We start from the raw sequence: 280,469 nt of genomic DNA, 5'->3' as shown, positions 1-280,469 counted from the left end.
CAAAGTGGGGCCGCAGTGCTGGCTTCAGGAAACAAGTGGGGAGTCGTGTGCTGCCGTCTGCCTGGGCCTGAGTCTCACACAGGAAATGGCTTGGGCCTCCCTGGCAGGGCGCTCACGCATGCACACAGCAAAATGCTTCCGGCCTCAGGCATGGCTATCGTAGCCGAAGCAGGAATTCTGACAGACCTGTTCCTTTGAGTTAGGCGCTTGGCTTGAGGCCTGCAGGCACACCCGGGGGCAAGGGTACTAGCCTCCTAAACCAGAGGTGAGTTGAGAGCTGCCTTCCGCACCGGCCTGTTTCTCACTCCACGTCCCGCATGGGACCCTTTCCCCAGTCTCTCGAACACGAGCACTGTACAATTCCTCTGGCTCCGGGAACGGCAACGTGAACTAAAGCGCAGCCATTCTATAGCACGGATTCTGGCTCTTAGCAGCCTGGCAAACTAGGCATCCAAGCACACAGGGTACAGCAGGGCTCATCTCCTAAAACAAGAGGTGAGTCGACAGCAGCCTTCCTTACAGGCCTGCTTCTCACTCCGACTTGCGTTGAGGTTCCATTGGTCAGGCTTTCACAGAAACACACAATGGGTGAAGGTCACGCTCGGGAAGGGCGATCTTTGCTGAGGCACGCGTTCTCTACAGGTGTGTTCCTTTGCGTCGGGTGGATGGCACTTAGGACTCCACGCACACACGGGAGAGCCGATCTAGTTCCCCGAAACAAGAGTGGAGCCGACAGGTGCCTTCTGCCCATGCTTATTTCTCCCTCGGAATTCTGCCGGGACCCATTCCTCAGGCTTGCACTCCAGTAGAGTGGAAAATGCTGCCACCCTGTGGAGAGGCGAAGGAGCTGAGGCTGGGATTCTTTACGGGCGTCTTTCTTCCAAATCAGTGTGGAGCACTTAGCATTCCTGTGCACCCATGGAGCAGTAGTGTTAGCTCCAGGTACCAACAGCTGAGTCGCGAGGTGCCTTCTGGCCCGGGCTGCTTCTCCCTCGGTTGCACGGAAGGAACCCGTTCCCCAGGCTCTCACCCACGGTAGCCGGGAAAGTGCTTCCTCCCTCAGAGAGGTGGAAGGTAGCTAAAGCACGGTTTCTGTACACTGTGGTTTCTTCGAGGTAGAACGCAAGCGATGAGACTTCCATGCAAAAGTGGGGCCTCAGTGCTAGCTTCATGAAACAAGTGGGGAGTCGAGTGCTGCCCTGTGCAGCAGCCGGAGGCTCCCTCGGAATTAGGTTTGGGACTCCCTTGCAGTGCTCTCACGCACGCACACAACAGAATGCTTCCACCCTCAGGAGCGGCTGTTTGAGCTGAAGCACGCATCGTCTCCCGAGTCCTTCCTTCGAGCTAGGTGGCTGTCTTTCAGCCTGCACGCACCCCGGGGCAACGGTACGAGCCCCATAAGGATGATGTGAGTTGAGAGCTGCCGGCTGTCCGGCCTGCCTCTCCCCCGGTCGTACGAAATGGAACCCGGCCCCAGGCTCTCGCCCACAGTACACCCTAAACGGCCTCCTCCCACGCAGAGGCCGGCGGTAAGGCTAAAGCACGGTGTCTCTCCACTGTTGTCTCTTCGAGTTAGACTGCCAGCTATCAGACTTCCATGCCCAAGTGGGGCCGCAGTGCTGGCTTCAGGAAACAAGTGGGGAGTCGTGTGCTGCCGTCTGCCTGGGCCTGAGTCTCACACAGGAAATGGCTTGGGCCTCCCTGGCAGGGCGCTCACGCATGCACACAGCAAAATGCTTCCGGCCTCAGGCATGGCTATCGTAGCCGAAGCAGGAATTCTCGACAGAGCTGTTCCTTTGAGTTAGGCGCTTGGCTTGAGGCCTGCAGGCACACCCGGGGGCAAGGGTACTAGCCTCCTAAACCAGAGGTGAGTTGAGAGCTGCCTTCCGCACCGGCCTGTTTCTCACTCCACGTCCCGCATGGGACCCTTTCCCCAGTCTCTCGAACACGAGCACTGTACAATTCCTCTGGCTTCGGGAACGGCAACGTGAACTAAAGCGCAGCCATTCTATAGCACGGATTCTGGCTCTTAGCAGCCTGGCAAACTAGGCATCCAAGCACACAGGGTACAGCAGGGCTCATCTCCTAAAACAAGAGGTGAGTCGACAGCAGCCTTCCTTACAGGCCTGCTTCTCACTCCGACTTGCGTTGAGGTTCCATTGGTCAGGCTTTCACAGAAACACACAATGGGTGAAGTTCACGCTCGGGAAGGGCGATCTTTGCTGAGGCACGCGTTCTCTACAGGTGTGTTCCTTTGCGTCGGGTGGATGGCACTTAGGACTCCACGCACACACGGGAGAGCCGATCTAGTTCCCCGAAACAAGAGTGGAGCCGACAGGTGCCTTCTGCCCATGCTTATTTCTCCCTCGGAATTCTGCCGGGACCCCTTCCTCAGGCTTGCACTCCAGTAGAGTGGAAAATGCTGCCACCCTGTGGAGAGGCGAAGGAGCTGAGGCTGGGATTCTTTACGGGCGTCTTTCTTCCAAATCAGTGTGGAGCACTTAGCATTCCTGTGCACCCATGGAGCAGTAGTGTTAGCTCCAGGTACCAACAGCTGAGTCGCGAGGTGCCTTCTGGCCCGGGCTGCTTCTCCCTCGGTTGCACGGAAGGAACCCGTTCCCCAGGCTCTCACCCACGGTAGCCGGGAAAGTGCTTCCTCCCTCAGAGAGGTGGAAGGTAGCTAAAGCACGGTTTCTGTACACTGTGGTTTCTTCGAGGTAGAACGCAAGCGATGAGACTTCCATGCAAAAGTGGGGCCTCAGTGCTAGCTTCATGAAACAAGTGGGGAGTCGAGTGCTGCCCTGTGCAGCAGCCGGAGGCTCCCTCGGAATTAGGTTTGGGACTCCCTTGCGGTGCTCTCACGCACGCACACAACAGAATGCTTCCACCCTCAGGAGCGGCTGTTTGAGCTGAAGCACGCATCGTCTCCCGAGTCCTTCCTTCGAGCTAGGTGGCTGTCTTTCAGCCTGCACGCACCCCCGGGGCAACGGTACGAGCCCCATAAGCATGATGTGAGTTGAGAGCTGCCGGCTGTCCGGCCTGCCTCTCCCCAGGTCGTACGAAATGGAACCCGGCCCCAGGCTCTCACCCACAGTACACCCTCAACTGCTTCCTCCCACACAGAGGTCGACGGTAGCTAAAGCACGGTTTCTCTACAGTGTTCTCTCTTCGGGTTAGCACGCATGCGAGTAGGCTTCCATGCCAAAGTGGGGCCGCAGTGCTGGCGTCAGGAAACAAGTGGGGAGTCGTGTTCTGCCTTCTGCCGGGGCCTTAGACTCACACGCAAATTGGTTTCGGCCTCCCTGGCAGGGCGCTCACGCATGCACACAGCAAAATGCTTCCAGCCTCGGGCATGGCTCTTTATTGGCCGAAGCAGGAATTCTCGACAGAGTTGTTCCTTCGACCTAGGTCGCTGGCTTGAGGCCTGCAGGCACACAAGGGCAACGTTCCTAGCCTCGTAAACAAAAGGTGAGCCGACAGGGTCCTTCTGCACCGCCCTGCTTCCCGCCCCCCCCCCCCGCTTTTACGTATGGAACCCTGCCCACAGGCTCTCACCCACAGTGCAGCATAAACTGCTTCCTCCCACAGAGAGGTCGACGGTAGCTAAAGCACGCTTTCTGTACACTGTTCTTTCTTGGAGTGGGAACGCAAGCGGTCCATGCAGACGTGGGGCCGCAGTGCCGGCTTGAGGAACCAAGTGGGAGTCGTGTGCTGCCTTCTGCAGAGGCCTGAGGCTCCCTCGGAACTGGGTTTGGGGCTCCCTTGCAGTGCTCTCATGCACGCACCCAACAAAATGCTTCCCCCCTCAGCAGTGGCTGTTTGAGCTGAAGCACGCATTGTCTCCCGAGTCCTCCCTTCGAGTTAGGTGGCCTTCCCTAAGCCTGCACGCACCCCCCGGGGCAACGGTACGAGACCCATAAGCATGGTGTGAGTTGAGAGCTGCCGGTTGTCCGGCCTGCCTCTCCCCCGGTCGTACGAAATGGAACCCGGCCCCAGGCTCTCGCCCACAGTACACCTTAGACGGCCTCCTCCCACGCAGAGGCCGGCGGTTAGGCTAAAGCACAGTGTCTCTCCACTGTTGTCTCTTCGAGTTAGAGTGCCAGCTATCAGACTTCCATGCCCAAGTGGGGCCGCAGTGCTGGCTTCAGGAAACAAGTGGGGAGTCGTGTGCTGCCGTCTGCCTGGGCCTGAGTCTCACACAGGAAATGGCTTGGGCCTCCCTGGCAGGGCGCTCACGCATGCACACAGCAAAATGCTTCCGGCCTCAGGCATGGCTATCGTAGCCGAAGCAGGAATTCTCGACAGAGCTGTTCCTTTGAGTTAGGCGCTTGGCTTGAGGCCTGCAGGCACACCCGGGGGCAAGGGTACTAGCCTCCTAAACCAGAGGTGAGTTGAGAGCTGCCTTCCGCACCGGCCTGTTTCTCACTCCACGTCCCGCATGGGACCCTTTCCCCAGTCTCTCGAACACGAGCACTGTACAATTCCTCTGGCTTCGGGAACGGCAACGTGAACTAAAGCGCAGCCATTCTATAGCACGGATTCTGGCTCTTAGCAGCCTGGCAAACTAGGCATCCAAGCACACAGGGTACAGCAGGGCTCATCTCCTAAAACAAGAGGTGAGTCGACAGCAGCCTTCCTTACAGGCCTGCTTCTCACTCCGACTTGCGTTGAGGTTCCATTGGTCAGGCTTTCACAGAAACACACAATGGGTGAAGTTCACGCTCGGGAAGGGCGATCTTTGCTGAGGCACGCGTTCTCTACAGGTGTATTCTTTGCGTCGGGTGGATGGCATTTAGGACTCCACGCACACACGGGAGAGCCGATCTAGTTCCCCGAAACAAGAGTGGAGCCGACAGGTGCCTTCTGCCCATGCTTATTTCTCCCTCGGAATTCTGCCGGGACCCCTTCCTCAGGCTTGCACTCCAGTAGAGTGGAAAATGCTGCCACCCTGTGGAGAGGCGAAGGAGCTGAGGCTGGGATTCTTTACGGGCGTCTTTCTTCCAAATCAGTGTGGAGCACTTAGCATTCCTGTGCACCCATGGAGCAGTAGTGTTAGCTCCAGGTACCAACAGCTGAGTCGCGAGGTGCCTTCTGGCCCGGGCTGCTCCTCCCTCGGTTGCACGGAAGGAACCCGTTCCCAAGGCTCTCACCCACGGTAGCCGGGAAAGAGCTTCCTCCCTCAGAGAGGTGGAAGGTAGCTAAAGCACGGTTTCTGTACACTGTGGTTTCTTCGAGGTAGAACGCAAGCGATGAGACTTCCATGCAAAAGTGGGGCCTCAGTGCTAGCTTCATGAAACAAGTGGGGAGTCGAGTGCTGCCCTGTGCAGCAGCCGGAGGCTCCCTCGGAATTAGGTTTGGGACTCCCTTGCAGTGCTCTCACGCACGCACACAACAGAATGCTTCCACCCTCAGGAGCGGCTGTTTGAGCTGAAGCACGCATCGTCTCCCGAGTCCTTCCTTCGAGCTAGGTGGCTGTCTTTCAGCCAGCACGCACCCCCGGGGCAACGGTACGAGCCCCATAAGGATGATGTGAGTTGAGAGCTGCCGGCTGTCCGGCCTGCCTCTCCCCCGGTCGTACGAAATGGAACCCGGTCCCAGGCTCTCGCCCACAGTACACCCTAAACGGCCTCCTCCCACGCAGAGGCCGGCGGTAAGGCTAAAGCACGGTGTCTCTCCACTGTTGTCTCTTCGAGTTAGAGTGCCAGCTATCAGACTTCCATGCCAAAGTGGGGCCGCAGTGCTGGCTTCAGGAAACAAGTGGGGAGTCGTGTGCTGCCGTCTGCCTGGGCCTGAGTCTCACACAGGAAATGGCTTGGGCCTCCCTGGCAGGGCGCTCACGCATGCACACAGCAAAATGCTTCCGGCCTCAGGCATGGCTATCGTAGCCGAAGCAGGAATTCTCGACAGAGCTGTTCCTTTGAGTTAGGCGCTTGGCTTGAGGCCTGCAGGCACACCCGGGGGCAAGGGTACTAGCCTCCTAAACCAGAGGTGAGTTGAGAGCTGCCTTCCGCACCGGCCTGTTTCTCACTCCACGTCCCGCATGGGACCCTTTCCCCAGTCTCTCGAACACGAGCACTGTACAAATCCTCTGGCTCCGGGAACGGCAACGTGAACTAAAGCGCAGCCATTCTATAGCACGGATTCTGGCTCTTAGCAGCCTGGCAAACTAGGCATCCAAGCACACAGGGTACAGCAGGGCTCATCTCCTAAAACAAGAGGTGAGTCGACAGCAGCCTTCCTTACAGGCCTGCTTCTCACTCCGACTTGCGTTGAGTTTCCATTGGTCAGGCTTTCACAGAAACACACAATGGGTGAAGTTCACGCTCGGGAAGGGCGATCTTTGCTGAGGCACGCGTTCTCTACAGGTGTGTTCCTTTGCGTCGGGTGGATGGTACTTAGGGCTCCACGCACACACGGGAGAGCCGATCTAGTTCCCCGAAACAAGAGTGGAGCCGACAGGTGCCTTCTGCCCATGCTTATTTCTCCCTCGGAATTCTGCCGGGACCCCTTCCTCAGGCTTGCACTCCAGTAGAGTGGAAAATGCTGCCACCCTGTGGAGAGGCGAAGGAGCTGAGGCTGGGATTCTTTACGGGCGTCTTTCTTCCAAATCAGTGTGGAGCACTTAGCATTCCTGTGCACCCATGGAGCAGGAGTGTTAGCTCCAGGTACCAACAGCTGAGTCGCGAGGTGCCTTCTGGCCCGGGCTGCTTCTCCCTCGGTTGCACGGAAGGAACCCGTTCCCCAGGCTCTCACCCACGGTAGCCGGGAAAGTGCTTCCTCCCTCAGAGAGGGGGAAGGTAGCTAAAGCACGGTTTCTGTACACTGTGGTTTCTTCGAGGTAGAACGCAAGCGATGAGACTTCCATGCAAAAGTGGGGCCTCAGTGCTAGCTTCATGAAACAAGTGGGGAGTCGAGTGCTGCCCTGTGCAGCAGCCGGAGGCTCCCTCGGAATTAGGTTTGGGACTCCCTTGCAGTGCTCTCACGCACGCACACAACAGAATGCTTCCACCCTCAGGAGCGGCTGTTTGAGCTGAAGCACGCATCGTCTCCCGAGTCCTTCCTTCGAGCTAGGTGGCTGTCTTTCAGCCTGCACGCACCCCCGGGGCAACGGTACGAGCCCCATAAGCATGATGTGAGTTGAGAGCTGCCGGCTGTCCGGCCTGTCTCTCCCCCGGTCGGACGAAATGGAACCCGGCCCCAGGCTCTCACCCACAGTACACCCTCAACTGCTTCCTCCCACACAGAGGTCGACGGTAGCTAAAGCACGGTTTCTCTACAGTGTTGTCTCTTCGGGTTAGAACGCTTGCGAGTAGGCTTCCATGCCAAAGTGGGGCCGCAGTGCTGGCGTCAGGAAACAAGTGGGGAGTCGTGTTCTGCCTTCTGCCGGGGCCTTAGCCTCACACGCAAATTGGTTTCGGCCTCCCTGGCAGGGCGCTCACGCATGCACACAGCAAAATGCTTCCACCCTCGGGCATGGCTCTTTATTGGCCGAAGCAGGAATTCTCGACAGAGTTGTTCCTTCGACCTAGGTCGCTGGCTTGAGGCCTGCAGGCACACAAGGTCAACGATCCTAGCCTAGTAAACAAAAGGTGAGCCGACAGGGTCCTTCTGCACCGGCCTGCTTCCCGCCCACCAACCCCCGCTTTTACGTATGGAACCCTGCCCACAGGCTCTCACACACAGTGCAGCATATACTGCTTCCTCCCACAGAGAGGTCGACGGTAACTAAAGCACGCTTTCTGTACACTGTTCTTTCTTGGAGTGGGAACCCAAGCGGTCCATGCAGACGTGGGGCCGCAGTGCCGGCCTGAGGAACCAAGTGGTAGTCGTGTGCTGCCTTCTGCAGAGGCCTGAGGCTCCCTCGGAACTGGGTTTGGGGCTCCCTTGCAGTGCTCTCACGCACGCACCCAACAAAATGCTTCCCCCCTCAGGAGCGGCTGTTTGAGCTGAAGCACGCATTGTCTCCCGAGTCCTCCCTTCGAGTTAGGTGGCCTTCCCTAAGCCTGCTCGCACCCGTGGGGCAACGGTACGAGCCCCATAAGCATGGTGTGAGTTGAGAGCTGCCGACTGTCCGGCCTGCCTCTCCCCCGGTCGTACGAAATGGATCCCGGCCCCAGGCTCTCGCCCACAGTACACCCTAGACGGCCTACTCCCACGCAGATGCCGGCGGTAAACCTAAAGCACGGTGTCTCTCCACTGTTGTCTCTTCGAGTTAGAGTGCCAGCTATCAGACTCCCATGCCCAAGTGGGGCCGCAGTGCTGGCTTCAGGAAACAAGTGGGGAGTCGTGTGCTGCCGTCTGCCTGGGCCTGAGTCTCACACAGGAAATGGCTTGGGCCTCCCTGGCAGGGCGCTCACGCATGCACACAGCAAAATGCTTCCGGCCTCAGGCATGGCTATCGTAGCCGAAGCAGGAATTCTCGAAAGAGCTGTTCCTTTGAGTTAGGCGCTTGGCTTGAGGCTTGCAGGCACACCCGGGGGCAAGGGTACTAGCCTCCTAAACCAGAGGTGAGTTGAGAGCTGCCTTCCGCACCAGCCTGTTTCTCACTCCACGTCCCGCATGGGACCCTTTCCCCAGTCTCTCGAACACGAGCACTGTACAATTCCTCTGGCTTCGGGAACGGCAACGTGAACTAAAGCGCAGCCATTCTATAGCACGGATTCTGGCTCTTAGCAGCCTGGCAATCTAGGCATCCAAGCACACAGGGTACAGCAGGGCTCATCTCCTAAAACAAGAGGTGAGTCGACAGCAGCCTTCCTTACAGGCCTGCTTCTCACTCCGACTTGCGTTGAGGTTCCATTGGTCAGGCTTTCACAGAAACACACAATGGGTGAAGTTCACGCTCGGGAAGGGCGATCTTTGCTGAGGCACGCGTTCTCTACAGGTGTGTTCCTTTGCGTCGGGTGGATGGCACTTAGGACTCCACGCACACACGGGAGAGCCGATCTAGTTCCCCGAAACAAGAGTGGAGCCGACAGGTGCCTTCTGCCCATGCTTATTTCTCCCTCGGAATTCTGCCGGGACCCCTTCCTCAGGCTTGCACTCCAGTAGAGTGGAAAATGCTGCCACCCTGTGGAGAGGCGAAGGAGCTGAGGCTGGGATTCTTTACGGGCGTCTTTCCTCCAAATCAGTGTGGAGCACTTAGCATTCCTGTGCACCCATGGAGCAGTAGTGTTAGCTCCAGGTACCAACAGCTGAGTCGCGAGGTGCCTTCTGGCCCGGGCTGCTTCTCCCTCGGTTGCACGGAAGGAACCCGTTCCCCAGGCTCTCACCCACGGTAGCCGGGAAAGTGCTTCCTCCCTCAGAGAGGTGGAAGGTAGCTAAAGCACGGTTTCTGTACACTGTGGTTTCTTCGAGGTAGAACGCAAGCGATGAGACTTCCATGCAAAAGTGGGGCCTCAGTGCTAGCTTCATGAAACAAGTGGGGAGTCGAGTGCTGCCCTGTGCAGCAGCCGGAGGCTCCCTCGGAATTAGGTTTGGGACTCCCTTGCAGTGCTCTCACGCACGCACACAACAGAATGCTTCCACCCTCAGGAGCGACTGTTTGAGCTGAAGCACGCATCGTCTCCCGAGTACTTCCTTCGAGCTAGGTGGCTGTCTTTCAGCCTGCACGCACCCCCGGGGCAACGGTACGAGCCCCATAAGGATGATGTGAGTTGAGAGCTGCCGGCTGTCCGGCCTGTCTCTCCCCCGGTCGGACGAAATGGAACCCGGCCCCAGGCTCTCACCCACAGTACACCCTCAACTGCTTCCTCCCACACAGAGGTCGACGGTAGCTAAAGCACGGTTTCTCTACAGTGTTGTCTCTTCGGGTTAGAACGCTTGCGAGTAGGCTTCCATGCCAAAGTGGGGCCGCAGTGCTGGCATCAGGAAACAAGTGGGGAGTCGTGTTCTGCCTTCTGCCGGGGCCTTAGCCTCACACGCAAATTGGTTTTGGCCTCCCTGCCAGGGCGCTCACGCATGCACACAGCAATATGCTTCCAGCCTCGGGCATGGCTCTTTATTGGCCGAAGCAGGAATTCTCGACAGAGTTGTTCCTTCGACCTAGGTCGCTGGCTTGAGGCCTGCAGGCACACAAGGGCAACGTTCCTAGCCTCGTAAAAAAAAAGGTGAGCCGACAGGGTCCTTCTGCACCGGCCTGCTTCCCGCCCCCCCCCCGCTTTTACGTATGGAACCCTGCCCACAGGCTCTCACCCACAGTGCAGCATAAACTGATTCCTCCCACAGAGAGGTCGACGGTAGCTAAAGCTCGCTTTCTGTACACTGTTCTTTCTTGGAGTGGGAACGCAAGCGGTCCATGCAGACGTGGGGCCGCAGTGCCGGCTTGAGGAACCAAGTGGGAGTCGTGTGCTGCCTTCTGCAGAGGCCTGAGGCTCCCTCGGAACTGGGTTTGGGGCTCCCTTGCAGTGCTCTCACGCACGCACCCAACAAAATGCTTCCCCCCTCAGGAGCGGCTGTTTGAGCTGAAGCACGCATTGTCTCCCGAGTCCTCCCTTCGAGTTAGGTGGCCTTCCCTAAGCCTGCACGCACCCCCCGGGGCAACGGTACGAGACCCATAAGCATGGTGTGAGTTGAGAGCTGCCGGCTGTCCGGCCTGCCTCTCCTCCGGTCGTACGAAATGGAACCCGGCCCCAGGCTCTCGCCCACAGTACACCCTAGACGGCCTCCTCCCACGCAGAGGCCGGCGGTAAGGCTAAAGCATGGTGTCTCTCCACTGTTGTCTCTTCGAGTTAGAGTGCCAGCTATCAGACTTCCATGCCAAAGTGGGGCCGCAGTGCTGGCTTCAGGAAACAAGTGGGGAGTCGTGTGCTGCCGTCTGCCTGGCCCTGAGTCTCACACAGGAAATGGCTTGGGCCTCCCTGGCAGGGCGCTCACGCATGCACACAGCAAAATGCTTCCGGCCTCAGGCATGGCTATCGTAGCCGAAGTAGGAATTCTCGACAGAGCTGTTCCTTTGAGTTAGGCGCTTGGCTTGAGGCCTGCAGGCACACCCGGGGGCAAGGGTACTAGCCTCCTAAACCAGAGGTGAGTTGAGAGCTGCCTTCTGCACCGGCCTGTTTCTCACTCCACGTCCCGCATGGGACCCTTTCCCCAGTCTCTCCACGAGCACTGTACAATTCCTCTGGCTTCGGGAACGGCAACGTGAACTAAAGCGCAGCCATTCTATAGCACGGATTCTGGCTCTTAGCAGCCTGGCAAACTAGGCATCCAAGCACACAGGGTACAGCAGGGCTCATCTCCTAAAACAAGAGGTGAGTCGACAGCAGCCTTCCTTACAGGCCTGCTTCTCACTCCGACTTGCGTTGAGGTTCCATTGGTCAGGCTTTCACAGAAACACACAATAGGTGAAGTTCACGCTCGGGAAGGGCGATCTTTGCTGAGGCACGCGTTCTCTACAGGTGTGTTCCTTTGCGTCGGGTGGATGGCACTTAGGACTCCACGCACACACGGGAGAGCCGATCTAGTTCCCCGAAACAAGAGTGGAGCCGACAGGTGCCTTCTGCCCATGCTTATTTCTCCCTCGGAATTCTGCCGGGACCCCTTCCTCAGGCTTGCACTCCAGTAGAGTGGAAAATGCTGCCACCCTGTGGAGAGGCGAAGGAGCTGAGGCTGGGATTCTTTACGGGCATCTTTCTTCCAAATCAGTGTGGAGCACTTAGCATTCCTGTGCTCCCATGGAGCAGTAGTGTTAGCTCCAGGTACCAACAGCTGAGTCGCGAGGTGCCTTCTGGCCCGGGCTGCTTCTCCCTCGGTTGCACGGAAGGAACCCGTTCCCCAGGCTCTCACCCACGGTAGCCGGGAAAGTGCTTCCTCCCTCAGAGAGGTGGAAGGTAGCTAAAGCACGGTTTCTGTACACTGTGGTTTCTTCGAGGTAGAATGCAAGCGATGAGACCTCCATGCAAAAGTGGGGCCTCAGTGCTAGCTTCATGAAACAAGTGGGGAGTCGAGTGCTGCCCTGTGCAGCAGCCGGAGGCTCCCTCGGAATTAGGTTTGGGACTCCATTGCAGTGCTCTCACGCACGCACACAATAGAATGCTTCCACCCTCAGGAGCGGCTGTTTGAGCTGAAGCACGCATCGTCTCCCGAGTCCTTCCTTCGAGCTAGGTGGCTGTCTTTCAGCCTGCACGCACCCCCGGGGCTACGGTACGAGCCCCATAAGCATGATGTGAGTTGAGAGCTGCCGGCTGTCCGGCCTGTCTCTCCCCCGGTCGGACGAAATGGAACCCGGCCCCAGGCTCTCACCCACAGTACACCCTCAACTGCTTCCTCCCACACAGAGGTCGACGGTAGCTAAAGCACGGTTTCTCTACAGTGTTGTCTCTTCGGGTTAGAACGCTTGCGAGTAGGCTTCCATGCCAAAGTGGGGCCGCAGTGCTGGCGTCAGGAAACAAGTGGGGAGTCGTGTTCTGCCTTCTGCCGGGGCCTTAGCCTCACACGCAAATTGGTTTCGGCCTCCCTGGCAGGGCGCTCACGCATGCACACAGCAAAATGCTTCCACCCTCGGGCATGGCTCTTTATTGGCCGAAGCAGGAATTCTCGACAGAGTTGTTCCTTCGACCTAGGTCGCTGGCTTGAGGCCTGCAGGCACACAAGGTCAACGATCCTAGCCTAGTAAACAAAAGGTGAGCCGACAGGGTCCTTCTGCACCGGCCTGCTTCCCGCCCCACCAACCCCCGCTTTTACGTATGGAACCCTGCCCACAGGCTCTCACACACAGTGCAGCATATACTGCTTCCTCCCACAGAGAGGTCGACGGTAACTAAAGCACGCTTTCTGTACACTGTTCTTTCTTGGAGTGGGAACCCAAGCGGTCCATGCAGACGTGGGGCCGCAGTGCCGGCCTGAGGAACCAAGTGGTAGTCGTGTGCTGCCTTCTGCAGAGGCCTGAGGCTCCCTCGGAACTGGGTTTGGGGCTCCCTTGCAGTGCTCTCACGCACGCACCCAACAAAATGCTTCCCCCCTCAGGAGCGGCTGTTTGAGCTGAAGCACGCATTGTCTCCCGAGTCCTCCCTTCGAGTTAGGTGGCCTTCCCTAAGCCTGCTCGCACCCGTGGGGCAACGGTACGAGCCCCATAAGCATGGTGTGAGTTGAGAGCTGCCGACTGTCCGGCCTGCCTCTCCCCCGGTCGTACGAAATGGATCCCGGCCCCAGGCTCTCGCCCACAGTACACCCTAGACGGCCTACTCCCACGCAGATGCCGGCGGTAAACCTAAAGCACGGTGTCTCTCCACTGTTGTCTCTTCGAGTTAGAGTGCCAGCTATCAGACTCCCATGCCCAAGTGGGGCCGCAGTGCTGGCTTCAGGAAACAAGTGGGGAGTCGTGTGCTGCCGTCTGCCTGGGCCTGAGTCTCACACAGGAAATGGCTTGGGCCTCCCTGGCAGGGCGCTCACGCATGCACACAGCAAAATGCTTCCGGCCTCAGGCATGGCTATCGTAGCCGAAGCAGGAATTCTCGAAAGAGCTGTTCCTTTGAGTTAGGCGCTTGGCTTGAGGCTTGCAGGCACACCCGGGGGCAAGGGTACTAGCCTCCTAAACCAGAGGTGAGTTGAGAGCTGCCTTCCGCACCAGCCTGTTTCTCACTCCACGTCCCGCATGGGACCCTTTCCCCAGTCTCTCGAACACGAGCACTGTACAATTCCTCTGGCTTCGGGAACGGCAACGTGAACTAAAGCGCAGCCATTCTATAGCACGGATTCTGGCTCTTAGCAGCCTGGCAAACTAGGCATCCAAGCACACAGGGTACAGCAGGGCTCATCTCCTAAAACAAGAGGTGAGTCGACAGCAGCCTTCCTTACAGGCCTGCTTCTCACTCCGACTTGCGTTGAGGTTCCATTGGTCAGGCTTTCACAGAAACACACAATGGGTGAAGTTCACGCTCGGGAAGGGCGATCTTTGCTGAGGCACGCGTTCTCTACAGGTGTGTTCCTTTGCGTCGGGTGGATGGCACTTAGGACTCCACGCACACACGGGAGAGCCGATCTAGTTCCCCGAAACAAGAGTGGAGCCGACAGGTGCCTTCTGCCCATGCTTATTTCTCCCTCGGAATTCTGCCGGGACCCCTTCCTCAGGCTTGCACTCCAGTAGAGTGGAAAATGCTGCCACCCTGTGGAGAGGCGAAGGAGCTGAGGCTGGGATTCTTTACGGGCGTCTTTCTTCCAAATCAGTGTGGAGCACTTAGCATTCCTGTGCACCCATGGAGCAGTAGTGTTAGCTCCAGGTACCAACAGCTGAGTCGCGAGGTGCCTTCTGGCCCGGGCTGCTTCTCACTCGGTTGCACGGAAGGAACCCGTTCCCCAGGCTCTCACCCACGGTAGCCGGGAAAGTGCTTCCTCCCTCAGAGAGGTGGAAGGTAGCTAAAGCACGGTTTCTGTACACTGTGGTTTCTTCGAGGTAGAACGCAAGCGATGAGACTTCCATGCAAAAGTGGGGCCTCAGTGCTAGCTTCATGAAACAAGTGGGGAGTCGAGTGCTGCCCTGTGCAGCAGCCGGAGGCTCCCTCGGAATTAGGTTTGGGACTCCCTTGCAGTGCTCTCACGCACGCACACAACAGAATGCTTCCACCCTCAGGAGCGACTGTTTGAGCTGAAGCACGCATCGTCTCCCGAGTCCTTCCTTCGAGCTAGGTGGCTGTCTTTCAGCCTGCACGCACCCCCGGGGCAACGGTACGAGCCCCATAAGCATGATGTGAGTTGAGAGCTGCCGGCTGTCCGGCCTGTCTCTCCCCCGGTCATACGAAATGGAACCCGGCCCCAGGCTCTCACCCACAGTACACCCTCAACTGCTTCCTCCCACACAGAGGTCGACGGTAGCTAAAGCACGGTTTCTCTACAGTGTTCTCTCTTCGGGTTAGCACGCATGCGAGTAGGCTTCCATGCCAAAGTGGGGCCGCAGTGCTGGCGTCAGGAAACAAGTGGGGAGTCGTGTTCTGCCTTCTGCCGGGGCCTTAGCCTCACACGCAAATTGGTTTCGGCCTCCCTGGCAGGGCGCTCACGCATGCACACAGCAAAATGCTTCCAGCCTCGGGCATGGCTCTTTATTGGCCGAAGCAGGAATTCTCGACAGAGTTGTTCCTTCGACCTAGGTCGCTGGCTTGAGGCCTGCAGGCACACAAGGGCAACGTTCCTAGCCTCGTAAACAAAAGGTGAGCCGACAGGGTCCTTCTGCACCGGCCTGCTTCCCGCCCCCCCCCCGCTTTTACGTATGGAACCCTGCCCACAGGCTCTCACCCACAGTGCAGCATAAACTGCTTCCTCCCACAGAGAGGTCGACGGTAGCTAAAGCACGCTTTCTGTACACTGTTCTTTCTTGGAGTGGGAACGCAAGCGGTCCATGCAGACGTGGGGCCGCAGTGCCGGCTTGAGGAACCAAGTGGGAGTCGTGTGCTGCCTTCTGCAGAGGCCTGAGGCTCCCTCGGAACTGGGTTTGGGGCTCCCTTGCAGTGCTCTCATGCACGCACCCAACAAAATGCTTCCCCCCTCAGGAGCGGCTGTTTGAGCTGAAGCACGCATTGTCTCCCGAGTCCTCCCTTCGAGTTAGGTGGCCTTCCCTAAGCCTGCACGCACCCCCCGGGGCAACGGTACGAGCCCCATAAGCATGATGTGAGTTGAGAGATGCCGGCTGTCCGGCCTGTCTCTCCCCCGGTCGTACGAAATGGAACCCGGCCCCAGGCTCTCGCCCACAGTACACCCTAGACGGCCTCCTCCCACGCAGAGGCCGGCGGTAAGGCTAAAGCACGGTGTCTCTCCACTGTTGTCTCTTCGAGTTAGAGTGCCAGCTATCAGACTTCCATGCCCAAGTGGGGCCGCAGTGCTGGCTTCAGGAAACAAGTGGGGAGTCGTGTGCTGCCGTCTGCCTGGGCCTGAGTCTCACACAGGAAATGGCTTGGGCCTCCCTGGCAGGGCGCTCACGCATGCACACAGCAAAATGCTTCCGGCCTCAGGCATGGCTATCGTAGCCGAAGCAGGAATTCTCGACAGAGCTGTTCCTTTGAGTTAGGCGCTTGGCTTGAGGCCTGCAGGCACACCCGGGGGCAAGGGTACTAGCCTCCTAAACCAGAGGTGAGTTGAGAGCTGCCTTCCGCACCGGCCTGTTTCTCACTCCACGTCCCGCATGGGACCCTTTCCCCAGTCTCTCGAACACGAGCACTGTACAATTCCTCTGGCTTCGGGAACGGCAACGTGAACTAAAGCGCAGCCATTCTATAGCACGGATTCTGGCTCTTAGTAGCCTGGCAAACTAGGCATCCAAGCACACAGGGTACAGCAGGGCTCATCTCCTAAAACAAGAGGTGAGTCGACAGCAGCCTTCCTTACAGGCCTGCTTCTCACTCCGACTTGCGTTGAGGTTCCATTGGTCAGGCTTTCACAGAAACACACAATAGGTGAAGTTCACGCTCGGGAAGGGCGATCTTTGCTGAGGCACGCGTTCTCTACAGGTGTGTTCCTTTGCGTCGGGTGGATGGCACTTAGGACTCCACGCACACACGGGAGAGCCGATCTAGTTCCCCGAAACAAGAGTGGAGCCGACAGGTGCCTTCTGCCCATGCTTATTTCTCCCTCGGAATTCTGCCGGGACCCCTTCCTCAGGCTTGCACTCCAGTAGAGTGGAAAATGCTGCCACCCTGTGGAGAGGCGAAGGAGCTGAGGCTGGGATTCTTTACGGGCGTCTTTCTTCCAAATCAGTGTGGAGCACTTAGCATTCCTGTGCACCCATGGAGCAGGAGTGTTAGCTCCAGGTACCAACAGCTGAGTCGCGAGGTGCCTTCTGGCCCGGGCTGCTTCTCCCTCGGTTGCACGGAAGGAACCCGTTCCCCAGGCTCTCACCCACGGTAGCCGGGAAAGTGCTTCCTCCCTCAGAGAGGGGGAAGGTAGCTAAAGCACGGTTTCTGTACACTGTGGTTTCTTCGAGGTAGAACGCAAGCGATGAGACTTCCATGCAAAAGTGGGGCCTCAGTGCTAGCTTCATGAAACAAGTGGGGAGTCGAGTGCTGCCCTGTGCAGCAGCCGGAGGCTCCCTCGGAATTAGGTTTGGGACTCCCTTGCAGTGCTCTCACGCACGCACACAACAGAATGCTTCCACCCTCAGGAGCGGCTGTTTGAGCTGAAGCACGCATCGTCTCCCGAGTCCTTCCTTCGAGCTAGGTGGCTGTCTTTCAGCCTGCACGCACCCCCGGGGCAACGGTACGAGCCCCATAAGCATGATGTGAGTTGAGAGCTGCCGGCTGTCCGGCCTGTCTCTCCCCCGGTCGGACGAAATGGAACCCGGCCCCAGGCTCTCACCCACAGTACACCCTCAACTGCTTCCTCCCACACAGAGGTCGACGGTAGCTAAAGCACGGTTTCTCTACAGTGTTGTCTCTTCGGGTTAGAACGCTTGCGAGTAGGCTTCCATGCCAAAGTGGGGCCGCAGTGCTGGCGTCAGGAAACAAGTGGGGAGTCGTGTTCTGCCTTCTGCCGGGGCCTTAGCCTCACACGCAAATTGGTTTCGGCCTCCCTGGCAGGGCGCTCACGCATGCACACAGCAAAATGCTTCCAGCCTCGGGCATGGCTCTTTATTGGCCGAAGCAGGAATTCTCGACAGAGTTGTTCCTTCGACCTAGGTCGCTGGTTTGAGGCCTGCAGGCACACAAGGGCAACGTTCCTAGCCTCGTAAACAAAAGGTGAGCCGACAGGGTCCTTCTGCACCGGCCTGCTTCCCGCCCCCCCCCCCGCTTTTACGTATGGAACCCTGCCCACAGGCTCTCACCCACAGTGCAGCATAAACTGCTTCCTCCCACAGAGAGGTCGACGGTAGCTAAAGCTCGCTTTCTGTACACTGTTCTTTCTTGGAGTGGGAACGCAAGCGGTCCATGCAGACGTGGGGCCGCAGTGCCGGCTTGAGGAACCAAGTGGGAGTCGTGTGCTGCCTTCTGCAGAGGCCTGAGGCTCCCTCGGAACTGGGTTTGGGGCTCCCTTGCAGTGCTCTCACGCACACACCCAACAAAATGCTTCCCCCCTCAGGAGCGGCTGTTTGAGCTGAAGCACGCATTGTCTCCCGAGTCCTCCCTTCGAGTTAGGTGGCCTTCCCTAAGCCTGCACGCACCCCCCGGGGCAACGGTACGAGACCCATAAGCATGGTGTGAGTTGAGAGCTGCCGGCTGTCCGGCCTGCCTCTCCTCCTGTCGTACGAAATGGAACCCGGCCCCAGGCTCTCGCCCACAGTACACCCTAGACGGCCTCCTCCCACGCAGAGGCCGGCGGTAAGGCTAAAGCATGGTGTCTCTCCACTGTTGTCTCTTCGAGTTAGAGTGCCAGCTATCAGACTTCCATGCCAAAGTGGGGCCGCAGTGCTGGCTTCAGGAAACAAGTGGGGAGTCGTGTGCTGCCGTCTGCCTGGCCCTGAGTCTCACACAGGAAATGGCTTGGGCCTCCCTGGCAGGGCGCTCACGCATGCACACAGCAAAATGCTTCCGGCCTCAGGCATGGCTATCGTAGCCGAAGTAGGAATTCTCGACAGAGCTGTTCCTTTGAGTTAGGCGCTTGGATTGAGGCCTGCAGGCACACCCGGGGGCAAGGGTACTAGCCTCCTAAACCAGAGGTGAGTTGAGAGCTGCCTTCTGCACCGGCCTGTTTCTCACTCCACGTCCCGCATGGGACCCTTTCGCCAGTCTCTCCACGAGCACTGTACAATTCCTCTGGCTTCGGGAACGGCAACGTGAACTAAAGCGCAGCCATTCTATAGCACGGATTCTGGCTCTTAGCAGCCTGGCAAACTAGGCATCCAAGCACACAGGGTACAGCAGGGCTCATCTCCTAAAACAAGAGTTGAGTCGACAGCAGCCTTCCTTACAGGCCTGCTTCTCACTCCGACTTGCGTTGAGGTTCCATTGGTCAGGCTTTCACAGAAACACACAATAGGTGAAGTTCACGCTCGGGAAGGGCGATCTTTGCTGAGGCACGCGTTCTCTACAGGTGTGTTCCTTTGCGTCGGGTGGATGGCACTTAGGACTCCACGCACACACGGGAGAGCCGATCTAGTTCCCCGAAACAAGAGTGGAGCCGACAGGTGCCTTCTGCCCATGCTTATTTCTCCCTCGGAATTCTGCCGGGACCCCTTCCTCAGGCTTGCACTCCAGTAGAGTGGAAAATGCTGCCACCCTGTGGAGAGGCGAAGGAGCTGAGGCTGGGATTCTTTACGGGCATCTTTCTTCCAAATCAGTGTGGAGCACTTAGCATTCCTGTGCTCCCATGGAGCAGTAGTGTTAGCTCCAGGTACCAACAGCTGAGTCGCGAGGTGCCTTCTGGCCCGGGCTGCTTCTCCCTCGGTTGCACGGAAGGAACCCGTTCCCCAGGCTCTCACCCACGGTAGCCGGGAAAGTGCTTCCTCCCTCAGAGAGGTGGAAGGTAGCTAAAGCACGGTTTCTGTACACTGTGGTTTCTTCGAGGTAGAACGCAAGCGATGAGACTTCCATGCAAAAGTGGGGCCTCAGTGCTAGCTTCATGAAACAAGTGGGGAGTCGAGTGCTGCCCTGTGCAGCAGCCGGAGGCTCCCTCGGAATTAGGTTTGGGACTCCATTGCAGTGCTCTCACGCACGCACACAATAGAATGCTTCCACCCTCAGGAGCGGCTGTTTGAGCTGAAGCACGCATCGTCTCCCGAGTCCTTCCTTCGAGCTAGGTGGCTGTCTTTCAGCCTGCACGCACCCCCGGGGCTACGGTACGAGCCCCATAAGCATGATGTGAGTTGAGAGCTGCCGGCTGTCCGGCCTGTCTCTCCCCCGGTCAGACGAAATGGAACCCGGCCCCAGGCTCTCACCCACAGTACACCCTCAACTGCTTCCTCCCACACAGAGGTCGACGGTAGCTAAAGCACGGTTTCTCTACAGTGTTGTCTCTTCGGGTTAGAACGCTTGCGAGTAGGCTTCCATGCCAAAGTGGGGCCGCAGTGCTGGCGTCAGGAAACAAGTGGGGAGTCGTGTTCTGCCTTCTGCCGGGGCCTTAGCCTCACACGCAAATTGGTTTCGGCCTCCCTGGCAGGGCGCTCACGCATGCACACAGCAAAATGCTTCCAGCCTCGGGCATGGCTCTTTATTGGCCGAAGAAGGAATTCTCGACAGAGTTGTTCCTTCGACCTAGGTCGCTGGCTTGAGGCCTGCAGGCACACAAGGTCAACGATCCTAGCCTAGTAAACAAAAGGTGAGCCGACAGGGTCCTTCTGCACCGGCCTGCTTCCCGCCCCACCAACCCCCGCTTTTACGTATGGAACCCTGCCCACAGGCTCTCACACACAGTGCAGCATAAACTGCTTCCTCCCACAGAGAGGTCGACGGTAACTAAAGCACGCTTTCTGTACACTGTTCTTTCTTGGAGTGGGAACGCAAGCGGTCCATGCAGACGTGGGGCCGCAGTGCCGGCCTGAGGAACCAAGTGGTAGTCGTGTGCTGCCTTCTGCAGAGGCCTGAGGCTCCCTCGGAACTGGGTTTGGGGCTCCCTTGCAGTGCTCTCACGCACGCACCCAACAAAATGCTTCCCCCCTCAGGAGCGGCTGTTTGAGCTGAAGCACGCATTGTCTCCCGAGTCCTCCCTTCGAGTTAGGTGGCCTTCCCTAAGCCTGCACGCACCCACCGGGGCAACGGTACGAGCCCCATAAGCATGATGTGAGTTGAGAGCTGCCGGCTGTCCGGCCTGTCTCTCCCCCGGTCGTACGAAATGGAACCCGGCCCCAGGCTCTCGCCCACAGTACACCCTAGACGGCCTCCTCCCACGCAGAGGCCGGCGGTAAGGCTAAAGCACGGTGTCTCTCCACTGTTGTCTCTTCGAGTTAGAGTGCCAGCTATCAGACTTCCATGCCAAAGTGGGGCCGCAGTGCTGGCTTCAGGAAACAAGTGGGGAGTCGTGTGCTGCCGTCTGCCTGGGCCTGAGTCTCACACAGGAAATGGCTTGGGCCTCCCTGGCAGGGCGCTCACGCATGCACACAGCAAAATGCTTCCGGCCTCAGGCATGGCTATCGTAGCCGAAGCAGGAATTCTCGACAGAGCTGTTCCTTTGAGTTAGGCGCTTGGCTTGAGGCCTGCAGGCACACCCGGGGGCAAGGGTACTAGCCTCCTAAACCAGAGGTGAGTTGAGAGCTGCCTTCCGCACCGGCCTGTTTCTCACTCCACGTCCCGCATGGGACCCTTTCCCCAGTCTCTCGAACACGAGCACTGTACAATTCCTCTGGCTTCGGGAACGGCAACGTGAACTAAAGCGCAGCCATTCTATAGCACGGATTCTGGCTCTTAGCAGCCTGGCAAACTAGGCATCCAAGCACACAGGGTACAGCAGGGCTCATCTCCTAAAACAAGAGGTGAGTCGACAGCAGCCTTCCTTACAGGCCTGCTTCTCACTCCGACTTGCGTTGAGGTTCCATTGGTCAGGCTTTCACAGAAACACACAATGGGTGAAGTTCACGCTCGGGAAGGGCGATCTTTGCTGAGGCACGCGTTCTCTACAGGTGTGTTCCTTTGCGTCGGGTGGATGGCACTTCGGACTCCACGCACACACGGGAGAGCCGATCTAGTTCCCCGAAACAAGAGTGGAGCCGACAGGTGCCTTCTGCCCATGCTTATTTCTCCCTCGGAATTCTGCCGGGACCCCTTCCTCAGGCTTGCACTCCAGTAGAGTGGAAAATGCTGCCACCCTGTGGAGAGGCGAAGGAGCTGAGGCTGGGATTCTTTACGGGCGTCTTTCTTCCAAATCAGTGTGGAGCACTTAGCATTCCTGTGCACCCATGGAGCAGTAGTGTTAGCTCCAGGTACCAACAGCTGAGTCGCGAGGTGCCTTCTGGCCCGGGCTGCTTCTCCCTCGGTTGCACGGAAGGAACCCGTTCCCCAGGCTCTCACCCACGGTAGCCGGGAAAGTGCTTCCTCCCTCAGAGAGGTGGAAGGTAGCTAAAGCACCGATTCTGTACACTGTGGTTTCTTCGAGGTAGAACGCAAGCGATGAGACTTCCGTGCAAAAGTGGGGCCTCAGTGCTAGCTTCATGAAACAAGTGGGGAGTCGAGTGCTGCCCTGTGCAGCAGCCGGAGGCTCCCTCGGAATTAGGTTTGGGACTCCCTTGCAGTGCTCTCACGCGCGCACACAACAGAATGCTTCCACCCTCAGGAGCGGCTGTTTGAGCTGAAGCACGCATCGTCTCCCGAGTCCTTCCTTCGATCTAGGTGGCTGTCTTTCAGCCTGCACGCACCCCCGGGGCAACGGTACGAGCCCCATAAGGATGATGTGAGTTGAGAGCTGCCGGCTGTCCGGCCTGCCTCTCCCCCGGTCGTACGATATGGAACCCGGCCCCAGGCTCTCGCCCACAGTACACCCTAAACGGCCTCCTCCCACGCAGAGGCCGGCGGTAAGGCTAAAGCACGGTGTCTCTCCACTGTTGTCTCTTCGAGTTAGAGTGCCAGCTATCAGACTTCCATGCCAAAGTGGGGCCGCAGTGCTGGCTTCAGGAAACAAGTGGGGAGTCGTGTGCTGCCGTCTGCCTGGGCCTGAGTCTCACACAGGAAATGGCTTGGGCCTCCCTGGCAGGGCGCTCACGCATGCACACAGCAAAATGCTTCCGGCCTCAGGCATGGCTATCGTAGCCGAAGCAGGAATTCTCGACAGAGCTGTTCCTTTGAGTTAGGCGCTTGGCTTGAGGCCTGCAGGCACACCCGGGGGCAAGGGTACTAGCCTCCTAAACCAGAGGTGAGTTGAGAGCTGCCTTCCGCACCGGCCTGTTTCTCACTCCACGTCCCGCATGGGACCCTTTCCCCAGTCTCTCGAACACGAGCACTGTACAAATCCTCTGGCTCCGGGAACGGCAACGTGAACTAAAGCGCAGCCATTCTATAGCACGGATTCTGGCTCTTAGCAGCCTGGCAAACTAGGCATCCAAGCACACAGGGTACAGCAGGGCTCATCTCCTAAAACAAGAGGTGAGTCGACAGCAGCCTTCCTTACAGGCCTGCTTCTCACTCCGACTTGCGTTGAGTTTCCATTGGTCAGGCTTTCACAGAAATACACAATGGGTGAAGTTCACGCTCGGGAAGGGCGATCTTTGCTGAGGCACGCGTTCTCTACAGGTGTGTTCCTTTGCGTCGGGTGGATGGTACTTAGGGCTCCACGCACACACGGGAGAGCCGATCTAGTTCCCCGAAACAAGAGTGGAGCCGACAGGTGCCTTCTGCCCATGCTTATTTCTCCCTCGGAATTCTGCCGGGACCCCTTCCTCAGGCTTGCACTCCAGTAGAGTGGAAAATGCTGCCACCCTGTGGAGAGGCGAAGGAGCTGAGGCTGGGATTCTTTACGGGCGTCTTTCTTCCAAATCAGTGTGGAGCACTTAGCATTCCTGTGCACCCATGGAGCAGTAGTGTTAGCTCCAGGTACCAACAGCTGAGTCGCGAGGTGCCTTCTGGCCCGGGCTGCTTCTCCCTCGGTTGCACGGAAGGAACCCGTTCCCCAGGCACTCACCCACGGTAGCCGGGAAAGTGCTTCCTCCCTCAGAGAGGTGGAAGGTAGCTAAAGCACGGTTTCTGAACACTGTGGTTTCTTCGAGGTAGAACGCAAGCGATGAGACTTCCATGCAAAAGTGGGGCCTCAGTGCTAGCTTCATGAAACAAGTGGGGAGTCGAGTGCTGCCCTGTGCAGCAGCCGGAGGCTCCCTCGGAATTAGGTTTGGGACTCCCTTGCAGTGCTCTCACGCACGCACACAACAGAATGCTTCCACCCTCAGGAGCGGCTGTTTGAGCTGAAGCAAGCATCGTTTCCCGAGTCCTTCCTTCGAGCTAGGTGGCTGTCTTTCAGCCTGCACGCACCCCCGGGGCAACGGTACGAGCCCCATAAGGATGATGTGAGTTGAGAGCTGCCGGCTGTCCGGCCTGCCTCTCCCCCGGGCGTACGAAATGGAACCCGGCCCCAGGCTCTCGCCCACAGTACACCCTAAACGGCCTCCTCCCACGCAGAGGCCGGCGGTAAGGCTAAAGCACGGTGTCTCTCCACTGTTGTCTCTTCGAGTTAGAGTGCCAGCTATCAGACTTCCATGCCAAAGTGGGGCCGCAGTGCTGGCTTCAGGAAACAAGTGGGGAGTCGTGTGCTGCCGTCTGCCTGGGCCTGAGTCTCACACAGGAAATGGCTTGGGCCTCCCTGGCAGGGCGCTCACGCATGCACACAGCAAAATGCTTCCGGCCTCAGGCATGGCTATCGTAGCCGAAGCAGGAATTCTCGACAGAGCTGTTCCTTTGAGTTAGGCGCTTGGCTTGAGGCCTGCAGGCACACCCGGGGGCAAGGGTACTAGCCTCCTAAACCAGAGGTGAGTTGAGAGCTGCCTTCCGCACCGGCCTGTTTCTCACTCCACGTCCCGCATGGGACCCTTTCCCCAGTCTCTCGAACACGAGCACTGTACAATTCCTCTGGCTTCGGGAACGGCAACGTGAACTAAAGCGCAGCCATTCTATAGCACGGATTCTGGCTCTTAGCAGCCTGGCAAACTAGGCATCCAAGCACACAGGGTACAGCAGGGCTCATCTCCTAAAACAAGAGGTGAGTCGACAGCAGCCTTCCTTAGAGGCCTGCTTCTCACTCCGACTTGCGTTGAGGTTCCATTGGTCAGGCTTTCACAGAAACACACAATGGGTGAAGTTCACGCTCGGGAAGGGCGATCTTTGCTGAGGCACGCGTTCTCTACAGGTGTGTTCCTTTGCGTCGGGTGGATGGCACTTCGGACTCCACGCACACACGGGAGAGCCGATCTAGTTCCCCGAAACAAGAGTGGAGCCGACAGGTGCCTTCTGCCCATGCTTATTTCTCCCTCGGAATTCTGCCGGGACCCCTTCCTCAGGCTTGCACTCCAGTAGAGTGGAAAATGCTGCCACCCTGTGGAGAGGCGAAGGAGCTGAGGCTGGGATTCTTTACGGGCGTCTTTCTTCCAAATCAGTGTGGAGCACTTAGCATTCCTGTGCACCCATGGAGCAGTAGTGTTAGCTCCAGGTACCAACAGCTGAGTCGCGAGGTGCCTTCTGGCCCGGGCTGCTTCTCCCTCGGTTGCACGGAAGGAACCCGTTCCCCAGGCTCTCACCCCCGGTAGCCGGGAAAGTGCTTCCTCCCTCAGAGAGGTGGAAGGTAGCTAAAGCACGGTTTCTGTACACTGTGGTTTCTTCGAGGTAGAACGCAAGCGATGAGACTTCCATGCAAAAGTGGGGCCTCAGTGCTAGCTTCATGAAACAAGTGGGGAGTCGAGTGCTGCCCTGTGCAGCAGCCGGAGGCTCCCTCGGAATTAGGTTTGGGACTCCCTTGCAGTGCTCTCACGCACGCACACAACAGAATGCTTCCACCCTCAGGAGCGGCTGTTTGAGCTGAAGCACGCATCGTCTCCCGAGTCCTTCCTTCGAGCTAGGTGGCTGTCTTTCAGCCTGCACGCACCCCCGGGGCAACGGTACGAGCCCCATAAGCATGATGTGAGTTGAGAGCTGCCGGCTGTCCGGCCTGTCTCTCCCCCGGTCGTACGAAATGGAACCCGGCCCCAGGCTCTCACCCACAGTACACCCTCAACTGCTTCCTCCCACACAGAGGTCGACGGTAGCTAAAGCACGGTTTCTCTACAGTGTTGTCTCTTCGGGTTAGAACGCTTGCGAGTAGGCTTCCATGCCAAAGTGGGGCCACAGTGCTGGCGTCAGGAAACAAGTGGGGAGTCGTGTTCTGCCTTCTGCCGGGGCCTTAGCCTCACACGCAAATTGGTTTCGGCCTCCCTGGCAGGGCGCTCACGCATGCACACAGCAAAATGCTTCCAGCCTCGGGCATGGCTCTTTATTGGCCGAAGCAGGAATTCTCGACAGAGTTGTTCCTTCGACCTAGGTCGCTGGCTTGAGGCCTGCAGGCACACAAGGGCAACGTTCCTAGCCTCGTAAACAAAAGGTGAGCCGACAGGGTCCTTCTGCACCGGCCTGCTTCCCGCCCCCCCCCGCTTTTACGTATGGAACCCTGCCCACAGGCTCTCACCCACAGTGCAGCATAAACTGCTTCCTCCCACAGAGAGGTCGACGGTAGCTAAAGCACGCTTTCTGTACACTGTTCTTTCTTGGAGTGGGAACGCAAGCGGTCCATGCAGACGTGGGGCCGCAGTGCCGGCTTGAGGAACCAAGTGGGAGTCGTGTGCTGCCTTCTGCAGAGGCCTGAGGCTCCCTCGGAACTGGGTTTGGGGCTCCCTTGCAGTGCTCTCATGCACGCACCCAACAAAATGCTTCCCCCCTCAGGAGCGGCTGTTTGAGCTGAAGCACGCATTGTCTCCCGAGTCCTCCCTTCGAGTTAGGTGGCCTTCCCTAAGCCTGCACGCACCCCCCGGGGCAACGGGACGAGCCCCATAAGCATGATGTGAGTTGAGAGCTGCCGGCTGTCCGGCCTGTCTCTCCCCCGGTCGTACGAAATGGAACCCGGCCCCAGGCTCTCGCCCACAGTACACCCTAGACGGCCTCCTCCCACGCAGAGGCCGGCGGTAAGGCTAAAGCACGGTGTCTCTCCACTGTTGTCTCTTCGAGTTAGAGTGCCAGCTATCAGACTTCCATGCCCAAGTGGGGCCGCAGTGCTGGCTTCAGGAAACAAGTGGGGAGTCGTGTGCTGCCGTCTGCCTGGGCCTGAGTCTCACACAGGAAATGGCTTGGGCCTCCCTGGCAGGGCGCTCACGCATGCACACAGCAAAATGCTTCCGGCCTCAGGCATGGCTATCGTAGCCGAAGCAGGAATTCTCGACAGAGCTGTTCCTTTGAGTTAGGCGCTTGGCTTGAGGCCTGCAGGCACACCCGGGGGCAAGGGTACTAGCCTCCTAAACCAGAGGTGAGTTGAGAGCTGCCTTCCGCACCGGCCTGTTTCTCACTCCACGTCCCGCATGGGACCCTTTCCCCAGTCTCTCGAACACGAGCACTGTACAATTCCTCTGGCTTCGGGAACGGCAACGTGAACTAAAGCGCAGCCATTCTATAGCACGGATTCTGGCTCTTAGCAGCCTGGCAAACTAGGCATCCAAGCACACAGGGTACAGCAGGGCTCATCTCCTAAAACAAGAGGTGAGTCGACAGCAGCCTTCCTTACAGGCCTGCTTCTCACTCCGACTTGCGTTGAGGTTCCATTGGTCAGGCTTTCACAGAAACACACAATAGGTGAAGTTCACGCTCGGGAAGGGCGATCTTTGCTGAGGCACGCGTTCTCTACAGGTGTGTTCCTTTGCGTCGGGTGGATGGCACTTAGGACTCCACGCACACACGGGAGAGCCGATCTAGTTCCCCGAAACAAGAGTGGAGCCGACAGGTGCCTTCTGCCCATGCTTATTTCTCCCTCGGAATTCTGCCGGGACCCCTTCCTCAGGCTTGCACTCCAGTAGAGTGGAAAATGCTGCCACCCTGTGGAGAGGCGAAGGAGCTGAGGCTGGGATTCTTTACGGGCGTCTTTCTTCCAAATCAGTGTGGAGCACTTAGCATTCCTGTGCACCCATGGAGCAGGAGTGTTAGCTCCAGGTACCAACAGCTGAGTCGCGAGGTGCCTTCTGGCCCGGGCTGCTTCTCCCTCGGTTGCACGGAAGGAACCCGTTCCCCAGGCTCTCACCCACGGTAGCCGGGAAAGTGCTTCCTCCCTCAGAGAGGGGGAAGGTAGCTAAAGCACGGTTTCTGTACACTGTGGTTTCTTCGAGGTAGAACGCAAGCGATGAGACTTCCATGCAAAAGTGGGGCCTCAGTGCTAGCTTCATGAAACAAGTGGGGAGTCGAGTGCTGCCCTGTGCAGCAGCCGGAGGCTCCCTCGGAATTAGGTTTGGGACTCCCTTGCAGTGCTCTCACGCACGCACACAACAGAATGCTTCCACCCTCAGGAGCGGCTGTTTGAGCTGAAGCACGCATCGTCTCCCGAGTCCTTCCTTCGAGCTAGGTGGCTGTCTTTCAGCCTGCACGCACCCCCGGGGCAACGGTACGAGCCCCATAAGGATGATGTGAGTTGAGAGCTGCCGGCTGTCCGGCCTGTCTCTCCCCCGGTCGGACGAAATGGAACCCGGCCCCAGGCTCTCACCCACAGTACAACCTCAACTGCTTCCTCCCACACAGAGGTCGACGGTAGCTAAAGCACGGTTTCTCTACAGTGTTGTCTCTTCGGGTTAGAACGCTTGCGAGTAGGCTTCCATGCCAAAGTGGGGCCGCAGTGCTGGCATCAGGAAACAAGTGGGGAGTCGTGTTCTGCCTTCTGCCGGGGCCTTAGCCTCACACGCAAATTGGTTTCGGCCTCCCTGGCAGGGCGCTCACGCATGCACACAGCAAAATGCTTCCAGCCTCGGGCATGGCTCTTTATTGGCCGAAGAAGGAATTCTCGACAGAGTTGTTCCTTCGACCTAGGTCGCTGGCTTGAGGCCTGCAGGCACACAAGGGCAACGTTCCTAGCCTCGTAAAAAAAAGGTGAGCCGACAGGGTCCTTCTGCACCGGCCTGCTTCCCGCCCCCCCCCCGCTTTTACGTATGGAACCCTGCCCACAGGCTCTCACCCACAGTGCAGCATAAACTGCTTCCTCCCACAGAGAGGTCGACGGTAGCTAAAGCTCGCTTTCTGTACACTGTTCTTTCTTGGAGTGGGAACGCAAGCGGTCCATGCAGACGTGGGGCCGCAGTGCCGGCTTGAGGAACCAAGTGGGAGTCGTGTGCTGCCTTCTGCAGAGGCCTGAGGCTCCCTCGGAACTGGGTTTGGGGCTCCCTTGCAGTGCTCTCACGCACGCACCCAACAAAATGCTTCCCCCCTCAGGAGCGGCTGTTTGAGCTGAAGCACGCATTGTCTCCCGAGTCCTCCCTTCGAGTTAGGTGGCCTTCCCTAAGCCTGCACGCACCCCCCGGGGCAACGGTACGAGACCCATAAGCATGGTGTGAGTTGAGAGCTGCCGGCTGTCCGGCCTGCCTCTCCTCCGGTCGTACGAAATGGAACCCGGCCCCAGGCTCTCGCCCACAGTACACCCTAGACGGCCTCCTCCCACGCAGAGGCCGGCGGTAAGGCTAAAGCATGGTGTCTCTCCACTGTTGTCTCTTCGAGTTAGAGTGCCAGCTATCAGACTTCCATGCCAAAGTGGGGCCGCAGTGCTGGCTTCAGGAAACAAGTGGGGAGTCGTGTGCTGCCGTCTGCCTGGCCCTGAGTCTCACACAGGAAATGGCTTGGGCCTCCCTGGCAGGGCGCTCACGCATGCACACAGCAAAATGCTTCCGGCCTCAGGCATGGCTATCGTAGCCGAAGTAGGAATTCTCGACAGAGCTGTTCCTTTGAGTTAGGCGCTTGGCTTGAGGCCTGCAGGCACACCCGGGGGCAAGGGTACTAGCCTCCTAAACCAGAGGTGAGTTGAGAGCTGCCTTCTGCACCGGCCTGTTTCTCACTCCACGTCCCGCATGGGACCCTTTCCCCAGTCTCTCCACGAGCACTGTACAATTCCTCTGGCTTCGGGAACGGCAACGTGAACTAAAGCGCAGCCATTCTATAGCACGGATTCTGGCTCTTAGCAGCCTGGCAAACTAGGCATCCAAGCACACAGGGTACAGCAGGGCTCATCTCCTAAAACAAGAGGTGAGTCGACAGCAGCCTTCCTTACAGGCCTGCTTCTCACTCCGACTTGCGTTGAGGTTCCATTGGTCAGGCTTTCACAGAAACACACAATAGGTGAAGTTCACGCTCGGGAAGGGCGATCTTTGCTGAGGCACGCGTTCTCTACAGGTGTGTTCCTTTGCGTCGGGTGGATGGCACTTAGGACTCCACGCACACACGGGAGAGCCGATCTAGTTCCCCGAAACAAGAGTGGAGCCGACAGGTGCCTTCTGCCCATGCTTATTTCTCCCTCGGAATTCTGCCGGGACCCCTTCCTCAGGCTTGCACTCCAGTAGAGTGGAAAATGCTGCCACCCTGTGGAGAGGCGAAGGAGCTGAGGCTGGGATTCTTTACGGGCATCTTTCTTCCAAATCAGTGTGGAGCACTTAGCATTCCTGTGCTCCCATGGAGCAGTAGTGTTAGCTCCAGGTACCAACAGCTGAGTCGCGAGGTGCCTTCTGGCCCGGGCTGCTTCTCCCTCGGTTGCACGGAAGGAACCCGTTCCCCAAGCTCTCACCCACGGTAGCCGGGAAAGTGCTTCCTCCCTCAGAGAGGTGGAAGGTAGCTAAAGCACGGTTTCTGTACACTGTGGTTTCTTCGAGGTAGAATGCAAGCGATGAGACCTCCATGCAAAAGTGGGGCCTCAGTGCTAGCTTCATGAAACAAGTGGGGAGTCGAGTGCTGCCCTGTGCAGCAGCCGGAGGCTCCCTCGGAATTAGGTTTGGGACTCCATTGCAGTGCTCTCACGCACGCACACAATAGAATGCTTCCACCCTCAGGAGCGGCTGTTTGAGCTGAAGCACGCATCGTCTCCCGAGTCCTTCCTTCGAGCTAGGTGGCTGTCTTTCAGCCTGCACGCACCCCCGGGGCTACGGTACGAGCCCCATAAGCATGATGTGAGTTGAGAGCTGCCGGCTGTCCGGCCTGTCTCTCCCCCGGTCGGACGAAATGGAACCCGGCCCCAGGCTCTCACCCACAGTACACCCTCAACTGCTTCCTCCCACACAGAGGTCGACGGTAGCTAAAGCACGGTTTCTCTACAGTGTTGTCTCTTCGGGTTAGAACGCTTGCGAGTAGGCTTCCATGCCAAAGTGGGGCCGCAGTGCTGGCGTCAGGAAACAAGTGGGGAGTCGTGTTCTGCCTTCTGCCGGGGCCTTAGCCTCACACGCAAATTGGTTTCGGCCTCCCTGGCAGGGCGCTCACGCATGCACACAGCAAAATGCTTCCAGCCTCGGGCATGGCTCTTTATTGGCCGAAGCAGGAATTCTCGACAGAGTTGTTCCTTCGACCTAGGTCGCTGGCTTGAGGCCTGCAGGCACACAAGGTCAACGATCCTAGCCTAGTAAACAAAAGGTGAGCCGACAGGGTCCTTCTGCACCGGCCTGCTTCCCGCCCCACCAACCCCCGCTTTTACGTATGGAACCCTGCCCACAGGCTCTCACACACAGTGCAGCATAAACTGCTTCCTCCCACAGAGAGGTCGACGGTAACTAAAGCACGCTTTCTGTACACTGTTCTTTCTTGGAGTGGGAACGCAAGCGGTCCATGCAGACGTGGGGCCGCAGTGCCGGCCTGAGGAACCAAGTGGTAGTCGTGTGCTGCCTTCTGCAGAGGCCTGAGGCTCCCTCGGAACTGGGTTTGGGGCTCCCTTGCAGTGCTCTCACGCACGCACCCAACAAAATGCTTCCCCCCTCAGGAGCGGCTGTTTGAGCTGAAGCAGGCATTGTCTCCCGAGTCCTCCCTTCGAGTTAGGTGGCCTTCCCTAAGCCTGCTCGCACCCGTGGGGCAACGGTACGAGCCCCATAAGCATGGTGTGAGTTGAGAGCTGCCGACTGTCCGGCCTGCCTCTCCCCCGGTCGTACGAAATGGAACCCGGCCCCAGGCTCTCGCCCACAGTACACCCTAGACGGCCTCCTCCCACGCAGAGGCCGGCGGTAAGGCTAAAGCACGGTGTCTCTCCACTGTTGTCTCTTCGAGTTAGAGTGCCAGCTATCAGACTTCCATGCCAAAGTGGGGCCGCAGTGCTGGCTTCAGGAAACAAGTGGGGAGTCGTGTGCTGCCGTCTGCCTGGGCCTGAGTCTCACACAGGAAATGGCTTGGGCCTCCCTGGCAGGGCGCTCACGCATGCACACAGCAAAATGCTTCCGGCCTCAGGCATGGCTATCGTAGCCGAAGCAGGAATTCTCGACAGAGCTGTTCCTTTGAGTTAGGCGCTTGGCTTGAGGCCTGCAGGCACACCCGGGGGCAAGGGTACTAGCCTCCTAAACCAGAGGTGAGTTGAGAGCTGCCTTCCGCACCGGCCTGTTTCTCACTCCACGTCCCGCATGGGACCCTTTCCCCAGTCTCTCGAACACGAGCACTGTACAATTCCTCTGGCTTCGGGAACGGCAACGTGAACTAAAGCGCAGCCATTCTATAGCACGGATTCTGGCTCTTAGCAGCCTGGCAAACTAGGCATCCAAGCACACAGGGTACAGCAGGGCTCATCTCCTAAAACAAGAGGTGAGTCGACAGCAGCCTTCCTTACAGGCCTGCTTCTCACTCCGACTTGCGTTGAGGTTCCATTGGTCAGGCTTTCACAGAAACACACAATGGGTGAAGTTCACGCTCGGGAAGGGCGATCTTTGCTGAGGCACGCCTTCTCTACAGGTGTGTTCCTTTGCGTCGGGTGGATGGCACTTCGGACTCCACGCACACACGGGAGAGCCGATCTAGTTCCCCGAAACAAGAGTGGAGCCGACAGGTGCCTTCTGCCCATGCTTATTTCTCCCTCGGAATTCTGCCGGGACCCCTTCCTCAGGCTTGCACTCCAGTAGAGTGGAAAATGCTGCCACCCTGTGGAGAGGCGAAGGAGCTGAGGCTGGGATTCTTTACGGGCGTCTTTCTTCCAAATCAGTGTGGAGCACTTAGCATTCCTGTGCACCCATGGAGCAGTAGTGTTAGCTCCAGGTACCAACAGCTGAGTCGCGAGGTGCCTTCTGGCCCGGGCTGCTTCTCCCTCGGTTGCACGGAAGGAACCCGTTCCCCAGGCTCTCACCCACGGTAGCCGGGAAAGTGCTTCCTCCCTCAGAGAGGTGGAAGGTAGCTAAAGCACGGTTTCTGTACACTGTGGTTTCTTCGAGGTAGAACGCAAGCGATGAGACTTCCATGCAAAAGTGGGGCCTCAGTGCTAGCTTCATGAAACAAGTGGGGAGTCGAGTGCTGCCCTGTGCAGCAGCCGGAGGCTCCCTCGGAATTAGGTTTGGGACTCCCTTGCAGTGCTCTCACGCGCGCACACAACAGAATGCTTCCACCCTCAGGAGCGGCTGTTTGAGCTGAAGCACGCATTGTCTCCCGAGTCCTTCCTTCGAGCTAGGTGGCTGTCTTTCAGCCTGCACGCACCCCCGGGGCAACGGTACGAGCCCCATAAGGATGATGTGAGTTGAGAGCTGCCGGCTGTCCGGCCTGCCTCTCCCCCGGTCGTACGAAATGGAACCCGGCCCCAGGCTCTCGCCCACAGTACACCCTAAACGGCCTCCTCCCACGCAGAGGCCGGCGGTAAGGCTAAAGCACGGTGTCTCTCCACTGTTGTCTCTTCGAGTTAGAGTGCCAGCTATCAGACTTCCATGCCAAAGTGGGGCCGCAGTGCTGGCTTCAGGAAACAAGTGGGGAGTCGTGTGCTGCCGTCTGCCTGGGCCTGAGTCTCACACAGGAAATGGCTTGGGCCTCCCTGGCAGGGCGCTCACGCATGCACACAGCAAAATGCTTCCGGCCTCAGGCATGGCTATCGTAGCCGAAGCAGGAATTCTCGACAGAGCTGTTCCTTTGAGTTAGGCGCTTGGCTTGAGGCCTGCAGGCACACCCGGGGGCAAGGGTACTAGCCTCCTAAACCAGAGGTGATTTGAGAGCTGCCTTCCGCACCGGCCTGTTTCTCACTCCACGTCCCGCATGGGACCCTTTCCCCAGTCTCTCGAACACGAGCACTGTACAATTCCTCTGGCTTCGGGAACGGCAACGTGAACTAAAGCGCAGCCATTCTATAGCACGGATTCTGGCTCTTAGCAGCCTGGCAAACTAGGCATCCAAGCACACAGGGTACAGCAGGGCTCATCTCCTAAAACAAGAGGTGAGTCGACAGCAGCCTTCCTTACAGGCCTGCTTCTCACTCCGACTTGCGTTGAGGTTCCATTGGTCAGGCTTTCACAGAAACACACAATGGGTGAAGTTCACGCTCGGGAAGGGCGATCTTTGCTGAGGCACGCGTTCTCTACAGGTGTGTTCCTTTGCGTCGGGTGGATGGCACTTAGGACTCCACGCACACACGGGAGAGCCGATCTAGTTCCCCGAAACAAGAGTGGAGCCGACAGGTGCCTTCTGCCCATGCTTATTTCTCCCTCGGAATTCTGCCGGGACCCCTTCCTCAGGCTTGCACTCCAGTAGAGTGGAAAATGCTGCCACCCTGTGGAGAGGCGAAGGAGCTGAGGCTGGGATTCTTTACGGGCGTCTTTCTTCCAAATCAGTGTGGAGCACTTAGCATTCCTGTGCACCCATGGAGCAGTAGTGTTAGCTCCAGGTACCAACAGCTGAGTCGCGAGGTGCCTTCTGGCCCGGGCTGCTTCTCCCTCGGTTGCACGGAAGGAACCCGTTCCCCAGGCTCTCACCCACGGTAGCCGGGAAAGTGCTTCCTCCCTCAGAGAGGGGGAAGGTAGCTAAAGCACGGTTTCTGTACACTGTGGTTTCTTCGAGGTAGAACGCAAGCGATGAGACTTCCATGCAAAAGTGGGGCCTCAGTGCTAGCTTCATGAAACAAGTGGGGAGTCGAGTGCTGCCCTGTGCAGCAGCCGGAGGCTCCCTCGGAATTAGGTTTGGGACTCCCTTGCAGTGCTCTCACGCACGCACACAACAGAATGCTTCCACCCTCAGGAGCGGCTGTTTGAGCTGAAGCACGCATCGTCTCCCGAGTCCTTCCTTCGAGCTAGGTGGCTGTCTTTCAGCCTGCACGCACCCCCGGGGCAACGGTACGAGCCCCATAAGCATGATGTGAGTTGAGAGCTGCCGGCTGTCCGGCCTGCCTCTCCCCCGGTCGTACGAAATGGAACCCGGCCCCAGGCTCTCACCCACAGTACACCCTCAACTGCTTCCTCCCACACAGAGGTCGACGGTAGCTAAAGCACGGTTTCTCTACAGTGTTCTCTCTTCGGGTTAGCACGCTTGCGAGTAGGCTTCCATGCCAAAGTGGGGCCGCAGTGCTGGCGTCAGGAAACAAGTGGGGAGTCGTGTTCTGCCTTCTGCCGGGGCCTTAGCCTCACACGCAAATTGGTTTCGGCCTCCCTGGCAGGGCGCTCACGCATGCACACAGCAAAATGCTTCCAGCCTCGGGCATGGCTCTTTATTGGCCGAAGCAGGAATTCTCGACAGAGTTGTTCCTTCGACCTAGGTCGCTGGTTTGAGGCCTGCAGGCACACAAGGGCAACGTTCCTAGCCTCGTAAACAAAAGGTGAGCCGACAGGGTCCTTCTGCACCGCCCTGCTTCCCGCCCCCCCCCCCGCTTTTACGTATGGAACCCTGCCCACAGGCTCTCACCCACAGTGCAGCATAAACTGCTTCCTCCCACAGAGAGGTCGACGGTAGCTAAAGCACGCTTTCTGTACACTGTTCTTTCTTGGAGTGGGAACGCAAGCGGTCCATGCAGACGTGGGGCCGCAGTGCCTGCTTGAGGAACCAAGTGGGAGTCGTGTGCTGCCTTCTGCAGAGGCCTGAGGCTCCCTCGGAACTGGGTTTGGGGCTCCCTTGCAGTGCTCTCATGCACGCACCCAACAAAATGCTTCCCCCCTCAGCAGTGGCTGTTTGAGCTGAAGCACGCATTGTCTCCCGAGTCCTCCCTTCGAGTTAGGTGGCCTTCCCTAAGCCTGCACGCACCCCCCGGGGAAACGGTACGAGCCCCATAAGCATGGTGTGAGTTGAGAGCTGCCGGTTGTCCGGCCTGCCTCTCCCCCGGTCGTACGAAATGGAACCCGGCCCCAGGCTCTCGCCCACAGTACACCCTAGACGGCCTCCTCCCACGCAGAGGCCGGCGATTAGGCTAAAGCACGGTGTCTCTCCACTGTTGTCTCTTCGAGTTAGAGTGCCAGCTATCAGACTTCCATGCCCAAGTGGGGCCGCAGTGCTGGCTTCAGGAAACAAGTGGGGAGTCGTGTGCTGCCGTCTGCCTGGGCCTGAGTCTCACACAGGAAATGGCTTGGGCCTCCCTGGCAGGGCGCTCACGCATGCACACAGCAAAATGCTTCCGGCCTCAGGCATGGCTATCGTAGCCGAAGCAGGAATTCTCGACAGAGCTGTTCCTTTGAGTTAGGCGCTTGGCTTGAGGCCTGCAGGCACACCCGGGGGCAAGGGTACTAGCCTCCTAAACCAGAGGTGAGTTGAGAGCTGCCCTCCGCACCGGCCTGTTTCTCACTCCACGTCCCGCATGGGACCCTTTCCCCAGTCTCTCGAACACGAGCACTGTACAATTCCTCTGGCTTCGGGAACGGCAACGTGAACTAAAGCGCAGCCATTCTATAGCACGGATTCTGGCTCTTAGCAGCCTGGCAAACTAGGCATCCAAGCACACAGGGTACAGCAGGGCTCATCTCCTAAAACAAGAGGTGAGTCGACAGCAGCCTTCCTTACAGGCCTGCTTCTCACTCCGACATGCGTTGAGGTTCCATTGGTCAGGCTTTCACAGAAACACACAATGGGTGAAGTTCACGCTCGGGAAGGGCGATCTTTGCTGAGGCACGCGTTCTCTACAGGTGTATTCCTTTGCGTCGGGTGGATGGCATTTAGGACTACACGCACACACGGGAGAGCCGATCTAGTTCCCCGAAACAAGAGTGGAGCCGACAGGTGCCTTCTGCCCGTGCTTATTTCTCACTCGGAATTCTGCCGGGACCCCTTCCTCAGGCTTGCACTCCAGTAGAGTGGAAAATGCTGCCACCCTGTGGAGAGGCGAAGGAGCTGAGGCTGGGATTCTTTACGGGCGTCTTTCTTCCAAATCAGTGTGGAGCACTTAGCATTCCTGTGCACCCATGGAGCAGTAGTGTTAACTCCAGGTACCAACAGCTGAGTCGCGAGGTGCCTTCTGGCCCGGGCTGCTCCTCCCTCGGTTGCACGGAAGGAACCCGTTCCCAAGGCTCTCACCCACGGTAGCCGGGAAAGTGCTTCCTACCTCAGAGAGGTGGAAGGTAGCTAAAGCACGGTTTCTGTACACTGTGGTTTCTTCGAGGTAGAACGCAAGCGATGAGACTTCCAATGAAAAGTGGGGCCTCAGTGCTAGCTTCATGAAACAAGTGGGGAGTCGAGTGCTGCCCTGTGCAGCAGCCGGAGGCTCCCTCGGAATTAGGTTTGGGACTCCCTTGCAGTGCTCTCACGCACGCACACAACAGAATGCTTCCACCCTCAGGAGCGGCTGTTTGAGCTGAAGCACGCATCGTCTCCCGAGTCCTTCCTTCGAGCTAGGTGGCTGTCTTTCAGCCTGCACGCACCCCCGGGGCAACGGTACGAGCCCCATAAGGATGATGTGAGTTGAGAGCTGCCGGCTGTCCGGCCTGCCTCTCCCCCGGGCGTACGAAATGGAACCCGGTCCCAGGCTCTCGCCCACAGTACACCCTAAACGGCCTCCTCCCACGCAGAGGCCGGCGGTAAGGCTAAAGCACGGTGTCTCTCCACTGTTGTCTCTTCGAGTTAGAGTGCCAGCTATCAGACTTCCATGCCAAAGTGGGGCCGCAGTGCTGGCTTCAGGAAACAAGTGGGGAGTCGTGTGCTGCCGTCTGCCTGGGCCTGAGTCTCACACAGGAAATGGCTTGGGCCTCCCTGGCAGGGCGCTCACGCATGCACACAGCAAAATGCTTCCGGCCTCAGGCATGGCTATCGTAGCCGAAGCAGGAATTCTCGACAGAGCTGTTCCTTTGAGTTAGGCGCTTGGCTTGAGGCCTGCAGGCACACCCGGAGGCAAGGGTACTAGCCTCCTAAACCAGAGGTGAGTTGAGTGCTGCCTTCCGCACCGGCCTGTTTCTCACTCCACGTCCCGCATGGGACCCTTTCCCCAGTCTCTCGAACACGAGCACTGTACAAATCCTCTGGCTCCGGGAACGGCAACGTGAACTAAAGCGCAGCCATTCTATAGCACGGATTCTGGCTCTTAGCAGCCTGGCAAACTAGGCATCCAAGCACACAGGGTACAGCAGGGCTCATCTCCTAAAACAAGAGGTGAGTCGACAGCAGCCTTCCTTACAGGCCTGCTTCTCACTCCGACTTGCGTTGAGGTTCCATTGGTCAGGCTTTCACAGAAACACACAATGGGTGAAGATCACGCTCGGGAAGGGCGATCTTTGCTGAGGCACGCGTTCTCTACAGGTGTGTTCCTTTGCGTCGGGTGGATGGCACTTCGGACTCCACGCACACACGGGAGAGCCGATCTAGTTCCCCGAAACAAGAGTGGAGCCGACAGGTGCCTTCTGCCCATGCTTATTTCTCCCTCGGAATTCTGCCGGGACCCCTTCCTCAGGCTTGCACTCCAGTAGAGTGGAAAATGCTGCCACCCTGTGGAGAGGCGAAGGAGCTGAGGCTGGGATTCTTTACGGGCGTCTTTCTTCCAAATCAGTGTGGAGCACTTAGCATTCCTGTGCACCCATGGAGCAGTAGTGTTAGCTCCAGGTACCAACAGCTGAGTCGCGAGGTGCCTTCTGGCCCGGGCTGCTTCTCCCTCGGTTGCACGGAAGGAACCCGTTCCCCAGGCTCTCACCCACGGTAGCCGGGAAAGTGCTTCCTCCCTCAGAGAGGTGGAAGGTAGCTAAAGCACGGTTTCTGTACACTGTGGTTTCTTCGAGGTAGAACGCAAGCGATGAGACTTCCATGCAAAAGTGGGGCCTCAGTGCTAGCTTCATGAAACAAGTGGGGAGTCGAGTGCTGCCCTGTGCAGCAGCCGGAGGCTCCCTCGGAATTAGGTTTGGGACTCCCTTGCAGTGCTCTCACGCACGCACACAACAGAATGCTTCCACCCTCAGGAGCGGCTGTTTGAGCTGAAGCACGCATCGTCTCCCGAGTCCTTCCTTCGAGCTAGGTGGCTGTCTTTCAGCCTGCACGCACCCCCGGGGCAACGGTACGAGCCCCATAAGGATGATGTGAGTTGAGAGCTGCCGGCTGTCCGGCCTGCCTCTCCCCCGGTCGTACGAAAGGGAACCCGGCCCCAGTCTCTCGCCCACAGTACACCCTAAACGGCCTCCTCCCACGCAGAGGCCGGCGGTAAGGCTAAAGCACGGTGTCTCTCCACTGTTGTCTCTTCGAGTTAGAGTGCCAGCTATCAGACTTCCATGCCAAAGTGGGGCCGCAGTGCTGGCTTCAGGAAACAAGTGGGGAGTCGTGTGCTGCCGTCTGCCTGGGCCTGAGTCTCACACAGGAAATGGCTTGGGCCCCCCTGGCAGGGCGCTCACGCATGCACACAGCAAAATGCTTCCGGCCTCAGGCATGGCTATCGTAGCCGAAGCAGGAATTCTCGACAGAGCTGTTCCTTTGAGTTAGGCGCTTGGCTTGAGGCCTGCAGGCACACCCGGGGGCAAGGGTACTAGCCTCCTAAACCAGAGGTGAGTTGAGAGCTGCCTTCCGCACCGGCCTGTTTCTCACTCCACGTCCCGCATGGGACCCTTTCCCCAGTCTCTCGAACACGAGCACTGTACAATTCCTCTGGCTTCGGGAACGGCAACGTGAACTAAAGCGCAGCCATTCTATAGCACGGATTCTGGCTCTTAGCAGCCTGGCAAACTAGGCATCCAAGCACACAGGGTACAGCAGGGCTCATCTACTAAAACAAGAGGTGAGTCGACAGCAGCCTTCCTTACAGGCCTGCTTCTCACTCCGACTTGCGTTGAGGTTCCATTGGTCAGGCTTTCACAGAAACACACAATGGGTGAAGTTCATGCTCGGGAAGGGCGATCTTTGCTGAGGCACGCGTTCTCTACAGGTGTGTTCCTTTGCGTCGGGTGGATGGCATTTCGGACTCCACGCACACACGGGAGAGCCGATCTAGTTCCCCGAAACAAGAGTGGAGCCGACAGGTGCCTTCTGCCCATGCTTATTTCTCCCTCGGAATTCTGCCGGGACCCCTTCCTCAGGCTTGCACTCCAGTAGAGTGGAAAATGCTGCCACCCTGTGGAGAGGCGAAGGAGCTGAGGCTGGGATTCTTTACGGGCGTCTTTCTTCCAAATCAGTGTGGAGCACTTAGCATTCCTGTGCACCCATGGAGCAGTAGTGTTAGCTCCAGGTACCAACAGCTGAGTCGCGAGGTGCCTTCTGGCCCGGGCTGCTTCTCCCTCGGTTGCACGGAAGGAACCCGTTCCCCAGGCTCTCACCCACGGTAGCCGGGAAAGTGCTTCCTCCCTCAGAGAGGTGGAAGGTAGCTAAAGCACGGTTTCTGTACACTGTGGTTTCTTCGAGGTAGAACGCAAGCGATGAGACTTCCATGCAAAAGTGGGGCCTCAGTGCTAGCTTCATGAAACAAGTGGGGAGTCGAGTGCTGCCCTGTGCAGCAGCCGGAGGCTCCCTCGGAATTAGGTTTGGGACTCCCTTGCAGTGCTCTCACGCACGCACACAACAGAATGCTTCCACCCTCAGGAGCGGCTGTTTGAGCTGAAGCACGCATCGTCTCCCGAGTCCTTCCTTCGAGCTAGGTGGCTGTCTTTCAGCCTGCACGCACCCCCGGGGCAACGGTACGAGCCCCATAAGGATGATGTGAGTTGAGAGCTGCCGGCTGTCCGGCCTGCCTCTCCCCCGGTCGTACGAAAGGGAACCCGGCCCCAGTCTCTCGCCCACAGTACACCCTAAACGGCCTCCTCCCACGCAGAGGCCGGCGGTAAGGCTAAAGCACGGTGTCTCTCCACTGTTGTCTCTTCGAGTTAGAGTGCCAGCTATCAGACTTCCATGCCAAAGTGGGGCCGCAGTGCTGGCTTCAGGAAACAAGTGGGGAGTCGTGTGCTGCCGTCTGCCTGGGCCTGAGTCTCACACAGGAAATGGCTTGGGCCCCCCTGGCAGGGCGCTCACGCATGCACACAGCAAAATGCTTCCGGCCTCAGGCATGGCTATCGTAGCCGAAGCAGGAATTCTCGACAGAGCTGTTCCTTTGAGTTAGGCGCTTGGCTTGAGGCCTGCAGGCACACCCGGGGGCAAGGGTACTAGCCTCCTAAACCAGAGGTGAGTTGAGAGCTGCCTTCCGCACCGGCCTGTTTCTCACTCCACGTCCCGCATGGGACCCTTTCCCCAGTCTCTCGAACACGAGCACTGTACAATTCCTCTGGCTTCGGGAACGGCAACGTGAACTAAAGCGCAGCCATTCTATAGCACGGATTCTGGCTCTTAGCAGCCTGGCAAACTAGGCATCCAAGCACACAGGGTACAGCAGGGCTCATCTACTAAAACAAGAGGTGAGTCGACAGCAGCCTTCCTTACAGGCCTGCTTCTCACTCCGACTTGCGTTGAGGTTCCATTGGTCAGGCTTTCACAGAAACACACAATGGGTGAAGTTCATGCTCGGGAAGGGCGATCTTTGCTGAGGCACGCGTTCTCTACAGGTGTGTTCCTTTGCGTCGGGTGGATGGCATTTCGGACTCCACGCACACACGGGAGAGCCGATCTAGTTCCCCGAAACAAGAGTGGAGCCGACAGGTGCCTTCTGCCCATGCTTATTTCTCCCTCGGAATTCTGCCGGGACCCCTTCCTCAGGCTTGCACTCCAGTAGAGTGGAAAATGCTGCCACCCTGTGGAGAGGCGAAGGAGCTGAGGCTGGGATTCTTTACGGGCGTCTTTCTTCCAAATCAGTGTGGAGCACTTAGCATTCCTGTGCACCCATGGAGCAGTAGGGTTAGCTCCAGGTACCAACAGATGAGTCGCGAGGTGCCTTCTGGCCCGGGCTGCTTCTCCCTCGGTTGCACGGAAGGAACCCGTTCCCCAGGCTCTCAGCCACGGTAGCCGGGAAAGTGCTTCCTCCCTCAGAGAGGTGGAAGGTAGCTAAAGCACGATTTCTGTACACTGTGGTTTCTTCGAGGTAGAACGCAAGCGATGAGACTTCCATGCAAAAGTGGGGCCTCAGTGCTAGCTTCATGAAACAAGTGGGGAGTCGAGTGCTGCCCTGTGCAGCAGCCGGAGGCTCCCTCGGAATTAGGTTTGGGACTCCCTTGCAGTGCTCTCACGCACGCACACAACAGAATGCTTCCACCCTCAGGAGCGGCTGTTTGAGCTGAAGCACGCATCGTCTCCCGAGTCCTTCCTTCGAGCTAGGTGGCTGTCTTTCAGCCTGCACGCACCCCCGGGGCAACGGTACGAGCCCCATAAGCATGATGTGAGTTGAGAGCTGCCGGCTGTCCGGCCTGTCTCTCCCCCGGTCGGGCGAAATGGAACCCGGCCCCAGGCTCTCACCCACAGTACACCCTCAACTGCTTCCTCCCACACAGAGGTCGACGGTAGCTAAAGCACGGTTTCTCTACAGTGTTGTCTCTTCGGGTTAGAACGCTTGCGAGTAGGCTTCCATGCCAAAGTGGGGCCGCAGTGCTGGCGTCAGGAAACAAGTGGGGAGTCGTGTTCTGCCTTCTGCCGGGGCCTTAGCCTCACACGCAAATTGGTTTCGGCCTCCCTGGCAGGGCGCTCACGCATGCACACAGCAAAATGCTTCCAGCCTCGGGCATGGCTCTTTATTGGCCGAAGCAGGAATTCTCGACAGAGTTGTTCCTTCGACCTAGGTCGCTGGCTTGAGGCCTGCAGGCACACAAGGGCAACGTTCCTAGCCTCGTAAACAAAAGGTGAGCCGACAGGGTCCTTCTGCACCGGCCTGCTTCCCGCCCCCCCCCCCGCTTTTACGTATGGAACCCTGCCCACAGGCTCTCACCCACAGTGCAGCATAAACTGCTTCCTCCCACAGAGAGGTCGACGGTAGCTAAAGCACGCTTTCTGTACACTGTTCTTTCTTGGAGTGGGAACGCAAGCGGTCCATGCAGACGTGGGGCCGCAGTGCCGGCTTGAGGAACCAAGTGGGAGTCGTGTGCTGCCTTCTGCAGAGGCCTGAGGCTCCCTCGGAACTGGGTTTGGGGCTCCCTTGCAGTGCTCTCATGCACGCACCCAACAAAATGCTTCCCCCCTCAGGAGCGGCTGTTTGAGCTGAAGCACGCATTGTCTCCCGAGTCCTCCCTTCGAGTTAGGTGGCCTTCCCTAAGCCTGCACGCACCCCCCGGGGCAACGGTACGAGCCCCATAAGCATGATGTGAGTTGAGAGATGCCGGCTGTCGGGCCTGTCTCTCCCCCGGTCGTACGAAATGGAACCCGGCCCCAGGCTCTCGCCCACAGTACACCCTAGACGGCCTCCTCCCACGCAGAGGCCGGCGGTAAGGCTAAAGCATGGTGTCTCTCCACTGTTGTCTCTTCGAGTTAGAGTGCCAGCTATCAGACTTCCATGCCAAAGTGGGGCCGCAGTGCTGGCTTCAGGAAACAAGTGGGGAGTCGTGTGCTGCCGTCTGCCTGGCCCTGAGTCTCACACAGGAAATGGCTTGGGCCTCCCTGGCAGGGCGCTCACGCATGCACACAGCAAAATGCTTCCGGCCTCAGGCATGGCTATCGTAGCCGAAGTAGGAATTCTCGACAGAGCTGTTCCTTTGAGTTAGGCGCTTGGCTTGAGGCCTGCAGGCACACCCGGGGGCAAGGGTACTAGCCTCCTAAACCAGAGGTGAGTTGAGAGCTGCCTTCTGCACCGGCCTGTTTCTCACTCCACGTCCCGCATGGGACCCTTTCCCCAGTCTCTCCACGAGCACTGTACAATTCCTCTGGCTTCGGGAACGGCAACGTGAACTAAAGCGCAGCCATTCTATAGCACGGATTCTGGCTCTTAGCAGCCTGGCAAACTAGGCATCCAAGCACACAGGGTACAGCAGGGCTCATCTCCTAAAACAAGAGGTGAGTCGACAGCAGCCTTCCTTACAGGCCTGCTTCTCACTCCGACTTGCGTTGAGGTTCCATTGGTCAGGCTTTCACAGAAACACACAATAGGTGAAGTTCACGCTCGGGAAGGGCGATCTTTGCTGAGGCACGCGTTCTCTACAGGTGTGTTCCTTTGCGTCGGGTGGATGGCACTTAGGACTCCACGCACACACGGGAGAGCCGATCTAGTTCCCCGAAACAAGAGTGGTGCCGACAGGTGCCTTCTGCCCATGCTTATTTCTCCCTCGGAATTCTGCCGGGACCCCTTCCTCAGGCTTGCACTCCAGTAGAGTGGAAAATGCTGCCACCCTGTGGAGAGGCAAAGGAGCTGAGGCTGGGATTCTTTACGGGCATCTTTCTTCCAAATCAGTGTGGAGCACTTAGCATTCCTGTGCTCCCATGGAGCAGTAGTGTTAGCTCCAGGTACCAACAGCTGAGTCGCGAGGTGCCTTCTGGCCCGGGCTGCTTCTCCCTCGGTTGCACGGAAGGAACCCATTCCCCAGGCTCTCACCCACGGTAGCCGGGAAAGTGCTTCCTCCCTGAGAGAGGTGGAAGGTAGCTAAAGCACGGTTTCTGTACACTGTGGTTTCTTCGAGGTAGAATGCAAGCGATGAGACTTCCATGCAAAAGTGGGGCCTCAGTGCTAGCTTCATGAAACAAGTGGGGAGTCGAGTGCTGCCCTGTGCAGCAGCCGGAGGCTCCCTCGGAATTAGGTTTGGGACTCCATTGCAGTGCTCTCACGCACGCACACAATAGAATGCTTCCACCCTCAGGAGCGGCTGTTTGAGCTGAAGCTCGCATCGTCTCCCGAGTCCTTCCTTCGAACTAGGTGGCTGTCTTTCAGCCTGCACGCACCCCCGGGGCAACGGTACGAGCCCCATAAGCATGATGTGAGTTGAGAGCTGCCGGCTGTCCGGCCTGTCTCTCCCCCGGTCGTACGAAATGGAACCCGGCCCCAGGCTCTCACCCACAGTACACCCTCAACTGCTTCCTCCCACACAGAGGTCGACGGTAGCTAAAGCACGGTTTCTCTACAGTGTTGTCTCTTCGGGTTAGAACGCTTGCGAGTAGTCTTCCATGCCAAAGTGGGGCCGCAGTGCTGGCGTCAGGAAACAAGTGGGGAGTCGTGTTCTGCCTTCTGCCGGGGCCTTAGCCTCACACGCAAATTGGTTTCGGCCTCCCTGGCAGGGCGCTCACGCATGCACACAGCAAAATGCTTCCAGCCTCGGGCATGGCTCTTTATTGGCCGAAGCAGGAATTCTCGACAGAGTTGTTCCTTCGACCTAGGTCGCTGGCTTGAGGCCTGCAGGCACACAAGGGCAACGTTCCTAGCCTCGTAAAAAAAAGGTGAGCCGACAGGGTCCTTCTGCACCGGCCTGCTTCCCGCCCCCCCCCCGCTTTTACGTATGGAACCCTGCCCACAGGCTCTCACCCACAGTGCAGCATAAACTGCTTCCTCCCACAGAGAGGTCGACGGTAGCTAAAGCTCGCTTTCTGTACACTGTTCTTTCTTGGAGTGGGAACGCAAGCGGTCCATGCAGACGTGGGGCCGCAGTGCCGGCTTGAGGAACCAAGTGGGAGTCGTGTGCTGCCTTCTGCAGAGGCCTGAGGCTCCCTCGGAACTGGGTTTGGGGCTCCCTTGCAGTGCTCTCACGCACGCACCCAACAAAATGCTTCCCCCCTCAGGAGCGGCTGTTTGAGCTGAAGCACGCATTGTCTCCCGAGTCCTCCCTTCGAGTTAGGTGGCCTTCCCTAAGCCTGCACGCACCCCCCGGGGCAACGGTACGAGACCCATAAGCATGGTGTGAGTTGAGAGCTGCCGGCTGTCCGGCCTGCCTCTCCTCCGGTCGTACGAAATGGAACCCGGCCCCAGGCTCTCGCCCACAGTACACCCTAGACGGCCTCCTCCCACGCAGAGGCCGGCGGTAAGGCTAAAGCATGGTGTCTCTCCACTGTTGTCTCTTCGAGTTAGAGTGCCAGCTATCAGACTTCCATGCCAAAGTGGGGCCGCAGTGCTGGCTTCAGGAAACAAGTGGGGAGTCGTGTGCTGCCGTCTGCCTGGCCCTGAGTCTCACACAGGAAATGGCTTGGGCCTCCCTGGCAGGGCGCTCACGCATGCACACAGCAAAATGCTTCCGGCCTCAGGCATGGCTATCGTAGCCGAAGTAGGAATTCTCGACAGAGCTGTTCCTTTGAGTTAGGCGCTTGGCTTGAGGCCTGCAGGCACACCCGGGGGCAAGGGTACTAGCCTCCTAAACCAGAGGTGAGTTGAGAGCTGCCTTCTGCACCGGCCTGTTTCTCACTCCACGTCCCGCATGGGACCCTTTCCCTAGTCTCTCCACGAGCACTGTACAATTCCTCTGGCTTCGGGAACGGCAACGTGAACTAAAGCGCAGCCATTCTATAGCACGGATTCTGGCTCTTAGCAGCCTGGCAAACTAGGCATCCAAGCACACAGGGTACAGCAGGGCTCATCTCCTAAAACAAGAGGTGAGTCGACAGCAGCCTTCCTTACAGGCCTGCTTCTCACTCCGACTTGCGTTGAGGTTCCATTGGTCAGGCTTTCACAGAAACACACAATAGGTGAAGTTCACGCTCGGGAAGGGCGATCTTTGCTGAGGCACGCGTTCTCTACAGGTGTGTTCCTTTGCGTCGGGTGGATGGCACTTAGGACTCCACGCACACACGGGAGAGCCGATCTAGTTCCCCGAAACAAGAGTGGTGCCGACAGGTGCCTTCTGCCCATGCTTATTTCTCCCTCGGAATTCTGCCGGGACCCCTTCCTCAGGCTTGCACTCCAGTAGAGTGGAAAATGCTGCCACCCTGTGGAGAGGCAAAGGAGCTGAGGCTGGGATTCTTTACGGGCATCTTTCTTCCAAATCAGTGTGGAGCACTTAGCATTCCTGTGCTCCCATGGAGCAGTAGTGTTAGCTCCAGGTACCAACAGCTGAGTCGCGAGGTGCCTTCTGGCCCGGGCTGCTTCTCCCTCGGTTGCACGGAAGGAACCCATTCCCCAGGCTCTCACCCACGGTAGCCGGGAAAGTGCTTCCTCCCTGAGAGAGGTGGAAGGTAGCTAAAGCACGGTTTCTGTACACTGTGGTTTCTTCGAGGTAGAATGCAAGCGATGAGACTTCCATGCAAAAGTGGGGCCTCAGTGCTAGCTTCATGAAACAAGTGGGGAGTCGAGTGCTGCCCTGTGCAGCAGCCGGAGGCTCCCTCGGAATTAGGTTTGGGACTCCATTGCAGTGCTCTCACGCACGCACACAATAGAATGCTTCCACCCTCAGGAGCGGCTGTTTGAGCTGAAGCTCGCATCGTCTCCCGAGTCCTTCCTTCGAACTAGGTGGCTGTCTTTCAGCCTGCACGCACCCCCGGGGCAACGGTACGAGCCCCATAAGCATGATGTGAGTTGAGAGCTGCCGGCTGTCCGGCCTGTCTCTCCCCCGGTCGTACGAAATGGAACCCGGCCCCAGGCTCTCACCCACAGTACACCCTCAACTGCTTCCTCCCACACAGAGGTCGACGGTAGCTAAAGCACGGTTTCTCTACAGTGTTGTCTCTTCGGGTTAGAACGCTTGCGAGTAGGCTTCCATGCCAAAGTGGGGCCGCAGTGCTCGCGTCAGGAAACAAGTGGGGAGTCGTGTTCTGCCTTCTGCCGGGGCCTTAGCCTCACACGCAAATTGGTTTCGGCCTCCCTGGCAGGGCGCTCACGCATGCACACAGCAAAATGCTTCCAGCCTCGGGCATGGCTCTTTATTGGCCGAAGCAGGAATTCCCGACAGAGTTGTTCCTTCGACCTAGGTCGCTGGCTTGAGGCCTGCAGGCACACAAGGGCAACGTTCCTAGCCTCGTAAACAAAAGGTGAGCCGACAGGGTCCTTCTGCACCGGCCTGCTTCCCGCCCCCCCCCCCCCCCGCTTTTACGTATGGAACCCTGCCCACAGGCTCTCACCCACAGTGCAGCATAAACTGCTTCCTCCCACAGAGAGGTTGACGGTAGCTAAAGCACGCTTTCTGTACACTGTTCTTTCTTGGAGTGGGAACGCAAGCGGTCCATGCAGACGTGGGGCCACAGTGCCGGCTTGAGGAACCAAGTGGGAGTCGTGTGCTGCCTTCTGCAGAGGCCTGAGGCTACCTCGGAACTGGGTTTGGGGCTCCCTTGCAGTGCTCTCATGCACGCACCCAACAAAATGCTTCCCCCCTCAGGAGCGGCTGTTTGAGCTGAAGCACGCATTGTCTCCCGAGTCCTCCCTTCGAGTTAGGTGGCCTTCCCTAAGCCTGCACGCACCCACCGGGGCAACGGTACGAGCCCCATAAGCATGATGTGAGTTGAGAGCTGCCGGCTGTCCGGCCTGTCTCTCCCCCGGTCGTACGAAATGGAACCCGGCCCCAGGCTCTCGCCCACAGTACACCCTAGACGGCCTCCTCCCACGCAGAGGCCGGCGGTAAGGCTAAAGCACGGTGTCTCTCCACTGTTGTCTCTTCGAGTTAGAGTGCCAGCTATCAGACTTCCATGCCAAAGTGGGGCCGCAGTGCTGGCTTCAGGAAACAAGTGGGGAGTCGTGTGCTGCCGTCTGCCTGGGCCTGAGTCTCACACAGGAAATGGCTTGGGCCTCCCTGGCAGGGCGCTCACGCATGCCCACAGCAAAATGCTTCCGGCCTCAGGCATGGCTATCGTAGCCGAAGCAGGAATTCTCGACAGAGCTGTTCCTTTGAGTTAGGCGCTTGGCTTGAGGCCTGCAGGCACACCCGGGGGCAAGGGTACTAGCCTCCTAAACCAGAGGTGAGTTGAGAGCTGCCTTCCGCACCGGCCTGTTTCTCACTCCACGTCCCGCATGGGACCCTTTCCCCAGTCTCTCGAACACGAGCACTGTACAATTCCTCTGGCTTCGGGAACGGCAACGTGAACTAAAGCGCAGCCATTCTATAGCACGGATTCTGGCTCTTAGCAGCCTGGCAAACTAGGCATCCAAGCACACAGGGTACAGCAGGGCTCATCTCCTAAAACAAGAGGTGAGTCGACAGCAGCCTTCCTTACAGGCCTGCTTCTCACTCCGACTTGCGTTGAGGTTCCATTGGTCAGGCTTTCACAGAAACACACAATGGGTGAAGTTCACGCTCGGGAAGGGCGATCTTTGCTGAGGCACGCGTTCTCTACAGGTGTGTTCCTTTGCGTCGGGTGGATGGCACTTCGGACTCCACGCACACACGGGAGAGCCGATCTAGTTCCCCGAAACAAGAGTGGAGCCGACAGGTGCCTTCTGCCCATGCTTATTTCTCCCTCGGAATTCTGCCGGGACCCCTTCCTCAGGCTTGCACTCCAGTAGAGTGGAAAATGCTGCCACCCTGTGGAGAGGCGAAGGAGCTGAGGCTGGGATTCTTTACGGGCGTCTTTCTTCCAAATCAGTGTGGAGCACTTAGCATTCCTGTGCACCCATGGAGCAGTAGTGTTAGCTCCAGGTACCAACAGCTGAGTCGCGAGGTGCCTTCTGGCCCGGGCTGCTTCTCCCTCGGTTGCACGGAAGGAACCCGTTCCCCAGGCTCTCACCCACGGTAGCCGGGAAAGTGCTTCCTCCCTCAGAGAGGTGGAAGGTAGCTAAAGCACGGTTTCTGTACACTGTGGTTTCTTCGAGGTAGAACGCAAGCGATGAGACTTCCATGCAAAAGTGGGGCCTCAGTGCTAGCTTCATGAAACAAGTGGGGAGTCGAGTGCTGCCCTGTGCAGCAGCCGGAGGCTCCCTCGGAATTAGGTTTGGGACTCCCTTGCAGTGCTCTCACGCACGCACACAACAGAATGCTTCCACCCTCAGGAGCGGCTGTTTGAGCTGAAGCACGCATCGTCTCCCGAGTCCTTCCTTCGAGCTAGGTGGCTGTCTTTCAGCCTGCACGCACCCCCGGGCCAACGGTACGAGCCCCATAAGGATGATGTGAGTTGAGAGCTGCCGGCTGTCCGGCCTGCCTCTCCCCCGGTCGTACGAAATGGAACCCGGCCCCAGGCTCTCGCCCACAGTACACCCTAAACGGCCTCCTCCCACGCAGAGGCCGGCGGTAAGGCTAAAGCACGGTGTCTCTCCACTGTTGTCTCTTCGAGTTAGAGTGCCAGCTATCAGACTTCCATGCCAAAGTGGGGCCGCAGTGCTGGCTTCAGGAAACAAGTGGGGAGTCGTGTGCTGCCGTCTGCCTGGGCCTGAGTCTCACACAGGAAATGGCTTGGGCCTCCCTGGCAGGGCGCTCACGCATGCACACAGCAAAATGCTTCCAGCCTCGGGCATGGCTCTTTATTGGCCGAAGCAGGAATTCTCGACAGAGTTGTTCCTTCGACCTAGGTCGCTGGCTTGAGGCCTGCAGGCACACAAGGGCAACGTTCCTAGCCTCGTAAACAAAAGGTGAGCCGACAGGGTCCTTCTGCACCGGCCTGCTTCCCCCCCCCCCCGCTTTTACGTATGGAACCCTGCCCACAGGCTCTCACCCACAGTGCAGCATAAACTGCTTCCTCCCACAGAGAGGTCGACGGTAGCTAAAGCACGCTTTCTGTACACTGTTCTTTCTTGGAGTGGGAACGCAAGCGGTCCATGCAGACGTGGGGCCGCAGTGCCGGCTTGAGGAACCAAGTGGGAGTCGTGTGCTGCCTTCTGCAGAGGCCTGAGGCTCCCTCGGACTGGGTTTGGGGCTCCCTTGCAGTGCTCTCATGCACGCACCCAACAAAATGCTTCCCCCGTCAGGAGCGGCTGTTTGAGCTGAAGCACGCATTGTCTCCCGAGTCCTCCCTTCGAGTTAGGTGGCCTTCCCTAAGCCTGCACGCCCCCCCCGGGGCAATGGTACGAGCCCCATAAGCATGGTGTGAGTTGAGAGCTGCCGGCTGTCCGGCCTGCCTCTCCCCCGGTCGTACGAAATGGAACCCGGCCCCAGGCTCTCGCCCACAGTACACCCTAGACGGCCTCCTCCCACGGAGAGGCCGGCGGTAAGGCTAAAGCACGGTGTCTCTCCACTGTTGTCTCTTCGAGTTAGAGTGCCAGCTATCAGACTTCCATGCCAAAGTGGGGCCGCAGTGCTGGCTTCAGGAAACAAGTGGGGAGTCGTGTGCTGCCGTCTGCCTGGGCCTGAGTCTCACAAAGGAAATGGCTTGGGCCTCCCTGGCAGGGCGCTCACGCATGCACACAGCAAAATGCTTCCGGCCTCAGGCATGGCTATCGTAGCCGAAGCAGGAATTCTGACAGAGCTGTTCCTTTGAGTTAGGCGCTTGGCTTGAGGCCTGCAGGCACACCCGGGGGCAAGGGTACTAGCCTCCTAAACCAGAGGTGAGTTGAGAGCTGCCTTCCGCACCGGCCTGTTTCTCACTCCACGTCCCGCATGGGACCCTTTCCCAGTCTCTCGAACACGAGCACTGTACAATTCCTCTGGCTCCGGGAACGGCAACGTGAACTAAAGCGCAGCCATTCTATAGCACGGATTCTGGCTCTTAGCAGCCTGGCAAACTAGGCATCCAAGCACACAGGGTACAGCAGGGCTCATCTCCTAAAACAAGAGGTGAGTCGACAGCAGCCTTCCTTACAGGCCTGCTTCTCACTCCGACTTGCGTTGAGGTTCCATTGGTCAGGCTTTCACAGAAACACACAATGGGTGAAGGTCACGCTCGGGAAGGGCGATCTTTGCTGAGGCACGCGTTCTCTACAGGTGTGTTCCTTTGCGTCGGGTGGATGGCACTTAGGACTCCACGCACACACGGGAGAGCCGATCTAGTTCCCCGAAACAAGAGTGGAGCCGACAGGTGCCTTCTGCCCATGCTTATTTCTCCCTCGGAATTCTGCCGGGACCCCTTCCTCAGGCTTGCACTCCAGTAGAGTGGAAAATGCTGCCACCCTGTGGAGAGGCGAAGGAGCTGAGGCTGGGATTCTTTACGGGCGTCTTTCTTCCAAATCAGTGTGGAGCACTTAGCATTCCTGTGCACCCATGGAGCAGTAGTGTTAGCTCCAGGTACCAACAGCTGAGTCGCGAGGTGCCTTCTGGCCCGGGCTGCTTCTCCCTCGGTTGCACGGAAGGAACCCGTTCCCCAGGCTCTCACCCACGGTAGCCGGGAAAGTGCTTCCTCCCTCAGAGAGGTGGAAGGTAGCTAAAGCACGGTTTCTGAACACTGTGGTTTCTTCGAGGTAGAACGCAAGCGATGAGACTTCCATGCAAAAGTGGGGCCTCAGTGCTAGCTTCATGAAACAAGTGGGGAGTCGAGTGCTGCCCTGTGCAGCAGCCGGAGGCTCCCTCGGAATTAGGTTTGGGACTCCCTTGCAGTGCTCTCACGCGCGCACACAACAGAATGCTTCCACCCTCAGGAGCGGCTGTTTGAGCTGAAGCACGCATCGTCTCCCGAGTCCTTCCTTCGAGCTAGGTGGCTGTCTTTCAGCCTGCACGCACCCCCGGGGCAACGGTACGAGCCCCATAAGGATGATGTGAGTTGAGAGCTGCCGGCTGTCCGGCCTGCCTCTCCCCCGGTCGTACGATATGGAACCCGGCCCCAGGCTCTCGCCCACAGTACACCCTAAACGGCGTCCTCCCACGCAGAGGCCGGCGGTAAGGCTAAAGCACGGTGTCTCTCCACTGTTGTCTCTTCGAGTTAGAGTGCCAGCTATCAGACTTCCATGCCAAAGTGGGGCCGCAGTGCTGGCTTCAGGAAACAAGTGGGGAGTCGTGTGCTGCCGTCTGCCTGGGCCTGAGTCTCACACAGGAAATGGCTTGGGCCTCCCTGGCAGGGCGCTCACGCATGCACACAGCAAAATGCTTCCGGCCTCAGGCATGGCTATCGTAGCCGAAGCAGGAATTCTGACAGACCTGTTCCTTTGAGTTAGGCGCTTGGCTTGAGGCCTGCAGGCACACCCGGGGGCAAGGGTACTAGCCTCCTAAACCAGAGGTGAGTTGAGAGCTGCCTTCCGCACCGGCCTGTTTCTCACTCCACGTCCCGCATGGGACCCTTTCCCCAGTCTCTCGAACACGAGCACTGTACAATTCCTCTGGCTCCGGGAACGGCAACGTGAACTAAAGCGCAGCCATTCTATAGCACGGATTCTGGCTCTTAGCAGCCTGGCAAACTAGGCATCCAAGCACACAGGGTACAGCAGGGCTCATCTCCTAAAACAAGAGGTGAGTCGACAGCAGCCTTCCTTACAGGCCTGCTTCTCACTCCGACTTGCGTTGAGGTTCCATTGGTCAGGCTTTCACAGAAACACACAATGGGTGAAGGTCACGCTCGGGAAGGGCGATCTTTGCTGAGGCACGCGTTCTCTACAGGTGTGTTCCTTTGCGTCGGGTGGATGGCACTTAGGACTCCACGCACACACGGGAGAGCCGATCTAGTTCCCCGAAACAAGAGTGGAGCCGACAGGTGCCTTCTGCCCATGCTTATTTCTCCCTCGGAATTCTGCCGGGACCCCTTCCTCAGGCTTGCACTCCAGTAGAGTGGAAAATGCTGCCACCCTGTGGAGAGGCGAAGGAGCTGAGGCTGGGATTCTTTACGGGCGTCTTTCTTCCAAATCAGTGTGGAGCACTTAGCATTCCTGTGCACCCATGGAGCAGTAGTGTTAGCTCCAGGTACCAACAGCTGAGTCGCGAGGTGCCTTCTGGCCCGGGCTGCTTCTCCCTCGGTTGCACGGAAGGAACCCGTTCCCCAGGCTCTCACCCACGGTAGCCGGGAAAGTGCTTCCTCCCTCAGAGAGGTGGAAGGTAGCTAAAGCACGGTTTCTGTACACTGTGGTTTCTTCGAGGTAGAACGCAAGCGATGAGACTTCCATGCAAAAGTGGGGCCTCAGTGCTAGCTTCATGAAACAAGTGGGGAGTCGAGTGCTGCCCTGTGCAGCAGCCGGAGGCTCCCTCGGAATTAGGTTTGGGACTCCCTTGCAGTGCTCTCACGCACGCACACAACAGAATGCTTCCACCCTCAGGAGCGGCTGTTTGAGCTGAAGCACGCATCGTCTCCCGAGTCCTTCCTTCGAGCTAGGTGGCTGTCTTTCAGCCTGCACGCACCCCGGGGCAACGGTACGAGCCCCATAAGGATGATGTGAGTTGAGAGCTGCCGGCTGTCCGGCCTGCCTCTCCCCCGGTCGTACGAAATGGAACCCGGCCCCAGGCTCTCGCCCACAGTACACCCTAAACGGCCTCCTCCCACGCAGAGGCCGGCGGTAAGGCTAAAGCACGGTGTCTCTCCACTGTTGTCTCTTCGAGTTAGAGTGCCAGCTATCAGACTTCCATGCCAAAGTGGGGCCGCAGTGCTGGCTTCAGGAAACAAGTGGGGAGTCGTGTGCTGCCGTCTGCCTGGGCCTGAGTCTCACACAGGAAATGGCTTGGGCCTCCCTGGCAGGGCGCTCACGCATGCACACAGCAAAATGCTTCCGGCCTCAGGCATGGCTATCGTAGCCGAAGCAGGAATTCTCGACAGAGCTGTTCCTTTGAGTTAGGCGCTTGGCTTGAGGCCTGCAGGCACACCCGGGGGCAAGGGTACTAGCCTCCTAAACCAGAGGTGAGTTGAGAGCTGCCTTCCGCACCGGCCTGTTTCTCACTCCACGTCCCGCATGGGACCCTTTCCCCAGTCTCTCGAACACGAGCACTGTACAATTCCTCTGGCTTCGGGAACGGCAACGTGAACTAAAGCGCAGCCATTCTATAGCACGGATTCTGGCTCTTAGCAGCCTGGCAAACTAGGCATCCAAGCACACAGGGTACAGCAGGGCTCATCTCCTAAAACAAGAGGTGAGTCGACAGCAGCCTTCCTTACAGGCCTGCTTCTCACTCCGACTTGCGTTGAGGTTCCATTGGTCAGGCTTTCACAGAAACACACAATGGGTGAAGTTCACGCTCGGGAAGGGCGATCTTTGCTGAGGCACGCGTTCTCTACAGGTGTGTTCCTTTGCGTCGGGTGGATGGCACTTAGGACTCCACGCACACACGGGAGAGCCGATCTAGTTCCCCGAAACAAGAGTGGAGCCGACAGGTGCCTTCTGCCCATGCTTATTTCTCCCTCGGAATTCTGCCGGGACCCCTTCCTCAGGCTTGCACTCCAGTAGAGTGGAAAATGCTGCCACCCTGTGGAGAGGCGAAGGAGCTGAGGCTGGGATTCTTTACGGGCGTCTTTCCTCCAAATCAGTGTGGAGCACTTAGCATTCCTGTGCACCCATGGAGCAGTAGTGTTAGCTCCAGGTACCAACAGCTGAGTCGCGAGGTGCCTTCTGGCCCGGGCTGCTTCTCCCTCGGTTGCACGGAAGGAACCCGTTCCCCAGGCTCTCACCCACGGTAGCCGGGAAAGTGCTTCCTCCCTCAGAGAGGTGGAAGGTAGCTAAAGCACGGTTTCTGTACACTGTGGTTTCTTCGAGGTAGAACGCAAGCGATGAGACTTCCATGCAAAAGTGGGGCCTCAGTGCTAGCTTCATGAAACAAGTGGGGAGTCGAGTGCTGCCCTGTGCAGCAGCCGGAGGCTCCCTCGGAATTAGGTTTGGGACTCCCTTGCAGTGCTCTCACGCACGCACACAACAGAATGCTTCCACCCTCAGGAGCGGCTGTTTGAGCTGAAGCACGCATCGTCTCCCGAGTCCTTCCTTCGAGCTAGGTGGCTGTCTTTCAGCCTGCACGCACCCCCGGGGCAACGGTACGAGCCCCATAAGCATGATGTGAGTTGAGAGCTGCCGGCTGTCCGGCCTGCCTCTCCCCAGGTCGTACGAAATGGAACCCGGCCCCAGGCTCTCACCCACAGTACACCCTCAACTGCTTCCTCCCACACAGAGGTCGACGGTAGCTAAAGCACGGTTTCTCTACAGTGTTCTCTCTTCGGGTTAGCACGCTTGCGAGTAGGCTTCCATGCCAATGTGGGGCCGCAGTGCTGGCGTCAGGAAACAAGTGGGGAGTCGTGTTCTGCCTTCTGCCGGGGCCTTAGACTCACACGCAAATTGGTTTCGGCCTCCCTGGCAGGGCGCTCACGCATGCACACAGCAAAATGCTTCCAGCCTCGGGCATGGCTCTTTATTGGCCGAATCAGGAATTCTCGACAGTGTTGTTCCTTCGACCTAGGTCGCTGGCTTGAGGCCTGCAGGCACACAAGGGCAACGTTCCTAGCCTCGTAAACAAAAGGTGAGCCGACAGGGTCCTTCTGCACCGCCCTGCTTCCCGCCCCCCCCCCCCGCTTTTACGTATGGAACCCTGCCCACAGGCTCTCACCCACAGTGCAGCATAAACTGCTTCCTCCCACAGAGAGGTCGACGGTAGCTAAAGCACGCTTTCTGTACACTGTTCTTTCTTGGAGTGGGAACGCAAGCGGTCCATGCAGACGTGGGGCCGCAGTGCCTGCTTGAGGAACCAAGTGGGAGTCGTGTGCTGCCTTCTGCAGAGGCCTGAGGCTCCCTCGGAACTGGGTTTGGGGCTCCCTTGCAGTGCTCTCATGCACGCACCCAACAAAATGCTTCCCCCCTCAGCAGTGGCTGTTTGAGCTGAAGCACGCATTGTCTCCCGAGTCCTCCCTTCGAGTTAGGTGGCCTTCCCTAAGCCTGCACGCACCCCCCGGGGCAACGGTACGAGACCCATAAGCATGGTGTGAGTTGAGAGCTGCCGGTTGTCCGGCCTGCCTCTCCCCCGGTCGTACGAAATGGAACCCGGCCCCAGGCTCTCGCCCACAGTACACCCTAGACGGCCTCCTCCCACGCAGAGGCCGGCGGTTAGGCTAAAGCACAGTGTCTCTCCACTGTTGTCTCTTCGAGTTAGAGTGCCAGCTATCAGACTTCCATGCCCAAGTGGGGCCGCAGTGCTGGCTTCAGGAAACAAGTGGGGAGTCGTGTGCTGCCGTCTGCCTGGGCCTGAGTCTCACACAGGAAATGGCTTGGGCCTCCCTGGCAGGGCGCTCACGCATGCACACAGCAAAATGCTTCCGGCCTCAGGCATGGCTATCGTAGCCGAAGCAGGAATTCTCGACAGAGCTGTTCCTTTGAGTTAGGCGCTTGGCTTGAGGCCTGCAGGCACACCCGGGGGCAAGGGTACTAGCCTCCAAAACCATAGGTGAGTTGAGAGCTGCCTTCCGCACCGGCCTGTTTCTCACTCCACGTCCCGCATGGGACCCTTTCCCCAGTCTCTCGAACACGAGCACTGTACAATTCCTCTGGCTTCGGGAACGGCAACGTGAACTAAAGCGCAGCCATTCTATAGCACGGATTCTGGCTCTTAGCAGCCTGGCAAACTAGGCATCCAAGCACACAGGGTACAGCAGGGCTCATCTCCTAAAACAAGAGGTGAGTCGACAGCAGCCTTCCTTACAGGCCTGCTTCTCACTCCGACTTGCGTTGAGGTTCCATTGGTCAGGCTTTCACAGAAACACACAATGGGTGAAGTTCACGCTCGGGAAGGGCGATCTTTGCTGAGGCACGCGTTCTCTACAGGTGTGTTCCTTTGCGTCGGGTGGATGGTACTTAGGGCTCCACGCACACACGGGAGAGCCGATCTAGTTCCCCGAAACAAGAGTGGAGACGACAGGTGCCTTCTGCCCATGCTTATTTCTCCCTCGGAATTCTGCCGGGACCCCTTCCTCAGGCTTGCACTCCAGTAGAGTGGAAAATGCTGCCACCCTGTGGAGAGGCGAAGGAGCTGAGGCTGGGATTCTTTATGGGCGTCTTTCTTCCAAATCAGTGTGGAGCACTTAGCATTCCTGTGCACCCATGGAGCAGTAGTGTTAGCTCCAGGTACCAACAGCTGAGTCGCGAGGTGCCTTCTGGCCCGGGCTGCTTCTCCCTCGGTTGCACGGAAGGAACCCGTTCCCCAGGCTCTCACCCACGGTAGCCGGGAAAGTGCTTCCTCCCTCAGAGAGGTGGAAGGTAGCTAAAGCACGGTTTCTGTACACTGTGGTTTCTTCTAGGTAGAACGCAAGCGATGAGACTTCCATGCAAAAGTGGGGCCTCAGTGCTAGCTTCATGAAACAAGTGGGGAGTCGAGTGCTGCCCTGTGCAGCAGCCGGAGGCTCCCTCGGAATTAGGTTTGGGACTCCCTTGCAGTGCTCTCACGCACGCACACAACAGAATGCTTCCACCCTCAGGAGCGGCTGTTTGAGCTGAAGCACGCATCGTCTCCCGAGTCCTTCCTTCGAGCTAGGTGGCTGTCTTTCAGCCTGCACGCACCCCCGGGCCAACGGTACGAGCCCCATAAGGATGATGTGAGTTGAGAGCTGCCGGCTGTCCGGCCTGCCTCTCCCCCGGTCGTACGAAATGGAACCCGGCCCCAGGCTCTCGCCCACAGTACACCCTAAACGGCCTCCTCCCACGCAGAGGCCGGCGGTAAGGCTAAAGCACGGTGTCTCTCCACTGTTGTCTCTTCGAGTTAGAGTGCCAGCTATCAGACTTCCATGCCAAAGTGGGGCCGCAGTGCTGGCTTCAGGAAACAAGTGGGGAGTCGTGTGCTGCCGTCTGCCTGGGCCTGAGTCTCACACAGGAAATGGCTTGGGCCTCCCTGGCAGGGCGCTCACGCATGCACACAGCAAAATGCTTCCAGCCTCGGGCATGGCTCTTTATTGGCCGAAGCAGGAATTCTCGACAGAGTTGTTCCTTCGACCTAGGTCGCTGGCTTGAGGCCTGCAGGCACACAAGGGCAACGTTCCTAGCCTCGTAAACAAAAGGTGAGCCGACAGGGTCCTTCTGCACCGGCCTGCTTCCCCCCCCCCCCCGCTTTTACGTATGGAACCCTGCCCACAGGCTCTCACCCACAGTGCAGCATAAACTGCTTCCTCCCACAGAGAGGTCGACGGTAGCTAAAGCACGCTTTCTGTACACTGTTCTTTCTTGGAGTGGGAACGCAAGCGGTCCATGCAGACGTGGGGCCGCAGTGCCGGCTTGAGGAACCAAGTGGGAGTCGTGTGCTGCCTTCTGCAGAGGCCTGAGGCTCCCTCGGACTGGGTTTGGGGCTCCCTTGCAGTGCTCTCATGCACGCACCCAACAAAATGCTTCCCCCCTCAGGAGCGGCTGTTTGAGCTGAAGCACGCATTGTCTCCCGAGTCCTCCCTTCGAGTTAGGTGGCCTTCCCTAAGCCTGCACGCCCCCCCCGGGGCAATGGTACGAGCCCCATAAGCATGGTGTGAGTTGAGAGCTGCCGGCTGTCCGGCCTGCCTCTCCCCCGGTCGTACGAAATGGAACCCGGCCCCAGGCTCTCGCCCACAGTACACCCTAGACGGCCTCCTCCCACGGAGAGGCCGGCGGTAAGGCTAAAGCACGGTGTCTCTCCACTGTTGTCTCTTCGAGTTAGAGTGCCAGCTATCAGACTTCCATGCCAAAGTGGGGCCGCAGTGCTGGCTTCAGGAAACAAGTGGGGAGTCGTGTGCTGCCGTCTGCCTGGGCCTGAGTCTCACACAGGAAATGGCTTGGGCCTCCCTGGCAGGGCGCTCACGCATGCACACAGCAAAATGCTTCCGGCCTCAGGCATGGCTATCGTAGCCGAAGCAGGAATTCTGACAGAGCTGTTCCTTTGAGTTAGGCGCTTGGCTTGAGGCCTGCAGGCACACCCGGGGGCAAGGGTACTAGCCTCCTAAACCAGAGGTGAGTTGAGAGCTGCCTTCCGCACCGGCCTGTTTCTCACTCCACGTCCCGCATGGGACCCTTTCCCAGTCTCTCGAACACGAGCACTGTACAATTCCTCTGGCTCCGGGAACGGCAACGTGAACTAAAGCGCAGCCATTCTATAGCACGGATTCTGGCTCTTAGCAGCCTGGCAAACTAGGCATCCAAGCACACAGGGTACAGCAGGGCTCATCTCCTAAAACAAGAGGTGAGTCGACAGCAGCCTTCCTTACAGGCCTGCTTCTCACTCCGACTTGCGTTGAGGTTCCATTGGTCAGGCTTTCACAGAAACACACAATGGGTGAAGGTCACGCTCGGGAAGGGCGATCTTTGCTGAGGCACGCGTTCTCTACAGGTGTGTTCCTTTGCGTCGGGTGGATGGCACTTAGGACTCCACGCACACACGGGAGAGCCGATCTAGTTCCCCGAAACAAGAGTGGAGCCGACAGGTGCCTTCTGCCCATGCTTATTTCTCCCTCGGAATTCTGCCGGGACCCCTTCCTCAGGCTTGCACTCCAGTAGAGTGGAAAATGCTGCCACCCTGTGGAGAGGCGAAGGAGCTGAGGCTGGGATTCTTTACGGGCGTCTTTCTTCCAAATCAGTGTGGAGCACTTAGCATTCCTGTGCACCCATGGAGCAGTAGTGTTAGCTCCAGGTACCAACAGCTGAGTCGCGAGGTGCCTTCTGGCCCGGGCTGCTTCTCCCTCGGTTGCACGGAAGGAACCCGTTCCCCAGGCTCTCACCCACGGTAGCCGGGAAAGTGCTTCCTCCCTCAGAGAGGTGGAAGGTAGCTAAAGCACGGTTTCTGAACACTGTGGTTTCTTCGAGGTAGAACGCAAGCGATGAGACTTCCATGCAAAAGTGGGGCCTCAGTGCTAGCTTCATGAAACAAGTGGGGAGTCGAGTGCTGCCCTGTGCAGCAGCCGGAGGCTCCCTCGGAATTAGGTTTGGGACTCCCTTGCAGTGCTCTCACGCGCGCACACAACAGAATGCTTCCACCCTCAGGAGCGGCTGTTTGAGCTGAAGCACGCATCGTCTCCCGAGTCCTTCCTTCGAGCTAGGTGGCTGTCTTTCAGCCTGCACGCACCCCCGGGGCAACGGTACGAGCCCCATAAGGATGATGTGAGTTGAGAGCTGCCGGCTGTCCGGCCTGCCTCTCCCCCGGTCGTACGATATGGAACCCGGCCCCAGGCTCTCGCCCACAGTACACCCTAAACGGCCTCCTCCCACGCAGAGGCCGGCGGTAAGGCTAAAGCACGGTGTCTCTCCACTGTTGTCTCTTCGAGTTAGAGTGCCAGCTATCAGACTTCCATGCCAAAGTGGGGCCGCAGTGCTGGCTTCAGGAAACAAGTGGGGAGTCGTGTGCTGCCGTCTGCCTGGGCCTGAGTCTCACACAGGAAATGGCTTGGGCCTCCCTGGCAGGGCGCTCACGCATGCACACAGCAAAATGCTTCCGGCCTCAGGCATGGCTATCGTAGCCGAAGCAGGAATTCTGACAGACCTGTTCCTTTGAGTTAGGCGCTTGGCTTGAGGCCTGCAGGCACACCCGGGGGCAAGGGTACTAGCCTCCTAAACCAGAGGTGAGTTGAGAGCTGCCTTCCGCACCGGCCTGTTTCTCACTCCACGTCCCGCATGGGACCCTTTCCCCAGTCTCTCGAACACGAGCACTGTACAATTCCTCTGGCTCCGGGAACGGCAACGTGAACTAAAGCGCAGCCATTCTATAGCACGGATTCTGGCTCTTAGCAGCCTGGCAAACTAGGCATCCAAGCACACAGGGTACAGCAGGGCTCATCTCCTAAAACAAGAGGTGAGTCGACAGCAGCCTTCCTTACAGGCCTGCTTCTCACTCCGACTTGCGTTGAGGTTCCATTGGTCAGGCTTTCACAGAAACACACAATGGGTGAAGGTCACGCTCGGGAAGGGCGATCTTTGCTGAGGCACGCGTTCTCTACAGGTGTGTTCCTTTGCGTCGGGTGGATGGCACTTCGGACTCCACGCACACACGGGAGAGCCGATCTAGTTCCCCGAAACAAGAGTGGAGCCGACAGGTGCCTTCTGCCCATGCTTATTTCTCCCTCGGAATTCTGCCGGGACCCATTCCTCAGGCTTGCACTCCAGTAGAGTGGAAAATGCTGCCACCCTGTGGAGAGGCGAAGGAGCTGAGGCTGGGATTCTTTACGGGCGTCTTTCTTCCAAATCAGTGTGGAGCACTTAGCATTCCTGTGCACCCATGGAGCAGTAGTGTTAGCTCCAGGTACCAACAGCTGAGTCGCGAGGTGCCTTCTGGCCCGGGCTGCTTCTCCCTCGGTTGCACGGAAGGAACCCGTTCCCCAGGCTCTCACCCACGGTAGCCGGGAAAGTGCTTCCTCCCTCAGAGAGGTGGAAGGTAGCTAAAGCACGGTTTCTGTACACTGTGGTTTCTTCGAGGTAGAACGCAAGCGATGAGACTTCCATGCAAAATTGGGGCCTCAGTGCTAGCTTCATGAAACAAGTGGGGAGTCGAGTGCTGCCCTGTGCAGCAGCCGGAGGCTCCCTCGGAATTAGGTTTGGGACTCCCTTGCAGTGCTCTCACGCACGCACACAACAGAATGCTTCCACCCTCAGGAGCGGCTGTTTGAGCTGAAGCACGCATCGTCTCCCGAGTCCTTCCTTCGAGCTAGGTGGCTGTCTTTCAGCCTGCACGCACCCCGGGGCAACGGTACGAGCCCCATAAGGATGATGTGAGTTGAGAGCTGCCGGCTGTCCGGCCTGCCTCTCCCCCGGTCGTACGAAATGGAACCCGGCCCCAGGCTCTCGCCCACAGTACACCCTAAACGGCCTCCTCCCACGCAGAGGCCGGCGGTAAGGCTAAAGCACGGTGTCTCTCCACTGTTGTCTCTTCGAGTTAGAGTGCCAGCTATCAGACTTCCATGCCAAAGTGGGGCCGCAGTGCTGGCTTCAGGAAACAAGTGGGGAGTCGTGTGCTGCCGTCTGCCTGGGCCTGAGTCTCACACAGGAAATGGCTTGGGCCTCCCTGGCAGGGCGCTCACGCATGCACACAGCAAAATGCTTCCGGCCTCAGGCATGGCTATCGTAGCCGAAGCAGGAATTCTCGACAGAGCTGTTCCTTTGAGTTAGGCGCTTGGCTTGAGGCCTGCAGGCACACCCGGGGGCAAGGGTACTAGCCTCCTAAACCAGAGGTGAGTTGAGAGCTGCCTTCGGCACCGGCCTGTTTCTCACTCCACGTCCCGCATGGGACCCTTTCCCCAGTCTCTCGAACACGAGCACTGTACAATTCCTCTGGCTTCGGGAACGGCAACGTGAACTAAAGCGCAGCCATTCTATAGCACGGATTCTGGCTCTTAGCAGCCTGGCAAACTAGGCATCCAAGCACACAGGGTACAGCAGGGCTCATCTCCTAAAACAAGAGGTGAGTCGACAGCAGCCTTCCTTACAGGCCTGCTTCTCACTCCGACTTGCGTTGAGGTTCCATTGGTCAGGCTTTCACAGAAACACACAATGGGTGAAGGTCACGCTCGGGAAGGGCGATCTTTGCTGAGGCACGCGTTCTCTACAGGTGTGTTCCTTTGCGTCGGGTGGATGGCACTTAGGACTCCACGCACACACGGGAGAGCCGATCTAGTTCCCCGAAACAAGAGTGGAGCCGACAGGTGCCTTCTGCCCATGCTTATTTCTCCCTCGGAATTCTGCCGGGACCCCTTCCTCAGGCTTGCACTCCAGTAGAGTGGAAAATGCTGCCACCCTGTGGAGAGGCGAAGGAGCTGAGGCTGGGATTCTTTACGGGCGTCTTTCTTCCAAATCAGTGTGGAGCACTTAGCATTCCTGTGCACCCATGGAGCAGTAGTGTTAGCTCCAGGTACCAACAGCTGAGTCGCGAGGTGCCTTCTGGCCCGGGCTGCTTCTCCCTCGGTTGCACGGAAGGAACCCGTTCCCCAGGCTCTCACCCACGGTAGCCGGGAAAGTGCTTCCTCCCTCAGAGAGGTGGAAGGTAGCTAAAGCACGGTTTCTGAACACTGTGGTTTCTTCGAGGTAGAACGCAAGCGATGAGACTTCCATGCAAAAGTGGGGCCTCAGTGCTAGCTTCATGAAACAAGTGGGGAGTCGAGTGCTGCCCTGTGCAGCAGCCGGAGGCTCCCTCGGAATTAGGTTTGGGACTCCCTTGCAGTGCTCTCACGCGCGCACACAACAGAATGCTTCCACCCTCAGGAGCGGCTGTTTGAGCTGAAGCACGCATCGTCTCCCGAGTCCTTCCTTCGAGCTAGGTGGCTGTCTTTCAGCCTGCACGCACCCCCGGGGCAACGGTACGAGCCCCATAAGGATGATGTGAGTTGAGAGCTGCCGGCTGTCCGGCCTGCCTCTCCCCCGGTCGTACGATATGGAACCCGGCCCCAGGCTCTCGCCCACAGTACACCCTAAACGGCGTCCTCCCACGCAGAGGCCGGCGGTAAGGCTAAAGCACGGTGTCTCTCCACTGTTGTCTCTTCGAGTTAGAGTGCCAGCTATCAGACTTCCATGCCAAAGTGGGGCCGCAGTGCTGGCTTCAGGAAACAAGTGGGGAGTCGTGTGCTGCCGTCTGCCTGGGCCTGAGTCTCACACAGGAAATGGCTTGGGCCTCCCTGGCAGGGCGCTCACGCATGCACACAGCAAAATGCTTCCGGCCTCAGGCATGGCTATCGTAGCCGAAGCAGGAATTCTGACAGACCTGTTCCTTTGAGTTAGGCGCTTGGCTTGAGGCCTGCAGGCACACCCGGGGGCAAGGGTACTAGCCTCCTAAACCAGAGGTGAGTTGAGAGCTGCCTTCCGCACCGGCCTGTTTCTCACTCCACGTCCCGCATGGGACCCTTTCCCCAGTCTCTCGAACACGAGCACTGTACAATTCCTCTGGCTCCGGGAACGGCAACGTGAACTAAAGCGCAGCCATTCTATAGCACGGATTCTGGCTCTTAGCAGCCTGGCAAACTAGGCATCCAAGCACACAGGGTACAGCAGGGCTCATCTCCTAAAACAAGAGGTGAGTCGACAGCAGCCTTCCTTACAGGCCTGCTTCTCACTCCGACTTGCGTTGAGGTTCCATTGGTCAGGCTTTCACAGAAACACACAATGGGTGAAGGTCACGCTCGGGAAGGGCGATCTTTGCTGAGGCACGCGTTCTCTACAGGTGTGTTCCTTTGCGTCGGGTGGATGGCACTTAGGACTCCACGCACACACGGGAGAGCCGATCTAGTTCCCCGAAACAAGAGTGGAGCCGACAGGTGCCTTCTGCCCATGCTTATTTCTCCCTCGGAATTCTGCCGGGACCCCTTCCTCAGGCTTGCACTCCAGTAGAGTGGAAAATGCTGCCACCCTGTGGAGAGGCGAAGGAGCTGAGGCTGGGATTCTTTACGGGCGTCTTTCTTCCAAATCAGTGTGGAGCACTTAGCATTCCTGTGCACCCATGGAGCAGGAGTGTTAGCTCCAGGTACCAACAGCTGAGTCGCGAGGTGCCTTCTGGCCCGGGCTGCTTCTCCCTCGGTTGCACGGAAGGAACCCGTTCCCCAGGCTCTCACCCACGGTAGCCAAGAAAGTGCTTCCTCCCTCAGAGAGGTGGAAGGTAGCTAAAGCACGGTTTCTGAACACTGTGGTTTCTTCGAGGTAGAACGCAAGCGATGAGACTTCCATGCAAAAGTGGGGCCTCAGTGCTAGCTTCATGAAACAAGTGGGGAGTCGAGTGCTGCCCTGTGCAGCAGCCGGAGGCTCCCTCGGAATTAGGTTTGGGACTCCCTTGCAGTGCTCTCACGCACGCACACAACAGAATGCTTCCACCCTCAGGAGCGGCTGTTTGAGCTGAAGCACGCATCGTCTCCCGAGTCCTTCCTTCGAGCTAGGTGGCTGTCTTTCAGCCTGCACGCACCCCGGGGCAACGGTACGAGCCCCATAAGGATGATGTGAGTTGAGAGCTGCCGGCTGTCCGGCCTGCCTCTCCCCCGGTCGTACGAAATGGAACCCGGCCCCAGGCTCTCGCCCACAGTACACCCTAAACGGCCTCCTCCCACGCAGAGGCCGGCGGTAAGGCTAAAGCACGGTGTCTCTCCACTGTTGTCTCTTCGAGTTAGAGTGCCAGCTATCAGACTTCCATGCCAAAGTGGGGCCGCAGTGCTGGCTTCAGGAAACAAGTGGGGAGTCGTGTGCTGCCCTCTGCCTGGGCCTGAGTCTCACACAGGAAATGGCTTGGGCCTCCCTGGCAGGGCGCTCACGCATGCACACAGCAAAATGCTTCCGGCCTCAGGCATGGCTATCGTAGCCGAAGCAGGAATTCTCGACAGAGCTGTTCCTTTGAGTTAGGCGCTTGGCTTGAGGCCTGCAGGCACACCCGGGGGCAAGGGTACTAGCCTCCTAAACCAGAGGTGAGTTGAGAGCTGCCTTCCGCACCGGCCTGTTTCTCACTCCACGTCCCGCATGGGACCCTTTCCCCAGTCTCTCGAACACGAGCACTGTACAATTCCTCTGGCTTCGGGAACGGCAACGTGAACTAAAGCGCAGCCATTCTATAGCACGGATTCTGGCTCTTAGCAGCCTGGCAAACTAGGCATCCAAGCACACAGGGTACAGCAGGGCTCATCTCCTAAAACAAGAGGTGAGTCGACAGCAGCCTTCCTTACAGGCCTGCTTCTCACTCCGACTTGCGTTGAGGTTCCATTGGTCAGGCTTTCACAGAAACACACAATGGGTGAAGGTCACGCTCGGGAAGGGCGATCTTTGCTGAGGCACGCGTTCTCTACAGGTGTGTTCCTTTGCGTCGGGTGGATGGCACTTAGGACTCCACGCACACACGGGAGAGCCGATCTAGTTCCCCGAAACAAGAGTGGAGCCGACAGGTGCCTTCTGCCCATGCTTATTTCTCCCTCGGAATTCTGCCGGGACCCCTTCCTCAGGCTTGCACTCCAGTAGAGTGGAAAATGCTGCCACCCTGTGGAGAGGCGAAGGAGCTGAGGCTGGGATTCTTTACGGGCGTCTTTCTTCCAAATCAGTGTGGAGCACTTAGCATTCCTGTGCACCCATGGAGCAGTAGTGTTAGCTCCAGGTACCAACAGCTGAGTCGCGAGGTGCCTTCTGGCCCGGGCTGCTTCTCCCTCGGTTGCACGGAAGGAACCCGTTCCCCAGGCTCTCACCCACGGTAGCCGGGAAAGTGCTTCCTCCCTCAGAGAGGTGGAAGGTAGCTAAAGCACGGTTTCTGTACACTGTGGTTTCTTCGAGGTAGAACGCAAGCGATGAGACTTCCATGCAAAAGTGGGGCCTCAGTGCTAGCTTCATGAAACAAGTGGGGAGTCGAGTGCTGCCCTGTGCAGCAGCCGGAGGCTCCCTCGGAATTAGGTTTGGGACTCCCTTGCGGTGCTCTCACGCACGCACACAACAGAATGCTTCCACCCTCAGGAGCGGCTGTTTGAGCTGAAGCACGCATCGTCTCCCGAGTCCTTCCTTCGAGCTAGGTGGCTGTCTTTCAGCCTGCACGCACCCCCGGGGCAACGGTACGAGCCCCATAAGCATGATGTGAGTTGAGAGCTGCCGGCTGTCCGGCCTGCCTCTCCCCAGGTCGTACGAAATGGAACCCGGCCCCAGGCTCTCACCCACAGTACACCCTCAACTGCTTCCTCCCACACAGAGGTCGACGGTAGCTAAAGCACGGTTTCTCTACAGTGTTCTCTCTTCGGGTTAGCACGCATGCGAGTAGGCTTCCATGCCAAAGTGGGGCCGCAGTGCTGGCGTCAGGAAACAAGTGGGGAGTCGTGTTCTGCCTTCTGCCGGGGCCTTAGACTCACACGCAAATTGGTTTCGGCCTCCCTGCCAGGGCGCTCACGCATGCACACAGCAAAATGCTTCCAGCCTCGGGCATGGCTCTTTATTGGCCGAAGCAGGAATTCTCGACAGAGTTGTTCCTTCGACCTAGGTCGCTGGCTTGAGGCCTGCAGGCACACAAGGGCAACGTTCCTAGCCTCGTAAACAAAAGGTGAGCCGACAGGGTCCTTCTGCACCGCCCTGCTTCCCGCCCCCCCCCCCCCGCTTTTACTTATGGAACCCTGCCCACAGGCTCTCACCCACAGTGCAGCATAAACTGCTTCCTCCCACAGAGAGGTCGACGGTAGCTAAAGCACGCTTTCTGTACACTGTTCTTTCTTGGAGTGGGAACGCAAGCGGTCCATGCAGACGTGGGGCCGCAGTGCCTGCTTGAGGAACCAAGTGGGAGTCGTGTGCTGCCTTCTGCAGAGGCCTGAGGCTCCCTCGGAACTGGGTTTGGGGCTCCCTTGCAGTGCTCTCATGCACGCACCCAACAAAATGCTTCCCCCCTCAGCAGTGGCTGTTTGAGCTGAAGCACGCATTGTCTCCCGAGTCCTCCCTTCGAGTTAGGTGGCCTTCCCTAAGCCTGCACGCACCCCCCGGGGCAACGGTACGAGACCCATAAGCATGGTGTGAGTTGAGAGCTGCCGGTTGTCCGGCCTGCCTCTCCCCCGGTCGTACTAAATGGAACCCGGCCCCAGGCTCTCGCCCACAGTACACCTTAGACGGCCTCCTCCCACGCAGAGGCCGGCGGTTAGGCTAAAGCACAGTGTCTCTCCACTGTTGTCTCTTCGAGTTAGAGTGCCAGCTATCAGACTTCCATGCCCAAGTGGGGCCGCAGTGCTGGCTTCAGGAAACAAGTGGGGAGTCGTGTGCTGCCGTCTGCCTGGGCCTGAGTCTCACACAGGAAATGGCTTGGGCCTCCCTGGCAGGGCGCTCACGCATGCACACAGCAAAATGCTTCCGGCCTCAGGCATGGCTATCGTAGCCGAAGCAGGAATTCTCGACAGAGCTGTTCCTTTGAGTTAGGCGCTTGGCTTGAGGCCTGCAGGCACACCCGGGGGCAAGGGTACTAGCCTCCTAAACCAGAGGTGAGTTGAGAGCTGCCTTCCGCACCGGCCTGTTTCTCACTCCACGTCCCGCATGGGACCCTTTCCCTAGTCTCTCGAACACGAGCACTGTACAATTCCTCTGGCTTCGGGAACGGCAACGTGAACTAAAGCGCAGCCATTCTATAGCACGGATTCTGGCTTTTAGCAGCCTGGCAAACTAGGCATCCAAGCACACAGGGTACAGCAGGGCTCATCTCCTAAAACAAGAGGTGAGTCGACAGCAGCCTTCCTTACAGGCCTGCTTCTCACTCCGACTTGCGTTGAGGTTCCATTGGTCAGGCTTTCACAGAAACACACAATGGGTGAAGTTCACGCTCGGGAAGGGCGATCTTTGCTGAGGCACGCGTTCTCTACAGGTGTATTCCTTTGCGTCAGGTGGATGGCATTTAGGACTCCACGCACACACGGGAGAGCCGATCTAGTTCCCCGAAACAAGAGTGGAGCCGACAGGTGCCTTCTGCCCATGCTTATTTCTCCCTCGGAATTCTGCCGGGACCCCTTCCTCAGGCTTGCACTCCAGTAGAGTGGAAAATGCTGCCACCCTGTGGAGAGGCGAAGGAGCTGAGGCTGGGATTCTTTACGGGCGTCTTTCTTCCAAATCAGTGTGGAGCACTTAGCATTCCTGTGCACCCATGGAGCAGTAGTGTTAGCTCCAGGTACCAACAGCTGAGTCGCGAGGTGCCTTCTGGCCCGGGCTGCTCCTCCCTCGGTTGCACGGAAGGAACCCGTTCCCAAGGCTCTCACCCACGGTAGCCGGGAAAGTGCTTCCTCCCTCAGAGAGGTGGAAGGTAGCTAAAGCACGGTTTCTGTACACTGTGGTTTCTTCGAGGTAGAACGCAAGCGATGAGACTTCCATGCAAAAGTGGGGCCTCAGTGCTAGCTTCATGAAACAAGTGGGGAGTCGAGTGCTGCCCTGTGCAGCAGCCGGAGGCTCCCTCGGAATTAGGTTTGGGACTCCCTTGCAGTGCTCTCACGCACGCACACAACAGAATGCTTCCACCCTCAGGAGCGGCTGTTTGAGCTGAAGCACGCATCGTCTCCCGAGTCCTTCCTTCGAGCTAGGTGGCTGTCTTTCAGCCAGCACGCACCCCCGGGGCAACGGTACGAGCCCCATAAGGATGATGTGAGTTGAGAGCTGCCGGCTGTCCGGCCTGCCTCTCCCCCGGTCGTACGAAATGGAACCCGGTCCCAGGCTCTCGCCCACAGTACACCCTAAACGGCCTCCTCCCACGCAGAGGCCGGCGGTAAGGCTAAAGCACGGTGTCTCTCCACTGTTGTCTCTTCGAGTTAGAGTGCCAGCTATCAGACTTCCATGCCAAAGTGGGGCCGCAGTGCTGGCTTCAGGAAACAAGTGGGGAGTCGTGTGCTGCCGTCTGCCTGGGCCTGAGTCTCACACAGGAAATGGCTTGGGCCTCCCTGGCAGGGCGCTCACGCATGCACACAGCAAAATGCTTCCGGCCTCAGGCATGGCTATCGTAGCCGAAGCAGGAATTCTCGACAGACCTGTTCCTTTGAGTTAGGCGCTTGGCTTGAGGCCTGCAGGCACACCCGGGGGCAAGGGTACTAGCCTCCTAAACCAGAGGTGAGTTGAGAGCTGCCTTCCGCACCGGCCTGTTTCTCACTCCACGTCCCGCATGGGACCCTTTCCCCAGTCTCTCGAACACGAGCACTGTACAAATCCTCTGGCTCCGGGAACGGCAACGTGAACTAAAGCGCAGCCATTCTATAGCACGGATTCTGGCTCTTAGCAGCCTGGCAAACTAGGCATCCAAGCACACAGGGTACAGCAGGGCTCATCTCCTAAAACAAGAGGTGAGTCGACAGCAGCCTTCCTTACAGGCCTGCTTCTCACTCCGACTTGCGTTGAGTTTCCATTGGTCAGGCTTTCACAGAAACACACAATGGGTGAAGTTCACGCTCGGGAAGGGCGATCTTTGCTGAGGCACGCGTTCTCTACAGGTGTGTTCCTTTGCGTCGGGTGGATGGTACTTAGGGCTCCACGCACACACGGGAGAGCCGATCTAGTTCCCCGAAACAAGAGTGGAGCCGACAGGTGCCTTCTGCCCATGCTTATTTCTCCCTCGGAATTCTGCCGGGACCCCTTCCTCAGGCTTGCAATCCAGTAGAGTGGAAAATGCTGCCACCCTGTGGAGAGGCGAAGGAGCTGAGGCTGGGATTCTTTACGGGCGTCTTTCTTCCAAATCAGTGTGGAGCACTTAGCATTCCTGTGCACCCATGGAGCAGGAGTGTTAGCTCCAGGTACCAACAGCTGAGTCGCGAGGTGCCTTCTGGCCCGGGCTGCTTCTCCCTCGGTTGCACGGAAGGAACCCGTTCCCCAGGCTCTCACCCACGGTAGCCGGGAAAGTGCTTCCTCCCTCAGAGAGGGGGAAGGTAGCTAAAGCACGGTTTCTGTACACTGTGGTTTCTTCGAGGTAGAACGCAAGCGATGAGACTTCCATGCAAAAGTGGGGCCTCAGTGCTAGCTTCATGAAACAAGTGGGGAGTCGAGTGCTGCCCTGTGCAGCAGCCGGAGGCTCCCTCGGAATTAGGTTTGGGACTCCCTTGCAGTGCTCTCACGCACGCACACAACAGAATGCTTCCACCCTCAGGAGCGGCTGTTTGAGCTGAAGCACGCATCGTCTCCCGAGTCCTTCCTTCGAGCTAGGTGGCTGTCTTTCAGCCTGCACGCACCCCCGGGGCAACGGTACGAGCCCCATAAGCATGATGTGAGTTGAGAGCTGCCGGCTGTCCGGCCTGTCTCTCCCCCGGTCGTACGAAATGGAACCCGGCCCCAGGCTCTCACCCACAGTACACCCTCAACTGCTTCCTCCCACACAGAGGTCGACGGTAGCTAAAGCACGGTTTCTCTACAGTGTTGTCTCTTCGGGTTAGAACGCTTGCGAGTAGGCTTCCATGCCAAAGTGGGGCCGCAGTGCTGGCGTCAGGAAACAAGTGGGGAGTCGTGTTCTGCCTTCTGCCGGGGCCTTAGCCTCACACGCAAATTGGTTTTGGCCTCCCTGCCAGGGCGTCACGCATGCACACAGCAATATGCTTCCAGCCTCGGGCATGGCTCTTTATTGGCCGAAGCAGGAATTCTCGACAGAGTTGTTCCTTCGACCTAGGTCGCTGGCTTGAGGCCTGCAGGCACACAAGGGCAACGTTCCTAGCCTCGTAAAAAAAAGGTGAGCCAACAGGGTCCTTCTGCACCGGCCTGCTTCCCGCCCCCCCCCCGCTTTTACGTATGGAACCCTGCCCACAGGCTCTCACCCACAGTGCAGCATAAACTGCTTCCTCCCACAGAGAGGTCGACGGTAGCTAAAGCTCGCTTTCTGTACACTGTTCTTTCTTGGAGTGGGAACGCAAGCGGTCCATGCAGACGTGGGGCCGCAGTGCCGGCTTGAGGAACCAAGTGGGAGTCGTGTGCTGCCTTCTGCAGAGGCCTGAGGCTCCCTCGGAACTGGGTTTGGGGCTCCCTTGCAGTGCTCTCACGCACGCACCCAACAAAATTCTTCCCCCCTCAGGAGCGGCTGTTTGAGCTGAAGCACGCATTGTCTCCCGAGTCCTCCCTTCGAGTTAGGTGGCCTTCCCTAAGCCTGCACGCACCCCCCGGGGCAACGGTACGAGACCCATAAGCATGGTGTGAGTTGAGAGCTGCCGGCTGTCCGGCCTGCCTCTCCTCCGGTCGTACGAAATGGAACCCGGCCCCAGGCTCTCGCCCACAGTACACCCTAGACGGCCTCCTCCCACGCAGAGGCCGGCGGTAAGGCTAAAGCATGGTGTCTCTCCACTGTTGTCTCTTCGAGTTAGAGTGCCAGCTATCAGACTTCCATGCCAAAGTGGGGCCGCAGTGCTGGCTTCAGGAAACAAGTGGGGAGTCGTGTGCTGCCGTCTGCCTGGCCCTGAGTCTCACACAGGAAATGGCTTGGGCCTCCCTGGCAGGGCGCTCACGCATGCACACAGCAAAATGCTTCCGGCCTCAGGCATGGCTATCGTAGCCGAAGTAGGAATTCTCGACAGAGCTGTTCCTTTGAGTTAGGCGCTTGGCTTGAGGCCTGCAGGCACACCCGGGGGCAAGGGTACTAGCCTCCTAAACCAGAGGTGAGTTGAGAGCTGCCTTCTGCACCGGCCTGTTTCTCACTCCACGTCCCGCATGGGACCCTTTCGCCAGTCTCTCCACGAGCACTGTACAATTCCTCTGGCTTCGGGAACGGCAACGTGAACTAAAGCGCAGCCATTCTATAGCACGGATTCTGGCTCTTAGCAGCCTGGCAAACTAGGCATCCAAGCACACAGGGTACAGCAGGGCTCATCTCCTAAAACAAGAGGTGAGTCGACAGCAGCCTTCCTTACAGGCCTGCTTCTCACTCCGACTTGCGTTGAGGTTCCATTGGTCAGGCTTTCACAGAAACACACAATAGGTGAAGTTCACGCTCGGGAAGGGCGATCTTTGCTGAGGCACGCGTTCTCTACAGGTGTGTTCCTTTGCGTCGGGTGGATGGCACTTAGGACTCCACGCACACACGGGAGAGCCGATCTAGTTCCCCGAAACAAGAGTGGAGCCGACAGGTGCCTTCTGCCCATGCTTATTTCTCCCTCGGAATTCTGCCGGGACCCCTTCCTCAGGCTTGCACTCCAGTAGAGTGGAAAATGCTGCCACCCTGTGGAGAGGCGAAGGAGCTGAGGCTGGGATTCTTTACGGGCATCTTTCTTCCAAATCAGTGTGGAGCACTTAGCATTCCTGTGCTCCCATGGAGCAGTAGTGTTAGCTCCAGGTACCAACAGCTGAGTCGCGAGGTGCCTTCTGGCCCGGGCTGCTTCTCCCTCGGTTGCACGGAAGGAACCCGTTCCCCAGGCTCTCACACACGGTAGCCGGGAAAGTGCTTCCTCCCTCAGAGAGGTGGAAGGTAGCTAAAGCACGGTTTCTGTACACTGTGGTTTCTTCGAGGTAGAATGCAAGCGATGAGACCTCCATGCAAAAGTGGGGCCTCAGTGCTAGCTTCATGAAACAAGTGGGGAGTCGAGTGCTGCCCTGTGCAGCAGCCGGAGGCTCCCTCGGAATTAGGTTTGGGACTCCATTGCAGTGCTCTCACGCACGCACACAATAGAATGCTTCCACCCTCAGGAGCGGCTGTTTGAGCTGAAGCACGCATCGTCTCCCGAGTCCTTCCTTCGAGCTAGGTGGCTGTCTTTCAGCCTGCACGCACCCCCGGGGCTACGGTACGAGCCCCATAAGCATGATGTGAGTTGAGAGCTGCCGGTTGTCCGGCCTGTCTCTCCCCCGGTCGGACGAAATGGAACCCGGCCCCAGGCTCTCACCCACAGTACACCCTCAACTGCTTCCTCCCACACAGAGGTCGACGGTAGCTAAAGCACGGTTTCTCTACAGTGTTGTCTCTTCGGGTTAGAACGCTTGCGAGTAGGCTTCCATGCCAAAGTGGGGCCGCAGTGCTGGCGTCAGGAAACAAGTGGGGAGTCGTGTTCTGCCTTCTGCCGGGGCCTTAGCCTCACACGCAAATTGGTTTCGGCCTCCCTGGCAGGGCGCTCACGCATGCACACAGCAAAATGCTTCCAGCCTCGGGCATGGCTCTTTATTGGCCGAAGCAGGAATTCCCCACAGAGTTGTTCCTTCGACCTAGGTCGCTGGCTTGAGGCCTGCAGGCACACAAGGGCAACGTTCCTAGCCTCGTAAACAAAAGGTGAGCCGACAGGGTCCTTCTGCACCGGCCTGCTTCCCGCCCCCCCCCCCCCGCTTTTACGTATGGAACCCTGCCCACAGGCTCTCACCCACAGTGCAGCATAAACTGCTTCCTCCCACAGAGAGGTCGACGGTAGCTAAAGCACGCTTTCTGTACACTGTTCTTTCTTGGAGTGGGAACGCAAGCGGTCCATGCAGACGTGGGGCCACAGTGCCGGCTTGAGGAACCAAGTGGGAGTCGTGTGCTGCCTTCTGCAGAGGCCTGAGGCTACCTCGGAACTGGGTTTGGGGCTCCCTTGCAGTGCTCTCATGCACGCACCCAACAAAATGCTTCCCCCCTCAGGAGCGGCTGTTTGAGCTGAAGCACGCATTGTCTCCCGAGTCCTCCCTTCGAGTTAGGTGGCCTTCCCTAAGCCTGCACGCACCCACCGGGGCAACGGTACGAGCCCCATAAGCATGATGTGACTTGAGAGCTGCCGGCTGTCCGGCCTGTCTCTCCCCCGGTCGTACGAAATGGAACCCGGCCCCAGGCTCTCGCCCACAGTACACCCTAGACGGCCTCCTCCCACGCAGAGGCCGGCGGTAAGGCTAAAGCACGGTGTCTCTCCACTGTTGTCTCTTCGAGTTAGAGTGCCAGCTATCAGACTTCCATGCCAAAGTGGGGCCGCAGTGCTGGCTTCAGGAAACAAGTGGGGAGTCGTGTGCTGCCGTCTGCCTGGGCCTGAGTCTCACACAGGAAATGGCTTGGGCCTCCCTGGCAGGGCGCTCACGCATGCACACAGCAAAATGCTTCCGGCCTCAGGCATGGCTATCGTAGCCGAAGCAGGAATTCTCGACAGAGCTGTTCCTTTGAGTTAGGCGCTTGGCTTGAGGCCTGCAGGCACACCCGGGGGCAAGGGTACTAGCCTCCTAAACCAGAGGTGAGTTGAGAGCTGCCTTCCGCACCGGCCTGTTTCTCACTCCACGTCCCGCATGGGACCCTTTCCCCAGTCTCTCGAACACGAGCACTGTACAATTCCTCTGGCTTCGGGAACGGCAACGTGAACTAAAGCGCAGCCATTCTATAGCACGGATTCTGGCTCTTAGCAGCCTGGCAAACTAGGCATCCAAGCACACAGGGTACAGCAGGGCTCATCTCCTAAAACAAGAGGTGAGTCGACAGCAGCCTTCCTTACAGGCCTGCTTCTCACTCCGACTTGCGTTGAGGTTCCATTGGTCAGGCTTTCACAGAAACACACAATGGGTGAAGTTCACGCTCGGGAAGGGCGATCTTTGCTGAGGCACGCGTTCTCTACAGGTGTGTTCCTTTGCGTCGGGTGGATGGCACTTCGGACTCCACGCACACACGGGAGAGCCGATCTAGTTCCCCGAAACAAGAGTGGAGCCGACAGGTGCCTTCTGCCCATGCTTATTTCTCCCTCGGAATTCTGCCGGGACCCCTTCCTCAGGCTTGCACTCCAGTAGAGTGGAAAATGCTGCCACCCTGTGGAGAGGCGAAGGAGCTGAGGCTGGGATTCTTTACGGGCGTCTTTCTTCCAAATCAGTGTGGAGCACTTAGCATTCCTGTGCACCCATGGAGCAGTAGTGTTAGCTCCAGGTACCAACAGCTGAGTCGCGAGGTGCCTTCTGGCCCGGGCTGCTTCTCCCTCGGTTGCACGGAAGGAACCCGTTCCCCAGGCTCTCACCCACGGTAGCCGGGAAAGTGCTTCCTCCCTCAGAGAGGTGGAAGGTAGCTAAAGCACGGTTTCTGTACACTGTGGTTTCTTCGAGGTAGAACGCAAGCGATGAGACTTCCATGCAAAAGTGGGGCCTCAGTGCTAGCTTCATGAAACAAGTGGGGAGTCGAGTGCTGCCCTGTGCAGCAGCCGGAGGCTCCCTCGGAATTAGGTTTGGGACTCCCTTGCAGTGCTCTCACGCGCGCACACAACAGAATGCTTCCACCCTCAGGAGCGGCTGTTTGAGCTGAAGCACGCATCGTCTCCCGAGTCCTTCCTTCGAGCTAGGTAGCTGTCTTTCAGCCTGCACGCACCCCCGGGGCAACGGTACGAGCCCCATAAGGATGATGTGAGTTGAGAGCTGCCGGCTGTCCGGCCTGCCTCTCCCCCGGTCGTACGATATGGAACCCGGCCCCAGGCTCTCGCCCACAGTACACCCTAAACGGCCTCCTCCCACGCAGAGGCCGGCGGTAAGGCTAAAGCACGGTGTCTCTCCACTGTTGTCTCTTCGAGTTAGAGTGCCAGCTATCAGACTTCCATGCCAAAGTGGGGCCGCAGTACTGGCTTCAGGAAACAAGTGGGGAGTCGTGTGCTGCCGTCTGCCTGGGCCTGAGTCTCACACAGGAAATGGCTTGGGCCTCCCTGGCAGGGCGCTCACGCATGCACACAGCAAAATGCTTCCGGCCTCAGGCATGGCTATCGTAGCCGAAGCAGGAATTCTGACAGACCTGTTCCTTTGAGTTAGGCGCTTGGCTTGAGGCCTGCAGGCACACCCGGGGGCAAGGGTACTAGCCTCCTAAACCAGAGGTGAGTTGAGAGCTGCCTTCCGCACCGGCCTGTTTCTCACTCCACGTACCGCATGGGACCCTTTCCCCAGTCTCTCGAACACGAGCACTGTACAATTCCTCTGGCTCCGGGAACGGCAACGTGAACTAAAGCGCAGCCATTCTATAGCACGGATTCTGGCTCTTAGCAGCCTGGCAAACTAGGCATCCAAGCACACAGGGTACAGCAGGGCTCATCTCCTAAAACAAGAGGTGAGTCGACAGCAGCCTTCCTTACAGGCCTGCTTCTCACTCCAACTTGCGTTGAGGTTCCATTGGTCAGGCTTTCACAGAAACACACAATGGGTGAAGGTCACGCTCGGGAAGGGCGATCTTTGCTGAGGCACGCGTTCTCTACAGGTGTGTTCCTTTGCGTCGGGTGGATGGCACTTAGGACTCCACGCACACACGGGAGAGCCGATCTAGTTCCCCGAAACAAGAGTGGAGCCGACAGGTGCCTTCTGCCCATGCTTATTTCTCCCTCGGAATTCTGCCGGGACCCCTTCCTCAGGCTTGCACTCCAGTAGAGTGGAAAATGCTGCCACCCTGTGGAGAGGCGAAGGAGCTGAGGCTGGGATTCTTTACGGGCGTCTTTCTTCCAAATCAGTGTGGAGCACTTAGCATTCCTGTGCACCCATGGAGCAGTAGTGTTAGCTCCAGGTACCAACAGCTGAGTCGCGAGGTGCCTTCTGGCCCGGGCTGCTTCTCCCTCGGTTGCACGGAAGGAACCCGTTCCCCAGGCTCTCACCCACGGTAGCCGGGAAAGTGCTTCCTCCCTCAGAGAGGTGGAAGGTAGCTAAAGCACGGATTCTGTACACTGTGGTCTCTTCGAGGTAGAACGCAAGCGATGAGACTTCCGTGCAAAAGTGGGGCCTCAGTGCTAGCTTCATGAAACAAGTGGGGAGTCGAGTGCTGCCCTGTGCAGCAGCCGGAGGCTCCCTCGGAATTAGGTTTGGGACTCCCTTGCAGTGCTCTCACGCGCGCACACAACAAAATGCTTCCACCCTCAGGAGCGGCTGTTTGAGCTGAAGCACGCATCGTCTCCCGAGTCCTTCCTTCGATCTAGGTGGCTGTCTTTCAGCCTGCACGCACCCCCGGGGCAACGGTACGAGCCCCATAAGGATGATGTGAGTTGAGAGCTGCCGGCTGTCCGGCCTGCCTCTCCCCCGGTCGTACGATATGGAACCCGGCCCCAGGCTCTCGCCCACAGTACACCCTAAACGGCCTCCTCCCACGCAGAGGCCGGCGGTAAGGCTAAAGCACGGTGTCTCTCCACTGTTGTCTCTTCGAGTTAGAGTGCCAGCTATCAGACTTCCATGCCAAAGTGGGGCCGCAGTGCTGGCTTCAGGAAACAAGTGGGGAGTCGTGTGCTGCCGTCTGCCTGGGCCTGAGTCTCACACAGGAAATGGCTTGGGCCTCCCTGGCAGGGCGCTCACGCATGCACACAGCAAAATGCTTCCGGCCTCAGGCATGGCTATCGTAGCGGAAGCAGGAATTCTCGACAGAGCTGTTCCTTTGAGTTAGGCGCTTGGCTTGAGGCCTGCAGGCACACCCGGGGGCAAGGGTACTAGCCTCCTAAACCAGAGGTGAGTTGAGAGCTGCCTTCCGCACCGGCCTGTTTCTCACTCCACGTCCCGCATGGGACCCTTTCCCCAGTCTCTCGAACACGAGCACTGTACAAATCCTCTGGCTCCGGGAACGGCAACGTGAACTAAAGCGCAGCCATTCTATAGCACGGATTCTGGCTCTTAGCAGCCTGGCAAACTAGGCATCCAAGCACACAGGGTACAGCAGGGCTCATCTCCTAAAACAAGAGGTGAGTCGACAGCAGCCTTCCTTACAGGCCTGCTTCTCACTCCGACTTGCGTTGAGTTTCCATTGGTCAGGCTTTCACAGAAACACACAATGGGTGAAGTTCACGCTCGGGAAGGGCGATCTTTGCTGAGGCACGCGTTCTCTACAGGTGTGTTCCTTTGCGTCGGGTGGATGGTACTTAGGGCTCCACGCACACACGGGAGAGCCGATCTAGTTCCCCGAAACAAGAGTGGAGCCGACAGGTGCCTTCTGCCCATGCTTATTTCTCCCTCGGAATTCTGCCGGGACCCCTTCCTCAGGCTTGCACTCCAGTAGAGTGGAAAATGCTGCCACCCTGTGGAGAGGCGAAGGAGCTGAGGCTGGGATTCTTTACGGGCGTCTTTCTTCCAAATCAGTGTGGAGCACTTAGCATTCCTGTGCACCCATGGAGCAGTAGTGTTAGCTCCAGGTACCAACAGCTGAGTCGCGAGGTGCCTTCTGGCCCGGGCTGCTTCTCCCTCGGTTGCACGGAAGGAACCCGTTCCCCAGGCACTCACCCACGGTAGCCGGGAAAGTGCTTCCTCCCTCAGAGAGGTGGAAGGTAGCTAAAGCACGGTTTCTGAACACTGTGGTTTCTTCGAGGTAGAACGCAAGCGATGAGACTTCCATGCAAAAGTGGGGCCTCAGTGCTAGCTTCATGAAACAAGTGGGGAGTCGAGTGCTGCCCTGTGCAGCAGCCGGAGGCTCCCTCGGAATTAGGTTTGGGACTCCCTTGCAGTGCTCTCACGCACGCACACAACAGAATGCTTCCACCCTCAGGAGCGGCTGTTTGAGCTGAAGCAAGCATCGTTTCCCGAGTCCTTCCTTCGAGCTAGGTGGCTGTCTTTCAGCCTGCACGCACCCCCGGGGCAACGGTACGAGCCCCATAAGGATGATGTGAGTTGAGAGCTGCCGGCTGTCCGGCCTGCCTCTCCCCCGGTCGTACGAAATGGAACCCGGCCCCAGGCTCTCGCCCACAGTACACCCTAAACGGCCTCCTCCCACGCAGAGGCCGGCGGTAAGGCTAAAGCACGGTGTCTCTCCACTGTTGTCTCTTCGAGTTAGAGTGCCAGCTATCAGACTTCCATGCCAAAGTGGGGCCGCAGTGCTGGCTTCAGGAAACAAGTGGGGAGTCGTGTGCTGCCGTCTGCCTGGGCCTGAGTCTCACACAGGAAATGGCTTGGGCCTCCCTGGCAGGGCGCTCACGCATGCACACAGCAAAATGCTTCCGGCCTCAGGCATGGCTATCGTAGCCGAAGCAGGAATTCTCGACAGAGCTGTTCCTTTGAGTTAGGCGCTTGGCTTGAGGCCTGCAGGCACACCCGGGGGCAAGGGTACTAGCCTCCTAAACCAGAGGTGAGTTGAGAGCTGCCTTCCGCACCGGCCTGTTTCTCACTCCACGTCCCGCATGGGACCCTTTCCCCAGTCTCTCGAACACGAGCACTGTACAATTCCTCTGGCTTCGGGAACGGCAACGTGAACTAAAGCGCAGCCATTCTATAGCACGGATTCTGGCTCTTAGCAGCCTGGCAAACTAGGCATCCAAGCACACAGGGTACAGCAGGGCTCATCTCCTAAAACAAGAGGTGAGTCGACAGCAGCCTTCCTTACAGGCCTGCTTCACACTCCGACTTGCGTTGAGGTTCCATTGGTCAGGCTTTCACAGAAACACACAATGGGTGAAGTTCACGCTCGGGAAGGGCGATCTTTGCTGAGGCACGCGTTCTCTACAGGTGTGTTCCTTTGCGTCGGGTGGATGGCACTTCGGACTCCACGCACACACGGGAGAGCCGATCTAGTTCCCCGAAACAAGAGTGGAGCCGACAGGTGCCTTCTGCCCATGCTTATTTCTCCCTCGGAATTCTGCCGGGACCCCTTCCTCAGGCTTGCACTCCAGTAGAGTGGAAAATGCTGCCACCCTGTGGAGAGGCGAAGGAGCTGAGGCTGGGATTCTTTACGGGCGTCTTTCTTCCAAATCAGTGTGGAGCACTTAGCATTCCTGTGCACCCATGGAGCAGTAGTGTTAGCTCCAGGTACCAACAGCTGAGTCGCGAGGTGCCTTCTGGCCCGGGCTGCTTCTCCCTCGGTTGCACGGAAGGAACCCGTTCCCCAGGCTCTCACCCCCGGTAGCCGGGAAAGTGCTTCCTCCCTCAGAGAGGTGGAAGGTAGCTAAAGCACGGTTTCTGTACACTGTGGTTTCTTCGAGGTAGAACGCAAGCGATGAGACTTCCATGCAAAAGTGGGGCCTCAGTGCTAGCTTCATGAAACAAGTGGGGAGTCGAGTGCTGCCCTGTGCAGCAGCCGGAGGCTCCCTCGGAATTAGGTTTGGGACTCCCTTGCAGTGCTCTCACGCACGCACACAACAGAATGCTTCCACCCTCAGGAGCGGCTGTTTGAGCTGAAGCACGCATCGTCTCCCGAGTCCTTCCTTCGAGCTAGGTGGCTGTCTTTCAGCCTGCACGCACCCCCGGGGCAACGGTACGAGCCCCATAAGCATGATGTGAGTTGAGAGCTGCCGGCTGTCCGGCCTGCCTCTCCCCAGGTCGTACGAAATGGAACCCGGCCCCAGGCTCTCACCCACAGTACACCCTCAACTGCTTCCTCCCACACAGAGGTCGACGGTAGCTAAAGCACGGTTTCTCTACAGTGTTGTCTCTTCGGGTTAGAACGCTTGCGAGTAGGCTTCCATGCCAAAGTGGGGCCACAGTGCTGGCGTCAGGAAACAAGTGGGGAGTCGTGTTCTGCCTTCTGCCGGGGCCTTAGCCTCACACGCAAATTGGTTTCGGCCTCCCTGGCAGGGCGCTCACGCATGCACACAGCAAAATGCTTCCAGCCTCGGGCATGGCTCTTTATTGGCCGAAGCAGGAATTCTCGACAGAGTTGTTCCTTCGACCTAGGTCGCTGGCTTGAGGCCTGCAGGCACACAAGGGCAACGTTCCTAGCCTCGTAAACAAAAGGTGAGCCGACAGGGTCCTTCTGCACCGGCCTGCTTCCCGCCCCCCCCCGCTTTTACGTATGGAACCCTGCCCACAGGCTCTCACCCACAGTGCAGCATAAACTGCTTCCTCCCACAGAGAGGTCGACGGTAGCTAAAGCACGCTTTCTGTACACTGTTCTTTCTTGGAGTGGGAACGCAAGCGGTCCATGCAGACGTGGGGCCGCAGTGCCGGCTTGAGGAACCAAGTGGGAGTCGTGTGCTGCCTTCTGCAGAGGCCTGAGGCTCCCTCGGAACTGGGTTTGGGGCTCCCTTGCAGTGCTCTCATGCACGCACCCAACAAAATGCTTCCCCCCTCAGGAGCGGCTGTTTGAGCTGAAGCACGCATTGTCTCCCGAGTCCTCCCTTCGAGTTAGGTGGCCTTCCCTAAGCCTGCACGCACCCCCCGGGGCAACGGTACGAGCCCCATAAGCATGATGTGAGTTGAGAGATGCCGGCTGTCCGGCCTGTCTCTCCCCCGGTCGTACGAAATGGAATCCGGCCCCAGGCTCTCGCCCACAGTACACCCTAGACGGCCTCCTCCCACGCAGAGGCCGGCGGTAAGGCTAAAGCACGGTGTCTCTCCACTGTTGTCTCTTCGAGTTAGAGTGCCAGCTATCAGACTTCCATGCCCAAGTGGGGCCGCAGTGCTGGCTTCAGGAAACAAGTGGGGAGTCGTGTGCTGCCGTCTGCCTGGGCCTGAGTCTCACACAGGAAATGGCTTGGGCCTCCCTGGCAGGGCGCTCACGCATGCACACAGCAAAATGCTTCCGGCCTCAGGCATGGCTATCGTAGCCGAAGCAGGAATTCTCGACAGAGCTGTTCCTTTGAGTTAGGCGCTTGGCTTGAGGCCTGCAGGCACACCCGGGGGCAAGGGTACTAGCCTCCTAAACCAGAGGTGAGTTGAGAGCTGCCTTCCGCACCGGCCTGTTTCTCACTCCACGTCCCGCATGGGACCCTTTCCCCAGTCTCTCGAACACGAGCACTGTACAATTCCTCTGGCTTCGGGAACGGCAACGTGAACTAAAGCGCAGCCATTCTATAGCACGGATTCTGGCTCTTAGCAGCCTGGCAAACTAGGCATCCAAGCACACAGGGTACAGCAGGGCTCATCTCCTAAAACAAGAGGTGAGTCGACAGCAGCCTTCCTTACAGGCCTGCTTCTCACTCCGACTTGCGTTGAGGTTCCATTGGTCAGGCTTTCACAGAAACACACAATAGGTGAAGTTCACGCTCGGGAAGGGCGATCTTTGCTGAGGCACGCGTTCTCTACAGGTGTGTTCCTTTGCGTCGGGTGGATGGCACTTAGGACTCCACGCACACACGGGAGAGCCGATCTAGTTCCCCGAAACAAGAGTGGAGCCGACAGGTGCCTTCTGCCCATGCTTATTTCTCCCTCGGAATTCTGCCGGGACCCCTTCCTCAGGCTTGCACTCCAGTAGAGTGGAAAATGCTGCCACCCTGTGGAGAGGCGAAGGAGCTGAGGCTGGGATTCTTTACGGGCGTCTTTCTTCCAAATCAGTGTGGAGCACTTAGCATTCCTGTGCACCCATGGAGCAGGAGTGTTAGCTCCAGGTACCAACAGCTGAGTCGCGAGGTGCCTTCTGGCCCGGGCTGCTTCTCCCTCGGTTGCACGGAAGGAACCCGTTCCCCAGGCTCTCACCCACGGTAGCCGGGAAAGTGCTTCCTCCCTCAGAGAGGGGGAAGGTAGCTAAAGCACGGTTTCTGTACACTGTGGTTTCTTCGAGGTAGAACGCAAGCGATGAGACTTCCATGCAAAAGTGGGGCCTCAGTGCTAGCTTCATGAAACAAGTGGGGAGTCGAGTGCTGCCCTGTGCAGCAGCCGGAGGCTCCCTCGGAATTAGGTTTGGGACTCCCTTGCAGTGCTCTCACGCACGCACACAACAGAATGCTTCCACCCTCAGGAGCGGCTGTTTGAGCTGAAGCACGCATCGTCTCCCGAGTCCTTCCTTCGAGCTAGGTGGCTGTCTTTCAGCCTGCACGCACCCCCGGGGCAACGGTACGAGCCCCATAAGCATGATGTGAGTTGAGAGCTGCCGGCTGTCCGGCCTGTCTCTCCCCCGGTCGGACGAAATGGAACCGGCCCCAGGCTCTCACCCACAGTACACCCTCAACTGCTTCCTCCCACACAGAGGTCGACGGTAGCTAAAGCACGGTTTCTCTACAGTGTTGTCTCTTCGGGTTAGAACGCTTGCGAGTAGGCTTCCATGCCAAAGTGGGGCCGCAGTGCTGGCATCAGGAAACAAGTGGGGAGTCGTGTTCTGCCTTCTGCCGGGGCCTTAGCCTCACACGCAAATTGGTTTTGGCCTCCCTGCCAGGGCGCTCACGCATGCACACAGCAATATGCTTCCAGCCTCGGGCATGGCTCTTTATTGGCCGAAGCAGGAATTCTCGACAGAGTTGTTCCTTCGACCTAGGTCGCTGGCTTGAGGCCTGCAGGCACACAAGGGCAACGTTCCTAGCCTCGTAAAAAAAAGGTGAGCCGACAGGGTCCTTCTGCACCGGCCTGCTTCCCGCCCCCCCCCCGCTTTTACGTATGGAACCCTGCCCACAGGCTCTCACCCACAGTGCAGCATAAACTGATTCCTCCCACAGAGAGGTCGACGGTAGCTAAAGCTCGCTTTCTGTACACTGTTCTTTCTTGGAGTGGGAACGCAAGCGGTCCATGCAGACGTGGGGCCGCAGTGCCGGCTTGAGGAACCAAGTGGGAGTCGTGTGCTGCCTTCTGCAGAGGCCTGAGGCTCCCTCGGAACTGGGTTTGGGGCTCCCTTGCAGTGCTCTCACGCACGCACCCAACAAAATGCTTCCCCCCTCAGGAGCGGCTGTTTGAGCTGAAGCACGCATTGTTTCCCGAGTCCTCCCTTCGAGTTAGGTGGCCTTCCCTAAGCCTGCACGCACCCCCCGGGGCAACGGTACGAGACCCATAAGCATGGTGTGAGTTGAGAGCTGCCGGCTGTCCGGCCTGCCTCTCCTCCGGTCTTACGAAATGGAACCCGGCCCCAGGCTCTCGCCCACAGTACACCCTAGACGGCCTCCTCCCACGCAGAGGCCGGCGGTAAGGCTAAAGCATGGTGTCTCTCCACTGTTGTCTCTTCGAGTTAGAGTGCCAGCTATCAGACTTCCATGCCAAAGTGGGGCCGCAGTGCTGGCTTCAGGAAACAAGTGGGGAGTCGTGTGCTGCCGTCTGCCTGGCCCTGAGTCTCACACAGGAAATGGCTTGGGCCTCCCTGGCAGGGCGCTCACGCATGCACACAGCAAAATGCTTCCGGCCTCAGGCATGGCTATCGTAGCCGAAGTAGGAATTCTCGACAGAGCTGTTCCTTTGAGTTAGGCGCTTGGCTTGAGGCCTGCAGGCACACCCGGGGGCAAGGGTACTAGCCTCCTAAACCAGAGGTGAGTTGAGAGCTGCCTTCTGCACCGGCCTGTTTCTCACTCCACGTCCCGCATGGGACCCTTTCCCCAGTCTCTCCACGAGCACTGTACAATTCCTCTGGCTTCGGGAACGGCAACGTGAACTAAAGCGCAGCCATTCTATAGCACGGATTCTGGCTCTTAGCAGCCTGGCAAACTAGGCATCCAAGCACACAGGGTACAGCAGGGCTCATCTCCTAAAACAAGAGGTGAGTCGACAGCAGCCTTCCTTACAGGCCTGCTTCTCACTCCGACTTGCGTTGAGGGTCCATTGGTCAGGCTTTCACAGAAACACACAATAGGTGAAGTTCACGCTCGGGAAGGGCGATCTTTGCTGAGGCACGCGTTCTCTACAGGTGTGTTCCTTTGCGTCGGGTGGATGGCACTTAGGACTCCACGCACACACGGGAGAGCCGATCTAGTTCCCCGAAACAAGAGTGGAGCCGACAGGTGCCTTCTGCCCATGCTTATTTCTCCCTCGGAATTCTGCCGGGACCCCTTCCTCAGGCTTGCACTCCAGTAGAGTGGAAAATGCTGCCACCCTGTGGAGAGGCGAAGGAGCTGAGGCTGGGATTCTTTACGGGCATCTTTCTTCCAAATCAGTGTGGAGCACTTAGCATTCCTGTGCTCCCATGGAGGAGTAGTGTTAGCTCCAGGTACCAACAGCTGAGTCGCGAGGTGCCTTCTGGCCCGGGCTGCTTCTCCCTCGGTTGCACGGAAGGAACCCGTTCCCCAGGCTCTCACCCACGGTAGCCGGGAAAGTGCTTCCTCCCTCAGAGAGGTGGAAGGTAGCTAAAGCACGGTTTCTGTACACTGTGGTTTCTTCGAGGTAGAATGCAAGCGATGAGACCTCCATGCAAAAGTGGGGCCTCAGTGCTAGCTTCATGAAACAAGTGGGGAGTCGAGTGCTGCCCTGTGCAGCAGCCGGAGGCTCCCTCGGAATTAGGTTTGGGACTCCATTGCAGTGCTCTCACGCACGCACACAATAGAATGCTTCCACCCTCAGGAGCGGCTGTTTGAGCTGAAGCACGCATCGTCTCCCGAGTCCTTCCTTCGAGCTAGGTGGCTGTCTTTCAGCCTGCACGCACCCCCGGGGCTACGGTACGAGCCCCATAAGCATGATGTGAGTTGAGAGCTGCCGGCTGTCCGGCCTGTCTCTCCCCCGGTCGGACGAAATGGAACCCGGCCCCAGGCTCTCACCCACAGTACACCCTCAACTGCTTCCTCCCACACAGAGGTCGACGGTAGCTAAAGCACGGTTTCTCTACAGTGTTGTCTCTTCGGGTTAGAACGCTTGCGAGTAGGCTTCCATGCCAAAGTGGGGCCGCAGTGCTGGCGTCAGGAAACAAGTGGGGAGTCGTGTTCTGCCTTCTGCCGGGGCCTTAGCCTCACACGCAAATTGGTTTCGGCCTCCCTGGCAGGGCGCTCACGCATGCACACAGCAAAATGCTTCCACCCTCGGGCATGGCTCTTTATTGGCCGAAGCAGGAATTCTCGACAGAGTTGTTCCTTCGACCTAGGTCGCTGGCTTGAGGCCTGCAGGCACACAAGGTCAACGATCCTAGCCTAGTAAACAAAAGGTGAGCCGACAGGGTCCTTCTGCACCGGCCTGCTTCCCGCCCCACCAACCCCCGCTTTTACGTATGGAACCCTGCCCACAGGCTCTCACACACAGTGCAGCATATACTGCTTCCTCCCACAGAGAGGTCGACGGTAACTAAAGCACGCTTTCTGTACACTGTTCTTTCTTGGAGTGGGAACGCAAGCGGTCCATGCAGACGTGGGGCCGCAGTGCCGGCCTGAGGAACCAAGTGGTAGTCGTGTGCTGCCTTCTGCAGAGGCCTGAGGCTCCCTCGGAACTGGGTTTGGGGCTCCCTTGCAGTGCTCTCACGCACGCACCCAACAAAATGCTTCCCCCCTCAGGAGCGGCTGTTTGAGCTGAAGCACGCATTGTCTCCCGAGTCCTCCCTTCGAGTTAGGTGGCCTTCCCTAAGCCTGCTCGCACCCGTGGGGCAACGGTACGAGCCCCATAAGCATGGTGTGAGTTGAGAGCTGCCGACTGTCCGGCCTGCCTCTCCCCCGGTCGTACGAAATGGATCCCGGCCCCAGGCTCTCGCCCACAGTACACCCTAGACGGCCTACTCCCACGCAGATGCCGGCGGTAAACCTAAAGCACGGTGTCTCTCCACTGTTGTCTCTTCGAGTTAGAGTGCCAGCTATCAGACTCCCATGCCCAAGTGGGGCCGCAGTGCTGGCTTCAGGAAACAAGTGGGGAGTCGTGTGCTGCCGTCTGCCTGGGCCTGAGTCTCACACAGGAAATGGCTTGGGCCTCCCTGGCAGGGCGCTCACGCATGCACACAGCAAAATGCTTCCGGCCTCAGGCATGGCTATCGTAGCCGAAGCAGGAATTCTCGAAAGAGCTGTTCCTTTGAGTTAGGCGCTTGGCTTGAGGCTTGCAGGCACACCCGGGGGCAAGGGTACTAGCCTCCTAAACCAGAGGTGAGTTGAGAGCTGCCTTCCGCACCAGCCTGTTTCTCACTCCACGTCCCGCATGGGACCCTTTCCCCAGTCTCTCGAACACGAGCACTGTACAATTCCTCTGGCTTCGGGAACGGCAACGTGAACTAAAGCGCAGCCATTCTATAGCACGGATTCTGGCTCTTAGCAGCCTGGCAAACTAGGCATCCAAGCACACAGGGTACAGCAGGGCTCATCTCCTAAAACAAGAGGTGAGTCGACAGCAGCCTTCCTTACAGGCCTGCTTCTCACTCCGACTTGCGTTGAGGTTCCATTGGTCAGGCTTTCACAGAAACACACAATGGGTGAAGTTCACGCTCGGGAAGGGCGATCTTTGCTGAGGCACGCGTTCTCTACAGGTGTGTTCCTTTGCGTCGGGTGGATGGCACTTAGGACTCCACGCACACACGGGAGAGCCGATCTAGTTCCCCGAAACAAGAGTGGAGCCGACAGGTGCCTTCTGCCCATGCTTATTTCTCCCTCGGAATTCTGCCGGGACCCCTTCCTCAGGCTTGCACTCCAGTAGAGTGGAAAATGCTGCCACCCTGTGGAGAGGCGAAGGAGCTGAGGCTGGGATTCTTTACGGGCGTCTTTCTTCCAAATCAGTGTGGAGCACTTAGCATTCCTGTGCACCCATGGAGCAGGAGTGTTAGCTCCAGGTACCAACAGCTGAGTCGCGAGGTGCCTTCTGGCCCGGGCTGCTTCTCCCTCGGTTGCACGGAAGGAACCCGTTCCCCAGGCTCTCACCCACGGTAGCCGGGAAAGTGCTTCCTCCCTCAGAGAGGTGGAAGGTAGCTAAAGCACGGTTTCTGTACACTGTGGTTTCTTCGAGGTAGAACGCAAGCGATGAGACTTCCATGCAAAAGTGGGGCCTCAGTGCTAGCTTCATGAAACAAGTGGGGAGTCGAGTGCTGCCCTGTGCAGCAGCCGGAGGCTCCCTCGGAATTAGGTTTGGGACTCCCTTGCAGTGCTCTCACGCACGCACACAACAGAATGATTCCACCCTCAGGAGCGACTGTTTGAGCTGAAGCACGCATCGTCTCCCGAGTCCTTCCTTCGAGCTAGGTGGCTGTCTTTCAGCCTGCACGCACCCCCGGGGCAACGGTACGAGCCCCATAAGCATGATGTGAGTTGAGAGCTGCCGGCTGTCCGGCCTGTCTCTCCCCCGGTCGTACGAAATGGAACCCGGCCCCAGGCTCTCACCCACAGTACACCCTCAACTGCTTCCTCCCACACAGAGGTCGACGGTAGCTAAAGCACGGTTTCTCTACAGTGTTGTCTCTTCGGGTTAGAACGCTTGCGAGTAGGCTTCCATGCCAAAGTGGGGCCGCAGTGCTGGCGTCAGGAAACAAGTGGGGAGTCGTGTTCTGCCTTCTGCCGGGGCCTTAGCCTCACACGCAAATTGGTTTCGGCCTCCCTGGCAGGGCGCTCACGCATGCACACAGCAAAATGCTTCCAGCCTCGGGCATGGCTCTTTATTGGCCGAAGCAGGAATTCCCGACAGAGTTGTTCCTTCGACCTAGGTCGCTGGCTTGAGGCCTGCAGGCACACAAGGGCAACGTTCCTAGCCTCGTAAACAAAAGGTGAGCCGACAGGGTCCTTCTGCACCGGCCTGCTTCCCGCCCCCCCCCCGCTTTTACGTATGGAACCCTGCCCACAGGCTCTCACCCACAGTGCAGCATAAACTGCTTCCTCCCACAGAGAGGTCGACGGTAGCTAAAGCACGCTTTCTGTACACTGTTCTTTCTTGGAGTGGGAACGCAAGCGGTCCATGCAGACGTGGGGCCACAGTGCCGGCTTGAGGAACCAAGTGGGAGTCGTGTGCTGCCTTCTGCAGAGGCCTGAGGCTACCTCGGAACTGGGTTTGGGGCTCCCTTGCAGTGCTCTCATGCACGCACCCAACAAAATGCTTCCCCCCTCAGGAGCGGCTGTTTGAGCTGAAGCACGCATTGTCTCCCGAGTCCTCCCTTCGAGTTAGGTGGCCTTCCCTAAGCCTGCACGCACCCACCGGGGCAACGGTACGAGCCCCATAAGCATGATGTGAGTTGAGAGCTGCCGGCTGTCCGGCCTGTCTCTCCCCCGGTCGTACGAAATGGAACCCGGCCCCAGGCTCTCGCCCACAGTACACCCTAGACGGCCTCCTCCCACGCAGAGGCCGGCGGTAAGGCTAAAGCACGGTGTCTCTCCACTGTTGTCTCTTCGAGTTAGAGTGCCAGCTATCAGACTTCCATGCCAAAGTGGGGCCGCAGTGCTGGCTTCAGGAAACAAGTGGGGAGTCGTGTGCTGCCGTCTGCCTGGGCCTGAGTCTCACACAGGAAATGGCTTGGGCCTCCCTGGCAGGGCGCTCACGCATGCACACAGCAAAATGCTTCCGGCCTCAGGCATGGCTATCGTAGCCGAAGCAGGAATTCTCGACAGAGCTGTTCCTTTGAGTTAGGCGCTTGGCTTGAGGCCTGCAGGCACACCCGGGGGCAAGGGTACTAGCCTCCTAAACCAGAGGTGAGTTGAGAGCTGCCTTCCGCACCGGCCTGTTTCTCACTCCACGTCCCGCATGGGACCCTTTCCCCAGTCTCTCGAACACGAGCACTGTACAATTCCTCTGGCTTCGGGAACGGCAACGTGAACTAAAGCGCAGCCATTCTATAGCACGGATTCTGGCTCTTAGCAGCCTGGCAAACTAGGCATCCAAGCACACAGGGTACAGCAGGGCTCATCTCCTAAAACAAGAGGTGAGTCGACAGCAGCCTTCCTTACAGGCCTGCTTCTCACTCCGACTTGCGTTGAGGTTCCATTGGTCAGGCTTTCACAGAAACACACAATGGGTGAAGTTCACGCTCGGGAAGGGCGATCTTTGCTGAGGCACGCGTTCTCTACAGGTGTGTTCCTTTGCGTCGGGTGGATGGCACTTCGGACTCCACGCACACACGGGAGAGCCGATCTAGTTCCCCGAAACAAGAGTGGAGCCGACAGGTGCCTTCTGCCCATGCTTATTTCTCCCTCGGAATTCTGCCGGGACCCCTTCCTCAGGCTTGCACTCCAGTAGAGTGGAAAATGCTGCCACCCTGTGGAGAGGCGAAGGAGCTGAGGCTGGGATTCTTTACGGGCGTCTTTCTTCCAAATCAGTGTGGAGCACTTAGCATTCCTGTGCACCCATGGAGCAGTAGTGTTAGCTCCAGGTACCAACAGCTGAGTCGCGAGGTGCCTTCTGGCCCGGGCTGCTTCTCCCTCGGTTGCACGGAAGGAACCCGTTCCCCAGGCTCTCACCCACGGTAGCCGGGAAAGTGCTTCCTCCCTCAGAGAGGTGGAAGGTAGCTAAAGCACGGTTTCTGTACACTGTGGTTTCTTCGAGGTAGAACGCAAGCGATGAGACTTCCATGCAAAAGTGGGGCCTCAGTGCTAGCTTCATGAAACAAGTGGGGAGTCGAGTGCTGCCCTGTGCAGCAGCCGGAGGCTCCCTCGGAATTAGGTTTGGGACTCCCTTGCAGTGCTCTCACGCGCGCACACAACAGAATGCTTCCACCCTCAGGAGCGGCTGTTTGAGCTGAAGCACGCATCGTCTCCCGAGTCCTTCCTTCGAGCTAGGTGGCTGTCTTTCAGCCTGCACGCACCCCCGGGGCAACGGTACGAGCCCCATAAGGATGATGTGAGTTGAGAGCTGCCGGCTGTCCGGCCTGCCTCTCCCCCGGTCGTACGATATGGAACCCGGCCCCAGGCTCTCGCCCACAGTACACCCTAAACGGCCTCCTCCCACGCAGAGGCCGGCGGTAAGGCTAAAGCACGGTGTCTCTCCACTGTTGTCTCTTCGAGTTAGAGTGCCAGCTATCAGACTTCCATGCCAAAGTGGGGCCGCAGTGCTGGCTTCAGGAAACAAGTGGGGAGTCGTGTGCTGCCGTCTGCCTGGGCCTGAGTCTCACACAGGAAATGGCTTGGGCCTCCCTGGCAGGGCGCTCACGCATGCACACAGCAAAATGCTTCCGGCCTCATCATGGCTATCGTAGCCGAAGCAGGAATTCTGACAGACCTGTTCCTTTGAGTTAGGCGCTTGGCTTGAGGCCTGCAGGCACACCCGGGGGCAAGGGTACTAGCCTCCTAAACCAGAGGTGAGTTGAGAGCTGCCTTCCGCACCGGCCTGTTTCTCACTCCACGTCCCGCATGGGACCCTTTCCCCAGTCTCTCGAACACGAGCACTGTACAATTCCTCTGGCTCCGGGAACGGCAACGTGAACTAAAGCGCAGCCATTCTATAGCACGGATTCTGGCTCTTAGCAGCCTGGCAAACTAGGCATCCAAGCACACAGGGTACAGCAGGGCTCATCTCCTAAAACAAGAGGTGAGTCGACAGCAGCCTTCCTTACAGGCCTGCTTCTCACTCCGACTTGCGTTGAGGTTCCATTGGTCAGGCTTTCACAGAAACACACAATGGGTGAAGGTCACGCTCGGGAAGGGCGATCTTTGCTGAGGCACGCGTTCTCTACAGGTGTGTTCCTTTGCGTCGGGTGGATGGCACTTAGGACTCCACGCACACACGGGAGAGCCGATCTAGTTCCCCGAAACAAGAGTGGAGCCGACAGGTGCCTTCTGCCCATGCTTATTTCTCCCTCGGAATTCTGCCGGGACCCCTTCCTCAGGCTTGCACTCCAGTAGAGTGGAAAATGCTGCCACCCTGTGGAGAGGCGAAGGAGCTGAGGCTGGGATTCTTTACGGGCGTCTTTCTTCCAAATCAGTGTGGAGCACTTAGCATTCCTGTGCACCCATGGAGCAGTAGTGTTAGCTCCAGGTACCAACAGCTGAGTCGCGAGGTGCCTTCTGGCCCGGGCTGCTTCTCCCTCGGTTGCACGGAAGGAACCCGTTCCCCAGGCTCTCACCCACGGTAGCCGGGAAAGTGCTTCCTCCCTCAGAGAGGTGGAAGGTAGCTAAAGCACGGTTTCTGAACACTGTGGTTTCTTCGAGGTAGAACGCAAGCGATGAGACTTCCATGCAAAAGTGGGGCCTCAGTGCTAGCTTCATGAAACAAGTGGGGAGTCGAGTGCTGCCCTGTGCAGCAGCCGGAGGCTCCCTCGGAATTAGGTTTGGGACTCCCTTGCAGTGCTCTCACGCGCGCACACAACAGAATGCTTCCACCCTCAGGAGCGGCTGTTTGAGCTGAAGCACGCATCGTCTCCCGAGTCCTTCCTTCGAGCTAGGTGGCTGTCTTTCAGCCTGCACGCACCCCCGGGGCAACGGTACGAGCCCCATAAGGATGATGTGAGTTGAGAGCTGCCGGCTGTCCGGCCTGCCTCTCCCCCGGTCGTACGATATGGAACCCGGCCCCAGGCTCTCGCCCACAGTACACCCTAAACGGCCTCCTCCCACGCAGAGGCCGGCGGTAAGGCTAAAGCACGGTGTCTCTCCACTGTTGTCTCTTCGAGTTAGAGTGCCAGCTATCAGACTTCCATGCCAAAGTGGGGCCGCAGTGCTGGCTTCAGGAAACAAGTGGGGAGTCGTGTGCTGCCGTCTGCCTGGGCCTGAGTCTCACACAGGAAATGGCTTGGGCCTCCCTGGCAGGGCGCTCACGCATGCACACAGCAAAATGCTTCCGGCCTCAGGCATGGCTATCGTAGCCGAAGCAGGAATTCTGACAGACCTGTTCCTTTGAGTTAGGCGCTTGGCTTGAGGCCTGCAGGCACACCCGGGGGCAAGGGTACTAGCCTCCTAAACCATAGGTGAGTTGAGAGCTGCCTTCCGCACCGGCCTGTTTCTCACTCCACGTCCCGCATGGGACCCTTTCCCCAGTCTCTCGAACACGAGCACTGTACAATTCCTCTGGCTCCGGGAACGGCAACGTGAACTAAAGCGCAGCCATTCTATAGCACGGATTCTGGCTCTTAGCAGCCTGGCAAACTAGGCATCCAAGCACACAGGGTACAGCAGGGCTCATCTCCTAAAACAAGAGGTGAGTCGACAGCAGCCTTCCTTACAGGCCTGCTTCTCACTCCGACTTGCGTTGAGGTTCCATTGGTCAGGCTTTCACAGAAACACACAATGGGTGAAGTTCAGGCTCGGGAAGGGCGATCTTTGCTGAGGCACGCGTTCTCTACAGGTGTGTTCCTTTGCGTCGGGTGGATGGCACTTCGGACTCCACGCACACACGGGAGAGCCGATCTAGTTCCCCGAAACAAGAGTGGAGCCGACAGGTGCCTTCTGCCCATGCTTATTTCTCCCTCGGAATTCTGCCGGGACCCCTTCCTCAGGCTTGCACTCCAGTAGAGTGGAAAATGCTGCCACCCTGTGGAGAGGCGAAGGAGCTGAGGCTGGGATTCTTTACGGGCGTCTTTCTTCCAAATCAGTGTGGAGCACTTAGCATTCCTGTGCACCCATGGAGCAGGAGTGTTAGCTCCAGGTACCAACAGCTGAGTCGCGAGGTGCCTTCTGGCCCGGGCTGCTTCTCCCTCGGTTGCACGGAAGGAACCCGTTCCCCAGGCTCTCACCCCCGGTAGCCGGGAAAGTGCTTCCTCCCTCAGAGAGGTGGAAGGTAGCTAAAGCACGGTTTCTGTACACTGTGGTTTCTTCGAGGTAGAACGCAAGCGATGAGACTTCCATGCAAAAGTGGGGCCTCAGTGCTAGCTTCATGAAACAAGTGGGGAGTCGAGTGCTGCCCTGTGCAGCAGCCGGAGGCTCCCTCGGAATTAGGTTTGGGACTCCCTTGCAGTGCTCTCACGCACGCACACAACAGAATGCTTCCACCCTCAGGAGCGGCTGTTTGAGCTGAAGCACGCATCGTCTCCCGAGTCCTTCCTTCGAGCTAGGTGGCTGTCTTTCAGCCTGCACGCACCCCCGGGGCAACGGTACGAGCCCCATAAGCATGATGTGAGTTGAGAGCTGCCGGCTGTCCGGCCTGTCTCTCCCCCGGTCGTACGAAATGGAACCCGGCCCCAGGCTCTCACCCACAGTACACCCTCAACTGCTTCCTCCCACACAGAGGTCGACGGTAGCTAAAGCACGGTTTCTCTACAGTGTTGTCTCTTCGGGTTAGAACGCTTGCGAGTAGGCTTCCATGCCAAAGTGGGGCCACAGTGCTGGCGTCAGGAAACAAGTGGGGAGTCGTGTTCTGCCTTCTGCCGGGGCCTTAGCCTCACACGCAAATTGGTTTCGGCCTCCCTGGCAGGGCGCTCACGCATGCACACAGCAAAATGCTTCCAGCCTCGGGCATGGCTCTTTATTGGCCGAAGCAGGAATTCTCGACAGAGTTGTTCCTTCGACCTAGGTCGCTGGCTTGAGGCCTGCAGGCACACAAGGGCAACGTTCCTAGCCTCGTAAACAAAAGGTGAGCCGACAGGGTCCTTCTGCACCGGCCTGCTTCCCGCCCCCCCCCGCTTTTACGTATGGAACCCTGCCCACAGGCTCTCACCCACAGTGCAGCATAAACTGCTTCCTCCCACAGAGAGGTCGACGGTAGCTAAAGCACGCTTTCTGTACACTGTTCTTTCTTGGAGTGGGAACGCAAGCGGTCCATGCAGACGTGGGGCCGCAGTGCCGGCTTGAGGAACCAAGTGGGAGTCGTGTGCTGCCTTCTGCAGAGGCCTGAGGCTCCCTCGGAACTGGGTTTGGGGCTCCCTTGCAGTGCTCTCATGCACGCACCCAACAAAATGCTTCCCCCCTCAGGAGCGGCTGTTTGAGCTGAAGCACGCATTGTCTCCCGAGTCCTCCCTTCGAGTTAGGTGGCCTTCCCTAAGCCTGCACGCACCCCCCGGGGCAACGGTACGAGCCCCATAAGCATGATGTGAGTTGAGAGATGCCGGCTGTCCGGCCTGTCTCTCCCCCGGTCGTACGAAATGGAATCCGGCCCCAGGCTCTCGCCCACAGTACACCCTAGACGGCCTCCTCCCACGCAGAGGCCGGCGGTAAGGCTAAAGCACGGTGTCTCTCCACTGTTGTCTCTTCGAGTTAGAGTGCCAGCTATCAGACTTCCATGCCCAAGTGGGGCCGCAGTGCTGGCTTCAGGAAACAAGTGGGGAGTCGTGTGCTGCCGTCTGCCTGGGCCTGAGTCTCACACAGGAAATGGCTTGGGCCTCCCTGGCAGGGCGCTCACGCATGCACACAGCAAAATGCTTCCGGCCTCAGGCATGGCTATCGTAGCCGAAGCAGGAATTCTCGACAGAGCTGTTCCTTTGAGTTAGGCGCTTGGCTTGAGGCCTGCAGGCACACCCGGGGGCAAGGGTACTAGCCTCCTAAACCAGAGGTGAGTTGAGAGCTGCCTTCCGCACCGGCCTCTTTCTCACTCCACGTCCCGCATGGGACCCTTTCCCCAGTCTCTCGAACACGAGCACTGTACAATTCCTCTGGCTTCGGGAACGGCAACGTGAACTAAAGCGCAGCCATTCTATAGCACGGATTCTGGCTCTTAGCAGCCTGGCAAACTAGGCATCCAAGCACACAGGGTACAGCAGGGCTCATCTCCTAAAACAAGAGGTGAGTCGACAGCAGCCTTCCTTACAGGCCTGCTTCTCACTCCGACTTGCGTTGAGGTTCCATTGGTCAGGCTTTCACAGAAACACACAATAGGTGAAGTTCACGCTCGGGAAGGGCGATCTTTGCTGAGGCACGCGTTCTCTACAGGTGTGTTCCTTTGCGTCGGGTGGATGGCACTTAGGACTCCACGCACACACGGGAGAGCCGATCTAGTTCCCCGAAACAAGAGTGGAGCCGACAGGTGCCTTCTGCCCATGCTTATTTCTCCCTCGGAATTCTGCCGGGACCCCTTCCTCAGGCTTGCACTCCAGTAGAGTGGAAAATGCTGCCACCCTGTGGAGAGGCGAAGGAGCTGAGGCTGGGATTCTTTACGGGCGTCTTTCTTCCAAATCAGTGTGGAGCACTTAGCATTCCTGTGCACCCATGGAGCAGGAGTGTTAGCTCCAGGTACCAACAGCTGAGTCGCGAGGTGCCTTCTGGCCCGGGCTGCTTCTCCCTCGGTTGCACGGAAGGAACCCGTTCCCCAGGCTCTCACCCACGGTAGCCGGGAAAGTGCTTCCTCCCTCAGAGAGGGGGAAGGTAGCTAAAGCACGGTTTCTGTACACTGTGGTTTCTTCGAGGTAGAACGCAAGCGATGAGACTTCCATGCAAAAGTGGGGCCTCAGTGCTAGCTTCATGAAACAAGTGGGGAGTCGAGTGCTGCCCTGTGCAGCAGCCGGAGGCTCCCTCGGAATTAGGTTTGGGACTCCCTTGCAGTGCTCTCACGCACGCACACAACAGAATGCTTCCACCCTCAGGAGCGGCTGTTTGAGCTGAAGCACGCATCGTCTCCCGAGTCCTTCCTTCGAGCTAGGTGGCTGTCTTTCAGCCTGCACGCACCCCCGGGGCAACGGTACGAGCCCCATAAGCATGATGTGAGTTGAGAGCTGCCGGCTGTCCGGCCTGTCTCTCCCCCGGTCGGACGAAATGGAACCCGGCCCCAGGCTCTCACCCACAGTACGCCCTCAACTGCTTCCTCCCACACAGAGGTCGACGGTAGCTAAAGCACGGTTTCTCTACAGTGTTGTCTCTTCGGGTTAGAACGCTTGCGAGTAGGCTTCCATGCCAAAGTGGGGCCGCAGTGCTGGCATCAGGAAACAAGTGGGGAGTCGTGTTCTGCCTTCTGCCGGGGCCTTAGCCTCACACGCAAATTGGTTTTGGCCTCCCTGCCAGGGCGTCACGCATGCACACAGCAATATGCTTCCAGCCTCGGGCATGGCTCTTTATTGGCCGAAGCAGGAATTCTCGACAGAGTTGTTCCTTCGACCTAGGTCGCTGGCTTGAGGCCTGCAGGCACACAAGGGCAACGTTCCTAGCCTCGTAAAAAAAAGGTGAGCCGACAGGGTCCTTCTGCACCGGCCTGCTTCCCGCCCCCCCCCCGCTTTTACGTATGGAACCCTGCCCACAGGCTCTCACCCACAGTGCAGCATAAACTGATTCCTCCCACAGAGAGGTCGACGGTAGCTAAAGCTCGCTTTCTGTACACTGTTCTTTCTTGGAGTGGGAACGCAAGCGGTCCATGCAGACGTGGGGCCGCAGTGCCGGCTTGAGGAACCAAGTGGGAGTCGTGTGCTGCCTTCTGCAGAGGCCTGAGGCTCCCTCGGAACTGGGTTTGGGGCTCCCTTGCAGTGCTCTCACGCACGCACCCAACAAAATGCTTCCCCCCTCAGGAGCGGCTGTTTGAGCTGAAGCACGCATTGTCTCCCGAGTCCTCCCGTCGAGTTAGGTGGCCTTCCCTAAGCCTGCACGCACCCCCCGGGGCAACGGTACGAGACCCATAAGCATGGTGTGAGTTGAGAGCTGCCGGCTGTCCGGCCTGCCTCTCCTCCGGTCTTACGAAATGGAACCCGGCCCCAGGCTCTCGCCCACAGTACACCCTAGACGGCCTCCTCCCACGCAGAGGCCGGCGGTAAGGCTAAAGCATGGTGTCTCTCCACTGTTGTCTCTTCGAGTTAGAGTGCCAGCTATCAGACTTCCATGCCAAAGTGGGGCCGCAGTGCTGGCTTCAGGAAACAAGTGGGGAGTCGTGTGCTGCCGTCTGCCTGGCCCTGAGTCTCACACAGGAAATGGCTTGGGCCTCCCTGGCAGGGTGCTCACGCATGCACACAGCAAAATGCTTCCGGCCTCAGGCATGGCTATCGTAGCCGAAGTAGGAATTCTCGACAGAGCTGTTCCTTTGAGTTAGGCGCTTGGCTTGAGGCCTGCAGGCACACCCGGGGGCAAGGGTACTAGCCTCCTAAACCAGAGGTGAGTTGAGAGCTGCCTTCTGCACCGGCCTGTTTCTCACTCCACGTCCCGCATGGGACCCTTTCGCCAGTCTCTCCACGAGCACTGTACAATTCCTCTGGCTTCGGGAACGGCAACGTGAACTAAAGCGCAGCCATTCTATAGCACGGATTCTGGCTCTTAGCAGCCTGGCAAACTAGGCATCCAAGCACACAGGGTACAGCAGGGCTCATCTCCTAAAACAAGAGGTGAGTCGACAGCAGCCTTCCTTACAGGCCTGCTTCTCACTCCGACTTGCGTTGAGGTTCCATTGGTCAGGCTTTCACAGAAACACACAATAGGTGAAGTTCACGCTCGGGAAGGGCGATCTTTGCTGAGGCACGCGTTCTCTACAGGTGTGTTCCTTTGCGTCGGGTGGATGGCACTTAGGACTCCACGCACACACGGGAGAGCCGATCTAGTTCCCCGAAACAAGAGTGGAGCCGACAGGTGCCTTCTGCCCATGCTTATTTCTCCCTCGGAATTCTGCCGGGACCCCTTCCTCAGGCTTGCACTCCAGTAGAGTGGAAAATGCTGCCACCCTGTGGAGAGGCGAAGGAGCTGAGGCTGGGATTCTTTACGGGCATCTTTCTTCCAAATCAGTGTGGAGCACTTAGCATTCCTGTGCTCCCATGGAGCAGTAGTGTTAGCTCCAGGTACCAACAGCTGAGTCGCGAGGTGCCTTCTGGCCCGGGCTGCTTCTCCCTCGGTTGCACGGAAGGAACCCGTTCCCCAGGCTCTCACCCACGGTAGCCGGGAAAGTGCTTCCTCCCTCAGAGAGGTGGAAGGTAGCTAAAGCACGGTTTCTGTACACTGTGGTTTCTTCGAGGTAGAATGCAAGCGATGAGACCTCCATGCAAAAGTGGGGCCTCAGTGCTAGCTTCATGAAACAAGTGGGGAGTCGAGTGCTGCCCTGTGCAGCAGCCGGAGGCTCCCTCGGAATTAGGTTTGGGACTCCATTGCAGTGCTCTCACGCACGCACACAATAGAATGCTTCCACCCTCAGGAGCGGCTGTTTGAGCTGAAGCACGCATCGTCTCCCGAGTCCTTCCTTCGAGCTAGGTGGCTGTCTTTCAGCCTGCACGCACCCCCGGGGCTACGGTACGAGCCCCATAAGCATGATGTGAGTTGAGAGCTGCCGGCTGTCCGGCCTGTCTCTCCCCCGGTCGGACGAAATGGAACCCGGCCCCAGGCTCTCACCCACAGTACACCCTCAACTGCTTCCTCCCACACAGAGGTCGACGGTAGCTAAAGCACGGTTTCTCTACAGTGTTGTCTCTTCGGGTTAGAACGCTTGCGAGTAGGCTTCCATGCCAAAGTGGGGCCGCAGTGCTGGCGTCAGGAAACAAGTGGGGAGTCGTGTTCTGCCTTCTGCCGGGGCCTTAGCCTCACACGCAAATTGGTTTCGGCCTCCCTGGCAGGGCGCTCACGCATGCACACAGCAAAATGCTTCCACCCTCGGGCATGGCTCTTTATTGGCCGAAGCAGGAATTCTCGACAGAGTTGTTCCTTCGACCTAGGTCGCTGGCTTGAGGCCTGCAGGCACACAAGGTCAACGATCCTAGCCTAGTTAACAAAAGGTGAGCCGACAGGGTCCTTCTGCACCGGCCTGCTTCCCGCCCCACCAACCCCCGCTTTTACGTATGGAACCCTGCCCACAGGCTCTCACACACAGTGCAGCATATACTGCTTCCTCCCACAGAGAGGTCGACGGTAACTAAAGCACGCTTTCTGTACACTGTTCTTTCTTGGAGTGGGAACGCAAGCGGTCCATGCAGACGTGGGGCCGCAGTGCCGGCCTGAGGAACCAAGTGGTAGTCGTGTGCTGCCTTCTGCAGAGGCCTGAGGCTCCCTCGGAACTGGGTTTGGGGCTCCCTTGCAGTGCTCTCACGCACGCACCCAACAAAATGCTTCCCCCCTCAGGAGCGGCTGTTTGAGCTGAAGCACGCATTGTCTCCCGAGTCCTCCCTTCGAGTTAGGTGGCCTTCCCTAAGCCTGCTCGCACCCGTGGGGCAACGGTACGAGCCCCATAAGCATGGTGTGAGTTGAGAGCTGCCGACTGTCCGGCCTGCCTCTCCCCCGGTCGTACGAAATGGATCCCGGCCCCAGGCTCTCGCCCACAGTACACCCTAGACGGCCTACTCCCACGCAGATGCCGGCGGTAAACCTAAAGCACGGTGTCTCTCCACTGTTGTCTCTTCGAGTTAGAGTGCCAGCTATCAGACTCCCATGCCCAAGTGGGGCCGCAGTGCTGGCTTCAGGAAACAAGTGGGGAGTCGTGTGCTGCCGTCTGCCTGGGCCTGAGTCTCACACAGGAAATGGCTTGGGCCTCCCTGGCAGGGCGCTCACGCATGCACACAGCAAAATGCTTCCGGCCTCAGGCATGGCTATCGTAGCCGAAGCAGGAATTCTCGAAAGAGCTGTTCCTTTGAGTTAGGCGCTTGGCTTGAGGCTTGCAGGCACACCCGGGGGCAAGGGTACTAGCCTCCTAAACCAGAGGTGAGTTGAGAGCTGCCTTCCGCACCAGCCTGTTTCTCACTCCACGTCCCGCATGGGACCCTTTCCCCAGTCTCTCGAACACGAGCACTGTACAATTCCTCTGGCTTCGGGAACGGCAACGTGAACTAAAGCGCAGCCATTCTATAGCACGGATTCTGGCTCTTAGCAGCCTGGCAAACTAGGCATCCAAGCACACAGGGTACAGCAGGGCTCATCTCCTAAAACAAGAGGTGAGTCGACAGCAGCCTTCCTTACAGGCCTGCTTCTCACTCCGACTTGCGTTGAGGTTCCATTGGTCAGGCTTTCACAGAAACACACAATGGGTGAAGTTCACGCTCGGGAAGGGCGATCTTTGCTGAGGCACGCGTTCTCTACAGGTGTGTTCCTTTGCGTCGGGTGGATGGCACTTAGGACTCCACGCACACACGGGAGAGCCGATCTAGTTCCCCGAAACAAGAGTGGAGCCGACAGGTGCCTTCTGCCCATGCTTATTTCTCCCTCGGAATTCTGCCGGGACCCCTTCCTCAGGCTTGCACTCCAGTAGAGTGGAAAATGCTGCCACCCTGTGGAGAGGCGAAGGAGCTGAGGCTGGGATTCTTTACGGGCGTCTTTCTTCCAAATCAGTGTGGAGCACTTAGCATTCCTGTGCACCCATGGAGCAGTAGTGTTAGCTCCAGGTACCAACAGCTGAGTCGCGAGGTGCCTTCTGGCCCGGGCTGCTTCTCCCTCGGTTGCACGGAAGGAACCCGTTCCCCAGGCTCTCACCCACGGTAGCCGGGAAAGTGCTTCCTCCCTCAGAGAGGTGGAAGGTAGCTAAAGCACGGTTTCTGTACACTGTGGTTTCTTCGAGGTAGAACGCAAGCGATGAGACTTCCATGCAAAAGTGGGGCCTCAGTGCTAGCTTCATGAAACAAGTGGGGAGTCGAGTGCTGCCCTGTGCAGCAGCCGGAGGCTCCCTCGGAATTAGGTTTGGGACTCCCTTGCAGTGCTCTCACGCACGCACACAACAGAATGCTTCCACCCTCAGGAGCGACTGTTTGAGCTGAAGCACGCATCGTCTCCCGAGTCCTTCCTTCGAGCTAGGTGGCTGTCTTTCAGCCTGCACGCACCCCCGGGGCAACGGTACGAGCCCCATAAGCATGATGTGAGTTGAGAGCTGCCGGCTGTCCGGCCTGTCTCTCCCCCGGTCGTACGAAATGGAACCCGGCCCCAGGCTCTCACCCACAGTACACCCTCAACTGCTTCCTCCCACACAGAGGTCGACGGTAGCTAAAGCACGGTTTCTCTACAGTGTTGTCTCTTCGGGTTAGAACGCTTGCGAGTAGGCTTCCATGCCAAAGTGGGGCCGCAGTGCTGGCGTCAGGAACCAAGTGGGGAGTCGTGTTCTGCCTTCTGCCGGGGCCTTAGCCTCACACGCAAATTGGTTTCGGCCTCCCTGGCAGGGCGCTCACGCATGCACACAGCAAAATGCTTCCAGCCTCGGGCATGGCTCTTTATTGGCCGAAGCAGGAATTCCCGACAGAGTTGTTCCTTCGACCTAGGTCGCTGGCTTGAGGCCTGCAGGCACACAAGGGCAACGTTCCTAGCCTCGTAAACAAAAGGTGAGCCGACAGGGTCCTTCTGCACCGGCCTGCTTCCCGCCCCCCCCCCCGCTTTTACGTATGGAACCCTGCCCACAGGCTCTCACCCACAGTGCAGCATAAACTGCTTCCTCCCACAGAGAGGTCGACGGTAGCTAAAGCACGCTTTCTGTACACTGTTCTTTCTTGGAGTGGGAACGCAAGCGGTCCATGCAGACGTGGGGCCACAGTGCCGGCTTGAGGAACCAAGTGGGAGTCGTGTGCTGCCTTCTGCAGAGGCCTGAGGCTACCTCGGAACTGGGTTTGGGGCTCCCTTGCAGTGCTCTCATGCACGCACCCAACAAAATGCTTCCCCCCTCAGGAGCGGCTGTTTGAGCTGAAGCACGCATTGTCTCCCGAGTCCTCCCTTCGAGTTAGGTGGCCTTCCCTAAGCCTGCACGCACCCACCGGGGCAACGGTACGAGCCCCATAAGCATGATGTGAGTTGAGAGCTGCCGGCTGTCCGGCCTGTCTCTCCCCCGGTCGTACGAAATGGAACCCGGCCCCAGGCTCTCGCCCACAGTACACCCTAGACGGCCTCCTCCCACGCAGAGGCCGGCGGTAAGGCTAAAGCACGGTGTCTCTCCACTGTTGTCTCTTCGAGTTAGAGTGCCAGCTATCAGACTTCCATGCCAAAGTGGGGCCGCAGTGCTGGCTTCAGGAAACAAGTGGGGAGTCGTGTGCTGCCGTCTGCCTGGGCCTGAGTCTCACACAGGAAATGGCTTGGGCCTCCCTGGCAGGGCGCTCACGCATGCACACAGCAAAATGCTTCCGGCCTCAGGCATGGCTATCGTAGCCGAAGCAGGAATTCTCGACAGAGCTGTTCCTTTGAGTTAGGCGCTTGGCTTGAGGCCTGCAGGCACACCCGGGGGCAAGGGTACTAGCCTCCTAAACCAGAGGTGAGTTGAGAGCTGCCTTCCGCACCGGCCTGTTTCTCACTCCACGTCCCGCATGGGACCCTTTCCCCAGTCTCTCGAACACGAGCACTGTACAATTCCTCTGGCTTCGGGAACGGCAACGTGAACTAAAGCGCAGCCATTCTATAGCACGGATTCTGGCTCTTAGCAGCCTGGCAAACTAGGCATCCAAGCACACAGGGTACAGCAGGGCTCATCTCCTAAAACAAGAGGTGAGTCGACAGCAGCCTTCCTTACAGGCCTGCTTCTCACTCCGACTTGCGTTGAGGTTCCATTGGTCAGGCTTTCACAGAAACACACAATGGGTGAAGTTCACGCTCGGGAAGGGCGATCTTTGCTGAGGCACGCGTTCTCTACAGGTGTGTTCCTTTGCGTCGGGTGGATGGCACTTCGGACTCCACGCACACACGGGAGAGCCGATCTAGTTCCCCGAAACAAGAGTGGAGCCGACAGGTGCCTTCTGCCCATGCTTATTTCTCCCTCGGAATTCTGCCGGGACCCCTTCCTCAGGCTTGCACTCCAGTAGAGTGGAAAATGCTGCCACCCTGTGGAGAGGCGAAGGAGCTGAGGCTGGGATTCTTTACGGGCGTCTTTCTTCCAAATCAGTGTGGAGCACTTAGCATTCCTGTGCACCCATGGAGCAGTAGTGTTAGCTCCAGGTACCAACAGCTGAGTCGCGAGGTGCCTTCTGGCCCGGGCTGCTTCTCCCTCGGTTGCACGGAAGGAACCCGTTCCCCAGGCTCTCACCCACGGTAGCCGGGAAAGTGCTTCCTCCCTCAGAGAGGTGGAAGGTAGCTAAAGCACGGTTTCTGTACACTGTGGTTTCTTCGAGGTAGAACGCAAGCGATGAGACTTCCATGCAAAAGTGGGGCCTCAGTGCTAGCTTCATGAAACAAGTGGGGAGTCGAGTGCTGCCCTGTGCAGCAGCCGGAGGCTCCCTCGGAATTAGGTTTGGGACTCCCTTGCAGTGCTCTCACGCGCGCACACAACAGAATGCTTCCACCCTCAGGAGCGGCTGTTTGAGCTGAAGCACGCATCGTCTCCCGAGTCCTTCCTTCGAGCTAGGTGGCTGTCTTTCAGCCTGCACGCACCCCCGGGGCAACGGTACGAGCCCCATAAGGATGATGTGAGTTGAGAGCTGCCGGCTGTCCGGCCTGCCTCTCCCCCGGTCGTACGATATGGAACCCGGCCCCAGGCTCTCGCCCACAGTACACCCTAAACGGCCTCCTCCCACGCAGAGGCCGGCGGTAAGGCTAAAGCACGGTGTCTCTCCACTGTTGTCTCTTCGAGTTAGAGTGCCAGCTATCAGACTTCCATGCCAAAGTGGGGCCGCAGTGCTGGCTTCAGGAAACAAGTGGGGAGTCGTGTGCTGCCGTCTGCCTGGGCCTGAGTCTCACACAGGAAATGGCTTGGGCCTCCCTGGCAGGGCGCTCACGCATGCACACAGCAAAATGCTTCCGGCCTCATCATGGCTATCGTAGCCGAAGCAGGAATTCTGACAGACCTGTTCCTTTGAGTTAGGCGCTTGGCTTGAGGCCTGCAGGCACACCCGGGGGCAAGGGTACTAGCCTCCTAAACCAGAGGTGAGTTGAGAGCTGCCTTCCGCACCGGCCTGTTTCTCACTCCACGTCCCGCATGGGACCCTTTCCCCAGTCTCTCGAACACGAGCACTGTACAATTCCTCTGGCTCCGGGAACGGCAACGTGAACTAAAGCGCAGCCATTCTATAGCACGGATTCTGGCTCTTAGCAGCCTGGCAAACTAGGCATCCAAGCACACAGGGTACAGCAGGGCTCATCTCCTAAAACAAGAGGTGAGTCGACAGCAGCCTTCCTTACAGGCCTGCTTCTCACTCCGACTTGCGTTGAGGTTCCATTGGTCAGGCTTTCACAGAAACACACAATGGGTGAAGGTCACGCTCGGGAAGGGCGATCTTTGCTGAGGCACGCGTTCTCTACAGGTGTGTTCCTTTGCGTCGGGTGGATGGCACTTCGGACTCCACGCACACACGGGAGAGCCGATCTAGTTCCCCGAAACAAGAGTGGAGCCGACAGGTGCCTTCTGCCCATGCTTATTTCTCCCTCGGAATTCTGCCGGGACCCCTTCCTCAGGCTTGCACTCCAGTAGAGTGGAAAATGCTGCCACCCTGTGGAGAGGCGAAGGAGCTGAGGCTGGGATTCTTTACGGGCGTCTTTCTTCCAAATCAGTGTGGAGCACTTAGCATTCCTGTGCACCCATGGAGCAGTAGTGTTAGCTCCAGGTACCAACAGCTGAGTCGCGAGGTGCCTTCTGGCCCGGGCTGCTTCTCCCTCGGTTGCACGGAAGGAACCCGTTCCCCAGGCTCTCACCCACGGTAGCCGGGAAAGTGCTTCCTCCCTCAGAGAGGTGGAAGGTAGCTAAAGCACGGTTTCTGAACACTGTGGTTTCTTCGAGGTAGAACGCAAGCGATGAGACTTCCATGCAAAAGTGGGGCCTCAGTGCTAGCTTCATGAAACAAGTGGGGAGTCGAGTGCTGCCCTGTGCAGCAGCCGGAGGCTCCCTCGGAATTAGGTTTGGGACTCCCTTGCAGTGCTCTCACGCGCGCACACAACAGAATGCTTCCACCCTCAGGAGCGGCTGTTTGAGCTGAAGCACGCATCGTCTCCCGAGTCCTTCCTTCGAGCTAGGTGGCTGTCTTTCAGCCTGCACGCACCCCCGGGGCAACGGTACGAGCCCCATAAGGATGATGTGAGTTGAGAGCTGCCGGCTGTCCGGCCTGCCTCTCCCCCGGTCGTACGATATGGAACCCGGCCCCAGGCTCTCGCCCACAGTACACCCTAAACGGCCTCCTCCCACGCAGAGGCCGGCGGTAAGGCTAAAGCACGGTGTCTCTCCACTGTTGTCTCTTCGAGTTAGAGTGCCAGCTATCAGACTTCCATGCCAAAGTGGGGCCGCAGTGCTGGCTTCAGGAAACAAGTGGGGAGTCGTGTGCTGCCGTCTGCCTGGGCCTGAGTCTCACACAGGAAATGGCTTGGGCCTCCCTGGCAGGGCGCTCACGCATGCACACAGCAAAATGCTTCCGGCCTCAGGCATGGCTATCGTAGCCGAAGCAGGAATTCTGACAAACCTCTTCCTTTGAGTTAGGCGCTTGGCTTGAGGCCTGCAGGCACACCCGGGGGCAAGGGTACTAGCCTCCTAAACCATAGGTGAGTTGAGAGCTGCCTTCCGCACCGGCCTGTTTCTCACTCCACGTCCCGCATGGGACCCTTTCCCCAGTCTCTCGAACACGAGCACTGTACAATTCCTCTGGCTCCGGGAACGGCAACGTGAACTAAAGCGCAGCCATTCTATAGCACGGATTCTGGCTCTTAGCAGCCTGGCAAACTAGGCATCCAAGCACACAGGGTACAGCAGGGCTCATCTCCTAAAACAAGAGGTGAGTCGACAGCAGCCTTCCTTACAGGCCTGCTTCTCACTCCGACTTGCGTTGAGGTTCCATTGGTCAGGCTTTCACAGAAACACACAATGGGTGAAGGTCACGCTCGGGAAGGGCGATCTTTGCTGAGGCACGCGTTCTCTACAGGTGTGTTCCTTTGCGTCGGGTGGATGGCACTTCGGACTCCACGCACACACGGGAGAGCCGATCTAGTTCCCCGAAACAAGAGTGGAGCCGACAGGTGCCTTCTGCCCATGCTTATTTCTCCCTCGGAATTCTGCCGGGACCCATTCCTCAGGCTTGCACTCCAGTAGAGTGGAAAATGCTGCCACCCTGTGGAGAGGCGAAGGAGCTGAGGCTGGGATTCTTTACGGGCGTATTTCTTCCAAATCAGTGTGGAGCACTTAGCATTCCTGTGCACCCATGGAGCAGTAGTGTTAGCTCCAGGTACCAACAGCTGAGTCGCGAGGTGCCTTCTGGCCCGGGCTGCTTCTCCCTCGGTTGCACGGAAGGAACCCGTTCCCCAGGCTCTCACCCACGGTAGCCGGGAAAGTGCTTCCTCCCTCAGAGAGGTGGAAGGTAGCTAAAGCACGGTTTCTGTACACTGTGGTTTCTTCGAGGTAGAACGCAAGCGATGAGACTTCCATGCAAAAGTGGGGCCTCAGTGCTAGCTTCATGAAACAAGTGGGGAGTCGAGTGCTGCCCTGTGCAGCAGCCGGAGGCTCCCTCGGAATTAGGTTTGGGACTCCCTTGCAGTGCTCTCACGCACGCACACAACAGAATGCTTCCACCCTCAGGAGCGGCTGTTTGAGCTGAAGCACGCATCGTCTCCCGAGTCCTTCCTTCGAGCTAGGTGGCTGTCTTTCAGCCTGCACGCACCCCGGGGCAACGGTACGAGCCCCATAAGGATGATGTGAGTTGAGAGCTGCCGGCTGTCCGGCCTGCCTCTCCCCCGGTCGTACGAAATGGAACCCGGCCCCAGGCTCTCGCCCACAGTACACCCTAAACGGCCTCCTCCCACGCAGAGGCCGGCGGTAAGGCTAAAGCACGGTGTCTCTCCACTGTTGTCTCTTCGAGTTAGAGTGCCAGCTATCAGACTTCCATGCCAAAGTGGGGCCGCAGTGCTGGCTTCAGGAAACAAGTGGGGAGTCGTGTGCTGCCGTCTGCCTGGGCCTGAGTCTCACACAGGAAATGGCTTGGGCCTCCCTGGCAGGGCGCTCACGCATGCACACAGCAAAATGCTTCCGGCCTCAGGCATGGCTATCGTAGCCGAAGCAGGAATTCTCGACAGAGCTGTTCCTTTGAGTTAGGCGCTTGGCTTGAGGCCTGCAGGCACACCCGGGGGCAAGGGTACTAGCCTCCTAAACCAGAGGTGAGTTGAGAGCTGCCTTCCGCACCGGCCTGTTTCTCACTCCACGTCCCGCATGGGACCCTTTCCCCAGTCTCTCGAACACGAGCACTGTACAATTCCTCTGGCTTCGGGAACGGCAACGTGAACTAAAGCGCAGCCATTCTATAGCACGGATTCTGGCTCTTAGCAGCCTGGCAAACTAGGCATCCAAGCACACAGGGTACAGCAGGGCTCATCTCCTAAAACAAGAGGTGAGTCGACAGCAGCCTTCCTTACAGGCCTGCTTCTCACTCCGACTTGCGTTGAGGTTCCATTGGTCAGGCTTTCACAGAAACACACAATGGGTGAAGGTCACGCTCGGGAAGGGCGATCTTTGCTGAGGCACGCGTTCTCTACAGGTGTGTTCCTTTGCGTCGGGTGGATGGCACTTAGGACTCCACGCACACACGGGAGAGCCGATCTAGTTCCCCGAAACAAGAGTGGAGCCGACAGGTGCCTTCTGCCCATGCTTATTTCTCCCTCGGAATTCTGCCGGGACCCCTTCCTCAGGCTTGCACTCCAGTAGAGTGGAAAATGCTGCCACCCTGTGGAGAGGCGAAGGAGCTGAGGCTGGGATTCTTTACGGGCGTCTTTCTTCCAAATCAGTGTGGAGCACTTAGCATTCCTGTGCACCCATGGAGCAGTAGTGTTAGCTCCAGGTACCAACAGCTGAGTCGCGAGGTGCCTTCTGGCCCGGGCTGCTTCTCCCTCGGTTGCACGGAAGGAACCCGTTCCCCAGGCTCTCACCCACGGTAGCCGGGAAAGTGCTTCCTCCCTCAGAGAGGTGGAAGGTAGCTAAAGCACGGTTTCTGAACACTGTGGTTTCTTCGAGGTAGAACGCAAGCGATGAGACTTCCATGCAAAAGTGGGGCCTCAGTGCTAGCTTCATGAAACAAGTGGGGAGTCGAGTGCTGCCCTGTGCAGCAGCCGGAGGCTCCCTCGGAATTAGGTTTGGGACTCCCTTGCAGTGCTCTCACGCGCGCACACAACAGAATGCTTCCACCCTCAGGAGCGGCTGTTTGAGCTGAAGCACGCATCGTCTCCCGAGTCCTTCCTTCGAGCTAGGTGGCTGTCTTTCAGCCTGCACGCACCCCCGGGGCAACGGTACGAGCCCCATAAGGATGATGTGAGTTGAGAGCTGCCGGCTGTCCGGCCTGCCTCTCCCCCGGTCGTACGATATGGAACCTGGCCCCAGGCTCTCGCCCACAGTACACCCTAAACGGCGTCCTCCCACGCAGAGGCCGGCGGTAAGGCTAAAGCACGGTGTCTCTCCACTGTTGTCTCTTCAAGTTAGAGTGCCAGCTATCAGACTTCCATGCCAAAGTGGGGCCGCAGTGCTGGCTTCAGGAAACAAGTGGGGAGTCGTGTGCTGCCGTCTGCCTGGGCCTGAGTCTCACACAGGAAATGGCTTGGGCCTCCCTGGCAGGGCGCTCACGCATGCACACAGCAAAATGCTTCCGGCCTCAGGCATGGCTATCGTAGCCGAAGCAGGAATTCTGACAGACCTGTTCCTTTGAGTTAGGCGCTTGGCTTGAGGCCTGCAGGCACACCCGGGGGCAAGGGTACTAGCCTCCTAAACCAGAGGTGAGTTGAGAGCTGCCTTCCGCACCGGCCTGTTTCTCACTCCACGTCCCGCATGGGACCCTTTCCCCAGTCTCTCGAACACGAGCACTGTACAATTCCTCTGGCTCCGGGAACGGCAACGTGAACTAAAGCGCAGCCATTCTATAGCACGGATTCTGGCTCTTAGCAGCCTGGCAAACTAGGCATCCAAGCACACAGGGTACAGCAGGGCTCATCTCCTAAAACAAGAGGTGAGTCGACAGCAGCCTTCCTTACAGGCCTGCTTCTCACTCCGACTTGCGTTGAGGTTCCATTGGTCAGGCTTTCACAGAAACACACAATGGGTGAAGGTCACGCTCGGGAAGGGCGATCTTTGCTGAGGCACGCGTTCTCTACAGGTGTGTTCCTTTGCGTCGGGTGGATGGTACTTAGGGCTCCACGCACACACGGGAGAGCCGATCTAGTTCCCCGAAACAAGAGTGGAGCCGACAGGTGCCTTCTGCCCATGCTTATTTCTCCCTCGGAATTCTGCCGGGACCCCTTCCTCAGGCTTGCACTCCAGTAGAGTGGAAAATGCTGCCACCCTGTGGAGAGGCGAAGGAGCTGAGGCTGGGATTCTTTACGGGCGTCTTTCTTCCAAATCAGTGTGGAGCACTTAGCATTCCTGTGCACCCATGGAGCAGTAGTGTTAGCTCCAGGTACCAACAGCTGAGTCGCGAGGTGCCTTCTGGCCCGGGCTGCTTCTCCCTCGGTTGCACGGAAGGAACCCGTTCCCCAGGCTCTCACCCACGGTAGCCGGGAAAGTGCTTCCTCCCTCAGAGAGGTGGAAGGTAGCTAAAGCACGGTTTCTGTACACTGTGGTTTCTTCTAGGTAGAACGCAAGCGATGAGACTTCCATGCAAAAGTGGGGCCTCAGTGCTAGCTTCATGAAACAAGTGGGGAGTCGAGTGCTGCCCTGTGCAGCAGCCGGAGGCTCCCTCGGAATTAGGTTTGGGACTCCCTTGCAGTGCTCTCACGCACGCACACAACAGAATGCTTCCACCCTCAGGAGCGGCTGTTTGAGCTGAAGCACGCATCGTCTCCCGAGTCCTTCCTTCGAGCTAGGTGGCTGTCTTTCAGCCTGCACGCACCCCCGGGGCAACGGTACGAGCCCCATAAGGATGATGTGAGTTGAGAGCTGCCGGCTGTCCGGCCTGCCTCTCCCCCGGTCGTACGAAATGGAACCCGGCCCCAGGCTCTCGCCCACAGTACACCCTAAACGGCCTCCTCCCACGCAGAGGCCGGCGGTAAGGCTAAAGCACGGTGTCTCTCCACTGTTGTCTCTTCGAGTTAGAGTGCCAGCTATCAGACTTCCATGCCAAAGTGGGGCCGCAGTGCTGGCTTCAGGAAACAAGTGGGGAGTCGTGTGCTGCCGTCTGCCTGGGCCTGAGTCTCACACAGGAAATGGCTTGGGCCTCCCTGGCAGGGCGCTCACGCATGCACACAGCAAAATGCTTCCAGCCTCGGGCATGGCTCTTTATTGGCCGAAGCAGGAATTCTCGACAGAGTTGTTCCTTCGACCTAGGTCGCTGGCTTGAGGCCTGCAGGCACACAAGGGCAACGTTCCTAGCCTCGTAAACAAAAGGTGAGCCGACAGGGTCCTTCTGCACCGGCCTGCTTCCCCCCCCCCCCCGCTTTTACGTATGGAACCCTGCCCACAGGCTCTCACCCACAGTGCAGCATAAACTGCTTCCTCCCACAGAGAGGTCGACGGTAGCTAAAGCACGCTTTCTGTACACTGTTCTTTCTTGGAGTGGGAACGCAAGCGGTCCATGCAGACGTGGGGCCGCAGTGCCGGCTTGAGGAACCAAGTGGGAGTCGTGTGCTGCCTTCTGCAGAGGCCTGAGGCTACCTCGGACTGGGTTTGGGGCTCCCTTGCAGTGCTCTCATGCACGCACCCAACAAAATGCTTCCCCCCTCAGGAGCGGCTGTTTGAGCTGAAGCACGCATTGTCTCCCGAGTCCTCCCTTCGAGTTAGGTGGCCTTCCCTAAGCCTGCACACCCCCCCCGGGGCAATGGTACGAGCCCCATAAGCATGGTGTGAGTTGAGAGCTGCCGGCTGTCCGGCCTGCCTCTCCCCCGGTCGTACGAAATGGAACCCGGCCCCAGGCTCTCGCCCACAGTACACCCTAGACGGCCTCCTCCCACGGAGAGGCCGGCGGTAAGGCTAAAGCACGGTGTCTCTCCACTGTTGTCTCTTCGAGTTAGAGTGCCAGCTATCAGACTTCCATGCCAAAGTGGGGCCGCAGTGCTGGCTTCAGGAAACAAGTGGGGAGTCGTGTGCTGCCGTCTGCCTGGGCCTGAGTCTCACACAGGAAATGGCTTGGGCCTCCCTGGCAGGGCGCTCACGCATGCACACAGCAAAATGCTTCCGGCCTCAGGCATGGCTATCGTAGCCGAAGCAGGAATTCTGACAGAGCTGTTCCTTTGAGTTAGGCGCTTGGCTTGAGGCCTGCAGGCACACCCGGGGGCAAGGGTACTAGCCTCCTAAACCAGAGGTGAGTTGAGAGCTGCCTTCCGCACCGGCCTGTTTCTCACTCCACGTCCCGCATGGGACCCTTTCCCAGTCTCTCGAACACGAGCACTGTACAATTCCTCTGGCTCCGGGAACGGCAACGTGAACTAAAGCGCAGCCATTCTATAGCACGGATTCTGGCTCTTAGCAGCCTGGCAAACTAGGCATCAAAGCACACAGGGTACAGCAGGGCTCATCTCCTAAAACAAGAGGTGAGTCGACAGCAGCCTTCCTTACAGGCCTGCTTCTCACTCCGACTTGCGTTGAGGTTCCATTGGTCAGGCTTTCACAGAAACACACAATGGGTGAAGGTCACGCTCGGGAAGGGCGATCTTTGCTGAGGCACGCGTTCTCTACAGGTGTGTTCCTTTGCGTCGGGTGGATGGCACTTAGGACTCCACGCACACACGGGAGAGCCGATCTAGTTCCCCGAAACAAGAGTGGAGCCGACAGGTGCCTTCTGCCCATGCTTATTTCTCCCTCGGAATTCTGCCGGGACCCCTTCCTCAGGCTTGCACTCCAGTAGAGTGGAAAATGCTGCCACCCTGTGGAGAGGCGAAGGAGCTGAGGCTGGGATTCTTTACGGGCGTCTTTCTTCCAAATCAGTGTGGAGCACTTAGCATTCCTGTGCACCCATGGAGCAGTAGTGTTAGCTCCAGGTACCAACAGCTGAGTCGCGAGGTGCCTTCTGGCCCGGGCTGCTTCTCCCTCGGTTGCACGGAAGGAACCCGTTCCCCAGGCTCTCACCCACGGTAGCCGGGAAAGTGCTTCCTCCCTCAGAGAGGTGGAAGGTAGCTAAAGCACGGTTTCTGAACACTGTGGTTTCTTCGAGGTAGAACGCAAGCGATGAGACTTCCATGCAAAAGTGGGGCCTCAGTGCTAGCTTCATGAAACAAGTGGGGAGTCGAGTGCTGCCCTGTGCAGCAGCCGGAGGCTCCCTCGGAATTAGGTTTGGGACTCCCTTGCAGTGCTCTCACGCGCGCACACAACAGAATGCTTCCACCCTCAGGAGCGGCTGTTTGAGCTGAAGCACGCATCGTCTCCCGAGTCCTTCCTTCGAGCTAGGTGGCTGTCTTTCAGCCTGCACGCACCCCCGGGGCAACGGTACGAGCCCCATAAGGATGATGTGAGTTGAGAGCTGCCGGCTGTCCGGCCTGCCTCTCCCCCGGTCGTACGATATGGAACCCGGCCCCAGGCTCTCGCCCACAGTACACCCTAGACGGCCTCCTCCCACGCAGAGGCCGGCGGTAAGGCTAAAGCACGGTGTCTCTCCACTGTTGTCTCTTCGAGTTAGAGTGCCAGCTATCAGACTTCCATGCCAAAGTGGGGCCGCAGTGCTGGCTTCAGGAAACAAGTGGGGAGTCGTGTGCTGCCGTCTGCCTGGGCCTGAGTCTCACACAGGAAATGGCTTGGGCCTCCCTGGCAGGGCGCTCACGCATGCACACAGCAAAATGCTTCCGGCCTCAGGCATGGCTATCGTAGCCGAAGCAGGAATTCTGACAGACCTGTTCCTTTGAGTTAGGCGCTTGGCTTGAGGCCTGCAGGCACACCCGGGGGCAAGGGTACTAGCCTCCTAAACCAGAGGTGAGTTGAGAGCTGCCTTCCGCACCGGCCTGTTTCTCACTCCACGTCCCGCATGGGACCCTTTCCCCAGTCTCTCGAACACGAGCACTGTACAATTCCTCTGGCTCCGGGAACGGCAACGTGAACTAAAGCGCAGCCATTCTATAGCACGGATTCTGGCTCTTAGCAGCCTGGCAAACTAGGCATCCAAGCACACAGGGTACAGCAGGGCTCATCTCCTAAAACAAGAGGTGAGTCGACAGCAGCCTTCCTTACAGGCCTGCTTCTCACTCCGACTTGCGTTGAGGTTCCATTGGTCAGGCTTTCACAGAAACACACAATGGGTGAAGGTCACGCTCGGGAAGGGCGATCTTTGCTGAGGCACGCGTTCTCTACAGGTGTGTTCCTTTGCGTCGGGTGGATGGCACTTAGGACTCCACGCACACACGGGAGAGCCGATCTAGTTCCCCGAAACAAGAGTGGAGCCGACAGGTGCCTTCTGCCCATGCTTATTTCTCCCTCGGAATTCTGCCGGGACCCATTCCTCAGGCTTGCACTCCAGTAGAGTGGAAAATGCTGCCACCCTGTGGAGAGGCGAAGGAGCTGAGGCTGGGATTCTTTACGGGCGTCTTTCTTCCAAATCAGTGTGGAGCACTTAGCATTCCTGTGCACCCATGGAGCAGTAGTGTTAGCTCCAGGTACCAACAGCTGAGTCGCGAGGTGCCTTCTGGCCCGGGCTGCTTCTCCCTCGGTTGCACGGAAGGAACCCGTTCCCCAGGCTCTCACCCACGGTAGCCGGGAAAGTGCTTCCTCCCTCAGAGAGGTGGAAGGTAGCTAAAGCACGGTTTCTGTACACTGTGGTTTCTTCGAGGTAGAACGCAAGCGATGAGACTTCCATGCAAAAGTGGGGCCTCAGTGCTAGCTTCATGAAACAAGTGGGGAGTCGAGTGCTGCCCTGTGCAGCAGCCGGAGGCTCCCTCGGAATTAGGTTTGGGACTCCCTTGCAGTGCTCTCACGCACGCACACAACAGAATGCTTCCACCCTCAGGAGCGGCTGTTTGAGCTGAAGCACGCATCGTCTCCCGAGTCCTTCCTTCGAGCTAGGTGGCTGTCTTTCAGCCTGCACGCACCCCGGGGCAACGGTACGAGCCCCATAAGGATGATGTGAGTTGAGAGCTGCCGGCTGTCCGGCCTGCCTCTCCCCCGGTCGTACGAAATGGAACCCGGCCCCAGGCTCTCGCCCACAGTACACCCTAAACGGCCTCCTCCCACGCAGAGGCCGGCGGTAAGGCTAAAGCACGGTGTCTCTCCACTGTTGTCTCTTCGAGTTAGAGTGCCAGCTATCAGACTTCCATGCCAAAGTGGGGCCGCAGTGCTGGCTTCAGGAAACAAGTGGGGAGTCGTGTGCTGCCGTCTGCCTGGGCCTGAGTCTCACACAGGAAATGGCTTGGGCCTCCCTGGCAGGGCGCTCACGCATGCACACAGCAAAATGCTTCCGGCCTCAGGCATGGCTATCGTAGCCGAAGCAGGAATTCTCGACAGAGCTGTTCCTTTGAGTTAGGCGCTTGGCTTGAGGCCTGCAGGCACACCCGGGGGCAAGGGTACTAGCCTCCTAAACCAGAGGTGAGTTGAGAGCTGCCTTCCGCACCGGCCTGTTTCTCACTCCACGTCCCGCATGGGACCCTTTCCCCAGTCTCTCGAACACGAGCACTGTACAATTCCTCTGGCTTCGGGAACGGCAACGTGAACTAAAGCGCAGCCATTCTATAGCACGGATTCTGGCTCTTAGCAGCCTGGCAAACTAGGCATCCAAGCACACAGGGTACAGCAGGGCTCATCTCCTAAAACAAGAGGTGAGTCGACAGCAGCCTTCCTTACAGGCCTGCTTCTCACTCCGACTTGCGTTGAGGTTCCATTGGTCAGGCTTTCACAGAAACACACAATGGGTGAAGTTCACGCTCGGGAAGGGCGATCTTTGCTGAGGCACGCGTTCTCTACAGGTGTGTTCCTTTGCGTCGGGTGGATGGCACTTAGGACTCCACGCACACATGGGAGAGCCGATCTAGTTCCCCGAAACAAGAGTGGAGCCGACAGGTGCCTTCTGCCCATGCTTATTTCTCCCTCGGAATTCTGCCGGGACCCCTTCCTCAGGCTTGCACTCCAGTAGAGTGGAAAATGCTGCCACCCTGTGGAGAGGCGAAGGAGCTGAGGCTGGGATTCTTTACGGGCGTCTTTCTTCCAAATCAGTGTGGAGCACTTAGCATTCCTGTGCACCCATGGAGCAGTAGTGTTAGCTCCAGGTACCAACAGCTGAGTCGCGAGGTGCCTTCTGGCCCGGGCTGCTTCTCCCTCGGTTGCACGGAAGGAACCCGTTCCCCAGGCTCTCACCCACGGTAGCCGGGAAAGTGCTTCCTCCCTCAGAGAGGTGGAAGGTAGCTAAAGCACGGTTTCTGAACACTGTGGTTTCTTCGAGGTAGAACGCAAGCGATGAGACTTCCATGCAAAAGTGGGGCCTCAGTGCTAGCTTCATGAAACAAGTGGGGAGTCGAGTGCTGCCCTGTGCAGCAGCCGGAGGCTCCCTCGGAATTAGGTTTGGGACTCCCTTGCAGTGCTCTCACGCGCGCACACAACAGAATGCTTCCACCCTCAGGAGCGGCTGTTTGAGCTGAAGCACGCATCGTCTCCCGAGTCCTTCCTTCGAGCTAGGTGGCTGTCTTTCAGCCTGCACGCACCCCCGGGGCAACGGTACGAGCCCCATAAGCATGATGTGAGTTGAGAGCTGCCGGCTGTCCGGCCTGTCTCTCCCCCGGTCGGACGAAATGGAACCCGGCCCCAGGCTCTCACCCACAGTACACCCTCAACTGCTTCCTCCCACACAGAGGTCGACGGTAGCTAAAGCACGGTTTCTCTACAGTGTTGTCTCTTCGGGTTAGAACGCTTGCGAGTAGGCTTCCATGCCAAAGTGGTGCCGCAGTGCTGGCATCAGGAAACAAGTGGGGAGTCGTGTTCTGCCTTCTGCCGGGGCCTTAGCCTCACACGCAAATTGGTTTTGGCCTCCCTGCCAGGGCGCTCACGCATGCACACAGCAATATGCTTCCAGCCTCGGGCATGGCTCTTTATTGGCCGAAGCAGGAATTCTCGACAGAGTTGTTCCTTCGACCTAGGTCGCTGGCTTGAGGCCTGCAGGCACACAAGGGCAACGTTCCTAGCCTCGTAAAAAAAAGGTGAGCCGACAGGGTCCTTCTGCACCGGCCTGCTTCCCGCCCCCCCCCCGCTTTTACGTATGGAACCCTGCCCACAGGCTCTCACCCACAGTGCAGCATAAACTGCTTCCTCCCACAGAGAGGTCGACGGTAGCTAAAGCTCGCTTTCTGTACACTGTTCTTTCTTGGAGTGGGAACGCAAGCGGTCCATGCAGACGTGGGGCCGCAGTGCCGGCTTGAGGAACCAAGTGGGAGTCGTGTGCTGCCTTCTGCAGAGGCCTGAGGCTCCCTCGGAACTGGGTTTGGGGCTCCCTTGCAGTGCTCTCACGCACGCACCCAACAAAATGCTTCCCCCCTCAGGAGCGGCTGTTTGAGCTGAAGCACGCATTGTCTCCCGAGTCCTCCCTTCGAGTTAGGTGGCCTTCCCTAAGCCTGCACGCACCCCCCGGGGCAACGGTACGAGACCCATAAGCATGGTGTGAGTTGAGAGCTGCCGGCTGTCCGGCCTGCCTCTCCTCCGGTCGTACGAAATGGAACCCGGCCCCAGGCTCTCGCCCACAGTACACCCTAGACGGCCTCCTCCCACGCAGAGGCCGGCGGTAAGGCTAAAGCATGGTGTCTCTCCACTGTTGTCTCTTCGAGTTAGAGTGCCAGCTATCAGACTTCCATGCCAAAGTGGGGCCGCAGTGCTGGCTTCAGGAAACAAGTGGGGAGTCGTGTGCTGCCGTCTGCCTGGCCCTGAGTCTCACACAGGAAATGGCTTGGGCCTCCCTGGCAGGGCGCTCACGCATGCACACAGCAAAATGCTTCCGGCCTCAGGCATGGCTATCGTAGCCGAAGTAGGAATTCTCGACAGAGCTGTTCCTTTGAGTTAGGCGCTTGGCTTGAGGCCTGCAGGCACACCCGGGGGCAAGGGTACTAGCCTCCTAAACCAGAGGTGAGTTGAGAGCTGCCTTCTGCACCGGCCTGTTTCTCACTCCACGTCCCGCATGGGACCCTTTCGCCAGTCTCTCCACGAGCACTGTACAATTCCTCTGGCTTCGGGAACGGCAACGTGAACTAAAGCGCAGCCATTCTATAGCACGGATTCTGGCTCTTAGCAGCCTGGCAAACTAGGCATCCAAGCACACAGGGTACAGCAGGGCTCATCTCCTAAAACAAGAGGTGAGTCGACAGCAGCCTTCCTTACAGGCCTGCTTCTCACTCCGACTTGCGTTGAGGTTCCATTGGTCAGGCTTTCACAGAAACACACAATAGGTGAAGTTCACGCTCGGGAAGGGCGATCTTTGCTGAGGCACGCGTTCTCTACAGGTGTGTTCCTTTGCGTCGGGTGGATGGCACTTAGGACTCCACGCACACACGGGAGAGCCGATCTAGTTCCCCGAAACAAGAGTGGAGCCGACAGGTGCCTTCTGCCCATGCTTATTTCTCCCTCGGAATTCTGCCGGGACCCCTTCCTCAGGCTTGCACTCCAGTAGAGTGGAAAATGCTGCCACCCTGTGGAGAGGCGAAGGAGCTGAGGCTGGGATTCTTTACGGGCATCTTTCTTCCAAATCAGTGTGGAGCACTTAGCATTCCTGTGCTCCCATGGAGCAGTAGTGTTAGCTCCAGGTACCAACAGCTGAGTCGCGAGGTGCCTTCTGGCCCGGGCTGCTTCTCCCTCGGTTGCACGGAAGGAACCCGTTCCCCAGGCTCTCACCCACGGTAGCCGGGAAAGTGCTTCCTCCCTCAGAGAGGTGGAAGGTAGCTAAAGCACGGTTTCTGTACACTGTGGTTTCTTCGAGGTAGAATGCAAGCGATGAGACCTCCATGCAAAAGTGGGGCCTCAGTGCTAGCTTCATGAAACAAGTGGGGAGTCGAGTGCTGCCCTGTGCAGCAGCCGGAGGCTCCCTCGGAATTAGGTTTGGGACTCCATTGCAGTGCTCTCACGCACGCACACAATAGAATGCTTCCACCCTCAGGAGCGGCTGTTTGAGCTCAAGCACGCATCGTCTCCCGAGTCCTTCCTTCGAGCTAGGTGGCTGTCTTTCAGCCTGCACGCACCCCCGGGGCTACGGTACGAGCCCCATAAGCATGATGTGAGTTGAGAGCTGCCGGCTGTCCGGCCTGCCTCTCCCCCGGTCGGACGAAATGGAACCCGGCCCCAGGCTCTCACCCACAGTACACCCTCAACTGCTTCCTCCCACACAGAGGTCGACGGTAGCTAAAGCACGGTTTCTCTACAGTGTTGTCTCTTCGGGTTAGAACGCTTGCGAGTAGGCTTCCATGCCAAAGTGGGGCCGCAGTGCTGGCGTCAGGAAACAAGTGGGGAGTCGTGTTCTGCCTTCTGCCGGGGCCTTAGCCTCACACGCAAATTGGTTTTGGCCTCCCTGGCAGGGCGCTCACGCATGCACACAGCAAAATGCTTCCAGCCTCGGGCATGGCTCTTTATTGGCCGAAGCAGGAATTCCCGACAGAGTTGTTCCTTCGACCTAGGTCGCTGGCTTGAGGCCTGCAGGCACACAAGGGCAACGTTCCTAGCCTCGTAAACAAAAGGTGAGCCGACAGGGTCCTTCTGCACCGGCCTGCTTCCCGCCCCCCCCCCCCGCTTTTACGTATGGAACCCTGCCCACAGGCTCTCACCCACAGTGCAGCATAAACTGCTTCCTCCCACAGAGAGGTCGACGGTAGCTAAAGCACGCTTTCTGTACACTGTTCTTTCTTGGAGTGGGAACGCAAGCGGTCCATGCAGACGTGGGGCCACAGTGCCGGCTTGAGGAACCAAGTGGGAGTCGTGTGCTGCCTTCTGCAGAGGCCTGAGGCTACCTCGGAACTGGGTTTGGGGCTCCCTTGCAGTGCTCTCATGCACGCACCCAACAAAATGCTTCCCCCCTCAGGAGCGGCTGTTTGAGCTGAAGCACGCATTGTCTCCCGAGTCCTCCCTTCGAGTTAGGTGGCCTTCCCTAAGCCTGCACGCACCCACCGGGGCAACGGTACGAGCCCCATAAGCATGATGTGAGTTGAGAGCTGCCGGCTGTCCGGCCTGTCTCTCCCCCGGTCGTACGAAATGGAACCCGGCCCCAGGCTCTCGCCCACAGTACACCCTAGACGGCCTCCTCCCACGCAGAGGCCGGCGGTAAGGCTAAAGCACGGTGTCTCTCCACTGTTGTCTCTTCGAGTTAGAGTGCCAGCTATCAGACTTCCATGCCAAAGTGGGGCCGCAGTGCTGGCTTCAGGAAACAAGTGGGGAGTCGTGTGCTGCCGTCTGCCTGGGCCTGAGTCTCACACAGGAAATGGCTTGGGCCTCCCTGGCAGGGCGCTCACGCATGCACACAGCAAAATGCTTCCGGCCTCAGGCATGGCTATCGTAGCCGAAGCAGGAATTCTCGACAGAGCTGTTCCTTTGAGTTAGGCGCTTGGCTTGAGGCCTGCAGGCACACCCGGGGGCAAGGGTACTAGCCTCCTAAACCAGAGGTGAGTTGAGAGCTGCCTTCCGCACCGGCCTGTTTCTCACTCCACGTCCCGCATGGGACCCTTTCCCCAGTCTCTCGAACACGAGCACTGTACAATTCCTCTGGCTTCGGGAACGGCAACGTGAACTAAAGCGCAGCCATTCTATAGCACGGATTCTGGCTCTTAGCAGCCTGGCAAACTAGGCATCCAAGCACACAGGGTACAGCAGGGCTCATCTCCTAAAACAAGAGGTGAGTCGACAGCAGCCTTCCTTACAGGCCTGCTTCTCACTCCGACTTGCGTTGAGGTTCCATTGGTCAGGCTTTCACAGAAACACACAATGGGTGAAGTTCACGCTCGGGAAGGGCGATCTTTGCTGAGGCACGCGTTCTCTACAGGTGTGTTCCTTTGCGTCGGGTGGATGGCACTTCGGACTCCACGCACACACGGGAGAGCCGATCTAGTTCCCCGAAACAAGAGTGGAGCCGACAGGTGCCTTCTGCCCATGCTTATTTCTCCCTCGGAATTCTGCCGGGACCCCTTCCTCAGGCTTGCACTCCAGTAGAGTGGAAAATGCTGCCACCCTGTGGAGAGGCGAAGGAGCTGAGGCTGGGATTCTTTACGGGCGTCTTTCTTCCAAATCAGTGTGGAGCACTTAGCATTCCTGTGCACCCATGGAGCAGTAGTGTTAGCTCCAGGTACCAACAGCTGAGTCGCGAGGTGCCTTCTGGCCCGGGCTGCTTCTCCCTCGGTTGCACGGAAGGAACCCGTTCCCCAGGCTCTCACCCACGGTAGCCGGGAAAGTGCTTCCTCCCTCAGAGAGGTGGAAGGTAGCTAAAGCACGGTTTCTGTACACTGTGGTTTCTTCGAGGTAGAACGCAAGCGATGAGACTTCCATGCAAAAGTGGGGCCTCAGTGCTAGCTTCATGAAACAAGTGGGGAGTCGAGTGCTGCCCTGTGCAGCAGCCGGAGGCTCCCTCGGAATTAGGTTTGGGACTCCCTTGCAGTGCTCTCACGCGCGCACACAACAGAATGCTTCCACCCTCAGGAGCGGCTGTTTGAGCTGAAGCACGCATCGTCTCCCGAGTCCTTCCTTCGAGCTAGGTGGCTGTCTTTCAGCCTGCACGCACCCCCGGGGCAACGGTACGAGCCCCATAAGGATGATGTGAGTTGAGAGCTGCCGGCTGTCCGGCCTGCCTCTCCCCCGGTCGTACGATATGGAACCCGGCCCCAGGCTCTCGCCCACAGTACACCCTAAACGGCCTCCTCCCACGCAGAGGCCGGCGGTAAGGCTAAAGCACGGTGTCTCTCCACTGTTGTCTCTTCGAGTTAGAGTGCCAGCTATCAGACTTCCATGCCAAAGTGGGGCCGCAGTACTGGCTTCAGGAAACAAGTGGGGAGTCGTGTGCTGCCGTCTGCCTGGGCCTGAGTCTCACACAGGAAATGGCTTGGGCCTCCCTGGCAGGGCGCTCACGCATGCACACAGCAAAATGCTTCCGGCCTCAGGCATGGCTATCGTAGCCGAAGCAGGAATTCTGACAGACCTGTTCCTTTGAGTTAGGCGCTTGGCTTGAGGCCTGCAGGCACACCCGGGGGCAAGGGTACTAGCCTCCTAAACCAGAGGTGAGTTGAGAGCTGCCTTCCGCACCGGCCTGTTTCTCACTCCACGTACCGCATGGGACCCTTTCCCCAGTCTCTCGAACACGAGCACTGTACAATTCCTCTGGCTCCGGGAACGGCAACGTGAACTAAAGCGCAGCCATTCTATAGCACGGATTCTGGCTCTTAGCAGCCTGGCAAACTAGGCATCCAAGCACACAGGGTACAGCAGGGCTCATCTCCTAAAACAAGAGGTGAGTCGACAGCAGCCTTCCTTACAGGCCTGCTTCTCACTCCGACTTGCGTTGAGGTTCCATTGGTCAGGCTTTCACAGAAACACACAATGGGTGAAGGTCACGCTCGGGAAGGGCGATCTTTGCTGAGGCACGCGTTCTCTACAGGTGTGTTCCTTTGCGTCGGGTGGATGGCACTTAGGACTCCACGCACACACGGGAGAGCCGATCTAGTTCCCCGAAACAAGAGTGGAGCCGACAGGTGCCTTCTGCCCATGCTTATTTCTCCCTCGGAATTCTGCCGGGACCCCTTCCTCAGGCTTGCACTCCAGTAGAGTGGAAAATGCTGCCACCCTGTGGAGAGGCGAAGGAGCTGAGGCTGGGATTCTTTACGGGCGTCTTTCTTCCAAATCAGTGTGGAGCACTTAGCATTCCTGTGCACCCATGGAGCAGTAGTGTTAGCTCCAGGTACCAACAGCTGAGTCACGAGGTGCCTTCTGGCCCGGGCTGCTTCTCCCTCGGTTGCACGGAAGGAACCCGTTCCCCAGGCTCTCACCCACGGTAGCCGGGAAAGTGCTTCCTCCCTCAGAGAGGTGGAAGGTAGCTAAAGCACGGATTCTGTACACTGTGGTTTCTTCGAGGTAGAACGCAAGCGATGAGACTTCCGTGCAAAAGTGGGGCCTCAGTGCTAGCTTCATGAAACAAGTGGGGAGTCGAGTGCTGCCCTGTGCAGCAGCCGGAGGCTCCCTCGGAATTAGGTTTGGGACTCCCTTGCAGTGCTCTCACGCGCGCACACAACAGAATGCTTCCACCCTCAGGAGCGGCTGTTTGAGCTGAAGCACGCATCGTCTCCCGAGTCCTTCCTTCGATCTAGGTGGCTGTCTTTCAGCCTGCACGCACCCCCGGGGCAACGGTACGAGCCCCATAAGGATGATGTGAGTTGAGAGCTGCCGGCTGTCCGGCCTGCCTCTCCCCCGGTCGTACGATATGGAACCCGGCCCCAGGCTCTCGCCCACAGTACACCCTAAACGGCCTCCTCCCACGCAGAGGCCGGCGGTAAGGCTAAAGCACGGTGTCTCTCCACTGTTGTCTCTTCGAGTTAGAGTGCCAGCTATCAGACTTCCATGCCAAAGTGGGGCCGCAGTGCTGGCTTCAGGAAACAAGTGGGGAGTCGTGTGCTGCCGTCTGCCTGGGCCTGAGTCTCACACAGGAAATGGCTTGGGCCTCCCTGGCAGGGCGCTCACGCATGCACACAGCAAAATGCTTCCGGCCTCAGGCATGGCTATCGTAGCCGAAGCAGGAATTCTCGACAGAGCTGTTCCTTTGAGTTAGGCGCTTGGCTTGAGGCCTGCAGGCACACCCGGGGGCAAGGGTACTAGCCTCCTAAACCAGAGGTGAGTTGAGAGCTGCCTTCCGCACCGGCCTGTTTCTCACTCCACGTCCCGCATGGGACCCTTTCCCCAGTCTCTCGAACACGAGCACTGTACAAATCCTCTGGCTCCGGGAACGGCAACGTGAACTAAAGCGCAGCCATTCTATAGCACGGATTCTGGCTCTTAGCAGCCTGGCAAACTAGGCATCCAAGCACACAGGGTACAGCAGGGCTCATCTCCTAAAACAAGAGGTGAGTCGACAGCAGCCTTCCTTACAGGCCTGCTTCTCACTCCGACTTGCGTTGAGTTTCCATTGGTCAGGCTTTCACAGAAACACACAATGCGTGAAGTTCACGCTCAGGAAGGGCGATCTTTGCTGAGGCACGCGTTCTCTACAAGTGTGTTCCTTTGCGTCGGGTGGATGGTACTTAGGGCTCCACGCACACACGGGAGAGCCGATCTAGTTCCCCGAAACAAGATTGGAGCCGACAGGTGCCTTCTGCCCATGCTTATTTCTCCCTCGGAATTCTGCCGGGACCCCTTCCTCAGGCTTGCACTCCAGTAGAGTGGAAAATGCTGCCACCCTGTGGAGAGGCGAAGGAGCTGAGGCTGGGATTCTTTACGGGCGTCTTTCTTCCAAATCAGTGTGGAGCACTTAGCATTCCTGTGCACCCATGGAGCAGTAGTGTTAGCTCCAGGTACCAACAGCTGAGTCGCGAGGTGCCTTCTGGCCCGGGCTGCTTCTCCCTCGGTTGCACGGAAGGAACCCGTTCCCCAGGCACTCACCCACGGTAGCCGGGAAAGTGCTTCCTCCCTCAGAGAGGTGGAAGGTAGCTAAAGCACGGTTTCTGAACACTGTGGTTTCTTCGAGGTAGAACGCAAGCGATGAGACTTCCATGCAAAAGTGGGGCCTCAGTGCTAGCTTCATGAAACAAGTGGGGAGTCGAGTGCTGCCCTGTGCAGCAGCCGGAGGCTCCCTCGGAATTAGGTTTGGGACTCCCTTGCAGTGCTCTCACGCACGCACACAACAGAATGCTTCCACCCTCAGGAGCGGCTGTTTGAGCTGAAGCACGCATCGTCTCCCGAGTCCTTCCTTCGAGCTAGGTGGCTGTCTTTCAGCCTGCACGCACCCCGGGGCAACGGTACGAGCCCCATAAGGATGATGTGAGTTGAGAGCTGCCGGCTGTCCGGCCTGCCTCTCCCCCGGTCGTACGAAATGGAACCCGGCCCCAGGCTCTCGCCCACAGTACACCCTAAACGGCCTCCTCCCACGCAGAGGCCGGCGGTAAGGCTAAAGCACGGTGTCTCTCCACTGTTGTCTCTTCGAGTTAGAGTGCCAGCTATCAGACTTCCATGCCAAAGTGGGGCCGCAGTGCTGGCTTCAGGAAACAAGTGGGGAGTCGTGTGCTGCCGTCTGCCTGGGCCTGAGTCTCACACAGGAAATGGCTTGGGCCTCCCTGGCAGGGCGCTCACGCATGCACACAGCAAAATGCTTCCGGCCTCAGGCATGGCTATCGTAGCCGAAGCAGGAATTCTCGACAGAGCTGTTCCTTTGAGTTAGGCGCTTGGCTTGAGGCCTGCAGGCACACCCGGGGGCAAGGGTACTAGCCTCCTAAACCAGAGGTGAGTTGAGAGCTGCCTTCCGCACCGGCCTGTTTCTCACTCCACGTCCCGCATGGGACCCTTTCCCCAGTCTCTCGAACACGAGCACTGTACAATTCCTCTGGCTTCGGGAACGGCAACGTGAACTAAAGCGCAGCCATTCTATAGCACGGATTCTGGCTCTTAGCAGCCTGGCAAACTAGGCATCCAAGCACACAGGGTACAGCAGGGCTCATCTCCTAAAACAAGAGGTGAGTCGACAGCAGCCTTCCTTACAGGCCTGCTTCTCACTCCGACTTGCGTTGAGGTTCCATTGGTCAGGCTTTCACAGAAACACACAATGGGTGAAGTTCACGCTCGGGAAGGGCGATCTTTGCTGAGGCACGCGTTCTCTACAGGTGTGTTCCTTTGCGTCGGGTGGATGGCACTTAGGACTCCACGCACACACGGGAGAGCCGATCTAGTTCCCCGAAACAAGAGTGGAGCCGACAGGTGCCTTCTGCCCATGCTTATTTCTCCCTCGGAATTCTGCCGGGACCCCTTCCTCAGGCTTGCACTCCAGTAGAGTGGAAAATGCTGCCACCCTGTGGAGAGGCGAAGGAGCTGAGGCTGGGATTCTTTACGGGCGTCTTTCTTCCAAATCAGTGTGGAGCACTTAGCATTCCTGTGCACCCATGGAGCAGTAGTGTTAGCTCCAGGTACCAACAGCTGAGTCGCGAGGTGCCTTCTGGCCCGGGCTGCTTCTCCCTCGGTTGCACGGAAGGAACCCGTTCCCCAGGCTCTCACCCACGGTAGCCGGGAAAGTGCTTCCTCCCTCAGAGAGGTGGAAGGTAGCTAAAGCACGGTTTCTGAACACTGTGGTTTCTTCGAGGTAGAACGCAAGCGATGAGACTTCCATGCAAAAGTGGGGCCTCAGTGCTAGCTTCATGAAACAAGTGGGGAGTCGAGTGCTGCCCTGTGCAGCAGCCGGAGGCTCCCTCGGAATTAGGTTTGGGACTCCCTTGCAGTGCTCTCACGCGCGCACACAACAGAATGCTTCCACCCTCAGGAGCGGCTGTTTGAGCTGAAGCACGCATCGTCTCCCGAGTCCTTCCTTCGAGCTAGGTGGCTGTCTTTCAGCCTGCACGCACCCCCGGGGCAACGGTACGAGCCCCATAAGCATGATGTGAGTTGAGAGCTGCCGGCTGTCCGGCCTGTCTCTCCCCCGGTCGGACGAAATGGAACCCGGCCCCAGGCTCTCACCCACAGTACACCCTCAACTGCTTCCTCCCACACAGAGGTCGACGGTAGCTAAAGCACGGTTTCTCTACAGTGTTGTCTCTTCGGGTTAGAACGCTTGCGAGTAGGCTTCCATGCCAAAGTGGTGCCGCAGTGCTGGCATCAGGAAACAAGTGGGGAGTCGTGTTCTGCCTTCTGCCGGGGCCTTAGCCTCACACGCAAATTGGTTTTGGCCTCCCTGCCAGGGCGCTCACGCATGCACACAGCAATATGCTTCCAGCCTCGGGCATGGCTCTTTATTGGCCGAAGCAGGAATTCTCGACAGAGTTGTTCCTTCGACCTAGGTCGCTGGCTTGAGGCCTGCAGGCACACAAGGGCAACGTTCCTAGCCTCGTAAAAAAAAGGTGAGCCGACAGGGTCCTTCTGCACCGGCCTGCTTCCCGCCCCCCCCCCGCTTTTACGTATGGAACCCTGCCCACAGGCTCTCACCCACAGTGCAGCATAAACTGCTTCCTCCCACAGAGAGGTCGACGGTAGCTAAAGCTCGCTTTCTGTACACTGTTCTTTCTTGGAGTGGGAACGCAAGCGGTCCATGCAGACGTGGGGCCGCAGTGCCGGCTTGAGGAACCAAGTGGGAGTCGTGTGCTGCCTTCTGCAGAGGCCTGAGGCTCCCTCGGAACTGGGTTTGGGGCTCCCTTGCAGTGCTCTCACGCACGCACCCAACAAAATGCTTCCCCCCTCAGGAGCGGCTGTTTGAGCTGAAGCACGCATTGTCTCCCGAGTCCTCCCTTCGAGTTAGGTGGCCTTCCCTAAGCCTGCACGCACCCCCCGGGGCAACGGTACGAGACCCATAAGCATGGTGTGAGTTGAGAGCTGCCGGCTGTCCGGCCTGCCTCTCCTCCGGTCGTACGAAATGGAACCCGGCCCCAGGCTCTCGCCCACAGTACACCCTAGACGGCCTCCTCCCACGCAGAGGCCGGCGGTAAGGCTAAAGCATGGTGTCTCTCCACTGTTGTCTCTTCGAGTTAGAGTGCCAGCTATCAGACTTCCATGCCAAAGTGGGGCCGCAGTGCTGGCTTCAGGAAACAAGTGGGGAGTCGTGTGCTGCCGTCTGCCTGGCCCTGAGTCTCACACAGGAAATGGCTTGGGCCTCCCTGGCAGGGCGCTCACGCATGCACACAGCAAAATGCTTCCGGCCTCAGGCATGGCTATCGTAGCCGAAGTAGGAATTCTCGACAGAGCTGTTCCTTTGAGTTAGGCGCTTGGCTTGAGGCCTGCAGGCACACCCGGGGGCAAGGGTACTAGCCTCCTAAACCAGAGGTGAGTTGAGAGCTGCCTTCTGCACCGGCCTGTTTCTCACTCCACGTCCCGCATGGGACCCTTTCGCCAGTCTCTCCACGAGCACTGTACAATTCCTCTGGCTTCGGGAACGGCAACGTGAACTAAAGCGCAGCCATTCTATAGCACGGATTCTGGCTCTTAGCAGCCTGGCAAACTAGGCATCCAAGCACACAGGGTACAGCAGGGCTCATCTCCTAAAACAAGAGGTGAGTCGACAGCAGCCTTCCTTACAGGCCTGCTTCTCACTCCGACTTGCGTTGAGGTTCCATTGGTCAGGCTTTCACAGAAACACACAATAGGTGAAGTTCACGCTCGGGAAGGGCGATCTTTGCTGAGGCACGCGTTCTCTACAGGTGTGTTCCTTTGCGTCGGGTGGATGGCACTTAGGACTCCACGCACACACGGGAGAGCCGATCTAGTTCCCCGAAACAAGAGTGGAGCCGACAGGTGCCTTCTGCCCATGCTTATTTCTCCCTCGGAATTCTGCCGGGACCCCTTCCTCAGGCTTGCACTCCAGTAGAGTGGAAAATGCTGCCACCCTGTGGAGAGGCGAAGGAGCTGAGGCTGGGATTCTTTACGGGCATCTTTCTTCCAAATCAGTGTGGAGCACTTAGCATTCCTGTGCTCCCATGGAGCAGTAGTGTTAGCTCCAGGTACCAACAGCTGAGTCGCGAGGTGCCTTCTGGCCCGGGCTGCTTCTCCCTCGGTTGCACGGAAGGAACCCGTTCCCCAGGCTCTCACCCACGGTAGCCGGGAAAGTGCTTCCTCCCTCAGAGAGGTGGAAGGTAGCTAAAGCACGGTTTCTGTACACTGTGGTTTCTTCGAGGTAGAATGCAAGCGATGAGACCTCCATGCAAAAGTGGGGCCTCAGTGCTAGCTTCATGAAACAAGTGGGGAGTCGAGTGCTGCCCTGTGCAGCAGCCGGAGGCTCCCTCGGAATTAGGTTTGGGACTCCATTGCAGTGCTCTCACGCACGCACACAATAGAATGCTTCCACCCTCAGGAGCGGCTGTTTGAGCTCAAGCACGCATCGTCTCCCGAGTCCTTCCTTCGAGCTAGGTGGCTGTCTTTCAGCCTGCACGCACCCCCGGGGCTACGGTACGAGCCCCATAAGCATGATGTGAGTTGAGAGCTGCCGGCTGTCCGGCCTGTCTCTCCCCCGGTCGGACGAAATGGAACCCGGCCCCAGGCTCTCACCCACAGTACACCCTCAACTGCTTCCTCCCACACAGAGGTCGACGGTAGCTAAAGCACGGTTTCTCTACAGTGTTGTCTCTTCGGGTTAGAACGCTTGCGAGTAGGCTTCCATGCCAAAGTGGGGCCGCAGTGCTGGCGTCAGGAAACAAGTGGGGAGTCGTGTTCTGCCTTCTGCCGGGGCCTTAGCCTCACACGCAAATTGGTTTTGGCCTCCCTGGCAGGGCGCTCACGCATGCACACAGCAAAATGCTTCCAGCCTCGGGCATGGCTCTTTATTGGCCGAAGCAGGAATTCCCGACAGAGTTGTTCCTTCGACCTAGGTCGCTGGCTTGAGGCCTGCAGGCACACAAGGGCAACGTTCCTAGCCTCGTAAACAAAAGGTGAGCCGACAGGGTCCTTCTGCACCGGCCTGCTTCCCGCCCCCCCCCCCCCGCTTTTACGTATGGAACCCTGCCCACAGGCTCTCACCCACAGTGCAGCATAAACTGCTTCCTCCCACAGAGAGGTCGACGGTAGCTAAAGCACGCTTTCTGTACACTGTTCTTTCTTGGAGTGGGAACGCAAGCGGTCCATGCAGACGTGGGGCCACAGTGCCGGCTTGAGGAACCAAGTGGGAGTCGTGTGCTGCCTTCTGCAGAGGCCTGAGGCTACCTCGGAACTGGGTTTGGGGCTCCCTTGCAGTGCTCTCATGCACGCACCCAACAAAATGCTTCCCCCCTCAGGAGCGGCTGTTTGAGCTGAAGCACGCATTGTCTCCCGAGTCCTCCCTTCGAGTTAGGTGGCCTTCCCTAAGCCTGCACGCACCCACCGGGGCAACGGTACGAGCCCCATAAGCATGATGTGAGTTGAGAGCTGCCGGCTGTCCGGCCTGTCTCTCCCCCGGTCGTACGAAATGGAACCCGGCCCCAGGCTCTCGCCCACAGTACACCCTAGACGGCCTCCTCCCACGCAGAGGCCGGCGGTAAGGCTAAAGCACGGTGTCTCTCCACTGTTGTCTCTTCGAGTTAGAGTGCCAGCTATCAGACTTCCATGCCAAAGTGGGGCCGCAGTGCTGGCTTCAGGAAACAAGTGGGGAGTCGTGTGCTGCCGTCTGCCTGGGCCTGAGTCTCACACAGGAAATGGCTTGGGCCTCCCTGGCAGGGCGCTCACGCATGCACACAGCAAAATGCTTCCGGCCTCAGGCATGGCTATCGTAGCCGAAGCAGGAATTCTCGACAGAGCTGTTCCTTTGAGTTAGGCGCTTGGCTTGAGGCCTGCAGGCACACCCGGGGGCAAGGGTACTAGCCTCCTAAACCAGAGGTGAGTTGAGAGCTGCCTTCCGCACCGGCCTGTTTCTCACTCCACGTCCCGCATGGGACCCTTTCCCCAGTCTCTCGAACACGAGCACTGTACAATTCCTCTGGCTTCGGGAACGGCAACGTGAACTAAAGCGCAGCCATTCTATAGCACGGATTCTGGCTCTTAGCAGCCTGGCAAACTAGGCATCCAAGCACACAGGGTACAGCAGGGCTCATCTCCTAAAACAAGAGGTGAGTCGACAGCAGCCTTCCTTACAGGCCTGCTTCTCACTCCGACTTGCGTTGAGGTTCCATTGGTCAGGCTTTCACAGAAACACACAATGGGTGAAGTTCACGCTCGGGAAGGGCGATCTTTGCTGAGGCACGCGTTCTCTACAGGTGTGTTCCTTTGCGTCGGGTGGATGGCACTTCGGACTCCACGCACACACGGGAGAGCCGATCTAGTTCCCCGAAACAAGAGTGGAGCCGACAGGTGCCTTCTGCCCATGCTTATTTCTCCCTCGGAATTCTGCCGGGACCCCTTCCTCAGGCTTGCACTCCAGTAGAGTGGAAAATGCTGCCACCCTGTGGAGAGGCGAAGGAGCTGAGGCTGGGATTCTTTACGGGCGTCTTTCTTCCAAATCAGTGTGGAGCACTTAGCATTCCTGTGCACCCATGGAGCAGTAGTGTTAGCTCCAGGTACCAACAGCTGAGTCGCGAGGTGCCTTCTGGCCCGGGCTGCTTCTCCCTCGGTTGCACGGAAGGAACCCGTTCCCCAGGCTCTCACCCACGGTAGCCGGGAAAGTGCTTCCTCCCTCAGAGAGGTGGAAGGTAGCTAAAGCACGGTTTCTGTACACTGTGGTTTCTTCGAGGTAGAACGCAAGCGATGAGACTTCCATGCAAAAGTGGGGCCTCAGTGCTAGCTTCATGAAACAAGTGGGGAGTCGAGTGCTGCCCTGTGCAGCAGCCGGAGGCTCCCTCGGAATTAGGTTTGGGACTCCCTTGCAGTGCTCTCACGCGCGCACACAACAGAATGCTTCCACCCTCAGGAGCGGCTGTTTGAGCTGAAGCACGCATCGTCTCCCGAGTCCTTCCTTCGAGCTAGGTGGCTGTCTTTCAGCCTGCACGCACCCCCGGGGCAACGGTACGAGCCCCATAAGGATGATGTGAGTTGAGAGCTGCCGGCTGTCCGGCCTGCCTCTCCCCCGGTCGTACGATATGGAACCCGGCCCCAGGCTCTCGCCCACAGTACACCCTAAACGGCCTCCTCCCACGCAGAGGCCGGCGGTAAGGCTAAAGCACGGTGTCTCTCCACTGTTGTCTCTTCGAGTTAGAGTGCCAGCTATCAGACTTCCATGCCAAAGTGGGGCCGCAGTACTGGCTTCAGGAAACAAGTGGGGAGTCGTGTGCTGCCGTCTGCCTGGGCCTGAGTCTCACACAGGAAATGGCTTGGGCCTCCCTGGCAGGGCGCTCACGCATGCACACAGCAAAATGCTTCCGGCCTCAGGCATGGCTATCGTAGCCGAAGCAGGAATTCTGACAGACCTGTTCCTTTGAGTTAGGCGCTTGGCTTGAGGCCTGCAGGCACACCCGGGGGCAAGGGTACTAGCCTCCTAAACCAGAGGTGAGTTGAGAGCTGCCTTCCGCACCGGCCTGTTTCTCACTCCACGTACCGCATGGGACCCTTTCCCCAGTCTCTCGAACACGAGCACTGTACAATTCCTCTGGCTCCGGGAACGGCAACGTGAACTAAAGCGCAGCCATTCTATAGCACGGATTCTGGCTCTTAGCAGCCTGGCAAACTAGGCATCCAAGCACACAGGGTACAGCAGGGCTCATCTCCTAAAACAAGAGGTGAGTCGACAGCAGCCTTCCTTACAGGCCTGCTTCTCACTCCGACTTGCGTTGAGGTTCCATTGGTCAGGCTTTCACAGAAACACACAATGGGTGAAGGTCACGCTCGGGAAGGGCGATCTTTGCTGAGGCACGCGTTCTCTACAGGTGTGTTCCTTTGCGTCGGGTGGATGGCACTTAGGACTCCACGCACACACGGGAGAGCCGATCTAGTTCCCCGAAACAAGAGTGGAGCCGACAGGTGCCTTCTGCCCATGCTTATTTCTCCCTCGGAATTCTGCCGGGACCCCTTCCTCAGGCTTGCACTCCAGTAGAGTGGAAAATGCTGCCACCCTGTGGAGAGGCGAAGGAGCTGAGGCTGGGATTCTTTACGGGCGTCTTTCTTCCAAATCAGTGTGGAGCACTTAGCATTCCTGTGCACCCATGGAGCAGTAGTGTTAGCTCCAGGTACCAACAGCTGAGTCACGAGGTGCCTTCTGGCCCGGGCTGCTTCTCCCTCGGTTGCACGGAAGGAACCCGTTCCCCAGGCTCTCACCCACGGTAGCCGGGAAAGTGCTTCCTCCCTCAGAGAGGTGGAAGGTAGCTAAAGCACGGATTCTGTACACTGTGGTTTCTTCGAGGTAGAACGCAAGCGATGAGACTTCCGTGCAAAAGTGGGGCCTCAGTGCTAGCTTCATGAAACAAGTGGGGAGTCGAGTGCTGCCCTGTGCAGCAGCCGGAGGCTCCCTCGGAATTAGGTTTGGGACTCCCTTGCAGTGCTCTCACGCGCGCACACAACAGAATGCTTCCACCCTCAGGAGCGGCTGTTTGAGCTGAAGCACGCATCGTCTCCCGAGTCCTTCCTTCGATCTAGGTGGCTGTCTTTCAGCCTGCACGCACCCCCGGGGCAACGGTACGAGCCCCATAAGGATGATGTGAGTTGAGAGCTGCCGGCTGTCCGGCCTGCCTCTCCCCCGGTCGTACGATATGGAACCCGGCCCCAGGCTCTCGCCCACAGTACACCCTAAACGGCCTCCTCCCACGCAGAGGCCGGCGGTAAGGCTAAAGCACGGTGTCTCTCCACTGTTGTCTCTTCGAGTTAGAGTGCCAGCTATCAGACTTCCATGCCAAAGTGGGGCCGCAGTGCTGGCTTCAGGAAACAAGTGGGGAGTCGTGTGCTGCCGTCTGCCTGGGCCTGAGTCTCACACAGGAAATGGCTTGGGCCTCCCTGGCAGGGCGCTCACGCATGCACACAGCAAAATGCTTCCGGCCTCAGGCATGGCTATCGTAGCCGAAGCAGGAATTCTCGACAGAGCTGTTCCTTTGAGTTAGGCGCTTGGCTTGAGGCCTGCAGGCACACCCGGGGGCAAGGGTACTAGCCTCCTAAACCAGAGGTGAGTTGAGAGCTGCCTTCCGCACCGGCCTGTTTCTCACTCCACGTCCCGCATGGGACCCTTTCCCCAGTCTCTCGAACACGAGCACTGTACAAATCCTCTGGCTCCGGGAACGGCAACGTGAACTAAAGCGCAGCCATTCTATAGCACGGATTCTGGCTCTTAGCAGCCTGGCAAACTAGGCATCCAAGCACACAGGGTACAGCAGGGCTCATCTCCTAAAACAAGAGGTGAGTCGACAGCAGCCTTCCTTACAGGCCTGCTTCTCACTCCGACTTGCGTTGAGTTTCCATTGGTCAGGCTTTCACAGAAACACACAATGCGTGAAGTTCACGCTCAGGAAGGGCGATCTTTGCTGAGGCACGCGTTCTCTACAAGTGTGTTCCTTTGCGTCGGGTGGATGGTACTTAGGGCTCCACGCACACACGGGAGAGCCGATCTAGTTCCCCGAAACAAGATTGGAGCCGACAGGTGCCTTCTGCCCATGCTTATTTCTCCCTCGGAATTCTGCCGGGACCCCTTCCTCAGGCTTGCACTCCAGTAGAGTGGAAAATGCTGCCACCCTGTGGAGAGGCGAAGGAGCTGAGGCTGGGATTCTTTACGGGCGTCTTTCTTCCAAATCAGTGTGGAGCACTTAGCATTCCTGTGCACCCATGGAGCAGTAGTGTTAGCTCCAGGTACCAACAGCTGAGTCGCGAGGTGCCTTCTGGCCCGGGCTGCTTCTCCCTCGGTTGCACGGAAGGAACCCGTTCCCCAGGCACTCACCCACGGTAGCCGGGAAAGTGCTTCCTCCCTCAGAGAGGTGGAAGGTAGCTAAAGCACGGTTTCTGAACACTGTGGTTTCTTCGAGGTAGAACGCAAGCGATGAGACTTCCATGCAAAAGTGGGGCCTCAGTGCTAGCTTCATGAAACAAGTGGGGAGTCGAGTGCTGCCCTGTGCAGCAGCCGGAGGCTCCCTCGGAATTAGGTTTGGGACTCCCTTGCAGTGCTCTCACGCACGCACACAACAGAATGCTTCCACCCTCAGGAGCGGCTGTTTGAGCTGAAGCAAGCATCGTTTCCCGAGTCCTTCCTTCGAGCTAGGTGGCTGTCTTTCAGCCTGCACGCACCCCCGGGGCAACGGTACGAGCCCCATAAGGATGATGTGAGTTGAGAGCTGCCGGCTGTCCGGCCTGCCTCTCCCCCGGTCGTACGAAATGGAACCAGGCCCCAGGCTCTCGCCCACAGTACACCCTAAACGGCCTCCTCCCACGCAGAGGCCGGCGGTAAGGCTAAAGCACGGTGTCTCTCCACTGTTGTCTCTTCGAGTTAGAGTGCCAGCTATCAGACTTCCATGCCAAAGTGGGGCCGCAGTGCTGGCTTCAGGAAACAAGTGGGGAGTCGTGTGCTGCCGTCTGCCTGGGCCTGAGTCTCACACAGGAAATGGCTTGGGCCTCCCTGGCAGGGCGCTCACGCATGCACACAGCAAAATGCTTCCGGCCTCAGGCATGGCTATCGTAGCCGAAGCAGGAATTCTCGACAGAGCTGTTCCTTTGAGTTAGGCGCTTGGCTTGAGGCCTGCAGGCACACCCGGGGGCAAGGGTACTAGCCTCCTAAACCAGAGGTGAGTTGAGAGCTGCCTTCCGCACCGGCCTGTTTCTCACTCCACGTCCCGCATGGGACCCTTTCCCCAGTCTCTCGAACACGAGCACTGTACAATTCCTCTGGCTTCGGGAACGGCAACGTGAACTAAAGCGCAGCCATTCTATAGCACGGATTCTGGCTCTTAGCAGCCTGGCAAACTAGGCATCCAAGCACACAGGGTACAGCAGGGCTCATCTCCTAAAACAAGAGGTGAGTCGACAGCAGCCTTCCTTACAGGCCTGCTTCTCACTCCGACTTGCGTTGAGGTTCCATTGGTCAGGCTTTCACAGAAACACACAATGGGTGAAGTTCACGCTCGGGAAGGGCGATCTTTGCTGAGGCACGCGTTCTCTACAGGTGTGTTCCTTTGCGTCGGGTGGATGGCACTTCGGACTCCACGCACACACGGGAGAGCCGATCTAGTTCCCCGAAACAAGAGTGGAGCCGACAGGTGCCTTCTGCCCATGCTTATTTCTCCCTCGGAATTCTGCCGGGACCCCTTCCTCAGGCTTGCACTCCAGTAGAGTGGAAAATGCTGCCACCCTGTGGAGAGGCAAAGGAGCTGAGGCTGGGATTCTTTACGGGCGTCTTTCTTCCAAATCAGTGTGGAGCACTTAGCATTCCTGTGCACCCATGGAGCAGTAGTGTTAGCTCCAGGTACCAACAGCTGAGTCGCGAGGTGCCTTCTGGCCCGGGCTGCTTCTCCCTCGGTTGCACGGAAGGAACCCGTTCCCCAGGCTCTCACCCCCGGTAGCCGGGAAAGTGCTTCCTCCCTCAGAGAGGTGGAAGGTAGCTAAAGCACGGTTTCTGTACACTGTGGTTTCTTCGAGGTAGAACGCAAGCGATGAGACTTCCATGCAAAAGTGGGGCCTCAGTGCTAGCTTCATGAAACAAGTGGGGAGTCGAGTGCTGCCCTGTGCAGCAGCCGGAGGCTCCCTCGGAATTAGGTTTGGGACTCCCTTGCAGTGCTCTCACACACGCACACAACAGAATGCTTCCACCCTCAGGAGCGGCTGTTTGAGCTGAAGCACGCATCGTCTCCCGAGTCCTTCCTTCGAGCTAGGTGGCTGTCTTTCAGCCTGCACGCACCCCCGGGGCAACGGTACGAGCCCCATAAGCATGATGTGAGTTGAGAGCTGCCGGCTGTCCGGCCTGTCTCTCCCCCGGTCGTACGAAATGGAACCCGGCCCCAGGCTCTCACCCACAGTACACCCTCAACTGCTTCCTCCCACACAGAGGTCGACGGTAGCTAAAGCACGGTTTCTCTACAGTGTTGTCTCTTCGGGTTAGAACGCTTGCGAGTAGGCTTCCATGCCAAAGTGGGGCCACAGTGCTGGCGTCAGGAAACAAGTGGGGAGTCGTGTTCTGCCTTCTGCCGGGGCCTTAGCCTCACACGCAAATTGGTTTCGGCCTCCCTGGCAGGGCGCTCACGCATGCACACAGCAAAATGCTTCCAGCCTCGGGCATGGCTCTTTATTGGCCGAAGCAGGAATTCTCGACAGAGTTGTTCCTTCGACCTAGGTCGCTGGCTTGAGGCCTGCAGGCACACAAGGGCAACGTTCCTAGCCTCGTAAACAAAAGGTGAGCCGACAGGGTCCTTCTGCACCGGCCTGCTTCCCGCCCCCCCCCCGCTTTTACGTATGGAACCCTGCCCACAGGCTCTCACCCACAGTGCAGCATAAACTGCTTCCTCCCACAGAGAGGTCGACGGTAGCTAAAGCACGCTTTCTGTACACTGTTCTTTCTTGGAGTGGGAACGCAAGCGGTCCATGCAGACGTGGGGCCGCAGTGCCGGCTTGAGGAACCAAGTGGGAGTCGTGTGCTGCCTTCTGCAGAGGCCTGAGGCTCCCTCGGAACTGGGTTTGGGGCTCCCTTGCAGTGCTCTCATGCACGCACCCAACAAAATGCTTCCCCCCTCAGGAGCGGCTGTTTGAGCTGAAGCACGCATTGTCTCCCGAGTCCTCCCTTCGAGTTAGGTGGCCTTCCCTAAGCCTGCACGCACCCCCCGGGGCAACGGTACGAGCCCCATAAGCATGATGTGAGTTGAGAGATGCCGGCTGTCCGGCCTGTCTCTCCCCCGGTCGTACGAAATGGAACCCGGCCCCAGGCTCTCGCCCACAGTACACCCTAGACGGCCTCCTCCCACGCAGAGGCCGGCGGTAAGGCTAAAGCACGGTGTCTCTCCACTGTTGTCTCTTCGAGTTAGAGTGCCAGCTATCAGACTTCCATGCCAAAGTGGGGCCGCAGTGCTGGCTTCAGGAAACAAGTGGGGAGTCGTGTGCTGCCGTCTGCCTGGGCCTGAGTCTCACACAGGAAATGGCTTGGGCCTCCCTGGCAGGGCGCTCACGCATGCACACAGCAAAATGCTTCCGGCCTCAGGCATGGCTATCGTAGCCGAAGCAGGAATTCTCGACAGAGCTGTTCCTTTGAGTTAGGCGCTTGGCTTGAGGCCTGCAGGCACACCCGGGGGCAAGGGTACTAGCCTCCTAAACCAGAGGTGAGTTGAGAGCTGCCTTCCGCACCGGCCTGTTTCTCACTCCACGTCCCGCATGGGACCCTTTCCCCAGTCTCTCGAACACGAGCATTGTACAATTCCTCTGGCTTCGGGAACGGCAACGTGAACTAAAGCGCAGCCATTCTATAGCACGGATTCTGGCTCTTAGCAGCCTGGCAAACTAGGCATCCAAGCACACAGGGTACAGCAGGGCTCATCTCCTAAAACAAGAGGTGAGTCGACAGCAGCCTTCCTTACAGGCCTGCTTCTCACTCCGACTTGCGTTGAGGTTCCATTGGTCAGGCTTTCACAGAAACACACAATAGGTGAAGTTCACGCTCGGGAAGGGCGATCTTTGCTGAGGCACGCGTTCTCTACAGGTGTGTTCCTTTGCGTCGGGTGGATGGCACTTAGGACTCCACGCACACACGGGAGAGCCGATCTAGTTCCCCGAAACAAGAGTGGAGCCGACAGGTGCCTTCTGCCCATGCTTATTTCTCCCTCGGAATTCTGCCGGGACCCCTTCCTCAGGCTTGCACTCCAGTAGAGTGGAAAATGCTGCCACCCTGTGGAGAGGCGAAGGAGCTGAGGCTGGGATTCTTTACGGGCGTCTTTCTTCCAAATCAGTGTGGAGCACTTAGCATTCCTGTGCACCCATGGAGCAGGAGTGTTAGCTCCAGGTACCAACAGCTGAGTCGCGAGGTGCCTTCTGGCCCGGGCTGCTTCTCCCTCGGTTGCACGGAAGGAACCCGTTCCCCACGCTCTCACCCACGGTAGCCGGGAAAGTGCTTCCTCCCTCAGAGAGGGGGAAGGTAGCTAAAGCACGGTTTCTGTACACTGTGGTTTCTTCGAGGTAGAACGCAAGCGATGAGACTTCCATGCAAAAGTGGGGCCTCAGTGCTAGCTTCATGAAACAAGTGGGGAGTCGAGTGCTGCCCTGTGCAGCAGCCGGAGGCTCCCTCGGAATTAGGTTTGGGACTCCCTTGCAGTGCTCTCACGCACGCACACAACAGAATGCTTCCACCCTCAGGAGCGGCTGTTTGAGCTGAAGCACGCATCGTCTCCCGAGTCCTTCCTTCGAGCTAGGTGGCTGTCTTTCAGCCTGCACGCACCCCCGGGGCAACGGTACGAGCCCCATAAGGATGATGTGAGTTGAGAGCTGCCGGCTGTCCGGCCTGTCTCTCCCCCGGTCGGACGAAATGGAACCCGGCCCCAGGCTCTCACCCACAGTACACCCTCAACTGCTTCCTCCCACACAGAGGTCGACGGTAGCTAAAGCACGGTTTCTCTACAGTGTTGTCTCTTCGGGTTAGAACGCTTGCGAGTAGGCTTCCATGCCAAAGTGGGGCCGCAGTGCTGGCGTCAGGAAACAAGTGGGGAGTCGTGTTCTGCCTTCTGCCGGGGCCTTAGCCTCACACGCAAATTGGTTTTGGCCTCCCTGCCAGGGCGCTCACGCATGCACACAGCAATATGCTTCCAGCCTCGGGCATGGCTCTTTATTGGCCGAAGCAGGAATTCTCGACAGAGTTGTTCCTTCGACCTAGGTCGCTGGCTTGAGGCCTGCAGGCACACAAGGGCAACGTTCCTAGCCTCGTAAAAAAAAGGTGAGCCGACAGGGTCCTTCTGCACCGGCCTGCTTCCCGCCCCCCCCCCGCTTTTACGTATGGATCCCTGCCCACAGGCTCTCACCCACAGTGCAGCATAAACTGATTCCTCCCACAGAGAGGTCGACGGTAGCTAAAGCTCGCTTTCTGTACACTGTTCTTTCTTGGAGTGGGAACGCAAGCGGTCCATGCAGACGTGGGGCCGCAGTGCCGGCTTGAGGAACCAAGTGGGAGTCGTGTGCTGCCTTCTGCAGAGGCCTGAGGCTCCCTCGGAACTGGGTTTGGGGCTCCCTTGCAGTGCTCTCACGCACGCACCCAACAAAATGCTTCCCCCCTCAGGAGCGGCTGTTTGAGCTGAAGCACGCATTGTCTCCCGAGTCCTCCCTTCGAGTTAGGTGGCCTTCCCTAAGCCTGCACGCACCCCCCGGGGCAACGGTACGAGACCCATAAGCATGGTGTGAGTTGAGAGCTGCCGGCTGTCCGGCCTGCCTCTCATCCGGTCGTACGAAATGGAACCCGGCCCCAGGCTCTCGCCCACAGTACACCCTAGACGGCCTCCTCCCACGCAGAGGCCGGCGGTAAGGCTAAAGCATGGTGTCTCTCCACTGTTGTCTCTTCGAGTTAGAGAGCCAGCTATCAGACTTCCATGCCAAAGTGGGGCCGCAGTGCTGGCTTCAGGAAACAAGTGGGGAGTCGTGTGCTGCCGTCTGCCTGGCCCTGAGTCTCACACAGGAAATGGCTTGGGCCTCCCTGGCAGGGCGCTCACGCATGCACACAGCAAAATGCTTCCGGCCTCAGGCATGGCTATCGTAGCCGAAGTAGGAATTCTCGACAGAGCTGTTCCTTTGAGTTAGGCGCTTGGCTTGAGGCCTGCAGGCACACCCGGGGGCAAGGGTACTAGCCTCCTAAACCAGAGGTGAGTTGAGAGCTGCCTTCTGCACCGGCCTGTTTCTCACTCCACGTCCCGCATGGGACCCTTTCGCCAGTCTCTCCACGAGCACTGTACAATTCCTCTGGCTTCGGGAACGGCAACGTGAACTAAAGCGCAGCCATTCTATAGCACGGATTCTGGCTCTTAGCAGCCTGGCAAACTAGGCATCCAAGCACACAGGGTACAGCAGGGCTCATCTCCTAAAACAAGAGGTGAGTCGACAGCAGCCTTCCTTACAGGCCTGCTTCTCACTCCGACTTGCGTTGAGGTTCCATTGGTCAGGCTTTCACAGAAACACACAATAGGTGAAGTTCACGCTCGGGAAGGGCGATCTTTGCTGAGGCACGCGTTCTCTACAGGTGTGTTCCTTTGCGTCGGGTGGATGGCACTTAGGACTCCACGCACACACGGGAGAGCCGATCTAGTTCCCCGAAACAAGAGTGGAGCCGACAGGTGCCTTCTGCCCATGCTTATTTCTCCCTCGGAATTCTGCCGGGACCCCTTCCTCAGGCTTGCACTCCAGTAGAGTGGAAAATGCTGCCACCCTGTGGAGAGGCGAAGGAGCTGAGGCTGGGATTCTTTACGGGCATCTTTCTTCCAAATCAGTGTGGAGCACTTAGCATTCCTGTGCTCCCATGGAGCAGTAGTGTTAGCTCCAGGTACCAACAGCTGAGTCGCGAGGTGCCTTCTGGCCCGGGCTGCTTCTCCCTCGGTTGCACGGAAGGAACCCGTTCCCCAGGCTCTCACCCACGGTAGCCGGGAAAGTGCTTCCTCCCTCAGAGAGGTGGAAGGTAGCTAAAGCACGGTTTCTGTACACTGTGGTTTCTTCGAGGTAGAATGCAAGCGATGAGACCTCCATGCAAAAGTGGGGCCTCAGTGCTAGCTTCATGAAACAAGTGGGGAGTCGAGTGCTGCCCTGTGCAGCAGCCGGAGGCTCCCTCGGAATTAGGTTTGGGACTCCATTGCAGTGCTCTCACGCACGCACACAATAGAATGCTTCCACCCTCAGGAGCGGCTGTTTGAGCTCAAGCACGCATCGTCTCCCGAGTCCTTCCTTCGAGCTAGGTGGCTGTCTTTCAGCCTGCACGCACCCCCGGGGCTACGGTACGAGCCCCATAAGCATGATGTGAGTTGAGAGCTGCCGGCTGTCCGGCCTGTCTCTCCCCCGGTCGGACGAAATGGAACCCGGCCCCAGGCTCTCACCCACAGTACACCCTCAACTGCTTCCTCCCACACAGAGGTCGACGGTAGCTAAAGCACGGTTTCTCTACAGTGTTGTCTCTTCGGGTTAGAACGCTTGCGAGTAGGCTTCCATGCCAAAGTGGGGCCGCAGTGCTGGCGTCAGGAAACAAGTGGGGAGTCGTGTTCTGCCTTCTGCCGGGGCCTTAGCCTCACACGCAAATTGGTTTCGGCCTCCCTGGCAGGGCGCTCACGCATGCACACCGCAAAATGCTTCCAGCCTCGGGCATGGCTCTTTATTGGCCGAAGCAGGAATTCCCGACAGAGTTGTTCCTTCGACCTAGGTCGCTGGCTTGAGGCCTGCAGGCACACAAGGGCAACGTTCCTAGCCTCGTAAACAAAAGGTGAGCCGACAGGGTCCTTCTACACCGGCCTGCTTCCCGCCCCCCCCCCCCCGCTTTTACGTATGGAACCCTGCCCACAGGCTCTCACCCACAGTGCAGCATAAACTGCTTCCTCCCACAGAGAGGTCGACGGTAGCTAAAGCACGCTTTCTGTACACTGTTCTTTCTTGGAGTGGGAACGCAAGCGGTCCATGCAGACGTGGGGCCACAGTGCCGGCTTGAGGAACCAAGTGGGAGTCGTGTGCTGCCTTGTGCAGAGGCCTGAGGCTACCTCGGAACTGGGTTTGGGGCTCCCTTGCAGTGCTCTCATGCACGCACCCAACAAAATGCTTCCCCCCTCAGGAGCGGCTGTTTGAGCTGAAGCACGCATTGTCTCCCGAGTCCTCCCTTCGAGTTAGGTGGCCTTCCCTAAGCCTGCACGCACCCACCGGGGCAACGGTACGAGCCCCATAAGCATGATGTGAGTTGAGAGCTGCCGGCTGTCCGGCCTGTCTCTCCCCCGGTCGTACGAAATGGAACCCGGCCCCAGGCTCTCGCCCACAGTACACCCTAGACGGCCTCCTCCCACGCAGAGGCCGGCGGTAAGGCTAAAGCACGGTGTCTCTCCACTGTTGTCTCTTCGAGTTAGAGTGCCAGCTATCAGACTTCCATGCCAAAGTGGGGCCGCAGTGCTGGCTTCAGGAAACAAGTGGGGAGTCGTGTGCTGCCGTCTGCCTGGGCCTGAGTCTCACACAGGAAATGGCTTGGGCCTCCCTGGCAGGGCGCTCACGCATGCACACAGCAAAATGCTTCCGGCCTCAGGCATGGCTATCGTAGCCGAAGCAGGAATTCTCGACAGAGCTGTTCCTTTGAGTTAGGCGCTTGGCTTGAGGCCTGCAGGCACACCCGGGGGCAAGGGTACTAGCCTCCTAAACCAGAGGTGAGTTGAGAGCTGCCTTCCGCACCGGCCTGTTTCTCACTCCACGTCCCGCATGGGACCCTTTCGCCAGTCTCTCCACGAGCACTGTACAATTCCTCTGGCTTCGGGAACGGCAACGTGAACTAAAGCGCAGCCATTCTATAGCACGGATTCTGGCTCTTAGCAGCCTGGCAAACTAGGCATCCAAGCACACAGGGTACAGCAGGGCTCATCTCCTAAAACAAGAGGTGAGTCGACAGCAGCCTTCCTTACAGGCCTGCTTCTCACTCCGACTTGCGTTGAGGTTCCATTGGTCAGGCTTTCACAGAAACACACAATGGGTGAAGTTCACGCTCGGGAAGGGCGATCTTTGCTGAGGCAAGCGTTCTCTACAGGTGTGTTCCTTTGCGTCGGGTGGATGGCACTTCGGACTCCACGCACACACGGGAGAGCCGATCTAGTTCCCCGAAACAAGAGTGGAGCCGACAGGTGCCTTCTGCCCATGCTTATTTCTCCCTCGGAATTCTGCCGGGACCCCTTCCTCAGGCTTGCACTCCAGTAGAGTGGAAAATGCTGCCACCCTGTGGAGAGGCGAAGGAGCTGAGGCTGGGATTCTTTACGGGCGTCTTTCTTCCAAATCAGTGTGGAGCACTTAGCATTCCTGTGCACCCATGGAGCAGTAGTGTTAGCTCCAGGTACCAACAGCTGAGTCGCGAGGTGCCTTCTGGCCCGGGCTGCTTCTCCCTCGGTTGCACGGAAGGAAACCGTTCCCCAGGCTCTCACCCACGGTAGCCGGGAAAGTGCTTCCTCCCTCAGAGAGGTGGAAGGTAGCTAAAGCACGGTTTCTGTACACTGTGGTTTCTTCGAGGTAGAACGCAAGCGATGAGACTTCCATGCAAAAGTGGGGCCTCAGTGCTAGCTTCATGAAACAAGTGGGGAGTCGAGTGCTGCCCTGTGCAGCAGCCGGAGGCTCCCTCGGAATTAGGTTTGGGACTCCCTTGCAGTGCTCTCACGCGCGCACACAACAGAATGCTTCCACCCTCAGGAGCGGCTGTTTGAGCTGAAGCACGCATCGTCTCCCGAGTCCTTCCTTCGAGCTAGGTGGCTGTCTTTCAGCCTGCACGCACCCCCGGGGCAACGGTACGAGCCCCATAAGGATGATGTGAGTTGAGAGCTGCCGGCTGTCCGGCCTGCCTCTCCCCCGGTCGTACGATATGGAACCCGGCCCCAGGCTCTCGCCCACAGTACACCCTAAACGGCCTCCTCCCACGCAGAGGCCGGCGGTAAGGCTAAAGCACGGTGTCTCTCCACTGTTGTCTCTTCGAGTTAGAGTGCCAGCTATCAGACTTCCATGCCAAAGTGGGGCCGCAGTACTGGCTTCAGGAAACAAGTGGGGAGTCGTGTGCTGCCGTCTGCCTGGGCCTGAGTCTCACACAGGAAATGGCTTGGGCCTCCCTGGCAGGGCGCTCACGCATGCACACAGCAAAATGCTTCCGGCCTCAGGCATGGCTATCGTAGCCGAAGCAGGAATTCTGACAGACCTGTTCCTTTGAGTTAGGCGCTTGGCTTGAGGCCTGCAGGCACACCCGGGGGCAAGGGTACTAGCCTCCTAAACCAGAGGTGAGTTGAGAGCTGCCTTCCGCACCGGCCTGTTTCTCACTCCACGTACCGCATGGGACCCTTTCCCCAGTCTCTCGAACACGAGCACTGTACAATTCCTCTGGCTCCGGGAACGGCAACGTGAACTAAAGCGCAGCCATTCTATAGCACGGATTCTGGCTCTTAGCAGCCTGGCAAACTAGGCATCCAAGCACACAGGGTACAGCAGGGCTCATCTCCTAAAACAAGAGGTGAGTCGACAGCAGCCTTCCTTACAGGCCTGCTTCTCACTCCGACTTGCGTTGAGGTTCCATTGGTCAGGCTTTCACAGAAACACACAATGGGTGAAGGTCACGCTCGGGAAGGGCGATCTTTGCTGAGGCACGCGTTCTCTACAGGTGTGTTCCTTTGCGTCGGGTGGATGGCACTTAGGACTCCACGCACACACGGGAGAGCCGATCTAGTTCCCCGAAACAAGAGTGGAGCCGACAGGTGCCTTCTGCCCATGCTTATTTCTCCCTCGGAATTCTGCCGGGACCCCTTCCTCAGGCTTGCACTCCAGTAGAGTGGAAAATGCTGCCACCCTGTGGAGAGGCGAAGGAGCTGAGGCTGGGATTCTTTACGGGCGTCTTTCTTCCAAATCAGTGTGGAGCACTTAGCATTCCTGTGCACCCATGGAGCAGCAGTGTTAGCTCCAGGTACCAACAGCTGAGTCGCGAGGTGCCTTCTGGCCCGGGCTGCTTCTCCCTCGGTTGCACGGAAGGAACCCGTTCCCCAGGCTCTCACCCACGGTAGCCGGGAAAGTGCTTCCTCCCTCAGAGAGGTGGAAGGTAGCTAAAGCACGGATTCTGTACACTGTGGTTTCTTCGAGGTAGAACGCAAGCGATGAGACTTCCGTGCAAAAGTGGGGCCTCAGTGCTAGCTTCATGAAACAAGTGGGGAGTCGAGTGCTGCCCTGTGCAGCAGCCGGAGGCTCCCTCGGAATTAGGTTTGGGACTCCCTTGCAGTGCTCTCACGCGCGCACACAACAGAATGCTTCCACCCTCAGGAGCGGCTGTTTGAGCTGAAGCACGCATCGTCTCCCGAGTCCTTCCTTCGATCTAGGTGGCTGTCTTTCAGCCTGCACGCACCCCCGGGGCAACGGTACGAGCCCCATAAGGATGATGTGAGTTGAGAGCTGCCGGCTGTCCGGCCTGCCTCTCCCCCGGTCGTACGATATGGAACCCGGCCCCAGGTTCTCGCCCACAGTACACCCTAAACGGCCTCCTCCCACGCAGAGGCCGGCGGTAAGGCTAAAGCACGGTGTCTCTCCACTGTTGTCTCTTCGAGTTAGAGTGCCAGCTATCAGACTTCCATGCCAAAGTGGGGCCGCAGTGCTGGCTTCAGGAAACAAGTGGGGAGTCGTGTGCTGCCGTCTGCCTGGGCCTGAGTCTCACACAGGAAATGGCTTGGGCCTCCCTGGCAGGGCGCTCACGCATGCACACAGCAAAATGCTTCCGGCCTCAGGCATGGCTATCGTAGCCGAAGCAGGAATTCTCGACAGAGCTGTTCCTTTGAGTTAGGCGCTTGGCTTGAGGCCTGCAGGCACACCCGGGGGCAAGGGTACTAGCCTCCTAAACCAGAGGTGAGTTGAGAGCTGCCTTCCGCACCGGCCTGTTTCTCACTCCACGTCCCGCATGGGACCCTTTCCCCAGTCTCTCGAACACGAGCACTGTACAAATCCTCTGGCTCCGGGAACGGCAACGTGAACTAAAGCGCAGCCATTCTATAGCACGGATTCTGGCTCTTAGCAGCCTGGCAAACTAGGCATCCAAGCACACAGGGTACAGCAGGGCTCATCTCCTAAAACAAGAGGTGAGTCGACAGCAGCCTTCCTTACAGGCCTGCTTCTCACTCCGACTTGCGTTGAGTTTCCATTGGTCAGGCTTTCACAGAAACACACAATGGGTGAAGTTCACGCTCGGGAAGGGCGATCTTTGCTGAGGCACGCGTTCTCTACAGGTGTGTTCCTTTGCGTCGGGTGGATGGTACTTAGGGCTCCACGCACACACGGGAGAGCCGATCTAGTTCCCCGAAACAAGAGTGGAGCCGACAGGTGCCTTCTGCCCATGCTTATTTCTCCCTCGGAATTCTGCCGGGACCCCTTCCTCAGGCTTGCACTCCAGTAGAGTGGAAAATGCTGCCACCCTGTGGAGAGGCGAAGGAGCTGAGGCTGGGATTCTTTACGGGCGTCTTTCTTCCAAATCAGTGTGGAGCACTTAGCATTCCTGTGCACCCATGGAGCAGTAGTGTTAGCTCCAGGTACCAACAGCTGAGTCGCGAGGTGCCTTCTGGCCCGGGCTGCTTCTCCCTCGGTTGCACGGAAGGAACCCGTTCCCCAGGCACTCACCCACGGTAGCCGGGAAAGTGCTTCCTCCCTCAGAGAGGTGGAAGGTAGCTAAAGCACGGTTTCTGAACACTGTGGTTTCTTCGAGGTAGAACGCAAGCGATGAGACTTCCATGCAAAAGTGGGGCCTCAGTGCTAGCTTCATGAAACAAGTGGGGAGTCGAGTGCTGCCCTGTGCAGCAGCCGGAGGCTCCCTCGGAATTAGGTTTGGGACTCCCTTGCAGTGCTCTCACGCACGCACACAACAGAATGCTTCCACCCTCAGGAGCGGCTGTTTGAGCTGAAGCAAGCATCGTTTCCCGAGTCCTTCCTTCGAGCTAGGTGGCTGTCTTTCAGCCTGCACGCACCCACGGGGCAACGGTACGAGCCCCATAAGGATGATGTGAGTTGAGAGCTGCCGGCTGTCCGGCCTGCCTCTCCCCCGGTCGTACGAAATGGAACCCGGCCCCAGGCTCTCGCCCACAGTACACCCTAAACGGCCTCCTCCCACGCAGAGGCCGGCGGTAAGGCTAAAGCACGGTGTCTCTCCACTGTTGTCTCTTCGAGTTAGAGTGCCAGCTATCAGACTTCCATGCCAAAGTGGGGCCGCAGTGCTGGCTTCAGGAAACAAGTGGGGAGTCGTGTGCTGCCGTCTGCCTGGGCCTGAGTCTCACACAGGAAATGGCTTGGGCCTCCCTGGCAGGGCGCTCACGCATGCACACAGCAAAATGCTTCCGGCCTCAGGCATGGCTATCGTAGCCGAAGCAGGAATTCTCGACAGAGCTGTTCCTTTGAGTTAGGCGCTTGGCTTGAGGCCTGCAGGCACACCCGGGGGCAAGGGTACTAGCCTCCTAAACCAGAGGTGAGTTGAGAGCTGCCTTCCGCACCGGCCTGTTTCTCACTCCACGTCCCGCATGGGACCCTTTCCCCAGTCTCTCGAACACGAGCACTGTACAATTCCTCTGGCTTCGGGAACGGCAACGTGAACTAAAGCGCAGCCATTCTATAGCACGGATTCTGGCTCTTAGCAGCCTGGCAAACTAGGCATCCAAGCACACAGGGTACAGCAGGGCTCATCTCCTAAAACAAGAGGTGAGTCGACAGCAGCCTTCCTTACAGGCCTGCTTCTCACTCCGACTTGCGTTGAGGTTCCATTGGTCAGGCTTTCACAGAAACACACAATGGGTGAAGTTCACGCTCGGGAAGGGCGATCTTTGCTGAGGCACGCGTTCTCTACAGGTGTGTTCCTTTGCGTCGGGTGGATGGCACTTCGGACTCCACGCACACACGGGAGAGCCGATCTAGTTCCCCAAAACAAGAGTGGAGCCGACAGGTGCCTTCTGCCCATGCTTATTTCTCCCTCGGAATTCTGCCGGGACCCCTTCCTCAGGCTTGCACTCCAGTAGAGTGGAAAATGCTGCCACCCTGTGGAGAGGCGAAGGAGCTGAGGCTGGGATTCTTTACGGGCGTCTTTCTTCCAAATCAGTGTGGAGCACTTAGCATTCCTGTGCACCCATGGAGCAGTAGTGTTAGCTCCAGGTACCAACAGCTGAGTCGCGAGGTGCCTTCTGGCCCGGGCTGCTTCTCCCTCGGTTGCACGGAAGGAACCCGTTCCCCAGGCTCTCACCCCCGGTAGCCGGGAAAGTGCTTCCTCCCTCAGAGAGGTGGAAGGTAGCTAAAGCACGGTTTCTGTACACTGTGGTTTCTTCGAGGTAGAACGCAAGCGATGAGACTTCCATGCAAAAGTGGGGCCTCAGTGCTAGCTTCATGAAACAAGTGGGGAGTCGAGTGCTGCCCTGTGCAGCAGCCGGAGGCTCCCTCGGAATTAGGTTTGGGACTCCCTTGCAGTGCTCTCACACACGCACACAACAGAATGCTTCCACCCTCAGGAGCGGCTGTTTGAGCTGAAGCACGCATCGTCTCCCGAGTCCTTCCTTCGAGCTAGGTGGCTGTCTTTCAGCCTGCACGCACCCCCGGGGCAACGGTACGAGCCCCATAAGCATGATGTGAGTTGAGAGCTGCCGGCTGTCCGGCCTGTCTCTCCCCCGGTCGTACGAAATGGAACCCGGCCCCAGGCTCTCACCCACAGTACACCCTCAACTGCTTCCTCCCACACAGAGGTCGACGGTAGCTAAAGCACGGTTTCTCTACAGTGTTGTCTCTTCGGGTTAGAACGCTTGCGAGTAGGCTTCCATGCCAAAGTGGGGCCACAGTGCTGGCGTCAGGAAAGAAGTGGGGAGTCGTGTTCTGCCTTCTGCCGGGGCCTTAGCCTCACACGCAAATTGGTTTCGGCCTCCCTGGCAGGGCGCTCACGCATGCACACAGCAAAATGCTTCCAGCCTCGGGCATGGCTCTTTATTGGCCGAAGCAGGAATTCTCGACAGAGTTGTTCCTTCGACCTAGGTCGCTGGCTTGAGGCCTGCAGGCACACAAGGGCAACGTTCCTAGCCTCGTAAACAAAAGGTGAGCCGACAGGGTCCTTCTGCACCGGCCTGCTTCCCGCCCCCCCCCGCTTTTACGTATGGAACCCTGCCCACAGGCTCTCACCCACAGTGCAGCATAAACTGCTTCCTCCCACAGAGAGGTCGACGGTAGCTAAAGCACGCTTTCTGTACACTGTTCTTTCTTGGAGTGGGAACGCAAGCGGTCCATGCAGACGTGGGGCCGCAGTGCCGGCTTGAGGAACCAAGTGGGAGTCGTGTGCTGCCTTCTGCAGAGGCCTGAGGCTCCCTCGGAACTGGGTTTGGGGCTCCCTTGCAGTGCTCTCATGCACGCACCCAACAAAATGCTTCCCCCCTCAGGAGCGGCTGTTTGAGCTGAAGCACGCATTGTCTCCCGAGTCCTCCCTTCGAGTTAGGTGGCCTTCCCTAAGCCTGCACGCACCCCCCGGGGCAACGGTACGAGCCCCATAAGCATGATGTGAGTTGAGAGCTGCCGGCTGTCCGGCCTGTCTCTCCCCCGGTCGTACGAAATGGAACCCGGCCCCAGGCTCTCGCCCACAGTACACCATAGACGGCCTCCTCCCACGCAGAGGCCGGCGGTAAGGCTAAAGCACGGTGTCTCTCCACTGTTGTCTCTTCGAGTTAGAGTGCCAGCTATCAGACTTCCATGCCAAAGTGGGGCCGCAGTGCTGGCTTCAGGAAACAAGTGGGGAGTCGTGTGCTGCCGTCTGCCTGGGCCTGAGTCTCACACAGGAAATGGCTTGGGCCTCCCTGGCAGGGCGCTCACGCATGCACACAGCAAAATGCTTCCGGCCTCAGGCATGGCTATCGTAGCCGAAGCAGGAATTCTCGACAGAGCTGTTCCTTTGAGTTAGGCGCTTGGCTTGAGGCCTGCAGGCACACCCGGGGGCAAGGGTACTAGCCTCCTAAACCAGAGGTGAGTTGAGAGCTGCCTTCCGCACCGGCCTGTTTCTCACTCCACGTCCCGCATGGGACCCTTTCCCCAGTCTCTCGAACACGAGCACTGTACAATTCGTCTGGCTTCGGGAACGGCAACGTGAACTAAAGCGCAGCCATTCTATAGCACGGATTCTGGCTCTTAGCAGCCTGGCAAACTAGGCATCCAAGCACACAGGGTACAGCAGGGCTCATCTCCTAAAACAAGAGGTGAGTCGACAGCAGCCTTCCTTACAGGCCTGCTTCTCACTCCGACTTGCGTTGAGGTTCCATTGGTCAGGCTTTCACAGAAACACACAATGGGTGAAGTTCACGCTCGGGAAGGGCGATCTTTGCTGAGGCACGCGTTCTCTACAGGTGTGTTCCTTTGCGTCGGGTGGATGGCACTTCGGACTCCACGCACACACGGGAGAGCCGATCTAGTTCCCCGAAACAAGAGTGGAGCCGACAGGTGCCTTCTGCCCATGCTTATTTCTCCCTCGGAATTCTGCCGGGACCCCTTCCTCAGGCTTGCACTCCAGTAGAGTGGAAAATGCTGCCACCCTGTGGAGAGGCGAAGGAGCTGAGGCTGGGATTCTTTACGGGCGTCTTTCTTCCAAATCAGTGTGGAGCACTTAGCATTCCTGTGCACCCATGGAGCAGTAGTGTTAGCTCCAGGTACCAACAGCTGAGTCGCGAGGTGCCTTCTGGCCCGGGCTGCTTCTCCCTCGGTTGCACGGAAGGAACCCGTGCCCCAGGCTCTCACCCACGGTAGCCGGGAAAGTGCTTCCTCCCTCAGAGAGGTGGAAGGTAGCTAAAGCACGGTTTCTGTACACTGTGGTTTCTTCGAGGTAGAACGCAAGCGATGAGACTTCCATGCAAAAGTGGGGCCTCAGTGCTAGCTTCATGAAACAAGTGGGGAGTCGAGTGCTGCCCTGTGCAGCAGCCGGAGGCTCCCTCGGAATTAGGTTTGGGACTCCCTTGCAGTGCTCTCACGCGCGCACACAACAGAATGCTTCCACCCTCAGGAGCGGCTGTTTGAGCTGAAGCACGCATCGTCTCCCGAGTCCTTCCTTCGAGCTAGGTGGCTGTCTTTCAGCCTGCACGCACCCCCGGGGCAACGGTACGAGCCCCATAAGGATGATGTGAGTTGAGAGCTGCCGGCTGTCCGGCCTGCCTCTCCCCAAGTCGTACGATATGGAACCCGGCCCCAGGCTCTCGCCCACAGTACACCCTAAACGGCCTCCTCCCACGCAGAGGCCGGCGGTAAGGCTAAAGCACGGTGTCTCTCCACTGTTGTCTCTTCGAGTTAGAGTGCCAGCTATCAGACTTCCATGCCAAAGTGGGGCCGCAGTGCTGGCTTCAGGAAACAAGTGGGGAGTCGTGTGCTGCCGTCTGCCTGGGCCTGAGTCTCACACAGGAAATGGCTTGGGCCTCCCTGGCAGGGCGCTCACGCATGCACACAGCAAAATGCTTCCGGCCTCATCATGGCTATCGTAGCCGAAGCAGGAATTCTGACAGACCTGTTCCTTTGAGTTAGGCGCTTGGCTTGAGGCCTGCAGGCACACCCGGGGGCAAGGGTACTAGCCTCCTAAACCAGAGGTGAGTTGAGAGCTGCCTTCCGCACCGGCCTGTTTCTCACTCCACGTCCCGCATGGGACCCTTTCCCCAGTCTCTCGAACACGAGCACTGTACAATTCCTCTGGCTCCGGGAACGGCAACGTGAACTAAAGCGCAGCCATTCTATAGCACGGATTCTGGCTCTTAGCAGCCTGGCAAACTAGGCATCCAAGCACACAGGGTACAGCAGGGCTCATCTCCTAAAACAAGAGGTGAGTCGACAGCAGCCTTCCTTACAGGCCTGCTTCTCACTCCGACTTGCGTTGAGGTTCCATTGGTCAGGCTTTCACAGAAACACACAATGGGTGAAGGTCACGCTCGGGAAGGGCGATCTTTGCTGAGGCACGCGTTCTCTACAGGTGTGTTCCTTTGCGTCGGGTGGATGGCACTTAGGACTCCACGCACACACGGGAGAGCCGATCTAGTTCCCCGAAACAAGAGTGGAGCCGACAGGTGCCTTCTGCCCATGCTTATTTCTCCCTCGGAATTCTGCCGGGACCCCTTCCTCAGGCTTGCACTCCAGTAGAGTGGAAAATGCTGCCACCCTGTGGAGAGGCGAAGGAGCTGAGGCTGGGATTCTTTACGGGCGTCTTTCTTCCAAATCAGTGTGGAGCACTTAGCATTCCTGTGCACCCATGGAGCAGTAGTGTTAGCTCCAGGTACCAACAGCTGAGTCGCGAGGTGCCTTCTGGCCCGGGCTGCTTCTCCCTCGGTTGCACGGAAGGAACCCGTGCCCCAGGCTCTCACCCACGGTAGCCGGGAAAGTGCTTCCTCCCTCAGAGAGGTGGAAGGTAGCTAAAGCACGGTTTCTGAACACTGTGGTTTCTTCGAGGTAGAACGCAAGCGATGAGACTTCCATGCAAAAGTGGGGCCTCAGTGCTAGCTTCATGAAACAAGTGGGGAGTCGAGTGCTGCCCTGTGCAGCAGCCGGAGGCTCCCTCGGAATTAGGTTTGGGACTCCCTTGCAGTGCTCTCACGCGCGCACACAACAGAATGCTTCCACCCTCAGGAGCGGCTGTTTGAGCTGAAGCACGCATCGTCTCCCGAGTCCTTCCTTCGAGCTAGGTGGCTGTCTTTCAGCCTGCACGCACCCCCGGGGCAACGGTACGAGCCCCATAAGGATGATGTGAGTTGAGAGCTGCCGGCTGTCCGGCCTGCCTCTCCCCCGGTCGTACGATATGGAACCCGGCCCCAGGCTCTCGCCCACAGTACACCCTAAACGGCCTCCTCCCACGCAGAGGCCGGCGGTAAGGCTAAAGCACGGTGTCTCTCCACTGTTGTCTCTTCGAGTTAGAGTGCCAGCTATCAGACTTCCATGCCAAAGTGGGGCCGCAGTGCTGGCTTCAGGAAACAAGTGGGGAGTCGTGTGCTGCCGTCTGCCTGGGCCTGAGTCTCACACAGGAAATGGCTTGGGCCTCCCTGGCAGGGCGCTCACGCATGCACACAGCAAAATGCTTCCGGCCTCAGGCATGGCTATCGTAGCCGAAGCAGGAATTCTGACAGACCTGTTCCTTTGAGTTAGGCGCTTGGCTTGAGGCCTGCAGGCACACCCGGGGGCAAGGGTACTAGCCTCCTAAACCAGAGGTGAGTTGAGAGCTGCCTTCCGCACCGGCCTGTTTCTCACTCCACGTCCCGCATGGGACCCTTTCCCCAGTCTCTCGAACACGAGCACTGTACAATTCCTCTGGCTCCGGGAACGGCAACGTGAACTAAAGCGCAGCCATTCTATAGCACGGATTCTGGCTCTTAGCAGCCTGGCAAACTAGGCATCCAAGCACACAGGGTACAGCAGGGCTCATCTCCTAAAACAAGAGGTGAGTCGACAGCAGCCTTCCTTACAGGCCTGCTTATCACTCCGACTTGCGTTGAGGTTCCATTGGTCAGGCTTTCACAGAAACACACAATGGGTGAAGGTCACGCTCGGGAAGGGCGATCTTTGCTGAGGCACGCGTTCTCTACAGGTGTGTTCCTTTGCGTCGGGTGGATGGCACTTAGGACTCCACGCACACACGGGAGAGCCGATCTAGTTCCCCGAAACAAGAGTGGAGCCGACAGGTGCCTTCTGCCCATGCTTATTTCTCCCTCGGAATTCTGCCGGGACCCATTCCTCAGGCTTGCACTCCAGTAGAGTGGAAAATGCTGCCACCCTGTGGAGAGGCGAAGGAGCTGAGGCTGGGATTCTTTACGGGCGTCTTTCTTCCAAATCAGTGTGGAGCACTTAGCATTCCTGTGCACCCATGGAGCAGTAGTGTTAGCTCCAGGTACCAACAGCTGAGTCGCGAGGTGCCTTCTGGCCCGGGCTGCTTCTCCCTCGGTTGCACGGAAGGAACCCGTTCCCCAGGCTCTCACCCACGGTAGCCGGGAAAGTGCTTCCTCCCTCAGAGAGGTGGAAGGTAGCTAAAGCACGGTTTCTGTACACTGTGGTTTCTTCGAGGTAGAACGCAAGCGATGAGACTTCCATGCAAAAGTGGGGCCTCAGTGCTAGCTTCATGAAACAAGTGGGGAGTCGAGTGCTGCCCTGTGCAGCAGCCGGAGGCTCCCTCGGAATTAGGTTTGGGACTCCCTTGCAGTGCTCTCACGCACGCACACAACAGAATGCTTCCACCCTCAGGAGCGGCTGTTTGAGCTGAAGCACGCATCGTCTCCCGAGTCCTTCCTTCGAGCTAGGTGGCTGTCTTTCAGCCTGCACGCACCCCGGGGCAACGGTACGAGCCCCATAAGGATGATGTGAGTTGAGAGCTGCCGGCTGTCCGGCCTGCCTCTCCCCCGGTCGTACGAAATGGAACCCGGCCCCAGGCTCTCGCCCACAGTACACCCTAAACGGCCTCCTCCCACGCAGAGGCCGGCGGTAAGGCTAAAGCACGGTGTCTCTCCACTGTTGTCTCTTCGAGTTAGAGTGCCAGCTATCAGACTTCCATGCCAAAGTGGGGCCGCAGTGCTGGCTTCAGGAAACAAGTGGGGAGTCGTGTGCTGCCGTCTGCCTGGGCCTGAGTCTCACACAGGAAATGGCTTGGGCCTCCCTGGCAGGGCGCTCACGCATGCACACAGCAAAATGCTTCCGGCCTCAGGCATGGCTATCGTAGCCGAAGCAGGAATTCTGACAGAGCTGTTCCTTTGAGTTAGGCGCTTGGCTTGAGGCCTGCAGGCACACCCGGGGGCAAGGGTACTAGCCTCCTAAACCAGAGGTGAGTTGAGAGCTGCCTTCCGCACCGGCCTGTTTCTCACTCCACGTCCCGCATGGGACCCTTTCCCAGTCTCTCGAACACGAGCACTGTACAATTCCTCTGGCTCCGGGAACGGCAACGTGAACTAAAGCGCAGCCATTCTATAGCACGGATTCTGGCTCTTAGCAGCCTGGCAAACTAGGCATCCAAGCACACAGGGTACAGCAGGGCTCATCTCCTAAAACAAGAGGTGAGTCGACAGCAGCCTTCCTTACAGGCCTGCTTCTCACTCCGACTTGCGTTGAGGTTCCATTGGTCAGGCTTTCACAGAAACACACAATGGGTGAAGGTCACGCTCGGGAAGGGCGATCTTTGCTGAGGCACGCGTTCTCTACAGGTGTGTTCCTTTGCGTCGGGTGGATGGCACTTAGGACTCCACGCACACACGGGAGAGCCGATCTAGTTCCCCGAAACAAGAGTGGAGCCGACAGGTGCCTTCTGCCCATGCTTATTTCTCCCTCGGAATTCTGCCGGGACCCCTTCCTCAGGCTTGCACTCCAGTAGAGTGGAAAATGCTGCCACCCTGTGGAGAGGCGAAGGAGCTGAGGCTGGGATTCTTTACGGGCGTCTTTCTTCCAAATCAGTGTGGAGCACTTAGCATTCCTGTGCACCCATGGAGCAGTAGTGTTAGCTCCAGGTACCAACAGCTGAGTCGCGAGGTGCCTTCTGGCCCGGGCTGCTTCTCCCTCGGTTGCACGGAAGGAACCCGTTCCCCAGGCTCTCACCCACGGTAGCCGGGAAAGTGCTTCCTCCCTCAGAGAGGTGGAAGGTAGCTAAAGCACGGTTTCTGAACACTGTGGTTTCTTCGAGGTAGAACGCAAGCGATGAGACTTCCATGCAAAAGTGGGGCCTCAGTGCTAGCTTCATGAAACAAGTGGGGAGTCGAGTGCTGCCCTGTGCAGCAGCCGGAGGCTCCCTCGGAATTAGGTTTGGGACTCCCTTGCAGTGCTCTCACGCGCGCACACAACAGAATGCTTCCACCCTCAGGAGCGGCTGTTTGAGCTGAAGCACGCATCGTCTCCCGAGTCCTTCCTTCGAGCTAGGTGGCTGTCTTTCAGCCTGCACGCACCCCCGGGGCAACGGTACGAGCCCCATAAGGATGATGTGAGTTGAGAGCTGCCGGCTGTCCGGCCTGCCTCTCCCCCGGTCGTACGATATGGAACCCGGCCCCAGGCTCTCGCCCACAGTACACCCTAAACGGCCTCCTCCCACGCAGAGGCCGGCGGTAAGGCTAAAGCACGGTGTCTCTCCACTGTTGTCTCTTCGAGTTAGAGTGCCAGCTATCAGACTTCCATGCCAAAGTGGGGCCGCAGTGCTGGCTTCAGGAAACAAGTGGGGAGTCGTGTGCTGCCGTCTGCCTGGGCCTGAGTCTCACACAGGAAATGGCTTGGGCCTCCCTGGCAGGGCGCTCACGCATGCACACAGCAAAATGCTTCCGGCCTCAGGCATGGCTATCGTAGCCGAAGCAGGAATTCTGACAGACCTGTTCCTTTGAGTTAGGCGCTTGGCTTGAGGCCTGCAGGCATACCCGGGGGCAAGGGTACTAGCCTCCTAAACCAGAGGTGAGTTGAGAGCTGCCTTCCGCACCGGCCTGTTTCTCACTCCACGTCCCGCATGGGACCCTTTCCCCAGTCTCTCGAACACGAGCACTGTACAATTCCTCTGGCTCCGGGAACGGCAACGTGAACTAAAGCGCAGCCATTCTATAGCACGGATTCTGGCTCTTAGCAGCCTGGCAAACTAGGCATCCAAGCACACAGGGTACAGCAGGGCTCATCTCCTAAAACAAGAGGTGAGTCGACAGCAGCCTTCCTTACAGGCCTGCTTATCACTCCGACTTGCGTTGAGGTTCCATTGGTCAGGCTTTCACAGAAACACACAATGGGTGAAGGTCACGCTCGGGAAGGGCGATCTTTGCTGAGGCACGCGTTCTCTACAGGTGTGTTCCTTTGCGTCGGGTGGATGGCACTTAGGACTCCACGCACACACGGGAGAGCCGATCTAGTTCCCCGAAACAAGAGTGGAGCCGACAGGTGCCTTCTGCCCATGCTTATTTCTCCCTCGGAATTCTGCCGGGACCCATTCCTCAGGCTTGCACTCCAGTAGAGTGGAAAATGCTGCCACCCTGTGGAGAGGCGAAGGAGCTGAGGCTGGGATTCTTTACGGGCGTCTTTCTTCCAAATCAGTGTGGAGCACTTAGCATTCCTGTGCACCCATGGAGCAGTAGTGTTAGCTCCAGGTACCAACAGCTGAGTCGCGAGGTGCCTTCTGGCCCGGGCTGCTTCTCCCTCGGTTGCACGGAAGGAACCCGTTCCCCAGGCTCTCACCCACGGTAGCCGGGAAAGTGCTTCCTCCCTCAGAGAGGTGGAAGGTAGCTAAAGCACGGTTTCTGTACACTGTGGTTTCTTCGAGGTAGAACGCAAGCGATGAGACTTCCATGCAAAAGTGGGGCCTCAGTGCTAGCTTCATGAAACAAGTGGGGAGTCGAGTGCTGCCCTGTGCAGCAGCCGGAGGCTCCCTCGGAATTAGGTTTGGGACTCCCTTGCAGTGCTCTCACGCACGCACACAACAGAATGCTTCCACCCTCAGGAGCGGCTGTTTGAGCTGAAGCACGCATCGTCTCCCGAGTCCTTCCTTCGAGCTAGGTGGCTGTCTTTCAGCCTGCACGCACCCCGGGGCAACGGTACGAGCCCCATAAGGATGATGTGAGTTGAGAGCTGCCGGCTGTCCGGCCTGCCTCTCCCCCGGTCGTACGAAATGGAACCCGGCCCCAGGCTCTCGCCCACAGTACACCCTAAACGGCCTCCTCCCACGCAGAGGCCGGCGGTAAGGCTAAAGCACGGTGTCTCTCCACTGTTGTCTCTTCGAGTTAGAGTGCCAGCTATCAGACTTCCATGCCAAAGTGGGGCCGCAGTGCTGGCTTCAGGAAACAAGTGGGGAGTCGTGTGCTGCCGTCTGCCTGGGCCTGAGTCTCACACAGGAAATGGCTTGGGCCTCCCTGGCAGGGCGCTCACGCATGCACACAGCAAAATGCTTCCGGCCTCAGGCATGGCTATCGTAGCCGAAGCAGGAATTCTCGACAGAGCTGTTCCTTTGAGTTAGGCGCTTGGCTTGAGGCCTGCAGGCACACCCGGGGGCAAGGGTACTAGCCTCCTAAACCAGAGGTGAGTTGAGAGCTGCCTTCCGCACCGGCCTGTTTCTCACTCCACGTCCCGCATGGGACCCTTTCCCCAGTCTCTCGAACACGAGCACTGTACAATTCCTCTGGCTTCGGGAACGGCAACGTGAACTAAAGCGCAGCCATTCTATAGCACGGATTCTGGCTCTTAGCAGCCTGGCAAACTAGGCATCCAAGCACACAGGGTACAGCAGGGCTCATCTCCTAAAACAAGAGGTGAGTCGACAGCAGCCTTCCTTACAGGCCTGCTTCTCACTCCGACTTGCGTTGAGGTTCCATTGGTCAGGCTTTCACAGAAACACACAATGGGTGAAGTTCACGCTCGGGAAGGGCGATCTTTGCTGAGGCACGCGTTCTCTACAGGTGTGTTCCTTTGCGTCGGGTGGATGGCACTTCGGACTCCACGCACACACGGGAGAGCCGATCTAGTTCCCCGAAACAAGAGTGGAGCCGACAGGTGCCTTCTGCCCATGCTTATTTCTCCCTCGGAATTCTTCCGGGACCCCTTCCTCAGGCTTGCACTCCAGTAGAGTGGAAAATGCTGCCACCCTGTGGAGAGGCGAAGGAGCTGAGGCTGGGATTCTTTACGGGCGTCTTTCTTCCAAATCAGTGTGGAGCACTTAGCATTCCTGTGCACCCATGGAGCAGTAGTGTTAGCTCCAGGTACCAACAGCTGAGTCGCGAGGTGCCTTCTGGCCCGGGCTGCTTCTCCCTCGGTTGCACGGAAGGAACCCGTTCCCCAGGCTCTCACCCCCGGTAGCCGGGAAAGTGCTTCCTCCCTCAGAGAGGTGGAAGGTAGCTAAAGCACGGTTTCTGTACACTGTGGTTTCTTCGAGGTAGAACGCAAGCGATGAGACTTCCATGCAAAAGTGGGGCCTCAGTGCTAGCTTCATGAAACAAGTGGGGAGTCGAGTGCTGCCCTGTGCAGCAGCCGGAGGCTCCCTCGGAATTAGGTTTGGGACTCCCTTGCAGTGCTCTCACGCACGCACACAACAGAATGCTTCCACCCTCAGGAGCGGCTGTTTGAGCTGAAGCACGCATCGTCTCCCGAGTCCTTCCTTCGAGCTAGGTGTCTGTCTTTCAGCCTGCACGCACCCCCGGGGCAACGGTACGAGCCCCATAAGCATGATGTGAGTTGAGAGCTGCCGGCTGTCCGGCCTGTCTCTCCCCCGGTCGTACGAAATGGAACCCGGCCCCAGGCTCTCACCCACAGTACACCCTCAACTGCTTCCTCCCACACAGAGGTCGACGGTAGCTAAAGCACGGTTTCTCTACAGTGTTGTCTCTTCGGGTTAGAACGCTTGCGAGTAGGCTTCCATGCCAAAGTGGGGCCACAGTGCTGGCGTCAGGAAACAAGTGGGGAGTCGTGTTCTGCCTTCTGCCGGGGCCTTAGCCTCACACGCAAATTGGTTTCGGCCTCCCTGGCAGGGCGCTCACGCATGCACACAGCAAAATGCTTCCAGCCTCGGGCATGGCTCTTTATTGGCCGAAGCAGGAATTCTCGACAGAGTTGTTCCTTCGACCTAGGTCGCTGGCTTGAGGCCTGCAGGCACACAAGGGCAACGTTCCTAGCCTCGTAAACAAAAGGTGAGCCGACAGGGTCCTTCTGCACCGGCCTGCTTCCCGCCCCCCCCCGCTTTTACGTATGGAACCCTGCCCACAGGCTCTCACCCACAGTGCAGCATAAACTGCTTCCTCCCACAGAGAGGTCGACGGTAGCTAAAGCACGCTTTCTGTACACTGTTCTTTCTTGGAGTGGGAACGCAAGCGGTCCATGCAGACGTGGGGCCGCAGTGCCGGCTTGAGGAACCAAGTGGGAGTCGTGTGCTGCCTTCTGCAGAGGCCTGAGGCTCCCTCGGAACTGGGTTTGGGGCTCCCTTGCAGTGCTCTCACGCACGCACCCAACAAAATGCTTCCCCCCTCAGGAGCGGCTGTTTGAGCTGAAGCACGCATTGTCTCCCGAGTCCTCCCTTCGAGTTAGGTGGCCTTCCCTAAGCCTGCACGCACCCCCCGGGGCAACGGTACGAGCCCCATAAGCATGATGTGAGTTGAGAGATGCCGGCTGTCCGGCCTGTCTCTCCCCCGGTCGTACGAAATGGAACCCGGCCCCAGGCTCTCGCCCACAGTACACCCTAGACGGCCTCCTCCCACGCAGAGGCCGGCGGTAAGGCTAAAGCACGGTGTCTCTCCACTGTTGTCTCTTCGAGTTAGAGTGCCAGCTATCAGACTTCCATGCCCAAGTGGGGCCGCAGTGCTGGCTTCAGGAAACAAGTGGGGAGTCGTGTGCTGCCGTCTGCCTGGGCCTGAGTCTCACACAGGAAATGGCTTGGGCCTCCCTGGCAGGGCGCTCACGCATGCACACAGCAAAATGCTTCCGGCCTCAGGCATGGCTATCGTAGCCGAAGCAGGAATTCTCGACAGAGCTGTTCCTTTGAGTTAGGCGCTTGGCTTGAGGCCTGCAGGCACACCCGGGGGCAAGGGTACTAGCCTCCTAAACCAGAGGTGAGTTGAGAGCTGCCTTCCGCACCGGCCTGTTTCTCACTCCACGTCCCGCATGGGACCCTTTCCCCAGTCTCTCGAACACGAGCACTGTACAATTCCTCTGGCTTCGGGAACGGCAACGTGAACTAAAGCGCAGCCATTCTATAGCACGGATTCTGGCTCTTAGCAGCCTGGCAAACTAGGCATCCAAGCACACAGGGTACAGCAGGGCTCATCTCCTAAAACAAGAGGTGAGTCGACAGCAGCCTTCCTTACAGGCCTGCTTCTCACTCCGACTTGCGTTGAGGTTCCATTGGTCAGGCTTTCACAGAAACACACAATAGGTGAAGTTCACGCTCGGGAAGGGCGATCTTTGCTGAGGCACGCGTTCTCTACAGGTGTGTTCCTTTGCGTCGGGTGGATGGCACTTAGGACTCCACGCACACACGGGAGAGCCGATCTAGTTCCCCGAAACAAGAGTGGAGTCGACAGGTGCCTTCTGCCCATGCTTATTTCTCCCTCGGAATTCTGCCGGGACCCCTTCCTCAGGCTTGCACTCCAGTAGAGTGGAAAATGCTGCCACCCTGTGGAGAGGCGAAGGAGCTGAGGCTGGGATTCTTTACGGGCGTCTTTCTTCCAAATCAGTGTGGAGCACTTAGCATTCCTGTGCACCCATGGAGCAGGAGTGTTAGCTCCAGGTACCAACAGCTGAGTCGCGAGGTGCCTTCTGGCCCGGGCTGCTTCTCCCTCGGTTGCACGGAAGGAACCCGTTCCCCAGGCTCTCACCCACGGTAGCCGGGAAAGTGCTTCCTCCCTCAGAGAGGTGGAAGGTAGCTAAAGCACGGTTTCTGTACACTGTGGTTTCTTCGAGGTAGAACGCAAGCGATGAGACTTCCATGCAAAAGTGGGGCCTCAGTGCTAGCTTCATGAAACAAGTGGGGAGTCGAGTGCTGCCCTGTGCAGCAGCCGGAGGCTCCCTCGGAATTAGGTTTGGGACTCCCTTGCAGTGCTCTCACGCACGCACACAACAGAATGCTTCCACCCTCAGGAGCGGCTGTTTGAGCTGAAGCACGCATCGTCTCCCGAGTCCTTCCTTCGAGCTAGGTGGCTGTCTTTCAGCCTGCACGCACCCCCGGGGCGACGGTACGAGCCCCATAAGGATGATGTGAGTTGAGAGCTGCCGGCTGTCCGGCCTGTCTCTCCCCCGGTCGGACGAAATGGAACCCGGCCCCAGGCTCTCACCCACAGTACACCCTCAACTGCTTACTCCCACACAGAGGTCGACGGTAGCTAAAGCACGGTTTCTCTACAGTGTTGTCTCTTCGGGTTAGAACGCTTGCGAGTAGGCTTCCATGCCAAAGTGGGGCCGCAGTGCTGGCGTCAGGAAACAAGTGGGGAGTCGTGTTCTGCCTTCTGCCGGGGCCTTAGCCTCACACGCAAATTGGTTTCGGCCTCCCTGGCAGGGCGCTCACGCATGCACACAGCAAAATGCTTCCAGCCTCGGGCATGGCTCTTTATTGGCCGAAGCAGGAATTCCCGACAGAGTTGTTCCTTCGACCTAGGTCGCTGGCTTGAGGCCTGCAGGCACACAAGGGCAACGTTCCTAGCCTCGTAAACAAAAGGTGAGCCGACAGGGTCCTTCTGCACCGGCCTGCTTCCCGCCCCCCCCCCCGCTTTTACGTATGGAACCCTGCCCACAGGCTCTCACCCACAGTGCAGCATAAACTGCTTCCTCCCACAGAGAGGTCGACGGTAGCTAAAGCACGCTTTCTGTACACTGTTCTTTCTTGGAGTGGGAACGCAAGCGGTCCATGCAGACGTGGGGCCACAGTGCCGGCTTGAGGAACCAAGTGGGAGTCGTGTGCTGCCTTCTGCAGAGGCCTGAGGCTCCCTCGGAACTGGGTTTGGGGCTCCCTTGCAGTGCTCTCACGCACGCACCCAACAAAATGCTTCCCCCCTCAGGAGCGGCTGTTTGAGCTGAAGCACGCATTGTCTCCCGAGTCCTCCCTTCGAGTTAGGTGGCCTTCCCTAAGCCTGCACGCACCCACCGGGGCAACGGTACGAGCCCCATAAGCATGATGTGAGTTGAGAGCTGCCGGCTGTCCGGCCTGTCTCTCCCCCGGTCGTACGAAATGGAACCCGGCCCCAGGCTCTCGCCCACAGTACACCCTAGACGGCCTCCTCCCACGCAGAGGCCGGCGGTAAGGCTAAAGCACGGTGTCTCTCCACTGTTGTCTCTTCGAGTTAGAGTGCCAGCTATCAGACTTCCATGCCAAAGTGGGGCCGCAGTGCTGGCTTCAGGAAACAAGTGGGGAGTCGTGTGCTGCCGTCTGCCTGGGCCTGAGTCTCACACAGGAAATGGCTTGGGCCTCCCTGGCAGGGCGCTCACGCATGCACACAGCAAAATGCTTCCGGCCTCAGGCATGGCTATCGTAGCCGAAGCAGGAATTCTGACAGACCTGTTCCTTTGAGTTAGGCGCTTGGCTTGAGGCCTGCAGGCACACCCGGGGGCAAGGGTACTAGCCTCCTAAACCAGAGGTGAGTTGAGAGCTGCCTTCCGCACCGGCCTGTTTCTCACTCCACGTCCCGCATGGGACCCTTTCCCCAGTCTCTCGAACACGAGCACTGTACAATTCCTCTGGCTCCGGGAACGGCAACGTGAACTAAAGCGCAGCCATTCTATAGCACGGATTCTGGCTCTTAGCAGCCTGGCAAACTAGGCATCCAAGCACACAGGGTACAGCAGGGCTCATCTCCTAAAACAAGAGGTGAGTCGACAGCAGCCTTCCTTACAGGCCTGCTTCTCACTCCGACTTGCGTTGAGGTTCCATTGGTCAGGCTTTCACAGAAACACACAATGGGTGAAGGTCACGCTCGGGAAGGGCGATCTTTGCTGAGGCACGCGTTCTCTACAGGTGTGTTCCTTTGCGTCGGGTGGATGGCACTTCGGACTCCACGCACACACGGGAGAGCCGATCTAGTTCCCCGAAACAAGAGTGGAGCCGACAGGTGCCTTCTGCCCATGCTTATTTCTCCCTCGGAATTCTGCCGGGACCCATTCCTCAGGCTTGCACTCCAGTAGAGTGGAAAATGCTGCCACCCTGTGGAGAGGCAAAGGAGCTGAGGCTGGGATTCTTTACGGGCATCTTTCTTCCAAATCAGTGTGGAGCACTTAGCATTCCTGTGCTCCCATGGAGCAGTAGTGTTAGCTCCAGGTACCAACAGCTGAGTCGCGAGGTGCCTTCTGGCCCGGGCTGCTTCTCCCTCGGTTGCACGGAAGGAACCCGTTCCCCAGGCTCTCACCCACGGTAGCCGGGAAAGTGCTTCCTCCCTCAGAGAGGTGGAAGGTAGCTAAAGCACGGTTTCTGTACACTGTGGTTTCTTCGAGGTAGAATGCAAGCGATGAGACCTCCATGCAAAAGTGGGGCCTCAGTGCTAGCTTCATGAAACAAGTGGGGAGTCGAGTGCTGCCCTGTGCAGCAGCCGGAGGCTCCCTCGGAATTAGGTTTGGGACTCCATTGCAGTGCTCTCACGCACGCACACAATAGAATGCTTCCACCCTCAGGAGCGGCTGTTTGAGCTGAAGCACGCATCGTCTCCCGAGTCCTTCCTTCGAGCTAGGTGGCTGTCTTTCAGCCTGCACGCACCCCCGGGGCTACGGTACGAGCCCCATAAGCATGATGTGAGTTGAGAGCTGCCGGCTGTCCGGCCTGTCTCTCCCCCGGTCGGACGAAATGGAACCCGGCCCCAGGCTCTCACCCACAGTACACCCTCAACTGCTTCCTCCCAGTCAGAGGTCGACGGTAGCTAAAGCACGGTTTCTCTACAGTGTTGTCTCTTCGGGTTAGAACGCTTGCGAGTAGGCTTCCATGCCAAAGTGGGGCCGCAGTGCTGGCGTCAGGAAACAAGTGGGGAGTCGTGTTCTGCCTTCTGCCGGGGCCTTAGCCTCACACGCAAATTGGTTTCGGCCTCCCTGGCAGGGCGCTCACGCATGCACACAGCAAAATGCTTCCACCCTCGGGCATGGCTCTTTATTGGCCGAAGCAGGAATTCTCGACAGAGTTGTTCCTTCGACCTAGGTCGCTGGCTTGAGGCCTGCAGGCACACAAGGTCAACGATCCTAGCCTAGTAAACAAAAGGTGAGCCGACAGGGTCCTTCTGCACCGGCCTGCTTCCCGCCCCACCAACCCCCGCTTTTACGTATGGAACCCTGCCCACAGGCTCTCACACACAGTGCAGCATATACTGCTTCCTCCCACAGAGAGGTCGACGGTAACTAAAGCACGCTTTCTGTACACTGTTCTTTCTTGGAGTGGGAACGCAAGCGGTCCATGCAGACGTGGGGCCGCAGTGCCGGCCTGAGGAACCAAGTGGTAGTCGTGTGCTGCCTTCTGCAGAGGCCTGAGGCTCCCTCGGAACTGGGTTTGGGGCTCCCTTGCAGTGCTCTCACGCACGCACCCAACAAAATGCTTCCCCCCTCAGGAGCGGCTGTTTGAGCTGAAGCACGCATTGTCTCCCGAGTCCTCCCTTCGAGTTAGGTGGCCTTCCCTAAGCCTGCTCGCACCCGTGGGGCAACGGTACGAGCCCCATAAGCATGGTGTGAGTTGAGAGCTGCCGACTGTCCGGCCTGCCTCTCCCCCGGTCGTACGAAATGGATCCCGGCCCCAGGCTCTCGCCCACAGTACACCCTAGACGGCCTACTCCCACGCAGATGCCGGCGGTAAACCTAAAGCACGGTGTCTATCCACTGTTGTCTCTTCGAGTTAGAGTGCCAGCTATCAGACTCCCATGCCCAAGTGGGGCCGCAGTGCTGGCTTCAGGAAACAAGTGGGGAGTCGTGTGCTGCCGTCTGCCTGGGCCTGAGTCTCACACAGGAAATGGCTTGGGCCTCCCTGGCAGGGCGCTCACGCATGCACACAGCAAAATGCTTCCGGCCTCAGGCATGGCTATCGTAGCCGAAGCAGGAATTCTCGAAAGAGCTGTTCCTTTGAGTTAGGCGCTTGGCTTGAGGCTTGCAGGCACACCCGGGGGCAAGGGTACTAGCCTCCTAAACCAGAGGTGAGTTGAGAGCTGCCTTCCGCACCAGCCTGTTTCTCACTCCACGTCCCGCATGGGACCCTTTCCCCAGTCTCTCGAACACGAGCACTGTACAATTCCTCTGGCTTCGGGAACGGCAACGTGAACTAAAGCGCAGCCATTCTATAGCACGGATTCTGGCTCTTAGCAGCCTGGCAAACTAGGCATCCAAGCACACAGGGTACAGCAGGGCTCATCTCCTAAAACAAGAGGTGAGTCGACAGCAGCCTTCCTTACAGGCCTGCTTCTCACTCCGACTTGCGTTGAGGTTCCATTGGTCAGGCTTTCACAGAAACACACAATGGGTGAAGTTCACGCTCGGGAAGGGCGATCTTTGCTGAGGCACGCGTTCTCTACAGGTGTGTTCCTTTGCGTCGGGTGGATGGCACTTAGGACTCCACGCACACACGGGAGAGCCGATCTAGTTCCCCGAAACAAGAGTGGAGCCGACAGGTGCCTTCTGCCCATGCTTATTTCTCCCTCGGAATTCTGCCGGGACCCCTTCCTCAGGCTTGCACTCCAGTAGAGTGGAAAATGCTGCCACCCTGTGGAGAGGCGAAGGAGCTGAGGCTGGGATTCTTTACGGGCGTCTTTCTTCCAAATCAGTGTGGAGCACTTAGCATTCCTGTGCACCCATGGAGCAGTAGTGTTAGCTCCAGGTACCAACAGCTGAGTCGCGAGGTGCCTTCTGGCCCGGGCTGCTTCTCCCTCGGTTGCACGGAAGGAACCCGTTCCCCAGGCTCTCACCCACGGTAGCCGGGAAAGTGCTTCCTCCCTCAGAGAGGTGGAAGGTAGCTAAAGCACGGTTTCTGTACACTGTGGTTTCTTCGAGGTAGAACGCAAGCGATGAGACTTCCATGCAAAAGTGGGGCCTCAGTGCTAGCTTCATGAAACAAGTGGGGAGTCGAGTGCTGCCCTGTGCAGCAGCCGGAGGCTCCCTCGGAATTAGGTTTGGGACTCCCTTGCAGTGCTCTCACGCACGCACACAACAGAATGCTTCCACCCTCAGGAGCGACTGTTTGAGCTGAAGCACGCATCGTCTCCCGAGTCCTTCCTTCGAGCTAGGTGGCTGTCTTTCAGCCTGCACGCACCCCCGGGGCAACGGTACGAGCCCCATAAGCATGATGTGAGTTGAGAGCTGCCGGCTGTCCGGCCTGTCTCTCCCCCGGTCGTACGAAATGGAACCCGGCCCCAGGCTCTCACCCACAGTACACCCTCAACTGCTTCCTCCCACACAGAGGTCGACGGTAGCTAAAGCACGGTTTCTCTACAGTGTTGTCTCTTCGGGTTAGAACGCTTGCGAGTAGGCTTCCATGCCAAAGTGGGGCCGCAGTGCTGGCGTCAGGAAACAAGTGGGGAGTCGTGTTCTGCCTTCTGCCGGGGCCTTAGCCTCACACGCAAATTGGTTTCGGCCTCCCTGGCAGGGCGCTCACGCATGCACACAGCAAAATGCTTCCAGCCTCGGGCATGGCTCTTTATTGGCCGAAGCAGGAATTCCCGACAGAGTTGTTCCTTCGACCTAGGTCGCTGGCTTGAGGCCTGCAGGCACACAAGGGCAACGTTCCTAGCCTCGTAAACAAAAGGTGAGCCGACAGGGTCCTTCTGCACCGGCCTGCTTCCCGCCCCCCCCCCGCTTTTACGTATGGAACCCTGCCCACAGGCTCTCACCCACAGTGCAGCATAAACTGCTTCCTCCCACAGAGAGGTCGACGGTAGCTAAAGCACGCTTTCTGTACACTGTTCTTTCTTGGAGTGGGAACGCAAGCGGTCCATGCAGACGTGGGGCCACAGTGCCGGCTTGAGGAACCAAGTGGGAGTCGTGTGCTGCCTTCTGCAGAGGCCTGAGGCTACCTCGGAACTGGGTTTGGGGCTCCCTTGCAGTGCTCTCATGCACGCACCCAACAAAATGCTTCCCCCCTCAGGAGCGGCTGTTTGAGCTGAAGCACGCATTGTCTCCCGAGTCCTCCCTTCGAGTTAGGTGGCCTTCCCTAAGCCTGCACGCACCCACCGGGGCAACGGTACGAGCCCCATAAGCATGATGTGAGTTGAGAGCTGCCGGCTGTCCGGCCTGTCTCTCCCCCGGTCGTACGAAATGGAACCCGGCCCCAGGCTCTCGCCCACAGTACACCCTAGACGGCCTCCTCCCACGCAGAGGCCGGCGGTAAGGCTAAAGCACGGTGTCTCTCCACTGTTGTCTCTTCGAGTTAGAGTGCCAGCTATCAGACTTACATGCCAAAGTGGGGCCGCAGTGCTGGCTTCAGGAAACAAGTGGGGAGTCGTGTGCTGCCGTCTGCCTGGGCCTGAGTCTCACACAGGAAATGGCTTGGGCCTCCCTGGCAGGGCGCTCACGCATGCACACAGCAAAATGCTTCCGGCCTCAGGCATGGCTATCGTAGCCGAAGCAGGAATTCTGACAGACCTGTTCCTTTGAGTTAGGCGCTTGGCTTGAGGCCTGCAGGCACACCCGGGGGCAAGGGTACTAGCCTCCTAAACCAGAGGTGAGTTGAGAGCTGCCTTCCGCACCGGCCTGTTTCTCACTCCACGTCCCGCATGGGACCCTTTCCCCAGTCTCTCGAACACGAGCACTGTACAATTCCTCTGGCTCCGGGAACGGCAACGTGAACTAAAGCGCAGCCATTCTATAGCACGGATTCTGGCTCTTAGCAGCCTGGCAAACTAGGCATCCAAGCACACAGGGTACAGCAGGGCTCATCTCCTAAAACAAGAGGTGAGTCGACAGCAGCCTTCCTTACAGGCCTGCTTCTCACTCCGACTTGCGTTGAGGTTCCATTGGTCAGGCTTTCACAGAAACACACAATGGGTGAAGGTCACGCTCGGGAAGGGCGATCTTTGCTGAGGCACGCGTTCTCTACAGGTGTGTTCCTTTGCGTCGGGTGGATGGCACTTCGGACTCCACGCACACACGGGAGAGCCGATCTAGTTCCCCGAAACAAGAGTGGAGCCGACAGGTGCCTTCTGCCCATGCTTATTTCTCCCTCGGAATTCTGCCGGGACCCATTCCTCAGGCTTGCACTCCAGTAGAGTGGAAAATGCTGCCACCCTGTGGAGAGGCGAAGGAGCTGAGGCTGGGATTCTTTACGGGCGTCTTTCTTCCAAATCAGTGTGGAGCACTTAGCATTCCTGTGCACCCATGGAGCAGTAGTGTTAGCTCCAGGTACCAACAGCTGAGTCGCGAGGTGCCTTCTGGCCCGGGCTGCTTCTCCCTCGGTTGCACGGAAGGAACCCGTTCCCCAGGCTCTCACCCACGGTAGCCGGGAAAGTGCTTCCTCCCTCAGAGAGGTGGAAGGTAGCTAAAGCACGGTTTCTGTACACTGTGGTTTCTTCGAGGTAGAACGCAAGCGATGAGACTTCCATGCAAAAGTGGGGCCTCAGTGCTAGCTTCATGAAACAAGTGGGGAGTCGAGTGCTGCCCTGTGCAGCAGCCGGAGGCTCCCTCGGAATTAGGTTTGGGACTCCCTTGCAGTGCTCTCACGCACGCACACAACAGAATGCTTCCACCCTCAGGAGCGGCTGTTTGAGCTGAAGCACGCATCGTCTCCCGAGTCCTTCCTTCGAGCTAGGTGGCTGTCTTTCAGCCTGCACGCACCCCGGGGCAACGGTACGAGCCCCATAAGGATGATGTGAGTTGAGAGCTGCCGGCTGTCCGGCCTGCCTCTCCCCCGGTCGTACGAAATGGAACCCGGCCCCAGGCTCTCGCCCACAGTACACCCTAAACGGCCTCCTCCCACGCAGAGGCCGGCGGTAAGGCTAAAGCACGGTGTCTCTCCACTGTTGTCTCTTCGAGTTAGAGTGCCAGCTATCAGACTTCCATGCCAAAGTGGGGCCGCAGTGCTGGCTTCAGGAAACAAGTGGGGAGTCGTGTGCTGCCGTCTGCCTGGGCCTGAGTCTCACACAGGAAATGGCTTGGGCCTCCCTGGCAGGGCGCTCACGCATGCACACAGCAAAATGCTTCCGGCCTCAGGCATGGCTATCGTAGCCGAAGCAGGAATTCTGACAGAGCTGTTCCTTTGAGTTAGGCGCTTGGCTTGAGGCCTGCAGGCTCACCCGGGGGCAAGGGTACTAGCCTCCTAAACCAGAGGTGAGTTGAGAGCTGCCTTCCGCACCGGCCTGTTTCTCACTCCACGTCCCGCATGGGACCCTTTCCCAGTCTCTCGAACACGAGCACTGTACAATTCCTCTGGCTCCGGGAACGGCAACGTGAACTAAAGCGCAGCCATTCTATAGCACGGATTCTGGCTCTTAGCAGCCTGGCAAACTAGGCATCCAAGCACACAGGGTACAGCAGGGCTCATCTCCTAAAACAAGAGGTGAGTCGACAGCAGCCTTCCTTACAGGCCTGCTTCTCACTCCGACTTGCGTTGAGGTTCCATTGGTCAGGCTTTCACAGAAACACACAATGGGTGAAGGTCACGCTCGGGAAGGGCGATCTTTGCTGAGGCACGCGTTCTCTACAGGTGTGTTCCTTTGCGTCGGGTGGATGGCACTTAGGACTCCACGCACACACGGGAGAGCCGATCTAGTTCCCCGAAACAAGAGTGGAGCCGACAGGTGCCTTCTGCCCATGCTTATTTCTCCCTCGGAATTCTGCCGGGACCCCTTCCTCAGGCTTGCACTCCAGTAGAGTGGAAAATGCTGCCACCCTGTGGAGAGGCGAAGGAGCTGAGGCTGGGATTCTTTACGGGCGTCTTTCTTCCAAATCAGTGTGGAGCACTTAGCATTCCTGTGCACCCATGGAGCAGTAGTGTTAGCTCCAGGTACCAACAGCTGAGTCGCGAGGTGCCTTCTGGCCCGGGCTGCTTCTCCCTCGGTTGCACGGAAGGAACCCGTTCCCCAGGCTCTCACCCACGGTAGCCGGGAAAGTGCTTCCTCCCTCAGAGAGGTGGAAGGTAGCTAAAGCACGGTTTCTGAACACTGTGGTTTCTTCGAGGTAGAACGCAAGCGATGAGACTTCCATGCAAAAGTGGGGCCTCAGTGCTAGCTTCATGAAACAAGTGGGGAGTCGAGTGCTGCCCTGTGCAGCAGCCGGAGGCTCCCTCGGAATTAGGTTTGGGACTCCCTTGCAGTGCTCTCACGCGCGCACACAACAGAATGCTTCCACCCTCAGGAGCGGCTGTTTGAGCTGAAGCACGCATCGTCTCCCGAGTCCTTCCTTCGAGCTAGGTGGCTGTCTTTCAGCCTGCACGCACCCCCGGGGCAACGGTACGAGCCCCATAAGGATGATGTGAGTTGAGAGCTGCCGGCTGTCCGGCCTGCCTCTCCCCCGGTCGTACGATATGGAACCCGGCCCCAGGCTCTCGCCCACAGTACACCCTAAACGGCCTCCTCCCACGCAGAGGCCGGCGGTAAGGCTAAAGCACGGTGTCTCTCCACTGTTGTCTCTTCGAGTTAGAGTGCCAGCTATCAGACTTCCATGCCAAAGTGGGGCCGCAGTGCTGGCTTCAGGAAACAAGTGGGGAGTCGTGTGCTGCCGTCTGCCTGGGCCTGAGTCTCACACAGGAAATGGCTTGGGCCTCCCTGGCAGGGCGCTCACGCATGCACACAGCAAAATGCTTCCGGCCTCAGGCATGGCTATCGTAGCCGAAGCAGGAATTCTGACAGACCTGTTCCTTTGAGTTAGGCGCTTGGCTTGAGGCCTGCAGGCACACCCGGGGGCAAGGGTACTAGCCTCCTAAACCAGAGGTGAGTTGAGAGCTGCCTTCCGCACCGGCCTGTTTCTCACTCCACGTCCCGCATGGGACCCTTTCCCCAGTCTCTCGAACACGAGCACTGTACAATTCCTCTGGCTCCGGGAACGGCAACGTGAACTAAAGCGCAGCCATTCTATAGCACGGATTCTGGCTCTTAGCAGCCTGGCAAACTAGGCATCCAAGCACACAGGGTACAGCAGGGCTCATCTCCTAAAACAAGAGGTGAGTCGACAGCAGCCTTCCTTACAGGCCTGCTTCTCACTCCGACTTGCGTTGAGGTTCCATTGGTCAGGCTTTCACAGAAACACACAATGGGTGAAGGTCACGCTCGGGAAGGGCGATCTTTGCTGAGGCACGCGTTCTCTACAGGTGTGTTCCTTTGCGTCGGGTGGATGGCACTTAGGACTCCACGCACACACGGGAGAGCCGATCTAGTTCCCCGAAACAAGAGTGGAGCCGACAGGTGCCTTCTGCCCATGCTTATTTCTCCCTCGGAATTCTGCCGGGACCCATTCCTCAGGCTTGCACTCCAGTAGAGTGGAAAATGCTGCCACCCTGTGGAGAGGCGAAGGAGCTGAGGCTGGGATTCTTTACGGGCGTCTTTCTTCCAAATCAGTGTGGAGCACTTAGCATTCCTGTGCACCCATGGAGCAGTAGTGTTAGCTCCAGGTACCAACAGCTGAGTCGCGAGGTGCCTTCTGGCCCGGGCTGCTTCTCCCTCGGTTGCACGGAAGGAACCCGTTCCCCAGGCTCTCACCCACGGTAGCCGGGAAAGTGCTTCCTCCCTCAGAGAGGTGGAAGGTAGCTAAAGCACGGTTTCTGTACACTGTGGTTTCTTCGAGGTAGAACGCAAGCGATGAGACTTCCATGCAAAAGTGGGGCCTCAGTGCTAGCTTCATGAAACAAGTGGGGAGTCGAGTGCTGCCCTGTGCAGCAGCCGGAGGCTCCCTCGGAATTAGGTTTGGGACTCCCTTGCAGTGCTCTCACGCACGCACACAACAGAATGCTTCCACCCTCAGGAGCGGCTGTTTGAGCTGAAGCACGCATCGTCTCCCGAGTCCTTCCTTCGAGCTAGGTGGCTGTCTTTCAGCCTGCACGCACCCCGGGGCAACGGTACGAGCCCCATAAGGATGATGTGAGTTGAGAGCTGCCGGCTGTCCGGCCTGCCTCTCCCCCGGTCGTACGAAATGGAACCCGGCCCCAGGCTCTCGCCCACAGTACACCCTAAACGGCCTCCTCCCACGCAGAGGCCGGCGGTAAGGCTAAAGCACGGTGTCTCTCCACTGTTGTCTCTTCGAGTTAGAGTGCCAGCTATCAGACTTCCATGCCCAAGTGGGGCCGCAGTGCTGGCTTCAGGAAACAAGTGGGGAGTCGTGTGCTGCCGTCTGCCTGGGCCTGAGTCTCACACAGGAAATGGCTTGGGCCTCCCTGGCAGGGCGCTCACGCATGCACACAGCAAAATGCTTCCGGCCTCAGGCATGGCTATCGTAGCCGAAGCAGGAATTCTCGACAGAGCTGTTCCTTTGAGTTAGGCGCTTGGCTTGAGGCCTGCAGGCACACCCGGGGGCAAGGGTACTAGCCTCCTAAACCAGAGGTGAGTTGAGAGCTGCCTTCCGCACCGGCCTGTTTCTCACTCCACGTCCCGCATGGGACCCTTTCCCCAGTCTCTCGAACACGAGCACTGTACAATTCCTCTGGCTTCGGGAACGGCAACGTGAACTAAAGCGCAGCCATTCTATAGCACGGATTCTGGCTCTTAGCAGCCTGGCAAACTAGGCATCCAAGCACACAGGGTACAGCAGGGCTCATCTCCTAAAACAAGAGGTGAGTCGACAGCAGCCTTCCTTACAGGCCTGCTTCTCACTCCGACTTGCGTTGAGGTTCCATTGGTCAGGCTTTCACAGAAACACACAATGGGTGAAGTTCACGCTCGGGAAGGGCGATCTTTGCTGAGGCACGCGTTCTCTACAGGTGTGTTCCTTTGCGTCGGGTGGATGGCACTTAGGACTCCACGCACACACGGGAGAGCCGATCTAGTTCCCCGAAACAAGAGTGGAGCCGACAGGTGCCTTCTGCCCATGCTTATTTCTCCCTCGGAATTCTGCCGGGACCCCTTCCTCAGGCTTGCACTCCAGTAGAGTGGAAAATGCTGCCACCCTGTGGAGAGGCGAAGGAGCTGAGGCTGGGATTCTTTACGGGCGTCTTTCTTCCAAATCAGTGTGGAGCACTTAGCATTCCTGTGCACCCATGGAGCAGTAGTGTTAGCTCCAGGTACCAACAGCTGAGTCGCGAGGTGCCTTCTGGCCCGGGCTGCTTCTCCCTCGGTTGCACGGAAGGAACCCGTTCCCCAGGCTCTCACCCACGGTAGCCGGGAAAGTGCTTCCTCCCTCAGAGAGGTGGAAGGTAGCTAAAGCACGGTTTCTGTACACTGTGGTTTCTTCGAGGTAGAACGCAAGCGATGAGACTTCCATGCAAAAGTGGGGCCTCAGTGCTAGCTTCATGAAACAAGTGGGGAGTCGAGTGCTGCCCTGTGCAGCAGCCGGAGGCTCCCTCGGAATTAGGTTTGGGACTCCCTTGCGGTGCTCTCACGCACGCACACAACAGAATGCTTCCACCCTCAGGAGCGGCTGTTTGAGCTGAAGCACGCATCGTCTCCCGAGTCCTTCCTTCGAGCTAGGTGGCTGTCTTTCAGCCTGCACGCACCCCCGGGGCAACGGTACGAGCCCCATAAGCATGATGTGAGTTGAGAGCTGCCGGCTGTCCGGCCTGCCTCTCCCCAGGTCGTACGAAATGGAACCCGGCCCCAGGCTCTCACCCACAGTACACCCTCAACTGCTTCCTCCCACACAGAGGTCGACGGTAGCTAAAGCACGGTTTCTCTACAGTGTTCTCTCTTCGGGTTAGCACGCATGCGAGTAGGCTTCCATGCCAAAGTGGGGCCGCAGTGCTGGCGTCAGGAAACAAGTGGGGAGTCGTGTTCTGCCTTCTGCCGGGGCCTTAGACTCACACGCAAATTGGTTTCGGCCTCCCTGGCAGGGCGCTCACGCATGCACACAGCAAAATGCTTCCAGCCTCGGGCATGGCTCTTTATTGGCCGAAGCAGGAATTCTCGACAGAGTTGTTCCTTCGACCTAGGTCGCTGGCTTGAGGCCTGCAGGCACACAAGGGCAACGTTCCTAGCCTCGTAAACAAAAGGTGAGCCGACAGGGTCCTTCTGCACCGCCCTGCTTCCCGCCCCCCCCCCCCGCTTTTACGTATGGAACCCTGCCCACAGGCTCTCACCCACAGTGCAGCATAAACTGCTTCCTCCCACAGAGAGGTCGACGGTAGCTAAAGCACGCTTTCTGTACACTGTTCTTTCTTGGAGTGGGAACGCAAGCGGTCCATGCAGACGTGGGGCCGCAGTGCCGGCTTGAGGAACCAAGTGGGAGTCGTGTGCTGCCTTCTGCAGAGGCCTGAGGCTCCCTCGGAACTGGGTTTGGGGCTCCCTTGCAGTGCTCTCATGCACGCACCCAACAAAATGCTTCCCCCCTCAGCAGTGGCTGTTTGAGCTGAAGCACGCATTGTCTCCCGAGTCCTCCCTTCGAGTTAGGTGGCCTTCCCTAAGCCTGCACGCACCCCCCGGGGCAACGGTACGAGACCCATAAGCATGGTGTGAGTTGAGAGCTGCCGGTTGTCCGGCCTGCCTCTCCCCCGGTCGTACGAAATGGAACCCGGCCCCAGGCTCTCGCCCACAGTACACCTTAGACGGCCTCCTCCCACGCAGAGGCCGGCGGTTAGGCTAAAGCACAGTGTCTCTCCACTGTTGTCTCTTCGAGTTAGAGTGCCAGCTATCAGACTTCCATGCCCAAGTGGGGCCGCAGTGCTGGCTTCAGGAAACAAGTGGGGAGTCGTGTGCTGCCGTCTGCCTGGGCCTGAGTCTCACACAGGAAATGGCTTGGGCCTCCCTGGCAGGGCGCTCACGCATGCACACAGCAAAATGCTTCCGGCCTCAGGCATGGCTATCGTAGCCGAAGCAGGAATTCTCGACAGAGCTGTTCCTTTGAGTTAGGCGCTTGGCTTGAGGCCTGCAGGCACACCCGGGGGCAAGGGTACTAGCCTCCTAAACCAGAGGTGAGTTGAGAGCTGCCTTCCGCACCGGCCTGTTTCTCACTCCACGTCCCGCATGGGACCCTTTCCCCAGTCTCTCGAACACGAGCACTGTACAATTCCTCTGGCTTCGGGAACGGCAACGTGAACTAAAGCGCAGCCATTCTATAGCACGGATTCTGGCTCTTAGCAGCCTGGCAAACTAGGCATCCAAGCACACAGGGTACAGCAGGGCTCATCTCCTAAAACAAGAGGTGAGTCGACAGCAGCCTTCCTTACAGGCCTGCTTCTCACTCCGACTTGCGTTGAGGTTCCATTGGTCAGGCTTTCACAGAAACACACAATGGGTGAAGTTCACGCTCGGGAAGGGCGATCTTTGCTGAGGCACGCGTTCTCTACAGGTGTATTCTTTGCGTCGGGTGGATGGCATTTAGGACTCCACGCACACACGGGAGAGCCGATCTAGTTCCCCGAAACAAGAGTGGAGCCGACAGGTGCCTTCTGCCCATGCTTATTTCTCCCTCGGAATTCTGCCGGGACCCCTTCCTCAGGCTTGCACTCCAGTAGAGTGGAAAATGCTGCCACCCTGTGGAGAGGCGAAGGAGCTGAGGCTGGGATTCTTTACGGGCGTCTTTCTTCCAAATCAGTGTGGAGCACTTAGCATTCCTGTGCACCCATGGAGCAGTAGTGTTAGCTCCAGGTACCAACAGCTGAGTCGCGAGGTGCCTTCTGGCCCGGGCTGCTCCTCCCTCGGTTGCACGGAAGGAACCCGTTCCCAAGGCTCTCACCCACGGTAGCCGGGAAAGAGCTTCCTCCCTCAGAGAGGTGGAAGGTAGCTAAAGCACGGTTTCTGTACACTGTGGTTTCTTCGAGGTAGAACGCAAGCGATGAGACTTCCATGCAAAAGTGGGGCCTCAGTGCTAGCTTCATGAAACAAGTGGGGAGTCGAGTGCTGCCCTGTGCAGCAGCCGGAGGCTCCCTCGGAATTAGGTTTGGGACTCCCTTGCAGTGCTCTCACGCACGCACACAACAGAATGCTTCCACCCTCAGGAGCGGCTGTTTGAGCTGAAGCACGCATCGTCTCCCGAGTCCTTCCTTCGAGCTAGGTGGCTGTCTTTCAGCCAGCACGCACCCCCGGGGCAACGGTACGAGCCCCATAAGGATGATGTGAGTTGAGAGCTGCCGGCTGTCCGGCCTGCCTCTCCCCCGGTCGTACGAAATGGAACCCGGTCCCAGGCTCTCGCCCACAGTACACCCTAAACGGCCTCCTCCCACGCAGAGGCCGGCGGTAAGGCTAAAGCACGGTGTCTCTCCACTGTTGTCTCTTCGAGTTAGAGTGCCAGCTATCAGACTTCCATGCCAAAGTGGGGCCGCAGTGCTGGCTTCAGGAAACAAGTGGGGAGTCGTGTGCTGCCGTCTGCCTGGGCCTGAGTCTCACACAGGAAATGGCTTGGGCCTCCCTGGCAGGGCGCTCACGCATGCACACAGCAAAATGCTTCCGGCCTCAGGCATGGCTATCGTAGCCGAAGCAGGAATTCTCGACAGAGCTGTTCCTTTGAGTTAGGCGCTTGGCTTGAGGCCTGCAGGCACACCCGGGGGCAAGGGTACTAGCCTCCTAAACCAGAGGTGAGTTGAGAGCTGCCTTCCGCACCGGCCTGTTTCTCACTCCACGTCCCGCATGGGACCCTTTCCCCAGTCTCTCGAACACGAGCACTGTACAAATCCTCTGGCTCCGGGAACGGCAACGTGAACTAAAGCGCAGCCATTCTATAGCACGGATTCTGGCTCTTAGCAGCCTGGCAAACTAGGCATCCAAGCACACAGGGTACAGCAGGGCTCATCTCCTAAAACAAGAGGTGAGTCGACAGCAGCCTTCCTTACAGGCCTGCTTCTCACTCCGACTTGCGTTGAGTTTCCATTGGTCAGGCTTTCACAGAAACACACAATGGGTGAAGTTCACGCTCGGGAAGGGCGATCTTTGCTGAGGCACGCGTTCTCTACAGGTGTGTTCCTTTGCGTCGGGTGGATGGTACTTAGGGCTCCACGCACACACGGGAGAGCCGATCTAGTTCCCCGAAACAAGAGTGGAGCCGACAGGTGCCTTCTGCCCATGCTTATTTCTCCCTCGGAATTCTGCCGGGACCCCTTCCTCAGGCTTGCACTCCAGTAGAGTGGAAAATGCTGCCACCCTGTGGAGAGGCGAAGGAGCTGAGGCTGGGATTCTTTACGGGCGTCTTTCTTCCAAATCAGTGTGGAGCACTTAGCATTCCTGTGCACCCATGGAGCAGGAGTGTTAGCTCCAGGTACCAACAGCTGAGTCGCGAGGTGCCTTCTGGCCCGGGCTGCTTCTCCCTCGGTTGCACGGAAGGAACCCGTTCCCCAGGCTCTCACCCACGGTAGCCGGGAAAGTGCTTCCTCCCTCAGAGAGGGGGAAGGTAGCTAAAGCACGGTTTCTGTACACTGTGGTTTCTTCGAGGTAGAACGCAAGCGATGAGACTTCCATGCAAAAGTGGGGCCTCAGTGCTAGCTTCATGAAACAAGTGGGGAGTCGAGTGCTGCCCTGTGCAGCAGCCGGAGGCTCCCTCGGAATTAGGTTTGGGACTCCCTTGCAGTGCTCTCACGCACGCACACAACAGAATGCTTCCACCCTCAGGAGCGGCTGTTTGAGCTGAAGCACGCATCGTCTCCCGAGTCCTTCCTTCGAGCTAGGTGGCTGTCTTTCAGCCTGCACGCACCCCCGGGGCAACGGTACGAGCCCCATAAGCATGATGTGAGTTGAGAGCTGCCGGCTGTCCGGCCTGTCTCTCCCCCGGTCGGACGAAATGGAACCCGGCCCCAGGCTCTCACCCACAGTACACCCTCAACTGCTTCCTCCCACACAGAGGTCGACGGTAGCTAAAGCACGGTTTCTCTACAGTGTTGTCTCTTCGGGTTAGAACGCTTGCGAGTAGGCTTCCATGCCAAAGTGGGGCCGCAGTGCTGGCGTCAGGAAACAAGTGGGGAGTCGTGTTCTGCCTTCTGCCGGGGCCTTAGCCTCACACGCAAATTGGTTTCGGCCTCCCTGGCAGGGCGCTCACGCATGCACACAGCAAAATGCTTCCACCCTCGGGCATGGCTCTTTATTGGCCGAAGCAGGAATTCTCGACAGAGTTGTTCCTTCGACCTAGGTCGCTGGCTTGAGGCCTGCAGGCACACAAGGTCAACGATCCTAGCCTAGTAAACAAAAGGTGAGCCGACAGGGTCCTTCTGCACCGGCCTGCTTCCCGCCCACCAACCCCCGCTTTTACGTATGGAACCCTGCCCACAGGCTCTCACACACAGTGCAGCATATACTGCTTCCTCCCACAGAGAGGTCGACGGTAACTAAAGCACGCTTTCTGTACACTGTTCTTTCTTGGAGTGGGAACCCAAGCGGTCCATGCAGACGTGGGGCCGCAGTGCCGGCCTGAGGAACCAAGTGGTAGTCGTGTGCTGCCTTCTGCAGAGGCCTGAGGCTCCCTCGGAACTGGGTTTGGGGCTCCCTTGCAGTGCTCTCACGCACGCACCCAACAAAATGCTTCCCCCCTCAGGAGCGGCTGTTTGAGCTGAAGCACGCATTGTCTCCCGAGTCCTCCCTTCGAGTTAGGTGGCCTTCCCTAAGCCTGCTCGCACCCGTGGGGCAACGGTACGAGCCCCATAAGCATGGTGTGAGTTGAGAGCTGCCGACTGTCCGGCCTGCCTCTCCCCCGGTCGTACGAAATGGATCCCGGCCCCAGGCTCTCGCCCACAGTACACCCTAGACGGCCTACTCCCACGCAGATGCCGGCGGTAAACCTAAAGCACGGTGTCTCTCCACTGTTGTCTCTTCGAGTTAGAGTGCCAGCTATCAGACTCCCATGCCCAAGTGGGGCCGCAGTGCTGGCTTCAGGAAACAAGTGGGGAGTCGTGTGCTGCCGTCTGCCTGGGCCTGAGTCTCACACAGGAAATGGCTTGGGCCTCCCTGGCAGGGCGCTCACGCATGCACACAGCAAAATGCTTCCGGCCTCAGGCATGGCTATCGTAGCCGAAGCAGGAATTCTCGAAAGAGCTGTTCCTTTGAGTTAGGCGCTTGGCTTGAGGCTTGCAGGCACACCCGGGGGCAAGGGTACTAGCCTCCTAAACCAGAGGTGAGTTGAGAGCTGCCTTCCGCACCAGCCTGTTTCTCACTCCACGTCCCGCATGGGACCCTTTCCCCAGTCTCTCGAACACGAGCACTGTACAATTCCTCTGGCTTCGGGAACGGCAACGTGAACTAAAGCGCAGCCATTCTATAGCACGGATTCTGGCTCTTAGCAGCCTGGCAATCTAGGCATCCAAGCACACAGGGTACAGCAGGGCTCATCTCCTAAAACAAGAGGTGAGTCGACAGCAGCCTTCCTTACAGGCCTGCTTCTCACTCCGACTTGCGTTGAGGTTCCATTGGTCAGGCTTTCACAGAAACACACAATGGGTGAAGTTCACGCTCGGGAAGGGCGATCTTTGCTGAGGCACGCGTTCTCTACAGGTGTGTTCCTTTGCGTCGGGTGGATGGCACTTAGGACTCCACGCACACACGGGAGAGCCGATCTAGTTCCCCGAAACAAGAGTGGAGCCGACAGGTGCCTTCTGCCCATGCTTATTTCTCCCTCGGAATTCTGCCGGGACCCCTTCCTCAGGCTTGCACTCCAGTAGAGTGGAAAATGCTGCCACCCTGTGGAGAGGCGAAGGAGCTGAGGCTGGGATTCTTTACGGGCGTCTTTCCTCCAAATCAGTGTGGAGCACTTAGCATTCCTGTGCACCCATGGAGCAGTAGTGTTAGCTCCAGGTACCAACAGCTGAGTCGCGAGGTGCCTTCTGGCCCGGGCTGCTTCTCCCTCGGTTGCACGGAAGGAACCCGTTCCCCAGGCTCTCACCCACGGTAGCCGGGAAAGTGCTTCCTCCCTCAGAGAGGTGGAAGGTAGCTAAAGCACGGTTTCTGTACACTGTGGTTTCTTCGAGGTAGAACGCAAGCGATGAGACTTCCATGCAAAAGTGGGGCCTCAGTGCTAGCTTCATGAAACAAGTGGGGAGTCGAGTGCTGCCCTGTGCAGCAGCCGGAGGCTCCCTCGGAATTAGGTTTGGGACTCCCTTGCAGTGCTCTCACGCACGCACACAACAGAATGCTTCCACCCTCAGGAGCGACTGTTTGAGCTGAAGCACGCATCGTCTCCCGAGTACTTCCTTCGAGCTAGGTGGCTGTCTTTCAGCCTGCACGCACCCCCGGGGCAACGGTACGAGCCCCATAAGGATGATGTGAGTTGAGAGCTGCCGGCTGTCCGGCCTGTCTCTCCCCCGGTCGGACGAAATGGAACCCGGCCCCAGGCTCTCACCCACAGTACACCCTCAACTGCTTCCTCCCACACAGAGGTCGACGGTAGCTAAAGCACGGTTTCTCTACAGTGTTGTCTCTTCGGGTTAGAACGCTTGCGAGTAGGCTTCCATGCCAAAGTGGGGCCGCAGTGCTGGCATCAGGAAACAAGTGGGGAGTCGTGTTCTGCCTTCTGCCGGGGCCTTAGCCTCACACGCAAATTGGTTTTGGCCTCCCTGCCAGGGCGCTCACGCATGCACACAGCAATATGCTTCCAGCCTCGGGCATGGCTCTTTATTGGCCGAAGCAGGAATTCTCGACAGAGTTGTTCCTTCGACCTAGGTCGCTGGCTTGAGGCCTGCAGGCACACAAGGGCAACGTTCCTAGCCTCGTAAAAAAAAGGTGAGCCGACAGGGTCCTTCTGCACCGGCCTGCTTCCCGCCCCCCCCCCGCTTTTACGTATGGAACCCTGCCCACAGGCTCTCACCCACAGTGCAGCATAAACTGATTCCTCCCACAGAGAGGTCGACGGTAGCTAAAGCTCGCTTTCTGTACACTGTTCTTTCTTGGAGTGGGAACGCAAGCGGTCCATGCAGACGTGGGGCCGCAGTGCCGGCTTGAGGAACCAAGTGGGAGTCGTGTGCTGCCTTCTGCAGAGGCCTGAGGCTCCCTCGGAACTGGGTTTGGGGCTCCCTTGCAGTGCTCTCACGCACGCACCCAACAAAATGCTTCCCCCCTCAGGAGCGGCTGTTTGAGCTGAAGCACGCATTGTCTCCCGAGTCCTCCCTTCGAGTTAGGTGGCCTTCCCTAAGCCTGCACGCACCCCCCGGGGCAACGGTACGAGACCCATAAGCATGGTGTGAGTTGAGAGCTGCCGGCTGTCCGGCCTGCCTCTCCTCCGGTCGTACGAAATGGAACCCGGCCCCAGGCTCTCGCCCACAGTACACCCTAGACGGCCTCCTCCCACGCAGAGGCCGGCGGTAAGGCTAAAGCATGGTGTCTCTCCACTGTTGTCTCTTCGAGTTAGAGTGCCAGCTATCAGACTTCCATGCCAAAGTGGGGCCGCAGTGCTGGCTTCAGGAAACAAGTGGGGAGTCGTGTGCTGCCGTCTGCCTGGCCCTGAGTCTCACACAGGAAATGGCTTGGGCCTCCCTGGCAGGGCGCTCACGCATGCACACAGCAAAATGCTTCCGGCCTCAGGCATGGCTATCGTAGCCGAAGTAGGAATTCTCGACAGAGCTGTTCCTTTGAGTTAGGCGCTTGGCTTGAGGCCTGCAGGCACACCCGGGGGCAAGGGTACTAGCCTCCTAAACCAGAGGTGAGTTGAGAGCTGCCTTCTGCACCGGCCTGTTTCTCACTCCACGTCCCGCATGGGACCCTTTCCCCAGTCTCTCCACGAGCACTGTACAATTCCTCTGGCTTCGGGAACGGCAACGTGAACTAAAGCGCAGCCATTCTATAGCACGGATTCTGGCTCTTAGCAGCCTGGCAAACTAGGCATCCAAGCACACAGGGTACAGCAGGGCTCATCTCCTAAAACAAGAGGTGAGTCGACAGCAGCCTTCCTTACAGGCCTGCTTCTCACTCCGACTTGCGTTGAGGTTCCATTGGTCAGGCTTTCACAGAAACACACAATAGGTGAAGTTCACGCTCGGGAAGGGCGATCTTTGCTGAGGCACGCGTTCTCTACAGGTGTGTTCCTTTGCGTCGGGTGGATGGCACTTAGGACTCCACGCACACACGGGAGAGCCGATCTAGTTCCCCGAAACAAGAGTGGAGCCGACAGGTGCCTTCTGCCCATGCTTATTTCTCCCTCGGAATTCTGCCGGGACCCCTTCCTCAGGCTTGCACTCCAGTAGAGTGGAAAATGCTGCCACCCTGTGGAGAGGCGAAGGAGCTGAGGCTGGGATTCTTTACGGGCATCTTTCTTCCAAATCAGTGTGGAGCACTTAGCATTCCTGTGCTCCCATGGAGCAGTAGTGTTAGCTCCAGGTACCAACAGCTGAGTCGCGAGGTGCCTTCTGGCCCGGGCTGCTTCTCCCTCGGTTGCACGGAAGGAACCCGTTCCCCAGGCTCTCACCCACGGTAGCCGGGAAAGTGCTTCCTCCCTCAGAGAGGTGGAAGGTAGCTAAAGCACGGTTTCTGTACACTGTGGTTTCTTCGAGGTAGAATGCAAGCGATGAGACCTCCATGCAAAAGTGGGGCCTCAGTGCTAGCTTCATGAAACAAGTGGGGAGTCGAGTGCTGCCCTGTGCAGCAGCCGGAGGCTCCCTCGGAATTAGGTTTGGGACTCCATTGCAGTGCTCTCACGCACGCACACAATAGAATGCTTCCACCCTCAGGAGCGGCTGTTTGAGCTGAAGCACGCATCGTCTCCCGAGTCCTTCCTTCGAGCTAGGTGGCTGTCTTTCAGCCTGCACGCACCCCCGGGGCTACGGTACGAGCCCCATAAGCATGATGTGAGTTGAGAGCTGCCGGCTGTCCGGCCTGTCTCTCCCCCGGTCGGACGAAATGGAACCCGGCCCCAGGCTCTCACCCACAGTACACCCTCAACTGCTTCCTCCCACACAGAGGTCGACGGTAGCTAAAGCACGGTTTCTCTACAGTGTTGTCTCTTCGGGTTAGAACGCTTGCGAGTAGGCTTCCATGCCAAAGTGGGGCCGCAGTGCTGGCGTCAGGAAACAAGTGGGGAGTCGTGTTCTGCCTTCTGCCGGGGCCTTAGCCTCACACGCAAATTGGTTTCGGCCTCCCTGGCAGGGCGCTCACGCATGCACACAGCAAAATGCTTCCACCCTCGGGCATGGCTCTTTATTGGCCGAAGCAGGAATTCTCGACAGAGTTGTTCCTTCGACCTAGGTCGCTGGCTTGAGGCCTGCAGGCACACAAGGTCAACGATCCTAGCCTAGTAAACAAAAGGTGAGCCGACAGGGTCCTTCTGCACCGGCCTGCTTCCCGCCCCACCAACCCCCGCTTTTACGTATGGAACCCTGCCCACAGGCTCTCACACACAGTGCAGCATATACTGCTTCCTCCCACAGAGAGGTCGACGGTAACTAAAGCACGCTTTCTGTACACTGTTCTTTCTTGGAGTGGGAACCCAAGCGGTCCATGCAGACGTGGGGCCGCAGTGCCGGCCTGAGGAACCAAGTGGTAGTCGTGTGCTGCCTTCTGCAGAGGCCTGAGGCTCCCTCGGAACTGGGTTTGGGGCTCCCTTGCAGTGCTCTCACGCACGCACCCAACAAAATGCTTCCCCCCTCAGGAGCGGCTGTTTGAGCTGAAGCACGCATTGTCTCCCGAGTCCTCCCTTCGAGTTAGGTGGCCTTCCCTAAGCCTGCTCGCACCCGTGGGGCAACGGTACGAGCCCCATAAGCATGGTGTGAGTTGAGAGCTGCCGACTGTCCGGCCTGCCTCTCCCCCGGTCGTACGAAATGGATCCCGGCCCCAGGCTCTCGCCCACAGTACACCCTAGACGGCCTACTCCCACGCAGATGCCGGCGGTAAACCTAAAGCACGGTGTCTCTCCACTGTTGTCTCTTCGAGTTAGAGTGCCAGCTATCAGACTCCCATGCCCAAGTGGGGCCGCAGTGCTGGCTTCAGGAAACAAGTGGGGAGTCGTGTGCTGCCGTCTGCCTGGGCCTGAGTCTCACACAGGAAATGGCTTGGGCCTCCCTGGCAGGGCGCTCACGCATGCACACAGCAAAATGCTTCCGGCCTCAGGCATGGCTATCGTAGCCGAAGCAGGAATTCTCGAAAGAGCTGTTCCTTTGAGTTAGGCGCTTGGCTTGAGGCTTGCAGGCACACCCGGGGGCAAGGGTACTAGCCTCCTAAACCAGAGGTGAGTTGAGAGCTGCCTTCCGCACCAGCCTGTTTCTCACTCCACGTCCCGCATGGGACCCTTTCCCCAGTCTCTCGAACACGAGCACTGTACAATTCCTCTGGCTTCGGGAACGGCAACGTGAACTAAAGCGCAGCCATTCTATAGCACGGATTCTGGCTCTTAGCAGCCTGGCAAACTAGGCATCCAAGCACACAGGGTACAGCAGGGCTCATCTCCTAAAACAAGAGGTGAGTCGACAGCAGCCTTCCTTACAGGCCTGCTTCTCACTCCGACTTGCGTTGAGGTTCCATTGGTCAGGCTTTCACAAAAACACACAATGGGTGAAGTTCACGCTCGGGAAGGGCGATCTTTGCTGAGGCACGCGTTCTCTACAGGTGTGTTCCTTTGCGTCGGGTGGATGGCACTTAGGACTCCACGCACACACGGGAGAGCCGATCTAGTTCCCCGAAACAAGAGTGGAGCCGACAGGTGCCTTCTGCCCATGCTTATTTCTCCCTCGGAATTCTGCCGGGACCCCTTCCTCAGGCTTGCACTCCAGTAGAGTGGAAAATGCTGCCACCCTGTGGAGAGGCGAAGGAGCTGAGGCTGGGATTCTTTACGGGCGTCTTTCTTCCAAATCAGTGTGGAGCACTTAGCATTCCTGTGCACCCATGGAGCAGTAGTGTTAGCTCCAGGTACCAACAGCTGAGTCGCGAGGTGCCTTCTGGCCCGGGCTGCTTCTCACTCGGTTGCACGGAAGGAACCCGTTCCCCAGGCTCTCACCCACGGTAGCCGGGAAAGTGCTTCCTCCCTCAGAGAGGTGGAAGGTAGCTAAAGCACGGTTTCTGTACACTGTGGTTTCTTCGAGGTAGAACGCAAGCGATGAGACTTCCATGCAAAAGTGGGGCCTCAGTGCTAGCTTCATGAAACAAGTGGGGAGTCGAGTGCTGCCCTGTGCAGCAGCCGGAGGCTCCCTCGGAATTAGGTTTGGGACTCCCTTGCAGTGCTCTCACGCACGCACACAACAGAATGCTTCCACCCTCAGGAGCGACTGTTTGAGCTGAAGCACGCATCGTCTCCCGAGTCCTTCCTTCGAGCTAGGTGGCTGTCTTTCAGCCTGCACGCACCCCCGGGGCAACGGTACGAGCCCCATAAGCATGATGTGAGTTGAGAGCTGCCGGCTGTCCGGCCTGTCTCTCCCCCGGTCATACGAAATGGAACCCGGCCCCAGGCTCTCACCCACAGTACACCCTCAACTGCTTCCTCCCACACAGAGGTCGACGGTAGCTAAAGCACGGTTTCTCTACAGTGTTCTCTCTTCGGGTTAGCACGCATGCGAGTAGGCTTCCATGCCAAAGTGGGGCCGCAGTGCTGGCGTCAGGAAACAAGTGGGGAGTCGTGTTCTGCCTTCTGCCGGGGCCTTAGCCTCACACGCAAATTGGTTTCGGCCTCCCTGGCAGGGCGCTCACGCATGCACACAGCAAAATGCTTCCAGCCTCGGGCATGGCTCTTTATTGGCCGAAGCAGGAATTCTCGACAGAGTTGTTCCTTCGACCTAGGTCGCTGGCTTGAGGCCTGCAGGCACACAAGGGCAACGTTCCTAGCCTCGTAAACAAAAGGTGAGCCGACAGGGTCCTTCTGCACCGGCCTGCTTCCCGCCCCCCCCCCGCTTTTACGTATGGAACCCTGCCCACAGGCTCTCACCCACAGTGCAGCATAAACTGCTTCCTCCCACAGAGAGGTCGACGGTAGCTAAAGCACGCTTTCTGTACACTGTTCTTTCTTGGAGTGGGAACGCAAGCGGTCCATGCAGACGTGGGGCCGCAGTGCCGGCTTGAGGAACCAAGTGGGAGTCGTGTGCTGCCTTCTGCAGAGGCCTGAGGCTCCCTCGGAACTGGGTTTGGGGCTCCCTTGCAGTGCTCTCATGCACGCACCCAACAAAATGCTTCCCCCCTCAGGAGCGGCTGTTTGAGCTGAAGCACGCATTGTCTCCCGAGTCCTCCCTTCGAGTTAGGTGGCCTTCCCTAAGCCTGCACGCACCCCCCGGGGCAACGGTACGAGCCCCATAAGCATGATGTGAGTTGAGAGATGCCGGCTGTCCGGCCTGTCTCTCCCCCGGTCGTACGAAATGGAACCCGGCCCCAGGCTCTCGCCCACAGTACACCCTAGACGGCCTCCTCCCACGCAGAGGCCGGCGGTAAGGCTAAAGCACGGTGTCTCTCCACTGTTGTCTCTTCGAGTTAGAGTGCCAGCTATCAGACTTCCATGCCCAAGTGGGGCCGCAGTGCTGGCTTCAGGAAACAAGTGGGGAGTCGTGTGCTGCCGTCTGCCTGGGCCTGAGTCTCACACAGGAAATGGCTTGGGCCTCCCTGGCAGGGCGCTCACGCATGCACACAGCAAAATGCTTCCGGCCTCAGGCATGGCTATCGTAGCCGAAGCAGGAATTCTCGACAGAGCTGTTCCTTTGAGTTAGGCGCTTGGCTTGAGGCCTGCAGGCACACCCGGGGGCAAGGGTACTAGCCTCCTAAACCAGAGGTGAGTTGAGAGCTGCCTTCTGCACCGGCCTGTTTCTCACTCCACGTCCCGCATGGGACCCTTTCGCCAGTCTCTCCACGAGCACTGTACAATTCCTCTGGCTTCGGGAACGGCAACGTGAACTAAAGCGCAGCCATTCTATAGCACGGATTCTGGCTCTTAGCAGCCTGGCAAACTAGGCATCCAAGCACACAGGGTACAGCAGGGCTCATCTCCTAAAACAAGAGGTGAGTCGACAGCAGCCTTCCTTACAGGCCTGCTTCTCACTCCGACTTGCGTTGAGGTTCCATTGGTCAGGCTTTCACAGAAACACACAATAGGTGAAGTTCACGCTCGGGAAGGGCGATCTTTGCTGAGGCACGCGTTCTCTACAGGTGTGTTCCTTTGCGTCGGGTGGATGGCACTTAGGACTCCACGCACACACGGGAGAGCCGATCTAGTTCCCCGAAACAAGAGTGGAGCCGACAGGTGCCTTCTGCCCATGCTTATTTCTCCCTCGGAATTCTGCCGGGACCCCTTCCTCAGGCTTGCACTCCAGTAGAGTGGAAAATGCTGCCACCCTGTGGAGAGGCGAAGGAGCTGAGGCTGGGATTCTTTACGGGCATCTTTCTTCCAAATCAGTGTGGAGCACTTAGCATTCCTGTGCTCCCATGGAGCAGTAGTGTTAGCTCCAGGTACCAACAGCTGAGTCGCGAGGTGCCTTCTGGCCCGGGCTGCTTCTCCCTCGGTTGCACGGAAGGAACCCGTTCCCCAGGCTCTCACCCACGGTAGCCGGGAAAGTGCTTCCTCCCTCAGAGAGGTGGAAGGTAGCTAAAGCACGGTTTCTGTACACTGTGGTTACTTCGAGGTAGAATGCAAGCGATGAGACCTCCATGCAAAAGTGGGGCCTCAGTGCTAGCTTCATGAAACAAGTGGGGAGTCGAGTGCTGCCCTGTGCAGCAGCCGGAGGCTCCCTCGGAATTAGGTTTGGGACTCCATTGCAGTGCTCTCACGCACGCACACAATAGAATGCTTCCACCCTCAGGAGCGGCTGTTTGAGCTGAAGCACGCATCGTCTCCCGAGTCCTTCCTTCGAGCTAGGTGGCTGTCTTTCAGCCTGCACGCACCCCCGGGGCTACGGTACGAGCCCCATAAGCATGATGTGAGTTGAGAGCTGCCGGCTGTCCGGCCTGTCTCTCCCCCGGTCAGACGAAATGGAACCCGGCCCCAGGCTCTCACCCACAGTACACCCTCAACTGCTTCCTCCCACACAGAGGTCGACGGTAGCTAAAGCACGGTTTCTCTACAGTGTTGTCTCTTCGGGTTAGAACGCTTGCGAGTAGGCTTCCATGCCAAAGTGGGGCCGCAGTGCTGGCGTCAGGAAACAAGTGGGGAGTCGTGTTCTGCCTTCTGCCGGGGCCTTAGCCTCACACGCAAATTGGTTTCGGCCTCCCTGGCAGGGCGCTCACGCATGCACACAGCAAAATGCTTCCAGCCTCGGGCATGGCTCTTTATTGGCCGAAGAAGGAATTCTCGACAGAGTTGTTCCTTCGACCTAGGTCGCTGGCTTGAGGCCTGCAGGCACACAAGGTCAACGATCCTAGCCTAGTAAACAAAAGGTGAGCCGACAGGGTCCTTCTGCACCGGCCTGCTTCCCGCCCCACCAACCCCCGCTTTTACGTATGGAACCCTGCCCACAGGCTCTCACACACAGTGCAGCATAAACTGCTTCCTCCCACAGAGAGGTCGACGGTAACTAAAGCACGCTTTCTGTACACTGTTCTTTCTTGGAGTGGGAACGCAAGCGGTCCATGCAGACGTGGGGCCGCAGTGCCGGCCTGAGGAACCAAGTGGTAGTCGTGTGCTGCCTTCTGCAGAGGCCTGAGGCTCCCTCGGAACTGGGTTTGGGGCTCCCTTGCAGTGCTCTCACGCACGCACCCAACAAAATGCTTCCCCCCTCAGGAGCGGCTGTTTGAGCTGAAGCACGCATTGTCTCCCGAGTCCTCCCTTCGAGTTAGGTGGCCTTCCCTAAGCCTGCACGCACCCACCGGGGCAACGGTACGAGCCCCATAAGCATGATGTGAGTTGAGAGCTGCCGGCTGTCCGGCCTGTCTCTCCCCCGGTCGTACGAAATGGAACCCGGCCCCAGGCTCTCGCCCACAGTACACCCTAGACGGCCTCCTCCCACGCAGAGGCCGGCGGTAAGGCTAAAGCACGGTGTCTCTCCACTGTTGTCTCTTCGAGTTAGAGTGCCAGCTATCAGACTTCCATGCCAAAGTGGGGCCGCAGTGCTGGCTTCAGGAAACAAGTGGGGAGTCGTGTGCTGCCGTCTGCCTGGGCCTGAGTCTCACACAGGAAATGGCTTGGGCCTCCCTGGCAGGGCGCTCACGCATGCACACAGCAAAATGCTTCCGGCCTCAGGCATGGCTATCGTAGCCGAAGCAGGAATTCTCGACAGAGCTGTTCCTTTGAGTTAGGCGCTTGGCTTGAGGCCTGCAGGCACACCCGGGGGCAAGGGTACTAGCCTCCTAAACCAGAGGTGAGTTGAGAGCTGCCTTCCGCACCGGCCTGTTTCTCACTCCACGTCCCGCATGGGACCCTTTCCCCAGTCTCTCGAACACGAGCACTGTACAATTCCTCTGGCTTCGGGAACGGCAACGTGAACTAAAGCGCAGCCATTCTATAGCACGGATTCTGGCTCTTAGCAGCCTGGCAAACTAGGCATCCAAGCACACAGGGTACAGCAGGGCTCATCTCCTAAAACAAGAGGTGAGTCGACAGCAGCCTTCCTTACAGGCCTGCTTCTCACTCCGACTTGCGTTGAGGTTCCATTGGTCAGGCTTTCACAGAAACACACAATGGGTGAAGTTCACGCTCGGGAAGGGCGATCTTTGCTGAGGCACGCGTTCTCTACAGGTGTGTTCCTTTGCGTCGGGTGGATGGCACTTCGGACTCCACGCACACACGGGAGAGCCGATCTAGTTCCCCGAAACAAGAGTGGAGCCGACAGGTGCCTTCTGCCCATGCTTATTTCTCCCTCGGAATTCTGCCGGGACCCCTTCCTCAGGCTTGCACTCCAGTAGAGTGGAAAATGCTGCCACCCTGTGGAGAGGCGAAGGAGCTGAGGCTGGGATTCTTTACGGGCGTCTTTCTTCCAAATCAGTGTGGAGCACTTAGCATTCCTGTGCACCCATGGAGCAGTAGTGTTAGCTCCAGGTACCAACAGCTGAGTCGCGAGGTGCCTTCTGGCCCGGGCTGCTTCTCCCTCGGTTGCACGGAAGGAACCCGTTCCCCAGGCTCTCACCCACGGTAGCCGGGAAAGTGCTTCCTCCCTCAGAGAGGTGGAAGGTAGCTAAAGCACCGATTCTGTACACTGTGGTTTCTTCGAGGTAGAACGCAAGCGATGAGACTTCCGTGCAAAAGTGGGGCCTCAGTGCTAGCTTCATGAAACAAGTGGGGAGTCGAGTGCTGCCCTGTGCAGCAGCCGGAGGCTCCCTCGGAATTAGGTTTGGGACTCCCTTGCAGTGCTCTCACGCGCGCACACAACAGAATGCTTCCACCCTCAGGAGCGGCTGTTTGAGCTGAAGCACGCATCGTCTCCCGAGTCCTTCCTTCGATCTAGGTGGCTGTCTTTCAGCCTGCACGCACCCCCGGGGCAACGGTACGAGCCCCATAAGGATGATGTGAGTTGAGAGCTGCCGGCTGTCCGGCCTGCCTCTCCCCCGGTCGTACGATATGGAACCCGGCCCCAGGCTCTCGCCCACAGTACACCCTAAACGGCCTCCTCCCACGCAGAGGCCGGCGGTAAGGCTAAAGCACGGTGTCTCTCCACTGTTGTCTCTTCGAGTTAGAGTGCCAGCTATCAGACTTCCATGCCAAAGTGGGGCCGCAGTGCTGGCTTCAGGAAACAAGTGGGGAGTCGTGTGCTGCCGTCTGCCTGGGCCTGAGTCTCACACAGGAAATGGCTTGGGCCTCCCTGGCAGGGCGCTCACGCATGCACACAGCAAAATGCTTCCGGCCTCAGGCATGGCTATCGTAGCCGAAGCAGGAATTCTCGACAGAGCTGTTCCTTTGAGTTAGGCGCTTGGCTTGAGGCCTGCAGGCACACCCGGGGGCAAGGGTACTAGCCTCCTAAACCAGAGGTGAGTTGAGAGCTGCCTTCCGCACCGGCCTGTTTCTCACTCCACGTCCCGCATGGGACCCTTTCCCCAGTCTCTCGAACACGAGCACTGTACAAATCCTCTGGCTCCGGGAACGGCAACGTGAACTAAAGCGCAGCCATTCTATAGCACGGATTCTGGCTCTTAGCAGCCTGGCAAACTAGGCATCCAAGCACACAGGGTACAGCAGGGCTCATCTCCTAAAACAAGAGGTGAGTCGACAGCAGCCTTCCTTACAGGCCTGCTTCTCACTCCGACTTGCGTTGAGTTTCCATTGGTCAGGCTTTCACAGAAATACACAATGGGTGAAGTTCACGCTCGGGAAGGGCGATCTTTGCTGAGGCACGCGTTCTCTACAGGTGTGTTCCTTTGCGTCGGGTGGATGGTACTTAGGGCTCCACGCACACACGGGAGAGCCGATCTAGTTCCCCGAAACAAGAGTGGAGCCGACAGGTGCCTTCTGCCCATGCTTATTTCTCCCTCGGAATTCTGCCGGGACCCCTTCCTCAGGCTTGCACTCCAGTAGAGTGGAAAATGCTGCCACCCTGTGGAGAGGCGAAGGAGCTGAGGCTGGGATTCTTTACGGGCGTCTTTCTTCCAAATCAGTGTGGAGCACTTAGCATTCCTGTGCACCCATGGAGCAGTAGTGTTAGCTCCAGGTACCAACAGCTGAGTCGCGAGGTGCCTTCTGGCCCGGGCTGCTTCTCCCTCGGTTGCACGGAAGGAACCCGTTCCCCAGGCACTCACCCACGGTAGCCGGGAAAGTGCTTCCTCCCTCAGAGAGGTGGAAGGTAGCTAAAGCACGGTTTCTGAACACTGTGGTTTCTTCGAGGTAGAACGCAAGCGATGAGACTTCCATGCAAAAGTGGGGCCTCAGTGCTAGCTTCATGAAACAAGTGGGGAGTCGAGTGCTGCCCTGTGCAGCAGCCGGAGGCTCCCTCGGAATTAGGTTTGGGACTCCCTTGCAGTGCTCTCACGCACGCACACAACAGAATGCTTCCACCCTCAGGAGCGGCTGTTTGAGCTGAAGCAAGCATCGTTTCCCGAGTCCTTCCTTCGAGCTAGGTGGCTGTCTTTCAGCCTGCACGCACCCCCGGGGCAACGGTACGAGCCCCATAAGGATGATGTGAGTTGAGAGCTGCCGGCTGTCCGGCCTGCCTCTCCCCCGGGCGTACGAAATGGAACCCGGCCCCAGGCTCTCGCCCACAGTACACCCTAAACGGCCTCCTCCCACGCAGAGGCCGGCGGTAAGGCTAAAGCACGGTGTCTCTCCACTGTTGTCTCTTCGAGTTAGAGTGCCAGCTATCAGACTTCCATGCCAAAGTGGGGCCGCAGTGCTGGCTTCAGGAAACAAGTGGGGAGTCGTGTGCTGCCGTCTGCCTGGGCCTGAGTCTCACACAGGAAATGGCTTGGGCCTCCCTGGCAGGGCGCTCACGCATGCACACAGCAAAATGCTTCCGGCCTCAGGCATGGCTATCGTAGCCGAAGCAGGAATTCTCGACAGAGCTGTTCCTTTGAGTTAGGCGCTTGGCTTGAGGCCTGCAGGCACACCCGGGGGCAAGGGTACTAGCCTCCTAAACCAGAGGTGAGTTGAGAGCTGCCTTCCGCACCGGCCTGTTTCTCACTCCACGTCCCGCATGGGACCCTTTCCCCAGTCTCTCGAACACGAGCACTGTACAATTCCTCTGGCTTCGGGAACGGCAACGTGAACTAAAGCGCAGCCATTCTATAGCACGGATTCTGGCTCTTAGCAGCCTGGCAAACTAGGCATCCAAGCACACAGGGTACAGCAGGGCTCATCTCCTAAAACAAGAGGTGAGTCGACAGCAGCCTTCCTTAGAGGCCTGCTTCTCACTCCGACTTGCGTTGAGGTTCCATTGGTCAGGCTTTCACAGAAACACACAATGGGTGAAGTTCACGCTCGGGAAGGGCGATCTTTGCTGAGGCACGCGTTCTCTACAGGTGTGTTCCTTTGCGTCGGGTGGATGGCACTTCGGACTCCACGCACACACGGGAGAGCCGATCTAGTTCCCCGAAACAAGAGTGGAGCCGACAGGTGCCTTCTGCCCATGCTTATTTCTCCCTCGGAATTCTGCCGGGACCCCTTCCTCAGGCTTGCACTCCAGTAGAGTGGAAAATGCTGCCACCCTGTGGAGAGGCGAAGGAGCTGAGGCTGGGATTCTTTACGGGCGTCTTTCTTCCAAATCAGTGTGGAGCACTTAGCATTCCTGTGCACCCATGGAGCAGTAGTGTTAGCTCCAGGTACCAACAGCTGAGTCGCGAGGTGCCTTCTGGCCCGGGCTGCTTCTCCCTCGGTTGCACGGAAGGAACCCGTTCCCCAGGCTCTCACCCCCGGTAGCCGGGAAAGTGCTTCCTCCCTCAGAGAGGTGGAAGGTAGCTAAAGCACGGTTTCTGTACACTGTGGTTTCTTCGAGGTAGAACGCAAGCGATGAGACTTCCATGCAAAAGTGGGGCCTCAGTGCTAGCTTCATGAAACAAGTGGGGAGTCGAGTGCTGCCCTGTGCAGCAGCCGGAGGCTCCCTCGGAATTAGGTTTGGGACTCCCTTGCAGTGCTCTCACGCACGCACACAACAGAATGCTTCCACCCTCAGGAGCGGCTGTTTGAGCTGAAGCACGCATCGTCTCCCGAGTCCTTCCTTCGAGCTAGGTGGCTGTCTTTCAGCCTGCACGCACCCCCGGGGCAACGGTACGAGCCCCATAAGCATGATGTGAGTTGAGAGCTGCCGGCTGTCCGGCCTGTCTCTCCCCCGGTCGTACGAAATGGAACCCGGCCCCAGGCTCTCACCCACAGTACACCCTCAACTGCTTCCTCCCACACAGAGGTCGACGGTAGCTAAAGCACGGTTTCTCTACAGTGTTGTCTCTTCGGGTTAGAACGCTTGCGAGTAGGCTTCCATGCCAAAGTGGGGCCACAGTGCTGGCGTCAGGAAACAAGTGGGGAGTCGTGTTCTGCCTTCTGCCGGGGCCTTAGCCTCACACGCAAATTGGTTTCGGCCTCCCTGGCAGGGCGCTCACGCATGCACACAGCAAAATGCTTCCAGCCTCGGGCATGGCTCTTTATTGGCCGAAGCAGGAATTCTCGACAGAGTTGTTCCTTCGACCTAGGTCGCTGGCTTGAGGCCTGCAGGCACACAAGGGCAACGTTCCTAGCCTCGTAAACAAAAGGTGAGCCGACAGGGTCCTTCTGCACCGGCCTGCTTCCCGCCCCCCCCCGCTTTTACGTATGGAACCCTGCCCACAGGCTCTCACCCACAGTGCAGCATAAACTGCTTCCTCCCACAGAGAGGTCGACGGTAGCTAAAGCACGCTTTCTGTACACTGTTCTTTCTTGGAGTGGGAACGCAAGCGGTCCATGCAGACGTGGGGCCGCAGTGCCGGCTTGAGGAACCAAGTGGGAGTCGTGTGCTGCCTTCTGCAGAGGCCTGAGGCTCCCTCGGAACTGGGTTTGGGGCTCCCTTGCAGTGCTCTCATGCACGCACCCAACAAAATGCTTCCCCCCTCAGGAGCGGCTGTTTGAGCTGAAGCACGCATTGTCTCCCGAGTCCTCCCTTCGAGTTAGGTGGCCTTCCCTAAGCCTGCACGCACCCCCCGGGGCAACGGGACGAGCCCCATAAGCATGATGTGAGTTGAGAGCTGCCGGCTGTCCGGCCTGTCTCTCCCCCGGTCGTACGAAATGGAACCCGGCCCCAGGCTCTCGCCCACAGTACACCCTAGACGGCCTCCTCCCACGCAGAGGCCGGCGGTAAGGCTAAAGCACGGTGTCTCTCCACTGTTGTCTCTTCGAGTTAGAGTGCCAGCTATCAGACTTCCATGCCCAAGTGGGGCCGCAGTGCTGGCTTCAGGAAACAAGTGGGGAGTCGTGTGCTGCCGTCTGCCTGGGCCTGAGTCTCACACAGGAAATGGCTTGGGCCTCCCTGGCAGGGCGCTCACGCATGCACACAGCAAAATGCTTCCGGCCTCAGGCATGGCTATCGTAGCCGAAGCAGGAATTCTCGACAGAGCTGTTCCTTTGAGTTAGGCGCTTGGCTTGAGGCCTGCAGGCACACCCGGGGGCAAGGGTACTAGCCTCCTAAACCAGAGGTGAGTTGAGAGCTGCCTTCCGCACCGGCCTGTTTCTCACTCCACGTCCCGCATGGGACCCTTTCCCCAGTCTCTCGAACACGAGCACTGTACAATTCCTCTGGCTTCGGGAACGGCAACGTGAACTAAAGCGCAGCCATTCTATAGCACGGATTCTGGCTCTTAGCAGCCTGGCAAACTAGGCATCCAAGCACACAGGGTACAGCAGGGCTCATCTCCTAAAACAAGAGGTGAGTCGACAGCAGCCTTCCTTACAGGCCTGCTTCTCACTCCGACTTGCGTTGAGGTTCCATTGGTCAGGCTTTCACAGAAACACACAATAGGTGAAGTTCACGCTCGGGAAGGGCGATCTTTGCTGAGGCACGCGTTCTCTACAGGTGTGTTCCTTTGCGTCGGGTGGATGGCACTTAGGACTCCACGCACACACGGGAGAGCCGATCTAGTTCCCCGAAACAAGAGTGGAGCCGACAGGTGCCTTCTGCCCATGCTTATTTCTCCCTCGGAATTCTGCCGGGACCCCTTCCTCAGGCTTGCACTCCAGTAGAGTGGAAAATGCTGCCACCCTGTGGAGAGGCGAAGGAGCTGAGGCTGGGATTCTTTACGGGCGTCTTTCTTCCAAATCAGTGTGGAGCACTTAGCATTCCTGTGCACCCATGGAGCAGGAGTGTTAGCTCCAGGTACCAACAGCTGAGTCGCGAGGTGCCTTCTGGCCCGGGCTGCTTCTCCCTCGGTTGCACGGAAGGAACCCGTTCCCCAGGCTCTCACCCACGGTAGCCGGGAAAGTGCTTCCTCCCTCAGAGAGGGGGAAGGTAGCTAAAGCACGGTTTCTGTACACTGTGGTTTCTTCGAGGTAGAACGCAAGCGATGAGACTTCCATGCAAAAGTGGGGCCTCAGTGCTAGCTTCATGAAACAAGTGGGGAGTCGAGTGCTGCCCTGTGCAGCAGCCGGAGGCTCCCTCGGAATTAGGTTTGGGACTCCCTTGCAGTGCTCTCACGCACGCACACAACAGAATGCTTCCACCCTCAGGAGCGGCTGTTTGAGCTGAAGCACGCATCGTCTCCCGAGTCCTTCCTTCGAGCTAGGTGGCTGTCTTTCAGCCTGCACGCACCCCCGGGGCAACGGTACGAGCCCCATAAGGATGATGTGAGTTGAGAGCTGCCGGCTGTCCGGCCTGTCTCTCCCCCGGTCGGACGAAATGGAACCCGGCCCCAGGCTCTCACCCACAGTACAACCTCAACTGCTTCCTCCCACACAGAGGTCGACGGTAGCTAAAGCACGGTTTCTCTACAGTGTTGTCTCTTCGGGTTAGAACGCTTGCGAGTAGGCTTCCATGCCAAAGTGGGGCCGCAGTGCTGGCATCAGGAAACAAGTGGGGAGTCGTGTTCTGCCTTCTGCCGGGGCCTTAGCCTCACACGCAAATTGGTTTCGGCCTCCCTGGCAGGGCGCTCACGCATGCACACAGCAAAATGCTTCCAGCCTCGGGCATGGCTCTTTATTGGCCGAAGAAGGAATTCTCGACAGAGTTGTTCCTTCGACCTAGGTCGCTGGCTTGAGGCCTGCAGGCACACAAGGGCAACGTTCCTAGCCTCGTAAAAAAAAGGTGAGCCGACAGGGTCCTTCTGCACCGGCCTGCTTCCCGCCCCCCCCCCGCTTTTACGTATGGAACCCTGCCCACAGGCTCTCACCCACAGTGCAGCATAAACTGCTTCCTCCCACAGAGAGGTCGACGGTAGCTAAAGCTCGCTTTCTGTACACTGTTCTTTCTTGGAGTGGGAACGCAAGCGGTCCATGCAGACGTGGGGCCGCAGTGCCGGCTTGAGGAACCAAGTGGGAGTCGTGTGCTGCCTTCTGCAGAGGCCTGAGGCTCCCTCGGAACTGGGTTTGGGGCTCCCTTGCAGTGCTCTCACGCACGCACCCAACAAAATGCTTCCCCCCTCAGGAGCGGCTGTTTGAGCTGAAGCACGCATTGTCTCCCGAGTCCTCCCTTCGAGTTAGGTGGCCTTCCCTAAGCCTGCACGCACCCCCCGGGGCAACGGTACGAGACCCATAAGCATGGTGTGAGTTGAGAGCTGCCGGCTGTCCGGCCTGCCTCTCCTCCGGTCGTACGAAATGGAACCCGGCCCCAGGCTCTCGCCCACAGTACACCCTAGACGGCCTCCTCCCACGCAGAGGCCGGCGGTAAGGCTAAAGCATGGTGTCTCTCCACTGTTGTCTCTTCGAGTTAGAGTGCCAGCTATCAGACTTCCATGCCAAAGTGGGGCCGCAGTGCTGGCTTCAGGAAACAAGTGGGGAGTCGTGTGCTGCCGTCTGCCTGGCCCTGAGTCTCACACAGGAAATGGCTTGGGCCTCCCTGGCAGGGCGCTCACGCATGCACACAGCAAAATGCTTCCGGCCTCAGGCATGGCTATCGTAGCCGAAGTAGGAATTCTCGACAGAGCTGTTCCTTTGAGTTAGGCGCTTGGCTTGAGGCCTGCAGGCACACCCGGGGGCAAGGGTACTAGCCTCCTAAACCAGAGGTGAGTTGAGAGCTGCCTTCTGCACCGGCCTGTTTCTCACTCCACGTCCCGCATGGGACCCTTTCCCCAGTCTCTCCACGAGCACTGTACAATTCCTCTGGCTTCGGGAACGGCAACGTGAACTAAAGCGCAGCCATTCTATAGCACGGATTCTGGCTCTTAGCAGCCTGGCAAACTAGGCATCCAAGCACACAGGGTACAGCAGGGCTCATCTCCTAAAACAAGAGGTGAGTCGACAGCAGCCTTCCTTACAGGCCTGCTTCTCACTCCGACTTGCGTTGAGGTTCCATTGGTCAGGCTTTCACAGAAACACACAATAGGTGAAGTTCACGCTCGGGAAGGGCGATCTTTGCTGAGGCACGCGTTCTCTACAGGTGTGTTCCTTTGCGTCGGGTGGATGGCACTTAGGACTCCACGCACACACGGGAGAGCCGATCTAGTTCCCCGAAACAAGAGTGGAGCCGACAGGTGCCTTCTGCCCATGCTTATTTCTCCCTCGGAATTCTGCCGGGACCCCTTCCTCAGGCTTGCACTCCAGTAGAGTGGAAAATGCTGCCACCCTGTGGAGAGGCGAAGGAGCTGAGGCTGGGATTCTTTACGGGCATCTTTCTTCCAAATCAGTGTGGAGCACTTAGCATTCCTGTGCTCCCATGGAGCAGTAGTGTTAGCTCCAGGTACCAACAGCTGAGTCGCGAGGTGCCTTCTGGCCCGGGCTGCTTCTCCCTCGGTTGCACGGAAGGAACCCGTTCCCCAAGCTCTCACCCACGGTAGCCGGGAAAGTGCTTCCTCCCTCAGAGAGGTGGAAGGTAGCTAAAGCACGGTTTCTGTACACTGTGGTTTCTTCGAGGTAGAATGCAAGCGATGAGACCTCCATGCAAAAGTGGGGCCTCAGTGCTAGCTTCATGAAACAAGTGGGGAGTCGAGTGCTGCCCTGTGCAGCAGCCGGAGGCTCCCTCGGAATTAGGTTTGGGACTCCATTGCAGTGCTCTCACGCACGCACACAATAGAATGCTTCCACCCTCAGGAGCGGCTGTTTGAGCTGAAGCACGCATCGTCTCCCGAGTCCTTCCTTCGAGCTAGGTGGCTGTCTTTCAGCCTGCACGCACCCCCGGGGCTACGGTACGAGCCCCATAAGCATGATGTGAGTTGAGAGCTGCCGGCTGTCCGGCCTGTCTCTCCCCCGGTCGGACGAAATGGAACCCGGCCCCAGGCTCTCACCCACAGTACACCCTCAACTGCTTCCTCCCACACAGAGGTCGACGGTAGCTAAAGCACGGTTTCTCTACAGTGTTGTCTCTTCGGGTTAGAACGCTTGCGAGTAGGCTTCCATGCCAAAGTGGGGCCGCAGTGCTGGCGTCAGGAAACAAGTGGGGAGTCGTGTTCTGCCTTCTGCCGGGGCCTTAGCCTCACACGCAAATTGGTTTCGGCCTCCCTGGCAGGGCGCTCACGCATGCACACAGCAAAATGCTTCCAGCCTCGGGCATGGCTCTTTATTGGCCGAAGCAGGAATTCTCGACAGAGTTGTTCCTTCGACCTAGGTCGCTGGCTTGAGGCCTGCAGGCACACAAGGTCAACGATCCTAGCCTAGTAAACAAAAGGTGAGCCGACAGGGTCCTTCTGCACCGGCCTGCTTCCCGCCCCACCAACCCCCGCTTTTACGTATGGAACCCTGCCCAAAGGCTCTCACACACAGTGCAGCATAAACTGCTTCCTCCCACAGAGAGGTCGACGGTAACTAAAGCACGCTTTCTGTACACTGTTCTTTCTTGGAGTGGGAACGCAAGCGGTCCATGCAGACGTGGGGCCGCAGTGCCGGCCTGAGGAACCAAGTGGTAGTCGTGTGCTGCCTTCTGCAGAGGCCTGAGGCTCCCTCGGAACTGGGTTTGGGGCTCCCTTGCAGTGCTCTCACGCACGCACCCAACAAAATGCTTCCCCCCTCAGGAGCGGCTGTTTGAGCTGAAGCAGGCATTGTCTCCCGAGTCCTCCCTTCGAGTTAGGTGGCCTTCCCTAAGCCTGCTCGCACCCGTGGGGCAACGGTACGAGCCCCATAAGCATGGTGTGAGTTGAGAGCTGCCGACTGTCCGGCCTGCCTCTCCCCCGGTCGTACGAAATGGAACCCGGCCCCAGGCTCTCGCCCACAGTACACCCTAGACGGCCTCCTCCCACGCAGAGGCCGGCGGTAAGGCTAAAGCACGGTGTCTCTCCACTGTTGTCTCTTCGAGTTAGAGTGCCAGCTATCAGACTTCCATGCCAAAGTGGGGCCGCAGTGCTGGCTTCAGGAAACAAGTGGGGAGTCGTGTGCTGCCGTCTGCCTGGGCCTGAGTCTCACACAGGAAATGGCTTGGGCCTCCCTGGCAGGGCGCTCACGCATGCACACAGCAAAATGCTTCCGGCCTCAGGCATGGCTATCGTAGCCGAAGCAGGAATTCTCGACAGAGCTGTTCCTTTGAGTTAGGCGCTTGGCTTGAGGCCTGCAGGCACACCCGGGGGCAAGGGTACTAGCCTCCTAAACCAGAGGTGAGTTGAGAGCTGCCTTCCGCACCGGCCTGTTTCTCACTCCACGTCCCGCATGGGACCCTTTCCCCAGTCTCTCGAACACGAGCACTGTACAATTCCTCTGGCTTCGGGAACGGCAACGTGAACTAAAGCGCAGCCATTCTATAGCACGGATTCTGGCTCTTAGCAGCCTGGCAAACTAGGCATCCAAGCACACAGGGTACAGCAGGGCTCATCTCCTAAAACAAGAGGTGAGTCGACAGCAGCCTTCCTTACAGGCCTGCTTCTCACTCCGACTTGCGTTGAGGTTCCATTGGTCAGGCTTTCACAGAAACACACAATGGGTGAAGTTCACGCTCGGGAAGGGCGATCTTTGCTGAGGCACGCCTTCTCTACAGGTGTGTTCCTTTGCGTCGGGTGGATGGCACTTCGGACTCCACGCACACACGGGAGAGCCGATCTAGTTCCCCGAAACAAGAGTGGAGCCGACAGGTGCCTTCTGCCCATGCTTATTTCTCCCTCGGAATTCTGCCGGGACCCCTTCCTCAGGCTTGCACTCCAGTAGAGTGGAAAATGCTGCCACCCTGTGGAGAGGCGAAGGAGCTGAGGCTGGGATTCTTTACGGGCGTCTTTCTTCCAAATCAGTGTGGAGCACTTAGCATTCCTGTGCACCCATGGAGCAGTAGTGTTAGCTCCAGGTACCAACAGCTGAGTCGCGAGGTGCCTTCTGGCCCGGGCTGCTTCTCCCTCGGTTGCACGGAAGGAACCCGTTCCCCAGGCTCTCACCCACGGTAGCCGGGAAAGTGCTTCCTCCCTCAGAGAGGTGGAAGGTAGCTAAAGCACGGTTTCTGTACACTGTGGTTTCTTCGAGGTAGAACGCAAGCGATGAGACTTCCATGCAAAAGTGGGGCCTCAGTGCTAGCTTCATGAAACAAGTGGGGAGTCGAGTGCTGCCCTGTGCAGCAGCCGGAGGCTCCCTCGGAATTAGGTTTGGGACTCCCTTGCAGTGCTCTCACGCGCGCACACAACAGAATGCTTCCACCCTCAGGAGCGGCTGTTTGAGCTGAAGCACGCATTGTCTCCCGAGTCCTTCCTTCGAGCTAGGTGGCTGTCTTTCAGCCTGCACGCACCCCCGGGGCAACGGTACGAGCCCCATAAGGATGATGTGAGTTGAGAGCTGCCGGCTGTCCGGCCTGCCTCTCCCCCGGTCGTACGAAATGGAACCCGGCCCCAGGCTCTCGCCCACAGTACACCCTAAACGGCCTCCTCCCACGCAGAGGCCGGCGGTAAGGCTAAAGCACGGTGTCTCTCCACTGTTGTCTCTTCGAGTTAGAGTGCCAGCTATCAGACTTCCATGCCAAAGTGGGGCCGCAGTGCTGGCTTCAGGAAACAAGTGGGGAGTCGTGTGCTGCCGTCTGCCTGGGCCTGAGTCTCACACAGGAAATGGCTTGGGCCTCCCTGGCAGGGCGCTCACGCATGCACACAGCAAAATGCTTCCGGCCTCAGGCATGGCTATCGTAGCCGAAGCAGGAATTCTCGACAGAGCTGTTCCTTTGAGTTAGGCGCTTGGCTTGAGGCCTGCAGGCACACCCGGGGGCAAGGGTACTAGCCTCCTAAACCAGAGGTGATTTGAGAGCTGCCTTCCGCACCGGCCTGTTTCTCACTCCACGTCCCGCATGGGACCCTTTCCCCAGTCTCTCGAACACGAGCACTGTACAATTCCTCTGGCTTCGGGAACGGCAACGTGAACTAAAGCGCAGCCATTCTATAGCACGGATTCTGGCTCTTAGCAGCCTGGCAAACTAGGCATCCAAGCACACAGGGTACAGCAGGGCTCATCTCCTAAAACAAGAGGTGAGTCGACAGCAGCCTTCCTTACAGGCCTGCTTCTCACTCCGACTTGCGTTGAGGTTCCATTGGTCAGGCTTTCACAGAAACACACAATGGGTGAAGTTCACGCTCGGGAAGGGCGATCTTTGCTGAGGCACGCGTTCTCTACAGGTGTGTTCCTTTGCGTCGGGTGGATGGCACTTAGGACTCCACGCACACACGGGAGAGCCGATCTAGTTCCCCGAAACAAGAGTGGAGCCGACAGGTGCCTTCTGCCCATGCTTATTTCTCCCTCGGAATTCTGCCGGGACCCCTTCCTCAGGCTTGCACTCCAGTAGAGTGGAAAATGCTGCCACCCTGTGGAGAGGCGAAGGAGCTGAGGCTGGGATTCTTTACGGGCGTCTTTCTTCCAAATCAGTGTGGAGCACTTAGCATTCCTGTGCACCCATGGAGCAGTAGTGTTAGCTCCAGGTACCAACAGCTGAGTCGCGAGGTGCCTTCTGGCCCGGGCTGCTTCTCCCTCGGTTGCACGGAAGGAACCCGTTCCCCAGGCTCTCACCCACGGTAGCCGGGAAAGTGCTTCCTCCCTCAGAGAGGGGGAAGGTAGCTAAAGCACGGTTTCTGTACACTGTGGTTTCTTCGAGGTAGAACGCAAGCGATGAGACTTCCATGCAAAAGTGGGGCCTCAGTGCTAGCTTCATGAAACAAGTGGGGAGTCGAGTGCTGCCCTGTGCAGCAGCCGGAGGCTCCCTCGGAATTAGGTTTGGGACTCCCTTGCAGTGCTCTCACGCACGCACACAACAGAATGCTTCCACCCTCAGGAGCGGCTGTTTGAGCTGAAGCACGCATCGTCTCCCGAGTCCTTCCTTCGAGCTAGGTGGCTGTCTTTCAGCCTGCACGCACCCCCGGGGCAACGGTACGAGCCCCATAAGCATGATGTGAGTTGAGAGCTGCCGGCTGTCCGGCCTGCCTCTCCCCCGGTCGTACGAAATGGAACCCGGCCCCAGGCTCTCACCCACAGTACACCCTCAACTGCTTCCTCCCACACAGAGGTCGACGGTAGCTAAAGCACGGTTTCTCTACAGTGTTCTCTCTTCGGGTTAGCACGCTTGCGAGTAGGCTTCCATGCCAAAGTGGGGCCGCAGTGCTGGCGTCAGGAAACAAGTGGGGAGTCGTGTTCTGCCTTCTGCCGGGGCCTTAGCCTCACACGCAAATTGGTTTCGGCCTCCCTGGCAGGGCGCTCACGCATGCACACAGCAAAATGCTTCCAGCCTCGGGCATGGCTCTTTATTGGCCGAAGCAGGAATTCTCGACAGAGTTGTTCCTTCGACCTAGGTCGCTGGTTTGAGGCCTGCAGGCACACAAGGGCAACGTTCCTAGCCTCGTAAACAAAAGGTGAGCCGACAGGGTCCTTCTGCACCGCCCTGCTTCCCGCCCCCCCCCCCGCTTTTACGTATGGAACCCTGCCCACAGGCTCTCACCCACAGTGCAGCATAAACTGCTTCCTCCCACAGAGAGGTCGACGGTAGCTAAAGCACGCTTTCTGTACACTGTTCTTTCTTGGAGTGGGAACGCAAGCGGTCCATGCAGACGTGGGGCCGCAGTGCCTGCTTGAGGAACCAAGTGGGAGTCGTGTGCTGCCTTCTGCAGAGGCCTGAGGCTCCCTCGGAACTGGGTTTGGGGCTCCCTTGCAGTGCTCTCATGCACGCACCCAACAAAATGCTTCCCCCCTCAGCAGTGGCTGTTTGAGCTGAAGCACGCATTGTCTCCCGAGTCCTCCCTTCGAGTTAGGTGGCCTTCCCTAAGCCTGCACGCACCCCCCGGGGAAACGGTACGAGCCCCATAAGCATGGTGTGAGTTGAGAGCTGCCGGTTGTCCGGCCTGCCTCTCCCCCGGTCGTACGAAATGGAACCCGGCCCCAGGCTCTCGCCCACAGTACACCCTAGACGGCCTCCTCCCACGCAGAGGCCGGCGGTTAGGCTAAAGCACGGTGTCTCTCCACTGTTGTCTCTTCGAGTTAGAGTGCCAGCTATCAGACTTCCATGCCCAAGTGGGGCCGCAGTGCTGGCTTCAGGAAACAAGTGGGGAGTCGTGTGCTGCCGTCTGCCTGGGCCTGAGTCTCACACAGGAAATGGCTTGGGCCTCCCTGGCAGGGCGCTCACGCATGCACACAGCAAAATGCTTCCGGCCTCAGGCATGGCTATCGTAGCCGAAGCAGGAATTCTCGACAGAGCTGTTCCTTTGAGTTAGGCGCTTGGCTTGAGGCCTGCAGGCACACCCGGGGGCAAGGGTACTAGCCTCCTAAACCAGAGGTGAGTTGAGAGCTGCCCTCCGCACCGGCCTGTTTCTCACTCCACGTCCCGCATGGGACCCTTTCCCCAGTCTCTCGAACACGAGCACTGTACAATTCCTCTGGCTTCGGGAACGGCAACGTGAACTAAAGCGCAGCCATTCTATAGCACGGATTCTGGCTCTTAGCAGCCTGGCAAACTAGGCATCCAAGCACACAGGGTACAGCAGGGCTCATCTCCTAAAACAAGAGGTGAGTCGACAGCAGCCTTCCTTACAGGCCTGCTTCTCACTCCGACATGCGTTGAGGTTCCATTGGTCAGGCTTTCACAGAAACACACAATGGGTGAAGTTCACGCTCGGGAAGGGCGATCTTTGCTGAGGCACGCGTTCTCTACAGGTGTATTCCTTTGCGTCGGGTGGATGGCATTTAGGACTACACGCACACACGGGAGAGCCGATCTAGTTCCCCGAAACAAGAGTGGAGCCGACAGGTGCCTTCTGCCCGTGCTTATTTCTCACTCGGAATTCTGCCGGGACCCCTTCCTCAGGCTTGCACTCCAGTAGAGTGGAAAATGCTGCCACCCTGTGGAGAGGCGAAGGAGCTGAGGCTGGGATTCTTTACGGGCGTCTTTCTTCCAAATCAGTGTGGAGCACTTAGCATTCCTGTGCACCCATGGAGCAGTAGTGTTAACTCCAGGTACCAACAGCTGAGTCGCGAGGTGCCTTCTGGCCCGGGCTGCTCCTCCCTCGGTTGCACGGAAGGAACCCGTTCCCAAGGCTCTCACCCACGGTAGCCGGGAAAGTGCTTCCTACCTCAGAGAGGTGGAAGGTAGCTAAAGCACGGTTTCTGTACACTGTGGTTTCTTCGAGGTAGAACGCAAGCGATGAGACTTCCAATGAAAAGTGGGGCCTCAGTGCTAGCTTCATGAAACAAGTGGGGAGTCGAGTGCTGCCCTGTGCAGCAGCCGGAGGCTCCCTCGGAATTAGGTTTGGGACTCCCTTGCAGTGCTCTCACGCACGCACACAACAGAATGCTTCCACCCTCAGGAGCGGCTGTTTGAGCTGAAGCACGCATCGTCTCCCGAGTCCTTCCTTCGAGCTAGGTGGCTGTCTTTCAGCCTGCACGCACCCCCGGGGCAACGGTACGAGCCCCATAAGGATGATGTGAGTTGAGAGCTGCCGGCTGTCCGGCCTGCCTCTCCCCCGGGCGTACGAAATGGAACCCGGTCCCAGGCTCTCGCCCACAGTACACCCTAAACGGCCTCCTCCCACGCAGAGGCCGGCGGTAAGGCTAAAGCACGGTGTCTCTCCACTGTTGTCTCTTCGAGTTAGAGTGCCAGCTATCAGACTTCCATGCCAAAGTGGGGCCGCAGTGCTGGCTTCAGGAAACAAGTGGGGAGTCGTGTGCTGCCGTCTGCCTGGGCCTGAGTCTCACACAGGAAATGGCTTGGGCCTCCCTGGCAGGGCGCTCACGCATGCACACAGCAAAATGCTTCCGGCCTCAGGCATGGCTATCGTAGCCGAAGCAGGAATTCTCGACAGAGCTGTTCCTTTGAGTTAGGCGCTTGGCTTGAGGCCTGCAGGCACACCCGGAGGCAAGGGTACTAGCCTCCTAAACCAGAGGTGAGTTGAGTGCTGCCTTCCGCACCGGCCTGTTTCTCACTCCACGTCCCGCATGGGACCCTTTCCCCAGTCTCTCGAACACGAGCACTGTACAAATCCTCTGGCTCCGGGAACGGCAACGTGAAATAAAGCGCAGCCATTCTATAGCACGGATTCTGGCTCTTAGCAGCCTGGCAAACTAGGCATCCAAGCACACAGGGTACAGCAGGGCTCATCTCCTAAAACAAGAGGTGAGTCGACAGCAGCCTTCCTTACAGGCCTGCTTCTCACTCCGACTTGCGTTGAGGTTCCATTGGTCAGGCTTTCACAGAAACACACAATGGGTGAAGATCACGCTCGGGAAGGGCGATCTTTGCTGAGGCACGCGTTCTCTACAGGTGTGTTCCTTTGCGTCGGGTGGATGGCACTTCGGACTCCACGCACACACGGGAGAGCCGATCTAGTTCCCCGAAACAAGAGTGGAGCCGACAGGTGCCTTCTGCCCATGCTTATTTCTCCCTCGGAATTCTGCCGGGACCCCTTCCTCAGGCTTGCACTCCAGTAGAGTGGAAAATGCTGCCACCCTGTGGAGAGGCGAAGGAGCTGAGGCTGGGATTCTTTACGGGCGTCTTTCTTCCAAATCAGTGTGGAGCACTTAGCATTCCTGTGCACCCATGGAGCAGTAGTGTTAGCTCCAGGTACCAACAGCTGAGTCGCGAGGTGCCTTCTGGCCCGGGCTGCTTCTCCCTCGGTTGCACGGAAGGAACCCGTTCCCCAGGCTCTCACCCACGGTAGCCGGGAAAGTGCTTCCTCCCTCAGAGAGGTGGAAGGTAGCTAAAGCACGGTTTCTGTACACTGTGGTTTCTTCGAGGTAGAACGCAAGCGATGAGACTTCCATGCAAAAGTGGGGCCTCAGTGCTAGCTTCATGAAACAAGTGGGGAGTCGAGTGCTGCCCTGTGCAGCAGCCGGAGGCTCCCTCGGAATTAGGTTTGGGACTCCCTTGCAGTGCTCTCACGCACGCACACAACAGAATGCTTCCACCCTCAGGAGCGGCTGTTTGAGCTGAAGCACGCATCGTCTCCCGAGTCCTTCCTTCGAGCTAGGTGGCTGTCTTTCAGCCTGCACGCACCCCCGGGGCAACGGTACGAGCCCCATAAGGATGATGTGAGTTGAGAGCTGCCGGCTGTCCGGCCTGCCTCTCCCCCGGTCGTACGAAAGGGAACCCGGCCCCAGTCTCTCGCCCACAGTACACCCTAAACGGCCTCCTCCCACGCAGAGGCCGGCGGTAAGGCTAAAGCACGGTGTCTCTCCACTGTTGTCTCTTCGAGTTAGAGTGCCAGCTATCAGACTTCCATGCCAAAGTGGGGCCGCAGTGCTGGCTTCAGGAAACAAGTGGGGAGTCGTGTGCTGCCGTCTGCCTGGGCCTGAGTCTCACACAGGAAATGGCTTGGGCCCCCCTGGCAGGGCGCTCACGCATGCACACAGCAAAATGCTTCCGGCCTCAGGCATGGCTATCGTAGCCGAAGCAGGAATTCTCGACAGAGCTGTTCCTTTGAGTTAGGCGCTTGGCTTGAGGCCTGCAGGCACACCCGGGGGCAAGGGTACTAGCCTCCTAAACCAGAGGTGAGTTGAGAGCTGCCTTCCGCACCGGCCTGTTTCTCACTCCACGTCCCGCATGGGACCCTTTCCCCAGTCTCTCGAACACGAGCACTGTACAATTCCTCTGGCTTCGGGAACGGCAACGTGAACTAAAGCGCAGCCATTCTATAGCACGGATTCTGGCTCTTAGCAGCCTGGCAAACTAGGCATCCAAGCACACAGGGTACAGCAGGGCTCATCTACTAAAACAAGAGGTGAGTCGACAGCAGCCTTCCTTACAGGCCTGCTTCTCACTCCGACTTGCGTTGAGGTTCCATTGGTCAGGCTTTCACAGAAACACACAATGGGTGAAGTTCATGCTCGGGAAGGGCGATCTTTGCTGAGGCACGCGTTCTCTACAGGTGTGTTCCTTTGCGTCGGGTGGATGGCATTTCGGACTCCACGCACACACGGGAGAGCCGATCTAGTTCCCCGAAACAAGAGTGGAGCCGACAGGTGCCTTCTGCCCATGCTTATTTCTCCCTCGGAATTCTGCCGGGACCCCTTCCTCAGGCTTGCACTCCAGTAGAGTGGAAAATGCTGCCACCCTGTGGAGAGGCGAAGGAGCTGAGGCTGGGATTCTTTACGGGCGTCTTTCTTCCAAATCAGTGTGGAGCACTTAGCATTCCTGTGCACCCATGGAGCAGTAGTGTTAGCTCCAGGTACCAACAGCTGAGTCGCGAGGTGCCTTCTGGCCCGGGCTGCTTCTCCCTCGGTTGCACGGAAGGAACCCGTTCCCCAGGCTCTCACCCACGGTAGCCGGGAAAGTGCTTCCTCCCTCAGAGAGGTGGAAGGTAGCTAAAGCACGGTTTCTGTACACTGTGGTTTCTTCGAGGTAGAACGCAAGCGATGAGACTTCCATGCAAAAGTGGGGCCTCAGTGCTAGCTTCATGAAACAAGTGGGGAGTCGAGTGCTGCCCTGTGCAGCAGCCGGAGGCTCCCTCGGAATTAGGTTTGGGACTCCCTTGCAGTGCTCTCACGCACGCACACAACAGAATGCTTCCACCCTCAGGAGCGGCTGTTTGAGCTGAAGCACGCATCGTCTCCCGAGTCCTTCCTTCGAGCTAGGTGGCTGTCTTTCAGCCTGCACGCACCCCCGGGGCAACGGTACGAGCCCCATAAGGATGATGTGAGTTGAGAGCTGCCGGCTGTCCGGCCTGCCTCTCCCCCGGTCGTACGAAAGGGAACCCGGCCCCAGTCTCTCGCCCACAGTACACCCTAAACGGCCTCCTCCCACGCAGAGGCCGGCGGTAAGGCTAAAGCACGGTGTCTCTCCACTGTTGTCTCTTCGAGTTAGAGTGCCAGCTATCAGACTTCCATGCCAAAGTGGGGCCGCAGTGCTGGCTTCAGGAAACAAGTGGGGAGTCGTGTGCTGCCGTCTGCCTGGGCCTGAGTCTCACACAGGAAATGGCTTGGGCCCCCCTGGCAGGGCGCTCACGCATGCACACAGCAAAATGCTTCCGGCCTCAGGCATGGCTATCGTAGCCGAAGCAGGAATTCTCGACAGAGCTGTTCCTTTGAGTTAGGCGCTTGGCTTGAGGCCTGCAGGCACACCCGGGGGCAAGGGTACTAGCCTCCTAAACCAGAGGTGAGTTGAGAGCTGCCTTCCGCACCGGCCTGTTTCTCACTCCACGTCCCGCATGGGACCCTTTCCCCAGTCTCTCGAACACGAGCACTGTACAATTCCTCTGGCTTCGGGAACGGCAACGTGAACTAAAGCGCAGCCATTCTATAGCACGGATTCTGGCTCTTAGCAGCCTGGCAAACTAGGCATCCAAGCACACAGGGTACAGCAGGGCTCATCTACTAAAACAAGAGGTGAGTCGACAGCAGCCTTCCTTACAGGCCTGCTTCTCACTCCGACTTGCGTTGAGGTTCCATTGGTCAGGCTTTCACAGAAACACACAATGGGTGAAGTTCATGCTCGGGAAGGGCGATCTTTGCTGAGGCACGCGTTCTCTACAGGTGTGTTCCTTTGCGTCGGGTGGATGGCATTTCGGACTCCACGCACACACGGGAGAGCCGATCTAGTTCCCCGAAACAAGAGTGGAGCCGACAGGTGCCTTCTGCCCATGCTTATTTCTCCCTCGGAATTCTGCCGGGACCCCTTCCTCAGGCTTGCACTCCAGTAGAGTGGAAAATGCTGCCACCCTGTGGAGAGGCGAAGGAGCTGAGGCTGGGATTCTTTACGGGCGTCTTTCTTCCAAATCAGTGTGGAGCACTTAGCATTCCTGTGCACCCATGGAGCAGTAGGGTTAGCTCCAGGTACCAACAGCTGAGTCGCGAGGTGCCTTCTGGCCCGGGCTGCTTCTCCCTCGGTTGCACGGAAGGAACCCGTTCCCCAGGCTCTCAGCCACGGTAGCCGGGAAAGTGCTTCCTCCCTCAGAGAGGTGGAAGGTAGCTAAAGCACGATTTCTGTACACTGTGGTTTCTTCGAGGTAGAACGCAAGCGATGAGACTTCCATGCAAAAGTGGGGCCTCAGTGCTAGCTTCATGAAACAAGTGGGGAGTCGAGTGCTGCCCTGTGCAGCAGCCGGAGGCTCCCTCGGAATTAGGTTTGGGACTCCCTTGCAGTGCTCTCACGCACGCACACAACAGAATGCTTCCACCCTCAGGAGCGGCTGTTTGAGCTGAAGCACGCATCGTCTCCCGAGTCCTTCCTTCGAGCTAGGTGGCTGTCTTTCAGCCTGCACGCACCCCCGGGGCAACGGTACGAGCCCCATAAGCATGATGTGAGTTGAGAGCTGCCGGCTGTCCGGCCTGTCTCTCCCCCGGTCGGACGAAATGGAACCCGGCCCCAGGCTCTCACCCACAGTACACCCTCAACTGCTTCCTCCCACACAGAGGTCGACGGTAGCTAAAGCACGGTTTCTCTACAGTGTTGTCTCTTCGGGTTAGAACGCTTGCGAGTAGGCTTCCATGCCAAAGTGGGGCCGCAGTGCTGGCGTCAGGAAACAAGTGGGGAGTCGTGTTCTGCCTTCTGCCGGGGCCTTAGCCTCACACGCAAATTGGTTTCGGCCTCCCTGGCAGGGCGCTCACGCATGCACACAGCAAAATGCTTCCAGCCTCGGGCATGGCTCTTTATTGGCCGAAGCAGGAATTCTCGACAGAGTTGTTCCTTCGACCTAGGTCGCTGGCTTGAGGCCTGCAGGCACACAAGGGCAACGTTCCTAGCCTCGTAAACAAAAGGTGAGCCGACAGGGTCCTTCTGCACCGGCCTGCTTCCCGCCCCCCCCCCCCGCTTTTACGTATGGAACCCTGCCCACAGGCTCTCACCCACAGTGCAGCATAAACTGCTTCCTCCCACAGAGAGGTCGACGGTAGCTAAAGCACGCTTTCTGTACACTGTTCTTTCTTGGAGTGGGAACGCAAGCGGTCCATGCAGACGTGGGGCCGCAGTGCCGGCTTGAGGAACCAAGTCGGAGTCGTGTGCTGCCTTCTGCAGAGGCCTGAGGCTCCCTCGGAACTGGGTTTGGGGCTCCCTTGCAGTGCTCTCATGCACGCACCCAACAAAATGCTTCCCCCCTCAGGAGCGGCTGTTTGAGCTGAAGCACGCATTGTCTCCCGAGTCCTCCCTTCGAGTTAGGTGGCCTTCCCTAAGCCTGCACGCACCCCCCGGGGCAACGGTACGAGCCCCATAAGCATGATGTGAGTTGAGAGATGCCGGCTGTCGGGCCTGTCTCTCCCCCGGTCGTACGAAATGGAACCCGGCCCCAGGCTCTCGCCCACAGTACACCCTAGACGGCCTCCTCCCACGCAGAGGCCGGCGGTAAGGCTAAAGCATGGTGTCTCTCCACTGTTGTCTCTTCGAGTTAGAGTGCCAGCTATCAGACTTCCATGCCAAAGTGGGGCCGCAGTGCTGGCTTCAGGAAACAAGTGGGGAGTCGTGTGCTGCCGTCTGCCTGGCCCTGAGTCTCACACAGGAAATGGCTTGGGCCTCCCTGGCAGGGCGCTCACGCATGCACACAGCAAAATGCTTCCGGCCTCAGGCATGGCTATCGTAGCCGAAGTAGGAATTCTCGACAGAGCTGTTCCTTTGAGTTAGGCGCTTGGCTTGAGGCCTGCAGGCACACCCGGGGGCAAGGGTACTAGCCTCCTAAACCAGAGGTGAGTTGAGAGCTGCCTTCTGCACCGGCCTGTTTCTCACTCCACGTCCCGCATGGGACCCTTTCCCCAGTCTCTCCACGAGCACTGTACAATTCCTCTGGCTTCGGGAACGGCAACGTGAACTAAAGCGCAGCCATTCTATAGCACGGATTCTGGCTCTTAGCAGCCTGGCAAACTAGGCATCCAAGCACACAGGGTACAGCAGGGCTCATCTCCTAAAACAAGAGGTGAGTCGACAGCAGCCTTCCTTACAGGCCTGCTTCTCACTCCGACTTGCGTTGAGGTTCCATTGGTCAGGCTTTCACAGAAACACACAATAGGTGAAGTTCACGCTCGGGAAGGGCGATCTTTGCTGAGGCACGCGTTCTCTACAGGTGTGTTCCTTTGCGTCGGGTGGATGGCACTTAGGACTCCACGCACACACGGGAGAGCCGATCTAGTTCCCCGAAACAAGAGTGGTGCCGACAGGTGCCTTCTGCCCATGCTTATTTCTCCCTCGGAATTCTGCCGGGACCCCTTCCTCAGGCTTGCACTCCAGTAGAGTGGAAAATGCTGCCACCCTGTGGAGAGGCAAAGGAGCTGAGGCTGGGATTCTTTACGGGCATCTTTCTTCCAAATCAGTGTGGAGCACTTAGCATTCCTGTGCTCCCATGGAGCAGTAGTGTTAGCTCCAGGTACCAACAGCTGAGTCGCGAGGTGCCTTCTGGCCCGGGCTGCTTCTCCCTCGGTTGCACGGAAGGAACCCATTCCCCAGGCTCTCACCCACGGTAGCCGGGAAAGTGCTTCCTCCCTGAGAGAGGTGGAAGGTAGCTAAAGCACGGTTTCTGTACACTGTGGTTTCTTCGAGGTAGAATGCAAGCGATGAGACTTCCATGCAAAAGTGGGGCCTCAGTGCTAGCTTCATGAAACAAGTGGGGAGTCGAGTGCTGCCCTGTGCAGCAGCCGGAGGCTCCCTCGGAATTAGGTTTGGGACTCCATTGCAGTGCTCTCACGCACGCACACAATAGAATGCTTCCACCCTCAGGAGCGGCTGTTTGAGCTGAAGCTCGCATCGTCTCCCGAGTCCTTCCTTCGAACTAGGTGGCTGTCTTTCAGCCTGCACGCACCCCCGGGGCAACGGTACGAGCCCCATAAGCATGATGTGAGTTGAGAGCTGCCGGCTGTCCGGCCTGTCTCTCCCCCGGTCGTACGAAATGGAACCCGGCCCCAGGCTCTCACCCACAGTACACCCTCAACTGCTTCCTCCCACACAGAGGTCGACGGTAGCTAAAGCACGGTTTCTCTACAGTGTTGTCTCTTCGGGTTAGAACGCTTGCGAGTAGTCTTCCATGCCAAAGTGGGGCCGCAGTGCTGGCGTCAGGAAACAAGTGGGGAGTCGTGTTCTGCCTTCTGCCGGGGCCTTAGCCTCACACGCAAATTGGTTTCGGCCTCCCTGGCAGGGCGCTCACGCATGCACACAGCAAAATGCTTCCAGCCTCGGGCATGGCTCTTTATTGGCCGAAGCAGGAATTCTCGACAGAGTTGTTCCTTCGACCTAGGTCGCTGGCTTGAGGCCTGCAGGCACACAAGGGCAACGTTCCTAGCCTCGTAAAAAAAAGGTGAGCCGACAGGGTCCTTCTGCACCGGCCTGCTTCCCGCCCCCCCCCCGCTTTTACGTATGGAACCCTGCCCACAGGCTCTCACCCACAGTGCAGCATAAACTGCTTCCTCCCACAGAGAGGTCGACGGTAGCTAAAGCTCGCTTTCTGTACACTGTTCTTTCTTGGAGTGGGAACGCAAGCGGTCCATGCAGACGTGGGGCCGCAGTGCCGGCTTGAGGAACCAAGTGGGAGTCGTGTGCTGCCTTCTGCAGAGGCCTGAGGCTCCCTCGGAACTGGGTTTGGGGCTCCCTTGCAGTGCTCTCACGCACGCACCCAACAAAATGCTTCCCCCCTCAGGAGCGGCTGTTTGAGCTGAAGCACGCATTGTCTCCCGAGTCCTCCCTTCGAGTTAGGTGGCCTTCCCTAAGCCTGCACGCACCCCCCGGGGCAACGGTACGAGACCCATAAGCATGGTGTGAGTTGAGAGCTGCCGGCTGTCCGGCCTGCCTCTCCTCCGGTCGTACGAAATGGAACCCGGCCCCAGGCTCTCGCCCACAGTACACCCTAGACGGCCTCCTCCCACGCAGAGGCCGGCGGTAAGGCTAAAGCATGGTGTCTCTCCACTGTTGTCTCTTCGAGTTAGAGTGCCAGCTATCAGACTTCCATGCCAAAGTGGGGCCGCAGTGCTGGCTTCAGGAAACAAGTGGGGAGTCGTGTGCTGCCGTCTGCCTGGCCCTGAGTCTCACACAGGAAATGGCTTGGGCCTCCCTGGCAGGGCGCTCACGCATGCACACAGCAAAATGCTTCCGGCCTCAGGCATGGCTATCGTAGCCGAAGTAGGAATTCTCGACAGAGCTGTTCCTTTGAGTTAGGCGCTTGGCTTGAGGCCTGCAGGCACACCCGGGGGCAAGGGTACTAGCCTCCTAAACCAGAGGTGAGTTGAGAGCTGCCTTCTGCACCGGCCTGTTTCTCACTCCACGTCCCGCATGGGACCCTTTCCCTAGTCTCTCCACGAGCACTGTACAATTCCTCTGGCTTCGGGAACGGCAACGTGAACTAAAGCGCAGCCATTCTATAGCACGGATTCTGGCTCTTAGCAGCCTGGCAAACTAGGCATCCAAGCACACAGGGTACAGCAGGGCTCATCTCCTAAAACAAGAGGTGAGTCGACAGCAGCCTTCCTTACAGGCCTGCTTCTCACTCCGACTTGCGTTGAGGTTCCATTGGTCAGGCTTTCACAGAAACACACAATAGGTGAAGTTCACGCTCGGGAAGGGCGATCTTTGCTGAGGCACGCGTTCTCTACAGGTGTGTTCCTTTGCGTCGGGTGGATGGCACTTAGGACTCCACGCACACACGGGAGAGCCGATCTAGTTCCCCGAAACAAGAGTGGTGCCGACAGGTGCCTTCTGCCCATGCTTATTTCTCCCTCGGAATTCTGCCGGGACCCCTTCCTCAGGCTTGCACTCCAGTAGAGTGGAAAATGCTGCCACCCTGTGGAGAGGCAAAGGAGCTGAGGCTGGGATTCTTTACGGGCATCTTTCTTCCAAATCAGTGTGGAGCACTTAGCATTCCTGTGCTCCCATGGAGCAGTAGTGTTAGCTCCAGGTACCAACAGCTGAGTCGCGAGGTGCCTTCTGGCCCGGGCTGCTTCTCCCTCGGTTGCACGGAAGGAACCCATTCCCCAGGCTCTCACCCACGGTAGCCGGGAAAGTGCTTCCTCCCTGAGAGAGGTGGAAGGTAGCTAAAGCACGGTTTCTGTACACTGTGGTTTCTTCGAGGTAGAATGCAAGCGATGAGACTTCCATGCAAAAGTGGGGCCTCAGTGCTAGCTTCATGAAACAAGTGGGGAGTCGAGTGCTGCCCTGTGCAGCAGCCGGAGGCTCCCTCGGAATTAGGTTTGGGACTCCATTGCAGTGCTCTCACGCACGCACACAATAGAATGCTTCCACCCTCAGGAGCGGCTGTTTGAGCTGAAGCTCGCATCGTCTCCCGAGTCCTTCCTTCGAACTAGGTGGCTGTCTTTCAGCCTGCACGCACCCCCGGGGCAACGGTACGAGCCCCATAAGCATGATGTGAGTTGAGAGCTGCCGGCTGTCCGGCCTGTCTCTCCCCCGGTCGTACGAAATGGAACCCGGCCCCAGGCTCTCACCCACAGTACACCCTCAACTGCTTCCTCCCACACAGAGGTCGACGGTAGCTAAAGCACGGTTTCTCTACAGTGTTGTCTCTTCGGGTTAGAACGCTTGCGAGTAGGCTTCCATGCCAAAGTGGGGCCGCAGTGCTCGCGTCAGGAAACAAGTGGGGAGTCGTGTTCTGCCTTCTGCCGGGGCCTTAGCCTCACACGCAAATTGGTTTCGGCCTCCCTGGCAGGGCGCTCACGCATGCACACAGCAAAATGCTTCCAGCCTCGGGCATGGCTCTTTATTGGCCGAAGCAGGAATTCCCGACAGAGTTGTTCCTTCGACCTAGGTCGCTGGCTTGAGGCCTGCAGGCACACAAGGGCAACGTTCCTAGCCTCGTAAACAAAAGGTGAGCCGACAGGGTCCTTCTGCACCGGCCTGCTTCCCGCCCCCCCCCCCCCCCGCTTTTACGTATGGAACCCTGCCCACAGGCTCTCACCCACAGTGCAGCATAAACTGCTTCCTCCCACAGAGAGGTTGACGGTAGCTAAAGCACGCTTTCTGTACACTGTTCTTTCTTGGAGTGGGAACGCAAGCGGTCCATGCAGACGTGGGGCCACAGTGCCGGCTTGAGGAACCAAGTGGGAGTCGTGTGCTGCCTTCTGCAGAGGCCTGAGGCTACCTCGGAACTGGGTTTGGGGCTCCCTTGCAGTGCTCTCATGCACGCACCCAACAAAATGCTTCCCCCCTCAGGAGCGGCTGTTTGAGCTGAAGCACGCATTGTCTCCCGAGTCCTCCCTTCGAGTTAGGTGGCCTTCCCTAAGCCTGCACGCACCCACCGGGGCAACGGTACGAGCCCCATAAGCATGATGTGAGTTGAGAGCTGCCGGCTGTCCGGCCTGTCTCTCCCCCGGTCGTACGAAATGGAACCCGGCCCCAGGCTCTCGCCCACAGTACACCCTAGACGGCCTCCTCCCACGCAGAGGCCGGCGGTAAGGCTAAAGCACGGTGTCTCTCCACTGTTGTCTCTTCGAGTTAGAGTGCCAGCTATCAGACTTCCATGCCAAAGTGGGGCCGCAGTGCTGGCTTCAGGAAACAAGTGGGGAGTCGTGTGCTGCCGTCTGCCTGGGCCTGAGTCTCACACAGGAAATGGCTTGGGCCTCCCTGGCAGGGCGCTCACGCATGCACACAGCAAAATGCTTCCGGCCTCAGGCATGGCTATCGTAGCCGAAGCAGGAATTCTGACAGACCTGTTCCTTTGAGTTAGGCGCTTGGCTTGAGGCCTGCAGGCACACCCGGGGGCAAGGGTACTAGCCTCCTAAACCAGAGGTGAGTTGAGAGCTGCCTTCCGCACCGGCCTGTTTCTCACTCCACGTCCCGCATGGGACCCTTTCCCCAGTCTCTCGAACACGAGCACTGTACAATTCCTCTGGCTCCGGGAACGGCAACGTGAACTAAAGCGCAGCCATTCTATAGCACGGATTCTGGCTCTTAGCAGCCTGGCAAACTAGGCATCCAAGCACACAGGGTACAGCAGGGCTCATCTCCTAAAACAAGAGGTGAGTCGACAGCAGCCTTCCTTACAGGCCTGCTTCTCACTCCGACTTGCGTTGAGGTTCCATTGGTCAGGCTTTCACAGAAACACACAATGGGTGAAGGTCACGCTCGGGAAGGGCGATCTTTGCTGAGGCACGCGTTCTCTACAGGTGTGTTCCTTTGCGTCGGGTGGATGGCACTTCGGACTCCACGCACACACGGGAGAGCCGATCTAGTTCCCCGAAACAAGAGTGGAGCCGACAGGTGCCTTCTGCCCATGCTTATTTCTCCCTCGGAATTCTGCCGGGACCCATTCCTCAGGCTTGCACTCCAGTAGAGTGGAAAATGCTGCCACCCTGTGGAGAGGCGAAGGAGCTGAGGCTGGGATTCTTTACGGGCGTCTTTCTTCCAAATCAGTGTGGAGCACTTAGCATTCCTGTGCACCCATGGAGCAGTAGTGTTAGCTCCAGGTACCAACAGCTGAGTCGCGAGGTGCCTTCTGGCCCGGGCTGCTTCTCCCTCGGTTGCACGGAAGGAACCCGTTCCCCAGGCTCTCACCCACGGTAGCCGGGAAAGTGCTTCCTCCCTCAGAGAGGTGGAAGGTAGCTAAAGCACGGTTTCTGTACACTGTGGTTTCTTCGAGGTAGAACGCAAGCGATGAGACTTCCATGCAAAAGTGGGGCCTCAGTGCTAGCTTCATGAAACAAGTGGGGAGTCGAGTGCTGCCCTGTGCAGCAGCCGGAGGCTCCCTCGGAATTAGGTTTGGGACTCCCTTGCAGTGCTCTCACGCACGCACACAACAGAATGCTTCCACCCTCAGGAGCGGCTGTTTGAGCTGAAGCACGCATCGTCTCCCGAGTCCTTCCTTCGAGCTAGGTGGCTGTCTTTCAGCCTGCACGCACCCCGGGGCAACGGTACGAGCCCCATAAGGATGATGTGAGTTGAGAGCTGCCGGCTGTCCGGCCTGCCTCTCCCCCGGTCGTACGAAATGGAACCCGGCCCCAGGCTCTCGCCCACAGTACACCCTAAACGGCCTCCTCCCACGCAGAGGCCGGCGGTAAGGCTAAAGCACGGTGTCTCTCCACTGTTGTCTCTTCGAGTTAGAGTGCCAGCTATCAGACTTCCATGCCAAAGTGGGGCCGCAGTGCTGGCTTCAGGAAACAAGTGGGGAGTCGTGTGCTGCCGTCTGCCTGGGCCTGAGTCTCACACAGGAAATGGCTTGGGCCTCCCTGGCAGGGCGCTCACGCATGCACACAGCAAAATGCTTCCGGCCTCAGGCATGGCTATCGTAGCCGAAGCAGGAATTCTGACAGAGCTGTTCCTTTGAGTTAGGCGCTTGGCTTGAGGCCTGCAGGCTCACCCGGGGGCAAGGGTACTAGCCTCCTAAACCAGAGGTGAGTTGAGAGCTGCCTTCCGCACCGGCCTGTTTCTCACTCCACGTCCCGCATGGGACCCTTTCCCAGTCTCTCGAACACGAGCACTGTACAATTCCTCTGGCTCCGGGAACGGCAACGTGAACTAAAGCGCAGCCATTCTATAGCACGGATTCTGGCTCTTAGCAGCCTGGCAAACTAGGCATCCAAGCACACAGGGTACAGCAGGGCTCATCTCCTAAAACAAGAGGTGAGTCGACAGCAGCCTTCCTTACAGGCCTGCTTCTCACTCCGACTTGCGTTGAGGTTCCATTGGTCAGGCTTTCACAGAAACACACAATGGGTGAAGGTCACGCTCGGGAAGGGCGATCTTTGCTGAGGCACGCGTTCTCTACAGGTGTGTTCCTTTGCGTCGGGTGGATGGCACTTAGGACTCCACGCACACACGGGAGAGCCGATCTAGTTCCCCGAAACAAGAGTGGAGCCGACAGGTGCCTTCTGCCCATGCTTATTTCTCCCTCGGAATTCTGCCGGGACCCCTTCCTCAGGCTTGCACTCCAGTAGAGTGGAAAATGCTGCCACCCTGTGGAGAGGCGAAGGAGCTGAGGCTGGGATTCTTTACGGGCGTCTTTCTTCCAAATCAGTGTGGAGCACTTAGCATTCCTGTGCACCCATGGAGCAGTAGTGTTAGCTCCAGGTACCAACAGCTGAGTCGCGAGGTGCCTTCTGGCCCGGGCTGCTTCTCCCTCGGTTGCACGGAAGGAACCCGTTCCCCAGGCTCTCACCCACGGTAGCCGGGAAAGTGCTTCCTCCCTCAGAGAGGTGGAAGGTAGCTAAAGCACGGTTTCTGAACACTGTGGTTTCTTCGAGGTAGAACGCAAGCGATGAGACTTCCATGCAAAAGTGGGGCCTCAGTGCTAGCTTCATGAAACAAGTGGGGAGTCGAGTGCTGCCCTGTGCAGCAGCCGGAGGCTCCCTCGGAATTAGGTTTGGGACTCCCTTGCAGTGCTCTCACGCGCGCACACAACAGAATGCTTCCACCCTCAGGAGCGGCTGTTTGAGCTGAAGCACGCATCGTCTCCCGAGTCCTTCCTTCGAGCTAGGTGGCTGTCTTTCAGCCTGCACGCACCCCCGGGGCAACGGTACGAGCCCCATAAGGATGATGTGAGTTGAGAGCTGCCGGCTGTCCGGCCTGCCTCTCCCCCGGTCGTACGATATGGAACCCGGCCCCAGGCTCTCGCCCACAGTACACCCTAAACGGCCTCCTCCCACGCAGAGGCCGGCGGTAAGGCTAAAGCACGGTGTCTCTCCACTGTTGTCTCTTCGAGTTAGAGTGCCAGCTATCAGACTTCCATGCCAAAGTGGGGCCGCAGTGCTGGCTTCAGGAAACAAGTGGGGAGTCGTGTGCTGCCGTCTGCCTGGGCCTGAGTCTCACACAGGAAATGGCTTGGGCCTCCCTGGCAGGGCGCTCACGCATGCACACAGCAAAATGCTTCCGGCCTCAGGCATGGCTATCGTAGCCGAAGCAGGAATTCTGACAGACCTGTTCCTTTGAGTTAGGCGCTTGGCTTGAGGCCTGCAGGCACACCCGGGGGCAAGGGTACTAGCCTCCTAAACCAGAGGTGAGTTGAGAGCTGCCTTCCGCACCGGCCTGTTTCTCACTCCACGTCCCGCATGGGACCCTTTCCCCAGTCTCTCGAACACGAGCACTGTACAATTCCTCTGGCTCCGGGAACGGCAACGTGAACTAAAGCGCAGCCATTCTATAGCACGGATTCTGGCTCTTAGCAGCCTGGCAAACTAGGCATCCAAGCACACAGGGTACAGCAGGGCTCATCTCCTAAAACAAGAGGTGAGTCGACAGCAGCCTTCCTTACAGGCCTGCTTCTCACTCCGACTTGCGTTGAGGTTCCATTGGTCAGGCTTTCACAGAAACACACAATGGGTGAAGGTCACGCTCGGGAAGGGCGATCTTTGCTGAGGCACGCGTTCTCTACAGGTGTGTTCCTTTGCGTCGGGTGGATGGCACTTAGGACTCCACGCACACACGGGAGAGCCGATCTAGTTCCCCGAAACAAGAGTGGAGCCGACAGGTGCCTTCTGCCCATGCTTATTTCTCCCTCGGAATTCTGCCGGGACCCATTCCTCAGGCTTGCACTCCAGTAGAGTGGAAAATGCTGCCACCCTGTGGAGAGGCGAAGGAGCTGAGGCTGGGATTCTTTACGGGCGTCTTTCTTCCAAATCAGTGTGGAGCACTTAGCATTCCTGTGCACCCATGGAGCAGTAGTGTTAGCTCCAGGTACCAACAGCTGAGTCGCGAGGTGCCTTCTGGCCCGGGCTGCTTCTCCCTCGGTTGCACGGAAGGAACCCGTTCCCCAGGCTCTCACCCACGGTAGCCGGGAAAGTGCTTCCTCCCTCAGAGAGGTGGAAGGTAGCTAAAGCACGGTTTCTGTACACTGTGGTTTCTTCGAGGTAGAACGCAAGCGATGAGACTTCCATGCAAAAGTGGGGCCTCAGTGCTAGCTTCATGAAACAAGTGGGGAGTCGAGTGCTGCCCTGTGCAGCAGCCGGAGGCTCCCTCGGAATTAGGTTTGGGACTCCCTTGCAGTGCTCTCACGCACGCACACAACAGAATGCTTCCACCCTCAGGAGCGGCTGTTTGAGCTGAAGCACGCATCGTCTCCCGAGTCCTTCCTTCGAGCTAGGTGGCTGTCTTTCAGCCTGCACGCACCCCGGGGCAACGGTACGAGCCCCATAAGGATGATGTGAGTTGAGAGCTGCCGGCTGTCCGGCCTGCCTCTCCCCCGGTCGTACGAAATGGAACCCGGCCCCAGGCTCTCGCCCACAGTACACCCTAAACGGCCTCCTCCCACGCAGAGGCCGGCGGTAAGGCTAAAGCACGGTGTCTCTCCACTGTTGTCTCTTCGAGTTAGAGTGCCAGCTATCAGACTTCCATGCCCAAGTGGGGCCGCAGTGCTGGCTTCAGGAAACAAGTGGGGAGTCGTGTGCTGCCGTCTGCCTGGGCCTGAGTCTCACACAGGAAATGGCTTGGGCCTCCCTGGCAGGGCGCTCACGCATGCACACAGCAAAATGCTTCCGGCCTCAGGCATGGCTATCGTAGCCGAAGCAGGAATTCTCGACAGAGCTGTTCCTTTGAGTTAGGCGCTTGGCTTGAGGCCTGCAGGCACACCCGGGGGCAAGGGTACTAGCCTCCTAAACCAGAGGTGAGTTGAGAGCTGCCTTCCGCACCGGCCTGTTTCTCACTCCACGTCCCGCATGGGACCCTTTCCCCAGTCTCTCGAACACGAGCACTGTACAATTCCTCTGGCTTCGGGAACGGCAACGTGAACTAAAGCGCAGCCATTCTATAGCACGGATTCTGGCTCTTAGCAGCCTGGCAAACTAGGCATCCAAGCACACAGGGTACAGCAGGGCTCATCTCCTAAAACAAGAGGTGAGTCGACAGCAGCCTTCCTTACAGGCCTGCTTCTCACTCCGACTTGCGTTGAGGTTCCATTGGTCAGGCTTTCACAGAAACACACAATGGGTGAAGTTCACGCTCGGGAAGGGCGATCTTTGCTGAGGCACGCGTTCTCTACAGGTGTGTTCCTTTGCGTCGGGTGGATGGCACTTAGGACTCCACGCACACACGGGAGAGCCGATCTAGTTCCCCGAAACAAGAGTGGAGCCGACAGGTGCCTTCTGCCCATGCTTATTTCTCCCTCGGAATTCTGCCGGGACCCCTTCCTCAGGCTTGCACTCCAGTAGAGTGGAAAATGCTGCCACCCTGTGGAGAGGCGAAGGAGCTGAGGCTGGGATTCTTTACGGGCGTCTTTCTTCCAAATCAGTGTGGAGCACTTAGCATTCCTGTGCACCCATGGAGCAGTAGTGTTAGCTCCAGGTACCAACAGCTGAGTCGCGAGGTGCCTTCTGGCCCGGGCTGCTTCTCCCTCGGTTGCACGGAAGGAACCCGTTCCCCAGGCTCTCACCCACGGTAGCCGGGAAAGTGCTTCCTCCCTCAGAGAGGTGGAAGGTAGCTAAAGCACGGTTTCTGTACACTGTGGTTTCTTCGAGGTAGAACGCAAGCGATGAGACTTCCATGCAAAAGTGGGGCCTCAGTGCTAGCTTCATGAAACAAGTGGGGAGTCGAGTGCTGCCCTGTGCAGCAGCCGGAGGCTCCCTCGGAATTAGGTTTGGGACTCCCTTGCGGTGCTCTCACGCACGCACACAACAGAATGCTTCCACCCTCAGGAGCGGCTGTTTGAGCTGAAGCACGCATCGTCTCCCGAGTCCTTCCTTCGAGCTAGGTGGCTGTCTTTCAGCCTGCACGCACCCCCGGGGCAACGGTACGAGCCCCATAAGCATGATGTGAGTTGAGAGCTGCCGGCTGTCCGGCCTGCCTCTCCCCAGGTCGTACGAAATGGAACCCGGCCCCAGGCTCTCACCCACAGTACACCCTCAACTGCTTCCTCCCACACAGAGGTCGACGGTAGCTAAAGCACGGTTTCTCTACAGTGTTCTCTCTTCGGGTTAGCACGCATGCGAGTAGGCTTCCATGCCAAAGTGGGGCCGCAGTGCTGGCGTCAGGAAACAAGTGGGGAGTCGTGTTCTGCCTTCTGCCGGGGCCTTAGACTCACACGCAAATTGGTTTCGGCCTCCCTGGCAGGGCGCTCACGCATGCACACAGCAAAATGCTTCCAGCCTCGGGCATGGCTCTTTATTGGCCGAAGCAGGAATTCTCGACAGAGTTGTTCCTTCGACCTAGGTCGCTGGCTTGAGGCCTGCAGGCACACAAGGGCAACGTTCCTAGCCTCGTAAACAAAAGGTGAGCCGACAGGGTCCTTCTGCACCGCCCTGCTTCCCGCCCCCCCCCCCCGCTTTTACGTATGGAACCCTGCCCACAGGCTCTCACCCACAGTGCAGCATAAACTGCTTCCTCCCACAGAGAGGTCGACGGTAGCTAAAGCACGCTTTCTGTACACTGTTCTTTCTTGGAGTGGGAACGCAAGCGGTCCATGCAGACGTGGGGCCGCAGTGCCGGCTTGAGGAACCAAGTGGGAGTCGTGTGCTGCCTTCTGCAGAGGCCTGAGGCTCCCTCGGAACTGGGTTTGGGGCTCCCTTGCAGTGCTCTCATGCACGCACCCAACAAAATGCTTCCCCCCTCAGCAGTGGCTGTTTGAGCTGAAGCACGCATTGTCTCCCGAGTCCTCCCTTCGAGTTAGGTGGCCTTCCCTAAGCCTGCACGCACCCCCCGGGGCAACGGTACGAGACCCATAAGCATGGTGTGAGTTGAGAGCTGCCGGTTGTCCGGCCTGCCTCTCCCCCGGTCGTACGAAATGGAACCCGGCCCCAGGCTCTCGCCCACAGTACACCTTAGACGGCCTCCTCCCACGCAGAGGCCGGCGGTTAGGCTAAAGCACAGTGTCTCTCCACTGTTGTCTCTTCGAGTTAGAGTGCCAGCTATCAGACTTCCATGCCCAAGTGGGGCCGCAGTGCTGGCTTCAGGAAACAAGTGGGGAGTCGTGTGCTGCCGTCTGCCTGGGCCTGAGTCTCACACAGGAAATGGCTTGGGCCTCCCTGGCAGGGCGCTCACGCATGCACACAGCAAAATGCTTCCGGCCTCAGGCATGGCTATCGTAGCCGAAGCAGGAATTCTCGACAGAGCTGTTCCTTTGAGTTAGGCGCTTGGCTTGAGGCCTGCAGGCACACCCGGGGGCAAGGGTACTAGCCTCCTAAACCAGAGGTGAGTTGAGAGCTGCCTTCCGCACCGGCCTGTTTCTCACTCCACGTCCCGCATGGGACCCTTTCCCCAGTCTCTCGAACACGAGCACTGTACAATTCCTCTGGCTTCGGGAACGGCAACGTGAACTAAAGCGCAGCCATTCTATAGCACGGATTCTGGCTCTTAGCAGCCTGGCAAACTAGGCATCCAAGCACACAGGGTACAGCAGGGCTCATCTCCTAAAACAAGAGGTGAGTCGACAGCAGCCTTCCTTACAGGCCTGCTTCTCACTCCGACTTGCGTTGAGGTTCCATTGGTCAGGCTTTCACAGAAACACACAATGGGTGAAGTTCACGCTCGGGAAGGGCGATCTTTGCTGAGGCACGCGTTCTCTACAGGTGTATTCTTTGCGTCGGGTGGATGGCATTTAGGACTCCACGCACACACGGGAGAGCCGATCTAGTTCCCCGAAACAAGAGTGGAGCCGACAGGTGCCTTCTGCCCATGCTTATTTCTCCCTCGGAATTCTGCCGGGACCCCTTCCTCAGGCTTGCACTCCAGTAGAGTGGAAAATGCTGCCACCCTGTGGAGAGGCGAAGGAGCTGAGGCTGGGATTCTTTACGGGCGTCTTTCTTCCAAATCAGTGTGGAGCACTTAGCATTCCTGTGCACCCATGGAGCAGTAGTGTTAGCTCCAGGTACCAACAGCTGAGTCGCGAGGTGCCTTCTGGCCCGGGCTGCTCCTCCCTCGGTTGCACGGAAGGAACCCGTTCCCAAGGCTCTCACCCACGGTAGCCGGGAAAGAGCTTCCTCCCTCAGAGAGGTGGAAGGTAGCTAAAGCACGGTTTCTGTACACTGTGGTTTCTTCGAGGTAGAACGCAAGCGATGAGACTTCCATGCAAAAGTGGGGCCTCAGTGCTAGCTTCATGAAACAAGTGGGGAGTCGAGTGCTGCCCTGTGCAGCAGCCGGAGGCTCCCTCGGAATTAGGTTTGGGACTCCCTTGCAGTGCTCTCACGCACGCACACAACAGAATGCTTCCACCCTCAGGAGCGGCTGTTTGAGCTGAAGCACGCATCGTCTCCCGAGTCCTTCCTTCGAGCTAGGTGGCTGTCTTTCAGCCAGCACGCACCCCCGGGGCAACGGTACGAGCCCCATAAGGATGATGTGAGTTGAGAGCTGCCGGCTGTCCGGCCTGCCTCTCCCCCGGTCGTACGAAATGGAACCCGGTCCCAGGCTCTCGCCCACAGTACACCCTAAACGGCCTCCTCCCACGCAGAGGCCGGCGGTAAGGCTAAAGCACGGTGTCTCTCCACTGTTGTCTCTTCGAGTTAGAGTGCCAGCTATCAGACTTCCATGCCAAAGTGGGGCCGCAGTGCTGGCTTCAGGAAACAAGTGGGGAGTCGTGTGCTGCCGTCTGCCTGGGCCTGAGTCTCACACAGGAAATGGCTTGGGCCTCCCTGGCAGGGCGCTCACGCATGCACACAGCAAAATGCTTCCGGCCTCAGGCATGGCTATCGTAGCCGAAGCAGGAATTCTCGACAGAGCTGTTCCTTTGAGTTAGGCGCTTGGCTTGAGGCCTGCAGGCACACCCGGGGGCAAGGGTACTAGCCTCCTAAACCAGAGGTGAGTTGAGAGCTGCCTTCCGCACCGGCCTGTTTCTCACTCCACGTCCCGCATGGGACCCTTTCCCCAGTCTCTCGAACACGAGCACTGTACAAATCCTCTGGCTCCGGGAACGGCAACGTGAACTAAAGCGCAGCCATTCTATAGCACGGATTCTGGCTCTTAGCAGCCTGGCAAACTAGGCATCCAAGCACACAGGGTACAGCAGGGCTCATCTCCTAAAACAAGAGGTGAGTCGACAGCAGCCTTCCTTACAGGCCTGCTTCTCACTCCGACTTGCGTTGAGTTTCCATTGGTCAGGCTTTCACAGAAACACACAATGGGTGAAGTTCACGCTCGGGAAGGGCGATCTTTGCTGAGGCACGCGTTCTCTACAGGTGTGTTCCTTTGCGTCGGGTGGATGGTACTTAGGGCTCCACGCACACACGGGAGAGCCGATCTAGTTCCCCGAAACAAGAGTGGAGCCGACAGGTGCCTTCTGCCCATGCTTATTTCTCCCTCGGAATTCTGCCGGGACCCCTTCCTCAGGCTTGCACTCCAGTAGAGTGGAAAATGCTGCCACCCTGTGGAGAGGCGAAGGAGCTGAGGCTGGGATTCTTTACGGGCGTCTTTCTTCCAAATCAGTGTGGAGCACTTAGCATTCCTGTGCACCCATGGAGCAGGAGTGTTAGCTCCAGGTACCAACAGCTGAGTCGCGAGGTGCCTTCTGGCCCGGGCTGCTTCTCCCTCGGTTGCACGGAAGGAACCCGTTCCCCAGGCTCTCACCCACGGTAGCCGGGAAAGTGCTTCCTCCCTCAGAGAGGGGGAAGGTAGCTAAAGCACGGTTTCTGTACACTGTGGTTTCTTCGAGGTAGAACGCAAGCGATGAGACTTCCATGCAAAAGTGGGGCCTCAGTGCTAGCTTCATGAAACAAGTGGGGAGTCGAGTGCTGCCCTGTGCAGCAGCCGGAGGCTCCCTCGGAATTAGGTTTGGGACTCCCTTGCAGTGCTCTCACGCACGCACACAACAGAATGCTTCCACCCTCAGGAGCGGCTGTTTGAGCTGAAGCACGCATCGTCTCCCGAGTCCTTCCTTCGAGCTAGGTGGCTGTCTTTCAGCCTGCACGCACCCCCGGGGCAACGGTACGAGCCCCATAAGCATGATGTGAGTTGAGAGCTGCCGGCTGTCCGGCCTGTCTCTCCCCCGGTCGGACGAAATGGAACCCGGCCCCAGGCTCTCACCCACAGTACACCCTCAACTGCTTCCTCCCACACAGAGGTCGACGGTAGCTAAAGCACGGTTTCTCTACAGTGTTGTCTCTTCGGGTTAGAACGCTTGCGAGTAGGCTTCCATGCCAAAGTGGGGCCGCAGTGCTGGCGTCAGGAAACAAGTGGGGAGTCGTGTTCTGCCTTCTGCCGGGGCCTTAGCCTCACACGCAAATTGGTTTCGGCCTCCCTGGCAGGGCGCTCACGCATGCACACAGCAAAATGCTTCCACCCTCGGGCATGGCTCTTTATTGGCCGAAGCAGGAATTCTCGACAGAGTTGTTCCTTCGACCTAGGTCGCTGGCTTGAGGCCTGCAGGCACACAAGGTCAACGATCCTAGCCTAGTAAACAAAAGGTGAGCCGACAGGGTCCTTCTGCACCGGCCTGCTTCCCGCCCACCAACCCCCGCTTTTACGTATGGAACCCTGCCCACAGGCTCTCACACACAGTGCAGCATATACTGCTTCCTCCCACAGAGAGGTCGACGGTAACTAAAGCACGCTTTCTGTACACTGTTCTTTCTTGGAGTGGGAACCCAAGCGGTCCATGCAGACGTGGGGCCGCAGTGCCGGCCTGAGGAACCAAGTGGTAGTCGTGTGCTGCCTTCTGCAGAGGCCTGAGGCTCCCTCGGAACTGGGTTTGGGGCTCCCTTGCAGTGCTCTCACGCACGCACCCAACAAAATGCTTCCCCCCTCAGGAGCGGCTGTTTGAGCTGAAGCACGCATTGTCTCCCGAGTCCTCCCTTCGAGTTAGGTGGCCTTCCCTAAGCCTGCTCGCACCCGTGGGGCAACGGTACGAGCCCCATAAGCATGGTGTGAGTTGAGAGCTGCCGACTGTCCGGCCTGCCTCTCCCCCGGTCGTACGAAATGGATCCCGGCCCCAGGCTCTCGCCCACAGTACACCCTAGACGGCCTACTCCCACGCAGATGCCGGCGGTAAACCTAAAGCACGGTGTCTCTCCACTGTTGTCTCTTCGAGTTAGAGTGCCAGCTATCAGACTCCCATGCCCAAGTGGGGCCGCAGTGCTGGCTTCAGGAAACAAGTGGGGAGTCGTGTGCTGCCGTCTGCCTGGGCCTGAGTCTCACACAGGAAATGGCTTGGGCCTCCCTGGCAGGGCGCTCACGCATGCACACAGCAAAATGCTTCCGGCCTCAGGCATGGCTATCGTAGCCGAAGCAGGAATTCTCGAAAGAGCTGTTCCTTTGAGTTAGGCGCTTGGCTTGAGGCTTGCAGGCACACCCGGGGGCAAGGGTACTAGCCTCCTAAACCAGAGGTGAGTTGAGAGCTGCCTTCCGCACCAGCCTGTTTCTCACTCCACGTCCCGCATGGGACCCTTTCCCCAGTCTCTCGAACACGAGCACTGTACAATTCCTCTGGCTTCGGGAACGGCAACGTGAACTAAAGCGCAGCCATTCTATAGCACGGATTCTGGCTCTTAGCAGCCTGGCAAACTAGGCATCCAAGCACACAGGGTACAGCAGGGCTCATCTCCTAAAACAAGAGGTGAGTCGACAGCAGCCTTCCTTACAGGCCTGCTTCTCACTCCGACTTGCGTTGAGGTTCCATTGGTCAGGCTTTCACAGAAACACACAATGGGTGAAGTTCACGCTCGGGAAGGGCGATCTTTGCTGAGGCACGCGTTCTCTACAGGTGTGTTCCTTTGCGTCGGGTGGATGGCACTTAGGACTCCACGCACACACGGGAGAGCCGATCTAGTTCCCCGAAACAAGAGTGGAGCCGACAGGTGCCTTCTGCCCATGCTTATTTCTCCCTCGGAATTCTGCCGGGACCCCTTCCTCAGGCTTGCACTCCAGTAGAGTGGAAAATGCTGCCACCCTGTGGAGAGGCGAAGGAGCTGAGGCTGGGATTCTTTACGGGCGTCTTTCTTCCAAATCAGTGTGGAGCACTTAGCATTCCTGTGCACCCATGGAGCAGTAGTGTTAGCTCCAGGTACCAACAGCTGAGTCGCGAGGTGCCTTCTGGCCCGGGCTGCTTCTCACTCGGTTGCACGGAAGGAACCCGTTCCCCAGGCTCTCACCCACGGTAGCCGGGAAAGTGCTTCCTCCCTCAGAGAGGTGGAAGGTAGCTAAAGCACGGTTTCTGTACACTGTGGTTTCTTCGAGGTAGAACGCAAGCGATGAGACTTCCATGCAAAAGTGGGGCCTCAGTGCTAGCTTCATGAAACAAGTGGGGAGTCGAGTGCTGCCCTGTGCAGCAGCCGGAGGCTCCCTCGGAATTAGGTTTGGGACTCCCTTGCAGTGCTCTCACGCACGCACACAACAGAATGCTTCCACCCTCAGGAGCGACTGTTTGAGCTGAAGCACGCATCGTCTCCCGAGTCCTTCCTTCGAGCTAGGTGGCTGTCTTTCAGCCTGCACGCACCCCCGGGGCAACGGTACGAGCCCCATAAGCATGATGTGAGTTGAGAGCTGCCGGCTGTCCGGCCTGTCTCTCCCCCGGTCATACGAAATGGAACCCGGCCCCAGGCTCTCACCCACAGTACACCCTCAACTGCTTCCTCCCACACAGAGGTCGACGGTAGCTAAAGCACGGTTTCTCTACAGTGTTCTCTCTTCGGGTTAGCACGCATGCGAGTAGGCTTCCATGCCAAAGTGGGGCCGCAGTGCTGGCGTCAGGAAACAAGTGGGGAGTCGTGTTCTGCCTTCTGCCGGGGCCTTAGCCTCACACGCAAATTGGTTTCGGCCTCCCTGGCAGGGCGCTCACGCATGCACACAGCAAAATGCTTCCAGCCTCGGGCATGGCTCTTTATTGGCCGAAGCAGGAATTCTCGACAGAGTTGTTCCTTCGACCTAGGTCGCTGGCTTGAGGCCTGCAGGCACACAAGGGCAACGTTCCTAGCCTCGTAAACAAAAGGTGAGCCGACAGGGTCCTTCTGCACCGGCCTGCTTCCCGCCCCCCCCCCGCTTTTACGTATGGAACCCTGCCCACAGGCTCTCACCCACAGTGCAGCATAAACTGCTTCCTCCCACAGAGAGGTCGACGGTAGCTAAAGCACGCTTTCTGTACACTGTTCTTTCTTGGAGTGGGAACGCAAGCGGTCCATGCAGACGTGGGGCCGCAGTGCCGGCTTGAGGAACCAAGTGGGAGTCGTGTGCTGCCTTCTGCAGAGGCCTGAGGCTCCCTCGGAACTGGGTTTGGGGCTCCCTTGCAGTGCTCTCATGCACGCACCCAACAAAATGCTTCCCCCCTCAGGAGCGGCTGTTTGAGCTGAAGCACGCATTGTCTCCCGAGTCCTCCCTTCGAGTTAGGTGGCCTTCCCTAAGCCTGCACGCACCCCCCGGGGCAACGGTACGAGCCCCATAAGCATGATGTGAGTTGAGAGATGCCGGCTGTCCGGCCTGTCTCTCCCCCGGTCGTACGAAATGGAACCCGGCCCCAGGCTCTCGCCCACAGTACACCCTAGACGGCCTCCTCCCACGCAGAGGCCGGCGGTAAGGCTAAAGCACGGTGTCTCTCCACTGTTGTCTCTTCGAGTTAGAGTGCCAGCTATCAGACTTCCATGCCCAAGTGGGGCCGCAGTGCTGGCTTCAGGAAACAAGTGGGGAGTCGTGTGCTGCCGTCTGCCTGGGCCTGAGTCTCACACAGGAAATGGCTTGGGCCTCCCTGGCAGGGCGCTCACGCATGCACACAGCAAAATGCTTCCGGCCTCAGGCATGGCTATCGTAGCCGAAGCAGGAATTCTCGACAGAGCTGTTCCTTTGAGTTAGGCGCTTGGCTTGAGGCCTGCAGGCACACCCGGGGGCAAGGGTACTAGCCTCCTAAACCAGAGGTGAGTTGAGAGCTGCCTTCCGCACCGGCCTGTTTCTCACTCCACGTCCCGCATGGGACCCTTTCCCCAGTCTCTCGAACACGAGCACTGTACAATTCCTCTGGCTTCGGGAACGGCAACGTGAACTAAAGCGCAGCCATTCTATAGCACGGATTCTGGCTCTTAGTAGCCTGGCAAACTAGGCATCCAAGCACACAGGGTACAGCAGGGCTCATCTCCTAAAACAAGAGGTGAGTCGACAGCAGCCTTCCTTACAGGCCTGCTTCTCACTCCGACTTGCGTTGAGGTTCCATTGGTCAGGCTTTCACAGAAACACACAATAGGTGAAGTTCACGCTCGGGAAGGGCGATCTTTGCTGAGGCACGCGTTCTCTACAGGTGTGTTCCTTTGCGTCGGGTGGATGGCACTTAGGACTCCACGCACACACGGGAGAGCCGATCTAGTTCCCCGAAACAAGAGTGGAGCCGACAGGTGCCTTCTGCCCATGCTTATTTCTCCCTCGGAATTCTGCCGGGACCCCTTCCTCAGGCTTGCACTCCAGTAGAGTGGAAAATGCTGCCACCCTGTGGAGAGGCGAAGGAGCTGAGGCTGGGATTCTTTACGGGCGTCTTTCTTCCAAATCAGTGTGGAGCACTTAGCATTCCTGTGCACCCATGGAGCAGGAGTGTTAGCTCCAGGTACCAACAGCTGAGTCGCGAGGTGCCTTCTGGCCCGGGCTGCTTCTCCCTCGGTTGCACGGAAGGAACCCGTTCCCCAGGCTCTCACCCACGGTAGCCGGGAAAGTGCTTCCTCCCTCAGAGAGGGGGAAGGTAGCTAAAGCACGGTTTCTGTACACTGTGGTTTCTTCGAGGTAGAACGCAAGCGATGAGACTTCCATGCAAAAGTGGGGCCTCAGTGCTAGCTTCATGAAACAAGTGGGGAGTCGAGTGCTGCCCTGTGCAGCAGCCGGAGGCTCCCTCGGAATTAGGTTTGGGACTCCCTTGCAGTGCTCTCACGCACGCACACAACAGAATGCTTCCACCCTCAGGAGCGGCTGTTTGAGCTGAAGCACGCATCGTCTCCCGAGTCCTTCCTTCGAGCTAGGTGGCTGTCTTTCAGCCTGCACGCACCCCCGGGGCAACGGTACGAGCCCCATAAGCATGATGTGAGTTGAGAGCTGCCGGCTGTCCGGCCTGTCTCTCCCCCGGTCGGACGAAATGGAACCCGGCCCCAGGCTCTCACCCACAGTACACCCTCAACTGCTTCCTCCCACACAGAGGTCGACGGTAGCTAAAGCACGGTTTCTCTACAGTGTTGTCTCTTCGGGTTAGAACGCTTGCGAGTAGGCTTCCATGCCAAAGTGGGGCCGCAGTGCTGGCGTCAGGAAACAAGTGGGGAGTCGTGTTCTGCCTTCTGCCGGGGCCTTAGCCTCACACGCAAATTGGTTTCGGCCTCCCTGGCAGGGCGCTCACGCATGCACACAGCAAAATGCTTCCAGCCTCGGGCATGGCTCTTTATTGGCCGAAGCAGGAATTCTCGACAGAGTTGTTCCTTCGACCTAGGTCGCTGGTTTGAGGCCTGCAGGCACACAAGGGCAACGTTCCTAGCCTCGTAAACAAAAGGTGAGCCGACAGGGTCCTTCTGCACCGGCCTGCTTCCCGCCCCCCCCCCCGCTTTTACGTATGGAACCCTGCCCACAGGCTCTCACCCACAGTGCAGCATAAACTGCTTCCTCCCACAGAGAGGTCGACGGTAGCTAAAGCTCGCTTTCTGTACACTGTTCTTTCTTGGAGTGGGAACGCAAGCGGTCCATGCAGACGTGGGGCCGCAGTGCCGGCTTGAGGAACCAAGTGGGAGTCGTGTGCTGCCTTCTGCAGAGGCCTGAGGCTCCCTCGGAACTGGGTTTGGGGCTCCCTTGCAGTGCTCTCACGCACACACCCAACAAAATGCTTCCCCCCTCAGGAGCGGCTGTTTGAGCTGAAGCACGCATTGTCTCCCGAGTCCTCCCTTCGAGTTAGGTGGCCTTCCCTAAGCCTGCACGCACCCCCCGGGGCAACGGTACGAGACCCATAAGCATGGTGTGAGTTGAGAGCTGCCGGCTGTCCGGCCTGCCTCTCCTCCTGTCGTACGAAATGGAACCCGGCCCCAGGCTCTCGCCCACAGTACACCCTAGACGGCCTCCTCCCACGCAGAGGCCGGCGGTAAGGCTAAAGCATGGTGTCTCTCCACTGTTGTCTCTTCGAGTTAGAGTGCCAGCTATCAGACTTCCATGCCAAAGTGGGGCCGCAGTGCTGGCTTCAGGAAACAAGTGGGGAGTCGTGTGCTGCCGTCTGCCTGGCCCTGAGTCTCACACAGGAAATGGCTTGGGCCTCCCTGGCAGGGCGCTCACGCATGCACACAGCAAAATGCTTCCGGCCTCAGGCATGGCTATCGTAGCCGAAGTAGGAATTCTCGACAGAGCTGTTCCTTTGAGTTAGGCGCTTGGATTGAGGCCTGCAGGCACACCCGGGGGCAAGGGTACTAGCCTCCTAAACCAGAGGTGAGTTGAGAGCTGCCTTCTGCACCGGCCTGTTTCTCACTCCACGTCCCGCATGGGACCCTTTCGCCAGTCTCTCCACGAGCACTGTACAATTCCTCTGGCTTCGGGAACGGCAACGTGAACTAAAGCGCAGCCATTCTATAGCACGGATTCTGGCTCTTAGCAGCCTGGCAAACTAGGCATCCAAGCACACAGGGTACAGCAGGGCTCATCTCCTAAAACAAGAGTTGAGTCGACAGCAGCCTTCCTTACAGGCCTGCTTCTCACTCCGACTTGCGTTGAGGTTCCATTGGTCAGGCTTTCACAGAAACACACAATAGGTGAAGTTCACGCTCGGGAAGGGCGATCTTTGCTGAGGCACGCGTTCTCTACAGGTGTGTTCCTTTGCGTCGGGTGGATGGCACTTAGGACTCCACGCACACACGGGAGAGCCGATCTAGTTCCCCGAAACAAGAGTGGAGCCGACAGGTGCCTTCTGCCCATGCTTATTTCTCCCTCGGAATTCTGCCGGGACCCCTTCCTCAGGCTTGCACTCCAGTAGAGTGGAAAATGCTGCCACCCTGTGGAGAGGCGAAGGAGCTGAGGCTGGGATTCTTTACGGGCATCTTTCTTCCAAATCAGTGTGGAGCACTTAGCATTCCTGTGCTCCCATGGAGCAGTAGTGTTAGCTCCAGGTACCAACAGCTGAGTCGCGAGGTGCCTTCTGGCCCGGGCTGCTTCTCCCTCGGTTGCACGGAAGGAACCCGTTCCCCAGGCTCTCACCCACGGTAGCCGGGAAAGTGCTTCCTCCCTCAGAGAGGTGGAAGGTAGCTAAAGCACGGTTTCTGTACACTGTGGTTTCTTCGAGGTAGAACGCAAGCGATGAGACTTCCATGCAAAAGTGGGGCCTCAGTGCTAGCTTCATGAAACAAGTGGGGAGTCGAGTGCTGCCCTGTGCAGCAGCCGGAGGCTCCCTCGGAATTAGGTTTGGGACTCCATTGCAGTGCTCTCACGCACGCACACAATAGAATGCTTCCACCCTCAGGAGCGGCTGTTTGAGCTGAAGCACGCATCGTCTCCCGAGTCCTTCCTTCGAGCTAGGTGGCTGTCTTTCAGCCTGCACGCACCCCCGGGGCTACGGTACGAGCCCCATAAGCATGATGTGAGTTGAGAGCTGCCGGCTGTCCGGCCTGTCTCTCCCCCGGTCAGACGAAATGGAACCCGGCCCCAGGCTCTCACCCACAGTACACCCTCAACTGCTTCCTCCCACACAGAGGTCGACGGTAGCTAAAGCACGGTTTCTCTACAGTGTTGTCTCTTCGGGTTAGAACGCTTGCGAGTAGGCTTCCATGCCAAAGTGGGGCCGCAGTGCTGGCGTCAGGAAACAAGTGGGGAGTCGTGTTCTGCCTTCTGCCGGGGCCTTAGCCTCACACGCAAATTGGTTTCGGCCTCCCTGGCAGGGCGCTCACGCATGCACACAGCAAAATGCTTCCAGCCTCGGGCATGGCTCTTTATTGGCCGAAGAAGGAATTCTCGACAGAGTTGTTCCTTCGACCTAGGTCGCTGGCTTGAGGCCTGCAGGCACACAAGGTCAACGATCCTAGCCTAGTAAACAAAAGGTGAGCCGACAGGGTCCTTCTGCACCGGCCTGCTTCCCGCCCCACCAACCCCCGCTTTTACGTATGGAACCCTGCCCACAGGCTCTCACACACAGTGCAGCATAAACTGCTTCCTCCCACAGAGAGGTCGACGGTAACTAAAGCACGCTTTCTGTACACTGTTCTTTCTTGGAGTGGGAACGCAAGCGGTCCATGCAGACGTGGGGCCGCAGTGCCGGCCTGAGGAACCAAGTGGTAGTCGTGTGCTGCCTTCTGCAGAGGCCTGAGGCTCCCTCGGAACTGGGTTTGGGGCTCCCTTGCAGTGCTCTCACGCACGCACCCAACAAAATGCTTCCCCCCTCAGGAGCGGCTGTTTGAGCTGAAGCACGCATTGTCTCCCGAGTCCTCCCTTCGAGTTAGGTGGCCTTCCCTAAGCCTGCACGCACCCACCGGGGCAACGGTACGAGCCCCATAAGCATGATGTGAGTTGAGAGCTGCCGGCTGTCCGGCCTGTCTCTCCCCCGGTCGTACGAAATGGAACCCGGCCCCAGGCTCTCGCCCACAGTACACCCTAGACGGCCTCCTCCCACGCAGAGGCCGGCGGTAAGGCTAAAGCACGGTGTCTCTCCACTGTTGTCTCTTCGAGTTAGAGTGCCAGCTATCAGACTTCCATGCCAAAGTGGGGCCGCAGTGCTGGCTTCAGGAAACAAGTGGGGAGTCGTGTGCTGCCGTCTGCCTGGGCCTGAGTCTCACACAGGAAATGGCTTGGGCCTCCCTGGCAGGGCGCTCACGCATGCACACAGCAAAATGCTTCCGGCCTCAGGCATGGCTATCGTAGCCGAAGCAGGAATTCTCGACAGAGCTGTTCCTTTGAGTTAGGCGCTTGGCTTGAGGCCTGCAGGCACACCCGGGGGCAAGGGTACTAGCCTCCTAAACCAGAGGTGAGTTGAGAGCTGCCTTCCGCACCGGCCTGTTTCTCACTCCACGTCCCGCATGGGACCCTTTCCCCAGTCTCTCGAACACGAGCACTGTACAATTCCTCTGGCTTCGGGAACGGCAACGTGAACTAAAGCGCAGCCATTCTATAGCACGGATTCTGGCTCTTAGCAGCCTGGCAAACTAGGCATCCAAGCACACAGGGTACAGCAGGGCTCATCTCCTAAAACAAGAGGTGAGTCGACAGCAGCCTTCCTTACAGGCCTGCTTCTCACTCCGACTTGCGTTGAGGTTCCATTGGTCAGGCTTTCACAGAAACACACAATGGGTGAAGTTCACGCTCGGGAAGGGCGATCTTTGCTGAGGCACGCGTTCTCTACAGGTGTGTTCCTTTGCGTCGGGTGGATGGCACTTCGGACTCCACGCACACACGGGAGAGCCGATCTAGTTCCCCGAAACAAGAGTGGAGCCGACAGGTGCCTTCTGCCCATGCTTATTTCTCCCTCGGAATTCTGCCGGGACCCCTTCCTCAGGCTTGCACTCCAGTAGAGTGGAAAATGCTGCCACCCTGTGGAGAGGCGAAGGAGCTGAGGCTGGGATTCTTTACGGGCGTCTTTCTTCCAAATCAGTGTGGAGCACTTAGCATTCCTGTGCACCCATGGAGCAGTAGTGTTAGCTCCAGGTACCAACAGCTGAGTCGCGAGGTGCCTTCTGGCCCGGGCTGCTTCTCCCTCGGTTGCACGGAAGGAACCCGTTCCCCAGGCTCTCACCCACGGTAGCCGGGAAAGTGCTTCCTCCCTCAGAGAGGTGGAAGGTAGCTAAAGCACCGATTCTGTACACTGTGGTTTCTTCGAGGTAGAACGCAAGCGATGAGACTTCCGTGCAAAAGTGGGGCCTCAGTGCTAGCTTCATGAAACAAGTGGGGAGTCGAGTGCTGCCCTGTGCAGCAGCCGGAGGCTCCCTCGGAATTAGGTTTGGGACTCCCTTGCAGTGCTCTCACGCGCGCACACAACAGAATGCTTCCACCCTCAGGAGCGGCTGTTTGAGCTGAAGCACGCATCGTCTCCCGAGTCCTTCCTTCGATCTAGGTGGCTGTCTTTCAGCCTGCACGCACCCCCGGGGCAACGGTACGAGCCCCATAAGGATGATGTGAGTTGAGAGCTGCCGGCTGTCCGGCCTGCCTCTCCCCCGGTCGTACGATATGGAACCCGGCCCCAGGCTCTCGCCCACAGTACACCCTAAACGGCCTCCTCCCACGCAGAGGCCGGCGGTAAGGCTAAAGCACGGTGTCTCTCCACTGTTGTCTCTTCGAGTTAGAGTGCCAGCTATCAGACTTCCATGCCAAAGTGGGGCCGCAGTGCTGGCTTCAGGAAACAAGTGGGGAGTCGTGTGCTGCCGTCTGCCTGGGCCTGAGTCTCACACAGGAAATGGCTTGGGCCTCCCTGGCAGGGCGCTCACGCATGCACACAGCAAAATGCTTCCGGCCTCAGGCATGGCTATCGTAGCCGAAGCAGGAATTCTCGACAGAGCTGTTCCTTTGAGTTAGGCGCTTGGCTTGAGGCCTGCAGGCACACCCGGGGGCAAGGGTACTAGCCTCCTAAACCAGAGGTGAGTTGAGAGCTGCCTTCCGCACCGGCCTGTTTCTCACTCCACGTCCCGCATGGGACCCTTTCCCCAGTCTCTCGAACACGAGCACTGTACAAATCCTCTGGCTCCGGGAACGGCAACGTGAACTAAAGCGCAGCCATTCTATAGCACGGATTCTGGCTCTTAGCAGCCTGGCAAACTAGGCATCCAAGCACACAGGGTACAGCAGGGCTCATCTCCTAAAACAAGAGGTGAGTCGACAGCAGCCTTCCTTACAGGCCTGCTTCTCACTCCGACTTGCGTTGAGTTTCCATTGGTCAGGCTTTCACAGAAATACACAATGGGTGAAGTTCACGCTCGGGAAGGGCGATCTTTGCTGAGGCACGCGTTCTCTACAGGTGTGTTCCTTTGCGTCGGGTGGATGGTACTTAGGGCTCCACGCACACACGGGAGAGCCGATCTAGTTCCCCGAAACAAGAGTGGAGCCGACAGGTGCCTTCTGCCCATGCTTATTTCTCCCTCGGAATTCTGCCGGGACCCCTTCCTCAGGCTTGCACTCCAGTAGAGTGGAAAATGCTGCCACCCTGTGGAGAGGCGAAGGAGCTGAGGCTGGGATTCTTTACGGGCGTCTTTCTTCCAAATCAGTGTGGAGCACTTAGCATTCCTGTGCACCCATGGAGCAGTAGTGTTAGCTCCAGGTACCAACAGCTGAGTCGCGAGGTGCCTTCTGGCCCGGGCTGCTTCTCCCTCGGTTGCACGGAAGGAACCCGTTCCCCAGGCACTCACCCACGGTAGCCGGGAAAGTGCTTCCTCCCTCAGAGAGGTGGAAGGTAGCTAAAGCACGGTTTCTGAACACTGTGGTTTCTTCGAGGTAGAACGCAAGCGATGAGACTTCCATGCAAAAGTGGGGCCTCAGTGCTAGCTTCATGAAACAAGTGGGGAGTCGAGTGCTGCCCTGTGCAGCAGCCGGAGGCTCCCTCGGAATTAGGTTTGGGACTCCCTTGCAGTGCTCTCACGCACGCACACAACAGAATGCTTCCACCCTCAGGAGCGGCTGTTTGAGCTGAAGCAAGCATCGTTTCCCGAGTCCTTCCTTCGAGCTAGGTGGCTGTCTTTCAGCCTGCACGCACCCCCGGGGCAACGGTACGAGCCCCATAAGGATGATGTGAGTTGAGAGCTGCCGGCTGTCCGGCCTGCCTCTCCCCCGGGCGTACGAAATGGAACCCGGCCCCAGGCTCTCGCCCACAGTACACCCTAAACGGCCTCCTCCCACGCAGAGGCCGGCGGTAAGGCTAAAGCACGGTGTCTCTCCACTGTTGTCTCTTCGAGTTAGAGTGCCAGCTATCAGACTTCCATGCCAAAGTGGGGCCGCAGTGCTGGCTTCAGGAAACAAGTGGGGAGTCGTGTGCTGCCGTCTGCCTGGGCCTGAGTCTCACACAGGAAATGGCTTGGGCCTCCCTGGCAGGGCGCTCACGCATGCACACAGCAAAATGCTTCCGGCCTCAGGCATGGCTATCGTAGCCGAAGCAGGAATTCTCGACAGAGCTGTTCCTTTGAGTTAGGCGCTTGGCTTGAGGCCTGCAGGCACACCCGGGGGCAAGGGTACTAGCCTCCTAAACCAGAGGTGAGTTGAGAGCTGCCTTCCGCACCGGCCTGTTTCTCACTCCACGTCCCGCATGGGACCCTTTCCCCAGTCTCTCGAACACGAGCACTGTACAATTCCTCTGGCTTCGGGAACGGCAACGTGAACTAAAGCGCAGCCATTCTATAGCACGGATTCTGGCTCTTAGCAGCCTGGCAAACTAGGCATCCAAGCACACAGGGTACAGCAGGGCTCATCTCCTAAAACAAGAGGTGAGTCGACAGCAGCCTTCCTTAGAGGCCTGCTTCTCACTCCGACTTGCGTTGAGGTTCCATTGGTCAGGCTTTCACAGAAACACACAATGGGTGAAGTTCACGCTCGGGAAGGGCGATCTTTGCTGAGGCACGCGTTCTCTACAGGTGTGTTCCTTTGCGTCGGGTGGATGGCACTTCGGACTCCACGCACACACGGGAGAGCCGATCTAGTTCCCCGAAACAAGAGTGGAGCCGACAGGTGCCTTCTGCCCATGCTTATTTCTCCCTCGGAATTCTGCCGGGACCCCTTCCTCAGGCTTGCACTCCAGTAGAGTGGAAAATGCTGCCACCCTGTGGAGAGGCGAAGGAGCTGAGGCTGGGATTCTTTACGGGCGTCTTTCTTCCAAATCAGTGTGGAGCACTTAGCATTCCTGTGCACCCATGGAGCAGTAGTGTTAGCTCCAGGTACCAACAGCTGAGTCGCGAGGTGCCTTCTGGCCCGGGCTGCTTCTCCCTCGGTTGCACGGAAGGAACCCGTTCCCCAGGCTCTCACCCCCGGTAGCCGGGAAAGTGCTTCCTCCCTCAGAGAGGTGGAAGGTAGCTAAAGCACGGTTTCTGTACACTGTGGTTTCTTCGAGGTAGAACGCAAGCGATGAGACTTCCATGCAAAAGTGGGGCCTCAGTGCTAGCTTCATGAAACAAGTGGGGAGTCGAGTGCTGCCCTGTGCAGCAGCCGGAGGCTCCCTCGGAATTAGGTTTGGGACTCCCTTGCAGTGCTCTCACGCACGCACACAACAGAATGCTTCCACCCTCAGGAGCGGCTGTTTGAGCTGAAGCACGCATCGTCTCCCGAGTCCTTCCTTCGAGCTAGGTGGCTGTCTTTCAGCCTGCACGCACCCCCGGGGCAACGGTACGAGCCCCATAAGCATGATGTGAGTTGAGAGCTGCCGGCTGTCCGGCCTGTCTCTCCCCCGGTCGTACGAAATGGAACCCGGCCCCAGGCTCTCACCCACAGTACACCCTCAACTGCTTCCTCCCACACAGAGGTCGACGGTAGCTAAAGCACGGTTTCTCTACAGTGTTGTCTCTTCGGGTTAGAACGCTTGCGAGTAGGCTTCCATGCCAAAGTGGGGCCACAGTGCTGGCGTCAGGAAACAAGTGGGGAGTCGTGTTCTGCCTTCTGCCGGGGCCTTAGCCTCACACGCAAATTGGTTTCGGCCTCCCTGGCAGGGCGCTCACGCATGCACACAGCAAAATGCTTCCAGCCTCGGGCATGGCTCTTTATTGGCCGAAGCAGGAATTCTCGACAGAGTTGTTCCTTCGACCTAGGTCGCTGGCTTGAGGCCTGCAGGCACACAAGGGCAACGTTCCTAGCCTCGTAAACAAAAGGTGAGCCGACAGGGTCCTTCTGCACCGGCCTGCTTCCCGCCCCCCCCCGCTTTTACGTATGGAACCCTGCCCACAGGCTCTCACCCACAGTGCAGCATAAACTGCTTCCTCCCACAGAGAGGTCGACGGTAGCTAAAGCACGCTTTCTGTACACTGTTCTTTCTTGGAGTGGGAACGCAAGCGGTCCATGCAGACGTGGGGCCGCAGTGCCGGCTTGAGGAACCAAGTGGGAGTCGTGTGCTGCCTTCTGCAGAGGCCTGAGGCTCCCTCGGAACTGGGTTTGGGGCTCCCTTGCAGTGCTCTCATGCACGCACCCAACAAAATGCTTCCCCCCTCAGGAGCGGCTGTTTGAGCTGAAGCACGCATTGTCTCCCGAGTCCTCCCTTCGAGTTAGGTGGCCTTCCCTAAGCCTGCACGCACCCCCCGGGGCAACGGGACGAGCCCCATAAGCATGATGTGAGTTGAGAGCTGCCGGCTGTCCGGCCTGTCTCTCCCCCGGTCGTACGAAATGGAACCCGGCCCCAGGCTCTCGCCCACAGTACACCCTAGACGGCCTCCTCCCACGCAGAGGCCGGCGGTAAGGCTAAAGCACGGTGTCTCTCCACTGTTGTCTCTTCGAGTTAGAGTGCCAGCTATCAGACTTCCATGCCCAAGTGGGGCCGCAGTGCTGGCTTCAGGAAACAAGTGGGGAGTCGTGTGCTGCCGTCTGCCTGGGCCTGAGTCTCACACAGGAAATGGCTTGGGCCTCCCTGGCAGGGCGCTCACGCATGCACACAGCAAAATGCTTCCGGCCTCAGGCATGGCTATCGTAGCCGAAGCAGGAATTCTCGACAGAGCTGTTCCTTTGAGTTAGGCGCTTGGCTTGAGGCCTGCAGGCACACCCGGGGGCAAGGGTACTAGCCTCCTAAACCAGAGGTGAGTTGAGAGCTGCCTTCCGCACCGGCCTGTTTCTCACTCCACGTCCCGCATGGGACCCTTTCCCCAGTCTCTCGAACACGAGCACTGTACAATTCCTCTGGCTTCGGGAACGGCAACGTGAACTAAAGCGCAGCCATTCTATAGCACGGATTCTGGCTCTTAGCAGCCTGGCAAACTAGGCATCCAAGCACACAGGGTACAGCAGGGCTCATCTCCTAAAACAAGAGGTGAGTCGACAGCAGCCTTCCTTACAGGCCTGCTTCTCACTCCGACTTGCGTTGAGGTTCCATTGGTCAGGCTTTCACAGAAACACACAATAGGTGAAGTTCACGCTCGGGAAGGGCGATCTTTGCTGAGGCACGCGTTCTCTACAGGTGTGTTCCTTTGCGTCGGGTGGATGGCACTTAGGACTCCACGCACACACGGGAGAGCCGATCTAGTTCCCCGAAACAAGAGTGGAGCCGACAGGTGCCTTCTGCCCATGCTTATTTCTCCCTCGGAATTCTGCCGGGACCCCTTCCTCAGGCTTGCACTCCAGTAGAGTGGAAAATGCTGCCACCCTGTGGAGAGGCGAAGGAGCTGAGGCTGGGATTCTTTACGGGCGTCTTTCTTCCAAATCAGTGTGGAGCACTTAGCATTCCTGTGCACCCATGGAGCAGGAGTGTTAGCTCCAGGTACCAACAGCTGAGTCGCGAGGTGCCTTCTGGCCCGGGCTGCTTCTCCCTCGGTTGCACGGAAGGAACCCGTTCCCCAGGCTCTCACCCACGGTAGCCGGGAAAGTGCTTCCTCCCTCAGAGAGGGGGAAGGTAGCTAAAGCACGGTTTCTGTACACTGTGGTTTCTTCGAGGTAGAACGCAAGCGATGAGACTTCCATGCAAAAGTGGGGCCTCAGTGCTAGCTTCATGAAACAAGTGGGGAGTCGAGTGCTGCCCTGTGCAGCAGCCGGAGGCTCCCTCGGAATTAGGTTTGGGACTCCCTTGCAGTGCTCTCACGCACGCACACAACAGAATGCTTCCACCCTCAGGAGCGGCTGTTTGAGCTGAAGCACGCATCGTCTCCCGAGTCCTTCCTTCGAGCTAGGTGGCTGTCTTTCAGCCTGCACGCACCCCCGGGGCAACGGTACGAGCCCCATAAGGATGATGTGAGTTGAGAGCTGCCGGCTGTCCGGCCTGTCTCTCCCCCGGTCGGACGAAATGGAACCCGGCCCCAGGCTCTCACCCACAGTACAACCTCAACTGCTTCCTCCCACACAGAGGTCGACGGTAGCTAAAGCACGGTTTCTCTACAGTGTTGTCTCTTCGGGTTAGAACGCTTGCGAGTAGGCTTCCATGCCAAAGTGGGGCCGCAGTGCTGGCATCAGGAAACAAGTGGGGAGTCGTGTTCTGCCTTCTGCCGGGGCCTTAGCCTCACACGCAAATTGGTTTCGGCCTCCCTGGCAGGGCGCTCACGCATGCACACAGCAAAATGCTTCCAGCCTCGGGCATGGCTCTTTATTGGCCGAAGAAGGAATTCTCGACAGAGTTGTTCCTTCGACCTAGGTCGCTGGCTTGAGGCCTGCAGGCACACAAGGGCAACGTTCCTAGCCTCGTAAAAAAAAGGTGAGCCGACAGGGTCCTTCTGCACCGGCCTGCTTCCCGCCCCCCCCCCGCTTTTACGTATGGAACCCTGCCCACAGGCTCTCACCCACAGTGCAGCATAAACTGCTTCCTCCCACAGAGAGGTCGACGGTAGCTAAAGCTCGCTTTCTGTACACTGTTCTTTCTTGGAGTGGGAACGCAAGCGGTCCATGCAGACGTGGGGCCGCAGTGCCGGCTTGAGGAACCAAGTGGGAGTCGTGTGCTGCCTTCTGCAGAGGCCTGAGGCTCCCTCGGAACTGGGTTTGGGGCTCCCTTGCAGTGCTCTCACGCACGCACCCAACAAAATGCTTCCCCCCTCAGGAGCGGCTGTTTGAGCTGAAGCACGCATTGTCTCCCGAGTCCTCCCTTCGAGTTAGGTGGCCTTCCCTAAGCCTGCACGCACCCCCCGGGGCAACGGTACGAGACCCATAAGCATGGTGTGAGTTGAGAGCTGCCGGCTGTCCGGCCTGCCTCTCCTCCGGTCGTACGAAATGGAACCCGGCCCCAGGCTCTCGCCCACAGTACACCCTAGACGGCCTCCTCCCACGCAGAGGCCGGCGGTAAGGCTAAAGCATGGTGTCTCTCCACTGTTGTCTCTTCGAGTTAGAGTGCCAGCTATCAGACTTCCATGCCAAAGTGGGGCCGCAGTGCTGGCTTCAGGAAACAAGTGGGGAGTCGTGTGCTGCCGTCTGCCTGGCCCTGAGTCTCACACAGGAAATGGCTTGGGCCTCCCTGGCAGGGCGCTCACGCATGCACACAGCAAAATGCTTCCGGCCTCAGGCATGGCTATCGTAGCCGAAGTAGGAATTCTCGACAGAGCTGTTCCTTTGAGTTAGGCGCTTGGCTTGAGGCCTGCAGGCACACCCGGGGGCAAGGGTACTAGCCTCCTAAACCAGAGGTGAGTTGAGAGCTGCCTTCTGCACCGGCCTGTTTCTCACTCCACGTCCCGCATGGGACCCTTTCCCCAGTCTCTCCACGAGCACTGTACAATTCCTCTGGCTTCGGGAACGGCAACGTGAACTAAAGCGCAGCCATTCTATAGCACGGATTCTGGCTCTTAGCAGCCTGGCAAACTAGGCATCCAAGCACACAGGGTACAGCAGGGCTCATCTCCTAAAACAAGAGGTGAGTCGACAGCAGCCTTCCTTACAGGCCTGCTTCTCACTCCGACTTGCGTTGAGGTTCCATTGGTCAGGCTTTCACAGAAACACACAATAGGTGAAGTTCACGCTCGGGAAGGGCGATCTTTGCTGAGGCACGCGTTCTCTACAGGTGTGTTCCTTTGCGTCGGGTGGATGGCACTTAGGACTCCACGCACACACGGGAGAGCCGATCTAGTTCCCCGAAACAAGAGTGGAGCCGACAGGTGCCTTCTGCCCATGCTTATTTCTCCCTCGGAATTCTGCCGGGACCCCTTCCTCAGGCTTGCACTCCAGTAGAGTGGAAAATGCTGCCACCCTGTGGAGAGGCGAAGGAGCTGAGGCTGGGATTCTTTACGGGCATCTTTCTTCCAAATCAGTGTGGAGCACTTAGCATTCCTGTGCTCCCATGGAGCAGTAGTGTTAGCTCCAGGTACCAACAGCTGAGTCGCGAGGTGCCTTCTGGCCCGGGCTGCTTCTCCCTCGGTTGCACGGAAGGAACCCGTTCCCCAAGCTCTCACCCACGGTAGCCGGGAAAGTGCTTCCTCCCTCAGAGAGGTGGAAGGTAGCTAAAGCACGGTTTCTGTACACTGTGGTTTCTTCGAGGTAGAATGCAAGCGATGAGACCTCCATGCAAAAGTGGGGCCTCAGTGCTAGCTTCATGAAACAAGTGGGGAGTCGAGTGCTGCCCTGTGCAGCAGCCGGAGGCTCCCTCGGAATTAGGTTTGGGACTCCATTGCAGTGCTCTCACGCACGCACACAATAGAATGCTTCCACCCTCAGGAGCGGCTGTTTGAGCTGAAGCACGCATCGTCTCCCGAGTCCTTCCTTCGAGCTAGGTGGCTGTCTTTCAGCCTGCACGCACCCCCGGGGCTACGGTACGAGCCCCATAAGCATGATGTGAGTTGAGAGCTGCCGGCTGTCCGGCCTGTCTCTCCCCCGGTCGGACGAAATGGAACCCGGCCCCAGGCTCTCACCCACAGTACACCCTCAACTGCTTCCTCCCACACAGAGGTCGACGGTAGCTAAAGCACGGTTTCTCTACAGTGTTGTCTCTTCGGGTTAGAACGCTTGCGAGTAGGCTTCCATGCCAAAGTGGGGCCGCAGTGCTGGCGTCAGGAAACAAGTGGGGAGTCGTGTTCTGCCTTCTGCCGGGGCCTTAGCCTCACACGCAAATTGGTTTCGGCCTCCCTGGCAGGGCGCTCACGCATGCACACAGCAAAATGCTTCCAGCCTCGGGCATGGCTCTTTATTGGCCGAAGCAGGAATTCTCGACAGAGTTGTTCCTTCGACCTAGGTCGCTGGCTTGAGGCCTGCAGGCACACAAGGTCAACGATCCTAGCCTAGTAAACAAAAGGTGAGCCGACAGGGTCCTTCTGCACCGGCCTGCTTCCCGCCCCACCAACCCCCGCTTTTACGTATGGAACCCTGCCCAAAGGCTCTCACACACAGTGCAGCATAAACTGCTTCCTCCCACAGAGAGGTCGACGGTAACTAAAGCACGCTTTCTGTACACTGTTCTTTCTTGGAGTGGGAACGCAAGCGGTCCATGCAGACGTGGGGCCGCAGTGCCGGCCTGAGGAACCAAGTGGTAGTCGTGTGCTGCCTTCTGCAGAGGCCTGAGGCTCCCTCGGAACTGGGTTTGGGGCTCCCTTGCAGTGCTCTCACGCACGCACCCAACAAAATGCTTCCCCCCTCAGGAGCGGCTGTTTGAGCTGAAGCAGGCATTGTCTCCCGAGTCCTCCCTTCGAGTTAGGTGGCCTTCCCTAAGCCTGCTCGCACCCGTGGGGCAACGGTACGAGCCCCATAAGCATGGTGTGAGTTGAGAGCTGCCGACTGTCCGGCCTGCCTCTCCCCCGGTCGTACGAAATGGAACCCGGCCCCAGGCTCTCGCCCACAGTACACCCTAGACGGCCTCCTCCCACGCAGAGGCCGGCGGTAAGGCTAAAGCACGGTGTCTCTCCACTGTTGTCTCTTCGAGTTAGAGTGCCAGCTATCAGACTTCCATGCCAAAGTGGGGCCGCAGTGCTGGCTTCAGGAAACAAGTGGGGAGTCGTGTGCTGCCGTCTGCCTGGGCCTGAGTCTCACACAGGAAATGGCTTGGGCCTCCCTGGCAGGGCGCTCACGCATGCACACAGCAAAATGCTTCCGGCCTCAGGCATGGCTATCGTAGCCGAAGCAGGAATTCTCGACAGAGCTGTTCCTTTGAGTTAGGCGCTTGGCTTGAGGCCTGCAGGCACACCCGGGGGCAAGGGTACTAGCCTCCTAAACCAGAGGTGAGTTGAGAGCTGCCTTCCGCACCGGCCTGTTTCTCACTCCACGTCCCGCATGGGACCCTTTCCCCAGTCTCTCGAACACGAGCACTGTACAATTCCTCTGGCTTCGGGAACGGCAACGTGAACTAAAGCGCAGCCATTCTATAGCACGGATTCTGGCTCTTAGCAGCCTGGCAAAATAGGCATCCAAGCACACAGGGTACAGCAGGGCTCATCTCCTAAAACAAGAGGTGAGTCGACAGCAGCCTTCCTTACAGGCCTGCTTCTCACTCCGACTTGCGTTGAGGTTCCATTGGTCAGGCTTTCACAGAAACACACAATGGGTGAAGTTCACGCTCGGGAAGGGCGATCTTTGCTGAGGCACGCCTTCTCTACAGGTGTGTTCCTTTGCGTCGGGTGGATGGCACTTCGGACTCCACGCACACACGGGAGAGCCGATCTAGTTCCCCGAAACAAGAGTGGAGCCGACAGGTGCCTTCTGCCCATGCTTATTTCTCCCTCGGAATTCTGCCGGGACCCCTTCCTCAGGCTTGCACTCCAGTAGAGTGGAAAATGCTGCCACCCTGTGGAGAGGCGAAGGAGCTGAGGCTGGGATTCTTTACGGGCGTCTTTCTTCCAAATCAGTGTGGAGCACTTAGCATTCCTGTGCACCCATGGAGCAGTAGTGTTAGCTCCAGGTACCAACAGCTGAGTCGCGAGGTGCCTTCTGGCCCGGGCTGCTTCTCCCTCGGTTGCACGGAAGGAACCCGTTCCCCAGGCTCTCACCCACGGTAGCCGGGAAAGTGCTTCCTCCCTCAGAGAGGTGGAAGGTAGCTAAAGCACGGTTTCTGTACACTGTGGTTTCTTCGAGGTAGAACGCAAGCGATGAGACTTCCATGCAAAAGTGGGGCCTCAGTGCTAGCTTCATGAAACAAGTGGGGAGTCGAGTGCTGCCCTGTGCAGCAGCCGGAGGCTCCCTCGGAATTAGGTTTGGGACTCCCTTGCAGTGCTCTCACGCGCGCACACAACAGAATGCTTCCACCCTCAGGAGCGGCTGTTTGAGCTGAAGCACGCATTGTCTCCCGAGTCCTTCCTTCGAGCTAGGTGGCTGTCTTTCAGCCTGCACGCACCCCCGGGGCAACGGTACGAGCCCCATAAGGATGATGTGAGTTGAGAGCTGCCGGCTGTCCGGCCTGCCTCTCCCCCGGTCGTACGAAATGGAACCCGGCCCCAGGCTCTCGCCCACAGTACACCCTAAACGGCCTCCTCCCACGCAGAGGCCGGCGGTAAGGCTAAAGCACGGTGTCTCTCCACTGTTGTCTCTTCGAGTTAGAGTGCCAGCTATCAGACTTCCATGCCAAAGTGGGGCCGCAGTGCTGGCTTCAGGAAACAAGTGGGGAGTCGTGTGCTGCCGTCTGCCTGGGCCTGAGTCTCACACAGGAAATGGCTTGGGCCTCCCTGGCAGGGCGCTCACGCATGCACACAGCAAAATGCTTCCGGCCTCAGGCATGGCTATCGTAGCCGAAGCAGGAATTCTCGACAGAGCTGTTCCTTTGAGTTAGGCGCTTGGCTTGAGGCCTGCAGGCACACCCGGGGGCAAGGGTACTAGCCTCCTAAACCAGAGGTGATTTGAGAGCTGCCTTCCGCACCGGCCTGTTTCTCACTCCACGTCCCGCATGGGACCCTTTCCCCAGTCTCTCGAACACGAGCACTGTACAATTCCTCTGGCTTCGGGAACGGCAACGTGAACTAAAGCGCAGCCATTCTATAGCACGGATTCTGGCTCTTAGCAGCCTGGCAAACTAGGCATCCAAGCACACAGGGTACAGCAGGGCTCATCTCCTAAAACAAGAGGTGAGTCGACAGCAGCCTTCCTTACAGGCCTGCTTCTCACTCCGACTTGCGTTGAGGTTCCATTGGTCAGGCTTTCACAGAAACACACAATGGGTGAAGTTCACGCTCGGGAAGGGCGATCTTTGCTGAGGCACGCGTTCTCTACAGGTGTGTTCCTTTGCGTCGGGTGGATGGCACTTAGGACTCCACGCACACACGGGAGAGCCGATCTAGTTCCCCGAAACAAGAGTGGAGCCGACAGGTGCCTTCTGCCCATGCTTATTTCTCCCTCGGAATTCTGCCGGGACCCCTTCCTCAGGCTTGCACTCCAGTAGAGTGGAAAATGCTGCCACCCTGTGGAGAGGCGAAGGAGCTGAGGCTGGGATTCTTTACGGGCGTCTTTCTTCCAAATCAGTGTGGAGCACTTAGCATTCCTGTGCACCCATGGAGCAGTAGTGTTAGCTCCAGGTACCAACAGCTGAGTCGCGAGGTGCCTTCTGGCCCGGGCTGCTTCTCCCTCGGTTGCACGGAAGGAACCCGTTCCCCAGGCTCTCACCCACGGTAGCCGGGAAAGTGCTTCCTCCCTCAGAGAGGGGGAAGGTAGCTAAAGCACGGTTTCTGTACACTGTGGTTTCTTCGAGGTAGAACGCAAGCGATGAGACTTCCATGCAAAAGTGGGGCCTCAGTGCTAGCTTCATGAAACAAGTGGGGAGTCGAGTGCTGCCCTGTGCAGCAGCCGGAGGCTCCCTCGGAATTAGGTTTGGGACTCCCTTGCAGTGCTCTCACGCACGCACACAACAGAATGCTTCCACCCTCAGGAGCGGCTGTTTGAGCTGAAGCACGCATCGTCTCCCGAGTCCTTCCTTCGAGCTAGGTGGCTGTCTTTCAGCCTGCACGCACCCCCGGGGCAACGGTACGAGCCCCATAAGCATGATGTGAGTTGAGAGCTGCCGGCTGTCCGGCCTGCCTCTCCCCCGGTCGTACGAAATGGAACCCGGCCCCAGGCTCTCACCCACAGTACACCCTCAACTGCTTCCTCCCACACAGAGGTCGACGGTAGCTAAAGCACGGTTTCTCTACAGTGTTCTCTCTTCGGGTTAGCACGCTTGCGAGTAGGCTTCCATGCCAAAGTGGGGCCGCAGTGCTGGCGTCAGGAAACAAGTGGGGAGTCGTGTTCTGCCTTCTGCCGGGGCCTTAGCCTCACACGCAAATTGGTTTCGGCCTCCCTGGCAGGGCGCTCACGCATGCACACAGCAAAATGCTTCCAGCCTCGGGCATGGCTCTTTATTGGCCGAAGCAGGAATTCTCGACAGAGTTGTTCCTTCGACCTAGGTCGCTGGTTTGAGGCCTGCAGGCACACAAGGGCAACGTTCCTAGCCTCGTAAACAAAAGGTGAGCCGACAGGGTCCTTCTGCACCGCCCTGCTTCCCGCCCCCCCCCCCCGCTTTTACGTATGGAACCCTGCCCACAGGCTCTCACCCACAGTGCAGCATAAACTGCTTCCTCCCACAGAGAGGTCGACGGTAGCTAAAGCACGCTTTCTGTACACTGTTCTTTCTTGGAGTGGGAACGCAAGCGGTCCATGCAGACGTGGGGCCGCAGTGCCTGCTTGAGGAACCAAGTGGGAGTCGTGTGCTGCCTTCTGCAGAGGCCTGAGGCTCCCTCGGAACTGGGTTTGGGGCTCCCTTGCAGTGCTCTCATGCACGCACCCAACAAAATGCTTCCCCCCTCAGCAGTGGCTGTTTGAGCTGAAGCACGCATTGTCTCCCGAGTCCTCCCTTCGAGTTAGGTGGCCTTCCCTAAGCCTGCACGCACCCCCCGGGGAAACGGTACGAGCCCCATAAGCATGGTGTGAGTTGAGAGCTGCCGGTTGTCCGGCCTGCCTCTCCCCCGGTCGTACGAAATGGAACCCGGCCCCAGGCTCTCGCCCACAGTACACCCTAGACGGCCTCCTCCCACGCAGAGGCCGGCGGTTAGGCTAAAGCACGGTGTCTCTCCACTGTTGTCTCTTCGAGTTAGAGTGCCAGCTATCAGACTTCCATGCCCAAGTGGGGCCGCAGTGCTGGCTTCAGGAAACAAGTGGGGAGTCGTGTGCTGCCGTCTGCCTGGGCCTGAGTCTCACACAGGAAATGGCTTGGGCCTCCCTGGCAGGGCGCTCACGCATGCACACAGCAAAATGCTTCCGGCCTCAGGCATGGCTATCGTAGCCGAAGCAGGAATTCTCGACAGAGCTGTTCCTTTGAGTTAGGCGCTTGGCTTGAGGCCTGCAGGCACACCCGGGGGCAAGGGTACTAGCCTCCTAAACCAGAGGTGAGTTGAGAGCTGCCCTCCGCACCGGCCTGTTTCTCACTCCACGTCCCGCATGGGACCCTTTCCCCAGTCTCTCGAACACGAGCACTGTACAATTCCTCTGGCTTCGGGAACGGCAACGTGAACTAAAGCGCAGCCATTCTATAGCACGGATTCTGGCTCTTAGCAGCCTGGCAAACTAGGCATCCAAGCACACAGGGTACAGCAGGGCTCATCTCCTAAAACAAGAGGTGAGTCGACAGCAGCCTTCCTTACAGGCCTGCTTCTCACTCCGACATGCGTTGAGGTTCCATTGGTCAGGCTTTCACAGAAACACACAATGGGTGAAGTTCACGCTCGGGAAGGGCGATCTTTGCTGAGGCACGCGTTCTCTACAGGTGTATTCCTTTGCGTCGGGTGGATGGCATTTAGGACTACACGCACACACGGGAGAGCCGATCTAGTTCCCCGAAACAAGAGTGGAGCCGACAGGTGCCTTCTGCCCGTGCTTATTTCTCACTCGGAATTCTGCCGGGACCCCTTCCTCAGGCTTGCACTCCAGTAGAGTGGAAAATGCTGCCACCCTGTGGAGAGGCGAAGGAGCTGAGGCTGGGATTCTTTACGGGCGTCTTTCTTCCAAATCAGTGTGGAGCACTTAGCATTCCTGTGCACCCATGGAGCAGTAGTGTTAACTCCAGGTACCAACAGCTGAGTCGCGAGGTGCCTTCTGGCCCGGGCTGCTCCTCCCTCGGTTGCACGGAAGGAACCCGTTCCCAAGGCTCTCACCCACGGTAGCCGGGAAAGTGCTTCCTACCTCAGAGAGGTGGAAGGTAGCTAAAGCACGGTTTCTGTACACTGTGGTTTCTTCGAGGTAGAACGCAAGCGATGAGACTTCCAATGAAAAGTGGGGCCTCAGTGCTAGCTTCATGAAACAAGTGGGGAGTCGAGTGCTGCCCTGTGCAGCAGCCGGAGGCTCCCTCGGAATTAGGTTTGGGACTCCCTTGCAGTGCTCTCACGCACGCACACAACAGAATGCTTCCACCCTCAGGAGCGGCTGTTTGAGCTGAAGCACGCATCGTCTCCCGAGTCCTTCCTTCGAGCTAGGTGGCTGTCTTTCAGCCTGCACGCACCCCCGGGGCAACGGTACGAGCCCCATAAGGATGATGTGAGTTGAGAGCTGCCGGCTGTCCGGCCTGCCTCTCCCCCGGGCGTACGAAATGGAACCCGGTCCCAGGCTCTCGCCCACAGTACACCCTAAACGGCCTCCTCCCACGCAGAGGCCGGCGGTAAGGCTAAAGCACGGTGTCTCTCCACTGTTGTCTCTTCGAGTTAGAGTGCCAGCTATCAGACTTCCATGCCAAAGTGGGGCCGCAGTGCTGGCTTCAGGAAACAAGTGGGGAGTCGTGTGCTGCCGTCTGCCTGGGCCTGAGTCTCACACAGGAAATGGCTTGGGCCTCCCTGGCAGGGCGCTCACGCATGCACACAGCAAAATGCTTCCGGCCTCAGGCATGGCTATCGTAGCCGAAGCAGGAATTCTCGACAGAGCTGTTCCTTTGAGTTAGGCGCTTGGCTTGAGGCCTGCAGGCACACCCGGAGGCAAGGGTACTAGCCTCCTAAACCAGAGGTGAGTTGAGTGCTGCCTTCCGCACCGGCCTGTTTCTCACTCCACGTCCCGCATGGGACCCTTTCCCCAGTCTCTCGAACACGAGCACTGTACAAATCCTCTGGCTCCGGGAACGGCAACGTGAACTAAAGCGCAGCCATTCTATAGCACGGATTCTGGCTCTTAGCAGCCTGGCAAACTAGGCATCCAAGCACACAGGGTACAGCAGGGCTCATCTCCTAAAACAAGAGGTGAGTCGACAGCAGCCTTCCTTACAGGCCTGCTTCTCACTCCGACTTGCGTTGAGGTTCCATTGGTCAGGCTTTCACAGAAACACACAATGGGTGAAGATCACGCTCGGGAAGGGCGATCTTTGCTGAGGCACGCGTTCTCTACAGGTGTGTTCCTTTGCGTCGGGTGGATGGCACTTCGGACTCCACGCACACACGGGAGAGCCGATCTAGTTCCCCGAAACAAGAGTGGAGCCGACAGGTGCCTTCTGCCCATGCTTATTTCTCCCTCGGAATTCTGCCGGGACCCCTTCCTCAGGCTTGCACTCCAGTAGAGTGGAAAATGCTGCCACCCTGTGGAGAGGCGAAGGAGCTGAGGCTGGGATTCTTTACGGGCGTCTTTCTTCCAAATCAGTGTGGAGCACTTAGCATTCCTGTGCACCCATGGAGCAGTAGTGTTAGCTCCAGGTACCAACAGCTGAGTCGCGAGGTGCCTTCTGGCCCGGGCTGCTTCTCCCTCGGTTGCACGGAAGGAACCCGTTCCCCAGGCTCTCACCCACGGTAGCCGGGAAAGTGCTTCCTCCCTCAGAGAGGTGGAAGGTAGCTAAAGCACGGTTTCTGTACACTGTGGTTTCTTCGAGGTAGAACGCAAGCGATGAGACTTCCATGCAAAAGTGGGGCCTCAGTGCTAGCTTCATGAAACAAGTGGGGAGTCGAGTGCTGCCCTGTGCAGCAGCCGGAGGCTCCCTCGGAATTAGGTTTGGGACTCCCTTGCAGTGCTCTCACGCACGCACACAACAGAATGCTTCCACCCTCAGGAGCGGCTGTTTGAGCTGAAGCACGCATCGTCTCCCGAGTCCTTCCTTCGAGCTAGGTGGCTGTCTTTCAGCCTGCACGCACCCCCGGGGCAACGGTACGAGCCCCATAAGGATGATGTGAGTTGAGAGCTGCCGGCTGTCCGGCCTGCCTCTCCCCCGGTCGTACGAAAGGGAACCCGGCCCCAGTCTCTCGCCCACAGTACACCCTAAACGGCCTCCTCCCACGCAGAGGCCGGCGGTAAGGCTAAAGCACGGTGTCTCTCCACTGTTGTCTCTTCGAGTTAGAGTGCCAGCTATCAGACTTCCATGCCAAAGTGGGGCCGCAGTGCTGGCTTCAGGAAACAAGTGGGGAGTCGTGTGCTGCCGTCTGCCTGGGCCTGAGTCTCACACAGGAAATGGCTTGGGCCCCCCTGGCAGGGCGCTCACGCATGCACACAGCAAAATGCTTCCGGCCTCAGGCATGGCTATCGTAGCCGAAGCAGGAATTCTCGACAGAGCTGTTCCTTTGAGTTAGGCGCTTGGCTTGAGGCCTGCAGGCACACCCGGGGGCAAGGGTACTAGCCTCCTAAACCAGAGGTGAGTTGAGAGCTGCCTTCCGCACCGGCCTGTTTCTCACTCCACGTCCCGCATGGGACCCTTTCCCCAGTCTCTCGAACACGAGCACTGTACAATTCCTCTGGCTTCGGGAACGGCAACGTGAACTAAAGCGCAGCCATTCTATAGCACGGATTCTGGCTCTTAGCAGCCTGGCAAACTAGGCATCCAAGCACACAGGGTACAGCAGGGCTCATCTACTAAAACAAGAGGTGAGTCGACAGCAGCCTTCCTTACAGGCCTGCTTCTCACTCCGACTTGCGTTGAGGTTCCATTGGTCAGGCTTTCACAGAAACACACAATGGGTGAAGTTCATGCTCGGGAAGGGCGATCTTTGCTGAGGCACGCGTTCTCTACAGGTGTGTTCCTTTGCGTCGGGTGGATGGCATTTCGGACTCCACGCACACACGGGAGAGCCGATCTAGTTCCCCGAAACAAGAGTGGAGCCGACAGGTGCCTTCTGCCCATGCTTATTTCTCCCTCGGAATTCTGCCGGGACCCCTTCCTCAGGCTTGCACTCCAGTAGAGTGGAAAATGCTGCCACCCTGTGGAGAGGCGAAGGAGCTGAGGCTGGGATTCTTTACGGGCGTCTTTCTTCCAAATCAGTGTGGAGCACTTAGCATTCCTGTGCACCCATGGAGCAGTAGTGTTAGCTCCAGGTACCAACAGCTGAGTCGCGAGGTGCCTTCTGGCCCGGGCTGCTTCTCCCTCGGTTGCACGGAAGGAACCCGTTCCCCAGGCTCTCACCCACGGTAGCCGGGAAAGTGCTTCCTCCCTCAGAGAGGTGGAAGGTAGCTAAAGCACGGTTTCTGTACACTGTGGTTTCTTCGAGGTAGAACGCAAGCGATGAGACTTCCATGCAAAAGTGGGGCCTCAGTGCTAGCTTCATGAAACAAGTGGGGAGTCGAGTGCTGCCCTGTGCAGCAGCCGGAGGCTCCCTCGGAATTAGGTTTGGGACTCCCTTGCAGTGCTCTCACGCACGCACACAACAGAATGCTTCCACCCTCAGGAGCGGCTGTTTGAGCTGAAGCACGCATCGTCTCCCGAGTCCTTCCTTCGAGCTAGGTGGCTGTCTTTCAGCCTGCACGCACCCCCGGGGCAACGGTACGAGCCCCATAAGGATGATGTGAGTTGAGAGCTGCCGGCTGTCCGGCCTGCCTCTCCCCCGGTCGTACGAAAGGGAACCCGGCCCCAGTCTCTCGCCCACAGTACACCCTAAACGGCCTCCTCCCACGCAGAGGCCGGCGGTAAGGCTAAAGCACGGTGTCTCTCCACTGTTGTCTCTTCGAGTTAGAGTGCCAGCTATCAGACTTCCATGCCAAAGTGGGGCCGCAGTGCTGGCTTCAGGAAACAAGTGGGGAGTCGTGTGCTGCCGTCTGCCTGGGCCTGAGTCTCACACAGGAAATGGCTTGGGCCCCCCTGGCAGGGCGCTCACGCATGCACACAGCAAAATGCTTCCGGCCTCAGGCATGGCTATCGTAGCCGAAGCAGGAATTCTCGACAGAGCTGTTCCTTTGAGTTAGGCGCTTGGCTTGAGGCCTGCAGGCACACCCGGGGGCAAGGGTACTAGCCTCCTAAACCAGAGGTGAGTTGAGAGCTGCCTTCCGCACCGGCCTGTTTCTCACTCCACGTCCCGCATGGGACCCTTTCCCCAGTCTCTCGAACACGAGCACTGTACAATTCCTCTGGCTTCGGGAACGGCAACGTGAACTAAAGCGCAGCCATTCTATAGCACGGATTCTGGCTCTTAGCAGCCTGGCAAACTAGGCATCCAAGCACACAGGGTACAGCAGGGCTCATCTACTAAAACAAGAGGTGAGTCGACAGCAGCCTTCCTTACAGGCCTGCTTCTCACTCCGACTTGCGTTGAGGTTCCATTGGTCAGGCTTTCACAGAAACACACAATGGGTGAAGTTCATGCTCGGGAAGGGCGATCTTTGCTGAGGCACGCGTTCTCTACAGGTGTGTTCCTTTGCGTCGGGTGGATGGCATTTCGGACTCCACGCACACACGGGAGAGCCGATCTAGTTCCCCGAAACAAGAGTGGAGCCGACAGGTGCCTTCTGCCCATGCTTATTTCTCCCTCGGAATTCTGCCGGGACCCCTTCCTCAGGCTTGCACTCCAGTAGAGTGGAAAATGCTGCCACCCTGTGGAGAGGCGAAGGAGCTGAGGCTGGGATTCTTTACGGGCGTCTTTCTTCCAAATCAGTGTGGAGCACTTAGCATTCCTGTGCACCCATGGAGCAGTAGGGTTAGCTCCAGGTACCAACAGCTGAGTCGCGAGGTGCCTTCTGGCCCGGGCTGCTTCTCCCTCGGTTGCACGGAAGGAACCCGTTCCCCAGGCTCTCAGCCACGGTAGCCGGGAAAGTGCTTCCTCCCTCAGAGAGGTGGAAGGTAGCTAAAGCACGATTTCTGTACACTGTGGTTTCTTCGAGGTAGAACGCAAGCGATGAGACTTCCATGCAAAAGTGGGGCCTCAGTGCTAGCTTCATGAAACAAGTGGGGAGTCGAGTGCTGCCCTGTGCAGCAGCCGGAGGCTCCCTCGGAATTAGGTTTGGGACTCCCTTGCAGTGCTCTCACGCACGCACACAACAGAATGCTTCCACCCTCAGGAGCGGCTGTTTGAGCTGAAGCACGCATCGTCTCCCGAGTCCTTCCTTCGAGCTAGGTGGCTGTCTTTCAGCCTGCACGCACCCCCGGGGCAACGGTACGAGCCCCATAAGCATGATGTGAGTTGAGAGCTGCCGGCTGTCCGGCCTGTCTCTCCCCCGGTCGGACGAAATGGAACCCGGCCCCAGGCTCTCACCCACAGTACACCCTCAACTGCTTCCTCCCACACAGAGGTCGACGGTAGCTAAAGCACGGTTTCTCTACAGTGTTGTCTCTTCGGGTTAGAACGCTTGCGAGTAGGCTTCCATGCCAAAGTGGGGCCGCAGTGCTGGCGTCAGGAAACAAGTGGGGAGTCGTGTTCTGCCTTCTGCCGGGGCCTTAGCCTCACACGCAAATTGGTTTCGGCCTCCCTGGCAGGGCGCTCACGCATGCACACAGCAAAATGCTTCCAGCCTCGGGCATGGCTCTTTATTGGCCGAAGCAGGAATTCTCGACAGAGTTGTTCCTTCGACCTAGGTCGCTGGCTTGAGGCCTGCAGGCACACAAGGGCAACGTTCCTAGCCTCGTAAACAAAAGGTGAGCCGACAGGGTCCTTCTGCACCGGCCTGCTTCCCGCCCCCCCCCCCGCTTTTACGTATGGAACCCTGCCCACAGGCTCTCACCCACAGTGCAGCATAAACTGCTTCCTCCCACAGAGAGGTCGACGGTAGCTAAAGCACGCTTTCTGTACACTGTTCTTTCTTGGAGTGGGAACGCAAGCGGTCCATGCAGACGTGGGGCCGCAGTGCCGGCTTGAGGAACCAAGTCGGAGTCGTGTGCTGCCTTCTGCAGAGGCCTGAGGCTCCCTCGGAACTGGGTTTGGGGCTCCCTTGCAGTGCTCTCATGCACGCACCCAACAAAATGCTTCCCCCCTCAGGAGCGGCTGTTTGAGCTGAAGCACGCATTGTCTCCCGAGTCCTCCCTTCGAGTTAGGTGGCCTTCCCTAAGCCTGCACGCACCCCCCGGGGCAACGGTACGAGCCCCATAAGCATGATGTGAGTTGAGAGATGCCGGCTGTCGGGCCTGTCTCTCCCCCGGTCGTACGAAATGGAACCCGGCCCCAGGCTCTCGCCCACAGTACACCCTAGACGGCCTCCTCCCACGCAGAGGCCGGCGGTAAGGCTAAAGCATGGTGTCTCTCCACTGTTGTCTCTTCGAGTTAGAGTGCCAGCTATCAGACTTCCATGCCAAAGTGGGGCCGCAGTGCTGGCTTCAGGAAACAAGTGGGGAGTCGTGTGCTGCCGTCTGCCTGGCCCTGAGTCTCACACAGGAAATGGCTTGGGCCTCCCTGGCAGGGCGCTCACGCATGCACACAGCAAAATGCTTCCGGCCTCAGGCATGGCTATCGTAGCCGAAGTAGGAATTCTCGACAGAGCTGTTCCTTTGAGTTAGGCGCTTGGCTTGAGGCCTGCAGGCACACCCGGGGGCAAGGGTACTAGCCTCCTAAACCAGAGGTGAGTTGAGAGCTGCCTTCTGCACCGGCCTGTTTCTCACTCCACGTCCCGCATGGGACCCTTTCCCCAGTCTCTCCACGAGCACTGTACAATTCCTCTGGCTTCGGGAACGGCAACGTGAACTAAAGCGCAGCCATTCTATAGCACGGATTCTGGCTCTTAGCAGCCTGGCAAACTAGGCATCCAAGCACACAGGGTACAGCAGGGCTCATCTCCTAAAACAAGAGGTGAGTCGACAGCAGCCTTCCTTACAGGCCTGCTTCTCACTCCGACTTGCGTTGAGGTTCCATTGGTCAGGCTTTCACAGAAACACACAATAGGTGAAGTTCACGCTCGGGAAGGGCGATCTTTGCTGAGGCACGCGTTCTCTACAGGTGTGTTCCTTTGCGTCGGGTGGATGGCACTTAGGACTCCACGCACACACGGGAGAGCCGATCTAGTTCCCCGAAACAAGAGTGGTGCCGACAGGTGCCTTCTGCCCATGCTTATTTCTCCCTCGGAATTCTGCCGGGACCCCTTCCTCAGGCTTGCACTCCAGTAGAGTGGAAAATGCTGCCACCCTGTGGAGAGGCAAAGGAGCTGAGGCTGGGATTCTTTACGGGCATCTTTCTTCCAAATCAGTGTGGAGCACTTAGCATTCCTGTGCTCCCATGGAGCAGTAGTGTTAGCTCCAGGTACCAACAGCTGAGTCGCGAGGTGCCTTCTGGCCCGGGCTGCTTCTCCCTCGGTTGCACGGAAGGAACCCATTCCCCAGGCTCTCACCCACGGTAGCCGGGAAAGTGCTTCCTCCCTGAGAGAGGTGGAAGGTAGCTAAAGCACGGTTTCTGTACACTGTGGTTTCTTCGAGGTAGAATGCAAGCGATGAGACTTCCATGCAAAAGTGGGGCCTCAGTGCTAGCTTCATGAAACAAGTGGGGAGTCGAGTGCTGCCCTGTGCAGCAGCCGGAGGCTCCCTCGGAATTAGGTTTGGGACTCCATTGCAGTGCTCTCACGCACGCACACAATAGAATGCTTCCACCCTCAGGAGCGGCTGTTTGAGCTGAAGCTCGCATCGTCTCCCGAGTCCTTCCTTCGAACTAGGTGGCTGTCTTTCAGCCTGCACGCACCCCCGGGGCAACGGTACGAGCCCCATAAGCATGATGTGAGTTGAGAGCTGCCGGCTGTCCGGCCTGTCTCTCCCCCGGTCGTACGAAATGGAACCCGGCCCCAGGCTCTCACCCACAGTACACCCTCAACTGCTTCCTCCCACACAGAGGTCGACGGTAGCTAAAGCACGGTTTCTCTACAGTGTTGTCTCTTCGGGTTAGAACGCTTGCGAGTAGTCTTCCATGCCAAAGTGGGGCCGCAGTGCTGGCGTCAGGAAACAAGTGGGGAGTCGTGTTCTGCCTTCTGCCGGGGCCTTAGCCTCACACGCAAATTGGTTTCGGCCTCCCTGGCAGGGCGCTCACGCATGCACACAGCAAAATGCTTCCAGCCTCGGGCATGGCTCTTTATTGGCCGAAGCAGGAATTCTCGACAGAGTTGTTCCTTCGACCTAGGTCGCTGGCTTGAGGCCTGCAGGCACACAAGGGCAACGTTCCTAGCCTCGTAAAAAAAAGGTGAGCCGACAGGGTCCTTCTGCACCGGCCTGCTTCCCGCCCCCCCCCCGCTTTTACGTATGGAACCCTGCCCACAGGCTCTCACCCACAGTGCAGCATAAACTGCTTCCTCCCACAGAGAGGTCGACGGTAGCTAAAGCTCGCTTTCTGTACACTGTTCTTTCTTGGAGTGGGAACGCAAGCGGTCCATGCAGACGTGGGGCCGCAGTGCCGGCTTGAGGAACCAAGTGGGAGTCGTGTGCTGCCTTCTGCAGAGGCCTGAGGCTCCCTCGGAACTGGGTTTGGGGCTCCCTTGCAGTGCTCTCACGCACGCACCCAACAAAATGCTTCCCCCCTCAGGAGCGGCTGTTTGAGCTGAAGCACGCATTGTCTCCCGAGTCCTCCCTTCGAGTTAGGTGGCCTTCCCTAAGCCTGCACGCACCCCCCGGGGCAACGGTACGAGACCCATAAGCATGGTGTGAGTTGAGAGCTGCCGGCTGTCCGGCCTGCCTCTCCTCCGGTCGTACGAAATGGAACCCGGCCCCAGGCTCTCGCCCACAGTACACCCTAGACGGCCTCCTCCCACGCAGAGGCCGGCGGTAAGGCTAAAGCATGGTGTCTCTCCACTGTTGTCTCTTCGAGTTAGAGTGCCAGCTATCAGACTTCCATGCCAAAGTGGGGCCGCAGTGCTGGCTTCAGGAAACAAGTGGGGAGTCGTGTGCTGCCGTCTGCCTGGCCCTGAGTCTCACACAGGAAATGGCTTGGGCCTCCCTGGCAGGGCGCTCACGCATGCACACAGCAAAATGCTTCCGGCCTCAGGCATGGCTATCGTAGCCGAAGTAGGAATTCTCGACAGAGCTGTTCCTTTGAGTTAGGCGCTTGGCTTGAGGCCTGCAGGCACACCCGGGGGCAAGGGTACTAGCCTCCTAAACCAGAGGTGAGTTGAGAGCTGCCTTCTGCACCGGCCTGTTTCTCACTCCACGTCCCGCATGGGACCCTTTCCCTAGTCTCTCCACGAGCACTGTACAATTCCTCTGGCTTCGGGAACGGCAACGTGAACTAAAGCGCAGCCATTCTATAGCACGGATTCTGGCTCTTAGCAGCCTGGCAAACTAGGCATCCAAGCACACAGGGTACAGCAGGGCTCATCTCCTAAAACAAGAGGTGAGTCGACAGCAGCCTTCCTTACAGGCCTGCTTCTCACTCCGACTTGCGTTGAGGTTCCATTGGTCAGGCTTTCACAGAAACACACAATAGGTGAAGTTCACGCTCGGGAAGGGCGATCTTTGCTGAGGCACGCGTTCTCTACAGGTGTGTTCCTTTGCGTCGGGTGGATGGCACTTAGGACTCCACGCACACACGGGAGAGCCGATCTAGTTCCCCGAAACAAGAGTGGTGCCGACAGGTGCCTTCTGCCCATGCTTATTTCTCCCTCGGAATTCTGCCGGGACCCCTTCCTCAGGCTTGCACTCCAGTAGAGTGGAAAATGCTGCCACCCTGTGGAGAGGCAAAGGAGCTGAGGCTGGGATTCTTTACGGGCATCTTTCTTCCAAATCAGTGTGGAGCACTTAGCATTCCTGTGCTCCCATGGAGCAGTAGTGTTAGCTCCAGGTACCAACAGCTGAGTCGCGAGGTGCCTTCTGGCCCGGGCTGCTTCTCCCTCGGTTGCACGGAAGGAACCCATTCCCCAGGCTCTCACCCACGGTAGCCGGGAAAGTGCTTCCTCCCTGAGAGAGGTGGAAGGTAGCTAAAGCACGGTTTCTGTACACTGTGGTTTCTTCGAGGTAGAATGCAAGCGATGAGACTTCCATGCAAAAGTGGGGCCTCAGTGCTAGCTTCATGAAACAAGTGGGGAGTCGAGTGCTGCCCTGTGCAGCAGCCGGAGGCTCCCTCGGAATTAGGTTTGGGACTCCATTGCAGTGCTCTCACGCACGCACACAATAGAATGCTTCCACCCTCAGGAGCGGCTGTTTGAGCTGAAGCTCGCATCGTCTCCCGAGTCCTTCCTTCGAACTAGGTGGCTGTCTTTCAGCCTGCACGCACCCCCGGGGCAACGGTACGAGCCCCATAAGCATGATGTGAGTTGAGAGCTGCCGGCTGTCCGGCCTGTCTCTCCCCCGGTCGTACGAAATGGAACCCGGCCCCAGGCTCTCACCCACAGTACACCCTCAACTGCTTCCTCCCACACAGAGGTCGACGGTAGCTAAAGCACGGTTTCTCTACAGTGTTGTCTCTTCGGGTTAGAACGCTTGCGAGTAGGCTTCCATGCCAAAGTGGGGCCGCAGTGCTCGCGTCAGGAAACAAGTGGGGAGTCGTGTTCTGCCTTCTGCCGGGGCCTTAGCCTCACACGCAAATTGGTTTCGGCCTCCCTGGCAGGGCGCTCACGCATGCACACAGCAAAATGCTTCCAGCCTCGGGCATGGCTCTTTATTGGCCGAAGCAGGAATTCCCGACAGAGTTGTTCCTTCGACCTAGGTCGCTGGCTTGAGGCCTGCAGGCACACAAGGGCAACGTTCCTAGCCTCGTAAACAAAAGGTGAGCCGACAGGGTCCTTCTGCACCGGCCTGCTTCCCGCCCCCCCCCCCCCCCGCTTTTACGTATGGAACCCTGCCCACAGGCTCTCACCCACAGTGCAGCATAAACTGCTTCCTCCCACAGAGAGGTTGACGGTAGCTAAAGCACGCTTTCTGTACACTGTTCTTTCTTGGAGTGGGAACGCAAGCGGTCCATGCAGACGTGGGGCCACAGTGCCGGCTTGAGGAACCAAGTGGGAGTCGTGTGCTGCCTTCTGCAGAGGCCTGAGGCTACCTCGGAACTGGGTTTGGGGCTCCCTTGCAGTGCTCTCATGCACGCACCCAACAAAATGCTTCCCCCCTCAGGAGCGGCTGTTTGAGCTGAAGCACGCATTGTCTCCCGAGTCCTCCCTTCGAGTTAGGTGGCCTTCCCTAAGCCTGCACGCACCCACCGGGGCAACGGTACGAGCCCCATAAGCATGATGTGAGTTGAGAGCTGCCGGCTGTCCGGCCTGTCTCTCCCCCGGTCGTACGAAATGGAACCCGGCCCCAGGCTCTCGCCCACAGTACACCCTAGACGGCCTCCTCCCACGCAGAGGCCGGCGGTAAGGCTAAAGCACGGTGTCTCTCCACTGTTGTCTCTTCGAGTTAGAGTGCCAGCTATCAGACTTCCATGCCAAAGTGGGGCCGCAGTGCTGGCTTCAGGAAACAAGTGGGGAGTCGTGTGCTGCCGTCTGCCTGGGCCTGAGTCTCACACAGGAAATGGCTTGGGCCTCCCTGGCAGGGCGCTCACGCATGCCCACAGCAAAATGCTTCCGGCCTCAGGCATGGCTATCGTAGCCGAAGCAGGAATTCTCGACAGAGCTGTTCCTTTGAGTTAGGCGCTTGGCTTGAGGCCTGCAGGCACACCCGGGGGCAAGGGTACTAGCCTCCTAAACCAGAGGTGAGTTGAGAGCTGCCTTCCGCACCGGCCTGTTTCTCACTCCACGTCCCGCATGGGACCCTTTCCCCAGTCTCTCGAACACGAGCACTGTACAATTCCTCTGGCTTCGGGAACGGCAACGTGAACTAAAGCGCAGCCATTCTATAGCACGGATTCTGGCTCTTAGCAGCCTGGCAAACTAGGCATCCAAGCACACAGGGTACAGCAGGGCTCATCTCCTAAAACAAGAGGTGAGTCGACAGCAGCCTTCCTTACAGGCCTGCTTCTCACTCCGACTTGCGTTGAGGTTCCATTGGTCAGGCTTTCACAGAAACACACAATGGGTGAAGTTCACGCTCGGGAAGGGCGATCTTTGCTGAGGCACGCGTTCTCTACAGGTGTGTTCCTTTGCGTCGGGTGGATGGCACTTCGGACTCCACGCACACACGGGAGAGCCGATCTAGTTCCCCGAAACAAGAGTGGAGCCGACAGGTGCCTTCTGCCCATGCTTATTTCTCCCTCGGAATTCTGCCGGGACCCCTTCCTCAGGCTTGCACTCCAGTAGAGTGGAAAATGCTGCCACCCTGTGGAGAGGCGAAGGAGCTGAGGCTGGGATTCTTTACGGGCGTCTTTCTTCCAAATCAGTGTGGAGCACTTAGCATTCCTGTGCACCCATGGAGCAGTAGTGTTAGCTCCAGGTACCAACAGCTGAGTCGCGAGGTGCCTTCTGGCCCGGGCTGCTTCTCCCTCGGTTGCACGGAAGGAACCCGTTCCCCAGGCTCTCACCCACGGTAGCCGGGAAAGTGCTTCCTCCCTCAGAGAGGTGGAAGGTAGCTAAAGCACGGTTTCTGTACACTGTGGTTTCTTCGAGGTAGAACGCAAGCGATGAGACTTCCATGCAAAAGTGGGGCCTCAGTGCTAGCTTCATGAAACAAGTGGGGAGTCGAGTGCTGCCCTGTGCAGCAGCCGGAGGCTCCCTCGGAATTAGGTTTGGGACTCCCTTGCAGTGCTCTCACGCACGCACACAACAGAATGCTTCCACCCTCAGGAGCGGCTGTTTGAGCTGAAGCACGCATTGTCTCCCGAGTCCTTCCTTCGAGCTAGGTGGCTGTCTTTCAGCCTGCACGCACCCCCGGGGCAACGGTACGAGCCCCATAAGGATGATGTGAGTTGAGAGCTGCCGGCTGTCCGGCCTGCCTCTCCCCCGGTCGTACGAAATGGAACCCGGCCCCAGGCTCTCGCCCACAGTACACCCTAAACGGCCTCCTCCCACGCAGAGGCCGGCGGTAAGGCTAAAGCACGGTGTCTCTCCACTGTTGTCTCTTCGAGTTAGAGTGCCAGCTATCAGACTTCCATGCCAAAGTGGGGCCGCAGTGCTGGCTTCAGGAAACAAGTGGGGAGTCGTGTGCTGCCGTCTGCCTGGGCCTGAGTCTCACACAGGAAATGGCTTGGGCCTCCCTGGCAGGGCGCTCACGCATGCACACAGCAAAATGCTTCCGGCCTCATCATGGCTATCGTAGCCGAAGCAGGAATTCTGACAGACCTGTTCCTTTGAGTTAGGCGCTTGGCTTGAGGCCTGCAGGCACACCCGGGGGCAAGGGTACTAGCCTCCTAAACCAGAGGTGAGTTGAGAGCTGCCTTCCGCACCGGCCTGTTTCTCACTCCACGTACCGCATGGGACCCTTTCCCCAGTCTCTCGAAGACGAGCACTGTACAATTCCTCTGGCTCCGGGAACGGCAACGTGAACTAAAGCGCAGCCATTCTATAGCACGGATTCTGGCTCTTAGCAGCCTGGCAAACTAGGCATCCAAGCACACAGGGTACAGCAGGGCTCATCTCCTAAAACAAGAGGTGAGTCGACAGCAGCCTTCCTTACAGGCCTGCTTCTCACTCCGACTTGCGTTGAGGTTCCATTGGTCAGGCTTTCACAGAAACACACAATGGGTGAAGGTCACGCTCGGGAAGGGCGATCTTTGCTGAGGCACGCGTTCTCTACAGGTGTGTTCCTTTGCGTCGGGTGGATGGCACTTAGGACTCCACGCACACACGGGAGAGCCGATCTAGTTCCCCGAAACAAGAGTGGAGCCGACAGGTGCCTTCTGCCCATGCTTATTTCTCCCTCGGAATTCTGCCGGGACCCCTTCCTCAGGCTTGCACTCCAGTAGAGTGGAAAATGCTGCCACCCTGTGGAGAGGCGAAGGAGCTGAGGCTGGGATTCTTTACGGGCGTCTTTCTTCCAAATCAGTGTGGAGCACTTAGCATTCCTGTGCACCCATGGAGCAGTAGTGTTAGCTCCAGGTACCAACAGCTGAGTCGCGAGGTGCCTTCTGGCCCGGGCTGCTTCTCCCTCGGTTGCACGGAAGGAACCCGTTCCCCAGGCTCTCACCCACGGTAGCCGGGAAAGTGCTTCCTCCCTCAGAGAGGTGGAAGGTAGCTAAAGCACGGTTTCTGTACACTGTGGTTTCTTCGAGGTAGAACGCAAGCGATGAGACTTCCATGCAAAAGTGGGGCCTCAGTGCTAGCTTCATGAAACAAGTGGGGAGTCGAGTGCTGCCCTGTGCAGCAGCCGGAGGCTCCCTCGGAATTAGGTTTGGGACTCCCTTGCAGTGCTCTCACGCACGCACACAACAGAATGCTTCCACCCTCAGGAGCGACTGTTTGAGCTGAAGCACGCATCGTCTCCCGAGTCCTTCCTTCGAGCTAGGTGGCTGTCTTTCAGCCTGCACGCACCCCCGGGGCAACGGTACGAGCCCCATAAGCATGATGTGAGTTGAGAGCTGCCGGCTGTCCGGCCTGTCTCTCCCCCGGTCGTACGAAATGGAACCCGGCCCCAGGCTCTCACCCACAGTACACCCTCAACTGCTTCCTCCCACACAGAGGTCGACGGTAGCTAAAGCACGGTTTCTCTACAGTGTTGTCTCTTCGGGTTAGAACGCTTGCGAGTAGGCTTCCATGCCAAAGTGGGGCCGCAGTGCTGGCGTCAGGAAACAAGTGGGGAGTCGTGTTCTGCCTTCTGCCGGGGCCTTAGCCTCACACGCAAATTGGTTTCGGCCTCCCTGGCAGGGCGCTCACGCATGCACACAGCAAAATGCTTCCAGCCTCGGGCATGGCTCTTTATTGGCCGAAGCAGGAATTCCCGACAGAGTTGTTCCTTCGACCTAGGTCGCTGGCTTGAGGCCTGCAGGCACACAAGGGCAACGTTCCTAGCCTCGTAAACAAAAGGTGAGCCGACAGGGTCCTTCTGCACCGGCCTGCTTCCCGCCCCCCCCCCCGCTTTTACGTATGGAACCCTGCCCACAGGCTCTCACCCACAGTGCAGCATAAACTGCTTCCTCCCACAGAGAGGTCGACGGTAGCTAAAGCACGCTTTCTGTACACTGTTCTTTCTTGGAGTGGGAACGCAAGCGGTCCATGCAGACGTGGGGCCACAGTGCCGGCTTGAGGAACCAAGTGGGAGTCGTGTGCTGCCTTCTGCAGAGGCCTGAGGCTACCTCGGAACTGGGTTTGGGGCACCCTTGCAGTGCTCTCATGCACGCACCCAACAAAATGCTTCCCCCCTCAGGAGCGGCTGTTTGAGCTGAAGCACGCATTGTCTCCCGAGTCCTCCCTTCGAGTTAGGTGGCCTTCCCTAAGCCTGCACGCACCCACCGGGGCAACGGTACGAGCCCCATAAGCATGATGTGAGTTGAGAGCTGCCGGCTGTCCGGCCTGTCTCTCCCCCGGTCGTACGAAATGGAACCCGGCCCCAGGCTCTCGCCCACAGTACACCCTAGACGGCCTCCTCCCACGCAGAGGCCGGCGGTAAGGCTAAAGCACGGTGTCTCTCCACTGTTGTCTCTTCGAGTTAGAGTGCCAGCTATCAGACTTCCATGCCAAAGTGGGGCCGCAGTGCTGGCTTCAGGAAACAAGTGGGGAGTCGTGTGCTGCCGTCTGCCTGGGCCTGAGTCTCACACAGGAAATGGCTTGGGCCTCCCTGGCAGGGCGCTCACGCATGCACACAGCAAAATGCTTCCGGCCTCAGGCATGGCTATCGTAGCCGAAGCAGGAATTCTCGACAGAGCTGTTCCTTTGAGTTAGGCGCTTGGCTTGAGGCCTGCAGGCACACCCGGGGGCAAGGGTACTAGCCTCCTAAACCAGAGGTGAGTTGAGAGCTGCCTTCCGCACCGGCCTGTTTCTCACTCCACGTCCCGCATGGGACCCTTTCCCCAGTCTCTCGAACACGAGCACTGTACAATTCCTCTGGCTCCGGGAACGGCAACGTGAACTAAAGCGCAGCCATTCTATAGCACGGATTCTGGCTCTTAGCAGCCTGGCAAACTAGGCATCCAAGCACACAGGGTACAGCAGGGCTCATCTCCTAAAACAAGAGGTGAGTCGACAGCAGCCTTCCTTACAGGCCTGCTTCTCACTCCGACTTGCGTTGAGGTTCCATTGGTCAGGCTTTCACAGAAACACACAATGGGTGAAGTTCACGCTCGGGAAGGGCGATCTTTGCTGAGGCACGCGTTCTCTACAGGTGTGTTCCTTTGCGTCGGGTGGATGGCACTTCGGACTCCACGCACACACGGGAGAGCCGATCTAGTTCCCCGAAACAAGAGTGGAGCCGACAGGTGCCTTCTGCCCATGCTTATTTCTCCCTCGGAATTCTGCCGGGACCCCTTCCTCAGGCTTGCACTCCAGTAGAGTGGAAAATGCTGCCACCCTGTGGAGAGGCGAAGGAGCTGAGGCTGGGATTCTTTACGGGCGTCTTTCTTCCAAATCAGTGTGGAGCACTTAGCATTCCTGTGCACCCATGGAGCAGTAGTGTTAGCTCCAGGTACCAACAGCTGAGTCGCGAGGTGCCTTCTGGCCCGGGCTGCTTCTCCCTCGGTTGCACGGAAGGAACCCGTTCCCCAGGCTCTCACCCACGGTAGCCGGGAAAGTGCTTCCTCCCTCAGAGAGGTGGAAGGTAGCTAAAGCACGGTTTCTGTACACTGTGGTTTCTTCGAGGTAGAACGCAAGCGATGAGACTTCCGTGCAAAAGTGGGGCCTCAGTGCTAGCTTCATGAAACAAGTGGGGAGTCGAGTGCTGCCCTGTGCAGCAGCCGGAGGCTCCCTCGGAATTAGGTTTGGGACTCCCTTGCAGTGCTCTCACGCGCGCACACAACAGAATGCTTCCACCCTCAGGAGCGGCTGTTTGAGCTGAAGCACGCATCGTCTCCCGAGTCCTTCCTTCGATCTAGGTGGCTGTCTTTCAGCCTGCACGCACCCCCGGGGCAACGGTACGAGCCCCATAAGGATGATGTGAGTTGAGAGCTGCCGGCTGTCCGGCCTGCCTCTCCCCCGGTCGTACGATATGGAACCCGGCCCCAGGCTCTCGCCCACAGTACACCCTAAACGGCCTCCTCCCACGCAGAGGCCGGCGGTAAGGCTAAAGCACGGTGTCTCTCCACTGTTGTCTCTTCGAGTTAGAGTGCCAGCTATCAGACTTCCATGCCAAAGTGGGGCCGCAGTGCTGGCTTCAGGAAACAAGTGGGGAGTCGTGTGCTGCCGTCTGCCTGGGCCTGAGTCTCACACAGGAAATGGCTTGGGCCTCCCTGGCAGGGCGCTCACGCATGCACACAGCAAAATGCTTCCGGCCTCATCATGGCTATCGTAGCCGAAGCAGGAATTCTGACAGACCTGTTCCTTTGAGTTAGGCGCTTGGCTTGAGGCCTGCAGGCACACCCGGGGGCAAGGGTACTAGCCTCCTAAACCAGAGGTGAGTTGAGAGCTGCCTTCCGCACCGGCCTGTTTCTCACTCCACGTCCCGCATGGGACCCTTTCCCCAGTCTCTCGAACACGAGCACTGTACAATTCCTCTGGCTCCGGGAACGGCAACGTGAACTAAAGCGCAGCCATTCTATAGCACGGATTCTGGCTCTTAGCAGCCTGGCAAACTAGGCATCCAAGCACACAGGGTACAGCAGGGCTCATCTCCTAAAACAAGAGGTGAGTCGACAGCAGCCTTCCTTACAGGCCTGCTTCTCACTCCGACTTGCGTTGAGGTTCCATTGGTCAGGCTTTCACAGAAACACACAATGGGTGAAGGTCACGCTCGGGAAGGGCGATCTTTGCTGAGGCACGCGTTCTCTACAGGTGTGTTCCTTTGCGTCGGGTGGATGGCACTTCGGACTCCACGCACACACGGGAGAGCCGATCTAGTTCCCCGAAACAAGAGTGGAGCCGACAGGTGCCTTCTGCCCATGCTTATTTCTCCCTCGGAATTCTGCCGGGACCCCTTCCTCAGGCTTGCACTCCAGTAGAGTGGAAAATGCTGCCACCCTGTGGAGAGGCGAAGGAGCTGAGGCTGGGATTCTTTACGGGCGTCTTTCTTCCAAATCAGTGTGGAGCACTTAGCATTCCTGTGCACCCATGGAGCAGTAGTGTTAGCTCCAGGTACCAACAGCTGAGTCGCGAGGTGCCTTCTGGCCCGGGCTGCTTCTCCCTCGGTTGCACGGAAGGAACCCGTTCCCCAGGCTCTCACCCACGGTAGCCGGGAAAGTGCTTCCTCCCTCAGAGAGGTGGAAGGTAGCTAAAGCACGGTTTCTGTACACTGTGGTTTCTTCGAGGTAGAACGCAAGCGATGAGACTTCCATGCAAAAGTGGGGCCTCAGTGCTAGCTTCATGAAACAAGTGGGGAGTCGAGTGCTGCCCTGTGCAGCAGCCGGAGGCTCCCTCGGAATTAGGTTTGGGACTCCCTTGCAGTGCTCTCACGCGCGCACACAACAGAATGCTTCCACCCTCAGGAGCGGCTGTTTGAGCTGAAGCACGCATCGTCTCCCGAGTCCTTCCTTCGAGCTAGGTGGCTGTCTTTCAGTCTGCACGCACCCCCGGGGCAACGGTACGAGCCCCATAAGGATGATGTGAGTTGAGAGCTGCCGGCTGTCCGGCCTGCCTCTCCCCCGGTCGTACGATATGGAACCCGGCCCCAGGCTCTCGCCCACAGTACACCCTAGACGGCCTCCTCCCACGCAGAGGCCGGCGGTAAGGCTAAAGCACGGTGTCTCTCCACTGTTGTCTCTTCGAGTTAGAGTGCCAGCTATCAGACTTCCATGCCAAAGTGGGGCCGCAGTGCTGGCTTCAGGAAACAAGTGGGGAGTCGTGTGCTGCCGTCTGCCTGGGCCTGAGTCTCACACAGGAAATGGCTTGGGCCTCCCTGGCAGGGCGCTCACGCATGCACACAGCAAAATGCTTCCGGCCTCAGGCATGGCTATCGTAGCCGAAGCAGGAATTCTGACAGACCTGTTCCTTTGAGTTAGGCGCTTGGCTTGAGGCCTGCAGGCACACCCGGGGGCAAGGGTACTAGCCTCCTAAACCAGAGGTGAGTTGAGAGCTGCCTTCCGCACCGGCCTGTTTCTCACTCCACGTCCCGCATGGGACCCTTTCCCCAGTCTCTCGAACACGAGCACTGTACAATTCCTCTGGCTCCGGGAACGGCAACGTGAACTAAAGCGCAGCCATTCTATAGCACGGATTCTGGCTCTTAGCAGCCTGGCAAACTAGGCATCCAAGCACACAGGGTACAGCAGGGCTCATCTCCTAAAACAAGAGGTGAGTCGACAGCAGCCTTCCTTACAGGCCTGCTTCTCACTCCGACTTGCGTTGAGGTTCCATTGGTCAGGCTTTCACAGAAACACACAATGGGTGAAGGTCACGCTCGGGAAGGGCGATCTTTGCTGAGGCACGCGTTCTCTACAGGTGTGTTCCTTTGCGTCGGGTGGATGGCACTTCGGACTCCACGCACACACGGGAGAGCCGATCTAGTTCCCCGAAACAAGAGTGGAGCCGACAGGTGCCTTCTGCCCATGCGTATTTCTCCCTCGGAATTCTGCCGGGACCCCTTCCTCAGGCTTGCACTCCAGTAGAGTGGAAAATGCTGCCACCCTGTGGAGAGGCGAAGGAGCTGAGGCTGGGATTCTTTACGGGCGTCTTTCTTCCAAATCAGTGTGGAGCACTTAGCATTCCTGTGCACCCATGGAGCAGTAGTGTTAGCTCCAGGTACCAACAGCTGAGTCGCGAGGTGCCTTCTGGCCCGGGCTGCTTCTCCCTCGGTTGCACGGAAGGAACCCGTTCCCCAGGCTCTCACCCACGGTAGCCGGGAAAGTGCTTCCTCCCTCAGAGAGGTGGAAGGTAGCTAAAGCACGGTTTCTGTACACTGTGGTTTCTTCGAGGTAGAACGCAAGCGATGAGACTTCCATGCAAAAGTGGGGCCTCAGTGCTAGCTTCATGAAACAAGTGGGGAGTCGAGTGCTGCCCTGTGCAGCAGCCGGAGGCTCCCTCGGAATTAGGTTTGGGACTCCCTTGCAGTGCTCTCACGCACGCACACAACAGAATGCTTCCACCCTCAGGAGCGACTGTTTGAGCTGAAGCACGCATCGTCTCCCGAGTCCTTCCTTCGAGCTAGGTGGCTGTCTTTCAGCCTGCACGCACCCCCGGGGCAACGGTACGAGCCCCATAAGCATGATGTGAGTTGAGAGCTGCCGGCTGTCCGGCCTGTCTCTCCCCCGGTCGTACGAAATGGAACCCGGCCCCAGGCTCTCACCCACAGTACACCCTCAACTGCTTCCTCCCACACAGAGGTCGACGGTAGCTAAAGCACGGTTTCTCTACAGTGTTGTCTCTTCGGGTTAGAACGCTTGCGAGTAGGCTTCCATGCCAAAGTGGGGCCGCAGTGCTGGCGTCAGGAAACAAGTGGGGAGTCGTGTTCTGCCTTCTGCCGGGGCCTTAGCCTCACACGCAAATTGGTTTCGGCCTCCCTGGCAGGGCGCTCACGCATGCACACAGCAAAATGCTTCCAGCCTCGGGCATGGCTCTTTATTGGCCGAAGCAGGAATTCCCGACAGAGTTGTTCCTTCGACCTAGGTCGCTGGCTTGAGGCCTGCAGGCACACAAGGGCAACGTTCCTAGCCTCGTAAACAAAAGGTGAGCCGACAGGGTCCTTCTGCACTGGCCTGCTTCCCGCCCCCCCCCCCCGCTTTTACGTATGGAACCCTGCCCACAGGCTCTCACCCACAGTGCAGCATAAACTGCTTCCTCCCACAGAGAGGTCGACGGTAGCTAAAGCACGCTTTCTGTACACTGTTCTTTCTTGGAGTGGGAACGCAAGCGGTCCATGCAGACGTGGGGCCACAGTGCCGGCTTGAGGAACCAAGTGGGAGTCGTGTGCTGCCTTCTGCAGAGGCCTGAGGCTACCTCGGAACTGGGTTTGGGGCTCCCTTGCAGTGCTCTCATGCACGCACCCAACAAAATGCTTCCCCCCTCAGGAGCGGCTGTTTGAGCTGAAGCACGCATTGTCTCCCGAGTCCTCCCTTCGAGTTAGGTGGCCTTCCCTAAGCCTGCACGCACCCACCGGGGCAACGGTACGAGCCCCATAAGCATGATGTGAGTTGAGAGCTGCCGGCTGTCCGGCCTGTCTCTCCCCCGGTCGTACGAAATGGAACCCGGCCCCAGGCTCTCGCCCACAGTACACCCTAGACGGCCTCCTCCCACGCAGAGGCCGGCGGTAAGGCTAAAGCACGGTGTCTCTCCACTGTTGTCTCTTCGAGTTAGAGTGCCAGCTATCAGACTTCCATGCCAAAGTGGGGCCGCAGTGCTGGCTTCAGGAAACAAGTGGGGAGTCGTGTGCTGCCGTCTGCCTGGGCCTGAGTCTCACACAGGAAATGGCTTGGGCCTCCCTGGCAGGGCGCTCACGCATGCACACAGCAAAATGCTTCCGGCCTCAGGCATGGCTATCGTAGCCGAAGCAGGAATTCTCGACAGAGCTGTTCCTTTGAGTTAGGCGCTTGGCTTGAGGCCTGCAGGCACACCCGGGGGCAAGGGTACTAGCCTCCTAAACCAGAGGTGAGTTGAGAGCTGCCTTCCGCACCGGCCTGTTTCTCACTCCACGTCCCGCATGGGACCCTTTCCCCAGTCTCTCGAACACGAGCACTGTACAATTCCTCTGGCTTCGGGAACGGCAACGTGAACTAAAGCGCAGCCATTCTATAGCACGGATTCTGGCTCTTAGCAGCCTGGCAAACTAGGCATCCAAGCACACAGGGTACAGCAGGGCTCATCTCCTAAAACAAGAGGTGAGTCGACAGCAGCCTTCCTTACAGGCCTGCTTCTCACTCCGACTTGCGTTGAGGTTCCATTGGTCAGGCTTTCACAGAAACACACAATGGGTGAAGTTCACGCTCGGGAAGGGCGATCTTTGCTGAGGCACGCGTTCTCTACAGGTGTGTTCCTTTGCGTCGGGTGGATGGCACTTCGGACTCCACGCACACACGGGAGAGCCGATCTAGTTCCCCGAAACAAGAGTGGAGCCGACAGGTGCCTTCTGCCCATGCTTATTTCTCCCTCGGAATTCTGCCGGGACCCCTTCCTCAGGCTTGCACTCCAGTAGAGTGGAAAATGCTGCCACCCTGTGGAGAGGCGAAGGAGCTGAGGCTGGGATTCTTTACGGGCGTCTTTCTTCCAAATCAGTGTGGAGCACTTAGCATTCCTGTGCACCCATGGAGCAGTAGTGTTAGCTCCAGGTACCAACAGCTGAGTCGCGAGGTGCCTTCTGGCCCGGGCTGCTTCTCCCTCGGTTGCACGGAAGGAACCCGTTCCCCAGGCTCTCACCCACGGTAGCCGGGAAAGTGCTTCCTCCCTCAGAGAGGTGGAAGGTAGCTAAAGCACGGTTTCTGTACACTGTGGTTTCTTCGAGGTAGAACGCAAGCGATGAGACTTCCGTGCAAAAGTGGGGCCTCAGTGCTAGCTTCATGAAACAAGTGGGGAGTCGAGTGCTGCCCTGTGCAGCAGCCGGAGGCTCCCTCGGAATTAGGTTTGGGACTCCCTTGCAGTGCTCTCACGCGCGCACACAACAGAATGCTTCCACCCTCAGGAGCGGCTGTTTGAGCTGAAGCACGCATCGTCTCCCGAGTCCTTCCTTCGAGCTAGGTGGCTGTCTTTCAGCCTGCACGCACCCCCGGGGCAACGGTACGAGCCCCATAAGGATGATGTGAGTTGAGAGCTGCCGGCTGTCCGGCCTGCCTCTCCCCCGGTCGTACGATATGGAACCCGGCCCCAGGCTCTCGCCCACAGTACACCCTAAACGGCCTCCTCCCACGCAGAGGCCGGCGGTAAGGCTAAAGCACGGTGTCTCTCCACTGTTGTCTCTTCGAGTTAGAGTGCCAGCTATCAGACTTCCATGCCAAAGTGGGGCCGCAGTGCTGGCTTCAGGAAACAAGTGGGGAGTCGTGTGCTGCCGTCTGCCTGGGCCTGAGTCTCACACAGGAAATGGCTTGGGCCTCCCTGGCAGGGCGCTCACGCATGCACACAGCAAAATGCTTCCGGCCTCAGGCATGGCTATCGTAGCCGAAGCAGGAATTCTGACAGACCTGTTCCTTTGAGTTAGGCGCTTGGCTTGAGGCCTGCAGGCACACCCGGGGGCAAGGGTACTAGCCTCCTAAACCAGAGGTGAGTTGAGAGCTGCCTTCCGCACCGGCCTGTTTCTCACTCCACGTACCGCATGGGACCCTTTCCCCAGTCTCTCGAAGACGAGCACTGTACAATTCCTCTGGCTCCGGGAACGGCAACGTGAACTAAAGCGCAGCCATTCTATAGCACGGATTCTGGCTCTTAGCAGCCTGGCAAACTAGGCATCCAAGCACACAGGGTACAGCAGGGCTCATCTCCTAAAACAAGAGGTGAGTCGACAGCAGCCTTCCTTACAGGCCTGCTTCTCACTCCGACTTGCGTTGAGGTTCCATTGGTCAGGCTTTCACAGAAACACACAATGGGTGAAGGTCACGCTCGGGAAGGGCGATCTTTGCTGAGGCACGCGTTCTCTACAGGTGTGTTCCTTTGCGTCGGGTGGATGGCACTTAGGACTCCACGCACACACGGGAGAGCCGATCTAGTTCCCCGAAACAAGAGTGGAGCCGACAGGTGCCTTCTGCCCATGCTTATTTCTCCCTCGGAATTCTGCCGGGACCCCTTCCTCAGGCTTGCACTCCAGTAGAGTGGAAAATGCTGCCACCCTGTGGAGAGGCGAAGGAGCTGAGGCTGGCATTCTTTACGGGCGTCTTTCTTCCAAATCAGTGTGGAGCACTTAGCATTCCTGTGCACCCATGGAGCAGTAGTGTTAGCTCCAGGTACCAACAGCTGAGTCGCGAGGTGCCTTCTGGCCCGGGCTGCTTCTCCCTCGGTTGCACGGAAGGAACCCGTTCCCCAGGCTCTCACCCACGGTAGCCGGGAAAGTGCTTCCTCCCTCAGAGAGGTGGAAGGTAGCTAAAGCACGGTTTCTGTACACTGTGGTTTCTTCGAGGTAGAACGCAAGCGATGAGACTTCCATGCAAAAGTGGGGCCTCAGTGCTAGCTTCATGAAACAAGTGGGGAGTCGAGTGCTGCCCTGTGCAGCAGCCGGAGGCTCCCTCGGAATTAGGTTTGGGACTCCCTTGCAGTGCTCTCACGCACGCACACAACAGAATGCTTCCACCCTCAGGAGCGACTGTTTGAGCTGAAGCACGCATCGTCTCCCGAGTCCTTCCTTCGAGCTAGGTGGCTGTCTTTCAGCCTGCACGCACCCCCGGGGCAACGGTACGAGCCCCATAAGCATGATGTGAGTTGAGAGCTGCCGGCTGTCCGGCCTGTCTCTCCCCCGGTCGTACGAAATGGAACCCGGCCCCAGGCTCTCACCCACAGTACACCCTCAACTGCTTCCTCCCACACAGAGGTCGACGGTAGCTAAAGCACGGTTTCTCTACAGTGTTGTCTCTTCGGGTTAGAACGCTTGCGAGTAGGCTTCCATGCCAAAGTGGGGCCGCAGTGCTGGCGTCAGGAAACAAGTGGGGAGTCGTGTTCTGCCTTCTGCCGGGGCCTTAGCCTCACACGCAAATTGGTTTCGGCCTCCCTGGCAGGGCGCTCACGCATGCACACAGCAAAATGCTTCCAGCCTCGGGCATGGCTCTTTATTGGCCGAAGCAGGAATTCCCGACAGAGTTGTTCCTTCGACCTAGGTCGCTGGCTTGAGGCCTGCAGGCACACAAGGGCAACGTTCCTAGCCTCGTAAACAAAAGGTGAGCCGACAGGGTCCTTCTGCACCGGCCTGCTTCCCGCCCCCCCCCCCCGCTTTTACGTATGGAACCCTGCCCACAGGCTCTCACCCACAGTGCAGCATAAACTGCTTCCTCCCACAGAGAGGTCGACGGTAGCTAAAGCACGCTTTCTGTACACTGTTCTTTCTTGGAGTGGGAACGCAAGCGGTCCATGCAGACGTGGGGCCACAGTGCCGGCTTGAGGAACCAAGTGGGAGTCGTGTGCTGCCTTCTGCAGAGGCCTGAGGCTACCTCGGAACTGGGTTTGGGGCACCCTTGCAGTGCTCTCATGCACGCACCCAACAAAATGCTTCCCCCCTCAGGAGCGGCTGTTTGAGCTGAAGCACGCATTGTCTCCCGAGTCCTCCCTTCGAGTTAGGTGGCCTTCCCTAAGCCTGCACGCACCCCCCGGGGCAACGGTACGAGACCCATAAGCATGGTGTGAGTTGAGAGCTGCCGGCTGTCCGGCCTGCCTCTCCTCCGGTCGTACGAAATGGAACCCGGCCCCAGGCTCTCGCCCACAGTACACCCTAGACGGCCTCCTCCCACGCAGAGGCCGGCGGTAAGGCTAAAGCATGGTGTCTCTCCACTGTTGTCTCTTCGAGTTAGAGTGCCAGCTATCAGACTTCCATGCCAAAGTGGGGCCGCAGTGCTGGCTTCAGGAAACAAGTGGGGAGTCGTGTGCTGCCGTCTGCCTGGCCCTGAGTCTCACACAGGAAATGGCTTGGGCCTCCCTGGCAGGGCGCTCACGCATGCACACAGCAAAATGCTTCCGGCCTCAGGCATGGCTATCGTAGCCGAAGTAGGAATTCTCGACAGAGCTGTTCCTTTGAGTTAGGCGCTTGGCTTGAGGCCTGCAGGCACACCCGGGGGCAAGGGTACTAGCCTCCTAAACCAGAGGTGAGTTGAGAGCTGCCTTCTGCACCGGCCTGTTTCTCACTCCACGTCCCGCATGGGACCCTTTCGCCAGTCTCTCCACGAGCACTGTACAATTCCTCTGGCTTCGGGAACGGCAACGTGAACTAAAGCGCAGCCATTCTATAGCACGGATTCTGGCTCTTAGCAGCCTGGCAAACTAGGCATCCAAGCACACAGGGTACAGCAGGGCTCATCTCCTAAAACAAGAGGTGAGTCGACAGCAGCCTTCCTTACAGGCCTGCTTCTCACTCCGACTTGCGTTGAGGTTCCATTGGTCAGGCTTTCACAGAAACACACAATGGGTGAAGGTCACGCTCGGGAAGGGCGATCTTTGCTGAGGCACGCGTTCTCTACAGGTGTGTTCCTTTGCGTCGGGTGGATGGCACTTAGGACTCCACGCACACACGGGAGAGCCGATCAAGTTCCCCGAAACAAGAGTGGAGCCGACAGGTGCCTCCTGCCCATGCTTATTTCTCCCTCGGAATTCTGCCGGGACCCCTTCCTCAGGCTTGCACTCCAGTAGAGTGGAAAATGCTGCCACCCTGTGGAGAGGCGAAGGAGCTGAGGCTGGGATTCTTTACGGGCGTCTTTCTTCCAAATCAGTGTGGAGCACTTAGCATTCCTGTGCACCCATGGAGCAGTAGTGTTAGCTCCAGGTACCAACAGCTGAGTCGCGAGGTGCCTTCTGGCCCGGGCTGCTTCTCCCTCGGTTGCACGGAAGGAACCCGTTCCCCAGGCTCTCACCCACGGTAGCCGGGAAAGTGCTTCCTCCCTCAGAGAGGTGGAAGGTAGCTAAAGCACGGTTTCTGTACACTGTGGTTTCTTCGAGGTAGAACGCAAGCGATGAGACTTCCATGCAAAAGTGGGGCCTCAGTGCTAGCTTCATGAAACAAGTGGGGAGTCGAGTGCTGCCCTGTGCAGCAGCCGGAGGCTCCCTCGGAATTAGGTTTGGGACTCCCTTGCAGTGCTCTCACGCACGCACACAACAGAAAGCTTCCACCCTCAGGAGCGGCTGTTTGAGCTGAAGCACGCATCGTCTCCCGAGTCCTTCCTTCGAGCTAGGTGGCTGTCTTTCAGCCTGCACGCACCCCCGGGGCAACGGTACGAGCCCCATAAGCATGATGTGAGTTGAGAGCTGCCGGCTGTCCGGCCTGTCTCTCCCCCGGTCGTACGAAATGGAACCCGGCCCCAGGCTCTCACCCACAGTACACCCTCAACTGCTTCCTCCCACACAGAGGTCGACGGTAGCTAAAGCACGGTTTCTCTACAGTGTTGTCTCTTCGGGTTAGCACGCTTGCGAGTAGGCTTCCATGCCAAAGTGGGGCCGCAGTGCTGACGTCAGGAAACAAGTGGGGAGTCGTGTGCTGCCGTCTGCCTGGGCCTGAGTCTCACACAGGAAATGGCTTGGGCCTCCCTGGCAGGGCGCTCACGCATGCACACAGCAAAATGCTTCCGGCCTCAGGCATGGCTATCGTAGCCGAAGCAGGAATTCTGACAGAGCTGTTCCTTTGAGTTAGGCGCTTGGCTTGAGGCCTGCAGGCACACCCGGGGGCAAGGGTACTAGCCTCCTAAACCAGAGGTGAGTTGAGAGCTGCCTTCCGCACCGGCCTGTTTCTCACTCCACGTCCCGCATGGGACCCTTTCCCCAGTCTCTCGAACACGAGCACCGTACAATTCCTCTGGCTTCGGGAACGGCAACGTGAACTAAAGCGCAGCCATTCTATAGCACGGATTCTGGCTCTTAGCAGCCTGGCAAACTAGGCATCCAAGCACACAGGGTACAGCAGGGCTCATCTCCTAAAACAAGAGGTGAGTCGACAGCAGCCTTCCTTACAGGCCTGCTTCTCACTCCGACTTGCGTTGAGGTTCCATTGGTCAGGCTTTCACAGAAACACACAATGGGTGAAGGTCACGCTCGGGAAGGGCGATCTTTGCTGAGGCACGCGTTCTCTACAGGTGTGTTCCTTTGCGTCGGGTGGATGGCACTTAGGACTCCACGCACACACGGGAGAGCCGATCTAGTTCCCCGAAACAAGAGTGGAGCCGACAGGTGCCTTCTGCCCATGCTTATTTCTCCCTCGGAATTCTGCCGGGACCCCTTCCTCAGGCTTGCACTCCAGTAGAGTGGAAAATGCTGCCACCCTGTGGAGAGGCGAAGGAGCTGAGGCTGGGATTCTTTACGGGCGTCTTTCTTCCAAATCAGTGTGGAGCACTTAGCATTCCTGTGCACCCATGGAGCAGTAGTGTTAGCTCCAGGTACCAACAGCTGAGTCGCGAGGTGCCTTCTGGCCCGGGCTGCTTCTCCCTCGGTTGCACGGAAGGATCCCGTTCCCCAGGCTCTCACCCACGGTAGCCGGGAAAGTGCTTCCTCCCTCAGAGAGGTGGAAGGTAGCTAAAGCACGGTTTCTGTACACTGTGGTTTCTTCGAGGTAGAACGCAAGCGATGAGACTTCCATGCAAAAGTGGGGCCTCAGTGCTAGCTTCATGAAACAAGTGGGGAGTCGAGTGCTGCCCTGTGCAGCAGCCGGAGGCTCCCTCGGAATTAGGTTTGGGACTCCCTTGCAGTGCTCTCACGCACGCACACAACAGAATGCTTCCACCCTCAGGAGCGGCTGTTTGAGCTGAAGCACGCATCGTCTCCCGAGTCCTTCCTTCGAGCTAGGTGGCTGTCTTTCAGCCTGAACGCACCCCCGGTGCAACGGTACGAGCCCCATAAGGATGATGTGAGTTGAGAGCTGCCGGCTGTCCGGCCTGCCTCTCCCCCGGTCGTACGAAATGGAACCCCGCCCCAGGCTCTCACCCACAGTACACACTAAACGGCCTCCTCCCACGCAGAGGCCGGCGGTAAGGCTAAAGCACGGTGTCTCTCCACTGTTGTCTCTTCGAGTTAGAGTGCCAGCTATCAGACTTCCATGCCAAAGTGGAGCCGCAGTGCTGGCTTCAGGAAACAAGTGGGGAGTCGTGTGCTGCCGTCTGCCTGGGCCTAAGTCTCACACAGGAAATGGCTTGGGCCTCCCTGGCAGGGCGCTCACTCATGCACACAGCAAAATGCTTCCGGCCTCAGGCATGGCTATCGTAGCCGAAGCAGGAATTCTCGACAGAGCTGTTCCTTTGAGTTAGGCGCTTGGCTTGAGGCCTGCAGGCACACCCGGGGGCAAGGGTACTAGCCTCCTAAACCAGAGGTGAGTTGAGAGCTGCCTTCCGCACCGGCCTGTTTCTCACTCCACGTCCCGCATGGGACCCTTTCCCCAGTCTCTCGAACACGAGCACTGTACAATTCCTCTGGCTTTGGGAACGGCAACGTGAACTAAAGCGCAGCCATTCTATAGCACGGATTCTGGCTCTTAGCAGCCTGGCAAACTAGGCATCCAAGCACACAGGGTACAGCAGGGCTCATCTCCTAAAACAAGAGGTGAGTCGACAGCAGCCTTCCTTACAGGCCTGCTTCTCACTCCGACTTGCGTTGAGGTTCCATTGGTCAGGCTTTCACAGAAACACACAATGGGTGAAGGTCACGCTCGGGAAGGGCGATCTTTGCTGAGGCACGCGTTCTCTACAGGTGTGTTCCTTTGCGTCGGGTGGATGGCACTTAGGACTCCACGCACACACGGGAGAGCCGATCAAGTTCCCCGAAACAAGAGTGGAGCCGACAGGTGCCTCCTGCCCATGCTTATTTCTCCCTCGGAATTCTGCCGGGACCCCTTCCTCAGGCTTGCACTCCAGTAGAGTGGAAAATGCTGCCACCCTGTGGAGAGGCGAAGGAGCTGAGGCTGGGATTCTTTACGGGCGTCTTTCTTCCAAATCAGTGTGGAGCACTTAGCATTCCTGTGCACCCATGGAGCAGTAGTGTTAGCTCCAGGTACCAACAGCTGAGTCGCGAGGTGCCTTCTGGCCCGGGCTGCTTCTCCCTCGGTTGCACGGAAGGAACCCGTTCCCCAGGCTCTCACCCACGGTAG

This window comes from Mirounga angustirostris, unplaced genomic scaffold (assembly GCF_029215605.1).
Source record: "Mirounga angustirostris isolate CCGP_5_RB_7025 unplaced genomic scaffold, mMirAng1.0.hap1 SCAF_2, whole genome shotgun sequence".
Classification (NCBI taxonomy): Eukaryota; Metazoa; Chordata; class Mammalia; order Carnivora; family Phocidae; genus Mirounga; species Mirounga angustirostris.
Note: the sequence above shows the minus strand (reverse complement) of the source record.